The sequence below is a fragment of the Bufo bufo genome, chromosome 5 (genome assembly GCF_905171765.1).
Source record: "Bufo bufo chromosome 5, aBufBuf1.1, whole genome shotgun sequence".
Classification (NCBI taxonomy): domain Eukaryota; kingdom Metazoa; phylum Chordata; class Amphibia; order Anura; family Bufonidae; genus Bufo; species Bufo bufo.
Genome location: NC_053393.1, coordinates 492,681,752 through 492,964,619, shown reverse-complemented (window position 1 = coordinate 492,964,619; position 282,868 = coordinate 492,681,752). Strand labels below are relative to the sequence as shown.

Genomic DNA, 282,868 nt, shown 5'->3' with positions numbered 1-282,868 from the left:
GTCGGCCCCTCGGTCTGCTCCTGCCCAACGCAGTTTCACCTGTGAAGGCTTCTTCCGTGGGTGCCATACTGATCATGAACCGCCTCTTAAATATTCTGCACATTAGATTAAAATGAAAACCGGTGTGTGGTATTAATCTGTCGGAAATGGGCATCCTTAATCATAAGCTCTGCCCAAAACGACAGACAAGCTTACGTATCAGCGCTCCCTGATACGGTCAGGTGCCGAACATCGTACCATCATGGCAACGTCATTACTGCACAGGCTTTTCAAAGGGGCCGGGTATGCGCTGTATATCGGGCGACGGCGAAGAAGGTACAAAGATGAGGGTAAAATGTATAAAACTTCATAAGATGAGGGTCAATCTAAAACTAAGTATTGTGTGATACGTAATCCAATATGATAAAAAAGAACAAATCCATTAAGTAGTGTATAATGCAAAACATTGATACCATAAGAAAAAAGTGGACGACATAATAGATTCTAAATCTAATTTTTTTTTTATATCATTCCTTAATAAAGTATTGCTTGGCCAATAATTGTATGTATCATATTCTGCGGTTGCAGATTTTGTGTGATATCATTCCTAATAAAGTATGGTTCTATAATATTTTCTGGTGTGGAGGCATTCAATATTTATTTGGTTTAGTGATTATGTATTTTGTCCTACTGACATTATAACATTGCCCGGTCTCTTTTAGGTGTGTTAATATATATGTACAAGCACAAGCTATATTGTGTAGGCAGCAGCCAATGAACCCTACATAATCTGGGAGAAAAGCTTACTCAAAGTAGTCTGCTATCCTCCTGGCTCTGGGAAGTCTCTTTCTAGGACAGCAGGCCACATATACAGGTGCATCTCAATAAATTAGAATATCATCGAACAGTTAATTTATTTCAGTAATTCCATTCAAACAATGAGCCTCACATATTCTATACATTCATTACACACAGAGTGGTCTATTTCAAGCGTTTATTTCTTTTAATGTTGATGATTATGGTTTACAGCTAATGAAAACCTAAAAACCAGCATCTCAGAAAATTTGATTATATAAGGCAGATTACATTTTTAATACAGAAATGTTGTCTTACTGAAAAGTATGTATATAAATTACTGCAACAATGCGGAGTGGCATGGAGGTGATCAGCCTGTGGCACTGTTGAAGTGTTATGGAAGCCATGGTTGCTTTGATAGCGGCCTTCAGCTCGTCTGTATTGTTGGGTCTGGTGTCCCTCATCTTCCATAGATTCTCTATGGGGTTTAGGTCAGGCGAGTTTGCTGGTCAATCAAGCACAGTGATACCGTAGTTATTATGCCAGGTACTGGTATTTTTGGCAGTGTGGGCAGGTGCCAAGTCCTGCTGAAAAACAAATTCAGCATCTCCATAAAGCTTGTCAGCAGAGGGAAGCATGAAGTGCTCTAAAATTCCCTGGTAGACGGCTGGGCTGACTTTGGACCTGATATAACACAGTGGACCAACACCAGAAGATGACATAGATCCCCAAACCATCACCGACTGTGGAAACTTCACACTGAACCTCAATCAACTTGGATTGTGCACCTCTCCACTCTTCCTCCAGACTCTGGGACCTTAATTTCTAAATAAAATGCAAAATCTACTTTCATCTGAAAACAGGACTTTGGACCACTGAGCAACAGTCCAGCCCTTTTTCTCCTCAGCCCAGGAAAGACGCTTCTGGGTCATGAGTGGCTTGACACAAGGCATGTGACAGTTGTAGCCCATGTCCTGGACACATCTGTGTGGTGACTCTTGAACCACTGACTCCGGCCGCAGTCCACGCCTTGTTAATCTCCCCCAAATTCTTGAATGACCTTTTCTCAACAATCCGAAAAGCGTATTTTCAATGGAAAAAAAGCGTTATTTTTTAATGGGATTTTTTAATTTAATAAATGTTTTTTTTTTTTTACCGTTAATGCATTGCATTTTAATATCAGTGCTATTCTGAAATTGACGAGGAAGCAAGGCCAGAGGCGCAGCCTGCTGGAGATTTCCAAAGGCTGGTCTCGGGCCTACACGCAACCCCAGCCAGCCTTCACACACAACGGCACCCCGCGATTGCATTTGCAGGGTGCCGATGGGAGACAGAGGGAGTCCACTCCCTCTTTCAGCACTTTACATACGGCGGGTGCCATTGCCTCTCATGTGAAAAAAGCGGCGGCCCAGCCTAACGCCCCTTTGTGACCACCGTAAAAAGGCGTATGAGTGGTCACTAAGGGGTTAATATGCTTAGATACAGCACTCTGTGAACAGCCAACTTCTTTAGCAATGATCTATTGTGGCTTACCTTCCTTGTGGAGGGTGTCAATCACGGTCTTCTGGACAACTGTCAAGTCAGCAGTCTTCCCCATGATTGTGTAGCCTAGTGAACCAGACTGAGGGACCACTTAAAGGCTTAGGAAACCTTTGCAGGGGTTTTGTGTCGATTAGCTGACTAATCAGGAGTTCACCAGGAGTCTACAATATTGAATTATTTCACAATATTCTAATTTTCGGAGATACTGACTTAGGTTTTCATCAGCTGTAAGCAGTTATCATCAACATTAACCCCTTAAGGACCGGCTCATTTTCACCTTAAGGACCAGGCCATTTTTTGCAAATCTGACCAGTGTCACTTTATGTGCGAATAACTTTAAAACGCTTTTACTTATCCAGGCCATTCTGAGATAGTTTTTTTTGTCAAATATTGTCCTTCATGACACTGGTAAAATGGAGTTAAAAAAATCTTTTTTAATTTCTAAAAAAATACCAAATGTACCCAAAATTTGGAAAAATTTGCAAATTTCCAAGTTTCAATTTCTCTACTCCTTTAATACATAAGTAATACCTCCAAAAACAGTTTTTACTTTAAATTCCCCATATGTCTACTTCATGTTAGAATCATTTTGGGAATGACATTTTATTTTTTGGGGACGTTACAAGGCTTAGAAGTTTAGAAGCAAATCTTGAAATTTTTCTGAAATTTTCAAAAACTCACTTTTGAGGGACCAGTTCAGGTCTGAAGTCACTTTGAGAGGCTTACATAATAGAAACCACCCAAAAATGACCCCATTCTATAAACTACACCCCTCAAGGTATTCAAAACAAACGTCGTTAACCCTTTAGGTGTTCCACAAGCATTAATGGCAAATGGAGATAAAATTTCAGAATTTATTGCCAAATTTTAATTTTTTTCCAGTAACAAAGCAAGGGTTAACAGCCAAACAAAACTCAATATTAATTGTCCTGATTCTGTAGTTTGCAGAAACACCCCATATGTGGCCGTAAACTACTGTACGAGCACATGGTAGAGTGGAGAGCAGGCATCCTCAAACTGCGGCCCTCCAGCTGTTGTAAAACCACAACTCCCGCAATGCCCTGCTGTAGGCCGATACCTGTAGGCTGTTCGGGCATGCTGGGAGTTGTAGTTTTGCAACAACTGGAGGGCCGCAGTTTGAGGATGCCTGGCGTAGAGGGAAAGGTGCGCCGTGTGGTTTTTGGAAGGCAGATTTTGCAGGACTGGTTTATTTACACCATGTCCCATTTGAAGCCCCCCTGATGTACCCCTAGAGTAGAAACTCCATAAAAGTGACCCCATTTTGGAAACTACGGGATAAGGTGGCAGATTTGTTGGGACTATTTTTAGGGTACATATGATTTTTAGTTGCTCTATATAACATTTTTGTGAGGCAAGGTTACCAAAAATAGAAATTCTGAATTTCATCTCAATTTGCCATAAACTGTTGAGGAACACCTAAAGGGTTAATAAAGTTTGTACAATCAGTTTTGAATACCTTGAGGGGTGTAGTTTCTTAGATGGGGTCACTTTTATGGAGTTTCTACTCTAGGGGTGCATCAGGGGGGCTTCAAATGGGACATGGTGCCAAAAAACAAAAGGCCATCAAAATCTGCCTTCCAGAAACCTAACAGCGTTCCTTTCCTTCTGCGCCCTGCCGTTTGGTCATACAGCAGTTTACGACCACATATGGAGTGTTTCTGTAAACTGCAGAATCAGGGTAATAAATATTAAGTTTTGTTTGGCTGTTAACCCTTGCTTTGTTACTGGAAAAAACGGATTAAATTGGCAAATTTGCCAAAAAATAGCTGTTTTGGTACCGTTTTTATTTTATTTTTTTGACCATGTTCATCTGAGGGGTTAGGTCATGGGGTATTTTTATAGAGCAGATTCTTACAGACGCGACGATACCTAATATGTATTTTTTTCAATTTATTTAGGTTTTACACTATATTATCCTTTTATAAACAAAAAAAACTAAAAACATTTTAGTATCTCCATAGTTTAAGAGTCAGTTTCTTTTTAGTTTTTAGCTGATTATCTTAGGGTACTTTCCCACTAGCATTTTTCTTTTCCGGCGCTGAGTTCCGTCCTAGGGGCTCAAATCCGGAAAAGAACTGATCAGTTTTATCCTAACGCATTCTGAATGGAGAGTAATCCGTTCAGGATGCATCAGGATGTCTTCAGTTCAGTCTTTTTGACTGATCAGGCTTTTCAGAAAAACGTAGCATGTTGTATTTACCTCCGGCCAAAAATCCTGAACACTTTGACTGAACGCCGGATCTAGTCTTTTTCCCATTGACTTGCATTAACGCCGGATCCGGCGCCGTGTGTTCAGTCAAACCGGATCCGGCTTTTGCATGTTAAACCTGAAAAATGTGAAAAAAAAAGTTAAAGTGCATAAATGGAGGATCCGTTTTTCCAATGCATTTTTTCATTGTGATCAAAATCCTGATCAGGAGAAGTCCAGATACACGACATCCATTGATTCGCCGCTGTCAAGTCTAGAACTTACCTCCTCATAGAAACTGATTAAATTAGTTTGACATGACCGATCCCTCACAAAGCCATGCTGATATGGCGTTATTTGCTTATTTCCGTTAAGATGCTCTAACATAGCATCTCTCAGAAAACCTTCAAACAGTTTACCCACAACAGATGTTAAACTTACCGGCCTATAGTTTCCAGGCTCTGTTTTTGGACCCTTTTTGAATATTGGCACCACATTTGCCATGCGCCAATCCTGTGGGACATTCCCTGTCAGTACAGAGTCCGCAAATATCAGAAATAAGGGTCTGGCTATGACATTACTTAATTCCCTTAGGATACGGGGGTGTATGCCATCCGGTCCTGGCGATTTGTCTATTTTGATCTTTTTAAGTCGCTGTTGTACTTCTTCCTGGGTCAGACAGGACACTTTTAATGGCGAATTTATTTCAACATTCAGCATTTCATCTGACAGTTTATTTTCCTCAATGAATACATTGGAGAAAAAAATATTTAACAGCTTTGCTTTCTCCTCGTCGCTCTCTGCGACTCCCCCCTCATTACTCTTTAAAGGGCCGACACCTTCAGATTTATACTTTTTAACATTTATATAATTGAAGAACATTTCAGGGTTAGTTTTACTTTCTTTGGCAATTAATCTCTCGGTCTCTAGTTTGGCCGCTTTTATTTGTTTTTTTACATGTTCTGTTTTTTTCCTTATAGTTTTTCAGTGCTTCCGTGCTACCCTCCTGTTTTAGTGTTTTATATGCTTTCTTTTTGTCATTTATTGCTTTCTTTACAGTTCTGTTTATCCACATTGGTTTCTTTTTGTTCCCTAACCTTTTATTCCCATACGGTATGTACCTCTCACAATGAGCTTTTAGGATGTTTTTAAAGATATCCCATTTTTTGGCTGTATTTTTATTTTTGAGGACTTTGTCCCAGTTAGTTAGGCCTATGGCCTCTCTTAGTTGGCTAAATTTAGCTTTTTTTAAGTTTGGTATTTTTGTTCCTCCCTGTAGAAACGCTCTTTTGAATGATAATTGGAAGGTTATTACTTTATGGTCACTATTTCCCAGGTGTCCCCCAACCTGCACGTCTGTTGTTCTGTCAGGTCTATTGGTTAATATTAAGTCCAGTATGGCCCTCCCTCTAGTCGGGTCCTGAACCAGTTGGGAGAGATAATTGTCTTTGGGTATTGCCAAGAATCTGTTTCCTTTATGAGATATACAAGTTTCAGTTTCCCAGTCTATATCTGGGTAGTTGAAGTCCCCCATAATAACCACCTCATTATGATTTGCCGCCTTGTCTATCTCGTTTAGTAGTAGATTTTCTGTGGACTCTGGTATATTAGGTGGTTTATAGTAGACTCCTATTAGTAATTTATTGTTGTTTTTAGCTCCATGTATTTCTACCCACAGTGACTCCACATGTTCATGTCCCTCACTTATATCTTCACGGAGTGTGGGCTTTAGACAAGACTTTACATAAAGGCAGACCCCTCCACCTCTCCGGTTTTGATGATCCTTTCTAAACAGACTGTAACCTTGTACATTAACTGCCCAGTCATAGCTATCATCCAGCCATATCTCAGTTATTCCCACTATGTCATAGTCCTCCTCACACATCTTCCCCTTCTATGGTGTAATTACCCTCCCCCCCAGTCCCTAGTTTAAACACTCCTCCAACCTTCTAGCCATTTTCAGTGAAGCCCACTGTGGGAATCTGGATTCCTGCTTGGCCAATAAAATCAGGAATCACAGGCTGAAAATGCTCTGGGGTACACCATGCAAGTTCACCGGTAGGGGGCTCCGGTGGACTTAACTGGTGGGTCGGAAAACTAGTACAAGCCCCAGAGCTGCTCGTACTAGTGTGGGCCACAGGGTCCCTGGCATGGCGGTCCCCTTTCTCCGCCTGGCGGCGTCTCCGCAGCAGCACCCCTGGGGAGTCTAGGGTCACACAGTTGTGCTGTGGACCCCAGACACCCGATTAGGGTGATGCAACAATCGATTTTTATTTTTTTTCCCCACTAAATTTTCCCTGAATATCCCTGCCTAACATAACCTGTCCCTAACCTTTACCTAAGTACCCTTTAGTGCCAGATGGCACTGTGGAGGGTCAGAAGGGGGTGCTGGGCACAGATGGGGGGTTGCTGGGCACAGATGCGATGCAGGCTCCTCTCTCCACGCTCACAGAAAGGAGGAGGAGAGGAGAGCTGCATCAAGTTAAACCTCCCGCCTGCTCGTGCAGCCAATCAGAAGCGATCCTGAGAGGCGATCCTGAGAGGCGATCCTGATTGATTTCAGCAGGCACCCAGTTCCGATCCCCGCCCGCCGGTGATCGGAAATACACATGATGTACTGGTACGTCATGTGTCCCCAACAGGTTAAAAGAAATAAACACGTGAAATAGATCACTTTGTGTGTAATGAATGTATAGAATATGATATTCTCTTTTTGAATTGAGTTACTGAAATAAATTTACTTTTTGATGATATTCTAAGGGTACTTTCACACTTGCGGCAGAGGATTCCGGCAGGCAGTTCCGGCAATCTGAAAGCAAACAGATGCATTTGTGAGACGGATCCGGATACGTCTCACAAATGCATTGCAATACCGGATCTGTCTTTCTGGTTGTCATCCGAAAAAACGAATCCGGTATATATATTTTTCTCATTTTTAAAAGGTCTGGCATGCGCAGACCGCAAGTCCGGATACAGTTTTCCAGAACACTTGCGGCCTGATCCGGCATTAATGCATTTCAATGGAAATTAATGCCGGATCCGGCATTCTGGCAAGTGTTCAGGATTTTTGGCCAGAGAGAAAACTGCAGCATGCTGCGGTATTTTCTCCCGCCAAAAAACTTAAGAGACTGAACTGATGCATCCTGAACAGATTGCTCTCCATTCAGAATGTATTAGGATAAAACTGATCTGTTTTTTTTCGGTATTGAGCCCTTAGGACGGAACTCAATACCGGAAAACAAAAACGCTAGTGTGAAAGTACCCTTATTTATTGAGATGCACTTTTACATAATAAAACGTCACAAACCACTTGCTGAACTCCCTTTAAATACATTAAGGGAATCAACAAGGTAAAAGAGGAGAGAATATTTAAAAGAAGAAAAACAGCTACAAGAGGACATAGTTTTAAATTACTTTAAAAGTAATATCAGGAAGTATTACTTTACTGAGAGAGTAGTGGATGCATGGAATAGCCTTCCTGCAGAAGTGGTAGCTGCAAATACAGTGAGGAGTTTAAGCATGCATGGGATAGGCATAAGGCCATCCTTCATATAAGATAGGACCAAGGGCTATTCATAGTATTCAGTACAGGGAGTGCAGAATTATTAGGCAAGTTGTATTTTTGAGGATTAATTTTATTATTGAACAACAACCATGTTCTCAATGAACCCAAAAAAACTCATTAATATCAAAGCTGAATATTTTTGGAAGTAGTTTTTAGTTTGTTTTTAGTTTTAGCTATTTTAGGGGGATATCTGTGTGTGCAGGTGACTATTACTGTGCATAATTATTAGGCAACTTAAACAAATATATACCCATTTCAATTATTTATTTTTACCAGTGAAACCAATATAACATCTCAACATTCACAAATATACATTTCTGACATTCAAAAACAAAACAAAAACAAATCAGTGACCAATATAGCCACCTTTCTTTGCAAGGACACTAAAAAGCCTGCCATCCATGGATTCTGTCAGTGTTTTGATCTGTTCACCATCAACATTGCGTGCAGCAGCAACCACAGCCTCCCAGACACTGTTCAGAGAGGTGTACTGTTTTCCCTCCTTGTAAATCTCACATTTGATGATGGACCAGAGGTTCTCAATGGGGTTCAGATCAGGTGAACAAGGAGGCCATGTCATTAGATTTTCTTCTTTTATACCCTTTCTTGCCAGCCACGCTGTGGAGTACTTGGACGCGTGTGATGGAGCATTGTCTTGCATGAAAATCATGTTTTTCTTGAAGGATGCAGACTTCTTCCTGTACCACTGCTTGAAGAAGGTGTCTTCCAGAAACTGGCAGTAGGACTGGGAGTTGAGCTTGACTCCATCCTCAACCCGAAAAGGCCCCACAAGCTCATCTTTGATGATACCAGCCCAAACCAGTACTCCACCTCCACCTTGCTGGCGTCTGAGTCGGACTGGAGCTCTCTGCCCTTTACCAATCCAGCCACGGGCCCATCCATCTGGCCCATCAAGACTCACTCTCATTTCATCAGTCCATAAAACCTTAGAAAAATCAGTCTTGAGATATTTCTTGGCCCAGTCTTGACGTTTCAGCTTGTGTGTCTTGTTCAGTGGTGGTCGTCTTTCAGCCTTTCTTACCTTGGCCATGTCTTTGAGTATTGCACACCTTGTGCTTTTGGGCACTCCAGTGATGTTGCAGCTCTGAAATGTGGCCAAACTGGTGGCAAGTGGCATCTTGGCAGCTGCACGCTTGACTTTTCTCAGTTCATGGGCAGTTATTTTGCGCCTTGGTTTTTCCACACGCTTCTTGCGACCCTGTTGACTATTTTGAATGAAACGCTTGATTGTTCGATGATCACGCTTCAGAAGCTTTGCAATTTTAAGAGTGCTGCATCCCTCTGCAAGATATCTCACTATTTTTGACTTTTCTGAGCCTGTCAAGTCCTTCTTTTGACCCATTTTGCCAAAGGAAAGGAAGTTGCCTAATAATTATGCACACCTGATATAGGGTGTTGATGTCATTAGACCACACCCCTTCCCATTACAGCGATGCACATCACCTAATATGCTTAATTGGTAGTAGGCTTTCGAGCCTATACAGCTTGGAGTAAGATAACATGCATAAAGAGGATGATGTGGTCAAAATACTCATTTGCCTAATATTTCTGCACGCAGTGTATATTGGGCAGACTAGATGGGCCAAATGGTTCTTATCTGCCGACACATTCTATGTTTCTATGCCATATTGATCCCATTTCTTCTTTCATGGGGCTCTGTGATTGCTGGTTGTGCCTCTGGTCACAGTACATATGGACAGATTATATCCACAGTCCTACAGCACTATTCATCTAGGACGTGTTATACGATGAGGGTTATGCAGAGAGGCGTTGGTCAGTATTAGTCCCTGCTATTAAGCATTGGCCTCTTTGATGTACACTTATCCAGTTTTTTCACACTTGTAAAATATTGATAATAGAATATTGATCTGAATAATGTAGATTTGCAAGCTGCTGTACACGGTCATATTTTCCTCCTAGGATTGCAGCTTTTCCTACATGTACAGTAATCAATGTTTTCCTGGTCATGAACACCATTTATAATTTAGCAGGCTGGCAATCAATATCCCTGGCACCATCGCTGCGTACACAAAACTGTAAATAATGGTGCACTGAGGCCACCGCTTGTTTCCCTTTGACAAGTAGCTTAGTTTTCTGCTTGTGTCCGCACAAAATCTAATCAAAGAAAATCCTTTCTATGATACAGATTTGTAGCTCGGGAAGGCGCTTTTTTATGTCGGGTCTGTCCTTATTTTATTCCTTACTGAACGTAAAAATAATGATTTACTAGAAAAATACAGTATTATCGCCAGGGCTGCCTGGAGGGCACCTACAGCATATAGAAAACACCCAATATATGTTGGGTTATGCTGTTTTATCATAAGTGGGCATTCTGACAATTATGGCATATTCATAGGGTGATAAGAAGAGGTCCTACCCCTGGGATCACGCCTTTTGGGAGAACGAGGGCAGCATAAACTGTTCACCGAGACCCAGTCCTTTGTTTAAAAATCGCTATCAAACAGCTCAAACAGCTCCAGAGCGAGGTGCAGGAGTCCACTTAATGTAGTGCATGAGCTCAAGAGTCCCAAAATGCATGCACTCACAAGCGCCATAGCAGACAGCTGGGGCTAATGTATGCGATTAACGATAACGTCGATTTCACACATTTAACCCCTCAGATGCTGTGGTCAAGTGTGACAGGGCATCTGAGATCTCAAAAACCAGGAGCACGCACTTCTAGGTGTGCACTGGCTAACCCTTGCGAGGATCGGGGGAGCCGGATTGTGTGTGCGGCAGCCTCGGTCCTCCTGAATGAACCAAGGCTGCCACACATAGGTCCCTATTGAAAGGCTCCATAGGAAATCAGTAAAATTCTCATTCGATGCTGATGCATTGGAGTCTATGAGAGTAGCAATCTAATGATTGCTTGTTCAAGTTCCCAAGGGGAAGTATTAAAAACAGTAAAAAAAAAAATCCTGCTTTTCCCTAAATCAAAGTACATAAACAGTTAAACAAAAAATCATCATGGGCATAGCTGGGTATGAAACCATCCATACTATTAAAATATGCATTTATCCCATACGGCAAACGACAAAACAAAAAGTCAAAATGGCAGGTTTGCATTTTTTGGTCGCTTCACATCCCACAAAAAAACTGAAAGAAAAGTGATCAAAAACAATATCAATAAAAACTACAGATAGTCTCGCAAAAAATGAGCCCCTACACAGCTCCGTACAGATACGCTAAAAATAAGTTTTTTCCCTCCAAAAAAATTCAGTATTAAAAACACAAGAAAAACTACATATATGTGATATCGTTGTAATTGTACTGACCCGGAGAATAAAAGTAACAGGTCAGTTTTACCGGATAGGGAATGCCATAAAAACAAAATCCATAAAACTGTGGTGTTTTTTCACCCCATTTGGAATTTTTTTCCTGCTTCTCACTACATTGTATATGACTGTAAATGGTGCCATTAGAAAGTAAAACTTGCCCAGCAAAAAACAAGCCCCCATACGGCTATGTCAATGGCATAAAAAGTTATGGCTCTGGGAAGGCAGGGACTAAAAAACAAAAAAAGAAAATAGCCCGGAAGGGGTTAAGATAGAAAAAAGCTCCTACTTAAAGGGGTTGTCTCACATCAGCAAATTACATTTATCATGTAGGCAAAGTTAATACTTAAGGGCTATGTACACCTTTGGGCGCAATTATATATTTTGCATTGTACTTATTCTGAGCTAAAAATAAATTTTTCAATTGGTCTTTATCAAAAATATGTAAAAAAAAAAATTGTGTACATAGCCAGATGCTGTAGTAGCAGGCTGTGGATTTTCTGTCTTTTCTGTCATCTGGGGAGCAGACGGACTCCTTATCTCTAATCTCTCACATTATAAATACTCATTAGAGCTCAGTTCTCATCTTACTGATAAGAATGTGGCTTAAATAAGGGTATATGACTAGGGTTCAGCGTAAAGTTCAACTGTAAAGTTCAACTGTAAAGTTCAGGTTCGTACCGATTTTTGGACCCCGGACCCGAACTTTTCAATAAAAGTTCGGGGTCGAGTTCGGTGTTCGGCGAGTTAATGACGCTTTTTGAAAGGCTGCAGAGCAGCCAATCAACAAGCGTTTAACTCTGTGCCCTTAGAAGCCATCACAGCCATGCCTACTAATGGCATGGCTGAGATTGGCCAGTGCAGCATGTGACCCAGCCTCTATATAAGCTGGAGTCACGTAGCGCCGCACGTCACTCTGCTGTTACTAGTGTAGGGAGAGGATGCTACTGCTGTGAGGGAGAGAATAGGAAAGAATCTGTTATCAGAAGTGCTTGTTGTTAACTCTGCGATCTACAGCGATTTCGTTTTGTGGGTGCAGTGCAACATTTTTTTACCCTGCCCTGAGCCCAGTGACACAGAAAAATAAGTTTTATCCGTCAGTTAGGTGGGCGTCGGCGGCCAGCACAGCATATGTGCCAGGGACAATAATTCAACCTACTTCTTTTAGTTCAGTGGGCAACATATACCAATTTTTTAAGTGCACCTGCACTGCATATGTGCCAGGGGAAGGAAAAATAATATAGAGAATCGGTCTGTGAGTTCAGGGACCCAGGAGTTGACATATTAAATTTTTTTTCTGTAAAGTACAATCCAAGTAAATCCATCTGTTAGATTCTGTGGGGACAATAATACATTTGCGTCCTGCACTGCATTTGTGAAAGTCCAATACAAGCGTTAAATACAGCTGTTATATTCTGGTTTTAAAAAAAAACACCCATTTTGTGCAAGATAATACATTTGGGGCCTTTGCTGCATTTCTGACAGTCCAATACAACCAGTCAATGCTGCTGTTACATTGTTGGTTGACAAATTAAAAAATTTTGTGACCGTGAAGTAATTGTATAAAATTTGCCTGTCACACTGTTGCGTGACCAATAAATTTTTCCTCTTTATGACACTGGCACTGCCTTACTGTCAGTGAACTTAATTGTTGACTATTGGCGGTTACATTGTCGCCTGACATAAACCACCTGTTAGTTTGGTTGGTGAACGCAAAGAATGAGGAGAGCGTCAAATAAGGGACGTGGCCCAGGTCGTGGTGCTGCTGGTGGAGCTCCTGTTGCAGGGAGAGGACGTGGTCGATCTGTGCCAGCTACACGCACAAGTGAAACCCCTTCCTCAGGTGCGAGTAGGCGACAGCAACTTCATTGTTATTTGGTCGGGCCTAATGCGACTCTACGAATAGTGAGCCCAGAACAGGTACAGGCGATAGTAGATTGGGTGGCTTACAGTGCCTCCAGTTCCTTCACATTGTCTCCCACCCAGTCTCCTGCTGAAAAATCAGAGTTGGCACCTGCAGCCCATGGCCATCAGTCTTTCACCTCACCCCCTTGCAAATTAGCCAAGCAGTCTGAGCCCCAAGTCATGCAGCAGTCTCTTCTGCTTTTTGATGACTCTGTTAGCAGGGTTTCCCGGGGCCATCCACCTGGCCCTGCCCCAGAATTGGAAGAGATTGAGTGCACCGATGCCCAACCACTTATGTTTCAAGATGAGTACATGGGAGGACCACCGCAGCACGTATCGGATGATGACGAAACACAGGTGCCAACTGCTGTGGCTTTCGAAAGTGTGCAGACCGACAAGGAGGGCAGGGGTGAATACTGGGTGGAAGATGATGTGGAGGATGATGAGGTCCTTGACCCCACATGGAATCAAGGTCATGCGAGTGACCTGTGTAGTTTGGAGGAAGAGGCGGTGGTTGCACAGAGCCACCAGCACAGTAGAAGAGGGAGCAGGGTGCAAAAGCGGAGTGGCCGTCCCCTAGACAGTACGCCTGCTACTGCCCAACGCAGCAAGGGACCAAGCACACCAAAGCCAGCTCCAAGGAGTTCCCTGGCATGGCAGTTCTTCAGACAATGTGCTGTTGACAAGACACAAGTGGTTTGCACGCTGTGCAATCAGAGCCTGAAGCAAAGCATAAACATTCTCAACCTGAGCACAACCTGCATGACCAGGCATTTAAGTGCAAAGCACGAGCTGCAGTGGAGTAGACACCTCAAAAACCAAGAAAGGTCTCTGGCTCCTCCTGCTTCCTCTTCTGCTGCAGTCTCGGCCTCTGGATCCCCCTCTGGAGTGACAGTGGCACCTGCCACCCCGCAAACAGAGGATCTTCCAGCAACACCACCACCTGGGTCACCAAGCATCTCCACAATGTCCCACGGAAGCGTTCAGCTGTCTATCTCTCAAACACCCGTGATCCCTGACCCTGAATGCCAGCATTTCAAAATTACTGGCCTTTGAAATGCTGTCATTCCATCTGGTGTTGACGGAGAGTTTTAAAAGCCATAGGCCCCTTTCACACGGGCGAGTTTTCCACGCGGGTGCAATGCGTGAGGTGAACGTATTGCACCCGCACTGAATACGGACCCATTCATTTCTATAAAACTGTGCACATGAGCGGTGATTTTCACGCATCACTTGTGTGTTGCGTGAAAAATCACAGCATGCTGTATATTGTGCGTTTTTCACGCAACACAGGCCCCATAGAAGTGAATGGGGCTGCGTGAAAATTGCAAGGATGGGGACCCAATCATTATTATTTTCCATTATAACATGGTTATAAGGGAAAATAATAGCATTCTTAATACAGAAAAGTAAGTAAATTAGGGATGGAGAGGTTAAAAAAAATAAAAAAATTGTTCGCTCTGCCCGACTCTTCTTTCTTCTTCTTTGATGACCTGGGAGGAAAAGGACCTTTGGTGGCGTCACTGTGCTCATCACATGGTCCATGTTATAAGGGAAAATAATAAAATCTACACAACACCGATCCCAAACTTCTGGGGTTCGGGTCTGGGTACCAAACATGCCGATTTTTCTCACACGCGTGCAAAATGCATTAAAATGCTTTGCACTCGCGCAGAAAAATCACGCATTTTCCCGCGACGCACCCGCATCCTATCTGGCCCTCACACGCGACGCCTGTGTGAAAGAGGCCTTATGGCGGTGGCTGTCCTACAGTACATCTTTCCCAGCCGCCACTACTTTTCCAGGCTAGCCATCCCTTCCCTGCACAACCAAGTGGGGGACAAAATCAGGTGTGCACTGCGCAATGCCATCAGTGGCAAGGTCCACCAAACTACGGATAAGTGGACCAGTAAGCACAGTCAGGGACGTTATATCTCCCTAACTGCACACTGGGTAAATGCAGTGGCGGCTGGGCCTGAGGCGGATAGCAGTTTGGTGCATGTCCTTCCACCACCGAGGATTGCAGGGCGTTTTTCTTTGCCTCCTATTGCTTCCTCCTCCTACTCAGCTTCCACACCGTCTACCGCCTCCTCATCTGGTCAGCGTAACACCTTCACCACCAACTTCAGCACAGCCAGGGGTAAACGACAGCAGGCAGTTTTAAAACGTATCTGTTTGGGGGACAAACCCCACACCGCGCAGGAGCTGTGGACAGGCATGGAACAACAGACTGATGAGTGGTTGGTGCCAGTGAACCTCAAGCCCGGCCTGGTGGTGTGCGATAATGGGCAAAATCTCGTAGCAGCTCTGGGCCTAGCCGGTTTGACGCACATCCCTTGCATGGCACATGTGCTGACTTTGGTGGTGCAGAAATTCCTTAAAAATTACCCCAATATGTCAGAACTGCTGCAGAAAGTGCGGGCCGTCTGTGCGTGCTTTCGGCGTTCTCACCCCGCTGCTGCTGCTCGCCTGTCAGCGCTGCAGCGTAACTTCGGCATTCCCGCTCACAGCCTCATGAGACGTGCCCACAAGGTGGAACTCCACCTTGCACATGCTGGCAAGACTGTGCGAGCAGCAGCAGGCGACAGTGGAGTTTCAGCTGCAGAACGCACGGGTGAAACGCTCTGCGGAACAGCACCACTTCACCACTAATGAGTGGGCCTCCATGCGAGACCTGTGTGCCTTGTTGCGCTGTTTCGAGTACTCCAACAACATGGCCAGTGCCGATGACGCCATTCTCAGCGTTACTATCCCACTTCTATGCCTCCTTGAAAAAACGCTTTGGTCGATGATGGAAGAGGATGTGGCACAGGAGGAGGAGGAGGAAGAGGAAGAGGGATCATTTACAAGGGTTTCAGGTCAGTCATTCACAAGTGGCTCCGAGAGTGGGTTCCTGCACCAACATACGAAAGGTACACAATTGTCCAGCCAGGGCACAGTTCTGGAGGATGAGGAGATTGAGGAGGAGGAACCGTGTTCACAGCAGGGTGGCACCCAAAACAGCTCATGGCCATCACTGGTGCGTGGCTGGGGGGATACAGAGGACACAGACGATACACCTCCCACAGAGGACAGCTTTTCGTTGCCTCTGGGCAGCTTGGCACACATGAGCAATTACATGCTGCAGTGTCTCCGCAATGACCGCCGAGTTGGCCACATTCTAACTTGTGCTGATTACTGTGTGGCCACGCTGCTGGATCCCCGTTACAAGGACAACGTATCGTCCTTAATTCCGTCACTGGAGCGTGATCGTAAGATGGCCGGGTACAAGCGCACGCTGGTAGACGCGCTGCTGATGGCATTCCCACTTGACAGCGGGGGCACAGTGGAAGCACAAGGCGAAGGCAGAGGAGGAGGAATAGGTCGCCAACGCAGCTAGGGCACCGCCAGCACCTCAGAAGGCAGGGTTAGCATGGCCGAAATGTGGAAAAGTTTTGTCAGCACGCCACAACAACCAGCACCACCAGCTGATATGGAACGTCTTAGAAGGAGGAAGCATTTCACCAACATGGTGGAGCAGTATGTGTGCACATGCCTACACGTACTGAATGACGGGTCTGCCCCCTTCAACTTCTAGGTCTCCAAATCGGGCACATGGCCTGAGCTTGCACTTTACGCCTTGGAGGTGCTGGCCTGCCCCGCAACCAGTGTATTATCTGAACGTGTGTTTAGCACGGCAGGAGGCGTTCTCACAGACAAACGCTGCGGCCTGACCACAGCCAATGTGGACGAGCTCACGTTCATTAAACTGAACCAGGCTTGGATCCCACAGCACTTGTCCATACCATATGCAGAATAGACATGTATACCGGCCTTACCCAGCCATTGTTATACTCCAGCACACTTTCTCATTGTATTTTTTATATTTCCCAATGTTTTAGGGTGTACCCTAACTTAAACAAAAAAAAATAAAAAAAATCTAAACCAAAAAACTGTGTTGGTTACCTCCTCCTACTTCACTTCCACCTACACCGCCTCCTAAACCTCCTACTCCATATGGACCTCCACCTCCCAGATCAAGATGTTATTTTAAGTTAAGTTATTTCACTAATTTGTCCGATACATTGTTGGGTGACATATCCTAAATTTTGGGCTGTGATATACCCCTGCTCTACCTAGTGGACAGGGAAATACATTTCACTAATTCGTCTGTTACATTGTTGGGTGATAAATGCTCATCTTTTGCGCTAGAAATTACATTTGCGGCCTACACTGCATTTAGGACAGTACAAATGGTGAGGCCAGAACAAGTACAGACAATAGTAGATTGGGGGGCTGACAGTGCCTCCAGTTACTTCATATTGTCTCCCACCCAGTCCCCTGCTGAAAGATCAGAGTTGGCACCTACTGCTCATGGCCATCTGTATTTCAACTCACCCTCTTGCAAATCAGGCAAGCAGTCTGAGCCCCAAGTCATGCAGCAGTCTCTTATGCATTTTGATGACTCTGCAAGCAAGGTTTCCGTGGGCCATTCACATAGCCCTGCACCAGAAGTGAAAGAGATTGAGTGCACTGATGCCTAACCACTTATGTTTCAGGATGAGGACATGGGAGGACCACCACAGCACGTTTCTGATGATGACAAAACACAGGTGCAAACTGCTGTGGCTTTCTGCAGTGTGCAGACCGACAAGGCGGGCAGGGGTAAAGAGTGGGTGGAAGATGATGTGGAGGACGATGAGGTACTAGCCCCCACATGGAATCAAGGTCATGTGAGCGACGTGTGCAGTTTGGAGGAAGAGGCGGTGGTCGCAGAGAGGCACCAGCACAGCAAAAGAGGGAGCAGGGTGCAAAAGCGTCTGTTACATTCTTGGGTGACATTTTAAATTTTTGAATAAACCCCTGCTCTGCATAGTTGACAGGGACCGAATTTTTTTTAAAATAGTCTGTTCCATTGGTGGGTGACATTAACCCATTTTTGCAGATGAAAAACCCCTGCTCTGCATAGGTGACAGGGACTTTATAAAATTCGTCTTTAATTGATGCGCGCCCCCTCCTTTCATTCAATCCTTCTGCTTTAAAAACCCACATTTCCGCTCAATCACATTTCAGCCATTGACCTCCCTTGGATGTGGTATCCCTTTCTCACGCTCCCTGTCCGGCATGGAACCCCGATTCCCCGTTACCCATGATCACCATGGTAGGCGCATAAAAACATTAAGAGTTGATAGAGAAGATATCCAATTGGATCAATCTGTTACTGGGACATGCAACATGGTTGAGCAGTATGTGTGCACACGCCTACACATACTGACTGATTGGTCTGCCCCCTTCAACTTCTGGGTCTCCAAATTGGGCACATGGCCTGAGCTTGCCCTTTACACCTTGGAGGTGCTGGCCTGCCCTGCAGCCAGTGTATTGACTGAACGTTTGTTTAGAACGGCAGGAGGGGGTTTATCAAAGAGAAGCGCAGCCGCCTGTCCACAGCCAATGTGGACAAGCTCACGTTCATTAAAATGAACCAGGGCAGGGATCCCACAGGACTTGTCCGTACCTTGTGCAGAATAGACATGTATACCGGCCTCACCCAGCCATTGTTGTACTCCAGCGCACTTTCTCTGTTTTATTTTTTATATTTCCCAATGTTTTGGGGTCTACCCAAATTTGAACAATTTTTTTTAAATAAAATAAAAAACAAAACCAAAAACCAGTATTGGCTACCTCCTCCACCACCGCTGCTTCCACCTACAACGCCACATCCACCACCTCCTCAACCTCCTAGATCATTTATTTTTATTTTTTTTACGTATTTTATGTTATTTTAAGTCATTTCCCTATCCACATTTGTTTGCAGAGCACTTGCCATGCTCTTAACCACATTCTGCTGCCTTTTGCAGGCTTCTAGCCCTTTCCATGACTTTTTTAGAGGCATTTTAGTACTCCAAAGTTCGGGTCCCCATTGACTTCAATAGGGTTCGGGTCAAGTTCGGGTCCCGAACTCAAACTTTTTTGCAAAGTTCGGCCGAACCCGTCGAACCTAAACATCCAGGTGTCCACTAAATTCTATATATGACCTCTTAGTAGTTTAGAGATCAGGGTTATTACATAAAGCACAAAGTGAAAGAACCACAGTTAGAAAAACAGTTAACCCTTTGTGACAGAACAGCTCAATATTTTTTATAAATGCCTATTGAGAATATGATTTTTTGCCAAAAATTAGTAAAATGCAATCAAACAAAAATTGCCTCCAAAAGGTGTACATAGCCTTTAACCCCTTTAGGACACAGCCATATTTCACCTTAAGGACCAGGTAATTTTTTGCAAATCTGACCAGTGTCACTAAGTGGTGATAACTTTAAAACGCTTTGACTTATCCAGGCCATTCTGAGATTTTTTCCCGTCACATATTGTACTTCATGACATTGGTAAAATGAAGTCAATTTTTTTTTTTTTTATTTATAAAAAATACCAAATTTAAGTTTCAATTTTTCTACTTCTATATAACATAGTAATACCTCCAAAAATAGTTATTACTTTATAGTTCCCATATGTCTACTTCATGTTTGGATCATTTTGGGAATGACATTTTAGTTTTTGGGGACTTTAGAAGTTTAGAAGCAAATCTTGAAATTTTTCAGAAATTTTCAAAAACCCAATTTTTAGGGACCAGTTCAGGTCTGAAGTCACTTTGTGAGGGTTACATAATAGAAACCACCCAAAAATTACCCCATTCTAGAAACTAGACCCCTCAAGGTATTCAAAACTGATTTTACAAACGTCGTTAACCCTTTAGGTATTCCACAAGAGTTTAATCAATTTTTTTCCAGTAAGAAATAAAGGGTTAACAGCCAAACAAAATGCTATATTTATTGCCCCGATTTTGTAGTTTGCAGAAACACCCCATACGTGGCCGTAAACTACTGTACGGGCACACAGTAGGGCGTAAATGGAAAGGTACGCCGTATGATTTTTGGAAGGCAGATTTTGCTGGACTGATTTATTTACACCATGTCCAATTTGAAGCCCCCTGATGCACCCCTAGAGTAGAATCTCCATAAAAGTGACCCCATCTAAGAAACTACACCCCTCAAGGTATTCAAAACTGATTTTACAAACTTTGTTAACCCTTTAGGTGTTGCACAAGAGTCATTGGCAAATTTAATTTTAATCAGTTTTTTCCAGTAAGAAATCAAGGGTTAACAGCAAAACAAAATGCTATATTTATTGCCCCGATTCTGTAGTTTGCAGAAACACCCCATATGTGGCCGTAAACAACTGTACGGGCACACAGTAGGGCGTAGAGGGAAAGGTGCGCCGTGTGGTTTTTGAAAGGCAGATTTTTCTAGACTGGTTAATTTACACCATGTCCCATTTGAAGCCCCCCTGATGCACCCCTAGAGTAGAAACTCCATAAAAGTGAACCCATTTTGGAAACTACAGGATAAGGTGGCAGTTTTGTTGGGACTATTTTTAGGGTACATATGATTTTTGGTTTATCTACCGCACCTAGGTTTTTGGGGAGGAAAATAAGAAAAAATTATTTTTAATCAAAAGGTGTGCTGTGTGTTTGGTGGGTTTGGAACTAAAGGTGGTCTGTGGATGGCACTATTACTGGGGATCTGTAGATGACGGACACTGTTATGGGGGGATCTGTGGATGACGGACAGTGTTATGGGGGGGATCTGTGACGGACACTGTTATGGGGGGGGATCTGTGGCTTGCACTATTACAGGGGGATCTGTGGCTTGCACTATTACAGGGGGATCTGTGGCTTGCACTATTACAGGGGGATCTGTGGCTTGCACTATTACAGGGGGATCTGTGGCTTGCACTATTACAGGGGGATCTGTGGCTTGCACTATTACAGGGGGATCTGTGGCTTGCACTATTACAGGGGGATCTGTGGCTTGCACTATTACAGGGGGATCTGTGGCTGGCACTGTTACAGGGGGGGGGTCTGTGGATGGCACTGTTACAGGGGGGATCTGTGGGTGGCACTGTTATATATGTGCCATCCACGGACCCCCCCAGCCCATAACAGTGCCATCCACAGACCCCCCCAGCCCATAACTGTGCCATCCACAGATGTCCCCCATAAAAATGTCATCCACAGATCCCCCCCCCCCCAGTATACAAATATAAGAGGTCTTATTCAATTAATAGTTAAACATGCCCCCTCACTCCTAATCGTACCTTACATCCTAACCGCTTCTGTACAATGCAGGCAGGCAGGCCGGGCGGCGAGTCACGTCACTTGCCTGCGCCGCCTGCTTCATTCATAAAGTAGGCGGCGCAGGCACGTGACATCAGGGAGTTACGCTGCCGTCCGCCCGGCCTGCCTGTCTGCATTCTACTGAAGCGGTTAGGATGTAAGGTACTATTAGGAGTGAGGGGGCATGTTTAATAACTATTAATTGAATAAGACATCTTATATTAGTATACCGGAGCGGCTATTGCCGGCCCCCAGCTCCTCCTCCCAGTCCCTCCCCGAGTCCCCACTCGCTCGTACATCGCAGCTTGCGATGTAAAACTGCCAGCATTCGCCCCATAAGACGCAGGGGCATTTCCCCCCCATTTTGGGGGGAGAAAAAGTGCGTCTTATGGGGCGAAAAATATGGTATATTACATTTTTGTGAGGCAAGGTTACCAAAAATAGAAATTCTGAAATTTCATCTCCATTTGCCATAAACTGTTGAGGAACACCTAAAGGGTTAATAAAGTTAGTAAAATCAGTTTTGAATACCTTGAGGGGTGTAGTTTCTTAGATGGGGTCACTTTTATGGAGTTTCTACTCTAGGGGTGCATCAGGGGACTTCAAATGGGACATGGTGCCCAAAAAAAAAAAAAGGCCATTAAAATCTGCCTTCCAGAAACCATACGGCGTTCCTTTCCTTCTGCACCCAGCAGTTTACGACCACATGTGGGGTGTTTCTGTAAACTGCAGAATCAGGGTAATAAATATTAAGTTTTGTTTGGCTGTTAACCCTTGCTTTGTTACTCAAAAAAAACTGATTAAAATGGAAAATTAGCCCAAAAATTGCTTTTTTGCCACAACACCTAATATGTCTACTTTTTTTAATTTATTTTAGTTTTACTAAAAAATATTTTTTTTAAATAAAATTTTTTGTTTTAGTGTCTCAAGTCTGAGAAACAGTTTTTTATCCGATTGTCAGTGGCTAAATTGGCATATAAATTTAGTACTCCATGGAAGTATGGTACTCCCTGAAGCAAACAATGCAGAGGCACGGATGATCGGGGCACGTGTCACACTGAGTAGTGGTGTCCTTCCGTATCCCCCTCCTGTGACACACACTGCACTTTTTTTTGGTCCGTCCCTTCTTTCCAGTATGGGGGACCACACCTGGAAAGTGTTGGCCAAGGACGATCCGGGCGCCTCCAGTTCCCGAGGTACTCCGGCCTGCTCTTTCCTGGTCAGAAAAGATCAGGGCCTTGAGGACTGCCTCATAAAACTGAAGGAATGCCCCTGTGTTGCTAGCGCTCTGGGACAGCACAAAAGAGTTGTACAAGGCAACCTGTACCAAGTAGACCGCAACTTCTTTGTACCATGCCCGGGTTTTGCGCATGCAGCACCCCTGGGGGGTCTAGGGTCACACAGCTGTGCTGTGGACCCCAGACACCCGATTTAGGGTGATGCAATCAGTAATTTTTTATTTATTTTTTTGCTTCCACTAACTTTCTCTAAATATCCCTGCCTAATCTAACTTGTCCATAGCCTTTCTCTAAATACCTGTTGGTGCTGGGGCACAGATGGGGTGCTGGATCCTGAGCTCAGAACAGTTGGGGGGTGCTGGCTCTGATGATCGATGGAGTGCTCCTCTCTTCCTCCTTTTCAGTCCGGGAGCCCAAGGAGAGAGGAGCGCTGCGATAATTTGAACCTCCTGCCCGCCGAACCGACCAATGAGAGGCGATCCTGAGAAGTGATGTCCCATCACCTCTCAGGATCGTGATTGGTGGTGTATCATCACACCACCAATCACCATCCTGTTCCGGGTCCCCAGAGACCCGAATAACCCGGAAATGCAGCAAACCACAGGTCTGAATTGGCCTGCGGTTTGCTGCGATCGCCTACACATTGACCCCAGGTGCCTGCTCAATGATTTGAGCAGGCACCGGGTTACGATGGAAATACATAGGACGTACCGGTACGTCCTATGTCCTTAAGGATCGGGACATCAGGGTGTACCGTTACACCCTATGTCCTAAACAGGTTAAGGTACTTACTAATTTATTGCAATACGCTGCAGAGCAGATATGCGGTGGACAGAAAGGAAGATTCTGCACATGCGTGCCTATGTGAGCTCCCACGGTCTCACCTACCCATAGTGCACAAGCACGACAACCACTGCTGGATTACAGGGTGGTCATAACCCCTGCATACAAACAGTGTATAATTTGGCAATATGGACAATCACAACACATTAGGAAGTGCTTGTATTAACTTTCTCTACAGGATAAATGCCATTTGCTGATGCGAGACAACCCCTTTAAAAAGGAACAATATTAAAAGTCTAGAAGTAAATCAAGATGAGTCATTTGTACCATCTCAATGACTTCAGGGGTGAGCAAAGATCATTTCACCCATACATAAAAGCAGCACGTTGTTACAGGAGATGATTGCAGGACGCCAATCAGCAGCCAAGCTTGATGCTAATGTAGAGAAGGCAGCAGGGAATTGAGAGAGCAGATAATAAAACAGTAAGGGTGAGGACACTTTTCTGATAAAGAAATGAAATAATCTCAATGATGCAGAATCTACATAATTATTTCAATCACATTGTATCCATTAAACACTTAGACTACCTTTAAAGATTTCTCAATCAGCAGACACAAACAGTACAAACATTGGTATGTCAATCTGTTGCTGAAAATGAGCATTTTGGTGCACCAAGGGCGGGCCCTAGCCCCTTGGAGCATTGAAGTGCCATCCCTCTGCAATGTTGGCCACACACTTGATAATGTATGTGGTTCCATTGTTTGTGGTTTTCCAATCTCCAAACTGTATTTCTGGGAGCAACCAGTCAGCAGAGCCCGAATCGGACAAGAAGAGCACAGACTATAATTAAATGGGTTATCCTATGATTCATTTAAAAAATGAAAAATCAGACATCATATAGTACACGGCAATCTCTTTTTTAACAAAGCTAGAACCAGCCCTGTACCTCACATGGATCCAGAGATCTCCCCATGCATTGCTCTGCTAGATTTATATCAAGCTGACAGTTCAAGGGGAGTGTCTCTTCTGCTGCAGATAAGGGGTGTGTCTCAGCTCTGCCTATCACAGCTCAGGAGGCAGTTGAAGGATGAAACTGAGCATGTGCGGCCATCTCAGTGAGCAGGTCAAAGAAATAAAAATAAACAGCAGGTGGTGCTATACAGATACATTTTATTAAATAACTCAGTGGCTATTCTACATTTTATATTACAGGCAATTACAGTAGAATTCATATCCAGATGCCGAATTAAAAACTGCAGAATATTTTTTGTGGGACAACCCCTTTATGCGAGAGACCACAATAACAGTGAGTGTTCAGCACTATGCAGTCTCTGCTGTGCCCCTCAAAATCTTATTAGATGGTTACCGGCATAGGCCTATTAATTGGACAGACAGGGAGTGGGGGATCTATTGGGCATTAGAGGAGGGTGGGATGAGCAGGCAACCCCTCAAACTTAAATTTCTGGGTGCGCCCCCTGATCATCTCAGTCCGTTTTATCTGGCGCACCCATTTATTCCACAGGCAGCCCATAAAAATTAATCTGTTCCAACCTGTTTCCACTTGTAACATATGCACAGCAGGCTTTTCCTTGCAGTGTCCTCCCATCTCCATTACACTGAGCTTTCCGCTAAATCTCTATGTAGTCATTACTGTAATTTGATTTCTCTTACGTGGGAAAGTAGCTCAGCTGTTTTTCTATAGGGGATGGAAAAGTTTGGACAGAGGGAAATTAGGAGATTTCTTTTGATTACCTTAGTATTTATCTTCATTGTTCTGCATATAATTGAGATTTTTTTCTTTACAGTCATTTCACATGTTTTTTTTTCTTGGCCTTAAAAGCTGTAAATGCAATAGAGAAAGGAACTCAATGATGATGTATTCCACATACAGTTTTATATGTGGGTATAATTATATACTAGAGATCAGGCAGAAAGAAAAAAAACAGACAGCGGCAAGTTACATGTGAACAGCTTGTGGATGGGGTATCGTGAAGAAGTGGTGGACTGTAGGGACAGTATTGTGATGGACTGTAGGGACAGTATAGATTTCCCCACAGCTCCTGAATTGGTCTATCTGATTTAGATACTTGCTTCTGATGTGGCATCTTCATTGGGATGTTAAGTCACATTGTCTGGTCTTCCTCCAAGTTAAAGCCTCATGCACATGACCGCATTTCTTATCCGTGTGCTATCCATATTTTTTGCGGATAGCACACTGACCCATTGGTTTCTATTGCGCCACTGCCATTTTTCAACCTAAAGGGGTTATGCCATGATTGATGTGAAACAATGAAAATAAGACATCATATAGTACATGACCATCTATTTCTAGTAATAGATAGAAGATTACAGGAGGCTCTACTGTCCACAGTTCACGGGTTGGTGCTCTCTCCAAATGGCAGTACCTATTGCCAGTTATATTTGTACTACAGAGAAATGTGAAAAAAGTGGAGGGCACTCAAATGACTGGGTATATAGAAGCTCAATACGGAAGCTCAATGCAAGTATAGTATATAGGATTGGGTAAATAGAAGCTCAATAAAGTATAGTATATAGGATTTATTATATAAAATATGTATTATATATATCTGATACTGGATCTATCGATTCAGTAATATGATACACACAATAATAAAATGATAAAAAAAAGGTTGGTTCAGGATGTGTTGACCTGCTTATACAGGTGATCAGTCTGTATAGAGGTGTTCCTTAAAATGAAATAAAATCATGTGCACAATAAAACCATTGATGATATAGATATTGTCGCTTGGATCCTGGATAAATGTTTATAGTCGTATATACTATTGGACAGTCTTACCCCTTCCGTTGTGGGTCTCAAGGGACGGTTGCAGGGGTTCTACGTACACAATGTCCCGGTATGTGGGCGATGGTCCGGTCCTGGATAGCGTTGGTGCGCACGTGGTGCTCCCTCGGAGTCTCTCTCCGCTGCGGCGTCCTGGGTTCCTGGTTCCGCTTCCTGTGTTCCACGAGATGCAGGGGATGACGTTTCACGTGAACGGAGGAGTGGCTGTATTGCTCCGGTCAGCTGAGTGTTTGCGTCACTGCTTTACAGCCTGCTCCAATGGTTGATAGTATTTCTTTATGGAAAGGCCTCAATTACGGATCTTTCTCTACAGGGTATCCTTGAATGGTTCAATTGTTGTGAACCCATATACTGTCTTACCAAACGCGTTTCGGTGCACTCTTGCACCTTCATCAGTGGTGGACAGTATTGTTGGTCTCCATCCTATTTATAGGGGTGGGATCATTAGGATATATGGGTGACTGGTAAAACCTGGGCTGGATCCGGTTACTGTCTTCCATATGTATGTATAAATAGGATGGAGACCAACAATACTGTCCACCACTGATGAAGGTGCAAGAGTGCACCGAAACGCGTTTGGTAAGAGACAGTATATGGGTTCACAACAATTGAACTATTCAAGGATACCCTGTAGAGAAAGATCCGTAATTGAGGCCTTTCCATAAAGAAATACTATCAACCATTGGAGCAGGCTGTAAAGAAGTGACGCAAACACTCAGCTGAACGGAGCAATACAGCCACTCCTCCGATTAGGTGAAACGTCATCCCCTACATCTCGTGGAACACAGGAAGCGGAACCAGGAACCAAGGACGCCGCAGCGGAGAGACACGCCATCCAGGACCGGACCATCGCCCACATACCGGGACATTGTGTACGTAGAACCCCTGCAACCGTCCCTTGAGACCCACAACGGAAGGGGTAAGACTGTCCAATAGTATATACGACTATAAACATTTATCCAGGATCCAAGCGACAATATCTATATCATCAATGGTTTTATTGTGCACATGATTTTATTTCATTTTAAGGAACACCTCTATACAGACTGATCACCTGTATAAGCAGGTCAACACATCCTGAACCAACCTTTTTTTATCATTTTATGATTGTGTGTATCATATTACTGAATCGATAGATCCAGTATCAGATATATATAATACATATTTTATATAATAAATCCTATATACTATACTTTATTGAGCTTCCGTATTGAGCTTCTATATACCCAATCCTATATACTATACTTGCATTGAGCTTCCGTATTGAGCTCCTATATACCCAGTCATTTGAGTGCCCTCCACTTTTTTCACAATCTATTTCTAACAAAGCTAGAACCAGCCCTGTACCTCACATGGATCCAGAGATCTCCCCATTCACTGCTCCAACTGTTCTGCTAGATTCTCAGGCTGGCAACTCTGGGGTCTTGCACTTTCTCAGGGGGTATTTCCTTCCTGTTGTAGCGCTTTCCCTGTAAGAGCTGATTCAGACAAGCAAGTCCATTGTGAGAATGATCCTCCGTTCTGGACTTGCAGGAGTGCACAGCATTATACTGATTTATAATGCTGTCTGTCTGTGCATGACCTTCCATCTACAGCAGTGTTCCTCAACTCCAATCCTCAGGGAGCACCTGCTAATCATGATTTGAGGCTATCCCACAGAATGAATACCTGTGGTTAGTCCTGATGCATTGACACTAATTATGTCACCTGCTCAATACTAAAGAATTCCTGAAAACATGACTGCCAGGTGGGCCCTTAGGACTGGAGCTGAAGAACACTGATCTACAGGAACAGGGTCCATTCACACATCTGTTTGTGTTTTGTGGATCCATGGATCCGCAAAACACGGACACCGTCAATGTGCGTTCCGCATTTTGCGGACCGCACATCGCCGGCACTATATAGAAAATGCCTATTCTTGTCCGCAATTGCGGACAAGAATAGGATATGTTCTATTTTTTTTCGGGATCAGAATTGCGGACCCGGAAGTGCGAGTCCACATTTCCGGATCCGAGCAGCACATCGTGCGGCCCCATAAACAGGGCCGATCCTAGGGTCACAGGCGCCTGGGTGCAGAAATATTTCTGGCGCCCCCACATGGGCGTGGTTATCTTACTAACTCCTCCCCTTTACAATGTTTCTATGGCAACAACTTCAGCCCCACCAATTTGCTTTGACAATAACTTAGTCAACGGCTTTGACAAGTCAAAATAAATGTCATGTGCCAGTAGCCAGAGCCCCCCATATCATGTGCCAGTAGCCCCCCTTATGTGCCAGTAGCCCCCCTTATGTGCCAGTAGCCCCCCTATGTGCCAGTAGCCCCCCTTATGTGCCAGTAGACCCCCTTATTATGTGCCAGTAGACCCCCTTATCATGTGCCAGTAGCCCCCTTATCATGTGCCAGTAGCCCCCTTATCATGTGCCAGTAGCCCCCCTTATCATGTGCCAGTAGCCCCCCATATCATGTGCCAGTAGCCAGAGCCCCCCCCCTTATCATGTGCCAGTAGCCAGAGCCCCCCCCCATATCATGTGCCAGTAGCCAGATCCCCCCCATTATCATGTGCCAGTAGCCAGAGTGCCCCCATATCATGTGCCAGTAGCCAGAGTGCCCCCATATCATGTGCCAGTAGCCCATATCATGTGCCAGTAGCCCCCCTTATCATGTGCCAGCCCAGTAGTCCCCCCTTATCATGTGCCAGCCCAGTAGCCCCCCTTATCATGTGCCAGCCCAGCCCAGTAGTCCCCCCTTATGTGCCAGCCCAGTAGCCCCCCTTATGTGCCAGCCCAGTAGCCCCCCTTATGTGCCAGCCCAGTATTGTACCTATATAAAAAAAAAAAAAAAAATAATACACTTATACTTACCTCCAGCAATGCGATGCGATGCAGGCCGCCTCTTCCGTCTGTGTCCCTCGCTATATGGCTCAGGCGACGCGATGACGTCATCGCGCCGCCTGCACCGGCCTCTGATAGGCTGCCAGCACTAAGCCGGCAGCCTATCAGAGGAACAGGAGGGGACACACCTCTCCCTCCTCTGCCGCAGCACAGGCATCTGTATTGCCGTCCTGAGGACGGCAATACAGATGACTATGGAGATGAGCGCTTCCGCAATGGAGGCGCTCATCTCCTGCTCTGCCCTGCCGCCGGCCGCAGCCGCCCCCACTTGTCACCAGGGCCGCGGCCTTGCGGCACTCAGGCTTGCCGGCCCACCGGGAAATTTCCCGCTATCCCGGCAGGCCAGTCCGGCCCTGCGCTCGGCGCCTTTCGGGTGACATTGCTGGGGTGCGGGGCACCCACTGCACCCCGTGTAGGATCGGCCCTGCCCATAAAAATGAATGGGTCAGCAATTCCGTTCTGCAAAATGCAGAACGGAATTGCGGACGTGTGAATGGAGCCTCATAGTGACATAAAGTTGTCAGTGTGATTCTCTAGAAATAAGGTCAAGCAGAGACACACAGCATTATAAATCATGATAATGCCACGCGCTCCTGCAAGTCCAGAACAAAGGATCGCGCTCACACACACAATGTGCGATTCCCGCAATGGACTTGCTTGTGTGCAACGGCCCTAACTGCCACAACTTATAACACAGGGATGGCCAACTTGCGGCTCTCCAGCTGTTGCAAAACTACAACTCCCAGCATGCCCAGACTGCCGAAAGCTATCAGCCTACAGCAGGGCATGGTGGGAGTTGTAGTTTTACAACAGCTGGAGAGTCGCAGGTTGGCCATAATATAACAGAAGATATGACTGGTGGCAGTTAAAGATTTGAAGTGAGCGTGTACGACAACCTCAGTGAGGTGGATGGAGAAATAAGGAAAAAGGACAAGCAGGTGGCGCTATACAGATAGTATAACCACTGAGCTATTCAATAAAATCAAAGTTTATAATTACACGCAATTGCAAAAGTAATCAGATCCAGGGGCTGGTTTGAAAAAAAAAAAAAAAAGTTGAATATTTTTCATGGCACGGCCCCTTTAAAAAGGTACACACATAGGTTGTTGTGGTAGGTTTTTGAGTTAAAGCCAGAAGTGGGTTGAAAGGCAAAGAAAAATGTGAACCCCAAATACGTTCATGTGCATGAGCCCTTAAAAATGTTCTATCAAAAAATACGCTGTCATTCTGGAACAATCCCTTTAACAGTATATTGGTCATACTGATTAATACTGGTACAGTATTTCAGAGTTTACACCGCAGATACTAAGAAGATCTTGACAGCCTCGAGATTTTGTGCATTACATACATCAACCAGACCAACCAATAGGTACGACTATAAGGATACATTCACACGTTCAGTTAAAATTATGTTTTTACCCCAAGGGAATTAATTGCCAGATACATATTAGGGAAAAGCCACTGCAGAGATTTCTAGAAAAATTTCCAATCTCAAATAGTAAAGGGTTTTGGTCTAGCATTAGAAAAATGTCAGCTTTCCCTCACAAACAGCGCCACCACTGCCCATGGACTGCATGTGGAATTGCAGCTCTGTCCACTGAAGTGAATGAGGTTGGGCTGCAACACCACACTCAGCCTGCACTGTTTTTGGATGAAATTGGCCATTTTTATTAATTCTTGACATAGTCTTTAATTAGTTTTCTTCTTCATCGCTACTGCTGCATGTGAACATACCCCCACAAAAATAATGTTCTACATTATGGAGAAGATTAAGACTTGTTTCACATGCCAGTCTTAATCGAAGTTGTGCTGGAGTACAATGCGCCAAATTTCTTAAGAGACACACACCTCTAGATAGGTCATCAGTATCCGATTGGTGGGGGTCTGACAACCAGGACCGCCACCAATCAGCTGTTGTAAAAGGCACCACGTTTGTTGCGTTTTTCCCAGTTAAAAGTTATTAATTTGTTGGACCGTTATTGGTCCTGCTCTTTCCGCTAAACACTGGCCACTTCTGATTGTGGGGAGTGAAGCGCCACAAATTATTGGACAAATGTGACCATGCGCTATAAGTTCTGACTTCAGTGGTGAAAAGCACTTCATTTATTCGCCTTATTGTAACACCGTTCCCCTTTCAAATCCATTTTTTTTTTGTCTTGGCGAGTAAAGCACTGCATGAGAATAATTTTACTGGAACTAGATGTGAGGATTTTAGAAAGCATTTACAGTGAGGTTTAAATGTGCTGTTTGCTGGACAGTTATGGAAAAATCTTGTAAGCCATGATTCATGTGCTCCGCATGGCGATTTATGGTGACATTTTCCCTGTGTCATGCAGACTGTGGTCAGACTGCTCTTTTCTTTGTTATTACAGAAAGATTATACATAAAAATGTGAATCAAAAAACACTCTACAAAACCCCTTAAATAGAGCCAACTCTATACCAATACAAATACCTACAAAAAGACACCAGAGTCTTTATGGCTCAAATAAATATATAAAAAAAATAAAGAGTCTTTATTCAATGATTTTATATACACTGAACAAAAATTATAAAACGCAACACTTTCGGTTTTGCTCCCATTTTGCATGAGCTGAACTCAAAGATCTGAAACATTTTCTACAGACACAAAATACGCATTACTCTCAAATATTGTTCACAAATCTGTGTTAGTGAACACTTCTCCTTTGCCGAGATAATCCATCCCACCTCACAGGTGTGGCATATCAAGGTGCTGATTAGACCGCATGAATATTTCACAGGTGTGCTTCAGACTGCCCACAATAAAAGCCCACTCTGAAATGTGCAGTTTGATCACACAGCACAATGCCACAGATGTCACAACGTTTAAGGGCGTGCAATTGGCATGCTGACTGCAGGAATGTCTACCAGAGTTGTTGTCCGTGCAATAAATGTTAATTTCTCTACCATAAGCCGTCTCCAAAGGCGTTTCAGAGAATTTGGCAGTACATCCAACCGGTCTTACAACCTCAGACCACGTGTAACCACACCAGCCCAGGACCTCCACATCCAGCATGTTCACCGACATTATCGTCGGAGACCAGCCACCCGGACAGCTGTAGCAACAATCGGTTTGCATAACCAAAGAATTTCTGCACAAACTGTCAGAAACAGTCTCCGGGAAGCTCATCTGCATGGATCGGCGTATACGACAGCGTGTTCCAGTTCCTGCCAATATTCTGCAACTTCACATAGCTTTTGAAGAGCAGAGGACCAACATTCCACAGGCCACAATCAGCAACCTGACAAACTCTATGCGACAGAGTTGCACTGTGTGAGACAAATGGTGGCCACACCAGATACGGACTGGTTTTCTGACCTCCCCCCCCAGTAAGGCAAAATTGTGCACATTTCAGAGTGGACTTTTATTGTGGGCAGTCTAAGGCACACCTGTGCAATATTCATGCTCTTTAATCAGCACCTCGATATGCCACACCTGTGAGGTGGGATGGATTATCTTGGCAAAGGAGAAGTGCTCACTAACACAGATTTAGATAGATTTGTGAACAATATTTGAGAGTAATGGGTCTTTTGTGTATGTAAATTTTTTTTCAGATCTTTGAGTTCATCTAATGCAAAATTTTTGTAATATAAAATGATTAGCAGAGATGAAAAACCACAATAAAAGAAAGTGCGGATCACCTGAGGGTTAGTACGACAATACGATGCTAATGTTTATGTCCCTTGGACAAAGCTAATGGCGAAACGTACGTCAGGGAGTGGTCCCTTTCCTCCCTCCCCACGGATATACAGGGTCAGTATATTGTTTGTCTGTGTTGGTCAGCAGTTGTTTACACTTTTTTAATGGTCGCCAGTTACACTTAACAGGAGTTCCCCGAGTTGGAGCCACTGAGTTTGGACCATATCTAGGGAGGAATCCGGATGTGTTCTGACCATATGTGATGAGGTATAGATTCCTTTTTAGTGTTGTACCGGCCATGGATGACTACAATGTAATTTATAGTTGTAATACTTTAGGTGCCATTTATTGAGGTGTATATAAAATTTGTATAGTTTAAGTAGACCCATTGTTATCTGTGGGGGGGGGGGGGGGGGAGTGATTCTTGCTCTGTAGCCCTCACCCGCAAATTTTATATTGTATTGTATTTTTGTGTAATAATTATGTGTAATAAAGATAATGTTTTGTACTACATGTGTGGTTCTACTTTTTGGGTTCAGCTAGTAGCAATAGTAGTAGTTATAGGCCATAACAATTTGTCCGATATGTCATACATTGCTAAGCTGTAATAAGGAACAAAAAACTAACTCCTACATAAACTAGTGACCACTAAATAGTAAAGTAGCTACATACCCATCAAAGCGCAATACCCTCAGGAGAACACACATTTCGGTAAAGCCTTCTTCTGGAGGCTTTTGCTGTGTGCAATTTTTTTTATTTTTTTACCTTTTTCTGGAAGAAAACGCATCATAAACGCAGGTATGTTGTTGCAAAAAACACATTTTTGGTACGTTTTACTGCCGCACCAAAAACACAGCAGAACCGTGAGTTCAGGCAGCACCCCAAGGCCAATTTCAGATGAGGGGGTTGACGGCGTGAAACATGGTGTGTGTGGGAGTGCGATTTCACGTCTTGAACTCTGCTCGTGTAACAGGACATCACGGCTAGGGATGAGCGAACTTCTGTTTTCAAGTTCGGCGTACAAGGTTCGGGTTATCTAAGAATTCCGTTATGGATTCCACTACCACGGACCATAAGTTATGATCCATGGTAGTGGAATCCATAACAGAATTCTTAGATAACCCGAACCTTATACGCCAAACTTGTAACACAAGTTCGCTCATCCCTAGTCTTGAGGGTTGTTCCTGGGATGAAATCGTTAGTATTTACCATAAGTGGTCCAAGGAAGGAAGCAGCAAGAGGGTCATGGGAAACTGATGGCTCACTGGTGTGCAGGAGAAGCAAAGGCCCATCTGGGCCAGTCACACAGAGGAGCCAATGTGGCACAAATTGCTATAAAAGTTACTGCTGGCTGCGATTCTGTAGCAAGGTGTCCGGACACACAAAGCATCACATGTGGTTTATGTGGCTGCGCAGAGGCAGACTGGTGAGTGTCCATTCTGTCCACCACCAAGAGCACCTACAATGGGCACATGAGCATCAGAACTGAACCATAAAGCAATGTAAGAAGATCTGATGAATCACTTTCTTTTACATCATGTGGATGTCTGGGTCCCTTACCTGGAGAAGAGATGGCACCAGAAGACATGATACAAAGAAGGCAATACAGCGGAGGTGTGATGCTCCCTCTGGAATACATGGTGTTAGAAACTTCGGGCAAGGGTAATTATGTGGATTTTGCTTTGACATGCATCACCTATTTTAAACAGACTTCGTACGCCCCTGCATGGCAGTTGTATTACCTAATGGCAGTGTCCTCTTTCAGCAGGATTATGCCCACTGCAACAATTGCTCTGAGGAACAAATATCACTGTGGTCTTATAAAAAGGTCTCCCAAGGTAACCTCTTTTTTCCCTTTAATGACTGGTCAGTCAGACAGGTCATAAAAGTAGGCTAGGTTGGGTTGGACCCCTGCGACCTAACTGTACCCGAGAATGAGGGGCTTAAAATCCCCACTCATACTACATCCATCAAACATGCATCATCCCGCTTCATAGAAAGCTCGGCAGTTTTGATCACTCCCATTCTCTGTGAAAGTGACTGCAAGGAACAACCGAATAAGTGCATTCATCCGTTTCCCATGCACCCAGTCTATGTAGATGCATAGTTTCTCTTATTCCAGAAAAAAAAAAAAAAAGATCTTTCTAGTGCCACCTATTGCAGACATCAACTTGAATGTATTATTTTTTTTCTGGACAACCTAAAAATCGTTAGCCACCAACATATTTTACAGACAAATTGGAAAACCATAATGAAATATAAAGATAAATAGTAATACATACCGGTATAAACTCATTACTAGCATTTGCTCTGAACTGTAAATTGGTGATAATTAATCATAACTCAGCCTTAAATAAAAAATAATAGAGCAAACTAATTTTTTTCACGGGCGTTGGAAAAAAAGTCTGGACGTTGGCAACCCTGCCAGCTATAGGAGACTACCCTATAAAATCAATGTCCGACCATTTAGGGTATCTGCACACGGTATGTACAAAGAAAATCTACACTAATTCCACATCAAAACAGCACAAAAACAAAACAAAAAAACATACATAAATCGGTACTATTTATAGTGGTTTTGGTGTGTTTTTTGTGCATTTTGGTGTAGATTTTGTTATGTATTTTCTGTTTATGTTAATAACCCCATTAAAGTCTATAGGGACAACCATTCTACAGAAGGTATGGAATCGCATAAACAATTGACACGCTTCAGATTTTTAAATCCGCACAACAGGTCAATTTCCGCACCTAACAAAAAAGTGTAGATGAGATGTCAAATGCCATTCTCTTTGCTGGCATGTGTGCTGTCCGCATCTTTTGCAGGCCCCATTGAAATAAATGGGTCCGCACCCGTTCCGCAAATTTGCGGAACGGATGCGGATCCATTTATACGGTCGTGTGAATGCTCCCTGCTGTGATTTTTCTGCAAGAAAATCTGAGCAGAAAACCGCCCTTAATCTGTAACATGTGCAAATAGCCTTAGGGTACGGCCACACAGTGTTTTTAGGACGAGGTTTAGAGGCAGATCTGCCTGCAGTCAGTAAAAACATCATCCCACCTGGCCCTGTCAATCAAAGTGGAGAGAGCAGAGCCTCTAGGAGTAATGACAAGCCCCCATTGCTCCTAGAGGCTCATTTGCATATAGTAAAACTTCATTTTTCTCAGCAATGCAGACACATATGAACATGGGACCAACACAGATATCTTCAGCTGCCAAGTGCACAAGTAACAGGTCAGCCAGTGTCATAGGGACAAATCTGCTGACAGATGCCCTTTAAGCCCCAAACTGCGTCCACTTATGGAAAGGATTTACAGAAGCACCACCCATTTCAAGGGGAATTTGCTGGGATTGTCTCTAAATTTGGGACAATTACAGTAAATGAACTACACTGCGTGCAGAATTATTAGGCAAATAAGTATTTTGACCACATCATCCTCTTTATGCATGTTGTCTTACTCCAAGCTGTATAGGCTCGAAAGCCTACTACCAATTAAGCATATTAGGTGATGTGCATCTCTGTAATGAGAAGGGGTGTGGTCTAATGACATCAACACCCTATATTAGGTGTGCATAATTATTAGGCAACTTCCTTTCCTTTGGAAAAATGGGTCAAAAGAAGGACTTGACAGGCTCAGAAAAGTCAAAAATAGTGAGATATCTTGCAGAGGGATGCAGCACTCTTAAAATTGCAAAGCTTCTGAAGCGTGATCATCGAACAATCAAGCGTTTCATTCAAAATAGTCAACAGGGTCGCAAGAAGCGTGTGGAAAAACCAAGGCGCAAAATAACTGCCCATGAACTGAGAAAAGTCAAGCGTGCAGCTGCCAAGATGCCACTTGCCACCAGTTTGGCCATATTTCAGAGCTGCAACATCACTGGAGTGCCCAAAAGCACAAGGTGTGCAATACTCAGAGACATGGCCAAGGTAAGAAAGGCTGAAAGACGACCACCACTGAACAAAACACACAAGCTGAAACGTCAAGACTGGGCCAAGAAATATCTCAAGACTGATTTTTCTAAGGTTTTATGGACTGATGAAATGAGAGTGAGTCTTGATGGGCCAGATGGATGGGCCCGTGGCTGGATTGGTAAAGGGCAGAGAGCTCCAGTCCGACTCAGATGCCAGCAAGGTGGAGGTGGAGTACTGGTTTGGGCTGGTATCATCAAAGATGAGCTTGTGGGGCCTTTTCGGGTTGAGGATGGAGTCAAGCTCAACTCCCAGTCCTACTGCCAGTTTCTGGAAGACACCTTCTTCAAGCAGTGGTACAGGAAGAAGTCTGCATCCTTCAAGAAAAACATGATTTTCATGCAGGACAATGCTCCATCACACGCGTCCAAGTACTCCACAGCGTGGCTGGCAAGAAAGGGTATAAAAGAAGAAAATCTAATGACATGGCCTCCTTGTTCACCTGATCTGAACCCCATTGAGAACCTGTGGTCCATCATCAAATGTGAGATTTACAAGGAGGGAAAACAGTACACCTCTCTGAACAGTGTCTGGGAGGCTGTGGTTGCTGCTGCACGCAATGTTGATGGTGAACAGATCAAAACACTGACAGAATCCATGGATGGCAGGCTTTTGAGTGTCCTTGCAAAGAAAGGTGGCTATATTGGTCACTGATTTGTTTTTGTTTTGTTTTTGAATGTCAGAAATGTATATTTGTGAATGTTGAGATGTTATATTGGTTTCACTGGTAAAAATAAATAATTGAAATGGGTATATATTTGTTTTTTGTTAAGTTGCCTAATAATTATGCACAGTAATAGTCACCTGCACACACAGATATCCCCCTAAAATAGCTAAAACTAAAAACAAACTAAAAACTACTTCCAAAAATATTCAGCTTTGATATTAATGAGTTTTTTGGGTTCATTGAGAACATGGTTGTTGTTCAATAATAAAATTAATCCTCAAAAATACAACTTGCCTAATAATTCTGCACTCCCTGTATTGTCAACTATATGTATGTCAGTAAGGGTCCATTCACACGTCCGTAGTGTATTGCGGATCGGCAATACACCTGGCCGGCACCCCCATAGAACGGCCTATTCTTGTCCGCAATTGCGGATAAGAATAGGACATGTTCTATTTTTTTCGTGAGCCGCAGACCGGAAGTTCGGGGGAACAAGCCGGAAATGCGGATAGCACGTAGTGTGCTCTCCGCATCCATTCCGTCCCCATAGAGAATGAATGGGTCCGCACCCTTTCCGCACAATTGCGGAACGGATGTGGACCACACTTGCGGACGTGTAAATGGAGCCTAAAACAACACAAAGCCTGTAGCTACGAAACTCGCTTCACACAAATTTTTTTCACAAAACAATAGAATATACTGAAGTTCATATAATGTGATATATATATATATACATACACACACACACACCATATTGACGTGCTGACGTTGGGTGAATAAAACTGATTTTTTAGAGTGCTGTCTTCTTCCTTATTCATCTGTCTTTCGGTGAGGATTTGGATTCTGCCTCTCTAGGCGTGCACCCTCCTTTTTCATTCATTTTTTCATATGCCGTTTCTTTTTTTTGCTGTGCCGTTCTAATTCTATGTTTTTGCACTATATATATTAGCCGAAGGACCCAGCTTCGCACAGGTATATTTAATCTATTTCATTTAATGTTTGTGTGTGTCGTTAAAAGATAGACAGTATCCACTATAATAGACATCCAAAGCGCCCCCCCCCCCCACACACAGTGCCCCATCAACTTAAAATGGGACCTCCACAGCAGCCCACCCCCTTAACTTTGAACTTTACAGCAGCCTGCCCCTTTAACAGTGAGTTCCACAGCACCCCACCCCCTTGACCATGACCTCCACAGTGGCCCACCCCCTTAACAGTGACCTCCACAGGACCCGCCCTTTAACACTGACCTCCACCAATCCCAGCCCCCTTAACAGACCTCCACAGCTACTGCCCCTTTAACAGTGACTGCCACAGTACCCCACTCCCTTAACAACGACCTCCACTGCACCCCGCCCCTTTAACAGTGACCTCCACAGTTACCTAGCCCCCTTAACAGAGACCTCCACAGCGGCTGCCCCTTTGTTAGTGACCTCCACACTACCCCATCTCCTTAACAGTGAATTCCACAACATCTCCTTAACAGTGGCCTCTACAGCAATCTGCCACTTAACACTGACCACCATAGCGGACCGTCCCCTTAACTGTGAGCTCCACAGCAGCCTGCCCCTAGGGTGGCCAGAGATCTGGTTTTAGGCCGGACAGTCCGGCTTTCAGACTCCCTGTGCTTTATGAGCGTGAGCTGCAGGGAGAAAGTCACCCTCCCTCCCACCCCTGCAGCTGACAGAAGTAGATTTTTACTTTCATTTCTTCAATCCCCGTCGGCTGCGGAGTGGGAGGGGCGTGGCCTAACTGAATACGGGCGTGGTTTAAGGGGACCTGTGGGCTGAGTTTTAAGTCCATCTTTCGAGCGTGGCCTGAATGGCCACCCTACCTGCCCCCTGAACTGTCACCTCCACAGCACTCCGCTCCATTAACAGTGTCATCCACAGCACCCTGCCCCTTTAAAGCTGACCTGCAGCAGTGAAGAAAAATGGCTGGGTTGTTATGGAAACCTGGTGTAAAACTGTATGTGGAGACTAAGGACCTGCGAGCTTCTATTGGCTGATAAGGGACATGTGACTGTTTATGGCAGTTGGGATAGGAAGAGAAAGACCTGCAGGCTTCTATAGGCTAATGCAAGTCATGTGATGTGCCATATTTGTATTTTTGGGGGAATCTCCCAGGAACTGGACATGCTAGAGAGCTGAGACCCGGTCTAAAACCTTCCCGGACACCTGATGTACAGGTGTGCAAAATTTCGTGATTGTAAATGCGACGGTGTGGATTCCTTTAGCGGACATACATACTCACACTCTGCTTTATATATTAGAATATATATATATATATATATATATATATATATAATGGAAGATGAAGACGCAGCACACTTATCGGTTGGGTGCAAAATCAGGCCAATATGAACCAGCACCAAGGTCCCATTCAATAAGGAAGAAAGAAGCCAGCAGCACACCATTAAGATAAAAAAAACACGTGGTTTATTCACCCAGTGTCATGAGAAAGACCCCAACAAGCGGTTGAACACTGACACTGGGTGAATAAACCACACGTGTTTTTTGATCTTAATTGTGTGCTGCTGGCTTCTATATCTATATATCTATATATGAAGATAGCGGCGGCACTGGAGACAAGCAATGTGGGTGCTATGTCCAGGGATATTGCTGCTTACCCCAGATGAACAAAAACGAAAAAAGGACAGCACTCCAAGTAAAAAATATACTGGTCTTTAATCACCCATGCAGATGGCAACGTTTCAGCTCAAACAAGGCTCTTGTTTGAGCTGAAACGTTGCCATCTGCATGGGTGATTAAAGACCAGTATATTTTTTACTTGGAGTGCTGTCCTTTCTTCGTTTTTGTTATATATATATATATATATATATATATATATATAAAAACACTAACAGCACTCCTGGAATCCACAGAAAAGGTTTTTCTTTATTCACCATCAAGCTTGAGAAAGGCTCTAGTTCACATGGGTGAATAAAGAAAAACCTTTTCTGTGGATTCCAGGAGTGCTGTTAGTTTTTATATATATATACCAAGGGGTAAGCCGCTCATTCCCCAGTGAACGTGCACCCAACCTTTCTAACCATTTTTTGTCAGTGCCGCCATTCTTCTATAATATATACACACACACATAATATTGACGACACGCTTCGTTCTGTATGCAAGATCTGTCAGTCCTTAGTCCTGCAGCAAGCATATTTTATTTTAGTAAGACTGTTCATAGAGTCATGGTCTGTTGATAACAGAACCTCGACAGCTATGACAGATCCATTTTTATATGGAGCCGAAACAAATAAATTCCCATTGAATCAATATGGCGTCTGTCAGGTTTCCAAAATGATTGCAAGAACAGCACTGCACTATTCTTATTGCCAGAAGGCAAGAGAGCAGCAAGGAAAAAGCCAATGTCTTTTTTTTTTTTTTGCAGCGATACATTACTGGAGGTTTAGATTATACACAGGATGCACACAGGAGCTGTATATAAAAAAAAAAAAAGAAAGGATATTTTAAAGGGGTTTTCCGACTATTTTATACCGATAACCTATTCTCAGGAGAGGTCATAAATATCTGATCAGTGGAGATCCGACACCCAGGATCCCCGCCGATCAGCTGTTTGAGGAGACCGCTGCACTCCACTGAGCACCAAGGACTTCTCAGCTTATGCTAGGCCAGTGACATCACATTCATCAGTCACGTGTCCTAGGAGCAGCTCAGCCCCATTCAAGTGAAAATAATTTTTTTTTAATTTTTTTTAAACAGTCAGTTCTTTAAAAGGCCATGTACACCTTTGTAAAAAATTTTTTTTTATTATTATTCCATTGTACCATACTCATTTTGGAGTTACTTGTTTTTCAATTGGCATTTATTGAAAATTATTAACTACTTTCTGTGCAGCCTTGAGTTTCTCTAGAAGCTAAATTTCCACTCTGTTCCGTCAGGAAGCTCAGCTGATGGCTCCTTATCTCTGAACTCCTAAACACTCATTAATGCTCAGTTCGTAAGTTACTGATAAGAATGTGGCTTAAAAAAGTAATCACCATCTTTAGTAATTTACGGTTTATTAAATGACCAGCACAAAGTGAAAACAGTTAACACTTTATGACAAACGGCTGAATATTTTTTTTTTTAACAAAGACCAATTGAAAAAATTATTTTTAGCCCAAAATGAGTAAAATGCAATAACAAAAATAAAATTGCCCACGAAGGTGTACATAGCCTTTAAATTGCAAATCTAGTAGCTTAACTCCATTTTCTTAAGTGCATATTAACTCTTTAATAACTGAGCCAATTTTAATTATAAGGACTCACAAAAATGTCTATCCTCTTCTCAGGGTTCATAATGTTTTGTTCAGTGTAGCTGTAGGGAGACAAATTTTTTAGGACGATTTTTATTTTGTATCAGATTTATTTTACGGTCCCTATAGGTAAGCATTTACTTTATGCTTTAGATAAAATGTTGAAAAAAAGTGCTTTTTATAATTTTATAGGATTAGGTGTCTATTACGGGGATTCTTAATTTGTGTCTCGTCACGAGACATTCACAGACCGTGATCATTCCTTTTGAAAACACAATCAAATGTTCAGTATTTGGTCAATGACCGATAACATTTGCAAATGTTTGTGGAGCAAAATGAAGATTCCAGCCACCCACCCAAAAGGTAAATTAACACACGCAATTTCTTGCTAGGATTTAAAAATAAAAATCGGAAAAGTTTAACAATTCAATAGATTCTAGTATTAGACAAGAAAACTAATATTTAGATGCACGCAATAAGAACAATATGATTATAGTAGATGTTTGAGTTACCATTGTATTGGCAAGGGAAAAAATATTACCTTTGTAAAAACGTGGCCAGGCCATTTTCTGTTTTCTTTAATTCTGCGTCATGAAAATGTTCCATCGCCAACCTTGCATAACAGAATATTGTGAAAGAAGAAACTTGCAGCTATGTCATTTACCAAACAAAGACGACAGACAATTGTAACTTGTTGATGTATTTTATTGTGAGAGAGGGAGCTTGGTAAAAAACTAGAAAATGACTATGATATTACAATGAACATAAAAAGGTATGTTTCATTTGCTTTTTTTTTCCCTGCCAAAAACATACAAAAAAAAACAAAACAAAACAAAAAACACATGAATACAAGAACTAATTGGCACAAAAAAATATGTTAAACTTTGTTCCCACTTCCCAAATACTGTTTCGTAAAATCATCTAATTTGGCTTGCTAAGGACAATAATTGTGGTTTTTAACGTTAATCTGAAATAAACTGCTTGGCATCTGGCTGCAAGTCTCACAGTGAATTTCAAAAAGTTTCCTTTCCATATCAAAATCCAGACAACGGTAACAAGGATTTGATTGCAAGTGTAAATCTAATACATTCCTGTCTTAAATTAACCTGTTCTACAGTCCAAGGCAAGTATAAATGTTAACACTGTTTTAAATCAAATCTCAATGCAAGAGAACCATTTTGTAGCTCTACTTTAAATCTTATCAACTTTCCAAAATTTCATACTAAAATATATTATTGTATTAATACAAACTACAGTTTTATACACTAGACTGTAATAAATAAAGAAATATAAAAATAAGACACATAAATATAAAAGTTTTCTAAAACTAAAAAGGTACAGGTCAGTAAGAAGGGTATTAATACTGCCAGGCTTTGAAGACATACAGTACACAAACAAAAAACAAAACTTGCACAGACCTAAAACTAAAAGAACTTAAAAATAATACTGATAGGTAATTTTTTTTAGCTAACACCATTGATAAACGAGGTCTATAATAGTTAGCATTTCGGAGCAAATATTGGCAATTTGTTTCTTTTTTTTATTCCACGAGGAAGGCCGTGATTATAAAAAAAAAAAAAGAAAAAAAAGATAGACTGGAATTAGAATTTTGATTAAAAGATTTGTTGGCTTTAGCTACTTAGAAGAGAGAATACCAATACTACAAATGCTAGTGATTACAGACCACCATTAAATAAAGGCGAAGCCTTTAAAATACTGAAGAATGGCACTTACAGCACAGAAAGTCTTGCATAAGGCCAAGAGAAGATACATAGCTTTAAATCCTTCATATAGGTACGGTACATTTCAAGCAAATATGAACACTGATGTTTGCAGATTTATTTCTCAGAATAAACTGTTAGTCCCTGCAAATAGGAGTTTCATGAAAAAACAAAACAAAACGATAATTTTGTAACTCATTGATAAGAACACACCCCTTCCTTCCACGCCGCTGTCTTAAGGCTAGAAAATATGCTGTAAATTATATTTTTTTTCTTCAAACTATATTATCTATAAAACTCTACCATGTCCTGGACATGACCAGGTAGTAGTAGCATTTAAAATATGTATTATTTTGTAAAGGAATTTTTGTAGTGCAGTTATACTCACATTTCTTTTATAAAATAAAATACTGAAGCAGTTTTTAGTAGATGTCTGTAACGGTAATAATAATTATAATAAAAAAAAAAAAAAATAAAAAAAAAACATAAGATAGAAATTTTCTCCCAAATGTACAAACTAACCAACACAATAACAAAACGTAATACTGATAAAAGAAATGTTGTTTCCAGATGTAAATATGAGCAGGTTCCTTAAAACCCCATTCAACTTCATTGTAGTCATTATATACTGGACACTGCAGGTAAAACGCGTTTCCTAAATTTTAAAATTGCTGCGAAAAATTTCTAAGTTTGAGATTCAGGCACACCTGGATTTTTTTTTTTCTTTTTTTTTTTTTAACACAGTAGTGAATAGAAATCACAGTATACACACCACTGTGTTTCAGAGAAAAGCATGTATAATATAGAATAAACTTCATTTGAACGTCAAAAGACTTTTCCATAGTGGAAAATAAAAGAGAAGACCAGCTAAGGGTTGGCAGCCTCAATTTCTGACACGTGATTTTCGGCAACTTCTGGTTCCAAATTTTCTATTTTATCTACACATTCATCATCCTTCAAGGTACCTTCCAATGGTCCTGGTTCAACCCCTAACTCTGGCTCTTCAAGATCGTGCATTTGAACACTTTCTTTTTCATCCTGTCCATCATCCGTATCTTTCTCGTCCTCTTCCTCCTTCTCGCTCTCGTCTTCCCGTGTTATGCTCTCATGTTCGTCAGAGTCTATCTGAGATGGAGAGGCTTGGGAATCTACGTGATCGTTGCTGAGGGTCTCCTGTAAAGTCTCTTCATGCTCCATGCCATCACGTTCCTCTGCCTCCTTCTTGCAGTACGAGTAACGATGGTTCATGTGTTGGGAATAGGATCCGGAGTGTGAAAATCTCTTACCGCATTTGTCACATTGGTAGGGCTTCTCTCCAGAATGGAGACGCATATGTTCAATTAAATGGTGTTTGTGTTTGAATGCCTTTGTACAGATTCCACACTCATGCGGCCGCTTTCCTGCAAATATCGAATAAAAAGAAAGATGAAATAGATATTACAGTGTGTTTTCAAGGTTACAGACCTGTCAGGACTCCAAGAAAAGAGAAGTGTGAAATCCCAAGTTTATATACATATACTGTTGTATCTAGACGTATTCGACAGTCTACATATTACAATCAGGACTGGAGGAACGTCTAGTGATTTGGCAACCCGAATGTTAAGCCCAAGTTCTGCTAATTTTCTATTATCTGTAGCACAGTTGCCAACAGCCTTGAATTTGCAGGGAATGTCTTGGCAAATTCGGGCCGTTTCGTACTGAAGATGAGATTAAATAAGCCACACCCATGAGTGGGAGGTTTGATGTGGATTTAGGGGTGTTTCCAGGGGTGGGGCTTACATGCCATGACTTTACCCACTAATATGTTGCTAAATAAGCTATGGAGAGGGGGATGCCCAACCTGCGGCCCTCCATCTGGAAGCTGTTCAGGCATGTTGCGAGTTGTAGTTTTGCAACAGCTGGGGGGCCGCAGGTTGGGCATCCCTGCTATAGAGAGTTTCAAGCACATTTAAAGGGAAGGGCATAGTCAATTTTAGGGTACGACGCGGCGGTCCGACTGGCTGGATGCGACCAATCACGGCATAATTTTGTGGTAAAATTGTTCTGCTATTGGCTGCCATGGCCACATGCAGGGCTCTTGTGGAATAGAGCGCCATCCTAAAATTAGATGGACAGCAATTGATCGAACCTACGTGTCAGCTAGTGAAGGAGAAATGAGCGGGCAGCTTCTACCTTCAGGAAAAGTCAACATCTGTAGGAGTCAGACCACCAGCAATCATTTGCTTGTGGTGTCTGCTCTCAGATTAAAAAGGTGCTGTCTGTGGAGAGGAACTAGTGCAATTTTTTTTCCAAGCTGGGACTACAAGAAATCAGCATTTACGCAGTTGTCGTATCCAATAACATCTGTTCCTTATTTGCTGCTTCCTCAATATTCTCTTCATGTTCATTAAATAACATTTTGTACAGAAATAAACAAATCGCGACCTGACAGAAATAAATTAATTGCAGAATTACCTAAACAATTTTAGAACTGTGCTCTAAATTAAATATACTCTACAGTTTAATTCCCAGCAAGGAAAGTGACAGGAGCGGCTTGGCTTGTAATCGACGATTATCAAAAAGCCCTTGAAATCTTTGTATACACACATTTCGGTGGTCGTTGTTTTACTACAAAGATTAGTGAACAAATTACATTTCATTAATTAGAAGTCTGAGGGCCAATTTTGCAGCTGGAATACATGATTAGGTGAGACACTGAATACTACAGCCCATATGTTCAATAACCAGTATGACAACGATCATTATTTTGATTAAACCTGCCGAGATGAAGGAGCCGTCAGCAGTATCTAAGTCAGCTGCAAATGGATCAATTCCAATAAGCAGAAACTATATACTGTATTTTGTTGACAAGATGCACTTTTTAGCAAGAAAAAAAATTGTGAGTCTTCTAGTTCGTAGTCAGAGTAGTCCAAAAGTGCCAGACCTCCCTAACCGCTTCCTTATTGATTCGGCAGAGCGCTCTGCTGAATCACCGGGGGAGCTGTGCATCTGCAAACTTCGATCTCTCCCTGCTTGATCAATGTGCAGGCAGGAGAGGAAGGTGAAGGATCATGGAGAGGACTGAGAAACATAGCCCTCTCCACCCTGAAGGTCTCCCCAGCGGAAGTAACTGCAGCTGAAGGATCTTTGATGATGTCATGAGTGGAAGGGGCAAGAACAGGAAGAGTTTTTATTAAAGATGTGTGTGCAGCAGTGCTGTGTGTGTATAATATGCATACTGCAGTGCTGTGTGCATGTATAATGTGCATGTTGTAGAGCTGTGTGCCTGTACAATGTGCATGTTGTAGAGCTGTGTGCCTGTACTGATATAATCTCATGATCATGGAGAGTTAAAAAAAAAAAAAAAGATCTAGTAGAACAAGCATGGCATCACAGATCAATGACTGGAGACACATTTACTTGGATACATTTAATGAGGTGACCACATGTGCCATATGGTTTGTTTCAATGGTCACTAAGCTTAACAGGAGCTTACCAAAACTATTAACCCCTCTATGCTAGACTCCAGGGTTAGTGACCTTGACCCTTCAACTTCATAAAACCACCAGATAAGGTTTAATAACTAGAATTTTTTTTTTCTAATTTTCTGTTGTCTAAACCCGGGTGCATCTTCTAGACAGGTGTATCTTATAGTCTAAAAAATAAATAAAACAATATAGAAATGTCGGAACGCTGGGTCTTTCCTCAAAAGTGCTTCCCCGCTACCCTATAAAAAAGTCTCTCGGAGGCTACTTTGGAGTAGTGTACCTCTTGGTGCTCTTGAAGACATTCTGCCCAGATGACTGAGAGAAAGCATATCACTGAACTGAGAGAAGCAGGATGATCATTATGATGAACTGCCCGCTATCTAAGCTGTTCTGACCTAGCTGTTAGGAGCAGTGGTTATGTAAGGATACACACGGCGTACTGGTTCCGGACAGCCCAGTCAGAGATACTGCCAAAAAATAAACCTAGATTTAAAGGGTTTTAAAGGTCCTCTAAATAGGTCTACAGTATCTGATCAGTGGGGCCCCGGGACCTACACTGATCAGCAGTTAGAGAAGACAGCGGCACTCACAGGAGCTGTCTTCTCACAGTTTACCAAGCACAGCACTGTAACATCGTATAGCGCCTGTGCTTGGTGTCTTTGCTCAGCCACACTCACTTGAATGGGGCTGAGCTGCTCCTAGGCCACATGACACATGAACACGTTGTCACTGGCCTAGGAAAGTCAGAGAGAAGGCTGCAGTACTCATGGGAGCACTGGTGCCTTCTCAAACAGCTCATCAGAGGAGGTCCGGGTGTTGAAACCCCACCGATCAGTTACTGATGACCTAGCCTGTAGGCTAAGTGGATCAGTGCAGTGGCAGGAGAAAAGCTGCAGTCACTGACTTCCAGACAGCCCACCTCATTGATGCTGCACTGCTGGGAGAGGAGGGGTTAGGGCTCGTCCGAGGCCAGGAACTTCTTGTACAGACCTTCATGATGCAGGTCAATGGAATCAGGGGGCACAGAAACGTTTGTATAGCTTCCAGTGTTGGCGGATGCCTCAAACAGCTGATTGGTGGAGATGCCGGGTGCCGATACTAATGACCTATCCTAAGGATAAGCCATCACTATTTCAGTTCCAGAAAACCTTTATTAGTAAGTTAACCACGTAAACTGTATGTCTGCCATTAGTTTGATCAGACCTAGATGTTGCATGGGCAGGGTATTAATGTAAAGGAAAGTGTAGAAGGACTACATACCTGTATGTTCATACTTGTGCCTCAGCAGGGAGCTGCTCTTCTGGAATATTTTATCACACAGGTCACAGGCGTACAGCCCATTCTCCGTCTTCTTCAGTTTCTTTTTGGGTGGAGTGGAATCGGAGTCATTTTGATCTTCTACATTGGACACTCCCTCGGAACTGGTATCCTGTCTCTCATCCTGGAATCAAAACGGCAAAAGTTAAATCTTTCTTCTGATTATTTGTGCATGAAGCGTCGTGTGAGCAGCACACCAATCTGCTAGCGCGACATTATTCGGATTAATAAATGCTGCAATTTAACGCTCGTTACATCCCCAGCAGGACTGGTTTACCATAATTACTGTGATCAGATCGTGTGTAACATTCTGCCACTGGAATATCTGAGCAACGTGCGGAGTATTCCTTGTTGGGATGTGACTGCTTGTAGCTATGAAATTACCAGCGCACCAGCCTGTGCATATAGATGGCGGAGCCCCGTTTACAGCAGTCAGCGCGCGCAGGCCGCCATGTCTATATGTTCTGCTATGCAACTTCTAGTCTATGTCTGTAGCATTCCAGAGCCAGCGCCTACGATTTCCTTTTTTTTAAAATCCAAAATCCTTGCTTCACTTTCATCTTCAGTCAGCTTATTAAAACCGTAATTTACTTGGGTAGACTCATAAGTAGTGTAAACATATGCCACAAAATCAGCACTTAAAGGGGTTGTCCAGGTTCAGAGCTGAACCTGGACATATCCCTATTTTCACCCCTCCTGCCCCCCTGATATGAGCATCATGCTCCGATGCTCTCCTTTGCTCTGCACACAATCGCGCAGGGCAAAGGCTTTTTTAGGAGATCTGGTGATGTACCAGGGTCTCCATGGGTAAAGCTAGGCGGAGACTTCATTCATAAAGTAGGCGGAGCAGGCACGTGACCTGCCTGCTAGTGCTTACTACAGGAGCGTGACATGTGTGTACCGGTAAGCACATGGGGAGCAGGGGGAGCGCATCACTATTATTTAGTTTAGATCTGATGATTAACACTACGTATAATACAGTACATACTGAGCTGCGGGGCCAGAGTACAGCGCCTGCACGGCCCTGCCGCTCTCCCCGCCTACTACAGTCCCTCCTCCCTCCTCACTAATACATCGCAGACTGAGATGTAAATTGCCAGCATTCGCCCCATAAGACGCAGGGGCACTTTTCCCCCACTGTTGGGGGGGGGGGGGGGGGGGGGGGGGGGAGTGAGTCTTATGGGGTGAAAAATACGGTAACTGACTTTACAAAATTTTTAATTACCTGCAATTACAAAAGAATTCAGATCCAGGTGCTGGTTTACAGAATTTCAACAACAAAGATTGGGGTATGATCTGTAATGTGTTCAATTCTTTGGGGGAAGTTCTGTGTATTAAAGGAGCTTTCTGGTTTGCATTAATATCCTCAAAAAAAAAAATTAAAAAAAAATATACTAAATTTAAAAAGGTCTCAGTAATTTTGTCATTCATTTCTTTCCCCTTTATTGCTCTTATCTCACGTTCTGGGCTGTGGTCACATGACCGTATCCATGCAGCTCTTTCTTATTTCCCGTGATGTTATGTCCATGGGAGGGGCAGTGATAGGGGAGTGTCTATGTAACTAGCTGGTGGGAAGAGCTATAAACTAGCTGGGTCTTGCGGCAGTGCTAGGGGAGTGTATGTAACTAGCGGGGTGGGAGGAGCTATTAACTAGCTGGACGTTGTTAGAGGCGGTGTCTATGTAACTAGCGGGGTGGGAGGAGCTATTAACTAGCTGGACGTTGTTAGAGGCGGTGCTGAAGCAGTGGCAGAGAAAGGAGAAGTGCATCATGGGTTTGCATGGATACAGGAACAGGAAGGGCTACATACAGGATGGAAACAGAACAGGGTCATCGGTTTACATGGTGAAGATGGATCAGTAAAGTACAAATTTTGAAAAAGAAAAATATGTACATGAGGTAAGCAACTACATGAGCATATCTGTTACCACAGTAACCATAAAACTATAGTAAATACCAGAAAAACCCTTTAATGTTTTATTATGCAACTTGCATAGAAATATGTATCTTCATAACCTGAGCCTGACATGTACCAGATCAGGGATACCCAAGCTATGACCCTACCCGCTCACAGGCACAGATGCTCCCACGAGCTTATGAAATGACATCACTGAGGGTTTTTTCATATGAATGACATCACTGGTTCATGGGACATTTATAAAAGTGGGGTTTCAACTGATGGTTGGCTGATGGTTTTCCTGCTTGTACTTTAGCTGATAACACAAATATGCACAAACACAGACATTAAAATATTGCAAGATTCATCCAAGAAAAAAATATATAAAAAAAACACAACAACACGTTTCCAGAGGGGTTATAGACACCGCAAAGATACGAGGGGGGCCGAAACGGGAGCTGCTGCCTATGCGCGCTCCTAGATTCTATAGTGTGCTAGCATGACCACCGCTGCTGAAGGGTGGTCATAACAATGAAAATGAACAGTGTATAATGTGATCGAAAAATGGATCCAGACAGCAAAGGGGGCAATAAGGACAATCACCATACATTAGTAAGTGCCTTGTATTAACTTTCGCTACATGATAATTGCCATTTGCTAAAGTCAGGCAACCCTTTTAAGAATACTGCTCTACAATTTCTTCATAGTTTTAACCCCTTAGTGCCACCCATATGTCTTTTTACGGCGGTCACTAAGGGGCCTTAGGCTGGGCCGCCGCTTTTTCATGGCAGCCCAGTCTAAGCGATGCACGAGTCCCCTGTGCAGCGGGGGCTCGACTCACATGCGAGCCATACTCCTGCTCCGACAGCCCGGACTGGCAGGAGTGCCGATTCGGGCTGTAAAACCCTTTACGTGCCGCGGCCAATGGTGCCCATCGCATGTAAAGCAGTGACAGAGGGTGTGGACTCCCTCTGTCTCCCATTGGCACTCTGCAAATGCAATCTCGGAGTGCCAATGTGTATAAAGCCTGGGTGGGGTCTGTTATAGGTCCCAAGCCAGCCTTCAGTGTCTTCCAGCAGACTGTGCCTCTCTGGCGCAGCTTGCTGGTCAATGTCAATAAAGCACTGACATTAAAATGCAATGCACTATAAGGATAGTGCATTGTATTTTAAAAGCAATCTAAATGTTGTCTGTTATAGTCCCCTTGTGGGCCTATTAAGTCTTTACGGATGTGGCGATACTATCCCCTGGAAACGAGCAGTGTATAATGTGAAGGAAAAATGAATCCAGCCAGCAAAGGAGACAATATGGACAATCACAATACATTAGTAAATGTCTTGCATTAACTTTCTTTACATGATAAATGTCATTTTCTGAGGTGAGACGACCCCTTTAATGTAAAATTGAAGGCACTACATTATATGTTGGTGCTTCATAAATAAAAGCCGATGAGGAGGATTAGAGTAACTTAGTAACCGCTCCATTTCTCCATAAATGGGTTAGCTACAAATAGATTTTAGCCAAAAGTATACAAGTCTCTGCTACCTGACTGGAGTGCATTTTAATTGTTTGGTTGCCATTAGGATATGAATGGAGTCACCAGATGAAGTAACTGCAGGTGCATCGCACAATGTCTGAGTCACTCAGGATGCCAGATCGGAGGAAAGCATGAAACATTAAAGGATTAGGAACTATGTTTGGAAGCTAAACCCTGATGGAGGAAGGACAGTCAATCCTCTCAGATGTGACAAGTCAATAGGTGACGATCTACCGTAGAGACCAAAGGGAATTAGCTGGACTCCTTCCCCGTGTAACATCACTACTATTTGTCTGCCTGGAATTCTACTGTATTCTATTCATCAGATACTAATACATAAAGGCAAGATCGTTTTTGAAGGTCCTCCCCCTCGCAACCCTCGCCTCCCGTGGATCCCCCCACTCCTGCGGCTAGTCAAGATAGCTCTCTCTGACATAATGTAATGTCATGTCACTGTATATAATGTCATTGTATAATACTGTGGAGGGGGCCCTGACAATCTTTTAGTCCTCCTTGTGGGTGGGCCCCTTCTGAGTTCAGGCCCTGTAGCAGCCGCTTCCCCTGGTCAGATTACTACGCAGGCGCTGCGGGGGCGGAAGGATCCAAGGGACGCAGCTGACAACATAGTGTGCAACAAGAAATACTGAACTTCTGGTGAAGGGAGAAGGGGCCTAGAAATCAGTGACCACTAAGAAATTACTAACAAAAGCTCATTTAGTAAAACGTATATCTTTCAACTTGACATTTTCACCAGAATAACCCTCTAATATATATAAAGCAAAGCTATTCCTCTCATTACCAAGTGTTCGTCACCTGTGAGGGGTTGTCCCCACCGGTGAAGAAGCGCCCACCGCCTGCCTGTTAATTGACAGTTCTGGACATCTAGTCTGACCCCGATGATCTGGGCCATGCGCTGCGGCTTCTAGAAGCAGGGCAGGTGCTGAAGCTTGAATCAGCGATACCGTGTGCTCCGCTACACTTCTGGGTAGATGCGCAAATGCAGTCGCTGCTCCGAAAGCAAAATTTGAGCTGTGGAGCCTGTGTCGCTACTCGGAGAAGCAGCGCAGGGCCCGGCTAGATGTCCAGCGCGGTCGAACAGGCAGGTGGGCACTTCATCTGCGAGGACGGCCCCTCAGAGGTGAGGAACTCTTCTGATGAGACAGATACATTCGCTTTTCCCAAATATATATATGCATAGGTACCCATGTTACCTCCAAACAGGCACTAGTACCACTTTCACAGGATCAGACGTTTACCAATGTAATCATGTACTGGGGTGCTTAGAGGTTAGATGGCTGAGGTCAGCCAGTCTGACGACCACTATGAAAACATCATATCATGCTTACCTCTAGAAACAGCGCCACTCTTTTGGTGGTGCCTGGTATTGCAGTTTGACCTGTTACCTGAATAGCCTATATATCATACTGAACACTTGAACAAGAGTGGCAATGTGTGGGAAACCAAGCAGTCATGTTTGTCCTACAGTATATGATACAACTCCTATAAGGCCTCACGCACACAGCCACTGTTGACCGGTGCCAGTGCTGCGGACCACAAATTGTCATCCGCAACACACGGGCACTGACCTTAAGGTCACCGTATGCAGACGCAGGACCCATGCATGCACTACTTTTTTTTGTGGTGCGAAGGGAACAGACCGAAAAACCCACGGAAGCACTCTGTAGTGCTTTTGCGGGGTACCGTCCCTCCGTTCCATACCACACCTTCCGGATTGCGGAGCCATACAGGTGAATGGGTCCGCATCCATGATGCGGTGCACAAATGGCTGGTGCCTGTATATTGCAGAGGCGCTCTTTGATGGCTGCAGTACGGGCCCCGGCCAACAGTCGTGTGCATGAGGGCCAAGGTATAAGTGTCAGTGTCCTGCAAGAGTCATCATTGGAGAGGTTGAAAATTCAAGAAACAACTATATTAGACAACCTCACGTAAAGCAAAAGCAGCAATAAAAGGGAGTAGACTAGACAGAATACCTGGTCCTTCCGTGCTTCTAGCACTCCACATTTCTGTAATTTGAGAGTAATTAGGGAACACAAGAAGCATTACAGATTCAAAAAAATAGATGGAAATTGTGAAAATGACACGCTGTGCTGAATGCAAGGGGGGGGGGGGGGGAGCGTGTAACTATACGGAATGCAGCGCAGCACTAATCTCATACACACAGGTGTCACAACAAACAACGCAGCAAGCGCCGCGCTGTAACACAACATGCATGCCATCAATTACACCCAAGGAATTACGCTTAAATCACTCAAATGAAATAATGTACATTTACTAAATCAAGAAAAAATATCCATGATGAAGAAGTCTAAGGACTTGCTTTACTTTCATTTATTACATTTTCAACATCCATATTTCAAACAAAGGTCCTCAAATGAGCCTGCTGCCTATAATAACGTGCGTGAGAAACGTAAAAACGCGTTTCTCAATAGATTTCTTCATATCAATCAGCTATTTTGTTAAAACTCTGTCTGCTCCTGTGCTCCCAGGACACCACTTCTTGTCCCATGTGGGTGACTTTTTCCCCATTTCACATTTTTTAGTTGATAAATTGATCAACTTATTGCAATTAAAACTGCCATAAAAGAGTCCAGGAAAATTGCCGCGAGTGGCAGGCGCCTTATTTATCAGTTTTTAGATTTTTCTTCTTTTGAAGGGGTTATCCCATAGATAAAGGGGTTCTCCGGGGCTTTTAATATCGATGACCTATCCCCAGGATAGGTTCATCAATATCAGATTGGCAGGGGCCAGACACCCGGCACCCCCGCAGACCAGCTGTTTGAAGAGGAGGCGCGCGTGCCGTGCCAGCGCTGCCTCCTCCTCACTGTTTACCTTCTCGCCGTCTCCTGAATACACTTATATCGGAGCGATCCGTCCCATTAAAATGAATGGGACGGCTTGGGTGTAATTACACTAGCTCACCGCTGCAGAGGAGACGGCGAGAAGGTAAACAGTGAAGAGGAGGCAGCGCTGGCACGGCGGCGCCTCCTCTTCAAACAGCTGATCGGCGGGGGTGCCAGGTGTCAGACCCCTGCCGATCTGATATTGATGACCTATCCTGGGAATAGGTCATCAATATTAAAAGCCCGGAGAACCCCTTTAATGTAAAAAAAAATAAAAATAATTATAAAAAAATGAAAATCCGATATATAGTACATGATACATGGAACCAGCCCTACACCTCACATGGATCCAGGCAGAGATCTCAGGTGGATCTTTTACTGCAGCTGGCAGCAGATAAAGGATGGAACTGACAATGTGCGTCCACCTCAGTGAGCAGGACAAAAATATTAGAAAAAGGACAAACAGTAGGTGGCGCTATACAGATAGCCTTAAGTGAATAGTTAAGTGGCTATAGTACGTTTTTAATTACATACAATTACAAAAAGTATTCAGATCCAGGTGCTGGTTTGAAAAATGCAGACTATTTTTCATGGGACAACACCTTTAACAGGGAATTTCTTGGGGTGCGGTTCAAAGCCAATTCTTACACAGCGCCAAAACCTGTTCCCACACAAGTATTGCTGAACGCCTCAATGACTAACAGTCAATTATCTATAAATACCGCAGTAGGGTGGTATTGTAAAAAGTTTTTTTCAGTGGTCAATGGACACTTTTCAATGTCAAGTGTGGTGTAAAAGGTCTAAATTTATGTGTTCCTATAAACAAACATTTACATTCTTTTTTGATCTATGAAATAGGAATGGCCTAAGGATCGATGTAACAAGCTGGTCCTGTGGTGGCCATAAAAGAGATCCTAAAACGTCTCTATGGGCAGTGTTAACCGTAGCATAGGCCCCTTCTTAGAATAGAGGGAGTGGGAGCATGAAGTTGCACCAGGGTGTGGTTTAACATGGTTGTCTCATCAGGACAGTCCTTGTCCACATGCTTTATTAGGGCATATAGATGTCATAACCTATGTCGAGGACCACCGTCTATAAGCCAAAGCATTGTCGCCTGTGTGGACCAGAGCTTTATGTATTACATGGACAGCTGTTAATATTTCCCCGCCTCGGTAACAAATCAGCTGCTGGCTGGTGGTCTCAGGAGCTGGATTCTTCTTGTGCTTCATGCACACAACCGTATTTTGTATCCGTGTCCAATCCGTATTTTTTGCAGCTTGCACACGGGTCCATTTCTTTTAGGTATGTACATTCCGCAAATTATAGCAATTTCTAGCAAAGGGAGTGAGAAAAATACAGATTGCACACAGAAGGTGTCCGTATTTTGCAGATCAGTGGTTTGCAATACGGACATGTGCACAAGGCCTTAATTAGCCGGGTATTACTGCAAAAATGTGGAAATACTTCCATAACGTATTTAAACAGTGGGTAAATAACTGTGGCCCAGATTAACTAATCATAGGTAAGCTTAGACCGGCTGTCCAGATCCGCACCAGATTTATCACAGGGGCCCAGGCTGGATTATAAACGTGGTGCAGGGATAGACACTTTTCTCTGACTCTATACCAAATATTGTGTGCAGATGACACTAAGCTATGTAGAACTGAACAGTCTATGGAAGATGTCCATAAACTACAAGCTCTGCAGCTGGAAAAAGTACAGAGGAGAGCGACTAAACTGATAAGGGGCATGGAGGGTCTTAGCTATGAAGAAAGATTAAAATAATTAAATGTATTTAGTCTTGAGAAGAGATGTCTAAGGGGGGACATGATTAACATATACAAGTATATAAATGGGCCATGTAAAAAATACTGTGAAAAACTGTTCCATGTAAAATGCCCTCAAAAAACAAGGGGGCACTGCCTCCGACTGGAGAAGAAAAAGTTCAGTCTCCAGAGGAGTCAAGGCTTCTTTACTGTAAGAACTGTGAATCTGTAGAATAGACTTCCTCAGGACGTGGTCACAGCAGGAACAGTGGACGGTTTTAAAAGGGGTTTAGATGAATTCTTAAAAGTAAACAACATTAATGCTTATGAAAACGTGTAGAAATCTGAGTCTCAATTCCTTCTGGGATTCACATCCCCACCTTGCCCTTGGTTGAACTTGATGGATTTAGGTCTTTTTTCAACCGTATCAACTATAACTATGTTGGCTTACTTTGAGACCCACCCCTTTGCCACAAAGCCTCACCCACATTCCGCCAAGCTCATCCCCTTGTAGGAAAAAATGTGTAGAAACTCCAGACGCGTCAAATTTCATCACGTTTTTAGACAGATTTTTGTCGCACAAATATTATTAAATCTGGTCCTGTGTGTTACAATGGTTAAATCGACTGTATATTATTTACAAATGTGGGAACACCCAGATTAAAAGTGTGTCAAGATAATACCACCACTCGGCCCCATAATACCGCTATATGGTGCTTAAAATAGTGTAATTGCATTAAAAAAAAATACCATCCTACCGAGCATTAAAGGGGTTTCCCTGGGACCTATGATTGATCTATCCGAAGGATAAGTCATTAATGTCTGATGGGCAGGGGCCCTACTCCCGGCTACTGATCAGCTGTTGGAAGGGGCTCTTCATAATATAACACAGCGCCATACATTGTATATAGTGTCTGTTCTTGGTACTGCAGCTCAATCCCATTTACGTGAATGTGACTGAGCTGCACAAAGGCCATGTGACCGATGGATGGGACGTCACAGGTTGTGGAAGAGACCGCAGTACTGGTCTGAGTGCGCTGGCCTCTTCTAAAAGCTGATCTTCAGACCACTGATCACATACTGATGAGCTATCATGTAGACATGTCATCAATATTTACTGTAAATCCCAGGAAAACCCCTTTAAGGAGACCAACCATAGAAATGTATTAAATACACAATCAAAATACATTTCATTTTTACTCTTCTCCGCCAGTTCTGGAGCATGGACAACATATATGGCCGGGTCCCAGGACGTGGAGCCCTCACCGTCCTGATGAACTGAACATAGATCACCGTACACAAAGTAGAAGCCAGGGTTGGGAAGTTACATCTGTAACATAGACATTAACAGTGGGTTGTTTTACAGTTATGTGAACATGGCCTTAGTCCGAATCGGACAGGTAGGTAGCAGGTGTGACTACCAGTATTAGTGCAGGCGCAGGTGGTAATTACTGTGGTTCCCTAGAAAAAGTTCTCACACTCTGCAAAAAAATATAAAGTGACTCCATAGAGAGAAAAAAAACGAGCAGTAACCACATGTAAGACGGCACGTGCGCGCACACTTATTACTGCGGGTGTGGGTTTAGCATTGATGGAAGAATGCACTTGACATAGGGCATGGTATAGTAACATCACGTCTGTATAGATGTGGGTGGTTTAAAGGGGGTGTCTGAGATCTTTAAAATATTAGCTTACAGCAGGAAACTATAAAATAATGAGAAAAACAAACAAAAAAACCCGTACCTTTTAAATACCCCGCTGCTCCAGTCCCCACTGATCTTGCAGCAATCACATGACACACATCATTCACACGTATCAACAGCATGTGACTGTCTACAGCGGTCATGCAGGACATTTAAAGGGTTAACAATATTTTTTTCTTTAATTTACACCGTTTCCAGCCACTTAAAAAAAAAATATAATAACCTGACAACCCCCTTTAATACTCAAATTAAGTGTGTCAGAATATACTCCTCTGTACAGGAATGGAAAAACAAACATGGCTGATGTCTTCCAGAAACAGTGCCACACATGTCTATGAGCTTTGTGTGCTATTGCGGCATAGCTCCATTAAAGTGAATAGGAATGAGATGCAATACCACATGTCACCAGTGGACAGGTGTGGCGCTGTTTCTTGTAGAAGGTACCCATGTTCCCCTAATCGTGGGCAACCCCTTGAATAGGATATGCTTCTGCCACACTTTCTAAGTAGATTGGCAAGATGTATCTAACTGTTAGGCCTCTTTGGGTAACGACAGGAAACTGATTTGTGCTCTGGATTATGAGGACTTGGGAGAATGAGTCATGCCGGAAAAACCTGAGAAGAATGGTGCATGTGAAATGCTCAGTACAGACCAAACTCTCATGTGAAGATTGGGTCAGTGTCCACTCCAGGTGGTCCTCAGGATAGGTCATCAATATCAGATCAGCTGTTTGAAGAGAACACAGCACTCCTGCGAGCGCTGCCTTCTCATTCACTTTAATGAGGCCTCATGCACACAACAGTTTAGTTTTTTACGGTCCGTAAACCGCGGAGCCGCAAAAAGCGGAAGCCGCCCGTGTGCCTTCTGCAATTTGCGGAACGTAACCGGCGGACCATTGTAGAAATCCCTTTTCTTGTCTGCAAAACGGACAAGATTAGGACATGTTCTATTTTTTTTTGCGGGGCCACGGAACGGAGCAACACTGAGTGCTGTCCGCATCTTTTGCGGCCCTATTGAAGTGAATGGGTCCGCACCAGAGCCGCAAAAACTACGGCTCGGATGCGGACCCAAAAAACGGTCGTGTGTATGAGGCCTGAGACTGAGTAACTACAAGTGCTCCTTCCCACAGAAGTGAATAGGGGCGGAGGAGCTGTAATTACACTTCTTGCCGCTGCAATTTGAACAGCGAGCAGGAAAACAGTGAAGAGAATGCAGAGCTTGTACAAGAGCTGTGTTCTCTTCAAACAGCTGATCTGCAGCGGTGCCGGGAGGGAGACCACCACCAATCTGATATTGATGACCTATCCTGAGGATGGGTTATCACAGTAGGGATAAGCGAATCGCTTTCGAATTAAACATCCGAAGTCGATTGGCATAAAACTTTGTTTCAATACTGTACGGAGTGAGCGCTCAGTACAGTCTTTGAATGTATTGGCTCCAATGAGCCGCAATTACTTCGCAAAGTCTCACGAGACTTTGCATAATAACTTCATAAATTGATTTCTACTGTAAAAAACCACTTCCCGAACTTGGGTTCGGTTCCAAGTGAAAATATCTGCCTAAAAGGAGCCTAAAAGAGATGCCTATTTGTGGGTATCTTTTAGGCTCCCAGTCACTCCTGGCTATCTGGTACCACATGCTACAGGGAACCAGGTAACAACGGCCACGATCCTGGAAAACCATTATAAGGGTCCATTCACACGTCCATAATTTGGGTCCGCATTCGTTCCGCAATTTGCGGACCCATTCACTTTCAATGGGGCTGGAACGGATGCAAATCCAAATTTCCTGGATCCGCATCTTCGGGATCCGCAATTTTGTTCCAGGAAAAAATAGAACATGTCCTATTCTTGTCCACAATTGCGGACCAGAAAAGGAATTTTCTATTATAGTGTCTGTGATGTGCGGATCCGCAAATTGCGGATCGCACATTGCAGGTGTCCGTGTTTTGCGGATCCGCAATTTGCAGATCCGCAAAACACTTACGGACGTGTGAATGGACCCTTAGACAGCCACGTAAGTGAAATGCAGGTAAAGTGAACCTGCCACTTCAACTACAAAACACTCTCAAAATCTAATCTAGCTTTGGGTTTTATTCATCTTCTATACAAGACGCTGAACAATCCCTTTAAAACAGCGATTCCGATTCAAGTTAATTGCTGTGCTTTGTTTTAGGAACCTAATAGCCAGACAACCATATATAGGTCACATCCTGGTCCTGGAGATGTGGGGCCTCTCAATACGGACAGCATATTAAATAGCCGCAATACATCCAGTGCAATTACTGCAGGAGTCATGGCTGTAGTGGTTTGATGATAAGGCTGTCCCTCAACAGTTTAACAAATAGAATCACTAGGGCAGATTTACTATTGCAAATGTGCAAACATTGTGGCGAAAAAGATATGCCTTTCCAAAAAGAGAAGAAAGCCTCTGATGCCACCAGATGTGAGGAAGTTAACCTGAAACAGTTCTTGAAGCATAGGTTTGATGATAGCTAAGCCAGCAACTCATCTGCAGACAGCTTGCCCTCATCAGTGCAGAGCAGAGAAATCTTAATTTCCAGGACTTAATTCTGGAGCACATGCCTTACAGCACATTTACTAAGGGATTTAGACACATTTTTGCTATGACCGGAAAAGAGTTGGTGTCACTCGTTAGAGAAGGTGCATGACTTAAGATGGGACACCATGCGCCAAGAATTTTGACAAAAAATACGTTGGTATAAAGTCAGACTAAACAGTCTAAAGATGCGCCTGATTTATCATCCAGCATCAGCCACTATAATAAATCTGGTACAACTTTAGACCATTTGCACCATCTAAATTTAATAAGCCCCATCATCTACATGGGGGTCCGAGATTACTTCATGCTCCCAGCTTGCCTAGTTTAAGCTATGTATCCTATAAATAGTAAATACCATCTAAGGGTACTTTCACACTTGCGTTGTTTGATTCCGGCAGGCAGTTCCGTTGCCTGAACTGCCTGCCTGATCAGGCAAACTGTATGCAAACGCATGTAATTTTTTTTGACTGATCAGGCATTTTTCAGACTGATGAAAATGCATTGCTATACCGGATGCGTTTTTCCGGTGTCATCAGGCAAAACGGATCCGGTATTAATTTTTTCTCATTTTTAAAGGTCTGCGCATGCCGGATCCGGCAGTAATACATTCCTATGGGAAAAAATGCTGGATCCGGCATTCAGGCAAGTCTTCAGTTTTTTTCGCCGGAGATAAAACCGTAGCATGCTACGGTTTTCTCTTTTGCCTGATCAGTCAAAATGACTGAACTGAAGACATCCTGAACGGATTACTCTCTATTCAGAATGCATGGGGATATGCCTGATCAGTTCTGTGGCGAAACCAACCTCGCCACTGGGTTTTGGAGAGGCCTGTTTACCAGCCTCTTGCCTCAGGATTATGGCCCATACTAACTTTAAAGGAGAAGACAGACCGGCCGCATAGCTTAAATCTGTCTTTGGAATTGTATTTTGTTATGTGAGGGTACCCAGATAGCTAATTTTATTGTATTCGTGTATTCTGAGTGCCATTCACCTAATGATATGCACTAAGACTTGAGCTATCTGGGGCTATGTTAAATGTCTGTTTGCTGTGGGGGTGTGACATTGTGTGTTTGGGTGGTGATTTCTGTCCTGTTGTCCCCACATGTGTATTGGCGATTTCCCTTTGTCCTGAGAGATAATTGAATTGCTCCTCGGGTGTCTCCAGGGCAGAGAGGAGGAAACCATGATGCATTGTGGGGATGTGTTGTGTCTGTGTATCCTGAGTGCTACGTATCTGTCCTGTGTCACAGTCTTCCTTCTGGTCCCCTAGGGGCATGTCCACCAGATGGGGACCTGCATAAATACGGGCGGGTAGCCCTCAATAAAGTGTGCCTGTTTTATACCTTCATGAAGTCTTGGCTCATGTTTGGGGGATGGAATAACTACACTCTTGGGGATTGCTATATCACAATACTCCCCTGAGTATAAGCTCTTGTAAGAGCTTGCTCCTGGTTCCTGTCTCTGGATTTAGGAGAGGTTCACCCACTGGAGCCTTGTCGTAGGTCCAGGGTGGGTAGGAGACGGCGAGACCTCCACCAAGTTTAGGCGGTTCGTGGGGTCTGCAGTGCTGACGGTGTCAAGTGGAGTGCTTGGAGTCCTCTGGAAGCACTAGGAGCATCTATCGACGGAGGTACCCGGTCGGGGTGCTAGGCGTTCCGTTACAAGTTCTTTTCCGGTATAGAGCCCCTGTGATGGAACTATGCCGGAAAAGAAAAACGCTAATGTGAAAGAACCCTAATTCTAATAGAACCAATTTTTGCCCTAACTGCAGGAATCTAGGTTCATTAACTAGTCAATATCATAGGTAGGACTACACACATAAGCCTATGGTATAACTAATAAATACCTATAAATTACTACCAGACCGCTTATAAATCAATATAAATTTATTACATGATTGCAAAGACATATATAACATACATAATTAAAAAGGGGTATGAGTGCAGGGAAATGGCGACATCATCTGGAGGAAGGACACTTATATATCACTTATATAATTGCACTTGTACTTTATTGTGAATTTATGCATTTGTGTATATGGACATATATATATGAACTCTGTATCCGCTGTGTCCTTCCTCCAGATGATGTCGCCATTTCCCTGCACTCATACCCCTTTTTAATTATGTATGTTATATATGTCTTTGCAATCATGTAATAAATTGATATTGATTTATAAGTGGTCTGGTAGTAATTTATAGGCATTCGTTTAATTATAATGAAGATGCCTATATACAGAGTTTAGGTCACATACACAAATTGTGGATCCGCTAAATATGGACGCGATCCGTGTTGTAGCCGCATTTTTTGTGGAACCACTTACTTCAATGGGTTTGAAATTTGAAGACAAGTATAGGACATGTTTTCTGTGGAACGGACATACAGATTTGGAAAGCACACGATCATCTGTGTGCTTTCCTCCTCCATATATCCGCTCCCAAAAGGATGACACATGCAGACCATGGACCCATTGAAAACAAGTCCGCAAATAAAATGCGGACAGCATCCGTATTTTGCACATAATTAAGGCATGTCAAAGCTAAATCACGCCAAAACTTGTTACAAGAAAATGTAGACAAGCACCGTAGGGCCACATTTACACCTTATGCTACAAAAATATATTTGTTAAGAAACCTATAAAACCCTTTCAGCAATGGCACTTTGTAAAGCTGGCCATACATTTTAGATACTCTCTTCAGACTGCCCCATATACACAAGCATGCTTGGCTGAGCGTGCATGTATTCAAAAGCCACCGACACTTCAGACGGTGGGTTATCTCCCTGAGAACACAGAATGGGGCACGTTGAAGTCCAACTGCCTGATACTTATCGTCCTAAAAATCTGCTATGAAGGAGAGTACAAAGGCCCCCCCCCCTTCCCCGATACATATTGATTGGCCAGTCTCACCAAAAATGGAGGGTTTCGTTAATAATAATCTAATGTTTAAGGCCAGCTTACAGCAGGTCTCTTTGAAAAACTAAATTTGGTTCAATTTCTCTATCCAGCAATACCAAAGTCACCTGTTACTCTTATGGCCGTGTAAAAAAATGCAACCTGGGTCTAGAAAGATAGATACTAGTCTATGAGGACTGCATAACTAACTAGACCTTACATCAAATAATCCTGCAATGTATCTACTGGTGTCAAATATCAACGATCTGACCCAATTGCCCACAGCCCATGCAGTTTTCAGAAAACATAAAACATTACCTGAATCCCGTTTGTTTGGAGGCTTTTTTGTGGTGGTTCGGGAACTGTAGGGGTAGGAGCTGTAGCATAAGTATATGTCACTTGAGGGATCAGGATAGTCCGTTTGTTGGCAGCTAGTGCTCTTAAACAGGGTACACTGTTCTGATCGGTAATGGCAACAATAGTAGGTAACTGGGCAGTGACTGTAGGAATAGCAATGTTTATGGGATTGGCACTTGGGTTTAAAAGTAGAGCTGGCTCCGACTTTGTGACACTGTCCATTTGCATTGGTTCTTTTTTAACACAAGATAAGTTCAAGGGTTCTTCTTGAACAGAATAAACACTGCTCTGGTAAACGCTAGTTATGGAAGGTCGTTCCGGTACATTTCCAAGCTGCTTTGGTAAGGATAAGTCTAGAGGTTCTACTTGCTGCTGCGAGGGGCCCTGTCCCTCGCCAGAGGTTGTTGCATCGTCTGAGTTTTTTAAAGAAGAGAGGTTTAGTGGTGAAGGAGAGGTTGTGCCACTCGTAGAACCATTTGTGGTCAATGGTTGAGAGGGCTCATTCTTAGGGGGGTCAGATACGCCATTCTGAACTCTGTCTTCGTCTTTTGTTTCAGTATTTTTCTCTGTCAAGTCACCATTGGGTTCAGATGTTGGAGAAGATGACCTTGATGACGGAACAGAAATTTCTCCACGTTGCATTTTTTCAAACCACTTTTTTACCACGTCCAGTGGTAGATTAACCGAATCAGCAATTTTAGAAAGTTCTTCGGCACTCGGCTGCGCATTTAGCGCATAGTAAGCTTTTAGGAGAGAGAGGAGATTCTTCAATGGTGGTTGACTAGGAACGAGATTTGCATCTGTGGTGTCCACAGAGGAGGACTCAGACTTAATAGGTTCAGCTTTACTACTTTCAGGAAGCAGTAGATCACTCTTTTTCTGGTCATAGTGCTTGGGTTCTTGAAGTGCATTTGTGTTTTGTGGCCCATCGTCAGAAATCGTGCAAGTGCTGTCCGCTGTAAACTTTGTGTCTTTTTCGGTTTTAATTGTGAGATCTTCTGGTAATTTTTCTGCCTTGCAAACTTCTGCTTGAACTTCTTTCTTTAAATTTTGTGGAACAATTGGAAGCTGTGTTGGTTGCTCTAAACTGTAGTTTATGATGATTTTGGTTGTTCCATCTTGATCAACCAGAGGAAGACTAATAGCTGAAATGACAGAATGACCCGCTTGCTGAATTGTCCCTTGTTCTTTGGATGCAAGACTTGCATGACTATTTTCTAACACTTGTCTGATTACATTCCCATCCATAGCCACCTTTAGAACATTTTGAATGTCACTAAGATTAATACTAATAGGTGATACCAGGCCCATAGTTGGTAGAACAACAGCTTGTACCACACCCTGAGGAGTACTGGTTGCCTGCAGAGAGCTTACACCACTAAAAACCCCATTTTGCAAAGGGGCCGAACAGTTGATTCCTGATGCAACCACTATGGGCTTTATTTCATAATCCACAGGTTCAGTCTTAATTTGGTTTAATGGAAGTTGTTCCTGTAAAGGCTTGTTCTCCATCTTTTGTCGAATCGGTGGCCGCACGGGGCTACCAGGGGATGCTGAGAGGGATGGGGAAGAACACTGAGGGGTTTTTAATCCAGATCGTGCGCGTCCATTAACAGGAATAACTCCAATGCATTTTTTACTGCTTATGTGGGAACTGTAAGAACCAGAATGGGAAAATCTCTTCTTGCAGTTTGGGCACTCATATGGCTTCTCTCCTTCAAGATAAAAACGTATGAGAATATTAAAGCATAACTTGAAAGAATTCCCATAATACACACAATACACAGGTGGTAATATAAAATATCAGCTTTTTATTAGAAGTCATAGAATGGAAGTCATAGAATCATATTTTCGCTGGCCAAACCTGCCAATTTCAATGGGAACCATCATGTTTATGGGTACTGTCAGGCGATAAGGGGCAGCAGAGGTGTCTAGGTACCATGTATCTCCCCCTTCCATTGAAATAACCAGCGTTTGTCTGAGCTGAATGTACAGGCTATTGCTCTACAACTGTACTCCATGTAGTATTAGACCCCATGCTCACGACCAAATCGAGGATCCGCAAAATACGGATCAGGTCCGTGTACTGTCCACATTTTATTTGTGGACCCATTGTTTCATTGGTTCAATGGTCCGCATTTTGCAGACATAGGGGGGAGACTTATCAAACTGGTGTAAAGTAGAACTGATTTAGTTGCCCATAGCAACCAAATAGATTCCTCCTTTCATTTTCCAAAGGAGCTGTCCAAAATGAAAGGTGGAATCTGATTGGTTGCTATGGCTAACTAAGCCAGTTCTACTTTACACCAGTTTGATAAACGGCCCCATTAGTCTATATTTCTGCAGAACGGACATAGGGATGCGGAAAGCATACAAAATGATCCATATGTCCTTTCCGCAAAATGATAGAACATATCTTATACGTGTCCACAAAATACAGACCCACTGAATTCGATTTGAAGACACCAAAATGGATATGGTCCTGTCCATGGGCCCTTAGGGAAAAAAATCTGATAAAACATAGATTGAGACTACAAGATCATCCTATCTATGTTCTTCTTCTGTAAAAGAGCCAGCCTGACCGAGACGCCTCCTGGGTAATCAGCTGTTATCTCTTACACCATGAATGGCCATCCCTGAACTATATGGACAGGCCAGGTCAGGTACAGCAGGGAGACTTCACTACCTTAATGTCCACATGTACAAATAGGGACGCGAGTTCTTCTAGGTGACCTAACCAAGAAAACAAGGAGATAATTCAGCTCTAGTGTAAAACGTACAGTCAGTTTAAGCGTGGTCATACCCTTAATATAATAATAGATCAGCCTTTGGCCGACAGCTATTACTTTAAACCTGACCAAGCCTGCATGTGTTCTCCATAGGCAGAGAGGAATAAGTCGCTGATATACACCTCTGGGGGTCATGCTGATATCTGACCCCAATGGCAGACCAGGGGGAGAGTTGGGACACCTCAATACACAAGATAATCAGCCCCGTCTTGCTGAAAGCAGCAGGTTCAGCCAATATTCATCTAATGCATGTGTGTGTCAATGCAGACGGTAGACCACCTAATTATACGTCCCCGAGCACAGGACAGGACATACTTACCACTGTGAATCCGTAAGTGTTCCTTTAGATGATGTTTGTATTTGAAAGCTTTTCCGCATTCAGTGCATTTGAATTTACGGTTTCCTCCAGACTGTGTTACATGCCTCTGTGAGAGACAAACCACGTACAGTCAGCTAGAAGACACAAGTACCTACTACAAAATACAGCAAGGAAAGCCACAAACTTCTAACGAATGGATGCAGAAGGAAATCCTAAAAATATTATTTTTTAATTTTAATTGATGCAGTCCATAGCTTTACCATGAAAAGTTAAACCACCGCTCTGTCCTCTTCTCCGAGCTGCAGCCGTGGTGTGTTGATTTGGCTGCAGCGGTGACATCCCACATACTGCTGCAGCCAAGCACTTGCCTCAGCCACCTCATGTCTTACATCACAGAAGCCAGTGACTGGCTTCAGTGGTATATGGGATATCAAGACAATACATCACAGCCGCAGCCTGGAGAACAGTACAGAGGCCACGCCGGATCAGAGGGAGCATGGGAAGGTACATTTTTTTTTCTTTATCATCTTACCAGGCTCTCTTTGGTAGACTGACAGACAGCGGAGCACACAGAGTGCAACTGTCTGTACATGGAGTTGTAAGACATGGAATTTATTATAATGTTTTCCCTATCAGCAGGACCTCTGGGAACCCAAATCGACTTGAAGGGGCTTTGCTGCATTTCCCTGCAAAGCCAGGTGGCCAGAGTCTCTGTGCATGGGATGCAGCATCAGTCGCAGAATCGGTGGAGATCACAGCTATACACCATCACTTCATGAGATGGTGAGACTAAATCGAAGCAATGACGTACCTGATCTTTTCCTGACTTGTGTGAGGTCATGTGACGGTCGAGCTGAGTTCTATAGGCAAACGTATAACTGCACATAGAACAGCTGAAGTTATCTTCATTCTTCTCATGCCTGTATTTAATGTGTTCCTTCAACGATGTGTAGCGCTTGTATCCCCTATCACAGTATGGGCAGGTAAGGAGCTGGGAAAATGCATCTGGAGTTCCTGTGGACGACATTAAACAGAAGTCATCAATAAATTGGTTGAGCATCTTACCTAATAGACATCTACACAATATCGGCGAGTGGAAAGTTCACAGAATCAGGAACAAACAATAAGACACCGGCATGGGAAAAAAAAAAAAAAAAAAGACTAATTTCTCCAAATTGTATATCCAGTGGTCATCTGCTTACGACAAACTATTTGTCATGTGCCACACCAGCAGGACGGGACCATCTTTTCTCGCAAACAGGCAGATGGACAATGAGCTGGTGGCCATCCACAAATGACTGCGGACATAGGGGGAGATTTATCTAAACTGGAGCTCAGGGTCCACTTTTCATTTTTCTGAGCTATTTAAAAAAATAAAAACGATCAATCTGATTGGTTGCTAGGGACGGCCAAGTGAGTTTCCCGTTGCGCTAGCTTTGATAAATCTCCCACTTAATGTCTAATGGACTTTGTTGACGGCAGCAATTTGACATATGATCAAACACCGGCCATTCCGACAGACATTTAATCAACCCTCCATACATTCCCTCTGTCACCTGCCACAGTTACTGTATTACTCTGGTCGGCTTCCCCGCTCCAGCGTGCTGCCGCTCCATACAGCATAATAGAGAATGCATATCTAACTGGGCGGCTGGGGTCCCCTTATACCAGTGATTGTGGGGTGTCACAACGGTAGGGTTCCCATCAATCTAACATTTAGCACCTATGCTATGGAGAGATAATAACATGTTATTAATGGAAAAAAAAACACTGAAACTAATAAGAAAGCCCTTGGCTTAGGAACCCCACTATTACACGAGAACCATAACCACCACATGGTCACTAATGGAATTCACAATATTCCAAAAAAATAAAAAAGGTGCACCTTTTAAGAGGGTATCACATTACAACAAGTTATCCCCTATCAACTAAATAGGGGATAAGTGTCTGATCGGCAGGGGTCCAACTGTTGGATAGGAAGCACTAGAAAGGGGACCTGTGTCCCCCTGTTTGAAAGGAGCAGTGCACCGGCATGTGTTCTCCATTTCAGCTCAATTTCTGGCAGTCCCATAGAGTTGCATGGAGTGGCATCACGCATGCAAGTCCCCTGATCCATTTATTTAGGGGAGGGGAGGGACATGGCCCTGCGGTAGGACACCTGATGATCAGACACTTATATCCTATACTCTGGGTAGGTGAAGAGTTCTACTAATGGGGCAATCCCTTTCGTAAAACGAGCCAACATTCCTCTCTATGCCCCTTATCTATTAATTACGGACCAGTGAGTGTCAGAGAATTAGACCCAGCCAACACAAAGGCCGCGCCTGTCTATTTAGCGGCCACCCTCTCAATACAGCGTCACTCCAAAGATGTAGAGCTCCACTGACACCTGTGCATTTCTAAGGGGTGGTAAACCTCTTCTTTCTTGTGATAAGGTATTATTTTAGAGTGCACGGAAGCTGAAAATCTCACATCCTTAAAATTTCATTGTTAACCTGACCTCCAAAATAGCTGGTGATATGAGAGATAAAAAGGGAGGTTAGGTGCGTTCACTCTTCCTTCCAGCCATCACTTTCTCACACGCTGTTCATAAGTCATTGTACTTTTATATTACAGTATATTAAAGTATTCTTTGCTTCCAGCCGCTACTGTAAATTGCACCTCGTGGCAGACTCTACCAACTCCGCTCGAATTAGAATTTATCTGAATTATTAGTATTTTTCATTTTTGTGTTATTGCTGCTGTAGAGAGTCTTCTGCAGCTGGGATACCTTCAAAGTACCTTCAAGGTGGTCTCATCTCCATCACAGTATGGAGAAAACACAGCCGGTAGGCCTTCAATGCAAGTAATATGAACAAAGGATCAATGCAAGTAAGGCAGGGTGGACATTTGTCGAGCAGTAAATGGTTTCATCCAATGAAAATGAGTTTTATGGGTCAAAAGAAATAGTTTTAGGACCACAGACATTAGGGTAAGTCCACATGTAGTGGCGGCGGTTTGGCCTCTGTTACCATGAAAAGGGTTATCCAGGGATTAAATATTGATGGCCTATCCTCACTGGTGACTTGTGTTTCTTTATAGCAAAAACAATAACCATGTTTTATTTTGTGTAATTTTTACTAAATTTTTGCATTGTTCTTTTCCATGCGAGAATTGAAGCAAATCTGAGTCACAGCACTGCTGTAAATTTGAATCAGGAGTGACAATGTGGAGCTCTAGCCTGCATCTTTGCACCACTTCCAAGACTTTGTAGGCCCATACAAAAATGGAGGCTTCATGATTATTCATACCACATTGGGAATCTTTGGATAAAAGGGACATAGATGAACTAGAGCAGGCACAGAAGAGGGAAACTAAGCTAATTATAGGGAGTTTGTCAGCAGTGTTGACCATGCTAAACAGCTGACAGCAATAGGCAGCGGTCAGGAGAGCAGGACACACATACCCTTTGTGAAGCTAATATTATCAGGAGTAGTTTGAATGAGGTTTTTCCTCTGCCCGGTTCTGCTCCTGCAAGTGCATTGGAGTTTCACTGTGACATGCTCTCTGCATCAAGCTGCTGGAGAGCCCCTACTCTCTGCTCTGACAGCTGAAGCATCCCACCAGGATAAGACAACAGCTTTCACTCAAAAGAATAAATAAGGGGCTGTAAAACAACTCAATGCAGAGAGCACAGGACACTTCAGGAAGGCTCTGCCTCCAAACCACTTGCAGGAGCAGAACCTGGCAGAATAAAAGTTCATATTCACACTACTCCTGATCCCCATGCCCTACCTAAGTGTTGTCAGCAGTTTAGCATGGTCAAAACTGATGAAAGATTCCCTTTAATGCAGTATCAAAACAGTTTAACAAACTCAGGGTTATTCAGTTTAGAAAACAATATGGATTAGGGGCAACCTAATTAAAATGAACACACATCAATGGACGGTAAAGAGGTCTTTCTAATGATCTTTTTATACCTAGGCCAGCACCCATGACAAGAGGACATCCTCTATGTCTATGTTTCGCCATCACAGACGGGGATTTTTTACTGTTAGAGAAGTGAAACTATGGAAATCACTGCCACAGGAGGTTGTGATGGTTGAGTGATTGCATAAGTTCAAGAGGTGTCTGGATGATTTTACAAGTTATGGATTCTAGATTTCTGGAGATGGCACACAGAGTCAGGGGTTTACTCCGAGTGCCATATTTGGAGTTCAGGAAGGAATTTTCCCCTAGTATGGGACAACTGTTATCCTTCATAGGGTTTTTTGCTAGCCTCTTGGTCAACCTGGTAGGATTACAGGTTGGACTAGATGGACCTGTGACTTTAAGCTCATCCACTATATAATACTTTGTTACAAAATGGCAGCAGTCATTGTAGGAAGGGAAAGCTTTTGGGGATCCTAAGAAGAGGGTATTCGGTAACTGCATGTAAATCTATCATATTATAGGAAAACCTCCTTTTAAAATAATCCTCTACCGAAACTCTAAAAATTAAAGACAGCTGCCCCGTGTCATACGGGCTGGTTCTCTTTACACCGCTTCCTGTCCCTCCACTGCCTTTCCACAACTTGATGGATGTGTCACTTCTAATTAGGATGTTAAAACATTTTGATGCCAACTTTGGATGCATGGTTTCCTTAAAATAGGAGGTTGCAGCATGTGAAGACAACTGATTGAAAATATTTGGGAACTTGCATGGCCTTTTTCAGGCCATGCCCCGATTACACAAAACACCCCTCGTTTGGTTCTTCACTCCAGCTCCTCAGTGCACTTTGGCTCCTGGGAATGACAGCTCTTTTGCCTACATACAGGTCGAGTACCTGGAAGGATGCTTTCCAGGAGAAAGCAGCCCTCCATCTGCACTCCTGGGATTTTCCTGGAGAGTTGACATGTATGAGTTAAAAGGCATCCCCTGCCTCCCCAACCATAAATGGTGCAAGGCTGCCTCGCCCCCACCCTTCCTCTCCTTCACCCTGCTCATTTTCTTGGCACAAGTACAAACACAGAAGCAGGGAGTGAGCAGGGCTGAAGCAACTTCATAAGTGCTGCAATCAATGGCGAATGCAGCATCTAAGGAGTTTGAAAGAGCGATGGGACTCATCTTCAACGACTGATACCCTGCAACACAATAGCAAGGTGCCTATTCTTTACTATGGCAACTGGGGGCCTTACTATGCCCCTCAGGTCTGCTATAGGCATCAGACTATTCGGCCACAAAAGAATTTATACTGACAGACAAGAATGCTTTGGAACACTATGCATGTCAAGTAATCAAGTGATCACAGGATGGCACAAAATAAATAATAAAAGTTACGGTACATTAGGTTAAATACAATTTATTAAAACAAAAATACCTCCACCCTCAAACAAATAAAAATCAATTTTTGTCAAAAAAAATAATACATTTTTGAAAAGTAATAAACTAGATATACAGCACTGCTGCAATAATAAGAGCCCATAGAGAAAAAGATCACATATTATGTAAACCACATTGCATGAAAAAAATAAAATAAAAATAGAACATAAAATAACAATGGTGAATAGCAGTTGTTAATGGCTGGAGACTTCTGCAGGCCCAGCTGGGATCTTAGCGGCAGGACATTTAAGTTGTAGTGTCTCCTGGTTGGATGCTACAGCTGTCATTCTGAGAAGAGGGGGAGGAGCTGTAAAGCAGCTCAATGCAGACTGAACTTCACAGTGAAGCTCCGGCTCAACGGCAGAATCTAGCAGAATAAAAGTTCATATTCAAACCACATCAGATCAGAAAGGCTATACAAAAGGTACGTTTGTACTGCTCTCCCCATCCCCTAACTGGTGCTGTCAGCAGTTTCGCAATGCTTTAGCACTAAAATCAATATTCTACTCCACTCCTTATGTCATATTCATTGAGGTCAAGATAGAAATATTCTTTTTTCCATAAATGAAGACTGAAATCTACGCCAGTTAGGTACCGAAATAGATTTCAGTTTAGGTGCACGGACTGCCAGTGCTGCACCTAATTTAAGAAGTGGCAGGAGCCTAGTCATAGATTAGGCGCAGCCTTCAGAAGCACAAGTTGATATTCTTGTCTATGATCAATTCCACCCATAGACGTCACAGACACTGGGTTCCCACTCAAGACTCTTTCTATAAGCCAAAGCAGGAGGCTGGTAAATAAGCAATCAAAATTCAGGAGGACTTTGAATAAGTGTAGGGCAATATACCCTTCTCTACCAATTACATACTTGCAGTGAGGTGACATTTTATTATAAATTCACTGTAAAAATCACAAAAATACAGTGAGACCATTGCAATACAAAGTGCCGTCTGGAACAGCCATCAACCAATAAAACAGAATAAATCAGATATTTATAATACGAGACCAATGCCTCTAGCCATTTGTAAGCGTTGTTCAATATTCTCTCACAAAAAAAAAAAAAGAGACTTAGAAACGGCTATAATTACCATTTTCATCATGGACACTAGCCTCGGGCGTGCCCTGCCTCTGGTCATCCTCGGGTGCTTCTGGATAGATGACAGCCGTATCACCTTGCTGGAGGAACTCTTCCACATTAGGATCATGGTTTTGTTCATTTTCTACATCGGAGTCACATTCTTCATCGTGAACTAGAAAGAAATTATTAGGATGTTAGAATATTGAGAATTTTTTTTTTTTTTACGGAAAGGTTTCATGACATTTCTGATGCTTTTTTCCAATTTTCCATGTTAATACCTGTCAAAAGAATCCTGAACTCTGAGTTTTTATACTAAACCTCATCATCATAATCACCACAAAGGATTACAATGAAAAAGGTAAAATCTCTATTTCACAGCACAATACAGCATAAATAATTTACAATAGGTCATGCTCACAGCTCATCTCCACCCCCTCCCTGCAAAGTGACCTCCTTAGACAGCGCACCTCCATCCCTTCCCTGCAAAGTGACCTCTGTAGCCAGCTCACCTCCACCCCCTCCCTGCACGGTGTCCTCTGAACAGGTCACAGAGCATGTCCATGTGGCTGCTGTAAATCTCTGAACTGCTGTTAACATAGGACAGCAGCAACTCAGGCAAGATGGTAACCACTGTTCAGAAAACTTAATTTTATTTAAAAAATATATATAAAATGTCCTTTCCTAGACTCCCGAGTGACCTGATCTAGGAATGTATCTCTACATTATTAGACTCTCTGACATTTACAACTTTATGGAAGCATTTTTGGTAAATTCATGTGCAGTTAAAGAGGACCTTTCACTAGTTTAAAAACTAACTATATCAGTGGGCAGAGCGGCGCCCAGGGGTCCCCCTGCACTTACTAGTATGTCTGGGCGCCGCTCCGTTCGCCCGGTATAGGCTCCGGTGTTTGCAGCTCCCTCTGTTGTACTGGGCGGAGTTTTTGTATTAGGGTTGTCCCTTTGTATTAGGGAGTCCCAGGCTATGAGCTGTGCGCTACGATTGGCCAGCGCTGCAGCAAGGGACAACCCTAATACAAAAACTCCGCCCAGTACAAAAGAGGGAGCTGCAAACACCAGAGCCTATACCGGGCGAACGGAGCGGCGCCCAGACATACTAGTAAGTGCAGGGGGACCCCTGGGAGCTGCTCTGCCCACTGATATAGTTAGTTTTTAGTTTTTAAACTAGTGAAAGGTCCTCTTTAAGCCCCACCACAGGAACGCCCAAACCCCAACTAAAACTGCCAGCTTCTGGGCGGGGTTTGTATAAACTCCACCCATTTGACCAAGCTCAGGCTGAATTTGCCAGGATTATCTTTCAAAATTAGGGACCGTCCCTGCAAATTCCAGATTGTTGGCATCTATGTGAAAGCTGTGTGGCAACCCATGTGAAGGGAGCTAAAAAGAAGAGGCAACTCGAGAGCCAGAATACTGACAGGCCAAGTTCAAAATTAAATGGATAATGTTCTATATATTTTTGTCTTCTTGACAGCTGGTATTATATCCTAATATACGTGATACCATCAAATCATTGAAGGATTTGGGTATAGTTGGACTTCTGACAGACGTGACAGCTGATAAATCAGTCACACCCTGCAATTTCCAGAAAAGGTGGATAAAAACTGGAAAACCTCATTAATCTGGGAGCATCTGACAAGACAGCCATATGTGAGAATGCATCAATTCTAGTCCTGGCCCATGTCCTTAGCAGAAGAATGTCAGGGATGAAATAAACCTAGTTGAAAGTCAAAGTCTGATAAACAAGGCCACCTAGCATACCTCTTATTAAAAGACAACAACTTTTATTTGTGTCCCAGTTCTTCAATTCAAATAATTATATAAAAGTAGAATTATACTATAAATTAATGCCATAGGTTCACGTCATGATCTTCAGACCCTTTCACTTATTTCACATTTTGTTATGTTGCGGTCTTGAGCTAAAGTAAAAAAAAAAAAATATTAAATCAAGTTTTTCCCCATCATTCTGCACTCAATACTCAAGTGAAAACAGAATGTTCAATCTTTGCTAACTTATTGAAAAAGGAAAGACTAAAATCCTGCACGGACATAAGTATTCAGACGGTTTACACAGGACTTTGTGGAAGCACCTTTGGCAGCGATTACAGCCCCCAGTCTTCTTGGGTAAGATGCCACAAGGTTTGCACACCTGGATTTGGGGATTTTCTACCATTCTTCTCTGCAGATCCTTTCAAGCTCTGTTAAGTTGGATGGTGACGATTGGTGGACAGCCATTTTCAGGTTTTTCCAGGAATGTTCGAATGGGTCCAAGTCAGGGCTCTGGCGGGGGCCGCGCAAGGACATTCACAGAGCTGTTTCTAAGCCACTCCTGTGTGCTTCGGGTCATTGTCTGTTTGGAAGGTAAATCTTCGGCCCAGAGGACTCTAGATCAAGTTTTCATTATGAATATCTCTATTTTGGCTCCATTCATCTTTCCCTCAACTATGACCAGTCTCCCTGTCCTAGCCGCTGAACCGCTTCCCCCTCCCCACACACAATGATGCTGCCACTACCATGCTTCACTGTATGGATGGTATTGAGCAATGCATGGTTTCCACCAAACAATGTTTAGAATTGAGGCCAAAAAGTTCAATCTTGGTTTCATCAGATCAAAGAATCTTGTTTCTCAAAGTGCGAGAGTCCTTTATTTTTTATTTTTTTACAAACTTGTGGGTCGTTTACTGATGAGAGGCTTCTTTCTGGCCACTCTGCCATAAAGTCCAGATTGATAAAATGCTGCAGTTATGGTTGACCTTCTGGAAGATTCTCCTATCTGCACACAGGATATTTGGAACTCAGCTAGAGTGACCATTGAGTTCTTTGTCACCTCTCTTACCAAGGCCCTTTGTCCTTGATTCTGTTTGGTGGGACGACCAGCTCTAAGAAAAAGTCCTGGTTGTTACAAACTTCTTCCATTTGAGAATTATGGAGGCCACTGTGCTCTTGCAAACTTTCAGTGCAGCAGATTTTTTTTTTTACCCTTCTCCAGACCTGTGCCTCCACACAATCCTGTCTCTGGGCTCTACAGGCAGTTCTTTCCTCCCGATGCCATGGTTTTTGAACTGATATGCATGGTCACACAGTGGTGTGCGTTTCCAAATCTTGTCTAATCAACTGAATTTACCACAAGTGGACTCCAATCAAGGTTAAGAAGCATCTCAAAGATGATCATGAGAAATGGGAGGCTTCCAGAGCTAAATTTCAAGTGTCATAGCAAGCGTATGAATATTCATGTCTATGCAAAATTTTAGTTTTATCTTTTTAATAAATTTGCAAAAATTCCTAAAATTCTTTTCACTTTCTCATTATGGTGTATTGAGTGCAGATTGATTGGGAAAAAATGTGATTTTTTTTTTTTTTTACTTTTAGCACAAGGCCACACAATAAAATGTGAAAAAAGTGAAAGGGTCTGGAGACTTTCCAAATGCACTGTAGCTGTCAGTCAACTACAATAAATACACCGATACATTTTCCCTATACAGTTCCATTTCTACTGCTACCCTTCACATATTATATTATAAAACTGGCTGCCTGCAGCCACCACTAGAGGGAGCTCAGTGGTGTGAATTCCGAACAGGAACAGCAGAAGGAGTTCCTCTGAGCCCCAAGCAGCTATGTGGTTGTGAGGCATATAGAGGTTTTTTTCTGTTAGATTCCATATGGATTAGAGGGACAGCACATTATGACTCAGACACCATAATATGAAGATCAAAGTTAATAAATTATGAAATTACCTGTACTTCCTAGATCATCCAACTCAGCTTCAGGCCCCAGGAGTTCATTGACTTCTGTCGCATCTGTAAAATAGGCACATAAACAATTCAAAAAAGTGCAGCCACGTGTGTAATATAATATATATGCCCGTATGACCTAATCACAACAGGCATCCAATCACCCAGTCAATGCCTTCTTCACAGAAAACATTTACACATTTGTTAAAATCATATAAATGCAATTACATTTTGCACGTGATCTTTGATGTACTCATTGACAAGAAAACTAAAAAAAAAATCCAAATAGAAATGTCAAATTTCTGCAAAACTTGGCATGTAGTTACGTCTCAGGCAGATGTGTAAGTAATTACAGATGTGGTCTGATAAAAACTGGGTCTTGCCACAAGAGGGAGTAAAAATGCTTCCCTAGCTGTCCTATAAAAAAATAAAAAAAACTCTCAGACCACCAGTAGAGAAAAATTAACTGATCTGCTGATGAGCAATAGCAGCTCCCAGTTTTGTTCTTCATCACCCAGACAGGTGGCACCTTCATCACACACCACAGTCTCTGCCCAGACTATTTTCAAGATCTTAGCATAAGGAAATTTGGTGTCACGGCGTCTATTACATGTCATGGCATTGACGTCCACCTTAGTCTTCGCTTGTGGTGAACAAGAAACCTGGACTGCTACAGACTGGAACCGTATTGTCTTTAGTAATGATTTTGGGTTCCATTTGGGGTCTTACGACTGTCATGTTCGACTATGAAGACCTCGTGGTAAGTGCTTCAATCCCACATTTAATGTAGAGCAGCACCTTGCCCTAACTGCTGGTGTGATGATTTGACGAGCCATCACATATCACTTCTAGGGGTGACCGAGCGTTGGATGACGGACACTAAGAGCTCAGCAACATCCTGCTGCCACATGTGTTCCTCTCATGGCAAGGCTTTCAACTGGGATTCCTCAGCAGGACAATGGTCACCCACACACAGCAAGGGTTTCCAAGGATTGTCTCCATCAGATTGTAAGATTTCCTTGGCTGCCCGGTCACCAATCCAGCATTTATGGGACTCGGTTGGAAACCAGCTTCAGCAACCTACAGCTGTGCAGGTTCTACAGGTCCAGCTGTGGACAAATGTTCTGCAGGATACCATATGGAAAATGTATCCTCCATAACCAACCTAAACTCATCTTGTAACTAGGCTAGAGGAGGCTCAACAGGGTCCTAGAGCCTCCTTTTTTTTTTGTACGGTTTTCCCCTGATAACCTTTTTTGTCAATGAGTGTACATGGGATCAACCAGGCGCCATGGGAATATATCTCAAAGTGCAACTCCACACTATCAATAAATGACCAACTGGTGTGCCACGGTAAGATTGGTTTACTATTCAAGTTTAGGAGACTTAAGCACAGACTACTCAGGAGTACCTCACTGATGAACACCGGCAACCACAGCTCGAATAAGTTTACATCTCCGTCGGAGGCTCCATTTCCGCTAAAAAAAAGCTGACACCCAAACTGACCCAATTATAGTCACCTATGTGCTGAATCTGGCACTCCAATTGAGAAGAACAACGGAAATAACTAGCAGTGGCATGAATGTGGCCTAATGTTGACTTACTGTACACTACATACCGGGTCCCAATACAATAGACGGAAGATGGCCCACCACCTACAATGTCCTATCTATAATACTGGTGTCCCTTTAGACGCGGTATAGCATCACGGCCCACATGTAAGTGTTATCTCTCCATATCCTATAACTTTGCCCGTGTCATCTCCATAAAACTCCCAAGTCCCAATGAGAATGTTATAATTTTTCTGATACACCCCATGGCAAAAATAAAATTATAATAATTAGTATTTGTTTCATGAGACCTTTATCATTGTCCTAATTTTAGAGGATCTTAATGCTGACCATGTCATGACACCCATCAGAGAGCAGCCCTCAAAGTTCCCATTTTGGATCTTTTAAATAGGAAATGGACCACAATAAAATGATTTCACGAACCCCATATATCAGTTTTTCCACATGAGAATTCCTCCTAAATCTAATAGGCAGAAGGCTGTAAAGCCAAAAAATAGTAGGTATGTATGCTCAAAATGGGGGTCCAAAACTGGACTTTGTCAACTTTAAATCATAAGCTCACCTCTGAGAAATAACTATGCATAACCCCTTTGGAACGATGCCAGTGTCTTAAGAGAAGTAGCAAGTGTGTTGGCATCCCCATGTTCTTAAGGGAGAGGTATACTAGGAATTTTCATATAGCAGGCGATAACTGGGGCATTAGTATCCCACCCGAGAAGGTCCATCATAGTGACCTGAAGTTATTTTATAAATTGACCTATGGATATTATTACATGTTGCATATTTTCGATAAATGGTGATGATCAAGTTCATGTTTCGAGGAATCTTTCCAATATCAATCTATATATAAATAATACCGCAGGACACAAGCACATAGATAAAAAAAAAATAAAAGACTGCATGGAGGACGTACAATCTACAATTAGTAAGGCTATGCTCACATCTATGTTTAGGCATTCCGGTAGTCCGCTCGGGCAGAGGAAAAGACTACCAGAATTACCGTATCACGCACAGCCAGATACAGTCACATTCCCCAGCAGACCACCATTGACTGTAACAGGATCTGACTGGTTTCTGGCATAAAGGTCAGCTTTCTGCCAGACAACTACCGTTGCATGCAGCTGTATTTGCCTGGCAGAAATCAGGCATATGTGCCGGAAACCCTCTGGATCCCATTGAAGTGAATTGTGATCCAGCAGTGCCCGGCTATTTATGGTAATTCTGGTAGTCTGTTCCTTATCCGGAACGCCTAACTGTAGATGTGAACATAACCGAAGATACAAAAAAAAAATTTATGCCCCCCCCACCAATCTCCTATGTGGCTTTGCATTGCAATGGGTGAAATCTACAGTGACAACCTGCAACACTCTGTTTCTGAATGGGGTTTATTTACATTGCAGCCTTTTGGATCATGCTCCACAAATCAAATTTATTGACTAAGGCCCCTTTTCCACGCGGGAGCAAAGCATGATGCGAACGCATTGTACCCGCACTGAATCCAGACCCATTCATTTCAATGGGTCTGTGTACATGAGCGTTGTTTTTGAAGCATCACTTGTGCGTTGCGTGAAAATCGCAGCATGTTCTATATTCTGCGTTTTTTCACGCAGCCCTGGCCCCATAGAAGAGAATGGGTTTACGTGAAAAACGCGTCGCATCCGCAAGCAAGTGCGGATGCGTTGCGTTTTTCACCGATTGTTGCTAGGAGATGTTGTTTGTAAACCTTCAGTTTTTTATCATGCGTATGAAAAACACATCAATGCGCATTTCACCCGCGCAAAAAAAAACTGAACCACTGAACGCAATCGCAGACAAAACTGACTGAACTTGCTTGCAAAATGGTGCAAGTTTTCCTAAACGCACCCTGAACGCATCTGGACCTAATCCGTATCGTTCATGTGCAAGAGGCCTAATATGTGAAGTGCAAGGCACATGTTAAAGACCGTATAGGAGGAATTAATAGAACAGCAGTTTCCGGGTGAGACCTTTGACAAGGTTACCGGCTTTCCTTTAGTGAATGGCAGAGGGCATGAGGAGCAGCATTCCAGCAAAGACAAAGAGGATATGAGTCTTAAAGGGGATTTCCAGCTTCGGGCACTTTTTGAAATTTCAAGTCCAGCCTGCTGTACTGTACCTGTTGAAACAACAAAAACATACTCACCATCTCCCTTCTATGGCCTCCCAGTCTCCGTCCTGTAAACTTCTGGTTTGACGGGGTCATGTGCACCTCTGCAGCCTATGACCGGCCTCAGCGGTGACATGTGCCCAAGCGGCATGTCACTACTGGGTCCCACGCCGCTTAGGGACAATTCAGTGCTGAGGAGAGTCATCGGCTGCAGTGGCACACAACTCCAACTATGTGGAAGTTTATAGGATGGGGACTGAAAGAAGGAAGCCAGGACTGGGCGGCGGGGTACAGTTAGGTATGGTTTATTTCAATGGGTACTGCAGGCTGGGCTTGAATAAAAAAAATAATAAATAAATAAAAAATGGAAAACCCCTATAAGCTGGCCATAACACCATGCAACAATGATTTTGCTACTGAGAGAAAAAGATGTGATTTATACTAAAATGAGCACGCAACTCGGACTTTGCCTGACTCTAGATTTTAACCCCTTAAGGACCCTGGGATTTTCCATTTTTTGCGTTTTCATTTTTCACTCCCCGCATTCCCATAGTCCTAACTAGGGATCGACAGATATTGATTTTTTAGGGCCGATACCGATAATTTGTGAACTTTCAGGCCGATAGCCGATAATTTATACCGATATTCTGTGAAATTTCATTAAAAAAATATTGTTAATGTGTAGTTTAGTTTTTTTTGTAAATCTTTCTTTTTTATTTATACTTAATATTTTGGTGGTTTTTTTCTTACTAACTTTTAGCCCCCTTAGGGACTAGAACCCTTGTCCTATTCACCCTGATAGATCTCTATCAGGGTGAATAGGAGCTCACACTGTCCCTGCTGCTCTGTGCTTTGTGCACACAGCAGCATGGAGCTTACCATGGCAGCCAGGGTTTCAATAGCGTCCTGGCTGCCATGGTAACTGCCAATGTTTTTAATACGGGGGTGGGGGTCGCACTGCGCCACCAATGATTAATACTGGGGGGCTTGGGGGGGGGGGGGGCACACTGCGCCACCAATGAACATAAATCTCTAATTTATTCATATACAGGAGGCGGGAGCTGGCTGCAGAATCACATAGCCGGCTCCCGACCTCTATGAGCAGTAGCTGCGATTGGCGGCACTTGAGGGGTTAACTCAGATCGCAGCTACCGCTCATAGAGGTCGGGAGCCGGCTATGTGATTCTGCAGCCAGCTCCCGCCTCCTGTTCAATTTGAATGAATGAGTAAGTTAACATCATTGGTGGCGCAGTGGCCAAAGCCCCTCCCCTTCCCATCTGCCTCTTCATTGGCGGCAGCAGCATCACAGGGGGAGGGAGACACTGCTTCCTTCTCCCCTGTGCTGCTGAGGGAACACAGAGAGCGCTGTCAGCAGCTCGATCCTTGTTCCCCATACGTTATCGGAATATCGGCAGAATAGATGCCGATAACTCTCAAAATCCTGAATATCGGCCGATAATATCGGTAAAACCGATAATCGGTCAATCCCTAGTCCTAACTTTTAAATTTTTCCATTCACAGCCTTATGAGGGCTTATTTATTGCGGGACAAGTTGTAGTTTCTAATGGCATCATTTACGATTGCATACCATGTAGTAGGAAGCGGGGAAAAAATTCCAAATGGGGTAGAATTGGGAAAAACCGCAATTCTGATAAAAAGGTTTATATTTCATTTTTTTACACTGTACACTATGCGGTAAAATTGACCTATTATCCTCATTCTCCAGGTCAGTACAATTACAACAATACCACACTTGTATAATTTTTCTTCTGTTTTAATACTCAAAAAAAAAAATAATAATAATAAATTATTAAAACCTTTGAAGAAAATTATTTTATTTTTTTTGTGTGAGGGGTCATTTTTTGCAGGACGATCTGTTCTTTTCATTGATACTAACTTGAAGTGTGTGCGACTTTTTGATCACTTTTTATAAAAAAAATTATTGGGTAGTTGAAGTGACAAAAAATAGCAAATTGGCCGTTTTTTATTTTTTTCCCGTTATGCCATTTGCCGTATGCAATTAATATTGTTATATTTTAATAGCATGAGCATTTTTGCACGCGGCGATGCCCATGATGTTTATTTTTTTTTTATTGTTCAAGTAATTTTATTTTAAAGGAAAGGGGGGGTGATTTTAACTTTTATTTTTTTTGCATTTGCAAAAACTTTTTTTTTGTACTTTTTTTTTTTACTTTTAAGTCACCTTGGGTGACAATAACTGGCAATCATTAGATTGCCTATCGTGTTCATTGATGTCTATATAGACACCACTGAACACTTCATTTGCACTATACCAATACAATGCTGCCACCTAGTGGCCTGTATTAGTATAGTCATCTAATAGGCACTGAAGCCTGCTTGAGGCTTCAGCCTATTAGCTCAATGTAACAGGTTCCCCGATCTCAGCCGGGGAACGCTGATACCGGAGCGCAAGTGCGTGACTCCCACTTCCGGACTGCGCAGATGCCATGGTCACATTTGACCACGGCATCTGAAAGGGAAAATGTATGCAATCAGCATTATGGCTGATCGCATACATGTGCCGCGGGTCTCTGCTATTTAAAATAGCAGAAACCCGGTGGCTATGGCGCCCGCTGCACGTGCGAGTGGGTGCCATGTTTGGAGACCGAACTTCTGCCGTACGTCGGCGGAGGTCCTTAAAAGGGTTAAGTTATACATGCAAAGCCTATTCAGTTATAATATTAATGCATTATATTGGAAATATTCCAATGGACATGTCCAGACCTGTTCGGACGCACTGAGGCTGATGTCAGCAGTAAGGATATAAGGCAAGCTGGACAGATTCTGATAAAGTGATTATAGTGTTATAGTGCTATCAGTTTTGAAACTTAAGATGGATAAACGCAAATGTGTCAACGATCCAGACAATTTCTGCTATATATGTGACAAAATAGGCAAAAACACAGAAATATAGTGGCAATTCTGGAGGAGCTGCTCAACCCCTAACACTGTAGCGTGTTTTTCATTGGGGGAGCAGCCCCACCGCATGTGGACCGCAGCAAACGACCATCCCCAGCAAAAAATGCATACGGTGGAGGATGTCGGCGCAGTCCACATGCACCACAAAGGCATCCTACACAAAACGGAGCATTGTGCGGATGAAAATATAATCATATAAATCACAGAAAAAAATGCACCAAACGGATATGCCACTGACTATACTGGCTAGTCATAAATGCAGATATTACACCCAATCTGGGACACGTAAGTGACTAACATGAAGAGCAATTCCGAAAAGATATTTCTACAATGGAGAACAGGTATCAAGGTTGCTGGAATCCCAACATGATGGGGGACTACTGCTGGTTTTTGCAACTGGAAAATATGACTGTTCCCAAACGCAAAAAGCAGATACCTGAAGCACTTTTATCAGTACTGGGCCTTGCTCAAGTAAGAATTTTAAACTGAAAAACAAGACTTTTTGACTGTGCAGACCGGAAGGACGGATGCGGCAATAATACATTCCTATGGAAAAAAATGCCGGATCTGGAATTCAGACAAGTCTTTGGCCTGATCAGTCAAAATGACTGAACTGAAGACCTCCTGAACGGATTACTCTCCATTCAGAATGTATGGGGATATGCCTGATCAGTTATTTTCCGGTATAGAGCCCCTGTGATGGAACTCTATGCCGGAAAAGAAAAACGCTAGTGTGAAAGTACCCTTATGCATAACAAAATTTCGTGACGGATTACAACAATTCTGACTTTGGATTTGTAATCCGCACACTCGATTTAGTATATGACAAATGGTTTTTGCCCAGTAGCAGATGAAAAGTTTTTTTTTTGTTGTAATTGAGGTAATTATTGAATGACAGGCATTTCTCCCGATCCCCCTTACACCCTCACAGTATGAATGTGTTGTGAATGGGAGGGGAGAAAGTCCCCGCCAGACACCTCTGGCAGGTGACTTAACCACCTCCGGACCGCTGTACGCACAGACGCGTCCTGGAGGTGGTTGATTCATTCCGAGTGGACGCGCCGGCGCGTCCTCTCGCGAGACGCGAGATTTCCTGTGAACGCGCGCACACAGGCGCGCGCGCTCACAGGAACGGACGGTAAGAGAGTTGATCTCCAGCCTGCCAGCGGCGATCGTTCGCTGGCAGGCTGGAGATGTGTTTTTTTTAACCCCTAACAGGTATATTAGACGCTGTTTTGATAACAGCGTCTAATATACCTGCTACCTGGTCCTCTGGTGGTCCCCTTTGTTTGGATCGACCACCAGAGGACACAGGTAGCTCAGTAAAGTACCACCAAGCACCACTACACTACACTACACCCCCCCCCGTCACTTATTAACCCCTTATTAGCCCCTGATCACCCCATATAGACTCCCTGATCACCCCCCTGTCATTGATTACCCCCCTGTCATTGATCACCCCCCTGTCATTGATCACCCCCCTGTAAAGCTCCATTCAGACGTCCGCATGATTTTTACGGATGCACTGATAGATGGATCGGATCCGCAAAACGCATCCGGACGTCTGAATGAAGCCTTACAGGGGCGTGATCAATGACTGTGGTTATCACCCCATATAGACTCCCTGATCACCCCCCTGTCATTGATTACCCCCCTGTAAAGCTCCATTCAGATGTCCGCATGATTTTTACGGATGCACTGATAGATGGATCGGATCCGCAAAACGCATCCGGACGTCTGAATGAAGCCTTACAGGGGCGTGATCAATGACTGTGGTTATCACCCCATATAGACTCCCTGATCACCCCCCTGTCATTGATCACCCCCCTGTCATTGATCACCCTCTGTAAGGCTCCATTCAGACATTTTTTTGGCCCAAGTAAGCAGAATTATTATTTTTTTTGCTTACAAAGTCTCATATTCCACTAACTTGTGTCAAAAAATAAAATCACACATGAACCCACCATACCCCTCACGGAATCCAAATGCGTAAAATTTTTTAGACATTTATATTCCAGACTTCTTCTCACGCTTTAGGGCCCCTAGAATGCCAGGGCAGTATAAATACCCCACATGTGACCCCATTTCGGAAAGAAGACACCCCCAGGTATTCCGTGAGGGGCATATTGAGTCCATGAAAGATTGAAATTTTTGTCCCAAGTTAGCGGAACGGGAGACTTTGTGAGAAAAAAATTAAAAATATCAATTTCCGCTAACTTGTGCCAAAAAAAAAAAATTTCTATGAACTCGCCATGCCCCTCATTGAATACCTTGGGGTGTCTTCTTTCCAAAATGGGGTCACATGTGGGGTATTTATACTGCCCTGGCATTCTAGGGGCCCCAAAGCGTGAGAAGAAGTCTGGTATCCAAATGTCTAAAAATGCCCTCCTAAAAAGGAATTTGGGCACCTTTGCGCATCTAGGCTGCAAAAAAGTGTCACACATCTGGTATCGCCGTACTCAGGAGAAGTTGGGGAATGTGTTTTGGGGTGTCATTTTACATATACCCATGCTGAGTGAGAGAAATATCTTGGTCAAATGCCAACTTTGTATAAAAAAAATGGGAAAAGTTGTCTTTTGTCAAGATATTTCTCTCACCCAGCAAGGGTATATGTAAAATGACACCCCAAAACACATTCCCCAACTTCTCCTGAATACGGCGATACCACATGTGTGACACTTTTTTGCAGCCTAGGTGGGCAAAGGGGCCCATATTCCAAAGAGCACCTTTAGGATTTCACAGGTCATTTACCTACTTGCCACACATTAGGGCCCCTGGAAAATACCAGGGCAGTATAACTACCCCACAAGTGACCCCATTTTGGAAAGAAGACACCCCAAGGTATTCCGTGAGGGGCATGGCGAGTTCCTAGAATTTTTTATTTTTTGTCACAAGTTAGTGGAAAATGATTTTATTTTTTTATTTTATTTTTTTCATACAAAGTCTCATATTCCACTAACTTGTGACAAAAAATAAAAACTTCCATGAACTCACTATGCCCATCAGCGAATACCTTGGGGTCTCTTCTTTCCAAAATGGGGTCACTTGTGGGGTAGTTATACTGCCCTGGCATTCTAGGGGCCCAAATGTGTGGTAAGGAGTTTGAAATCAAATTCTGTAAAAAATGACCTGTGAAATCCGAAAGGTGCTCTTTGGAATATGGGCCCCTTTGCCTACCTAGGCTGCAAAAAAGTGTCACACATGTGGTATCTCCGTACTCAGGAGAAGTTGGGGAATGTGTTTTGGGGTGTCATTTTACATATACCCATGCTGGGTGAGAGAAATATCTTGGCAAAAGACAACTTTTCCCATTTTTTTATACAAAGTTGGCATTTGACCAAGATATTTATCTCACCCAGCATGGGTATATGTAAAAAGACACCCCAAAACACATTCCTCAACTTCTCCTGAATACAGAGATACCAGATGTGTGACACTTTTTTGCAGCCTAGGTGGGCAAAGGGGCCCATATTCCAAAGAGCACCTTTCGGATTTCACAGGTCATTTTTTACAGAATTTGATTTCAAACTCCTTACCACACATTTGGGCCCCTAGAATGCCAGGGCAGTATAACCACCCCACAAGTGACCCCATTTTGGAAAGAAGAGACCCCAAGGTATTTTGTGATGGGCATAGTGAGTTCATAGAAGTTTTTATTTTTTGTCACAAGTTAGTGGAATATGAGACTTTGTAAGAAAAAAAAAAAAAAAAAAATCATCATTTTCCGCTAACTTGTGACAAAAAATAAAAAGTTCTATGAACTCACTATGCCCATCAGCGAATACCTTAGGGTGTGTACTTTCCGAAATGGGGTCATTTGTGGGGTGTTTGTACTGTCTGGCCATTGTAGAACCTCAGGAAACATGACAGGTGCTCAGAAAGTCAGAGCTGCTTCAAAAAGCGGAAATTCACATTTTTGTACCATAGTTTGTAAACGCTATAACTTTTACCCAAACCATTTTTTTTTTTACCCAAACATTTTTTTTTTTATCAAAGACATGTAGAACAATAAATTTAGTGCAAAATTTATATATGGATGTCGTTTTTTTTGCAAAATTTTACAACTGAAAGTGAAAAATGTCATTTTTTTGCAAAAAAATCGTTAAATTTCGATTAATAACAAAAAAAGTAAAAATGTCAGCAGCAATGAAATACCACCAAATGAAAGCTCTATTAGTGAGAAGAAAAGGAGGTAAAATTCATTTGGGTGGTAAGTTGCATGACCGAGCAATAAACGGTGAAAGTAGTGTAGGTCAGAAGTGTAAAAAGTGGCCTGGTCTTTCAGGGTGTTTAAGCACTGGGGGCTGAGGTGGTTAAAGGAGTTATCCAATACTAAAAACTGCCGGGCCCCTCACAAGGAATATACTTACCCAGTTCCCCTCCTGGTCCCCGCACCACTGCTGCTTCTCCCGTGCGCTGATGAAAACATCCAGTTTTGGGGAGCAGCCAATGGCAGGCGTGGAAGCTCCCTAGAGTCACAGGTGAATTCCCGTGCTCATCCCCGCTTGCCATTGGCTGCTCCCCCGACACCGAATGTCTTCATCCGTGCACGGAAAGAAGCAGCAGCGGCGGTGCAGGGTAAGTATACCTCCTGTGAAGGGCCCGGCATATGGGGTGGGACAGTTTTTAGCATTGGATAATCCCTTTAAGTCCTCGAGAACAGACATCTGTCACTGGGGTAAATTCGGAAGCTCCCCACACCCCATAAAAAAAAAAAATAATAATAATGTAGTGGGGGAGAGGAGAACCAAATCTGACAGAGGTTTACAATGTATAGGACAGCCAGTAAGTGAGGGGACTGACATCAGATCTAGTAGTTTAGAGTACCGGACGATCTTGAGACTTTTTTTTTTTTTTTTTTTTTTTTTACAATTTGTGGTTTTTTTGTCTCCAACTGACTCTTCACACACCTGTTTGAACCTGTTAGGAGCGTGGGAGCGGATGGAAGATTACTATTAAAGGCAATAGTTTCACCAGGTGGACACTCGGTACCCTGCCGGTTATGACTTGTTAACAGAAATTATACATCAGGATGCACACACATATATTGAGTGAGAGTATATTATATATAAAACAGGCACATTGGAATTATTATAATATGTGGAATTTCGACTGAAAGAACATCAGACTGTAGAACTTCTCGTGACAACCATGTCATGGCTGTGGCAGCTTGCAGGACGCAGCGCGACCCCATTCATCAACGTTACTAGCGATTGCTTCTGATGTACACAGTACTACATCGCAATCTTTGGTTGTGCAATGTGTGACGTCCAAAGCTGCTGTGTAGGGCCAGCCTAAATCTTTACGTGCTTTAACCTCTTCCTACCATCCCTTATGGCAGCTGGCATCCTGCTCTCAGTGACTGGATTGGAGATGACCTCCAAGATGCTGCAGTCAGCATTGACCATGGCATCTGAATGATTTGACCGAGGGAGGAGGCTCCCTCTCCTACCCAAATCACTGCCCCCTCCCTCAATGTGATTGTCGAGTGCCAAGGAGTTGCTATGACAGCTTGAGGCATAAAGGGCCCAAGGCTTGCCATGTGGTGATGCTAATTAGGCCACATAGGTATTATGCCAGTTTTTACAGTAACTAACCTAGTACACTGCAATACAGAAGCATTCCAGTGTATTATCTCAGTGATCAGAGGAAGGATAAAAGGAAAAAAGTAGAGTAGAGAAAAAAAAACTAAAATAACCTCTTGCTTACAAATGCACATAATAATTAGTATCGCCACATCCATAACAACCCATACAACAAAATAATGATATTACTTATATCACATATCAAAATAAAGCTCCCAAAATCTGCAATAAAAAAGCGAGTCATATGCATCCCAAAATGACATCAAGCCCTCACACAGCTTAGTCCATATAAGAAAATAAAAATGTCTTTTGAATGCAGGGACACAAACACAAAATTAGAAACATTTTTGTGCAAAAATGTAAAAAAACGATATCAATTTGCCATCGGTCTAATCATACCAACTTGCACAATAACGTTATCATGTCACTTAGAGTACGGCGTTAAAACAAAACTCGAAAAACAACGGCAAAAGATGATTTTTTTTTTTTTTAAATCAAAGTTTTTTATTAAGATCTGGCAATTGGCAATGTTATACAAAAAGATGATTTTTCATGGCATCACCTCCCAAATTATTTTTTTTACAACTCACCCTGAAATTTTTTTTATAAAACAAGCCCTCAAATGGCCACATCAACAGGGGGAAAAAAAAGGCTTTTGAAGTGTGGAGTTTAAAAATGTACCATGACCTTAAGGGGTTAAACAAGGTCATGTCTAGCTTACATTATTTGTCTGCTACGCCTAGATTAGATGACGGGGAAGCTGAAAGCCACTTCTAAAGGACCTGCCCAGTGTTACTGCAGTTATACACCGTATATGCTAAATACTGCTAGGGCATTACAGAAAAAGGCTAAAAATGTATCTTTCAACCACAGAGACCGGTGAAATGGTTCCAGTCCCCGAGCTGTGAACTCTACCACATGTCTCCAGATTAAAAAAGAAAAGGATTTTGATAAAAAAAATCATCCATCTAGTTGGTTGGGGGCGGTTGGAGCTACATGGCTGCCTATAATAACTGTCCATATGGTTTTTTTTTCCACGGCAAGCGGATCCAGCGGAGTGCAGCCTGACGGATGTCACCAGATCTGGATTCTACAGTTCACCACCCGATTCCTATTAACTATAATGTCTGGTGGTGATCAGGCCACTTTCCGGCATAATCGCCAGGTTTCGGCCAGATTAGGCATGCCACAGATGCGAATTAACCCTTATACATTTTCTTCAGTTTATCAGTTTTCATCATCCCATAAGCAAAAAAATAAAATAAAACAGTAGGACTACACAGACTTTTTATCACTTGAAGCATCTGCCACGACTTTGATGCAACTATGTGTCACCTTGTGTTCACTCTTTCATGTCATTTGGCGCACTCCGTAGCATAAACAAACTCCTACATTCTTTTAATTGTACTTTTCTGCAATATATTCCTACGAAATGTGGAGGTTGTGTGACAAAAATTGCCTAACCAATAGTACAGTCAAAGTCCCCAAAAAAAGAAAAATTTATATAAAACCGGTAAGTTAGTAAGAAATTTGTGCAAAACAGGTTGACATGCCATCAGCCAGAGTTTTCGATTGAGCAAGTAAAAAGAATACCTTCATCATCCCAGCAAGTTTGCTTCACACTTTCGCTGCCTTCTGCTAATACTGTTTGGTCGGTTGGCAAGTCGTCTTCTGGCACACTGCCCTCGCCATCTGCCGCATCTGTAACACTTTCCTCTTCCACTATGTGTAATTTGTCTTCATCGTCAGAATCTGAATTTGCGTCTAACACGTTGTTGTAATTGGTAACTGTGGCGGAGAAACAATAAAAGATTTCTTTTAGCGAATGTCTCTTACAACTGCGATGTGATAAAGTCATTATAATGAGATCATGGGGCACGCTAGTGAAAGCACCAACAATTAGCAACTCCCCCCCCCCCCCCCCCCCCCCCCACCATACTGGGAATTCTAAGCTTCTAGATCAACAAAAACCAACCAGTATGCCCTCATTCAATTTCAACAATATCAAAACAGACCAAGCAACTTCATCTTTTCCAACCCCTAACTTCTGTACTCATTTTGGGCCTTCATGCCAAATTTTATTTTTTTTTCCATATTTTGATCGGCGCATTTCAAGAGGTATAACTATTTTTTCATTAAAGTAAGTGTACGGGGCTTTAATGGCACATACGGTAATTATGGATTAACTTATTACCGTAACTCTTTTTCTGGGGAGGAATGTAAAAAAATAAACACATTATATATATATATATATATATATATATATATATATATATATATATATATAAATTTTAAGACATTCACTTTACAGCATAAAAAATATGGTAGCTTTACTCTTGGTTAGTACAATTACAGCGATACCAAATATATGTAGTTATTTTTAAGTTGTGCAAAAGTAGTAAAAATAAAACCACCTTTAAAAATATATATATATATATATATATATATATATATATATATATATATAAAAATGTTGTATTTTTTTTTAAAAGGTGGTTTTATTTATTCATAGGCATCAAAACTATGAATTAACACATGTGGAATTATATACATAACAAACAAGTGTGAAACAACTGAAGATATGTCATATTCTAGGTTCTTCAAAGTAGACACCTTTTGCTTTGATTACTGCTTTGCACACTCTTGGCATTCTCTTGATGAGCTTCAAGAGGTAGTCACCTGAAATGGTTTTCACTTCACAGGTGTGCCCTGTGAATTTGTATTATGGCAAGAAAAAGTAAAGAAAAACTAGTGGCCATCATTACTTTAAGAAATAAAGGTCAGTCAGTCAGCCGAAAAATTGCGAAAACTTTGAAAGTAAGGGCTATTTGACCATGAAGGAGAGTGATGGGGTGCTGCGCCAGATGACCTGGCCTCCACAGTCACCGGACCTGAACCCAATTGAGATGGTTTGGGGTGAGCTGGACCGCAGAGTGAAGGCAAAAGGGCCAACAAGTGCTAAGCATCTCTGGGAACTCCTTCAAGACTGTTGGAAGACCATTTTAGGGGACTACCTCTTGAAGCTCATCAAGAGAATGCCAAGAGTGTGCAAAGCAGTAATCAAAGCAAAAGGTGGCTACTTTGAAGAACCTAGAATATGACATATTTTCAGTTGTTTCACACTTGTTTGTTATGTATATAATTCCACATGTGTTAATTCATAGTTTTGATGCCTTCATAGTCATGAAAATAAAGAAAACTTTTTGAATGAGAAGGTGTGTCCAAACTTTTGGTCTGTACTAATATATATATATATATATATATATATATATATATATATATATATATATATATATACACACACACACTTTTTTATTTTATTATTATTATTTTTATTTTTTTGTCAATGCCTCCCAAGACCGATTTTTGCGAGACTTGTTGTTTTCTTGGATATAATTTAGGGGTACATAAGACATTTTTGTTTGCTTTTTTATCTTCTTGTGGGAGATAAGCAACAAACGGCATTATTTTTTTTTACATTTACTGTGTGTGTGTGTGTGTGTGTGTGTGTGTATATATAATTTATTTTTACTTTTATACTTTGACATGCCGTCTTTTGATCGCTCGCATAGTACAATGAACTACTTATGTAGTGCAGTGTACTATGCAGTCAGGCACGGCTTAATAGACATACACACAGGGCAGACATGGAGGCCTTCATTAGACCCCCCCCCCCAACTACCCCCCAAGATATCTGCACCCTGCAATCTCATTTGCAGCGGTGCCAATGGGTGAGAGAGGGAAGCAGCGGCCTAGAATAAGGCACCTCCATGACTGTAGTAATAACGGATATTGGCGGTCATTAAGGGGTTAACAAGTGGAGAAACAGTTATAATAAGCTACAGTAAATTGCATCTGGCAATGCAGTTTGGTACATCATGTTATTACAATTTTGGAGAAAGAAATTATTAGGGTTTGCCAGAAACGTAATATATTAGGTGGGGGAATAACTAATGGGTAACCTATGAACACCTAGAGCAGGAATGGCCAACCTGTGGCTCTCCAGCTGTTGCAAAACTACAACTCCCAGCATGCCTAGACTGCTTACAGCTTTCAGCCTACAGCAGGGCATGGTGGGAATTGTAGATTTGCAACAGCTGGAGAGCCGCAGGTTGGCCATCCCTGACCTAGAGTATTTAGCCAAATGTTAGCAGCTATGCCAGATGCAAAAATACATATATAAAAATGAAATATATATATATATATATATATATATATATATATATATTTTAAGGAGGACCTTTTACCATTCCTGACGTGTGTTGTAGTAATTAATTGTATACCACATGAAAGAATGATTCTGGAACATCTTTTCTTGTAACTGTATTGTGCTGTTCCCGTTATTCCCCCTAGAAATGTACAAATAAATCGTGTTGCCATTCCCCTTGTCATAGAGATGGTTTCAGCCCTGATTGGACAGTGTGAGTGTACATTGACATTGTCCAAGCTGGTAAAACCCAGATGTCAATTTATTCACCCGTTTCTTGTACGAATAAGAGAGGAATGAACAATGCAGACTTCTAAAACATGATGATCCAGAATTATTATACTCAGGAGAACGGACAGGACCTCTTTAAAATCTAACTTTTAAAAACTGGAGGGAACTACAAGAAAAGTTGCAAAACACAGTTATTTTACACACCACAAACTAAGGCTTAGTTCACACGAACGTGTGTGATCTGTGGCCGCATTGCGGCCCGCAAATCGCGGGCCGCAATACACGGCCACAGTTCCGTGTGAATTCCGCATCACGGATGCGGACCCATTCACTTCAATGGGTCCGCTAATCCGGAATCGCGGAACGGCCGCACGGAACGGGACCCCTCGGAAGCACTACGGAGTGCCTCCGTGGGGTTACGTCCCGTACTTCCGTTCCGCAAAAAGATAGAACAAGTCCTATCTTTTAGCGGAACGGCCGGATCGCGGACCCATTAAAGTGAATGGGTCCGCGATCCGATGCGGCTGACCTACGGCCGGCGATTGTGCATTACGGCCCGCTGCACAGGCACGGGTCACACACGTTCGTGTGAACCCGGCCTAAGAGGTGCAGGCAGAGCGAACTGAAGACTTCCCGATGGCCAGACCAACACCACAGTATTACAGATTAAAAAGCTCGCAACTTATAGGATATTGATTGGTTGTGATCAACGATTTTTTACATTATCCACAGGGGATTTAAAAAAAAATAAAAAATACGGTATATGCGATTTGCAGATTTTCTACAGGACCCACTATAAAAAAGCCTGTGTCTGTACGCTGTCCAATTATTTTTTGTGGGCCTATGGAAACGCATGTTGTTATGCTCAGATTGTTTATGTAATCTGTTTTGTACTTATGAAAAAAATAAGTATAAAATCCAAATAAAATAATAATTTACACAGAATTAAAGATATTAAAATTTACAATAAGAATGCAAAAAAATAAATAAATAAATATATGCTTTAGCATCTGGTTTTAATTAAAAAGTAAAAAATGCTGATGCACGGTTTTAGAAATGACCATAGTGATCGGCCACAGTCAGGATGCGTGGAATCTCTTGAATGCAACTTGTCTTAATAGTCTTTTAGTGATAATTATTCTGCTGCACTTTATGGACAAAGTAAAACTGCTTGCGTTGCTCTTAGATTAGTTCAAGGGTACGGAGCGGCTACTGTCACGGTCCTTAAATGTTGATATTATTCAGCACATTACTGTATTTTATGAGCGTCCAATCCCATTTACGCTTCCTGGAACTCGGGCTCGTTGTTGACCTCCTCACTTTCCAGAATGCTGGTCATTTCTTTTACTTTACGTTGCCAGTGTTACTATAATTTACATTGCAAAATGTGGTATTTTATACGCTCCTACTATTACATGAGGACAGCTGCATTACTGTAACTGAGCAGAACAAGTGAGTAATTGCCATTTCCAAAAGGATAGCCTGGGCTCCTACTTCTGTATTACAGGGCACTTTAAAGTCTTCCCTTTTCCCTGGAGCCTTACGGACACTGAAAATGATGCTTTAAAAGGGTATTCTGGGATTAGGCCTCATGAACACAACTGTAGTTTTGGGCCATGTCCAGTCCACAATTTTTGTAAAACACACTTTGACCCATTCTTTTCTATGGGTATGCAAAAAATGTGGTGAGCAGACAGAGGTCATCCATGTGCAGGCTGTTCAATGAATTTTAGAACATATGGACAAGAATAGCAATTACTGATCGGTGTGGGGAAAAACGGATATGGCCATTAGCATGAGGCCTTACTACACTGCCTGTCCCAAAAAAAAAGTTGACACCTGGATTTAACTAAGAAAATAGTTATGAGCCTCCTATTGGATAATTACTGCATGGGCGAGTATCTTTCAGCTGGCAATAGGTTATTTAACCCAACTGGTGCAATGAGTTGCTTCTCATTTCTTATACACCCATGTCGAAAGATACATCTCGTGGTCGTGGAAAAGATGTTAGTCTATTTGAGAAGGGTCAAATCATTGGCATGCATCAAGCAGAGAAAACATCTAAGGAGGTTGCAGAAACTACTAAAATTGGGTTAAAGTATAACTGTCATGCTTTTTTTTTTGGGAGTATTGGATTGTGGGGATTAATATCACCTTGGTGGCCCTATTTAAACTTTTCACTGTGTATTCAATTACCCCTTAATTCCACATTTTTTTCCCTGTACTGCCTACTTTTACCTGTGCTTAAAATAGGGTTGCTAGGCATGGTCCATCTATCTGTTGAAGGACGGAGGACGCTGCGTGCAAGGTCAGATTACTGACAGCCAGGGACTGTAAGTAAATGATTAAAGCCAGGTCCTCCCCAGCAGCTGATAACATTGCCTGGGCTGTGTGCACTTCTCCCTGTCCCTGCACTTGGCAGACGCTCCCTCATTCAGCAGAGCTGGAGAATGCAGAGTGGAAGCAGTGCACAACAGGGAAGGGAGATCTGCCATCTGCTCAGTGTATAAATGAAAGCAACATGTGGTAAGAGGACCCCTTTGTGCTGCAGGAGATTAACCCTTTAGGGGGAAGGGCTCTGGTTACTGACACTTTTGGGGGGCTATTGTTACTGGCTAGTGAGGGCAGGCGGGATTAGCCTCAGGGTGAGGGCAGTGGCGGCCATCTTAACTGAATAGTGAAATTGCAGTTTTATGCAGACTGGTTGCTAAGGGATGAATCTTATTAAATATGGGGTAAGTCAGTCTAATAGTAACTGATTCTGGAATATCATGTTATTAGTAACTACATATATGAAAATTGAAATTAGGGTCTAAATGTGACAGTTATCCTTTAAGAACGGTCCAACGCATTATTAAAAACTGGAAGGATAGTGGGGACCCATCGTATTAGAGGAAAAAATTTGGCTGGAAAAAAAATCCTGAATGATGGTGATCGGCGATCACTTAAACATTTTGTGAAATCAAATCGAAGAAAAACAAACAGTAGAACTCAGGGCTATGTTTAATAGTGAAAGTAAGAGCATTTCCACATGCACAATGCGAAGGGAACTCAAGGGATTGGGACTGAACAGCTGTGTAGCCGTAAGAAAACCACTAATCAATGAGGCAAACCAGAAAAAAAGGCTTCAATTTGCTAGGGAGCATAAAGATTGGACTCTGGAGCAATGGAAGAAGGTCATGTGGTCTGATGAGTCCAGATTTACCCTGTTCCAGAGTGATGGGCGCATCAGGCTAAGAAGAGAGGCAGATGAAGTGATGCACCCATCATGCCTAGTGCCTACTGTACAAGCCTGTGGGGGCAGTGTTATGATCTGGGGTTGCTGCAGTTGGTCAGGTCTAGGATCAGCAACAGTATGTGTTCCAAGAATTAGGTCAGCCGACTACCTGAACATACTGAATGACCAAGTTATTCCATCAATGGATTTTTTCTTCCCTGATGGCACGGGCATATTCCAAGATGACAATGCCAGGATTCATCTGGCTCAAATTGTGAAAGAGTGGTTCAGGGAGCATGAGACATCATTTTCACACATGGATTGGCCACCACAGAGTCCAGACCTTAACCCCATTGAGAATTTATTTTTTTCGGTGGCAACTTTTTTTTGGCAGATATGCTCATGTAGTAGTTTACCTTATGTACATCTTTCCCAATTTTTCAGTTTGGGCTCTACTGGCTCGTCACCATGTAAACCAATCCCTCTGTTTTTTTTTTTCATCAGGTAGCCTTCCTGTTCCCGTTTCCAACCAAACCCATGATGCACTTCTCCTTCCTCTACCACAGCTCCAGCACCGCCTAGCTAGTTTATAGCTCCTCACACCCAGCTAGTTACATAGACACCCCCTATCACTACCCCGATGCTGCTCTGACAAGTCCATGGACATTACTCCACAGGAAATAGCATGGACATGATCATGTGACCACATCCCTGGACGGAAGACAAGAGGCAAAAAAAATAAAAAAAATAAAAATATTACAAAATTACAGCTACCCTCAAATGATTATTTTAAAGTATGTTGATGCAAACTGGAAAACACCCTTTAAGGACATGTAAAGAGTTGGCAAATTTCCCACCGATTGCTGCTACCATCTAATATTTAGGGCAGGCTTGACATTAAAAAAACAAACAAAAAATAAAAAATAAGTGGTGGCAGGAAATCCCTCAGAAATAGTCATTCATCAGTGGGGTTGGATTCTTGGGTCACACTTACATTTAGGTCCTAGTTTGGGGTACACAACACCTTGTGTAAAGCCGGCCATACACTTAAGGGGTTGTGCAGCTAAGTACATATTGATGACCTAACCTCAGAATAGGTCATGAATATCTGATCGGCGGGGGTCCGACTCCCGGCACCCCCACCAGTCAGCTGTTTGTACAAGCACTACTTCCTCTTCAAGGTTACACTGCTCGTCGTCTTGAAAGTCTCGGCGTCGCCCTGTAAATACAAGTGTTTGTTCCAGTCACTAGAATGGGATGAGCACTTGTAATTACACTGTGCCACCGCTGCAAGGGAGACAACGTGCAGTGTAATCTTGGAGATAGCAGCGCTCGTAACATGCTGCATCAGTAATCTTCCTGATGACAAGTATACTTTAAAAGGGACATTCTGGTATCCACAAATTTGCAGCTCTCGACAACACTTAAGATCTACCCCCTTTATAGTTTTCATAATCATCGATCCTGCAAAAGATACAAATCCATCCTGGTTGTGATGATCATGATGAGGGTGCGCGATTCGTTGCAGTTCGGTTCTCAGAGCTGTGTTTTATACTGCTCAGCGATAGACATTTTTCATGAGAAAATATTTCCGACGGTTAGAAAATATTTTTGCATGTAACGTCACATGTAACCAATTAAAGAAATATAAATAAATGTATGCAATCTACTAAGAAACTTGTGGTGACTCACTGACTCCGGGTTTGATTGGCACGCAGATGTAGTAAACCTTGGCAGTGGAATGGATAATCCTAGGTATGTCTAGGCCTATCAACTTCCCAAACCCAGAGTAAATCTGATACTGGGATCACAGGTTCCACTGCCAGCCAGCCACTACAAGTTTATCTTTTAAACTGCTCATTAATTTTACTTTGCAGTATCGGGTAAACCCACAACCCAAAGCTGGCCGATGATGGAAGAAACAGATGTCTATACGGAGATTAGAAACAAGCTGGGGAAAATAAAGTGTCCATTTATTTTCGGAACTGTTTTGTAAGCAAGATGATGTCATAGCGTAATGATCTCTTACTATTACACAGTGTTAATGTCCTGCGCAACATATTGGTGTGAACCAATACAACCGCTACACAACAGCCTAACAGAAAAGAAATGCCCTGGCCAATCTTATGCCAAGTTCACAAATGGCAGCAGCATGCCCTAAAAATGGCATCGACAACCAGCTAAACTGTCTAAAAACATTATATATACAGAATCAAATTGAATGAAATCTAACCCTGCCCGCCATCCTTTCTCTGGAAGATGTCAAGAAGAAATACTGCTGCTCCTATGGACCCAAGATATTTTTCAGAGAATCCCTTGGATAATTTTAGATTCATGGCCAGCTTAACAAGGAAAAGCAGAAGAAGCCAAGATACCAAAGACAGAAGAAATAATTAGTGGTAGGGATGTAGGCCAAGTGCACAGCTGATAGTATACGCTGGGAGAGCTCATGGAGTAGACAATATAATTTTCATAGGACTCCATTCACCAGGCAGGGGTCAAAAAAGTCCTTTAGATCTCCATCAGGCTGGTATGAGTAGGCTTTGTTTTTTCTCCAACTGTATAAAAAAGCACTGACGACTGTCCTTTTCTGTACAGGGTCATTACAAGCTATTTCAACTTGGATCCATAGTTCACCCAAGGTGGTTGTTGGCTGCTGTGCACGGGAGATCAGTCGCTCCATCCAGTCCCAAATATTCTCAATGGGGAAGAGATGCAGCGATGGAGTTGGCCAGGGGTGCTGCTGGATACCCTAAAGAGCACGGTGTGTGGTGCAGGCAGTGTGTGGATGGGCGTTATCTTGTAGGAACAACACATCTAAACAAGTCAGAAAAGGCAGTAGACTGGTTCAACAACAATGTTCCCGCCAAAAATACCAGATGGGAATGGCCATGTTAGCCAATTGTGGTCCACACCATGATGCCTGGTCCTGTGCGCTTCTGCACTAAGCATGATGGCAGTAGGCACTCTCCAGCCCTCCTGTGAACTCTGATATGACCATCAATGGCAAACAATAAAGGTTCTAGTGATGGCCGCATGGCCCGAGTTTGTCAATCTCAGCTCCAGCGCATACATACAACCAACATTAGTCTAGAACGTGAAATGTACACAGAGCCCTAGATGTTACCCCAAATGGTAGTGGCCTCTGCAGTGATGGCTAACCTCCAGCACTCCAGCTGTGGTGAAACTACGACTCCCAGCATGCTCCATTCATTTCTGTTGCATTCTGAGGACAGCCAAGCAAGTGTGCATCTTGGGAGTTTTAGTTTTACCACAGCTAGAAAGCATTCATGCTAGTAATGAGCATTATTAAACTATCACTGACGTCTGATAGTTTAAGAAGAATTGTTCATCGTTCCCCTAACCTGCGTATCAGCGTTGCGTTGGGAACATGGCCACTGATGGAGGATCCCATTCTCTCCATTTATTTATACTGGAGATGGACAGGGGAACCAGTGCATGCGCAGTCCGTCTCCAGTATAAGGGAATGGAGACCACTGATGGATGGGATCCTCCATCAATGGCACAGGTCACTATTGGACATCAGTGCCGATAGTTTAAACACGCTCATTACTAGCTGCATGCACGTGATGTTCCCAGCACATGTGCAGCTATAAAGTAATATAAACTAGCCAGCCCCTTTAATGGCTTTAAAAGCAAGCAATACAGTATGGTGCGACCCTGCATACACAAGAGATGAAAATAGGTCATTCATACAATTCACAGTTGCAAAAAAAAAAAAAAAAAAAACATTTGCCTGCCTTGAATAAATAATAGTGCCAAAAGGAAAAATAGACATGTGAACCGCCAGAGGGATGCTAAGCCAATTATTTCACTTCTCCCTCCTCCGCTAGAGCCAGGTAAATGAATCATTTCGTCCTTTAAAGTATAATTTCAATGCTTCAAGTTTACGCATCAAAGAAACGGATTTAAACCCTTCACCGCAATGAAGAGCCGCAAGAGCAGACTTCTGTTCTCATGATCCATGCATGGTAAATACACACTCGGAGTGCAGGCCATTACATTTTCACCTTCTGACTATATTAGCTGTGATGCAGGAGAACGATGGAAAAAGCATCCACGCAAGAAAGTACAGGACCGAGGAAAATGGTCCTGGTGCATGCAGAATATTAATCTGCCTGGACTGGCTAATTAAAAGTCCTTGTAGGAGGACAGTAAACGTAAAGAGGTCCCAATTTCTCAAAGAGTCTTTCCTATTGGCGCTTTCAATGACAGATAATCAAATATTCTGATTTACTGCACCAAGATAGCAAATACAGAAGCCAACATTGTAAGATCAGAGAACCTCTAGAAAGATGGGCCAAAAAAAATGTCAATGGAAAAATACGCTACGACCACATTCATGGCTCTTCATAGTCTTTGCTCAGCATTTTAGTTATGGTCTCTTAAAATGGGCCATAGTTAGGCATTCCTCCCCCCACAAAAAATATTTAGTTCAATGCCCACCATGGCTCATTGGTGCCCAACTCTGCACTATGTGCCCTGCAAGCCCCTCCACTGCAGATCAGCTCCGTGCTGGTTACCAGTGTCAAACAAAATTATGGACTATCGGATTAAGGATTTACTGAATAAATTGGCCATTTTTACTCTTTGGAGGCCTAAAGCCTCAGCACTCCATGTTCGTTGAGTTGGACCATGGACTCCAAAGGAACCAGCTGCCGGCCAATAAATCCATGTATAAAAATTGCGATCACAAAATTTTATACGTGGAACAATCACAGGATTTTCCAAGTATAGCTACTTTAAAAAAAATTTAAAACAGCACAACTTGCATGTGGTCTATGTTGAGGTTTTTGAGGAGTAGCAGTGGTTCAGCTTTGTGGTACCTCATATTGCCATATGCAGGTTCGTAAGCTCCTGGGCCCTTATGTCTACGTTGGTGTGACCGCTACCTCTGCACACTGATAGCAATGTACCTGTCAAAGTAGAAACTAGCCATACACTAGATCAAGTTACTGCCTTCTGCTGCCTGGTATGACTTGAGCTTGAGCTATTAAAATCAGACTTTTGCTACCATCAAAAGAAGATTCTCTTTCAGATGACCAATACTAAATTTAAAAGATGTGGCTGTAATGCCAACTGGTTTACTGGAATAAAGACCACTAAAAGAGTGTAAAATATAGAGGCTAAGCATTTGAGCACTGGACCAGAGCCTTCATCAGGACAAACAGGAAAGACTACTACGGCCTGATGAAACACTGATCCATGTAGACTCAAATGCATATGGCAGCACTCAAAAAGAAGCTTTTAACATTTCCCACAAGGGTGCCCATACACTGTGTGGTCCAGGCGAGGGATTCGCATGTGGATTAATAATTGCCAGGCTGCACCTGTATTTGCTGTTGTTTCTATTAGCATATAGAGGTGCAATCAGGCAACTAGAGGTAATCTGCTCGCTAGGCACATGACATGAGCTAGCACCGCAACATGTACGGGCACCTTTACACCCAAATCCCGATGACCATGATGAAGTTTGGCACCTAAAAAGTGGCCACAAACTACAGCCTAGTGTAGAATTGCTGTACATTCCTATGAAAACCAAAAATGCCACAGAATAAACCATTAAACAGCTCTATTTATAGGGTTTCTCAGAGACTTTAACTAAAAATCCCTTTCAAGTAACCTTTGGGGAGAAGACTTTAGGCGCCACTTTTGTTGCTGTGCCTAAATCGGCATCCCCACCGGCAGGCTCCCCCTCTGACATTGTGATCTCTGCTCTTCTACATTATGCAGCTGAACAGGAAGAAAAAGGAGAACATCCGGTTACCATGTCAGAGGAACAGCCCACTGCCAGCCGGTGATCACGTGATCCTAGCCAGGATCGCAGAATCGGTTGCCAGAAGTACTGCTTAAAGTTTTTTCTCCACAGGTAAGGGAGGCTTTTTAGGTACAGGCCTGGACAACTCCTTTCAGCTGTAATAACTGGGATCCTCTACAGACACTGTTCAAGGGTTTGTTCTGCCCATCAGTAGCTGCGTTCCAAAATCTTCTAGAGACGTGCGTGGGGGGGGGGGGGGCTCATGCGGATGGTGGCGCCAGTGCAGAATGATAACGCCCAGGTTATGTTGTAGCCCATCTATGCTAACCTCCGCTCCATTCCCCACTGGAGGCCAGCTGTTTGGAACGTTGTCATAACTTCCCCCGGCTGGAGCATTACATCATAAAACAGCTTCCCAGATGCAGCCAGGGAAATTTAGCAGAGCCCCGTTTGTAATGGAATTAAAGAGTCTCTGTGGTAATCCTTTAACTCTTTAATACCAACTGCTCCGTTGGGTTACGCCTGCAAAACTCATGACCCTTTCTCCTAGTAAACAAACGTAAATTCAATACAGATGTGCAGCCATTGATTTCTTCAAAAACTTCCCAATGTATTCTCGCTGAAGGAACTGGCACTCGGTGGGCAAGTGATACCAATTAATGATTGCATGTAAACAATCATAGGATCCAACAACCCACAACTAATTGGGTTATATACATATCCTTAGATATCCGCACAGATAATTAACTGTACTAATGACCCGAGACGTGTGTTTACATGGTACAGCATATGGGTTGCCCGATAATGCAGAGATGGAGAATGCCTATAGGCAACCTGAACAGTTGTGAGAGCAGAGACCTGGCTCCGAGCAGACATCCCAACAGTAAGAGTCCCTCACTAATAACCACAGAGCGTAAACAAAATATGCTGGTTAGTTAAATTTACTATCAATTAGAACAGGCATTTTAGTACTGGCAGCTGTAGACCTTCCACCAGTGAAAAATGTTAGGAGTCCTTTCTTCATCTGGTTCCCCAGCAGAGGTCTCCAGTGATCTAATGTACTGGGACCATGAAGTCCTGAAAAGAGGTGGACACGTTTTGGAGTTTAAGGCCACTATCACGCAATGTTTGATCAGTGATTGGAAGCCAAAAACCAAGAGTGAAGACTCAGCAGAGATGAGGTATAATGGACAGATAGATTTGCACCTGTTTTGGCATAAAATCACTGATCAAAAACTGAGCAGCCTAGCATGGATGAGCAGCAATACCAGTAGTAGCCTATGGACAAATGTTGTGCTGTTTTGAGGGAGGAGGGGGGGGGGGGGGAATAAACAAACAGTCATATTGTACTAATCATTCAGTATTTTTAAGGCTACTTTCACACTAGCGTCGGGGCTCCACTTCTGAGCTCCGTTTGAAGGGTCTCACAAGCGGCCCCGAACGCATCCGTCCAGCCCCAATGCATTCTCAGTGGATGCGGATCCGCTCAGAATGCATCAGTTTGGCACCGTTTGTCCTCCGCTCCGCTCAGCAGGCGGACACCAGAACGCTGCTTGCAGCGTTTGGGTGTCCGCCTGGCCGTGCGGAGGCAAACGGATCCGTCCAGACTTACAATGTAAGTCAATGGGGACGGATCCGTTTGAAGTTGACACAATATGGCTCAATTTTCAAACGGATCCGTCCCCCTATGACTTTCAATGTAAAGTCTGGACGGATCCGTCTTCACAACTTTCAGACTTAGAATTTTTTCTAAACTATAATGCAGACGGATCCGTTCTGAACGGATCCAAACGTCTGCATTATAGGAGAGGATCCGTCTGTGCAGACACCAGACGGATCCTCTCTGAACGCTAGTGTGAAAGTAGCCTAAAAAGGAACACAAGACAGAAAATTGCACAAAAAAAAAAAAAAAAAAAAGTTACAAATAAAAGCACTCTCTCCCTTCATCTCCTCCTCCTTTACCTTTGTTCTATTTTGTCTAATTTAAGAAATGTACTATGTCCTCTCTCCTGCTCACTGTCCTATGTGAGGTTGTAAGACAACTGGCTGGAGCAGGAGAATCCCAGCTGTGCCCTGGCTGCAGCAAGTCAAACAGATTAAGCCCCACTCTCTTCCTCCAGCACAATCTCTCAGTCAGTCTCCAGCCAAAGATAGAAGAGATCAGAAGATTAACTTTGTAACTCTGCAGGATTTATGCACGACTGTTTGTCTTTGCATCATGCAGAAAGTGCTATGGACTGAGGCGGTGAGGGAGAGTATATTATTTCTGGTTTCCTTTCAACTAAGTTTTCATGTTACATTACTTCTCACACAAGTAATGCAAAGCTTGTCCACCTATCTTCAGGACAACAGGGTCTCAGAACAGAGGAGAACGGTGATTAGGAGACTTTCCTAAGGCTACTTTCACACTAGCGTTCGGGGCTCCGCTTGTGAGTTCCGTTTGAAGGCTCTCACAAGCGGCCCCGAACGGATCCGTCCAGCCCCAATGCATTCTGAGTGGAGGCGGATCCGCTGAGAATGCATCAGTCTGGCTCCGTTTGTCCTACGCTCCGCTCAGCAGGCGGACACCTGAACGCAGCTTGCAGCGTTCGGGTGTCCGCCTGGCTGTGCGGAGGCAAACAGATCCGTCCAGACTTACAATGCAAGTCAATGGGGACGGATCCGTTTGAAGTTGACACAGTATGGCTCAATTTTCAAACGGATCCGTCCCCCATTGACTTTCAATGTAAAGTCAAAACGGATCCGTTTGCATTATCATGAACAAAAAAAAAAAAAAAAAAAAAATTTTTTTATTTTTTTGTTTATGGTAATGCAAACGGATCCGTTCTGCAAACGGATCCGCATTATAGGTGCGGATCCGTCTGTGCAGATACCAGACGGATCCGCACCAAACGCAGGTGTGAAAGTAGCCTAATATGAGAAATTTACTGCAGACACTTTTTTGACCCGGTCGGATGCCCAGTCTACAAATATTTTACCAATAGGAGCATTAGTCTGAAACTACTGAATAAAGGGCTGGAAATATTCCAGGAGAAAAGGTCATCAAGGCACCCACAAAATATAAATTTCTATCGAGATTTTGGAGAGTCCTTATTGTCTGGCTACTGAAATAGTGGTCCATGAAGGGGTCTAACAAGTTTCCTTTGATTACAGCAGCAGTGTGCCACTTGTAGCCATCCAGCTGTTGCGAAACTACAACCCTCAACTTCCTTTCAAGCAGAGGTCTTCAATGCTTGTCCACCACTCATTGACGCCGTAACAACCCCGGACGAGAATGATCGTCCTAAGGCTCCATTCACATGTCCGTAGAATGGGTCCGCATCCGTTCCACAATTATGCGGAACCATTCATTCTCTATGGGGCAGGAATGGATACGGACAGCACACAGTGTGTTGTCCGCATCCGCATTTCCGGAGCGCGGCCCTGATCTTCTGGTCCGCAGCTCCGGAAAAAAATAGAGCATGTCCTATTCTTGTCCGCAATTGCGGACAAGAATAGGCATTTTTATGGGGGTGCCGGCCACGTTTATTGCGGATCCGCAATGCACTACGGATGTGAGAATGGACCCAGGGCCGGTACTTTGCGCCCCAGGACAAACATTCTTGTCCTGCGGTCCCTTCTGTTCCCCCATGTGCGGTGTTGCGATTAGCGGCAGGAATCCGGCTGTTACTGACAGCCGGATCCCGGCTGCATCCACCAGCATCGGTGATAACGCCGATACCGGTGGATTAACCCCTCATATGCCGCAGTCAGCACTGACCACGGCATATGGGAGGTTTGCACTCCCTCTCAGCCATCGGGTCCCCGCGCTGCGGTGTCAGGGACCTGATGGTTGTCATGGCAGCCCTAAGCAATTCCAAGGCCTTCGAGCCTGTAATGTACAGAGGCCTATGAGGCCCAGCCCCAGACTGGGTCTCATAGGCAAACTATCAGTGTATTACACAGTGAAATACACTGATAGTCAACGCAGTACAATACAAATGTATTGTGCTGCATTGAAACAGGGATCAGACCCTGTAATGTTGAAGTCCCATACCGGGACAAAAATAAATAAGTAAAAAATAAATAAAAATAAAAATGGAGAATTATAGAGTAATATAGAGCAACCAAAAATCATATGTGCCCTAAAATAATACCAACAAAACTGTAACCTTATCCCGTAGTTTCCAAAATGAGGTAATTTTTTTGGAGTTTCTCCTCTAGGGGTGCATCAGGGGGGCTTCAAATGTGACATGGCAACTTAAAATTATCCCAGTGAAATCTGCTTTCCCAAAACCACACTGCGTTCCTTTCCTTCTGTGCCCTGCCGTGTGCCCGTACAGCAGTTTACGACCACAGATTGAGTGTTTCTATAAACTACAGAATCAGGGTAATAAATATTGAGTTTTGTTTGGCTGCCTTGCTGCCAAAAAAGTGAAATTCTTAAGTTTCATCTTCATTTTCCTTTAATTCTTGTGGAACACCTAAAGGGTTAACAAAGTTTGTAAAATCAGTTTTGAATACCTTAAGGGGTGTAGTATTTAAAATGGGGCCATTTATGCATGGTTTCTATTATGTAAGCCTCACAAAGTGACTTCAGGCCTGAACTGGTCCTTAAAAAGTGGGTTTTGGAAATTTTCTGAAAAATTTCAAGATTTGCTTCTTAACTTCTAAGCCTTTTAACGTCCCAAAAAAAAAAAAAAAGAAAATGTAATTTACAAAATGATCCAAACATGAAGTAGACATATGGGAAATATAAAGTAAAGTAATAACTATTTTAGGTATCACTATCTGTTTTAAAAGCAGAGAAATTAACCTTTGCGCTCCTGAAAACTCATGGGCGCTTTCCTTTGGTTTTTGTACCAATATAGGCATGTTTGCCTAGTTTCACTTTGTGATCTCGTTAACTTCTGTTGTTTCTTCCAGAATCAATGTGATCCCGAATCTGCTGTGTCCGTCTCGCCGTCTGAAATCCGCCGTTCTCTCCAGTTTAACGCTAAGTACTCACTTGTCCCCACAAACCCACAATGGTACTACACCTAATGTCTATAAATGTAAAGGGGCTAAATTCCCCCTACAAGCGCTCTGCACTGTGGAATGATGCGAATAAGACTAAGTGTGATATAGTGCTAGCTCAAGAAACTCATTTGCTGACCAAAGATGTTGGTAAGTGTTCAAATAGGCACTACCCGCATCTTTATTTTGCATCAGCAGAAGCTAAAAAAGCTGGGGTTCTTATAGGAGTTAGGCGTTCGGTCCAATTTAAAGCACATCAAACTATTATTGATCAGGCGGGACGATATATTATTCTCCTTTGCTCTATCAATCATGCTGAATACACCATAGCTAATGTCTATGTACCTAATTCTCACCAAATTTCTTTCCTTACGAGGTTCTTTAAGAAGTTGCTGAATTTTGCCAGGGGTTCCATCATTCTAGGAGGGGATTTTAACCTGCCCATTGATCCTTTGATGGATTGTTCCAAGAAAACGGGGGGTCATCGGCCTGCGTTGGGTAAGCTTCTCAAAACTACTCCCCTACATGATATATGGAGGTACCAACATGCGACAGAAAGGGATTATACCTTTATGTCCCAGGTTCATATCTCCCAATCTAGAATCGACTATTTCCTTATTTCCAAAGACCTTCTTCATAAAACCTCTCACACAGCAATAGGTAATATCACATGGTCCGATCACGCTCCAATCCACCTACACATCTCAGATAATTATCCTAATCCTAACCCACCGCTTTGGCGCCTTAACTCATTTTTGCTGAGGGATGAGAATCGGCACCAAATATTCTCTAAAGCTTTGGACGAATATTTTGTTCTTAATGACACGCCAGATATTAGTGTCTCCACATTATGGTGCGCCCATAAAAGTTTCATGAGAGGCCTTTTCATTCAGACTGCGTCCAAGCTTAAAAAGCAAAGAGATAAACGGATGCAAGATATTTTAGCTCAAATAGTGGAGGCAGAAATGCGATTTAAGGAGACACCTACAGATACACTATCAGCCCAAATCACAGACTTGCGCTTTCAATTACGCTCTCTCTTGCTTTGCAAATTTGAAAAGGCCCTAACCAGGTCAAAGGCAAAATGGTATCACTTAGGAGATAGAGCCGGAGCTATGCTAGCCCGCAGGCTGAAAAAAAGGGAAGTAGCCTCCCGTATAGACTCAATGAAGCAAAATAATGGAAAGATGACTACACACCCGATTGATATTGCGGATGCGTTTGCGGATTACTATAGTTCCCTTTATAATTTGAAAAATGACGATGGCACCCCACAACCTACCTCACATACCATACAGAATTTCTTAAAATCAGTATCTCTCCCAAGTATTGCCTCCCAAGATTTGGAATTACTCAATGCCCCCTTTTCAGAACGAGAAGTAGATATAGCTATTAAATCATTAAAACTGCACAAAGCTCCAGGCCCAGATGGCTTTTCGGGGGACTATTATAAATCCTTTAAAGTAAACCTGTTACCATACATTACGCGGCTTTTTAATACATTTCTGCTTCCGGGTGCTATACCCAAAGAGATGTTGTGTGCTATTATCACAACAATCCCTAAACCAGGGAAACCTCATGATACTCCAGCAAATTTCCGACCCATATCTTTATTAAATAATGACTTAAAATTATTCTCTAAACTACTGGCCCTAAGGTTACAGCCCCTTCTTCCTAAATTAGTGTCCACTGACCAAGTTGGTTTCATCCCTGGCCGCCAATGTAGGGATGGAACTCGTAGAGTAATTGATCTGCTCCAAATAGCGGATTCCTCCAGTGCACCCACAATATTTATATCGCTTGACGCTGAAAAAGCTTTCGATAGGGTGCACTGGGGGTTTCTGAAGGAGGTGTTAAATCATTTTGGGTTCCGGGGACCTATTCTATCGGCTATCTTAAATCTATATTCTCTGCCATCAGCTCGAGTTTTAGCATCTGGCTTTTATTCCAAAAGCTTTGATATAACGAACGGTACCAGACAAGGCTGCCCGTTGTCACCGTTGGTTTTTGCGCTAGTGATGGAGCCCCTGGCAGAAAGAATCCGCTTGGACCCAGGTATTTTAGGTATACATGTGGGTAATACATCACACAAAATAGGATTATACGCAGATGATGTCCTGTTATCACTTATGAACCCAGAGATATCTCTCCCAAACGTTATGGAAGTCTTAAATGAATATGCTCAAGCCTCCTTCTATAAACTTAATGTTACAAAATCGCATATTCTCCCATTTGCGATCCAAGAACCTCTCAAAAGGGAAATTCTGGCGAGGGCTCCATTTCAGTGGGCAGAGGATGGCATAGTTTACCTGGGCATACTATTAACACCTCGTATACAAAATTTGGTGAGAAGCAATCTCGACTCCCTGAGAAAAGAATTACTAACAGACTATGCCGAGTATTCTAAACTGTTTATGTCATGGCTGGCCAGAATTAATGCGGTCAAAATGATGATTCTTCCTAAGATCCTCTATAAACTTAGATGTATTCCTCTTATCATTCCACAAAAAATATTAAAAATATTGCAGTCGGACCTTATAAAATTTATATGGGGTAACAAAGCACCTAGGGTGGACCGTCGAGCCCTATACCCAAAACTGAGAGAAGGGGGCCTTGGAGTCCCAGACCTCATTCGTTATTATAAGGCGAACCTCATTGAGCAGACTAAAGAGTGGTGGGCGCCTTCCTCGCTACAGAGATGGCATGAATTAGAATCCACCTACACAAAACTGGGTTCTCTCCCAGGCTTTCTTGCCGCCCTTTCCCTAGAAGCGCCTAAATCTACACCCCCTCTCTTGACTATGCAAGCGGCAGTTTGGACCTGGTCCAATTATATAGAGAAAGGGTTGCTTTTCACACCTAAGAGATCTGAGATCCCACTGGTTGCGCTTACATATGGGGTCCCTGATCTCTCCTTAGATAAATGGGAGAAGGCAGGTATCACACGTCTGGATCAGTTGTATGAAGGTGATACTATGAAAACATTTGAGACCTTACATCAGAATTATGGTATACCTAACACTTGTTTTTATCAGTACCTACAAGTTAGGCATATGCTGCACAGAACGAGACTTCCCACTATTTCAATGAATGAAACGACCCCTTTTGGTAAATACTTTACTGGTACGACAGGTCAGGGGAAAGGCCTTGCTACTGCATATCATGCACTTGACCCTACTTTAGAAACAAAGCTTAACTTTATGGTGAAATGGGAAGAAGAATTTGAAAGCTCTTGGTCGGTCGGGGAGTGGAGGGATGCTTTCCACTGGACGATAGCTACTGCCAAATGTATTAATCACATTGAACAAAATAGGAAAATACAACTTAGATGGTACTTGACGCCGGCCCGCATAGCACACATGGATCCTGAATATAGTTCAAACTGCTGGAGGAATTGTGGGGAAAAGGGAAGCTTATCACATATGTGGTGGTCATGCCCTATTATTCTCCCTTTTTGGAGGAAGATTTTTGACCTTATCTCGACAGTGGCGGGCTTCCAGATCCCCCTCGACCCTCCATTAGCTGTGTTATCCATCGGAATAGGAGATTTACCTCACTCCCATAGACCGGTTATGATGGGCATTCTCTCAGCTGCAAGGAAGCTTATTGCAACCTCATGGAAGCTGCCCATTACTCCTCAGGTGCCTGATGTGATCTCACTAGTTAACCAGTATATGCAACATGAATATATATATGCAGATTCTTACTCTGAACGCTTAAGGGCTCACAAAAGATGGGAATTGTGGAGCTCATGCCCGTTTGCAGTTAAGATTCACTCTGTAGCTCTGTAGGGACTGATACTGTGGTATACATACATAGCGGGAGAGAGCGGTGGATGGAGGACGGTGGATGGATTACGGTATAGGGTAAGCATATATAGCGGTACACTAAAGTATAGAATAAAATATATCTTAGAAATGGATCACAAGTTCTGGATTCAATCTATTAGTCTTGTTCTTGAATTGACTATGTTACAATTTGTTGTATATGTCATCAATATGCTTAACATATATTAAGTGATAGTTGCTGGATTATACAAGTGACATTTATTAGCTGGTATTCTTTTGTTGGCTTAAATATGTAACATCACAATATAAATGTCAAAGTTGTACTTGCAAATCTTAACATTGTTCTGGCTTATGCAAATGACATATTTACTGTTTGATTTTCTTATGTTGAAAAATCAATAAAAATTGAAAGTTTAAAAAAAAAAAAGCAGAGAAATTGTGAATTTTTCCAAATTCTTTGTAAATTTGGTATTATTTATAAATAAAAATTAAATATTTTGACTCAAACTTACCACGGTCATGAAGTACAATACGTGACAAGAGAAGCTCAGAATTGCCTGGATAAGTAAAAGCGTTTTAAAATTAATCACCACAAAGTGACACGTCAGATTTGCAAAAAAATGGCCCGGTCCTTAAGGGGCTAAAGGGATTGTTTGAGATTAGAACATGGCTGCATTGTGCTAAAAACAGCGCCACTCTTAACCATGGACTGTAACTGGTATTGCAGTATGACAATGGTCACTTGAATTTCAAAACTTGCGCATCCTTCTCGAGAACAAAACGGTCCCAAGTACAATAGATCAGGCGAGAACCGCAGGCTGAAAAGGCACTAGTCTACAACACTTTTGCCGGTCCCTGGCTGAATACATTATTAAAGAAAAAGGAACAACTATACATTTTAATTTTTTTTACATTTATAGAAATTGCCATTTAAAAAAATTAGCAAGATTATTAGTGTTTTTAGATAAAAATGTGAAACAGAGAGAAGAGTCCCTAAATAACCAAATTAACTTGCAGAGAATACAACGTAACGAAAGAAAGTGAGCAAAAAGTAAAACAAAACCACAAGAGCGGAACGAGGAAACAGAAGAGTTAAGTGGCCAGAACAGACTAATGTTACTACATATAGCTCAAACCAATTAGGTAAGCAGTGAAGTGAAGAGGGAACAGGCAGGTTAGGGCTGGGGAGGTATTTATACCAGTCCGGAAACCACTGGCTATAAAAGGTAAGAAGCCAGCAATCTTGACACACTTGGGAGGCCTGCTGATTAACAAAGCTACAGGCCACACAGGAACCAGCCAGAGGAAAAAGAAAGGTGAAGATAAATTTCCTGGACACTATACAGCACCTACTATGAGGAATCACAGTCAAGGTTTACAACCTGGCGCCCGGCCAGCATGTGCTTCACAGACGCAAAAGGCAATGCAGGATCTGGAGTTTACCATTCTCCTCCAGCAAGGGTGTCAACCACTAAAAGGAAAGCTTTCATATCATACTTCGGCCTCATGAACACAACCGTGTGTGGCGACCATGCCTGTGCTGCAGACCCCAAAATTGTCAGTGGGTCCGCATCGGTGATAGTGCGCACGTGGCCAGTGCCAATATATTGCGGGTGGGCCGTAGTGCGTACACAGACCTGCTACGGTCATGTGCATGAAGCCTTATCGGCACATATCCATCCGGGGTTATAATATTTAAGCCAATGCGATAAAGCGGACCTGAAAAGTCAAACAATTTTTTTATTTTTTTTTGTGAAACGGGGGGAAAAAAAAAGTCCCAGCCCTTGATGTACATAAATCTCAAACACTGATGGCGTACCGTGGGACCCGTTCCCATCTCCAGAACGGGGGACGCCGAAAGTGAAGAGATCACCGAGCATGCTCTGTATTTAATGATATAGCAGCTACAAAAATGGGCAAGCAAGTGCGCTTGGCTATTTTCGGAAGTCTCATAGTGGTGAATGGAGAGCACACTGCACATGCACCGCTATGGGACTGCTGGAAATAGCCGAACCAGCTCTCAATTAATTTATACAATTCCCCCCTCCCCCCATTTTTAACATGAATGTAGTGCATAATTGAAATGTTTTAGGGCTCTTTTACACACGCAATTTTTCCGTCCGGATGTGATGCATTACAGCATCTTCTATACTGTGTGTCTTTCGCAAATGTATAAGGCTTGTGTGTAAAACGGAAGGAGTCACTAATGGTTCAGTCTTATTTTACACAATCCATATGGCTCATGTGAAAGAGACATATATATATATATATATATATATATATATATATATGTTTTTTTATATGCTTCATAAAGACTGCAAGGAGCAGTTGAAACGTTGCACTTTTTACATTGGAGTGCTGCCTCTTTTTTGGAGAACTACTACCATTGATGACTACTTTGCCTGTGGTCGGAGGAATTTGCACCAGGATTCACCATATAGTGCTGCTGTTTTTCTTTGTTGGAGAGATATATATATATATATATATATATATATATAGCAAACAGGAAATAGTAGCAGCACACCACTATATGCACTAAGATTGAGTAAACAGGTGAATATGTGAACAGGGTCAAATACATGACGCCACAAAGTATAATAGTATATAGTCACTGCAAAGGCAGTGGAGAAGTTCTTAGCGCATATTATTGATCAAAAATATGTCGGGCCCACCTACCAGACGGCAAGGTAGCTTCTCATCAGGTGGGGACCTACTCTAACATGGAGGGTCCAGCTCCATTGTTTCTCTGATTAAAAGCACCAAGGGGTGGGGGATGGGCGAGGAGTGCAAAGTTCCACAGAGGATGCCCAGTCCTCTATATTATATATAAACCAAGCAATAGAACAGCACCTCCTAAGTTACTCAATCTTAGTGCATATAGTGGTGTGCTGCTACTATTTCCTGTTTGCTGTATTATTGCCAGGTAGCTTGCACCTGCGTTTTAACTTAGGAGGTGCTGTTCTATTGCTTGGTATATATATATATATATATATATATATATACTTTTTTTAATGTAAAATCTCAGCTTACGGAGCAGAGTAAGCGGAGTGGTGAGCACTTTGGCCTTGCAGAGATTGGGTCCTGGGTTGGGATCCCACCCAGTATTGGCATAATTTTTTGTAGAAAAGCTACAGCAAAGTGGAAGAAAATGTAAAAAAAAATAAAAATTCATTCCCTTTCTGTGGAAAATTTCCGTAACCAATTCCGGAAATAATTTGACCTGTGGCACGGCATGTCAATTTATGTTGCGGGTTCTCACAGCCGATTGAATGCTTTGAAATGCAGAGGGTGAAATGAGCAGCAAACCCGCATGCAAGGATATAAAATTTTGTTTTGCACGGATCATTAATGCATGGAAATAAAAACCAACCACCACCACAAAATGGCCATCAGCGGCCTGTTTTTGGATCGGGTAGGCCATGTAGGATGAGCACTTTCAATGACTTTTCAGCACTTCTAATTTCTCTTTTGCATAGAGCAGGAAAGGGTCTGACCCCTGATGTGCCGACACTGGGGAGGTGTAAGGACAGGAAGGGCCTCTCACTAACTAGAGGTGTTGGCGAGACATCACAAAATTTTATGACGACCTGAATCAAATTTACGATTGTTTAGAGGAAGCTGCAAATACGATTGTGAATGGTTTTTCGATTCTCCGATTCAAAAACTAGACCCATGACTGACCAACAGACAAGAAACGATCCACCATGTCAGAGGTCCATTAATCCTCCTGAGGAGTTGTAAAGCTACCAGCCAAAAGTACTAAGAGGTGGCCAGCTGGTGTCTACCCAATGCCTAACGTAAATGGTTTGTGCTAAAATGTAAAAAGGTTTAGGCCCCCTGCACACAACCTTTTTTTTCCCTGTTTACTGGCCGTTTTTTGCGTTCCGTATACAGAACCATTTCAATGGTTTCGCAAAAAAAACGGAATGTACTCTGTATGCATTCTGTTTCCGTATTTCCGTTTCATTTAAAGATAGAAAATGTCCTGTTATTGCCCGCAAATCACGTTCCGTGGCTCCATTCAAGTCAATGGGTCCGCAAAAAAACCGAACTCATACGAAAATACATCCGTATGTCTTCCGTTTCGTTTTTTTTGCAGAACCATCTATTGAAAATGTTATGCCCAGCCCAATTTTATCTATGTAATTACTGTATACTGTATATGCCATATGGAAAAACGGAACAGAAACGGAAACAAAAAACGGAACGGATCCGTGAAAAATGGACCGCAAAACACTGAAAAAGCCATACGGTCGTGTGCAATAGGCCTTATTCCGCTTGTGAAACATTATAATAGGAATAACTATTACATTGGTGGGGGCCCTACCACTGATCATGCACCCCTTCAAGGCCCCCCCACCCACTAAAATGAATGGAGTGGCACGTCAGGCATGCAAACTGATGCTCCATTCGATATGGGAGTTCTGGAAATAGCTGAGGGATGTACCCCACTGTCTCCAGAACTCCAGTAGAGATCAATGGAGAATAAGTGAAAATACCCGACATGCTCCTCTGTTCATTTCTGGGGACCCCAAGGGGTACAGGGTCTCTGTTCTCATAATCAGTGGGGGTCCCAGTGGCAGGACCCTCACTGGTTTAATGGTTATCCCCTATCCACAGGTCTCAGAATCTGAATACCCCCCCCCCCCCCCCCTACACTCTTAAATGTATCCCCTATAAGCATCTGTTCAGTGGGGGCCTGAATGCTGGGACCAATACCCACAATAATAATGGGGTTACTGTGGTTCCCTGTATAAATGAAGAAGCGGTCAGGCATACTGGAGATAGCAGGGTATAGAGCTTGGCTATCTTCAGAATGGAGAAGAACTTGCATGCTGGAACAGGAACTCCATTCATACGGGTGGACACCAGACCCACATTCTCATGATCGATGGGGATCCCAGCATTTGCATCTCCCACCGATCAGACCCTTATCCCCCTATCCAAAACTTGGCAGAAACCAAAAATTCTAGGGCTTAATGTACAGAAGTGTATGAAGGATCTTCTTTTGAAGATCAGCTGTGGGCTTTGTTCAGGTACATACATTAATCCATACAGTCTGCTCTGTGGACTATGCGCAGTACAGTTTATTTGGAGATGACCATCCAAAACTACAATGAAAAATGTTCTCCTGCAGGGGTGGTCTTCATAAAGAAAAGGGTCCTCACATTGCGCTTATGATATGCAGCACATTGTTGGGTTCTTTGATTTACTGTATTCGAATTAGTGGGTACTTGGCGTAGAAACATTGGTCTCGTGGTCCTATGAAGACGTTTTACTACATCCAGAGCGGCTTCCTCGTTGGTTCTGATCTAGCACGGAGGGTGGTAATCATGACGAAAGTATAGGACCCCTTTAAAGCCGCATGATGGTGGAATGACATGAAATGACTAATAAAACTGTGCATTCAGAAGCAGAATTTTTAAATCTTCTCAATTCAAATCGCTAATGGTAATAGCCAGCGCAGACAGATGCAGTAAATGTTAACTTGACATACATGTTAAATATGCTGTTGCAGCAAACTAACAAGTAACACAACGCAAGTCATTGAAAAGGTCAAGTTAAAGTTTGCTGTGTATACAACAGATTAAGAGTCGGGTTAAACTTTGCTACATCTGTATGTCTATGTAACATTAGGAAATTGATGGCCCTGACATGGCTGCCAGGCTGTCCGGAAAGATGTGCTTCGTGGCCGGTGTTCTCTATTAGTTGTGAGGTATGGTGTGAATTACAGGGTAGGCGTCTGGATGCTGTCATTGTCTAGGTATTTATGGGGTACATAACAAAGTCTATTTGTACAGATACTGTATCCATGACCGGGGCGTGATTCACTACAAAGGAGTAGCCAAAACTGGTCAAGAGGGCATCCTCTACCTATAATGAATAGTAATGGCCATGTCACAGTTGAAGAGGAGACTAGACTTTTCTTATCCATCGTCGTGAAATATAAATATGGGGAAAATTATTCAATTCTAAAGCTGCAGAGTTAAATTCAACAACAACATCTAACGAATAATATACCTTAAAAGGGTTTTTCCAGGATTTTAATATTCATGACCTATCCTCCGACACCTGGTTGAAGAGAAGGCCGCGCTCTGTGCGAGCGTAGCCTCTTCTTCATTGTTTACCTGCTCGCCATCGACATCGCAGCGGTGAGCAGGTGTAATTACAAGAAGCCGTCCCATTCACTCCCATGGGATGGCTCCTTCCTATACCTTCTCTTCAACCAGCTGATCGGCGAGGATGCCGGGAGTCGGACCCCCGCCGATCTGATATTGATTACCTATCCTGAGGATAGTCATCAATATTAAAATCCCCGAAAACCCCTTTAATTACAACTCCATTTGTACGAGAATGAAGGAAGACGACGGGCAGCACTGCCCAACAGGTGAGATGCTCATAGACCATGGAGATACGGACTAGGAATTTTGGTGGAGCTCAGCTTAAAAAGAAACAGGAAATCTCCAAGAAGGCACTCGCCAATCCTTAAAAGGGGTTATCAAACATCATATCAGACCTCACAGAGTGGCCAACCCGCAGTGGTGATCATACTTACCTGGTCCCTGCCGCTCCCTGGCCAGCTATTTGTCTCCCTGGTTCTCAACAGAGCACCACAGAGTCTTCAAACAGCCGATTGCTGGGGCTTCCAGGAGTTGGACCACCACCGATATTGGAGGACCTATACTGAAGATAGATCAACAATATTTTACTCCCAGAAATCCCTTTAACCCAAGCATGCCTAAAACATCAACTCCAGCAATCCATTGTGTGTTTTTATTTTTTGCAACATTTTGTGGACCTCAACACCGATTTTGGTCACTTCTACTTGTTTAATACATGGCCATCTTCACTATGCATTTCAAGAACGTATTGAACTGAAGGAGAGGACCTCTCGGCCTGTTGTAATAGATTCAAAAGTTCAGCGCAGGATTAGCATGGCTGCCGTCTTAAAAACAGTGCCACAACTGGTCACAGGCTGTGTGTGGTATTACAGCTCTTCCCCCATTTACTTAAAAGGTGGCTGAACTGAAATACCAGGCACAACCCATGGACAGGTGCGGTGCTGTTTCTGGAAGTAGACATGTTTTACAAATCCTGTAGAGCCTCTTTAAGCAGATATAGCTAACAAGTTTATTCTTACATTTAGTGTGGGAGTATGAAACCTCGGCTGAAACGTTCCAAAGTCATTAGGTGACATCTAAGTTACACAAGGGGCAAGACAAACTCTGTTTATTGCAGCCTCATACATGTTGTACAGGAGATACTGTGGCACTTCTTTATGTGGCTCTTTAAGATTTACCACCGGCAGCCATGAGATGGCCTCAGAAGTTCCTACTTGGTCAACCTCCATTCTCTTTTCTTCAGTAGTGTATGGGGAGACCTGGCAGTAGGTATTTAATCTTTCTCCATCACCAGGGACATTACACAGTGCCCATTTAAAGTGAACCTGTGGGGCGATTCTTGGGGCCCCCTCAGAGCAGAATAGGAGATGGAAAGAAGCCAAGCTCTATGATTTTATGATTTGGAGCAGGAAGACTTGCAGACATACGGAAACTGAATGCAGACGGAGTCATTTCAGGTTTTTTTTGTGGACCCATTGAAATGAATGGTTCCGCATACGGGCTGCAAAAAGGGATGGAACGGAAATACCGTTGTGTGTATAGAGAAGGCTGTCAATCATCCTGTGTGGGCGGGGTCATCAGGACTCCCCGTCTCTCTTAGGAGTCCTGCATGGATTTGCTCAGCTTTTTCTCAGATTCGATACCTGGGACTGCCGCCGATCATCTCTTTAAGAAGGCAGCCATGCTCCTGTGAGCGCCGCGGGCTTCTCTCTGCCCCAAGTAAATGGGTCTGAGTTGCAATACCAAGCACAGCCACTATACGGCACTGTGCTTGGTAAGCTGCAAGAAGGCAGCAGTGTTCACAGGAGTGCCATTGTCTTCTTAATCAGCTGATTGATGGGGGTCCCAGGTGTCAGACCCCCACAGATCAGATACTAATGACCTATCCAGAGGATAGGTCATCTGTATAAAAATAAAAATAAATAATTTAATTACCTTGGAAAACCCTTTTAATAGCCTTGTACATGGCTGAAACTCCTGGTGGTTCTGATCTTCCTGCTCCTACTAAGAGCAGATGCCTAACGTTGTCTGGCATCCATCCTTACCAGATCAGATCTTCAACAAGGTCTGCCAATATCCATTAACTGGCGCCAACGTGATCTTCTGACTTTTTTTTATTTATTTAGGCAATGTCACAAAAAGGACCGTCCTGTATAGTCACCTGTAGCACTGAATACACTCTTCAGAGAGGGGTTCATCGATCAAGACGTGGCCTCCTCTGGCGTGCAGCAATGGCAGACATCATGGAATAGCTCATGCATGGTTTGTATCATACAACATTCCCCTAGTGCTATCTGCATACGATACAAGGACAGGGAAGCTCTTAAGAGGGGGTAAAGGAAAAAGTTGATAAAACAAGTGTGTTATCGCAGTATGTGCGAAAGAAACCACACAGCACAGGCTGACACAAAGACAGCTGAACACGGCTCTCGTACCGACGCCATTAAACACCGCATATACTACCTCCTCTACCCTGTGGTCACAATTGTATTTTTGATGCAGAACATAATGATCCCTTTTTAAAAGCCCTTTCAGAAGGACTCCATAATAATAGTAAAGCGCCAAACGGGTTATACGACGACAACGTCCAGGCTTCAAGTCTTTCGTGGATTTGTTCTGCAGCACATGAACTAGAGAAACCGTCAAAATACTTAACACATACCCAGACCTACGAAGGGTTAATACTAGACACATACCCAGACCTACGAAGGGTTAATACTAGACACATACCCAGACCTACGAATAATGCGCTTCCCAAGGGTTAAATTAAGGTTTTTGAAACAGAAGTATAAACCTGCAGTTCCCACCCAGCTATGTCTGAGGAAGGAGCCTGTGAAAACTAGCACGTCGAGTGTTAAGTATGCTGACAGTAGTCGTCACCTCCCTTGCCCCAAACAGCAGTCTGAAATCTAAAGATGATACAATGCCAAAATGCATTACAGTTTATCTTTCGGAACAAAAATATATATTAAAAAATAAATAAAAAATTCCAACTGGCAGCATGTAACTCTGCATGGATGCGAGTCATTCCACCATAATACAGGAAGCCTGGGGGATACAACATGGCTGCCATAACAGCCTAACCTTTCCCACGTGTTGTCACTTAGCTTTTCATGTTCTGCTGACAGATGCCCTGTGGACCCACACTGGGCTGTAAATATAGGGGACACGCTCAGTGTATGACCATAGCCGTAAGGGCTCGGTGTACACACCCCATATATGCCAACAGTCCTGATTCAGCTGTGACAATCACACCAACAGAGTGATAAAAGGATTGGAGGATGTGCAAACCCCACCCAAAAGTGAGCAGACACGTTGGATGGGGGGGGCTTAAATGTCCCAATTTTGGTAAGTAGGACAGCCGTATAATAGCTCTTTTTGTACACAATTAAGGGGCATGAGATCTCTACCTTGCCTATGAGGTTTTTTTTTACCCTTTTTCTAAAAGCATTGATTCTAGGGTTATGTTCACAGAAGCATTGTGAAGCCCGTAGCCCAATCTGATGGACAGTTCTAGCACAAGTGCCGGACGGCCCAAAAAACAAAACAAAGAATGCATGCATAGGTATTTGACTGGCCAAAACCCACCATTTATGCCGGAAAAGAAGCCGGCTCACCGATTCTCTGCTGGATCACGCTACCGGAATTCAAAAGTAACTGAAAACAGCCAAATAGAGACCACCTCCACCTGTACGGCAGTGCACCGAGACTGCAGGGCTCCATATGGCATGTGTGCACTGCCACGGTATTAGAGCATTATTTAGGAAAACTTTTGCCAGGTCATCAAAAATTTTGATTGGCGGGTGTCAAAATGGTGAGACGCCCGATCTCTAGAAAGAGGAGAGAGAAGTGCTTGCATAGCATGCTCGCTCTCTCCTCACTGCATGAGAGTGAAGGACTCAGTAGAAAGTCTATGGCCTGTCTCAATTCCATCTCCTACAGCGAGGACAGAGCGCAATATGTAAGTGCATCTCTCTAGGTTCTAGTGATCAGTGGGGGTCTCAGCGTTCCGACAACCACCAAATCAAAACCTATGATATGCTGCTATAACATATCAAGTCTACCCAAAGTAGAGTGCCACTTCAAGTTAACGTGCCCTACATTTTAGATAGCTGTCATTTCTTTAAAGGCTATGCACACCTTGGGGGCATTTTTTATTTTTATTATTGTATTGTACTCATTTTGAGCTAAAAATATATATTTTAAATGGGTCTTTATTAAAAATATGGCGTCCTTTTTTCCAGTACAGAGCCGACATGCTCTAGAAGCACCCTTTCGATTTTTCTGTCTTTTCCGTCGTCTGGGGAGCGGACGGGCTCTTTATCTCTGCACTCAGACATTATAAACACTCATTATAGCTCATTTCTTATCTTACTGATCGGAATGCGGCTTAAATAAGTGTTTATGACCTCTCAGCAATTTAGAGATGAGGTTTATTAGATGACTTGCACAAAAGTGAAAGTAGCAGTCACACAGCTAGAAAAACAGTTAACCCTTTGTGACAGAACGGCTCAATATTTTTAATAAAGGCCATTTGAAAAAATGATTTTTAGCCAAAAATAAGTAACATTCAATCATAAAAAAAAAAAAAAAAAAATTGCCTCCGAAGGTGTACATAGCCTTTAACTGTATTTTCAATGGAGAAATGAGAATAAGCCACTGCCAGATACCTTGGAGCTCCAGGGACTCAAATGCCAGTACTGTATCGCCAGTAGGAACAAGGGATCATCACCTTCAGCAGACTTTCATCTAAAGCACCACTCCTTTAATGGCAGGTGAACTTTGCAATTTTTTTTCCCCCAAGAATGCCATTATATTACAATTCCTGTACTCTTCACAGGAAAGAGTAAGGTTAATAAAAAGGTATATTGACCTCTTAGTGAGATACATTAGACCCTGTCCACGCTTCTATCAAGACGACTTTTGAGGTGATAGATGTGAAGAGTCTCTGGCAACGTACCGCTGTTAATTAAACCAACGTCTCTGCACGCATTGGTTTGGGGAAAATCAATCACTTTAGCAAACACAATATGATGGTTATTTAGCCCAAGGCTCTAATGTGACAGCTCCCATGTTGATCAGACTCCGGGAAACTGTGCCAAGGATGTCACCTTCCATACAATCCTGAAGAGTGACACCCAATATGAAGTCAGCTCGTAATATCCACGTTGCCACCAGCGGAGTGGCAGTTAATGAACTACAGGCTACTATACTGCATATACACAAGAACCATCTCAGTAATGCAGTTCCTTCTCAATTTCGTTTAAGCCCAGGCCCTAGCCCAAAAAATTGAATTCAATGTAATGTGAAATCACAGGTACAATAAACAGGCGCCCTTCATGGGTAACGCTAGTAGTGATAATATGAAATATCAAACCAGTAGCCACACACCACAATCTCTGTGTATTATCACACCGGTCCCTAAAGGAGTGCTGTAATGCACCTCTATAAACACCCAATTATGGCTTAATGAGGTTATCCCATAATTTGAGTAAAAAATAAAAATAAATTAGATATCATATAATACATGACGATCTCTTTCTAACCAAGCTAGAACCAGCCCTGTACCTCATACGGATCCAGAGATCTCCCCATTCATTGCTCCAATTACTCTGCTATATTTATTTCAAGCTGTGAGCTCGGGGGGAGGGGGGGGGGGGGGGTCCTTTCTGCTACAACTTTTTTCCTACAACAGCTCAGAGGGAAAAAAAACCTTTTGCTGTAGCTTTCTCCCTAATAGCTTTTAAAAAATAAAATAAAATCCAGGTGGTGGCAGCTGAAGGATGGAACTGATCATGTGCGTCCATCTCAGAAACCTTACCAAGGAGGATGAAAATATAAAGGAAAATAAACAGCAGATGGCGCTAGACAAATACATTTTAATAGATAGCTCAGTGGCTATAATACATTTTTTATTACAAGCCATTACAAAAGGATTCAGATACAGGTGACGATTTGAATAATGTATCATTTATTTTTGCGGGACAAACCTTACATCCACAAAGGGCAGGTATTTCTGCAATGACTTTAATAAGAAGAAAAATATTACGGATCCAAATGGCGACCAATGGGCACCACTGACTTATGCTGTTCTACTGTCACCCTTAAAACTGTCAAGGGAGCCCCACCCCCACACAAATTTTTATTTATTTTTTTAAATACTAAAATACAAAAATAAATTCAATAATTCCAATTATGTACCATCAACACTATATCAATTATTGTTCGAAACTGATAAGATTTGTTTTAAGGCCCATTTTACAGGTAAGGTCCCTGTATGGCGGCACAGGGTCCCTATGGATCAGGACTACAGAGCATTAGACACTTTGTGTGCCACTGTGTTCTTCCCTAAAAATACTTTTGAGAGAAAATAACAGCACGTGATGGAACATGGCATGATTTACGGTATTTTTCTCGCAGTGGCCAAATGGATCATTGAGGAAAAACCTGCCAGAGGGGCACAGAAGTACGGTATAAGAGCACAGATCTTTATGGGTGCCAGATTACAGGGGCCCACCTGCCTAAGGTTTATTCCCTGCATCAATAACTGCAGGGTGTGAAGTCATTTCAGTGAGGAGTCCTTGGCACATGGGGGTTAATAGCGCAATTCTTGTCCTCACAGATATAAACCATGAAGTAAGTTTAGAAGAGAGAAGAAACCTGTTCTCCATCAGAGCCCGCCCAGCACACGGTTGGGACGGAGATGTGCCGTTTGTATTGTAGCGGCTCACATAGCAACCAAATAAACCCCATCTATTTAATGATTACAATACCGTGTCAGCGAGGACGGCTCGGCGGTACAACGCTACCACCAAATGTGCTCACTGTACACCAGAGCGGTTTACTCTGCAGCAATACACACCTCACATTGTTAGACAAGACTTTTTTTTTTTTTTTTTAAGCAAAAAGGAAAAAAGGAAAGAACAAAAGAACGAAAGAAACATCATCACGTAATGAAAAAGTACACCAAAAAAAATTGAAAAATATGCCAAGGCCTAAACATGGGAGTTACTCACCATACTGGGAAACACACTTCAATATAGAGACATTTAAAAAAAAAAAGCCTAAGTATACCGTAACTGGCAAAATGAATTATGTGACTTCTACATCTATAATGTCCCCCTGCTTGCAGATGCATATATACAAGCAGCGTACTAGTAATAGCTGGCCTACGCTTACAGACTATGGGCGCTGTGGGCTACGTGATACTTCAGTGTGCATGCTTTCTGGGCCTTATGTTACAGATCATGAAGGGTGGCGGGGGAGGGGAGGGTACAACTTGGGAAGATCTCTCATGACTAAGTAAATGCCAACAGTGGGTAAATTAGGGACAAGTAATCCCAGCCACCGGGAACGCCACCCAAAACCACAAGGAACGCCAATTTATGGACAGGGCTTGCATAAAACCCATCCATTTTTGACCCAGAACAGCCAGAATTTTCAGGCAGACAGTCCATACAAACTTGAGACTATTGGCTACTACATAAGTGACATAGTAAAAAAAAATTTTTTTGAGATGGCAACCCAAAATTGCATAGAAGAGTGGCCTTCTAGGCGGGTGGTCTTCTCAAAGAGAATAGCAAGTAGGCATCATTTATGGGGGAACAGGAAATCATGTATGGATAAAGGGGGGGGGGGGTCTTCTCAAAGAGGTTTCACTGTATTTTTAAAGTCAACACATTTTCCAATAAAATAATGGTAGGGTGTTCACAAATGCCCCCCACTAATGACATAAATCAGGAAATGTGTAAGGGCAAGCGATCACTTTATATTCAAGCATCACCCCAAAATCCTTAAAGGGACACTCATGAACTACTAGACGCATCTCCCACAGAATTTTGCAAGTGGCAGAGTCAATTGTACAACGCCCAAAGCATCTCCTGCAGAGCTCTGCCTCATCAACAGCTCTGCCCAACCCTGCAGCAACCACTACTGCACGCTCGGCAGCAGACGCAACTAGTAGCTTCTCAACGCACGCATTTACAACCATGGTGTTTAGAGTTAAGAGGGGTTGTCCATTTACAGGAGAAAACCGGATCAGGATCAGCCTGCGGTAAGTAACCGGTAAACCAAAAAAAGACTGAACGGCTGCAGCGGTCACTTGTTGTCGAAGTGATGTCACCGCTGCAGCTGGGTAACTAGAGCCCTATCTCGAAAACTGAGGCAGCAGATATGCAAAGTAAGTACTTACCAGCCCTTTATTGCAGGCTGATCCCAAGGGTTGTCCAGTTTCCTCCTGAAATCGGACAACCCTCTTAAGTAGTTGTGAGCGTAAAAAGAATAAAAAAAAGGTAGTAAAATAATAAAAAAATAAAAATAAAATAAGACCTTACTGATCATCCCAACACCCCTCCGTTCCATCTCTGCCGCTTAAAATACTCCCCTCCAGGCTATGTTCTCCTGACGGCATTGATGACATGCTCATATACCATGCATGACCACTGCAGCCAATTACTGGCCTCAGCAGTGTCGTGTCATATAGCAGAGGTCAGTCATTCCTGCAGCGTCGAGAAGACAAGAGAATTGGGACGGCAAGAATAAAATGTTTGGTTTTATTATTCTAATACCTAAAGAAAAAAATAATGATTCAGACCACTCCTTTAAATGATAATATTCTGTCTGCCTGCTTCCTCCACTAGGGGGAGCTGACTTCATACTGTTTTCAACCTATAAATGATAGGCAGAAAACTTTGAAACCTATGGCAGCTTATCATTTAAACCAATGGATATACAGCAGAGAAATATCCATGATAAAGATATATTATAAAATCAATCAGCCAAGGGTGACATTTACCTGGAGTTTTTTTACGAACAAAGAATTTAACACCAGGCAACGAGTAAGAACAACCAACCACCAGGCAAATTCCAGATAAGAGCTTGAAAGCTGGGAGCCGACATTACTGTCAGGTCAGGGGCTTCCTGTAAATTTGTGGCGACTATTTCGAGTGCTACAGGTGGCCTTTTACTTAGCACATTGAAAAGTGCAAGAATGCATTCAGCAGATGTGGGGCAGTACACAGGACGACCAGGAATGGGTCCTCTTTGGAGGCCAAACTTCCCCTCAGAATTAGGAGACCCTCAAAAATTCTGAGTGCTTTATCAAAATCACGGGGGTTCTCCTGGAAGGATTTAAAATGGCCACCAGCAACTGGTCCTAGAACGTGAGCAGGACTGGTTGCCACCACTCGCAGAGCTGCCTAGGGAGAGGAGGCCTCACTACACTGCTCTACAGAAGAGGATAATGATGCCAGCCTGCCTATGATATGTCATCATGGCTGAGCAGCCTGACAGGAAAACTCACCAACATGTAGTATATGCAAGTGCCAGAGCGTAAGGTGCAGCGAGGCCTCCCCTGAGCAGCTCTGCAAGTGGTAGCAACCAATCCCGCTCACGTTCTAGGGCAGGTTGCTGGGGGTCATTTTAAAATCACTTGTGGAGAACCCCTTTAAATGAGCAATAATGAAATATGGCACCGGGAGGATGAAACAGCTGCAAGAGGTTAACACCAACACATATTAGAAAAAACAGGAAAACAGGAGGCAAAGATTGATGACTAAATGAAATGCTCAGTGCATGTGTGACCACGGCTGGCGTGTCAGACCTCGCAGCTGCCGCAGAGGCTCCGCTCGAGGATTCTTCACGTCAGCCTATATTAAAATGGGAAGGCAACTAGGTGGAACTGGTATGAATGGCCGGCTGTCTTTCGCTGGGTCTAGGTCAGGGATGCCCAACCTGCAGCCCTCCACCTGTTTCAAAACAACAACTCCCAGCATCCCGTACAGCCTACAGCTGGGCATGGTGGGAGTTGTAGTTTTACAACAGCTGGAGGGCCACAGGTTGAGCATCCCGGGTCCTGTCACGTTGAAAATTAGGAGGAGCTAAGCAGATTGATGTGAGGTTTACTGGGCGGTTTTACTCCGTGATGGCACTTGGTGGAACGTCATAGTGCTTCCAAACAACTAACTGGTGATGGTGCCGAGAGTCAGACCACCACAATCATACGGGGGGGGGGGGGGGGGACTGTCCTAAGGACCCGTCTCCTCTCGTAACGACTTGTATTCCCCATATAAAAACTATTTTGGAGCATCTATTCCTATGGCTCTATGTTGTGCCATTGCTTTATTATTCCTGCTAGAAGTCATGAATGAATTGCCAGCAGTCTGCAATAAAAAGGTCCTACAGCACTCCAGCTGTTGTGAAACTACAACTCCCAGCATGCATATACTTGCTCTGCTCTTCGCAGAACTCCCATAGAAATGAATGTAGCAGGCTGGGAATTGTAGTTTCTCAGCAGCCGAAGTGCCAAAGGTTGTTAACCCCTGGATGCTGGTTGTTACCAGTTGTGGGTGTGTCCCTGTACAGTCTGACACTATCCAATCAGTGCTGCCGGTGTCAGACTGCAGGGACACATCCCCAACTGGTAACTCCCACCTGGACCTTTATTGCAGACTGTTGGCAATTAATATCCAACTACTAGTAGGAATAATAGAGGAACATTGCAGAATATATAGTCATCTGAATAGATCCTCCAGAATTGTTCTCACATTGAGAATGCAAGTAACTACTAAAAAAGACCTATCTGAGGGGAGACAGGTTCTCTATAACAAATCAATCGTTGTAAAGAAGCGGGGAATGCCGACTACTCGGGAGTAGACATTTAGAGCCGAGATATCTTGGACTGCAGTGGGCCCATGGACAAGCAATACATACAACACGTTTAAAGGGGTATTCTGAGTGTTTAATATTAATGGCCAATCCTCAGGAAGCCATCAATATTTGATAGGTTGGGGGTCTGCCTTCCGACAGCCCCGCCGATCAGCTGTCTGAAAAGGCTGCAGCACTCTGGTGTGCGCCGCAGTCTCTTCCTAGGCCAGCGACGTTACACTCATCGGTCACATGGCCTATGTGCAGCTCAGTCCCCTTCAAGTGAATCGGCCTGGACTGCAATACCAAGCACAGCCACTATACGGCGCTATCCTTGGTATGCGGTGACCTCTTCAAACAGCTGATCTGTGGTAGAGTCTGATCTCCACTGATCAGATATTGATGACTTATCTCTAGGACAATATTTAACACCCCTTTAAGATATCGAAAAGGATTAAAGACGAGGTCAGCAACCCCCGACACTCCAGCTGTTGTGAAACTACAATTCCCAGCATGCTCCATTCATTTCTTAAAAGAGCAGAGCAAGTAGGCAGGCTGGGAGTTGTAGTTTCGCAACAGCTGGAGTGCCAGAGGTTGCCTACCCCTGTATAAGATATGGATCGCCACCTATGAACTATCAAAATTGGCAAATGTGATGTTAAAATAAGCGCCGCAAATATCCCCAAATAGAAACGACGAGGCATGGCTGCTCTGAATCCCAGTCACATCATGAGCACAGGTTTATATTCACAAAGCGCTCAGTCTTTTGCCAAGGGCATCTAAATGGATTGCAGCAATGATCAATCGGAAGGGAAATTAATAAGAACTTTATTAAGATGTATGCTTTACTAGTCACTTTATCCTGTATATGTCAGGCTGTCAGTCTAGAGACATCCCTGACTCCTGCCAAGAAAAATGAAATTCAAATGAGAGCAAAAGAAAGGCACAAAAATTGTACCGGAGCGGCATTTAAAGGGGTTCTCCAAGTTGTCCAGGAATTTTATACGGATGGTCTATCCTTAGGATAGGTCATTTATATCCGAGAGGTGGGGGTCCGACTCCCTGCACCCCTGTTTGAAAAGGCTACAGAGTCCTCCTAGGCCAGGTCAGTGATGTCCCGTTCATAGGTCACATGACCTATGTGAAGCGCAGTCCCATTCAAGTGAATGGGACTGATCTGCAATACCAAGTGCAGCCACTAAACGGCACTGAAGCCATGGACACTCTGGTCTCCAACATGGACTGGAAGGTCACACCATCACCCTTATTATTACCTGTCAGGAGAGGTACGGACTCGCTCACAATTCTAGAACACTAAAAAATAAAATTTGACAGTCGGCCAGAAGCAACGCTTGGCCTTACCCCTACCCTCCATAGATATCTCTCCTTTAAAGGGGTTCTCCGGGAATTAAGAAAATAAAGTCACTGAATATACTTAAATATTACTTTATTATAAATACACTGAGCAAAAATATAAAACGCAACACTTTCGGTTGGATGTACTGCCAAATTCTCTGAAACGCCTTTGGAGACGGCTTATGGTAGAGAAATGAACATTTATTGCACGGGCAAAAGCTCTGGTAGACATTCCTGCAGTCAGCATGCCAATTGCACGCTCCCTCAAATGTTGTGACATCTGTGGCTTTGTGCTGTGTGATCAAACTGCACATTTCAGAGTGGGCTTTTATTGTGGGCAGTCTAAGGCACACCTGTGCAATATTCATGCTGTCTAATCAGCACCTTGATATACCACACCTGAGAGGTGGGATGGATTATCTCGGCAAAGGAGAAGTGCTCACTATCAGATTTAGACAGATTTGTGAACAATATTTGAGAGTAATGGGTCTTTTGTGTCTGTAGAAAAGGTTTCAGATCTTTGAGTTCAGCTCATGCAAAATGGGAGCAAAACCAAAAGTGTTGCCTTTATATTTTTGTTCAGTGTATATTCCCAGATACCTTTCATTAGTTATAATGGTTCATTTTGTCTGGGGAGCAATTATCAGGAGAACAGAATGGCCGCCATCATATTAGTACACACAGAACCAGTCCTAATCACACAGCAGGACAAGTTACTTTACAACACGGAGCTAAAGAGACATGAAGTACAGGGAGGAGGTGGGGATGTGACTGATGAGCAGCAGCACTTATATGCAGTCTCCATTACCACAGCCCTACATTACCATAGTCTGTCCTGTCCGTCCTCTCTGTACTTCATGTCTCCTCATGAACGCTATTCCAACAGAGATTCAGCTGAAGATTTTATCAGCTGTATTCAGGATCACAATCCCTGACAAGCAGAGCGGACGATGAGGCAGCTCTTTAGCTCAGTGTCCTGAAGTAACTTGTCCTGCTGTGCGGTTAAGACAGGTTTCGTGTGCACAATATATCACCAAACAATCGCAATAAATCGCCATATCGCAATCGCCAATTGGCCGACCCAAAAATGCTGCAATTGTATTACCATATTTTTCACTTTATAAGACAAACTTTTTCCCCCCCAAAAGTGGGGGGGGGAAATGGCAGTGCGTCTTATAAAGCGATGGTTGACTTTTTACGTGGCTGACACGGATGTATCGCCGGCCACTGTGTTGCACAGCACGGCCGGCGATACATCAGTTACAGTGCGGGGAGGGAGGAGGGGCTGGAGGCAAGTCGTTATTTTAATGAACAAATGTTCTTCTATTTATTCTGTTTATCTGTTCTGTGCAGTGCTATTAAGAAAATGGCAAGTTTTGTATTTTGTACTTTTGCAGTAATGCAAATATGTTGATTAATTTAGTAAAAGAGGTTTTATTTTGAAAAACACTGTGCATTTCAGTTCTTGAGTTGAGCATAACTACATTTCAGCATTATCAGACATTTCTGTGTGCTTTTGCCTTGAAAATCCAATCCAAGCAAATAGACCTCTAGCACAATTCCCTTAAAATATCGCATCGGATATCGTTATTGCAATTTTTAGGGCCCTAATCGCACAAAATTCCCATATCGTGCAGCCCTAGTGTGTACTAATAGGATGACGGCCATTTTATTTCCACTGATTGCTCCCTAGACAAAACAAGCCATTATAACTAATGAAAGGTATTTGGGAATATAGTGATAATAAAAGTAATATTTGAGTATTTTCATTGTCTTAATTCCCAGAGAACGCCTTTAAAGTCAATGCAGCTGGTGGTTGCTTTGCATGGGCAATACCCCTTTAAAGTATTAGACATTATTTTTGCTTTGTAATATAGTTACATAGGATTCTTCTTTTGGACAGAAACAGCAACCCCTAGTTGTAAGTTACCAAGAATTAAAAAAATAAATCCACATCGACATTGCAGATACAGAATTTCGAAAACCTGAATTATCCCTTCCCAGAATGTGGACCAAGTCCCTTTAATTACTATACACTTAGAAACGTCTATGGTTACACTGCATTGCCCTGGACACAGCTCTATACAAGCAATATCTCAGTAAACAGGAGGGGGAGCTCCAGAGCACAGTTCGGCCCCATACAGAGGAGCTCCTGCTGCTGAGAGGGGATGGATCTAATTTCCGGTTTCCTGCCGTTTCCAGCCTAGTAATGCCTGAATCACTCTGATGCCTAATCACTAGACGTGATCTAATCCTGCGGGGAGAGGTGGCACCTGCTTAGACCACTGCAATGCCCAAAACCCCATCACATGTGTACTCCAGCACACCAGAAGGCGGCGCTATAGCTGTGCATTCTTAAAATTTGGAACGCAGAAAGAGAAAAAAAAGGTTTATAAAATTTTGCTAAGGAAAACAACAGTTTGCCACGTTGTATAATCTTAGGGATTCCCCGAATATGGATTCCTGATTTAAAGCACACCGTTCCTTATAAAACATCTGGATTAAGAGCGTTGGCGACAAATTTCTAAGAAGAGCTAAAGGGGATTGGCTTAACCCAGTCAGTGAATTCCCAATGAAATAATTATTGGGCATCTCGTCTTAGGACTCATATTGTGTTGTTCCTCTATTACACCTTCTGAAAACGTATAGTGTGACAATTGGCGGTTACCATTCCTCGTCGGTAAGGCATGTCCCAACACAGTCCAACAGTCTTAGGCCTCATGCACATGGCCGTTGCCTGGCCATGCCAGTTATTGCAACCCGAACACACTCGAACGGGTCCGCAATCCTAAAGGTGCGGTACTGAGGCACGGAGCCCCACGGAGGCACTTGTTCTATTTTTAGTGCCATTTCTTTGCTGTGCGGATGGATTACGGACCCATCTGTGCCAGCCGCACAGACGTTGCCTGCGAATTAGGGACCGTAAATTGTGGTCACCAACGCCGTGTGCATGAGACCTTGGGCTTTGTAAGAAAATACTCAATTTATTCAAATGTTATCAAGAGGAATAACTGGGGAATAGAATGACAGTAAGTTTAAGAAAAGCTGCCCTGGAATTGATTGGAAAGTAAAGTAATTTGAGCAGGTCCAACCGGGCCAAATCTTCCTGCTCAGCTGCATAACAGTAAATGCACCGGAGCCGTCTTTCCTCACCAGGACAGAAGACAGGATTTTATAAAAAGCCCGGAGAACCCCTTTAATAGGGGACAGACAGAAGGAATAGGATTGCATTTGTAGTCTGTGTCCATGAAGACACGTACTCTACCTCTGTGCAGGAGCTGTAGACACAAAACGAAAGATGCCCTTTAACTTTAAATATCCTGTCAGCAGAATCAACCCCACTATACCTGGTAGGGCTGACCTTGCTGATTAAAACCATACCTTTTTCTGCCCGATTCGTTGCTGTGTTTAGGAGAAATAAGGGCGTTTCTAAAAATGTGAAAATGAGGGCTTAAGTGCACTGAGGTCGGGCCGGGTCAGATCCTTAGGGCCCATGCTGCACTGCTGCACTTTCCCACTCCCATGGGATATGCCATAAATGTCTGACCAATGCAGGACCCTTATCTCCCAGTCGCTGCGACTGTAAAGATGGCCGGGGATGCACAGCTCTCTCCATTCACTTCAGTTCTGAAAATAGCCGAGCATGCTTGTACAGACATGTGTGACCGCCTGCGCAGTTACAGAGGATGCAAAATGCAAGTAAAGGGCCTCCCCACTCTCATCTATCGGACATCTAAGGCATATCCTGTGGAATACCCCTTTAAGTAGAGAACTGCATCGTGCCGTTTATCCCAGTGCAGAGCTCGTACCAACACAAGCGGACACAGACTACTTCTTGGCGGAAAGCTTTGACACCCCGCTGGGAAAGCAGATCCAGGGATCCAAGTCGTGCACAAGCCCCATTGTTCCCGCTGACGTTTGTGCGGAGCGCTGTCACTTTGGGAGCAGGAATCTCAGGAAAAGACTTCCATCTGGACGGCAGCAACTGGTCAGCCATACTGTGGGAATATATAGACTGCTCAGCGTCCGCACCTGTCGGCAGGAGACAAGCAGCCAAAATACTTGCCGCCAGCTGTCGGGAGCGGCGAGAAATACTGAACATCGTGTCTGGGACAGCAAGAGGGAAAAGACGGGGGGTAATCTCAGCTAATGGGGGTTAGTGCATTGGAGAAATGAGCAGCATGTCCCTTGTTATGGAACCAGATTGGTAGGGGCCCGACACCCGGCAGACCCGCCGATCAGCTGTTTAAAGAGGCCACGGCGCTCCGGTGAGCTCAGCAGCCTCCTTGCAGCTTACCAAGCACAGCGCCGCCCATTGTATAGTGGCTGTGCTTGGTATTGCAGCTCAGCTCCATCCATTTGAATGGCCTAGGAAGAGGCTGCAGCGCTTACCAGAGCACCGCGGCCTCTTCACCAATCTGACATTGATGGCCTACCCTGAGGATAGGCTGTCAATATTAAAATCTCAGACAACCCCTTTAAGTACCAGCGCAATATATTCTGCAGAGCACCTACAAAACATAGCTACATATTAGGGCTCACGCACATGACGCCATCTTTTATCTGCTTTGTTTGCAGATGGTACACTGACCCATTCATTTCTATTCGCATATTTTTTATGGATCCGTGTGGTCATTGCGCAAATTTCAGAATATGTCCTACTCCTGTCCATACTGGGGAAAGAGAATGGTCTTTTCGAATGATGGGAGTGAGGAAAATGCTGAACGTGCAAGGAAGGGATCCGTATTTTGCAGATGCGTTTGCAGACCGTAATATGAACACGGTCGTGTGTATGAAGCCTTAGACGGTTATTTCCATCTCAGACCGTCATGGGCGAGATTAGAGTAACCTTCTGAAAGGGGTTGTCTGGGTTCGGTGCCGATTCCGGACATGTGCCCTTCTTCACCCAGGCAGCCCCTCTGAGCTGGGCATTTCATGCTCCGATGCTCTCCCTTGCCCTGCATCGCACAGGCAAAGGGCTTTTTTAGTAGTTCCAGTGACGTTCTGCCTAACAGTGTTCTCGGTGACATCACCGGCACTAATAGGCGGGCTTTAGCTTTAGCGCTGGCCCTAACCTGAAATGCTCTGATGCTTGTCTCAGACGGGCTGCCTGGGTAAAGAAGGGGATATGTCCGGGTCCAGAGCTGAACCTGGACAACCCCTTTAAGTTGCAGCATTAAAAGGCTGAGATGAAATAAACCTTTCAATAGGATCTGTCAACTAAATATTTAGGAGGATGGCTGCTTTGTGCTGTACATCAAAGTAAACAAAAAATAAATAAAAAATACAAAGACCAAAAAATAAAAATAAACAACAACTTGGTGAAAACTACCAGTGATATCTAGTTTGAAAAACCCATTTTCAGGTACCCTATTATGAACCAACATGGGGAGGTCCACCATTTGGACTACAAAGAGATTCTCTCTCGATATAAAAAAATAAATAAAATGTCCATGCAACATGGAAAGCTCATTTATTTTAATGAACATCATGTAATGCTTCATTTCACCTGATGGGGTGCTGCAGGGAAACTGAACACTTGCTGTAGTTCCTGCAAATATCGCAGCTTGATTGCTGGATGTCCCGGTAGCACGAGAGCCTGTGGTGGTCAATGTCTCACCGGAGGGACTATCCTAAACCAAAACAGAACAACCCCTCAAAGTGAAGACAACATACACTGCTCAAAAAAATAAAGGGAACACTTAAACAACACAATGTAACTCCAAGTCAATCACACTTCTGTGAAATCAAACTGTCCACTTAGGAAGCAACGCTGAGTGACAATCAATTTCACATGCTGTTGTGCAAATGGGATAGACAACAGGTGGAAATTATAGGCAATTAGCAAGACACCCCCAATGAAAGGAGTGGTTCTGCAGGTGGTGACCACAGACCACTTCTCAGTTCCTATGCTTCCTGGCTGATGTTTTGGTCACTTTTGAATGCTGACAGTGCTTTCACTCTAGTGGTAGCATGAGACGGAGTCTACAACCCACACAAGTGGCTCAGGTAGTGCAGTATCCAGGATGGCACATCAATGCGAGCTGTGGCAAGAAGGTTTGCTGTGTCTGTCAGCGTAGTGTCCAGAGCATGGAGGCGCTACCAGGAGACAGGCCAGTACATCAGGAGACGTGGAGGAGGCCGTAGGAGGGCAACAACCCAGCAGCAGAACCGCTACCTCCGCCTTTGTGCAAGGAGGAACAGGAGGAGCACTGCCAGAGCCCTGCAAAATGACCTCCAGCAGGCCACAAATGTGCATGTGTCTGCTCAAACGGTCAGAAACAGACTCCATGAGGGTGATATGAGGGCCCGACGTCCACAGGTGGGGGTTGTGCTTACAGCCCAACACCGTGCAGGACGTTTGGCATTTGCCAGAGAACACAAAGATTGCAAATACGCCACTGGCGGCCTGTGCTCTTCACAGATGAAAGCAGGTTCACACTGAGCACATGTGACATACGTGACAGAGTCTGGAGACGCCGTGGAGAACGTTCTGCTGCCTGCAACATCCTCCGGCATGACCGGTTTGGCATTGGGTCATTAATGGTGTGGGGTGGCATTTCTTTGGAGGGCCGCACAGCCCTCCATGTGCTCGCCAGAGGTAGCCTGACTGCCATTAGGTACCGAGATGAGATCCTCAGACCCCTTGTGAGACCATATGCTGGTGCGGTTGGCCCTGGGTTCCTCCTAATGCAAGACAATGCTAGACCTCATGTGGCTGGAGTGTGTCAGCAGTTCCTGCAAGACTAAGGCATTGAAGCTATGGACTGGCCCGCCCGTTCCCCAGACCTGAATCCAATTGAGCACATCTGGGACATCATGTCTCGCTCTATCCACTAACGTCACGTTGCACCACAGACTGTCCAGGAGTTGGCAGATGCTTTAGTCCAGGTCTGGGAGGAGATCCCTCAGGAGACCGTCCGCCACCTCATCAGGAGCATGCACAGGCGTTGTAGGGAGGTCATACAGGCACGTGGAGGCCACACACACTACTGAGCCTCATTTTGACTTGTTTTAAGGACATTACATCAAAGTTGGATCAGCCTGCAGTGTGTTTTTCCACTTTGATTTTGAGTGCGACTCCAAATCCAGACCTCCATGGGTTGAAAAATTTGATTTCCATTTTTTTATTTTTGTGTGATTTTGTTGTCAGCACATTCAACTATGTAAAGAACCAAGTATTTCAGAAGAATATTTAATTAATTCTGATCTAGGATGTGTTATTTTTGTGTTCCCTTTATTTTTTTGAGCAGTGTATGACAGATACTGTACTGCCGCACACCTAAACCTCTTTGCATATGATGCCTTAGGCTACTTTCACACTTGCGTTGTTCTTTTCCGGCATAGAGTTCCGTCACAGGGGCTATATACCGGAAAAGAACTGATCAGGTATGTCCCCATGCATTCTGAATGGAGAGTAATCCGTTCAGTTTGCATCAGTATGTCTTCAGTTCAGTCGTTTTGACTGATCAGGCAAAAGAGAAAACCGTAGCATGCTACGGTTTTATCTCCGGCTAAAAAAACTGAAGACTTGCCTGAATGCCGGATCAGGCATTTTTTCCCATAGGAATGTATTAGTGCCGGATCCGGCATTCAGAATACCGGAATGCCGGATCCGTCCTTCCGGTATGCGCATGCGCAGACTGAAAAAAAGGTGAAAAAATAAATGCCGGATCCGTTTTTGCCGGATGACACCGGAAAGACGGATCCGGCATTTCAATGCATTTTTTCGACTGATCAGGCATTTTTAAGACTGATCAGGATCCTGATCAGTCTTACTAATGCCATCAGTTAGCATACATTTTGCCTGATCCGGCAGGCAGTTCCGGCGACGGAACTGCTTGCCGGATCTCTCTGCCGCAAGTGTGAAAGTAGCCTTATCTTCCACATCAAGTCAAAAGGGACACCAGCACGCTGCGATATACTGCAATTCTTGCCATTATTTGTGCACAAATTATGCAAAATGCTGCAGTTTGATTTATGATCATGTCCGAGTCATGTGCGCAACTGTACGTGATCTGTAACACATGGAAGTATACTGGGCCGCACTGAGGTACCATATGGCAATAAAGAAGTCCTACAGGTCTGTATTACATGGTACTAATTACACGCAGCTGCAATGGATGAACACAGCCTTAGGCCTCATGCACACGACCATGCTGTTTTTTTGCAGTCCGCAAACCGTGGATCCGCCAAAAAACAGAAGCCGCCCGTGTGACTTCCGCAATTTGCGGAACAAAACAGACGGCCCATTGTAGAAATGCCTATTCTTGTCCGCAAAACGGACAAGAATAGGACAGGCTATATTTTTTTGGCGGAGCGACGGATGCGGACAGCACACGGAGAGCTGTCCGCATCTTTTGCGGCCCCATTGAAGTGAATGGGTCTGCACCTGAGCCGCAAAAAATGCGGCTCGGATGCGGACCACAAAATCGGTCGTGTGCATGAGGCCTTATTCACATATCAGTGTTTGGTCAGCGATTTCCATCAGTGATTGCTAGACAGATCCGCACCTGGTTTTGGCTCAAAATCACTGATGGAAATCACTGACCGAACAATGACTGTGTGAATAAGGGCCTCATGCACACGAGCGTGTGTGCCTTGTGCTGAGGACTGCAAGTGTCATTTGGGTCAGCGTTCCAAAAGAGACGGTCCAAAAAGAAGGCCTCATGCACACGACTGTGGATCCGCAAAACACGAATGGCGTCAGTGTGCGTTCCGCAATTTGCAGCAGTTAATATAACTGCCTATATTTGTCTGCAAAACGGACAATAGGACAGGTTATATTTTTTTTTTGCGGACCACAGAACGGAGCAACGGATGCTGACAGCCCACGGAGCACTGGCTGCATCTTTTGCGGCCCCATTGAAGTGAAATGGTCTGCATCCAAGCCGCAAAAACTGCGGGTTGGATGCGGACCAAAACAACGTTCGTGTGCATGAGGCCTAAGGCGTGTTTTATTTTTTTGTGGTGAGGAGGCACGGACAGAAATCCCAGGGAAGTTCTTCGTAGTCCTTCCTCCGCTCCATATCTTGAGGATTGCGAACCCATTCAAGTCAATGGGTCCGCATCTGTGATACGGCGTGCACACGGCCAGTGCCTTTATATTGCAGATCTGCACATCTGTAGCCCTCCAGCTCTTGTAAAACTACAACTCCCACCATGCCCTGCTGTAGGCTATCCGGGCATGCTGGGAGTTGTAGTTTTGCAACAGCTGGAGGGCCGAAGGTTGAGCATGCCTGATCCAGACAGATCTCTGGATTTGATTCCAAACTGTAACCCTGCGACAAGTACATGAACAGGACAATACCCATGTCATCCACCATATATTGGCCCTGGGGAGGTTAATTATATTAATTGATATCATCAAATCTGCTCCTCGCTGCGGAGTCTGGAGTCAGCCGAGGATAAGGGAAGCAGAATGCTGCCGAGGACGGGCGGCCTGTCGCCTGCTGCCTCCAAAGATGCAATAATTAAGTTAAATTGTCATCATCTTAATAAAAGCGCGATATGAAATTCCTCTTATATAACCCAGCATGTCAATCAGATGCCGGCACGGTAATGTGCGGCTGTATTGGCAACCTCACGATTAACCCTTCATCGCATACATACATCCCAGCGTAATCTACACCATGCTGCCGGCAGAGCTACCGTAAATATGTACAGTTGTAACATTAATGGAAGCCAGCCATAGGAATTTACTATTCTAGAGGCTGAGTGGTCACAGACCCGTCCTAATAAACGGACTGGGAGGAGTCATTATTAGGCCTCTTTCACACTTGCGTTGTCCGGATACGGCGTGTACTCCACTTGCCAGAATTACACGCCGGATCCGGAAAAACGCAAGTGTACTGAAAGCATTTGAAGACGGAACCGTCTTCCAAATGCGTTCAGTGTTACTATGGCACCCAGGACGCTATTAAAGTCCTGGTTGCCATAGTAGGAGCGGGGAGCGGGGGAGCAGTATACTTACAGTCCGTGCGGCTCCCGGGGCGCTCCAGAGTGACGTCAGAGCGCCCCATGCGCATGGATGACGTGATCCACGTGATCACATGATCCATGCGCTTGGGGCGCCCTGACGTCACTCTGAAGCGCCCCGGGAGCCGCACAGACGGTAAGTACACTGCTCCCCCGCTCCCCACTACACTTACCATGGCTGCCAGGACTTTAGCGTCCCGGCAGCCATGGTAACCACTCTGAAAAAGCTAAACGTCGGATCCGGGAATGCGCCGAAACGACGTTTAGCTTAAGGCCGGATCCGGATCAATGCCTTTCAATGGGCATTAATTCCGGATCCGGCCTTGCGGCAAGTGTTCCGGATTTTTGGCCGGAGCAAAAAGCGCAGCATGCTGCGGTATTTTCTCCGGCCAAAAAACGTTCCGTTCCGGAACTGAAGACATCCTGATGCATCCTGAACGGATTTCTCTCCATTCAGAATGCATTAGGATAATCCTGATCAGTATTCTTCCGGCATAGAGCCCCGACGACGGAACTCTATGCCGGAAGACAAGAACGCAGGTGTGAAAGAGCCCTTAGAAAGACTCAGAATTTAGCGATATTGCTGCATTTCTGTTTTATTTTAAAGGGGTTATCCCATGGTTAATGTAAAAAATTTAAAATCAGACATCATATAGTACAGTACTTTTATAATTTCTTTTCTGCGTTTTTTTTTTTTTTACCACTGATAGAGACCGGGGGGGTGGGGGTGGGTCACCTAAAGGGGCTATGCCAAGATTCATGTAAAAAAATAAAGTAAAATAAAATGAAAATCTGATATCCTATGGTACATGATAATCTCTCTCTAACAAAGCTAGAACCAGCCCTGCACCTCACCTAGACCCAGAGATCTCCCCATTTATTGATCCAGTTGCTAGATTTTCTTCAGGGGGCATGTCCTTGCTGTTACATCTTCCTCCATCACAGCTCGGGGGCATGTCCTTTCTGCTGCAGCTCTCTCCCCATCACAGCCCAGGGGCATGTCCTTTCTGCTGCAGCTCTCTCCCCATCACAGCCCGGGGGCATGTCCTTTCTGCTGCAGCTCTCTCCCCATCACAGCCCGGGGGCATGTCCTTTCTGCTGCAGCTCTCTCCCCATCACAGCCCGGGGGCATGTCCTTTCTGCTGCAGCTCTCTCCCCATCACAGCCCGGGGGCATGTCCTTTCTGTTACATCTTCCTCCATCACAGCTTGGGGGCATGTCCTTTCTGTTGCAGCTCTCTCCCCATAACAGCTCGAGGGGGGGGGTCCTTTCTGCGGCAGCTCTCTCCTTATCACAGCTCAGGGGGTGTGTCCTTTCTGTCGCAGCTTCCTCCATCACAGCTCGGGGGGAGTCCTTGCTGTTACAGCTCTCTCCCCATCACAGCTCAGGGGGTGTGTCCTTTCTGCTGCAGCTCTCTCCCCATCCCAGCTCGGGGGCATGTCCTTTCTGTTACAGCTCTCTCCCCATCACAGCTCGGGGGGCATGTCCTTTCTGTTACAGCTCTCTCCCCATCCCAGCTCGGGGGCATGTCCTTTCTGTTACAGCTCTCTCCCCATCACAGCTCGGCGGCATGTCCTTTGTTACATCTCTCTCCCCATCACAGCTCGGGGGGCATGTCCTTGCTGTTACAGCCCTCTCCTCATCACAGCTCGGGGGCACGTCCTTTCTCAGGGGGCATGCCCATTCTGCTGCCGCTCTCTCCCTGTAACTGTCCAGTAGATATGCCTGGTGGCAGCTGAGAGATGGAAATGAGCATGTGGGTTTGATCTCTTTATAAGCTTCAACGCCTCCCGGACAGGAAAGGCAGGAGGCCTGTGCCCCTTAATGTGTGAGCTCTGACTTTTATGACCTGGTTAACACTAATTAACATGGTTCTGCTTTACTGGAAACCAGTGAAGTCTGAAAGAAGTGTGATTTGCCCAAAAGCAACACACAGTAATAAACCTATTAAACGAGCCGCACGCACAACAGTCTGGAAAGGACACCATTAGTGAGAACAACAACATGACAGCCGTGACCACTTCCTGCTTCTCCCTGCACCTACTTCCTGTCCAGCCATTTACCTCACACATAATACAGCAGTAACATGATCAGCTCTATTAGCCAAGTGTGGACAACATGGCCCAGTAGGTCATGTCCGTCACACTGACCGACTCGTCTGGATGACTAATGACACTGCTGTAATTACCCTGTTAATTGTATACACATGGAGGCCACTGGGACCATAGATCCTGCCCAACAGTAGCAGGGCGGCCATGCTTGGGCGGCTGGGCAGAACATGGGTTATGCTGGACTTTAGACGATTGTTAAAAAGAAAAAAGTAGCCATTTCTACTGCGAGAACGTTACCATATTCTCAACTTACAAAGTCGTATAGGATACGGACCTCATTATATAACTAAATCTAAAACATATACAGCAGAGAGGGTAGATGCAAGGTCATCAGTTATCTCTAAATTTAGAATAAAAAAAATAAAAAAATCGAGGAGTCCTTTGAGACATCCATCAAAGGCTTGTCCGCAGGGGGTCATTAGCTACGCACAAAGTGCCTCCATATGGAACTGTGTATTGGAGGTCATCTCCAGCGCTGGATTTACCTATGGAGCTGACGCAACACATAGGAAAATTGCTAGAATTCTGGTGCACATGCCTTAGGCTACTTTCACACTAGCGTTAAAGTTTTCCGGTATTGAGTTCCGTCATAGGGGCTCAATACCGGAAAAAAAACGCTTCAGTTTTGTCCCAATTCATTGTCAGCGGGTGCAAAACTGAGCAGAATGGAATGCTGCAAAATGCATTCCGTTCCGTTTAGTTGCGTTTCCAGACCGGAGAGCAAACCGCAACATGGTCGTATTTTGCTTTCCGTCCTGGGATGCGTATGCAAGACGGATCCGGCATGACCCCCTATGTAAGTCAATGGGGACGGATCAGTTTTCTCTGACAATAGAAAATGGATCCGTCCCCCATAGACTTTCAATGGAGTCAATGACGGTTCCGTCTTGGCAATGTTAAAGAGAACACAACCGGATCTGTTCATAACGGATGCAGACGGTTGTATCATCAGTAACGGAAGCGTTTTTTGCTGGACCCTGCCGGATCCAGCTAAAACGCTGGTGTGAAAGTAGCCTTACACCACCCGTGCCAATCTGATATTGATTACCTATCCCGAGGATAGGGCACCAATTTCATGACACTGCACCTCTCTCTTAAGGGCCGTAGACGTTCTTTCCGGCATGCCTGCCAAGGGGACATGGCTTAGTGGGAAAGAGGAGTGTCTTAGGAGGCAAATCAGAGCGCCAAAATGGCCACCATTACAGGACCTGATGTACATGATGGAAAAGAACGAAAGCAAGTAAAAGAAAGGAAAAAAAGGCAGCAAGAAAAGAAATAAATGGAAATGAAAGAAAGAAAAAAATAAATAAATAAAAACCCATACCAATATAACGTCTGCCATACTCAATGTGTCTACAGACTTCTATTACAATACAAAAATAAATATAAAAATATATAAATATTAGTTATAAATAAAGTGTATCCAGACATAACCGTGTCCAGCTTCTGCAGGAAACCTGATCTGAGCAGAGCCCTAGTGAGACATGGAGTCAAAGATTTCATGTCATTTTTATGGCACCTGAAAGACAATGTAACCAGAAGCCCGGATGGATCTATATAATCCAGAGGCACCGGCGAGTCTTGTGCTCCTGTCTAAATATAGGGACCTGGGATGGAAAGACTGCTTTTATGTAAAATTCTATAACAGAAATCAATATACAACCATATTCCTGGCTGCAGTGCGGCTGCGCAGGGGAGGAGGTGCACTGTCATCTCTCCTGCACTTTCCTGAACCAGAACTAATGAATCCAATTAATGCGCCCGTTATACCGGTGAAGGCGGCACACGGTCAGTTCTACGTCAACAGAAACGCATCTTTCCCAATGTCTGAGAGGGCGCAATTACAGAGGGGCAGGACGGCTCACGACTGCCCATACACATCGGATAAAAATCACCCAACCGACTGTCCCATGATGATTGGCAAGTAGGATTTGGTATCTGGCAGTGGGTTATCCCCTTCTCCCCATTACAATAGTCATGGACGCTCATGTGTATGGTCGGCTCAAGGGCCTCATTTCAATGTAGACAGCAGTCAGAGCGACGTTAGGTATTTATAGCACTTCCTTGGATTCACATTTCCAAAGAAAAGTATCAATCGAAGATACATCTAGAAAGGAGACAACGCAAAATGTCACACATTTCCATAGAGAAAATGTAAAAGTCAATCAAAGCCTAAAGAAAGGTGTGCGTGTGGGGGAGGGGGATCAATAGTATAACGCATGGACCTGCAGAAACCCTATACAGTACGAGTACTCAGATAATACTTATTTATTATAGCCACCACTGCCTGCCGCAAATAGTCACACAACACCGACAGATTATAGAGTTGATGTCATTCCCGGTAGCTCCAGATCTCAGGAAGACCATTCACGACTACATCCTGTTCCTCACCTTTGCATCATCAGGTCAATGGACAAAGAATACAATTTACTCATCATTTGGGGTCTGGTGCTTTTAGAAGTGTTAAGCCTCATTCACACGTCAGTATTTTTCCGGCAGTGTTTGTGAGCCAAAACCAGGATTGGAGCCTCCACAGACATAAGGTATAAGGGAAAGATCTGCTCCTGTTCTGTGCTTAGAGCCGCACCTGGTTCTGGCTCAAAATCACTGACCGAACACTGACGTGTGAATGAGGCTTTAGGCTACAGTCACACGTGTGGCAGACCGCAAACTGCACGGTGGTCTGAAGGCACCTCCCGATGCATGGGATAGTTCAGCAATACTTGAATACAACGACTTTGGGACAAAAGACATAGTCTTGAAAAAGGATGACTACAGCTGCACGTCCACATCTGGAATTTATTTTATTTTTTTAAATAGAGTAGCTCTGAAGCACAGAAATACTGCAGTTTTTGTTGCATATTCTGTGGGTTAGGCAACATGCACAGGAACATATTTTGTTCCAGCGTCTGTTCCGTTTTTTTTTTTTTTACGGATAGGATGCAGACCCATTCATTTCAACGGGTCTGCAAAAAATGCAGACAACACACCTTGTGCTGTCCGCATCAGTATGTCCGTTCAGTAGCCCCGCAAAAAAATTAAAAAAAATGCGGACATTTGTTTTGCGGACAAGGATAGGCATGCTTATAATGGATCCGCAAAAAAAAAAAAAAAAAAGACAGACGTCATCCATTTTTTTTTGCAGATCCGCAATTTGTGGACCGCAAAACACATACAGTCGTGTGCATGTAGCCTTAGGCTAGTTTCAGAAGAGTGTCTCCACTGCGCGAAACATGCTCCATGCAGAAGTCTGATTTCCCGTAGTGAACTCTGCTCCTTTGACTTGACCAGATGCAGGAGCGGACTTGGAACTTACAGTGGCCCTGGAAAAAATTAATAAAAATAGTGGACCCATGTTGTAGGCAGGTCCAACATGACAGAGGGCGGGGCAATACAAATAGGCGGGGTCAGCAATACCATAGCGCTAAATACCTCCCCAGCAGAACCAAATACCACAGTGCAGCACAATATACTGCCCCCAAAGCTGTCCCCCTGTGGTGGCCATCAATAGCTGCCATTTTCTCTCCTCCTCCAGTTGTCTACGGTGCAGGGGGGCTTAGGAGGTGAGATGTGGTCCACAGCAGCTGAATTCAGGAGGACATGTGCAATCACTGGCCGGATGAATGACTACCTGATTCTCACAGCATTACCGCCGAGAGCTCATTAGGTAACCAGCCTGCTGCAGAGAGGACGACTTGGGTGGCCTTCTGGACATTAGGCCACCAGGGAATTTCCCTGTACGGTCTAGAGCCAATCCACCCCCGACCACATGGCATTATAATGCTGTGTCTCTCTTCCCAACCTCAGCGGTCATGATTTGTACCGACATACTGCTGTCACTACAAATCATGACCGTTCAGGTCGGGCAGAGACACACAGCATTATAAATCATTATAATGCCATGCGGTCCGGGTCAGAGGAGCAGAGTTCATGCTTGTCAGAAACTGGCCTATATCCATGTGCTTCTAATTTGTAAATTTAACAACACTTGGACAACCACTTCAGGCTACTTACAAAATCTGTGTTTCTGCTGGATCCGTCATGATAATACAATCGTCTGCATCGGTTATGAACATGTATTAGCTCTAAAATGGCCAAGACGGAGCCATCTCTAAAACCATTTTAAGTCCATGGGAGACCGATCCATCTCGATCAGTTTGCAGCGCTTTTGTGTGCGTCATGGGAACGCAAAGAAACGGAACGGAATGCATTCTGGTGACAATGAATGGGGACAAAACGCCCACCCACCCGCTCTATTGAGATCCTATGACGGATCTCAATAGCGGAAAGGGAAAGCGCAGATGTGAAAGCAGCCTAAGACTTTTTGCTACCAGCGTCTTACAGAGTGTCACTGCTGTGTCGGTGATCAGCTGTAATCTGTAGAGGAACCCAACAAGAAGTGATCAATTTCCCTGCAGCGCCAACACAGGCGAAATGAAGCATTACACAACGCGCAATAAAATCTATGGACTGTCTATGTAATGCGTTTTCTCTCTGCTCTGGCCAACAGAAAGGGGAGGGGGTCCCCCATTCAAAACCCTTCATTTCCCTGACAGTGTATTAGAAAGCAGGTTTTCTAAGAAGCCAGACAACCCCTTTAAGGCAAACACTTCAGCCTTATGGAGATTTTTAAATGAAACGAGCTGTGCGGCGACATCTTTCATTTGAAATAGCTGCAGTAAATTTACCAGGAAAGCACATGGTATGAGAGCGGCACAAATGGGTATGTCCATCAGTAACAATATAAAGCGACCTGGAACAGCAGGCACATATGCCCGCTCACAAGCCAGCTGCTGGCTGCAAAGTAAACACCGGGCTCCGCTCCTTCATTAATGTGCGCTTACATGCAGCTGCTTCGAGGAGTCAGATGACTCCGTAACGAAGTGGATTTTAGGAATCAAGATCACAAAAAAATTTAATGAAATACATACATTTAATCCTGCTTAAAGGGCATCTGTCAGCAGTTTTGTACCCATGGCTGACCTGTTGCTTGGCAGCTAAAGACATCCGTGTTGGTCCAATGTTCATATGTGCCCCCAGATCTCAACCTTTTCATTGAAAAGGGTGAAATCCGCAGCTAAAACCGCAGACATAACTGACCTGCTGCAAATTTGGAAATCCGCAAAGCAGGTCAATTTCCGCACAGAAAAAAAACTGTAAAGTGTACATGAGATTTATGTACCGGTAATCTTTTTCTGTGCGGAAATTGACCTGCTTTGCGGATTTCCAAATTTGCAGCATGTCAGTTATGTTTGCGGTTTTAGCTGCGGATTTCACCCTTTTCAATGAAAAGGTTGAGATCTGCATCTAATCTGCGGATATGCTGCAGAAATGCACATAAATCTGCATGGAAATTCATGAGGCTCTTGTGTGCGTTCACCCATACTCATCTGCAGGTGGCTAAAGGTCAGAGGAAGCGGCCCTTTTACAGAGAGAAGAGCCTCTACGTAGGTGTAATGACAACGCCCTCGTTGCTCCTAGAGGCTCATTTGCATATAGTAAGACATCATTTTTCGCAGCACTGCGGGCACATATGAACATGGCACCAACACAGATGTCTTCAGCTGCCAAGTGCCCATGTAACAGGTCAGCCAGTGTCATATGTACAAATCTGCTGACAGATGCCCTTTAAGTCAGGGACTACACAGCGGCTCTCAGTAAAGTCACAAGGCAAAAAAAGCAAACTGCGATTTCGAGCTGTGATTTGCACGGCAACACCACTGATTTTTTTTTTAGGTCGTGCAACACACACCACAACCTTATGTATGGTACGCTTCTGTTTTAACTTAAAGGGGTTTTCCGAGACTTTATAACTGATGAGCAATCCTCTGGATAGGCCATCAGTATCTGATCAGTGGGGTCTGACTCCCGTGACCCCTGCCGATGAGAAGGCAGCGACGTACGGTGCTGTTCTTGGTGAGCTGAGAGAGAACGCAGCACCCACAGGATTGATGCCACCTTCTTAACCTCCGGACCACTGTACGCACAGACGCGTCCTGGAGGTGGTTGATTCATTCCTCCTGGACGCGCCGGCGCGTCCTCTCGCGAGACGCGAGATTTCCTGTGAACGCGCGCACACAGGCGCGCGCGCTCACAGGAACGGAAGGTAAGAGAGTTGATCTCCAGCCTGCCAGCGGCGATCGTTCGCTGGCAGGCTGGAGATGTGTTTTTTTTAACCCCTAACAGGTATATTAGACGCTGTTTTGATAACAGCGTCTAATATACCTGCTACCTGGTCCTCTGGTGGTCCCCTTTGTTTGGATCGACCACCAGAGGACACAGGTAGCTCAGTAAAGTAGCACCAAGCACCACTACACTACACCCCCCCCCCCCCGTTACTTATTAACCCCTTATTAGCCCCTGATCACCCCATATAGACTCCCTGATCACCCCCCTGTCATTGATTACCCCCCTGTCATTGATCACCCCCCTGTAAAGCTCCATTCAGACGTCCGCATGATTTTTACGGATGCACTGATAGATTGATCGGATCCGCAAAACGCATACGGACGTCTGAATGAAGCCTTACAGGGGCATGATCAATGACTGTGGTTATCACCCCATATAGACTCCCTGATCACCCCCCTGTCATTGATCACCCCCCCTGTCATTGATCAACCCCCCTGTCATTGATCACCCCCCCTGTCATTGATCACCCCTCTGTAAGGCTCCATTCAGACATTTTTTTGGCCCAAGTTAGCGGAATTTTTTTTTTTTTTCTTACAAAGTCTCATATTCCACTAACTTGTGTCAAAAAATAAAATCTCACATGAACTCACCATACCCCTCACGGAATCCAAATGCGTAAAATTTTTTAGACATTTATATTCCAGACTTCTTCTCACGCTTTAGGGCCCCTAGAATGCCAGGGCAGTATAAATACCCCACATGTGACCCCATTTCGGGAAGACACCCCCAGGTATTCCGTGAGGGGCATATTGAGTCCATGAAAGATTGAAATTTTTGTCCCAAGTTAGCGGAACGGGAGACTTTGTGAGAAAAAAATAAAAAATATCAATTTCCGCTAACTTGTGCCAAAAAAAAAAAAAATTTCTATGAACTCGCCATGCCCCTCATTGAATACCTTGGGGTGTCTTCTTTCCAAAATGGGGTCACATGTGGGGTATTTATACTGCCCTGGCATTCTAGGGGCCCCAAAGCGTGAGAAGAAGTCTGGTATCCAAATGTCTAAAAATGCCCTCCTAAAAGGAATTTGGGCACCTTTGCGCATCTAGGCTGCAAAAAAGTGTCACACATCTGTATCGCCGTACTCAGGAGAAGTTGGGGAATGTGTTTTGGGGTGTCATTTTACATATACCCATGCTGGGTGAGAGAAATATCTTGGTCAAATGCCAACTTTGTATAAAAAAATGGGAAAAGTTGTCTTTTGTCAAGATATTTCTCTCACCCAGCAAGGGTATATGTAAAATGACACCCCAAAACACATTCCCCAACTTCTCCTGAATACGGCGATACCACATGTGTGACACTTTTTTGCAGCCTAGGTGGGCAAAGGGGCCCATATTCCAAAGAGCACCTTTAGGATTTCACAGGTCATTTACCTACTTACCACACATTAGGGCCCCTGGAAAATGCCAGGGCAGTATAACTACCCCACAAGTTACCCCATTTTGGAAAGAAGACACCCCAAGGTATTCCGTGAGGGCATGGCGGGTTCCTAGAATTTTTTATTTTTGTCACAAGTTAGTGGAAAATGCTGCTTTTTTTTTTCATACAAAGTCTCATATTCCACTAACTTGTGACAAAAAATAAAAACTTCCATAAACTCACTATGCCCATCAGCGAATACCTGGGGTCTCTTCATTTCAAATGGGGTCACTTGTGGGGTAGTTATACTGCCCTGGCATTCTAGGGGCCCAAATGTGTGGTAAGGAGTTTGAAATCAAATTCTGTAAAAAATGACCTGTGAAATCCGAAAGGTGCTCTTTGGAATAATGGGCCCCTTTGCCCACCTAGGCTGCAAAAAAGTGTCACACATCTGGTATCTCCGTACTCAGGAGAAGTTGGGGAATGTGTTTGGGGTGGTCATTTACATATACCCATGCTGGGTGAGAGAAATATCTTGGCAAAAGACAACTTTTCCCATTTTTTTATACAAAGTTGGCATTTGACCAAGATATTTCTCTCACCCAGCATGGGTATATATAAAATGACACCCCAAAACACATTCCCCACCTTCTCCTGAGTACGGAGATACCAGATGTGTGACACTTTTTTGCAGCCTAGGTGGGCAAAGGGGCCCATATTCCAAAGAGCACCTTTCGGATTTCACAGGTCATTTTTACAGAATTTGATTTCAAACTCCTTACCACACATTTGGGCCCCTAGAATGCCAGGGCAGTATAACCACCCCACAAGTGACCCCATTTTGGAAAGAAGAGACCCCAAGGTATTTCGTGATGGGCATAGTGAGTTCATAGAAGTTTTTATTTTTTGTCACAAGTTAGTGGAATATGAGACTTTGTAAGAAAAGAAAAAAGAAAAAATCATTTTCCACTAACTTGTGACAAAAAATAAAAAGTTCTATGAACTCACTATGCCCATCAGCGAATACCTTAGGGTGTGTACTTTCCGAAATGGGGTCATTTGTGGGGTGTTTGTACTGTCAGGCCATTGTAGAACCTCAGGAAACATGACAGGTGCTCAGAAAGTCAGAGCTGCTTCAAAAAGCGGAATTCACATTTTTGTACCATAGTTTGTAAACGCTATAACTTTTACCCAAACCATTTTTTTACCCAAACATTTTTTTTTTATCAAAGACATGTAGAACAATAAATTTAGAGCAAAGTTTATATATGGATCTCGTTTTTTTTTGCAAAATTTTACAACTGAAAGTGAAAAATGTCATTTTTTTGCAAAAAAATCGTTAAATTTCGATTAATAACAAAAAGTAAAAATGTCAGCAGCAATGAAATACCACCAAATGAAAGCTCTATTAGTGAGAAGAAAAGGAGGTAAAATTCATTTGGGTGGTAAGTTGCATGACCGAGCAATAAACGGTGAAAGTAGTGTAGGTCAGAAGTGTAAAAAGTGGCCTGGTCTTTCAGGGTGTTTAAGCACTGGGGGCTGAGGTGGTTAAACAGCGCATAAAAAAAAAAAAAAAAAAAGAGAATACCTTTAAATAAAATTTAGAAAAATGCCTGACTTACAAAAGGCCCCATGTCACGACCTTATTGTCGGTCCTCATCATTGGACGTGGGTGCATTTGTTTCAACTGAGCCGCAAAAAAAATAAAATTATATAGAACAGGTCATATTCTTGTCCGTTTTGTGAATAGGCATTTTTAAAAACACAGCGTGGGATGTGCAGGCGTAAAAAAGACATCTTAGTAATTCTTTATCAAAAATACAAAAAAACTTTAGACAAAAATGACGGTCCAGACTGAACAGGAGCACAACATATACCATAGACCAAAATATTTAAATGCACCAAGAAGAAGAAGAAGAAGATCCTACACGCCCTACATTTCCCTCCGCATATTAATATGCTGTGCAGAGGCGCAGAGCAGAATTTCGTTGCCCGGCCTGTTGTTGCTGCGCGTTGTGCTGACAAGTGGGAGCAGGTGTGTAATCAGGAGGCAGCTGAAGGGAGATTTGGGAGGGGGGGGGGGGATGAAACAACAGCAATGCCCACTCCTGCTATAAGCCAAATGTCGACCGCCTGCACCCTGCTCAATGCTGAAAATCTCATTCTTGACCGGGAGGAGGAGGGGAAGGGACAGAGAAACTCCACTAAATAAAAGGAGCACTCACAAACTTCTAGCAACTTTGCAGCCAGTTTCACAGTTTGTTTGTTTTTTTATCAGGGTGTTACAGCAGGACATTACAAAAAAACACAACCATTTACTGTAAGTATACTACCGCCTTACGTGCACTGAGTTACCCATCCTGAGGAGGACGTTACCGTAGACCGGCAGTCCACAGTTATCACAGGGCCTGGATGATGATGTTGGTACATGGCTGAACACTTGTCTAAACTCTCAAGCTTCTTTCACACTTGCGTTGTTAATTCCGGGCAGAGGATCTCAATTACGGATAAGCGAATCAACTTCGGCTGCTTGATCCGAAGTCGATTCTCATAAAACTTTATTGTAATACTGTACGGAGCAGTAGCTCCGTACAGTATTAGAACGTATTGGCTCCGATGAGACGAAGTTATTACTTTGCGAAGTCTCACAGGACTTGGTGTAATAAGTTTGTGAATTAAATTTGTACCGTAAAAAACCTGGATATCAATACTGGAAAAAAATAAAAACGATGCAAGTGTGAGAGTAGCCATACTCACTGGCTTATTTTGCAACAGAATTTTGTGCCAAATGTTTGTAGTTTCTCTCTCCCCTACATAGTCCAACTACTAATACAGTTACTTGAAAAAGTATTCATACCCCTTGAGCTTTTCCACATTACACCCACAAACTTTTATTTTATTTGGATTTTATGTGATAGACCAACACAAAGTAGCAAGTATGTGTGGAGTGAAAAGAAAATGACACATGGTTTTCAAAATCATTAATAAATAAAATAAAAAAAGTGTGGAGTGCATTTGTATTCAGCCACCTGGACTCAGACTCCCTAAATAAAATCCGGTGTGACCAATTGTCTTCAGAAGTCACCTAATTAGTAAATAGAGTACTCCTATAATTTATTCTCAATATAACTACAGCTGTTCTGTGAAGGCCTCAGATTTGTTAGTGAACATTAGTGATCAGACAGTAAGGAAAACCAAGGAACCAACCAGACAGGTCAGGGATAAAGTTGGAGAGAAGAGTAAAGCAGGGTTAGGTTATAAATACCGTATGTATCCCGAGCTCTGAACATCTCATGGAGCACTGTTCAATCCATCATCCGAAAATGAGAGTATGGCACAACTGCAAACCTACCAGGACATGGCCATCTACCTAAACTGACACCCCAGCAAGGAGAGCACTAATTAGAGAAGCAGCCAAGATGCCCATGGTCACTCTGGAGGAGCTGGAGTGATCCACAGCTCAGGTCAGAGAATCTGTCCACAGGACAACTACTAGTCCTGTACTCCACAAATCTGGCCTTTATGGAATAGTGGCAAGAAGAAAGCCATTTTTGAAAACAAGCAATAAGAAGTCCTGTTTGCAGTTTGCCACAAGCCATGTAGGGAGCACAGCAAACATATGGAAGAAGCTGCTCTGGTCAGATGAGACCAAAGTTGAACTTTTTGGCCTAAATGCTAAAGGTCATGTGTGGAGGAAAACCAACACTGCACATCACCCTGAACACACCACCATCACCGTGAAACATGATGGTGGCAGCATCAAGCTGTGGGGATGCTTTGACCGTCTTCCCTGTCCCAGCTGAAGAGTTGATAGGAAGATGGATGCAGCTAAATACAGGGCAATCCTGAAGGAAAACCTGGTAGAGGCCAAGACTGGGGCAGAGGTTCACCTTCCAGCAGGACGACGACTCTATACATAGAGCCAGAGCTACAATGGAATGGTTTAGATCAAAGCATATTCATGTGTTAGACTGGCCCAGTCAATGTCCAGACCTAAACGCCATTGAGAATCTGTGCACGACTTGAAAATTCTGTTCACAGAACATCCCCAATCCAATCTGACTAAGCTTGAGCTATTCTTGCAAAGAATGGGGCAAAACTTTTCACAGCATCTAGATGTTTCAAAGCTGGGTAGAGACATTACCCAAAGACCTGCAGCTGTAATTGCAGAGAAAGGTGATCCTACAAAGTATTGACTCAGGGGGGCTGAATACAATGCACGTCACATGTTTAGATTATTATTTATGAAAAAGTTTGAAAGCCATGTATCACTTTCTTTTCACTTCACACATACTTGCTACTTTGCGTTGGTCGATCACATAAAATCCAGATAAAAGTTCAAGGGGTATGAATACTTTAAAGGCACTTTAGCTACTTTGCCTTGGATCCACTAGTATGGAGCGCTCCCCTTTTCGCACCTTGCATCCCATTTGAGGGTAAATTCCAGAAGGTTTTTAGGTCCTGAAATTCAGGTCACAAAAAAGTGTAACTGAACATCCTAAGAAAAGAAGAAGTTGTAACAAGCAGCATTTGTATGCATACATTCTGATTAGCCCTTCCAAAGGCAAAAAGTCAGGAATTATTAGAGACCATGAGGGTTCGGTTACAACTTAGGGTTCTACTGCTCCTCGACAATTTGACTTTCTTCACTTGGACAGTTACTAAAAACTTCTATTAGCGTCAGTGTGTTCACCCGGATTAGTCAGCACAATTTCCAGGCAAATAAACATTTTCATGTATAGCCTCCAATGACCAAAATGCTTACCAGAAACCAAACATTTTCTAAGCCCCCACACTTCTATTTGTGGGTTATTACCAAGTGTAACTTTCCTTTGTGGGCCATGGTGTTGTACTCTTGAGGTACGGCTGTTAACTTGGGCCATTTGTATGAATCAGAAAATATCTTGTCACATCCCCGCCTACCTAGATCTGTTTGTGTTGTGGCAAAAATGACAGTATTGTTCTAATGCTAATCTGTTCCATTTTATTTTACAGTCTGTGCACTTTTTGGGTGACGTTACCCTTCTTGTAAAGTAGGACAACCAGATTTTATTTCCACACACATAGGATGGCCTGATAATCTAATACTTACAGTATAGGTTTTGTTGTATCATATGCTGCAATTATTCGGCAGGTACATCCACATTAAGTCTATACTTGGTAACCTACAACGCATTCGGAAAGTCTTCAGACAGTTAAACTTTTTTCACAATATGTTATGTTGCGGCCTTCTGCTAAAAATGATAAGAAAAATTCCAGTTTCTCCACCCCCCCCCCCCCCATCATGCTGCACTAATGAGAAAATGAAAACAAAATGCTCAAAATCTCTGCCAATTTATTAAAAGGAAAAACTAAAACCTTGCGTTGACATAACTATTCAGGCCTTTTACTCAGGACTTAGTTGAAGCACCTTTGGCACCGATTATAGTTTCTAGTCTTCTTGGGTATGATACCAGAAGGTTTGCACACCTGGATTTGGGGATTTTCTGCCATTCTTCTCTGCAGATCCTCTCAAGCTCTGTCAGGCTGGAGGAGAACTGTTGGTGGACAGCCATTTTCTGGTATCTTCAAAGATGTTCAGTTGGGTTCAAGTCAGGGCTCTGGTTGGGCCACTCAAGAATTTTCAGAGATTTGTCCCTAAGCCACTCGTGTGTCATCTTGGCTCTATGCTTATGGTCATTGTCTTCTTGGAAGGAGAACCTTCGGCTTGGGCTGAGGTCCAGAGCAGAGCAAAGAATATCTCTGCACTTTGCTCCCTTCAGCTATCGCTCAACCTTGACCAGTCTTCCCGTCTCCACTGAAAAACACCCCCACAGTATGATAACGCTGCTACCATGTTTCACTGTAGAGATGGTTTTGGGCAGGTGATGAGCAGTGCCTGGTTTCCTTCAGACATGACGCTTAGAATTGAGGCCAAAAAGTTGAATCATGCTTTCATCAGACCAGATAATCTTGTTTTCTCCATCTTAGGCCCCTTTCACACGGGCGAGTATTCCGCGCGGATGCGATGCGCGAGTTGAACGCATTGCACCCGCACTGAATCATGACCCATTCATTTCTATGGGGCTGTGCACACGAGCGGTGATTTTCACGCATCACTTGTGCGTTGCGTGAAAATCGCAGCATGTTCTATATTCTGCGTTTTTCACGCAACGCAGGCCCCATAGAATGGGGCTGTGTGAAAATCGCAAGCAAGTGCCGATGCGGTGCGATTTTCACGCACGGTTGCTAGGAGACGATCGGTATGGAGACCCGATCATTATTATTTTCCCTTATAACATAATTATAAAAGGGAAAATAATAGCATTCTGAATACAGAATGCATAGTAAAATAGCACTGGAGGGGTTAAAAAAAATATATAAAAAATTATTTAGCTCACCTTAATCCACTTGCTCGCGCAGCCGGCATCTCTTCTGTCTTCATCTTAGCTGTGTGCAGGAAAAGGACCTGTGGTGACGTCACTCCGGCCATCACATGGTCCGTCACATGATCTTTTACCATGGTGATGGATCATGTGATGACCGGAGTGACGTCACCACAGGTTCTTTTCCTGCACACAGCTAAAGGGTTCTTTCACACTTGCGTTGTTTGATTCCGGCAGGCAGTTCCATTGCCTGAACTGCCTGATCAGGCAAACTGTATGCAAACGCATGGAATTTTGTGAGCTTTCATGTGTCTAACTGGGAAAGGGCTTCTTTCTGGCCACTCTGTAATAAAGCCTAGATTGGTTGAGTGCTGCAGTGATAGTTGACCTTCTAGAAGTTTCTCCCATTTGCACACAGGATCTTTGGAACTCAGCCAGAGTGACCGAGAACCCAATTTTTACCCCTCTTACCAAGGCCCTTCTAGTTAGTTTGGTGAAGTGGCCAGTTCTAGGAAGAGTTCTTCTGGTTCCAAATTTCTTCCATTTAAGAATTATGGAGCCCACTCTGCATTTAAGAGCTTTCAGTGCAGCAGCATTTTTCTCCAGATCTGTGCCTGTACACAATCCTGTCTATGAGCCCGTCAGGCAGTTCTTTCCTCCTCCTCGCTTGGTTTTTGCTTTGACATGTATTGACAGCTGTGAGATCTTATATGGAAAGGGCTTTGTCTGTCCAAATCATGTCCAACCACAGTAGGACTCCAATCAAGGTGTAGAAACATCTCCAAGATCATAAAGAGAAATGGGAAGCCCCCAGAGCTAAATTTCAAGTGTCACAGCAGAGGGTCTGAACACTCAAGTCCATGTCAAAGTTTAGTTTTTCCTACTTAAAAGGGTTTCTATCACTTGGTATGACATAATTAGCTGTCAGACACTAGCGATCTGCTAGTGTCTGCTCTGGCCAACCATCCTACTATAATCACTTGTGGGGCAGCGGTTTTGCTAAAAAACTAACTTTTATAAATATGCTAATGAGCCTCTAGGTGCTATGTGGGCGTCATTAGCACCTAGAGGCTCCGTCTACCTTCATACACAGCCGCCGCCCAGCGCGTCCCTCCAGCCCGCCCATGTCCTCCTCCGTGTGACGCAGCGGACGAGTTCTCGCGCATGCGCCGTGCGCGGCTGTATTCAGCGCATTTGAGATCTTAGCTCGGAGCGGTCAGACATTCAATGCGCATGCGTGGCTGTATTCGGCGCATGCGCATTGAATGTCTGACCGCTCCGAGCTGAGATCTCAAATGCGCCGAATACAGCCGCGCACGGCGCATGCGCGAGAACTCGTCCGCTGCGTCACACGGAGGAGGACATGGGCGGGCTGGAGGGACCCGCTTGGCGGCGGCTGTGTATGAAGGTAGACGGAGCCTCTAGGTGCTAATGACGCCCACATAGCACCTAGAGGCTCATTAGCATATTTATAAAAGTTAGTTTTTTAGCAAAACCGCTGCCCCACAAGTGATTATAGTAGGATGGTTGGCCAGAGCAGACACTAGCAGATCGCTAGTGTCTGCCAGCTAATTATGTCATATGAAGTGATAGAAACCCTTTAATAAACTCTAAAAAAAAAAAAAAAAAAAGGCACTCTTTCACTCTCGTTATAAGGCATGAAGTGCAGATTGATGCAGATTATTATTATTTTTATTTTATTTTAGCACATACCCGCAACATAAATTGTGAAAAAAGTGAAGGGGTCTGAAGACTTTCAGAATGCACTGTATACATCTAATAATTTGTGTATCCAGTGTTGCTATGTTCAGTCACATGACCTTAACATTCTCTACTTTGTATTCAGGAACAATGCAGGAAGTCCTCACCCTCTATAGTAATTGTGTCCACAAATGCCATGATTTCCTCCACACAATAGAAGATAGGGTCTGCTTTTCGCGTGATGTTATCCCTGACTTAGACGGTACATAAATATATATATATAAAAAGTAAAATTTGATTCAGATCTAGTAAGCAACAGAAAAAAAAAAAAAAAAAAAAAAATATATAATAATAATAATAATAATAATAATAATAATAAATAATAATAGAAACATCGGGTCAGCATATGAGGGAAGGTGCCAGAATGAATCCCAATGACTATAATGGGGTCCGCTGGGGTTTCAATTATACTGCAGGATAAAATGTTGCTGCATGCTATATAAACTATTACAACCTGCACAAATTTTGTTTAGGGCTCATGTACACGACCGTTTGTGCCGCCATTCCGAGAATCACAATGCACAGCAACATCTGTGCGGTTTCTCGCAGACGAATGCAGACACCATTCATCTTAAATGGGTCCGTGATCCGTCTGCACCTGCAAAAAATATAGAACATGTTCTATCTTGCTGTGTGCGGAGGCAAGGAGAGAAACCCCCACGGAAGCAACTCCGTAGTGCTTTCTGTGCCTCCGTCCTGCATCCTTCAGGATTGCAGAACCAATTCAAGTGAATGGGTCCGTGATGTGGTGCGAAAACACCTGGGACCCCTATATTGCCGACCCTTAAAAACATTGTACTGTTTTGGGTCTATGGCCCACAAAAAGTAGGAGAAAAATGGAAGGTATTTTGGGCTGAATCAGACTACAGAGAGCTTGTTTGCAGTCTGTTACCATGGAGACATGCCTGCATTTTTATTTTAGATGTATTAGAGCAAGAAATAAAAAAATAAAAAAATAAAAAGGTTTTGGTACACACACTAAAATGTAATCAATCCTCAAACACTAGAGCTTTCCATCAGGCAACAGGTAATAAGGATGTGGTATTTTTGTGGATCGGGCCTGTTTAAACATTTTTACATACAGTGCGTTAATTAAGGGCAATGTGGTTTGAAAATCTATGAAAAGTTACAAAAATAAAAATTATAGGTAAATTGGCGTTTAACTACGATGGGAATTTTTATTCTTTTAATAAAATATCGTTCAATCTTTTATTGTAAAAATCAGCTGAACATAGCAATATTACAACACAAAAAATAAAAATAAAAACACAAAAAGGGGGAGTTACAATGCATCCATGATTCAGACAGAGCAATATAGTATATGTACGATTGCAAATCTAGAATTTGTTCCAAAAGTTGGGACAGTCTCACCAAAAGAAGGACATTTGGGAATTACGGCATAAGACACAACAGTTAGTGATTGAGTGTAGCGAAAGTGGCTGTCACAGAGTCTTTTGATGTCTGTAGAAGGCATTTACATATCAATGTCCATTCTAGCGAGCGGTCCTAATGTCAGCAAGAGGTGCCTGTAATGATACAAAGGGCGATTTTCTCAACTACAGTGAAACGCAGGAGTAAAACATGAGCGTTTTTTCAAAATCCCTTCGTGGAACATTTCCAAATCTTGTCATTCAGAAAGCAGGTGGAGCCCGGTTTTACCGGGAAGATTTCAGTCGGGGTTTACAAGAAGCAGATGAACTATAAAAAGATACTACAGTATATATAGTGTATAAACTAATACACTGCCCATTCTACAGCCGCTGGGAGATTTGAGACCGTTATTTCAGGCGTATCCGCTTCCCACAGTTAGACAGGACTTGCTGAGAACACAATATATGGTCTGTTAGTCTATACCCAATTACAGGGAACGTATCGCTGAGATTTGTTTATCTAATTTGAATTAGATACCGATACATATTCTTTTTTATTTCATGACTCTAGATATTTTATTTACTCAGTTTTCTGTACATGAATATGGGGGCGGCCCCCCCCCCCCCCCCCCCCCGAGTTGCTGTTAGCAGCATTCAAAGACATGCTTTACAGCAGCTATATGGACCATAGGAAACTGCAGTCTGGAGAGGACTCCCTGCATGGCGTTTAGCATCGTCTTTACGTCACTGCTACTTATTCGTTGTCTCACCACTTTTTGGAAGTGGTAAGAAAAGGGGTGGGGCTTAGGAGGGGAGTGGCTTCGCACCAAACGCCAGATTTGCTCCAGATTCGACTAACTTAGGCCTCATGCACACAACCGTATGTATTTTGCAGTCCGCAAAAGACGGATGACGTCCGCGTGCATTCCGTATTTTGCGGAATGGAACAGCTGGCCCCTAATAGAACAGTCCTATCCTTGTCCGTGATGCTGACAATAATAGGACATGTTCTATTGTTATACGGAAACGGAATGCACACGGAGAAACTTCCTTTTTTGTGGACCCATTGAAATGAATGGTTTCGCATACAGCCCGCAAAAAAACTAAACAAAAAAAACGAAACACCTGAACGGACACGGAAAGAATATATGTCCGTGTGCATGAGCCCTTATTAGGAGGTATTTGCCTCCTGATCAGGTGCACCTTACTCCAGCGCAGAAAGGGGAGGGGGGGGGGAATCAGGTCTGGTGTAAAGGGTGTAATCCGCAGCAAAAGCTGGCATGCTGCAGAGGTGAAATCCATACCACAGGTCAATTTACGCTGCAGATGTTGGCACAGAACGCTGAGATTTTTGGGTCCGTAGTCTAAATCCAATGTGATGATCATAAGAGATGAAAACATCATTACCAAAGCATATCGACCTGGAGACAGTCACATCACACATCAGAATAGTCCTAACCTTGTCCAGTCACAGGACTATGACAGAACTGCAGCTGGCACCTCCTGGTCTCCTCATCCAAGGTCACTGGCACTAGTCACACCGGCCGTGAGCGCCATAGCCCTCCGCAAGCACATGTACCCATAGGGCCGGCGTTCTGATCTTCTACAGGTAAAGGTACATCACATACTATAGAGTCACCGACTAGAAACCTGGACTGCCCTCCGAGCTAGAATGAGGGATACTTCATGGATTCCTTGAATTAGGCTACTTTCCCACTAGCGTTAATATTTTCCAGTATTGAGAACAGTCATAAAACGCTTCAGTTTTGTCTCCATTCATTGTCAATGGGGACAAAACGTAACTGAACGGAACGGAACGCTTCAAAATGCATTCAGTTCCGTTTGGTTGTGTTCCCAGACCGGAGAGCAAACCGCATGTTGTAGTTTGCTTTACGTCCTGGGAATGCGGAGCAAGACGGATCCGGCATGACCCCCAATGCAAGTCAATGGGGACGGATCCGTTTTCTCTGACAATCTGCCACAATAGAAAACGGATCCGTCCACCATTGACTTTCAATGGAGTTCATGACGGATCATTGCTATGTTAAAGATAATACAACCGGATCCGTTCATAACGGATGCAGACGGTTGTATTATCAGTAACTGAGGCGCTTTTGATGAACCCTGCCGAATCCAGCTAAAACGCTAATGTGACAGTAGCCTTACTAGTTTAATAACTTCCAATTGTAGTTTACTTTCTGTGTGGATTAATATTTCTGCTCTCCTGACATGTCGGGCTTAGTAACAATATTCCTCTGTTATTCCTCCTGGAAATGGACACAGTCCAATTATTGCAGACAGGGTCCTTCTGTGTAAAGGCCGACCCTACTGACAAGGGTTTTGGCAACACCCAGTTCTCTTACATTTACCTGGAAGAATAACTGAGGAAAGTCTAACAGAATCCTTATTTCTTGGGGAATGCAAGTATTTATTTATTAAAACAGACATGTGAGGACATCTGACGTTGTGCGGTACAATCCATATTAAAAGGGGGTTGTCCGTTTTTTTATTGAAAGAAAAATAAGAAAAAATTAATAATAATAAATAAGATCCAGTGAGGTCAGCATTAATTTACAGAAGAAACTATGGAACCATCCTGTGTAGATGCTGAGACTGTGGCGATCCCGAGGAAGAAGGGCAATAAACCACGCAATGTCGAATTGATACCTGAGGGTAGAATTTCCCTTTGAAACTACATTTCCAGGGTATCTAGGACTTCACACACCTATAGACTAAGGCTACATGCACACGAACGTTTGTTTCCATGTCTGTTGATTTTTTTTTCTTGCGGATAGGATGCGGACTGATTCATTTCAATAGGTGCAGAAAAAAATGCGAACAGCAAACAGTGTGCTGTCCGCATCAGTATGTCTGTTGCATAGCCCCGCAAAAAAAAAAACAGAACATGTTCTATTTTTGTCCGTTTTAGGCATTGTTACAATGGATCCGCAAAAAAAAAGAAAAAAAAACACGGATGGCATACGTATGTCAGTTTTTTTTGGGGGGGCGTATCCGCAATTTTCGGACCGCAAAACACATACGGTCGTGTGCATGTAGCCTAACAGCCATGTTGTGTCCAGAAAACGGACAAAAGCAACTGAATTCAATGCATCCGTGTGCTGTTTGTATATAATGCGGATAGCACAGGTCCACGGAGGTTTTCCAGGTGGAGAATACGGATGGCCCATCCTCCACATAGGTCATCATAAAATGGGTGGGGGGGGGGGGGGGGGGGTCGTCCAACTCCCGAGACCTCACCGATCAATTGTCTAAAGAGGCTGCGGCGCTCCAGTGAATGTGTGGCCCCTTCCTAGGCCAGAGACATCTTGTTCATTGGTTACATGGCCTAGGTGGGGCTCAGTCCCAATCCAGTGAATGGGCCTGAGCTGCGATACCAGACAATGTACGGCTCTGGGCTTCTGTGAGGAGGCCGTGGCGCTCTGAGTGCTGTGGTCTCTTCAAACTGTTGATCGGTGGCGGGTGGCAGATAAGTCATCAATACATTCATCCTAGAATAGCCCTTTAATTGCGGCCTGTATCATGGAAGGGTCTTTTCACATTTAACATACTGAGACCTATACGTTAAATAGATGTCTCTGATAAATATATATATTGTATGTTGACCATATACATTTTTCCACTGTAGACAGCTTTAAAGAGCCATTTTTTTTCCAGTATATGGATGTATACCAGCAAGACACCCGCTCTAAGGGTCCTTTCACACTAGCGTTAAAGTTTTACGGTATTGAGTTCTGTCCTAGGGGCTCAATACCAGAATAAAAAAAATGCTTCAGTTTTGTCCTAATGCATTCTGAATGGAAAGCAATCGGTTCAGGATGCAGTGGTATTTTCTCCGGCCAAAATTCCGGAACACTAGCCGGAATGCTGGATCCGGCATTAACTTCCATTGAAATGTATTAACGCCGGATCCCGGCGCAGACCTTTAAAAATGTGAAAAAAATACCGGATCCGTTTTTCCGGATGACACCGGAGAGACTGATCCAGTATTTCAATGCATTTGTCAAACGCATCCGGAAACAAAGGATATCCGTTTGCACACGGATTTCCGAATCCGGCAGGCAGTTGCGGCAACAGAACTGCCTGCCGGATTCCTCTAATGCTAGTGTGAAAGTAGCCCAACACAACCCTATGGTTAGGTTTAGGGCTCATGCACACAAACATTTATTTTTTTCCCCGCATCCGATCCGCATTTGTGCAGGTCGGACATGGACCCATTCACTTCAATGGGGCCGCAAAAGATGCGGAAAGCACACGTGTGTCCGTTCCATGGCATCTGGAACAAATACAAATAGAACATGTCCTATTCTTGTCCGTTTTATGGTAAGGACAGGACGGTCTGTTCCGCAAAATGCAGAACACACGCAGCCAGTATTTGTGGACTGCAAAACAGGCTCCGGTCGGGCGTGTGAGCCCTTAGTGTGTACATTGGAAGCTATTCCGGCATACACGATGAACGTACATCACGAATGCGATGTGAACCCAGCTTTAGGGCTCATGCACACGACCGTATGTATTTTGCGGTCCGCAAAAAAATGGATCCTCAAAAAAATACGGATGACATCCGTGTGCATTCCGTATTTTGCGGAATGGAACAGCTGGCCCCTAAAAGAACATTACTATCCTTGTCTGTAATAATAGGACATGTTCTGTTTTTTGGCTGAACGGAAATACAGAAACAGAATGCACACGGAGTAACTTCTGTTTTTTTTTGCGGACCCATTGAAGTGAATGGTTCCGCGTACGGTCTGCAAAAAAAACTGAATGGACATGAAAAGTATATACGTTTGTATGCACGAGCCCTTACTGTGCATTCATGTTGCTGTTTATAAGCAGAGTGAATATGACAGAGAAATCTCTCGAAGGAAATCGTGAACTTTTATTTTTTTCTTAAGAAAAATAAATAAATAAAATCAAAAAAATATCATCATCATCTTGGTTGTGGATTTGCATCTTCGCACCACACCTACACACTCGCAGAGCTTCGCCTTCAGCCATGGAGCTGAACTGATTCCTGGGGAATTTCATGCTCCGCACTTCATGAGTCATCCCTGATTGTGTTTGCAGCTGCCGCCTCTAACTTCAACCATATGTGGAGAACGTCAGGTAGAGCCGAAAATACAGACCGTGCCCAAAATCTAGAGTTACAGGCTCTCTGGGTCAAAATGGCTAGCGTGACATGACCTCAGTGCACAGGGAGGCGACTTCTGAGACGGCGGCCATGATTAATGACTGGGCTGGGTCTGCTTGTGCGATGGGGACTGGGAGTGTCGACGATCACTTTTATAGAACGGTATTCACACGGCATGGTCATATTGGGGCAGATTTGCCGATATTGTGTTAGGCCAGGGTCACATCTGGCTGATTAGCTGCGGATTTTAGTGCGGCAAATCCGCAGCGTTGTACGGTACCAACAAAGTGGATGAGAGTTTCAGAATTCTCATCCACATGCAAAGTATCAGGTAGTGACAGAAATGCTGATGTCAGCGGTGTGTCCCTCATCAGCTAATAGTAAGTGGTCGCCGAGAACCAGCATCATAATCATTGCAGCCCAGGCCTGGAAAAGAGTCACATCTACCTGAGAAGAGTCATGGTTATTATAATCTCCTGCTCTCCTCGCCCTTCTGCTGATGGTTGACCATCTTCTACCTAGTTTTCTCCCTAGTAGAGAACTGCCAACCATCAACAGATGGGCGAGGAGAGCAGGAGATTATAATAACCAGGACTCTTCTCAGGTAGATGTGACTCTTTTCCAGGCCTGGGCTGCAATGATTATGATGCTGGTTCTCAGCAACCACTTACTATTAGCTGAGGAGTGACACACCGCTGACATCAGCATTTCTGTCACTAATTTATACTGCCCTCAGTGAGGTCAGCATAAAGCTGATGACAGGTTCCCTTTAAATATTGCAATATATTAAAATAAAAAAAATCTATAAAATATGAGAGATGGCAAGTAAAAGCTGGAACCGAAACAGCGAGATGAATAATCCATTGGCGTTTCCGTATTGATTAGTAAATGTACATCGGACCAGAGGAATCCGATTTCTATTAAATGGCAATTACATTGTATTAACAGTGTCAAATATACGAGCGCTAGCATTTCTACTAAACGCTTGGGCCTTGCAGGCTTTTTCCATTGGTGGAAGTCTTAAAAAGGGATATTCCAGGATTAACTTATTTTATTTATTTTTATATTTTTTTTTTATTTTACCCTCTCCATACCAGACCTGAAGGGTAGCATACTAACCTGCCCTTGGGTGGCAACTCTGGGTCCCCAGTGATCTTCACAGGTCTGGAGGGGGAGGATATGGAATTTACAGGGTTGTTCCAAGTGTTTTTTACGGATGATCTATCCTTTGGATAGGTGAGTATTAGTAGGGGGTCTAACCCCTGACGATCAGCTGTTTGAGAAGGCACCGTTGCTCCAGCCTCCTCTCTACTCACCAAGCACAGCGCCGTACATTGTATAGTGGCTGTACTTGGTATCACATCCCTATTCACTTCTATGGGTCTGAGCTGCTCCTAGGCCACGTGACTGATATAAACATGTCACCACTCGGCCTAGGGAGAGCAGAGAGAAGACCACAGCGCTACCGCAAGCGCCACCAACTTCTCAAACAGCTGATCGGCATGGGTCCAGGATTTCGGACCCCCACCGATCAGATACCGATGACCTATCCAATTGCCGCGGCCCGGCAAATAAACAATCTTCCAGGGCCCGGTCCTGGGCCGCGCCCCGGCAATTGGGCACTGCTGCTGTTAAGCATACCCTATTCCTGGCGGTGTGGTCACGTTTATTCCTCACTTAAATCAACGACTGACAGATTTGTATTTTTTATTTTAAAAAAAATAATTTAAAATGACAAAAACCACAGACACACACACGGCAGGTAATTGAGGCAGGCTACCTGCACACATTTCAGTGCGGCTTTATGTACATTTCTGCAGCATATCCGCACCAAACATCTAACAGCGGTTTTTGGTGCGGATTTGAGGCGGTTTTGCTGCAGATCTCACCTTTCCATTAAAAAGGGTGAAATCCGAAGCTAAAAACAGCAAACATAATTGACATACTATTAAATTTGAAAAAAAAACGCAATGTAGGTCAATTTCTGCACTGAAAAAAAAAAATTATAAAAAAAATAAAAAATAATCTGCAAAAAAAAAGTGTACGTGAGATTTATGTAATCCCCATACACTTTGCTGGTACTGTAATACGCTGCGGAAAAGACGCACATATTCAGCAGTGTGGGCAGGTGGCCTAATGAAATTCTAAAACCAGTCCTCGCACCTTGTGCAATTTTATAAAATTTTATAAAGAAAAAGCTCTCACAGTTTCCATTTTTAGCAAAATCAGCAAAAAAAATGTTTTTTGATTCCCCCCCCCAAGCCAAAGAAACTTTCCAAAAAAAGTACACAAATTTCGGCATTTTCCCACCAGCCCTGCTGAATAGGCTATTGGCTTTTATACGCCAGGCACTGAATAGAGCTTTTCCCTCACAATGACATTCTGCGAGGTACATCGAACAAACTGTATAGGTAACAGGGGCCTTTGTGATGCGCTTTCACTTCGCCGACACACAACAGCTCATTAAAGAATTCACAAACCCGCCGGAGACAAACTGTAGATGTAGCACTTTCTTCAAAAACTTTCTACTGTTACAGGAGAGAAGAAAAAAAAAAAAAACACCTTCCTAATCTAATCTGAGGTGGACAAATTGACTGATGTGTGTATGCACGGGGAGATAAACATTCAGGAACACCGATACCACCAATATCTATAGAGGACACACGTCTAGCTACTCAAATATTACATGAACCTTACAACCACGGACCAAACTTACTATGCTGGGAGCTATAGCTCCACACTTAGGGCTCATGCACACAACCGTATGTATTTTGGGGGGGGGGGGGGGGGGCCAAAAAAAAAAAAAAAAAAAAAAAGATGACATCTGTGTGATGTCAGTGTTGCAGCAAGAATAAGACATGTTCTATTTTTTTGCTGAACGGACATGTGGACACGTAATGCACATGGAGGAATTTCCATTTTTTTTTCAAGCCCCATTGAAATGAATGATTCCGTATACAGAACGGAAGAAAAATACATTCGTGCGCATGAGCCCTTAGGAGAGCGCTATACATAAACTTTAAAAACCATACACAATAACAAAAGTAATAAAAAAGTTTAAAAAATTTAAAAAAGCAACATAGTCCCATAGAATATGGTTAACAGCCACACCGTAATCGGCCAAACCCAAATATACCGCTAGCCACCAATTTCTTAGGTTTCCTCCTACTGAAGAGAAAAAATAAAAATGCATTTACAAAAATGCATCCCAACCGGGGCAAAAGGCTGTCAATCCCCGATGCAGTGGAGTTGACGAGACAAACTTCTGACTTGGTTCTTGGTTTCTGAGTCCAACCACCCAAAACAGACTCCATCTCCACAGCCCTGCAGGTTACCACTGATGTTTTTTTTATGAATAGGAGCCTTGGATTGGCAGAACGCAACGTAGGATTAAAATTCCTATAAAATATTCAGCAAACTATGCCTTTAAAAAATGGATACAATAATAAAATCTAATAGGTCACATTTTTTTTATTTTTTGAAGCAAGAATTGGAGTTGCAGTCCACAGCGCAGCATAGTCCGTTAATTTGTATCATTTATTTTTAGGATTTTTTTTTTTACAAAGTGCAGCTGATTTATCAATATACGGCATTTGCAACAATTCATGAAGTTGGGGGCGGGGGGGGAGGCTTTCAAGTTGACACATATTTACAAAGCCTCCTGCGTCACAATATTTCGCAAAAATTTTTTTTTTAAAAATTAAGTTTTCTGTTCATGTATTTAGACAGCTCTATCATCATAGTAAGGCCTCTTGCACATGACCGTATGTATTTTGCAGTCCGCAAAAAACAGATGTGCAAAAAGTTACGGATGACGTCCGTGTGCATTCCGTATTTTGCGGAACAGAACAGCTGACCCCTAATAGAACAGTACTATCCTTGTCCGTTATGTGGACAATAATAGGACAGGTTCTATCTGTTAGCGGAACGGATATACAGAAACGGAATGCACACGGAGTACCTTCCATATTTTTTTTGCGGACCCATTGAAATGAATGGTTCCGTATATAGTCCGCAAAAAAAAAAAAATAAATAAATAAAAAAATAAAAAAATTTCACCTTACCAATCCTCTGCCACTGCCATTCCACAGCTGTTCCAGCCCCTGTTGCTATCCATTTCCTGCCTGGAGCTTGACACACAGGAAACAGTTGGCACAACCATTGGCTGAGGGGGCATTCCAAGCCATTTCCTGTACATCAAGCCAGGAAGTGGAGAGCAGCGGGGGACCAAAACCGCAATGGTGGGTAATTTTTTTAAAGAAGCACTCCTGCAAATTTTTTTTATTCTCTGTTCCATTAGAAAGGTACATTATATAGACTGTAGTGAAGGTAATTTTCTTACTGGTGGCTGTAGTTGAGTTATCCACTTCCTTCTGCTCCTCCAACTGACACAGCGTCTTGAAGTGTTCATTTATTCTCATGACAGCCTCAATGTGAGTCTCATAGGAATGAATAGCAAAACGGACTTCCTGCCCACACATCAGATGCTGTGTCAGTTGGAGAGTCAGAGTGGTGGTCACATGACACAGCTGAGGAGCAGAAGGAAGGGGATAACTGACAACCACACATCTGGTAAGACGATTACCTTCACTATAATTTACATCATGTTTCTTTCTAATTGGCCAGAGAATAAAACATTTTGAGGGGGCGCTCCTTTAATTTTAGTCCATGTTTTTGTTTTTACCAGTTTCCCCCCCCCCCCCCAACTCATCTATAAATTGGAGCATAAATTAATCATTTGGATAAATCATCATGAAATTATTTAAATACCTATAATATCACAGGCACAGATTCAGACGATTTCTAGGTCAGTTAAGTTCTTTGCATCTTTTCTTTGATAGTATCCATTTAAATAACCTGGCTCATGATCCATAAATTCTTCATGGGGGTAGGGAGGGGGGGGAGCGAATGGCAGTCTGACATTTCTTGCAAAAATCATTTGCCCGTACTCCGTGATAGGTGTCGAGAGGTTATCACAAGTCTGCAAGATATAAAACTTTAATTTACATCCATTCCCAGCCAATAACTCCATCTGATTCATCGCCGGTAGGATTTAAAAGTAAAGTCAGCACCAGGAAACGGGTAAAACATTTCAGATTCTATATTTTATTTATAAAAAAAAATAAAAAAATATTGGGACCGGTAGATATCTTTATGTGTTATAGGTGAGCACTAGTTTTAAAGGGGTATTCCAGCCACAATTATCAATTCATTAAAAAAGTCATAATGAATTGCTGAAGGTCCAACCATCCACCAGTCACGAGAAGAAGGGACCATGGTCCCCTACTCCCCTTAACTGCATGAACTTGGTGAGGAGGAATGTGAATGAAGTGGTCACATATGTGGTGTGCTGCTCCAATAAAACTTTTTGGGCAATGCAGTTATGGGGGCGTGATCTCACGGGTGCAGGGCTAGCAATCAAAGTTCCTGTAATAACCGAAGTCATGGCGCTATTTAGGTTGGCGACTGTAATTGAATGTGGCGGTCACTTGTTCATGTCAAGAGGGACCAGGGACAACAGACTGGTGGGGAACTGGGAAGTGCTGGAACGCAAGCAGTGGCGGACTGGTAAAATACGACCTTTGCCCCAGAAGAATTCTGAGCCTTTAAACAAATACTGGCCGGACAATCCCTTTAAGGGCTCATGCACACAAATGTACACTGCTCAAAAAAATTAAGGGAACACTTAAACAACACAATGTAACTCCAAGTCAATCACACTTTTGTGAAATCAAACTGTCCACTTAGGAAGCAACACTGAGTGACAATTTCACATGCTGTTGTGCAAATGGGATAGACAACAGGTGGAAATTATAGGCAATTAGCAAGACACCCCCAATAAAGGAGTGGTTCTGCAGGTGGTGACCACAGACCACTTCTCAGTTCCTATGCTTCCTGGCTGATGTTTTGGTCACTTTTGAATGCTGGCGGTGCTTTCACTCTAGTGGTAGCATGAGACGGAGTCTACAACCCACACAAGTGGCTCAGGTAGTGCAGCTTATCCAGGATGGCACATCAGTGCGAGCTGTGGCAAGAAGGTTTGCTGTGTCTGTCAGCGTAGTGTCCAGAGCATGGAGGCGCTACCAGGAGACAGGCCAGTACATCAGGAGACGTGGAGGAGGCCGTAGGAGGGCAACAACCCAGCAGCAGGACCGCTACCTCCGCCTTTGTGCAAGGAGGAACAGGAGGAGCACTGCCAGAGCCCTGCAAAATGACCTCCAGCAGGCCACAAATGTGCATGTGTCTGCTCAAATGGTCAGAAACAGACTCCATGAGGGTGGTATGAGGGCCCGACGTCCACAGGTGGGGGTTGTGCTTACAGCCCAACACCGTGCAGGACGTTTGGCATTTGCCAGAGAACACCAAGATTGGCAAATTTGCCACTGGCGCCCTGTGCTCTTCACAGATGAAAGCAGGTTCACACTGAGCACATGTGACAGATGTGACAGAGTTGGGGACGCCGTGGAGAATGTTCTGCTGCCCTGCAAACATCCTCCAGCATGACCGGTTTGGCATTGGGTCAGTAATGGTGTGGGGGTGGCATTTCTTTGGAGGGCCGCACAGCCCACCATGTGCTCGCCAGAGGTAGCCTGACTGCCATTATGTACCAAGATGATGATCCACAGACCCCTTGTGAGACCATATGCTGAGTGCGGTTGGCCCTGGGTTCCTTCTAATGCAAGACATGCTAGACCTCATGTGGCTGGAGTGTGTCAGCAGTTCCTGCAAGACGAAGGCATTGATGCCATTGACTGGCCCCGCCCCCGTTCCCCAGACCTGAATCAATTGAGCACATCTGGGACATCATGTCTCGCTCTATCCACTAACGTCACGTTGCACCACAGACTGTCCAGGAGTTGGCAGATGCTTTAGTCCAGGTCTGGGAGGAGATCCCTCAGGAGACCGTCCGCCACCTCATCAGGAGCATGCACAGGCGTTGTAGGGAGGTCATACAGGCAAAGGGAGGCCACACACACTACTGAGCCTCATTTTGACTTGTTTTAAGGACATTACATCAAAGTTGGATCAGCCTGTAGTGTGGTTTTCCACTTTAATTTTGAGTGTGACTCCAAATCCAGACCTCCATGGGTTGAAAAAATTTAATTTCCATTTTTTTATTTTTGTTGTCAGCACATTCAACTATGTAAAGAACAAAGTATTTCAGAAGAATATTTAATTAACTCAGATCTAGGATGTGTTATTTTTGTGCAGTGTATTTTCTTTCCGTATCCGCTCCATTTTTTTTGTTTTGTGGACTGTATGCGGAACTATTCATTTCAATGGGTCTGCAAAAATTACTGTGTGCATTCCGTTTCCATAGGTCCGTTCCGAAAAAATAAAATAAAAAATAGAACATGTCCTATTATTGTCCACATTACTGACAAGGATAGGACTGTTTCAAATAGGGGCCAGCAGTTCCGTTCCTCAAAATATGGAAATGTGCACAGAGGTCATCCATATTTTTTTGCGGATCAGTTTTTGCAGACTGCAAAAATACATACCATTGTGTGCATGAGCCCCAATTTATACAACTATGAAATATGTCCTTATTGGGCTAGGTTACCAGATATTCTGGATTATCAAATGGTCACAAATTTAGAAATAAAATCAAATATGCTACTTTAAGTTTTCTTATTAAGGGTCCATTCACACGTCCGCTAAATGGTCCGCACCCGTTCCGCAAAATTGCGGAACGGGTGCGGACCCATTCATTTTTAATGGGGCCGCAGAAGATGCTGTCCACATCCGCACTTTCGTTCAGCAGTCCCGCCCAAAAGAAAAAAAAAAAAAAGGGGGGAAGGAGAACATGTCCTATTCTTGTCCACAGCCATGGACAAGAAAAGGCATTTCTATTATAGTGCCGGCCATGTGCGGTCTGCAAAACAGTTGGGGACGTGTGAATGGACCCTTAGGCCTATTGCACACGACCGTATAGCTTTTTCACGGATCCGTTGTTCCGTTTTTTGTTTCCGTTTCGTTTTTCCGTATGGCATATACAGTCTACAGTAATTACATAGATAAAATTGGGCTGGGCATAACATTTTCAATAGATGGTTCAGCAAAAAATGGAACGGAAACGGAAGACATACGGATGCATTTCCGTATGTGTTCTTTTTTGCGGACCCATTGACTTGAATGGAGCCACGGAACGTGATTTGCGGGCAATAATAGGACATGTTCTATGAAAGACGGAAAAAAACGGAAAATACGGAACGGAATGCATTCCGTTTTTTTGCGGAAACATTGAAAATGAATGATTCCGTATACGGAACGCAAAAAACGGCCAGGTAAACGGGGGGGGGGGGGGGCGGGGGAACCGGTCGTGTGCAATAGGCCATAGACAAATCTCCTAGTAGGTTCTGTCTTCCTCATCTGGTCTTCTTACTTTTTAGTGATGTTTTTGGCTGGTCCCGGATTATTGATTTTTCTGGATCATCAGTGTCAGATTCAAATTCATATTTTTATCTAATCTATCTATCTATCCCCACATACATTATGTACGGCATAAATGTCGGCCAACCACGCCATCTGACATTGCCCGGCTGCACGAACAGGAGTCCATTGAATATAGTACAAGAGCTGGATTAATGCAGAAGAATCCCAGCCTGCAATGATAGCCGCCCAACAGCTCTGAATAATCCCATGCAGAGAGCGGGCTGTGACAATGGACGGCCCTGGACCCAGCTTGAATTGTAAGATGACTGGTAATTTACCAAGAGTGGCCGCACTGGGGGGAGGGTGCCAGGGACCGACACATGCATCAATTTCCAGGTCTGCAGTAGCTGGGAATGATGGGCTGACAAAGGAGCGGGGAGGACCCAGCTGTCACTCCAACACACACAAGTGGGATACAAGGACTGAGGCCGCGGCTCCACCTCTGCTGGATTTAAATCCCAACGGGGCAGAAAGGGAAGGAGGGGGGGCGGGGGTTAGAAAACAACTTTTGCCAAGAACAAAACTGACCCTCACGAGGCTACGGTTCTAGTGCTGGTGAACTCCGATTTAGGCCTCGGATCCGCAATACACGGGCGCCGTTCTGTGGTCATTCCGCATCACAGCATATGCGGACCCATTCACTTCAATGGTTCCACAAATCCGGAGATGCGCAACGGCTCCAGGCGTCAATCTCTTAATTTGATACAAGCTTCTGGAGGCCGAGATCTAAGGCCTCTTGCACACGACCGTATGGCTTTTTCAGTATTTTGCGGTCCGCAAAAAACGGATACGCAAATACGGATGACGGCCGCATGCATTTTTTTTTGCAGAACGGAACAGCTGGCCCCTGATAGAACAGTACTATCCTTGTCCGTTACGCGGACAATAATAGGACATGTTCTATCTTTGAACAGAACGGAAGGCATACGGAGTACCTTCCGTCTTTTTGCGGATCCATTGAAATAAAATAGGTCTGTATACGGAACGCAAAAAAAAAACGGGGAGAAACTAAAGAGTTATCAAAAGTGTTGTAAGGAAAGCTAGCTTAGTTGCCCATAGCAACCAATCAGATTCCACCTTTCATTTTCTAAAGGAACTGAAAAATAAAAAGGTGGAATCTGATCGGGTGTAAAGGAAAACCAACCATTTTGATAAATCTACCTCAATGAGGACATTTATCAATGCCTTTATGCCACAATTGTGGGGCAAAAAAGGCAAACACTATGGTGGCGGAGGTTATAGCTGAATTCCCTGCCTGTGGCTAGCGTAGACTTCAGTTTCTGGTGCCAGGCAGGGCAGAGATGTGCCCGATTTGTTAATCTTTCCCTACATATGGGTTTGAGACATATTGGGGCAGATTTATCAAAACTGGTTAAAGAAAAACTGGCTTAGTAGCCCAACCAATCAGATTCCACCTTACATTATTCAGAGCTCCTTTGGGAAATGAAAAGTGGAAACTGATTGGTTGCCATGGGCAACTGAGCCAGATTACCTTTACACCAGTTTGCTAAATCTCCTCCATTATATTGACCCTAAAAATCTAAAATTTTGCATTTGCTGGAAGATAATGCAGCAAATATACAAAACAAACAGATCATTACCATTAGAAAGAAGGCTGCTCTGCCATGCCATTCAACACGCGCTGGGCCATTCTCCAGCAGCCCCCATAGAGCTGAAGGGAGCCGCGGTCCATACCACACACAATCAGCCCCTCCTTTCAGATGGAGGAACTCAAACCCCCAATGTTGTAATCGGTGGGATGCTCCGGGGGAGGGGCTCGTGCCGATCGAACACTTATTCCCTAACCTGTGGACGGGGATAAGTCTCTTGTAATGGGATAACCCTTTCACTTGCCCCTAAAGTGTTTGTACTGTATAAGTTAGGACTGATATGGGCAATGGCTCTGTGCGGGATAAGAAAATAAAAACTTGGAAAGTGTGTGGATAGCTCACCACCCTCCTCAATACGGTAGGGGTGCTCTAGCCGAAAGGACTGCTCACTCAATCAGTCCAAGGAGTGTGCATAAACTGGAAAAAAACGGCTGGCACTCACTATGTGGTTGCACATCAAACAATTTATTTATTGATAATAAAACGCTAATTCTATAATAAGATAATAGCAGAAATACATACACTTGAACATTAAAACATCATTGTTAAAAAGAACCCTAAAAAATAAATAATAAATTCAATATATACTGCACTGGTTGGGTAATGCGATGCACCCAATTAAGGTCTCTTGGAAAAGTAAGAATGTGCGGGATGTCATATGGCCCTATATACAGTGAGGAACAGAAGTATTTGAACACCCTGCGATTTTGCAAGTTCTCCCACTTAGAAATCATGGAGGGGTCTAAGATTCACCTTGTAGGTGCATTTGTCTTGCACTGCTGAACATACCGTAAGTATATGAACACCTGAGTAACAGCAAGAATTCTGGCTCTCAAAGACCTGTTACTGTGCCCTTAAGAAGTCCACCTCTACTCCACTCATTAATCTAACTTAGTAGCACCTGTCTGAGCTCTTTAAAGACACCTGTCCACCCAACAGTCAGACGCCAACTACTACCATGGGCAAGACCAAAAAGCTGTCAAAAGACACCAGAGACAAAATTGTGGAGCTCCACAAGGCTGGAAAGGGCTACGGGGCAATTGCCAAGCAGCTTGGTGAAAATAGATCAACTGTTGGAGCAATTGTTCGAAAATGGAAGAGGCTAAAGATGACTGACAGACTACCTCGGACTGGGGATCCATGCAAGATCGCACCACTGATGATGAGAAAGGTGAGGAATCAACCCAGAACTACAAGGGAAGAGCTGGATAAATGACATGGAGAGCTGGGACCACAGTTTCAAAGGTCAATGTCGGTAGAACAGGACACCCATCATGGTTTCGAATCATGCATTGCACGGAAGGTTCCCCCAGCTAAGTCATCGCATGTCCAGGCCCGTCTGATGTTTGCCAATGACCATCTGGCAGATCCAGAGGAGGCATGGGAGAAAGTCCTATGATGGCTTTAGACGAGACCAAAGTAGAACTTTTTGGTCTAAACTTAACTCGTTGTGTTTGGAGGAAAAAGAAGGACGAGTGCATCCCCAAGAACACCAACCCTACTGTGAAGAATGGGGGGTGTTATCATGCTTTGGGGGTGCTTTTTCTGCAAAGGGGACAGGAATGACTGTACTGTATTAAGGATAGGATGAATGGGGCCATTTAGGCCTCATGCACCGCGACCGTTGTTTTGGTCTGCATCTGAGCCGCAGTATTTTGCGCGACCCATTCAATGCTCCGTTCCGTGGTCCGCAAAAATACATATATAACCTGTCCTATTCTTGTCGTTTTGCGGACAAGATAGGCAGTTTATATTAATGGCTGTCCGTGCCGTTCCGCAAATTTCGGAACGCACATGGACGCCATCTGTGTTTTGCGGATCCGCAATTTACGGACCACAAAACACACAACGGTCGTGTGCATGTGGCCTTGTTGTGAGATTTTGAGCAACAACCTCCTTCCCTCAGTCAGAGCATTGAAGATGGGTCGTGGCTGGGTCTTCCAACATGACAACGACCCGAAGCACACAGCCAGGATAACCAAGGAGTGGCTCCGTAAGAAGCATATCAATGTTCTCCAGACCTAAATCCAATAGAATATCTTTGGAGGGAGCTGAAACTCTGTGTTGCTCAGCGAGAGCCCCGAAACCTGACAGATCTAGAGGAGATCTGTGTAGAGGAGTGGGCCAAAATCCCTGCTGCAGTGTGTGCAAACCTGGTCCAGAACTGAAGGAAACGTTTGACCTCTGTAATTGTAAACAAAGGCTTCTGGACCAAATATTAACCCCGATTTTCTCAGGTGTTCAAATACTTATTTTCAGCAGTGCAAGACAAATAAATTCTTTAAAAATAAAAACAAAACAATGTGATTTCCAGATTTTTTTTATCTTTATTCCGTCTCTCAGAGTGGGAAAGCACCTACAATGTGAATTTCAGACCCCTTCATGATTTCTAAGTGGGAGAACTTGCAAAATCGCAGGGTGTTCAAATACTTCTGTTCCTCACTGTAAGTAACGGCTAGTAGAAAGATTATGAAAAAAAAAAAAAAAGAAAACAAATTTTTTCTCTCTACAATGGAACTCTATGTTGAACAGATGCCACTGTATGGCATCAGTCTGAGGCATCTGTTTAACGGATACGTTTTTTTTGTATAAATTAAACGGATGGGAAAAACGTGATGCGAACCCAGCCTTAGGCCTCATGCACACGACCGTTGTTTTATTCCGTGTCCGTTGTGCCGTTTTTCGTGATTTTCTGCGGACCCATTGACTTTCAATGGGTCCGTTGAAAACTCGGCTAATGCACCATTTGTCATCCGCGTCCGTGATCCGTGGTTCCAGTCCGTCAAAAAAATATAACCTGTCCTATTATTTTTGCGGAAAACGGTTCGCGGACCCATTCAAGTCAATGGGACCGCTAAAAAACACAAAGGCACACAAGTCATGTCATCCGCGTCTCCGTTTTTTTCCTATCATTTGCATGGCAAACCTGTCTTAGATTTTTTTTTACTTTCCTTTATGTCTGGTGATCCTCCAAAATAAGGAAGACACATCACGGAACATCGGAACCCATTTTGCGGAACAGAACACAACATTAGGCCTTAGGCTGTGGCCGTATTGCGGCCCACCAAACAGCAATCTGGAGCTGTGGTGCGGAATGGAGGCACGGAACCGGAGTGCTTCGTGGTTGTTTGTCCGTGCCTCTACAAAAAAAAAAATTGACATGTTCCATTTTTTTGGCGCTGCGGATGGATCACAGACCCATTCAAGTTAAATGGGTCTCGATCCGTCCTGGCTGCCACACGGACGTTGCCTGTGCATTGGGGACCGCAAATTGCAGTCCCCAACGCACAGAACGGCCGCACAACGGCCGTGTGCATGAGGCCTTACTTCCCAAGGAGTCACTACTTGTAACCTGCACATCTCAATAGACATTCAGTACGTAAATCTACAAAAAAATTAAAAAAAATACTTCTAACCATTGTGATGTATCCCATGCAGCTGCAGAAAAGAAAGGGGTTGGGAGAATGTGACCCTAGCTTGCATCTTCAAACTCCTGCCGTGAAGAAGAAAAACTCTAAATGAAGACTTGAGAGGCAAAGAAGTGTTTTCCTTTTCAGGCAGGGAGTCTGCAGTTCATACAGAATACACGTCTTCATTGACAGTGCAGGAAAACTCGGAATACATCCAGCACTTCTCCGCCGGGTTTAACCGTTTCCCCAACAAACGGAGAGAGAGATCTGGGTGGACACCATGTGACAGGACATGAGGCTGCAGAACCATGGGAGCACATCACATGCCTGTAGAGCACCCACAGACTAACATGGGAAACCATCCCATGTCCTGTATGAAGGTAGAAATGTAAAACACGGACACATGGGGAAGACAAAATAAAATAAAAAAATAAAACTGAAACATTAAAGCCCAGGGAAACAAACATAGGAGGACATCCAATACGGTCAACATCACAGCTCTCACAGTAGAAGTTCTCCTGCAGTCTTGGACACCTAAATGTCTGCAGGAATCTGGGAGAACCAGGTGACAATCCATGACAGCGCTATGAAGAAGACCATCCTATACTGGTCGTCACCCAGAGACCTAAATGGCAAACCTAACATCTAGGACCTCATATACAATGCCCCGTGGTGGTAGACCTCTGGATTTTAATCTGGATCCTTCTTTACTTCCCAGTGAAATGAAGGAAATGCTCTTTCCTCTCCCACTTTGATTAGGAGACTGCATGAGGTCTAGAAAAGACAGAACTTCCCTGAGCCTTGGTCGAGTGTAAAGCCTCATTCACTGGGTCCGCATCCGTGATGCGGGGAGAACGCAGCCGGTGCCCGCATATTGCCGTGTGCACGAGGCAAAGATCTGCACCTGTTCTGTGTTTAGAGCCGCACCTGGTTTTGGCTCAAAAATCAATGACCAAAACACTGACGTGTGAATGAGGCATAAGAAATGAGCAGACACCTGGATCCATGAATGAAGGATATGCCTGTCAATCAAGTGATGGGAGGAAAAGTAACGTGGAAAGAAAAAGAAAAACACAAACCCTCCAAACTCAGGAAAACAAAGGGTCCTTGGCCACATTCCTCAAGGACCCCTGCCTGTCCAGACTTAAGGGATAATCCACACCATAGAGCATTTGCTTCACCAAATCAGTTGGGGTCAAGCATGGACATCCTGTAGTCAAAGAAGGGGACAGCATAAAGGAGTGTCATTAAAAAAATAATAATTCGGGAGTGAAACAATTTAAAGGGGTTTTCCAGTCTCCTGATATTGATGACCGATCCTCAGCATAGGTCAGTGATGGTGAACCTTTTAGAGACAGAGTGCCCAAAACTGCAACCAAATACTCACTTATTTATCGCAGAGTAACTAACTACCAATATAATATATCTTTCATGTACTTTATCATTTATCTATAATAGATTAATAGCCTAAATTTAATGCGCTGCCTGTGCTGTTTATAGTGTGTACTGGGGATGATGAATGGCAGGAAAAGTCTAAAGCATATTGCTATGCCATAGACTTTTTCCAGGGCGTGGGTGCCCACATAGAGGGCTCTGAGTGCCGCCTCTGGCACCCGTGCCATAGGTTCGCCATCACTGGCATAGGTATTAATATCTGATCGGTTAGGGTCCGAGACCCAGGACCTCCACCAACTAGCACTGTGAATGGAACAGGAAGCACAGTAAGTGTAGTGGTTGTTCCAGGTCACTGCAGTTCAGCATCTATCCCTTCAATGGCAGTAGGCTGCAGTAACTCAGTGCGGCCACTACACTTTGAACGGGGCTGTGCTTCCTGTTCCATTCAAAATGCTGTCCTGTAGGAAAGTCATCATCAATATCAGTAGCCTGGAAAACCCTTTTAACATAGCCAAAACTCTAGTGAGTGGTACTGTATTAAGCAAAAAGTTGCAAAAATGCCCTTTATACCAAATTTCGCGTTTTGTTTTTTTTACATCAAAAATTGGCATAAAGCATTGGTAAAAGACCCCAAGGTCTTTAAACCCCACCCCCCACTTACAAGACCTGTAAGGGTCCATTCACACATCCGCAATTTCGTTCCGCATTTTGCGGAACGGAATTGCAGATCCATTAATTTCTATTAATGGGTCTGCACTTCCGGGTCCGCAATTCCGATCCCGAAAAAAATAGAACATGTCCTATTCTTGTCCGCAATTGCGGACAAGAAAAGGCATTTTCTAGGAGAATGCCGGCGATGTCCGTGTTTTGCGGATCCACAAAACATACACGGACGTGTGAATGGACCCTAACAGGAAGCTTACTTACCTGCTTCCTGGAACCGGGTCCCTGCTCCTTAGCCCAGCGGAGCACCGTAGGCCGGGAGAAGGAGCGGGGAGCCAGCATCGGAAAGCAGGTCTGGGTCCCTTTACAGGTCCAGCCAACTGGGAGAGGGGGGTGCCAAAATGCCCCCGCCCATTCTTGTACAACCCCTTTAAGGGTACTTTCACACTTGCGTCAAAGTTATCCGGTATTGAGTTCCGTCCTAGGGGCTCAATACCAAGAAAAAAAAAAAAAAAAAACTAATCAGTTTTATCCTAATGCATTCTGAATGGAAAGCAATCCGCTCAGGATGCATCAGGAGGTCTTCAGTTCAGTTCTTTTATAGTATTGGACGGAGAAAAAAAACCGCAGCATGCTGCATTTTTCTCTCCAGCCAAAAATCCTGAACACTTGCTGGAATGCATTTTTTTTCCATTGGAATGTATTAGTGCCAGATCAGACATTAAAATTGCCGCATTGACTGATCCGGTCTGCGCATGCGCAGACCTTTAAAAATGTAAAAAATAAATAAATACCGGATCCGTATCAGACAATGGCAGCCAAGATGGGGTATAATTGCAAAGTATAAATTAGGCCTCAGCTGGAAAAAAAAAAAAAAAAAAAAAAAACCAAAAACACACAATTTAGGTCACGGAACCTCGAAATACCACTAGATATCAATGTAGCCCAGCAGTGACACAGATCTTCACAGACAGAGCAGTCAGTTTAGATACGGTCATTTTCTAGAAGACGCCATTAGTACGTCGGTTCATGCCTGGATGAGTAGATCGGACATACAGCCCACATTTTGCTACTGGTCCAGAGAAGAGAATACAGAGCCATATGGAGGCAAGGCAAGGGCTACATGGCGTCACCTGTTGCGGCCAGCCGTGCTGGATTTCTTGCGACTGCCGGGGCGATCCTATTCATTTCTATGGGATCCCCGCTACTCAGCAATCCTGGCCACGATCGGTGTCGCCGTGTAGCGACTTGGTGTGCAGACTATAGGCAGCTCGTTTATGGCCAACACCATGGGTTCGAGATAAGAAAAAGGCATCATACAGCCTATGGAAGAACGAATGGTGGTTCGAAGGCAAAGGTTGGTCACACCAAATATTGATTGGATTTAGATTTCTTTTATTCATTCACGTTGCAGTTAATAAGAATAAACTATTACTTCTATTAATAAATAGTACTGTGCCTAAAACTTTTGCACAGCACTGTTAGTACCAGGCAACAGCTGCAGTGATTTTAAGGAAGGAGCAATAATAAACTAACGTATTTCCCTTTACAGCACGTCCGAGGAGCACTTATACCGCCATAAAAGTGGACGCCGCCATTAGTGAGAGCTGGAAGGTCAAGCACTAATCTAATGATTGCAAACATGGCCTCTTTTTTTTTGGGGGGGGGGGGGGGGGCAACAGTGATTTGTGTCGCTGAATGTTGTTCTATTTACTTGGTGCATGTTTCCTATAAAATGGCACCTCCAGGGGCGATTCCCCCTGTGGATGAAAAGCAAATCCACAGCACAATGACTCTGGTAGCATACACACGGCCATGCGCGGAGACCTGCATAAGCTGGATGAAGGCTGAGCGGAGCAGATGGCTCTCTAGACCTGGATGAGATCAGAATTCACAATACACTGTAATGAGTTTAGCTGAAGGATGACATGACAGGCTGCAGGGACCCGAACGGCACTCCCACCTTCCTCCAATCCCCACCGAAACTACTAAATACTGGACTCAATCAAAAATTAAAAGCCAAAATATTTGAAGCCCCCTCGCAATGAAGAGCCGACCACCATGGCTCAAATATTACTGATGAGCACTACCAGAAATGGAACTGAGTAAAATAGTCGTTATATACCACCATACCGCTATAACGGTCGCTATATGCCACTATACCGCTATAATGGTTGCTACATACTTTATCTGCTTACAGCATGCTCATAACGCACATTAAAAGGGTCATTCCAGCTACTGCAAAGTTGTCAATGGTAGAGGTCTGTGGTCAGTGATCCCCTAGAGAAGGGTCTGCAGACCTCCTCCCTGCCGACCTCTCAGCTTCCCTCTAGACTAGAGCAATGGTGTCCAACCTGTGCCTTTCCAGCTCTTGTGAGACTACAACCCCCAGCAGCAGCTGGAACAAACAAAAAAATATATTGGACTACAATCTGCAAAGGAAGGAGTAGGTCCGTTTTGCGGACAAGAATAGGCCGTTACATTAACGGCTGTTCGCGCCATTCCGCTCATTGCAGAACGCACACGGACGCCATCCGCGTTTTGGGGATCCGCAATTTGCAATTTGATTTTATCACAGAAATTCCTGCAACTGAAAATCTGTTCCATTCATCTGAACGGGGCGATTTTGGCGGCAAGCACATGGATTTCTCCAAGCTCCATTCAGGTAAGGCCTCATGCACACGACCGTGCCGTTTTTTTGCGGTCTGAAAACCGCGTATCCGCAAAAAAACGGAAGGCGCACGTGTTTCCTTCCGCAATTTGCTGAACGGAACGGGCGCCGGCAATATAAAATTCCTATTCTTGTCCGCAAAGTGCGGACAAGAATAGGACACGTTATATTTTTAACGGAGCCATGGATGCAAATCATGGGTCCGCATCCGAGCCGCCAAAACGGCGGCTCTGATGCGGACCCAGACAACGGTCGTGTGCTTGAGGCCTAAGTGGAACAGATTTCTAGTCGACGAAATTTCAGCAACAAAATCTGTCTGGTGTGAAGGCGTCTGTAATGCAAGGTTTAGCCCAACGCAGGTCCAAAGCCAATAAAGGTTCAGAAGACGTGCCATGCCTTTCATACGGGCACAAAGCTGAATTTGCATTTACAGTAGGTGACCCCTTGCAAAAGATCTTCCTTAAATCGGAATTAAAAGTTAAAAATAATAATAATTAAAAAAAGCCGTAATACAGCAAAGGGATCTCCTTTACAGTATCTCATTACAGCCTTAAATGCCTACAGAATCCACAGAAAATCATGGCCGCTCTATCGGATCTCATAGGCATACTTCAAGCTTCCCGTTTTCCACTGGACTGTCCCATGGAACGGATCACAGAGTGGGTGGGGCTTATTCATATTTGCATAAAAAGGGGATGCAAATGTCAGGAGCCATGTCTTTATGTCCGAAGGTAGCCTTGCCAGGAGAAGAGTCTGGCAGACTCTGGGCACTGCCATGTGCATGCGCTCTTAGACCAGGGGAGGACAACCTTCTCCGGTCTAAATCGATCCACTCCCCAAGGGCCACAATAAGACTTAAGGGTGTATATATATATATATATATATATATATATATCTCTCAATCTCATGAGTACATGCCATAAATGTCTAATAGCTGTGGGTCCTGGAAGCTGACCCAGCACCTATCTGGAGAACAAGGGTCCCCGTCTACCCCAATCAGCACTTCTGTGAGCAGGAGACCATGCGCGCATGTGGCTCTCTCCATGGTAGACTATGGGTGTTGTGGTAACACCCTGGCATTTCATGGAAACTACAATGGAGACCGCCACAGGCATGGACGCCACATATAACACACATACCCCTCTCCGCAGTGCTATAGAAAAGTCACGGGACCCCATTCACCAGATATGGCGGCTCATTGCCCATCTCTGCTCCTAAGCTGTTAGTGTCTCCTCCCTGACACGGAAACTACATGTGTACCACAGAAGGGTACTGCCAGCCACAGGGTGTGCCCCCCTTTGCCACAGACTGTTCTGAGATCACCCCCCCTTTTCCCCAGTCTCAGCCAAATTATTGCTGTGTCTGCCGCAGGGTTAAAAATTTTACTCAATTTTGGTTCATAGACACAAAAGACTCAGAGGATATAAAGTGAAAAAAAAAAGTATTGCTAGGACACGTAAAAAAAGAATTTGTCCTCCAGTTCTCACTGCTCTTTTAAAAACAAGCCGATCACACCGGAAAATGCAGCAGGTTGACGTGTAGAATTCATAATGAAACGGAGCCATGAGAAAACCTGTCCTCCCCTCCGATTGCCTCCATCGCCGTTCTATTTTAATATGTCCTCTGCTCTCCGCACGTTGCTATTCCTGGTACGCAGGCACAGCCAGTGGATTTAAATTAATACTATCTGGCTGTCCCACAGGAGGGTGCAGCACAAACACTGAAAATGAAGCACGCTGGGGGTGAACGGCTACAGAGGACAGTACCCGAAGTTGGTCTGAGCCTCTCGGGTGGCGCCTGGTGTCCCTACGCTCTGAATTAGGGAGCACTCGGCAATGTAGCATGTGATGGACCATGCTAGTATGTGCTTCAGTAGGAAATCAAAGTCATAGGGAGATGGGCCCAAAGATTAAAGGGGTTTTCCGAGTGTTTTGACCTATACTCAGTGGGGTCCGACACCCCCGGTCACCCGGTTGGAGGAGGCTGCAGCCCTCTGGTGGACACTACCAGCTTTTGGCAGTTTACCAAGCACAGCGCCGAGCTGCAATACCATTCACTTGAAGGCCTAGGCCAGTGATGGCTAACCTCCCGCACTCCGGCTGTGGCGAAACGACAACTCCCAGCATTCTCTATTCATTTCTATGGAGTTCTGAGAACAGCCAAGCAAGTGTGCATCTTGGGAGTTGTAGTTCCACCACAGCCGGAGGTTAGCCATCACTGGCCTAGGCCATGTAACCAATGAACGGGACGTCACTGGCCTAGGGCAAGTGGCAATGAAAGCACAGCCTCTTCAGGCAGCTGATCAGAAGGGGTGTCGGGAGTTGGATCCACACAGACCAAGTACTGATCACCTATCTAATCTGGGTGCTGAATTCAGGATCCATACTTCGGCTCTGCCTTTATGCATCAGGAAAATCATCAAGTCATTAAAAGGGTTTTGCAAGAATTTTTTATTTTTTTTACTGATAACCCATCACGTAGATTGGTGGAGGTCCAACACCTGAGACCCCCGCCGATCAGCTGTGTCGAGAAGGCAGCGGTACTCCTGTGAGTGTCGCGGCCCTCTCGCAGCTCTCCAAGCACAGCGCCGTCCACAGCTCAGCCCCATGACACCTGAACATGGTCTAGGAAAAGCAGAGAGAAGGCCAAACAGCCAATTGGTGCTGGTCCCGGGAGTCAGACCCCACCAATCACATACTGATGACCAATCTAGAGGATAGGTCATCAGTATAAAAAAAAATGTCTAAGGCCTAAAAAAGAGAGGAGGTAGAGAAGAACTAGATGGGGTAGTGGGGGTCCCAGGGGCTGGAATCACTGGTTTCAGATAAGTGGTTACATAATTTTGGAGCAGGTTTGTCATCCTGCCACAAGACAAGCTCAGCTCTGAAACGTCTGTACGTCAAACAGCACAGCAAACGTTACCTTTGTGCATGTGACGGAGCAATGTCACAAAGCTGCTAATCCATCTGTAGTAACAAATAAGAGCTTGTTCAACAAACACTGGGGCCAAGAGTATTTGGAAGCCGCGATAAACTTCAGAGAGACCGGTCCAGAGCCTCCTACCAGAAGCGGGAAGAAAATGTGCGCAGCAGAGATGACGTCATCTACAGAAATCCACCACAGGCCCAACTTGGCACTAGCTAGCAAGTAGCGTACAAAAAGTGAAGAAAAACAAAAAAAGACATGTCGCCAGTCCTTAAATTGTCCCTCATCTATCAAGTTGTCACCAATTTCCTAAAGCTGTTCCTCAGATACTGGTTTAGTTGGGTGCAACCAATATGGCTGCAATTAAAACTGTCACCCAACCTTCCTGGAGTCCAGAATGACTTTAGGCATCAGTGCACTATTGGGCAGGGAAAACTAGGGGGGGGGGGGGGGGGGGGGGGGAGGACAATCTAAGTTGGCACCATATTGCTTTAACCCCTTACGGACTGAGCAACTTTATTTTTTTGTTTCCTACTCCCTGCCCTCCTTTTTTTATTTTTCCAATCACAGGGCTTGTTTTTTGGGGGGGGAATTTCTAATGACACCATCTTACATGGCATACAATGTAGAGGGAAACCGGGAGGGAAAAAAAATTAATAATCCAAAATGGTGTAATTGGGACAGTAAAAATAAATAAAAAAATTCACAATAGTTTTATGCGTTTCATTTTTACAGCGTTCCCTATGCAGCAAAACTGACCTGTTCCCTTCATTCTCCGGGTCCGTACGATTACTGTGATACCACATTTATATAGTTTCTTGCGTTCTAATACTTTAAAAAAAATATATAAAACAAATAATAAATTCTCCGCATCGCCATATTCTGACCCCTATAACTTTTTTTTTTATAGCTGTCTATGGAGCTGTGCGGGGGCTGATTTTTTAGGGTAATCGGTTTTTATTGATAACGTTTTGGCGTGTGTATGACTTTGTCACCAGTTTTTATTACATTTTTTTTTGGAGAGGTGGAGGAAGGTGAAGTGATGAAAGAACCATGAATCGGCCATTTTTTATTTTATTTTTTCCCGTTAGTGTCCACTTTACAGGATAAATGTTTGTATTTTAATAGTTCGGGCATTTTGGGACATGGCAATACCTATGATGATATTTCGTTTTTATTGTTGATTTTTAATATGGGGGAAAGAGCGAATTACATTTTTTTTAAAAAATATTTCTTCTGCTCGACTTAAACATGCAATAATCTGATCGCTTCTCCCATAGACTGCAACGAATTACTGCTGCCGTCTATGGGAGATTCGGCATGTTCCTATGCAGGCCTCAGACCCTTCAGAGGGCCCAAGACGGCCATAGCAAGGAACGTCTCCCTTGATCTCAGCGTGAGCGAGCTGCACTCCTGGGATGTCACCGCTCAGGTGCCGTGGTCACAACTGACCACGGCATCTGAGGGGGTAAACGCGTTAATCGCTGATCATGGATACATGCCATGTTTAAACCCCAGACTTCTGCCCTATATGTACAGAAGTTAAAGGGGTCTCTGGGGCTTTGACAAAATTCTAGCTTTCAGACAACCTGCGGAAGGAAAATCGTTTTAATACCACTTACCGTCCCCATCGCTCCAGCGATTCCACAATATGGACGGTGCTCACATGGCCGCCTGACTCTGGGCTCTTCCGCTGAAGTCTTGACCAGACCCGCTCGCGTGGCTTCCTGTTCAGCTGCCAGTCAGTCGGGCAGCCACATGAGCACTGCCCAGATTGCGGAATCAGCGACGTGACAGAGCAGTAAGAGGTGGCGAAACAATCTTCCTTCTGCAGGTTCTCTGAAAGCTCGGGAGGACCCCTTTAAATGGAACATAAAGCATACAAACTCCTGCAGTCCTAGGCAGGAAACCCTCTAGAATAATAGATTACTTTGTAGGTAATGATCATTTGTATGGTAGAAGAGAGCTCCTCTGGCCTTAAAGGAGCGCGTTGAGCCTGGAATGTTCACTTGGGCAGAATTCCTCTATTCCCCAAATGAAAGTTTCAAATTCAGCTTGAGAGAACACGATACCAGGTTGAAAGCAGAAGTTAAAAATGGGGGAGGACCCGCGACAAAGAATGCAGTATCCCAGGCGTCACGGCCACCTGACATCCTGACACTTGTTAACACCTTTAAGTTAACGTCCGCAAGCAGGGGGATATAGATAGCAACCAGAGGTCACTTCTAAAATATGTAGCAGTAGGCACCGTTCAGCCGTTGGCACTTATACACTGCATTTGGAATAAACCGATGAAGCAGTGCCGAGTTTGTCATCGAACTGCTTATGAAATCATAACCCGCTATAAAACACTACCGCCAAATTACAAAGTCAGCTCTGCTAGACAACCTGAATGTCATGCTTTCGCCTATTTAAAAAGAGGACCCATCTCCTCTCCTGACATGTCTGTTTTAGCAACTACTTCTTTTCATAAGCTAGGTTATGCCATTCCTCTATTATTCCTACTTGAACTTTATGAAGGAATTACTAGAAGTTTGTAATGAAGGCCCAGATGGGGGTTACCAGTTGGGGAGTGTGTCCCTGCAAAGTCTGACATTATCCAATGTGGCAAACTGTGCAGGACACACACCCGAACTGGTAACCCCCATCTGGACCTTCATTGCAAACTAATAGTAATTCATTCATAAACTTCAAGTAGGAATAATAGAGGAATGGCATAACATTGCTTATGAAAAGATGCTCCCGAATTGTTATTACATGTGGAATGAAGGTAGTTATTAAGATGGAGACGTCAAGAGAGATGACAGCTCCTCTAACACTGCAGTCATATATACCACACAAACGCAGATGTTTCAAATGACCAACACGGCTCTGCTAAATTTCTGTGTCCATCTATGCAAGTCTAGTGTTATATAGTCAACGCGTGAACAACATGAACCGCATTGCCCATGATAAATCAGATGTAGGAGAACCAAATTAGTGAATCCCCACTTCCTCACAGGTTATAAGCTCTTGTGAGCAGAGACCTTGAATGGTCACCATTCGAGGTACGACCACGCGGCGCGGCCGTGAGGCGGTCAGGAACCGCACCATCTCATTTCCCAATAGAAGTCAATAGGGAAACAGGTTTCAGAAACAGAGACTTGACACTTCCCAAATTGTGATGGCTGCACCTGTTGTATGCGAGGTCGTCCGCGCGTAAAACACGCCCACCCACTTGCGGCTGTGGTCGTACAGGTACGTGTTGGCGCTACATAGAGTCACTACACTTTATCTTTGGCGCCACGTAACACTGCAGGTGAACCGCTACTCGATATTTCAAACCCAATAACCAAATCTTTGGTTTTGTCACAGCCACAGATGACGGATTCTGCCAAATAACCGATGCAGCTCTGCTACATCTGCCATTGGCGTTTCTGTATATACAGGAGGAGATCCGAGTCATTGGAGGCCAAGTCTTCGTTCAGCTTGCCTATCCACGTTTTTATTGTCCCCGGGGCCCGCCGTGGGCCGTCGCCCCATCCAGTTGACACGTCGGGAGAGTAGAGGTCAGCCTCACCTCACCCGCTGAATGACATTTGAGAAAGGAGAAAATAGCAAGTCATTCTTAAGAGCGGACTCCTCCCCCACTGTATCCGTACAGAGCTTTAATAGCATTTGTCCTGAGCGTTACTGGACGGAGCAGACAGATAATACTCCAGGATCAGAGTATTTACAGGTACTTCCAGCCAACACAAAACAGATCAAAATAAAAACAAACAAAAACTACAGCAACGGCTACAAAGTATCAGTTTTTTATTGACGTCAATAGAACTGCCAGTAAAATTTAAAAAATAAAATTGGCATAAGCAAGGGTTAAAGCACGACCACAGAGATGCATATTATGCAGGATCATACGACAGAGGCAAGACGGTGACGTCAGCACTTCCAGTAGAAAAAAAAATTAAAAAATACCTGAAATTAGATTTGTTTCTATGATCCCTGCCCAGTGCACCTTTCCTGCCAGGGTGGGGCGTCGTGAAGCAGACCGCATGATACGTCAGCAGCTTATAAAAATTGCATTAAACCAGAAGGTAGGAGGGAAAAAAAAAAAAAAACCTTCCCAGAGATAAATCAATGCTTCCCTGGAGATCGGAGGAGGCGGCGGCAGGAGGGGGCTGCCAGGCATTGCAGGAATGAACTAAACACCATTATTTTTTTTATTTTATTTTTAAATTCCTCTACCTGCACAAGTAGGTGCCATTTGGTGCAGCAATTTCCTGTAGAGGCCGGCTCGTTCAGGATGGGGGGGCTTTGGATTATCCCTCTAGGTTTATTTACCCCCCCCCCCATGAAATCCAGGTACACATGCTGACAGGTCTGGACGCTGGGTGGCACATGCCTGCCTGTCGTCAGCAGTAACAAAAAGTGCCCCCCCCCCCCCCTTCTCTCGCATCAGCATCTCCAAACTTACCTTACCCTGCATCCCTACTCCATCATCCCACTGTGCCTGTGAGGGGTTAAATACAGGCCGATTATTGCAGGTCGGCGATATCATGGGGGTGAGTCTACAAGCAGCAGCTCAGCACAAATCCCTTCCCAATACAATCCTTGGAAGACAGGAAGTCCCATCATCCCAAAACCCATAATACTACAAAGTGTCATCAGTAGTAAGGAAAAAAAAAAAAAGAAGAAGAGGTGGGGGGGGGGGGGGGGGAAGAGATTGCGAAAACAACAAGTATTTCCTCCCCTTCCTTGATCTGGATTTTCCTGGACTCAGAAATATCTTTATTTTAACCCCTGGGAGGGTCAGAGCTGCGCCCGTCAACGATCGGATGAAACTCCTGAATATCTTGCAATAACTAACAATATAGAAGAGAAAGGAGGGGACGGGGCTGGGGGCAGCCGGAGTGCGAAATGTAAACGTTTCCCTTATATAGGCTGCAGCCCGAGGAAAGCAGGGGCCCCCCTTTCTGCAGACACCACCCCTTTGTAGACAGGCAGGTACCTCTCTCTGGAGGAGGAGGAGGAGGAGAGATGACCAAAGGAGAGAACAGAAAATAAAAAAAATAAAAAAACTTTCTGTAGGCCATTCCCCGGCTCTCACCGCACCCAAATTCATCATCATCATTATCACCATCAGCACCCACCCACCCACCCTCAGACTGGAAACCACCCAACCAAAATAACCTACGAGCACCTAGAGAGCTGCACCCGGCCAATGAGCCCTGATATAGATCAGTCAGTGAAAAAAAAGGGAATGGAAACCGGCGGAGGGAGTGACTGCGAGAAGGAAAATTACCTTCAAAGCGGGTGGAAATATGATCAAATAACCTGCTGGTTTAACCCCTTGTGTGACGAGCCTGGACAATTCTGCAGTACCAGCTCTGCCCCTCCAGAAATGGGTTAGCGTCAGCCTCTATCCAGCACAGAGGGGTTAAGCCAATGGGTGTAGGGGGCGTCACTTAGGAGCAAGAGGGGAGGAGGGGGGGGCTGGGGTGTAAACCCCCCCTTTAAGGTCAGAGTGGCAAGTAGTATAAAGCCCAGACCTCCAGCTGCCGGGCTATAGGTCTACTCTACTTCTCAGTCACTTGCCACCATTACCTGTCAATCCCACTGCAGTAAACGAACTACTGCGGAACATCTTTGCCATCTAAAAAACTATCCATCCCTGCCAATCCAATGATCCTTAAAGGGGCGATACCTAGAATGACCATCCACTGCATCCCTGCCATTAACCATTTCAGGCAGGAAGTTGAGAAAAATTATTGCCCCCCCCCCCAACTTCTGAGCACCTCCAGAAAATGCTACCTCTACCTAGGAATGAAAGATAATACTTTTAGAAACTGTCCCTTTAAAAAAAAAAACTGTTTGAAGAGGTTCTGCAGCAGCTGTGGTGCTTAGGAGCCCTGTTGGGGGGAGAAATCACCTGTCAGGTGGAATAAAGCAGATGGATGTGGCATCACCTATAGACGCAGCATGAGGCAGTGGAGACAATCAATACACTTGTACTGCAGCAACAGTGCCTTTCCCAGCAGGAGCCACCCTAACACCCCCCCCCCCCCCAATCACCCAGGTAACACAAGTCCAGTGTGGCCCCCAGGACCAGGCACCAAGAAGTTCCAATGTAACAATGCTGATGGCAGGCCACGGCCACGGCCACCTCCGCTGTGGGATAACGTGGCGCTGATCCGCTACTTCTGCACTACCTGGAGGAGGGGAGGGAGGGGGAGATGGAGGAAGTTTGGGGCCGGGGCTCCTCGGGGGTCCCCGCGGCAGGGCCAGTGCGGGCTCGGCAGCCTCCATACAGGAACATGGGAGCTGATGCGTCTAACGGTCCAGGGAGGAGGCGGCGGCAGCAGCAGGTAACATAACGGTACGCGGCGCAGCCCCAGCCCCCGCTCTGCCGGAGACCAAGCCCCCAGCCCGTGGCCTCAGAGCAGCGCTCCCCCGGCCCGGCCGGCCACTCACCGTTATTCCGCCTGGGGTTCGCCTGTTTTCTGCGCTTACACCTGGGGCCATCCGCCATGATCCTCTCGTTCTTGTGTCTAAATGCTCGAGTCACCTCCCTCCCCCGCCCCTCCTAACACCACCACCTCCTCCTCCTCCCTGCTCGGCTCTCCTCTCCCCCTGGCGAGGTCCGCACCTGGTTTACGACACTTCTCGTTTACGACATCACCTCAGCCCCCCTAGTGGTCTTAGGTGGGGAGCCCCCCCTGGGGTGTCGGGCGCGGGGCTCAGGTGGGAGGTGACGCAGGCAGCGCCCCCTGTGCACCCAGGAGAGGTGTAGACAGCAGGCTGCCCTACCTATAGCGACGGCCCAGCCATCATGGCCCCTGTGGTACTACAAGTCCCAGCGCTTCAGGTCTGGAGGTCCAGGACAGTCACGTGTAATAACTCTATGACGATGTGCACTCAGGCCCTGTAGGACTACAAGTCCCAGCATGTCATGTCTGTAGTGTAATGCTGGGAGTTGTAGTTCCAGGACAATCACGTGTAATAACTGTATGATGATGTGCACTCAGGCCCTGTAGGACTACAAGTCCCAGCATGTCATGTCTGTAGTGTAATGCTGGGAGTTGTAGTTCCAGGACAATCACGTGTAATAACTGTATGATGATGTGCACTCAGGCCCTGTAGGACTACAAGTCCCAGCATGTCATGTCTGTAGTGTAATGCTGGGAGTTGTAGTTCCAGGACAATCACGTGTAATAACTGTATGATGATGTGCACTCAGGCCCTATAGTACTACAAGTCCCAGCATGTCATGTCTGTAGTGTAATGCTGGGAGTTGTAGTCCCCAGACAGCCATGTGCTCTAATAACTCCATGATGATGGACAGTCAACCCCTTATAGTACTACAAGTCCCAGCATTTCATGTCAGCATTGAGTGTGTTGACCAGCCACCTCAGCTTCAGTCATACTGCCCTCCCCAGCAGGTCGTGCCTGTTCTCAGCATGCTGGGATTTGTAGTACCACTGTTTGCTGTCAATAATAAGTAGCTAAATTCCTGCCACCCCACGGAGGCGACGTCCTCCGAATCCTATCTGTAAGGTCGAGTGATATGGGTACAATGGGATCTGTGCAACCGGATTGTACCGCCTGTGTGATGAAGGGGCACCACACGCATTTCCGTAGACAGCTGCCCACATTTACTACCGAGCGTGCACAAAATGTGGTGCCCTCTAGGTTTAGAGAAATGACCGACGCCTAGCCCGACAAGGGGCGCGACTTCTGGTGCAGGTAAAATGAAATCGGATGCAGCTTTAGGCAGCCAGCGTAAGGTTACGCCATCTATAGGATTAATACATCTGCCGCAGTGCCCGTGGTACTGCCAGTCTCAGCAGGCTTACGATGGGTACAGTGTTGTACAGGATTTTGTAAATAATATCCAACCCTGGAAATTGGTGCCACTCAAATGTACCATCCTTCTAATAAATTGTATTGAATTCCAGGTGTTGCCTGAGAATGGCAGTGCCACCGATAAACTGGCAGAGGCTGGCGCAGGAGGCTGCAGGGTCTGATAAGCCAGAGGACGAGGATGCCAGTTGTGCTGTGCCAATGAAACTTTGGATTTGCACCTATAACGGGAAGTGAAAAGAGGTGCAGAGGGTGAGGCGCACAAGCCCATACTGTCTAAGGTGCTTCCTGTTAAAGGGGCATGAATGTGGGCATGGGCTGGCAGAGAATGGCATACTGCAGGTATGGCTTGTATGGGACATCATAAACGGAGAACATCTCATGGCAACATCCGATGTGCTAAACTGAGTGTCGAGGGGGGGGCCATGGGCCAGGAGGAGCTCCCACCACCCTCCTCCTCCTCTCCTCCCTCCCCAGGCAGCTGAGTGACACAATGTGACAGGAGCTGCTGCTGCCAAACGCATCGTGTCTATTCAGCATCCTGTGCCAGGGCTGCAGCCCACCTGCCAGACACGTAACCAGGTGGGGAGGGGCTCCCTGCTGCAGCCTCCCCCTCCCCTGACTCTTCATCAGACAGGGGAAGTGAAGAGAGAAGCTGCAACACATGGAAAATACAAGAAATGCAGAGGAAACGAATGCTCTGGAGCTCAGTGCGTAAACTCTGCCGCATTCCTGTTAGATGCTATTCACATTTGGGATCTGCAGCCCCTCGTTCTACCATTCCTAGAGGTAGAGGTCGGTAGATTCTGAAGTGGAGCTCATTATGGAGCATCCCTTTAAATGAATACCCAATTTAACAAACACACAATGCAATATACATTGTAACAAAGGAAAATATAAACAAAGTATAACAAGTACTTTATAGTCTGACATCACTTCTGTGGGGTCCATGAGCAGGGACCCCCACTGATTTCCAGACCAGTCTGTCGTGGAGGACTCTGGACCTGGTCCCGCAAGGCTTTCACCTTCATATCCTCGTCCAGTGCTGATCACCTCTTTGAAGTAGTTCCAGAACCAGGCGGCTTTGGGTTCCGTGTATTACGCATGCACTCTGTGGAATGTGAATGCACTGACTTTCCAAGATACACAAATGTCTGAACTAAAAGCTGAAGGGCCGTGGCTCTCGGTAAGGCCGCGTGTTCTGCCAGTTAGTGGAGGATCCAAATTCAAGAACCCCCCAACGCTGTGACATGCCAGGGTATAGTAAAAAAAAAAGCAGAGCTCCAGATTAACCTGTGGCGCCTAAAGGCAGATCTTGCAGTGAGTTAAGGGGCTCCAAGTAAGGCCTCGTGCAAACCACCGTATGTATTTTGCGGTCCACAAAAAACGGATCTGCAAAATATACGGATGACGTCTGTGTGCATTTCGTATTTTGCGGAACAGAACAGCTGGCCCTTAATAGAACAGTCCTATCCTTGTCCGTAATGCCGACAATAATAGGACATGTTCTATTTTTTGGGGGAACGGGAATACGGACATACGGAAATGGAATGCACACGGAGTACCTGACGTTTTGTTTTTTTTGCGGCCCCATTGAAATGAATGGTTCCATATACGGTCCACAAAAAAAACCCGGAACGGACGCGGAAAGAAAAGGCCTCATGCACAGAATGTATTTTTATTCCGTGTCCGTTCTGTTTTTTTTGCGGACCGTATACGGAACCATTCATTTCAATGGGTCCGCAAAAAAAACGGAAAGTACTCCGTGTGCATTCCGTTTCCGTATTTCCGTTCTGCAAAAAAATAGAACATGTCCTATTATTGTCGGCATTACTGACAAGGATAGGACTGCTCTATTAGGGGCCAGCTGTTTTATTCCGCAAAATACGGAATGCACACAGACGTCATCCGTATTTTTTGCGGATCTGTTTTTTGCAAACCGCTAAATACATACGGTCGTGTGCATGAGGCCTTAGATTGAGGGTACACCCAGGGTCAGACTGGCCCACCAGAGGACCAGACCATCCTCCTCAGCGCCCAGGCTCTGATTCCGCAAGGATCCAGGAACATAAAAACTTTTGGTTGCCTTTGGGGTTAATCACTTGCCACTAGGGTCTTTTTCTTTAATTCCAAACTTATTGAATTGTATTGATGATATAGGAGTTGCTCTTGAAAATTATTTCTTCTGGTGGGCCCCCGGGAACCCCAGTCTGACACTGGGTACACATTAAAGGGGTCTTCCAAAAATGCCAAATCAGTGGGAGTTTTGGAAAGCGGCTCCTTTTCTGCTTTCTGACCATTAAGAATTGCTTCCTATGGGTTCACAACCCATCATCACAAAATGCAGTTCAATCTGCAGGCCGCCTGTCATAGAGCAGGAGGAGCTGAGCGGATGGATATATAGTTTTATGGGAAAAGATTCAGTAAAACTTGTCATTTCTTCATTTCTACCTCTGCTCTCTCTCTATGCTTAGGAGCCACGTTGGGCGGTCCTACTTACTGAATGACAGCTAACGCCGCATGTTTGAACAGAGACTTAGCTGTCAATCAGAAGGTAGCACCGCCCACGTGACTCCTCAGCTTAGAAACTGACGGAACAGGCTTAAAGGGGTGTTCCCATCTCAGACAATGGGGGCATATCGCTAGGATATGCCCCCATTGTCTGATAGGTGCAGGTTCCACCTTTGGGACCCGCACCTACACCAAGAACGGAACCCTAAAAGTGATGGAGGGCACAAGCCACCTTTCCCACTACTCGATGTAGGTGCGGGTCCTAGCGATATGCCCCCATTGTCTGAGATGGGAATACCCCTTTCTGCCTGTTTCGTCAGTTTCTAAGCTGAGGAGTCACGTGGGCGGTGCTACCTACTGATTGACAGCTAAGTCTCTGTTCAAACATGCGGTGCTAGCTGTCATTCAGTAAGTAGGACCGCCCACAGGACTCTCAGATTGGACAAGTTTTACTGAACCTTCCCACAAACCTGTATATCAGTCTGCTCAGCTCCTCCTGCTCTATAACATGCTGCCTGCAGATGGCACAGCATTTTCTCGGTGACAGCTTCTCTTTAACCAGTTAGGCCCTGACTTATTAAAGGCTGTGTACGCCTTTGGGGGGCAATTTTTGTTTATGATTGCATTTCGATCATTTTGGGCTAAAAATCATATTTTCAATTGGTCTTTATGAAAAATATTGAGCCGTTATGTAACAAAGGGTTAACTGATGAATTTCAGGGTGCTCGTAACCATGGAAATGAGCACTGTATAATGGGATGGAAAAATTATTTCGGCCAGCAAAGGAGGTAATATGGACAATCACAATACATTAGTAAGTGCCTTGTATTAACTTTCTCTACATGATAAATGCCATACGCGGAAGTAGGACAACCCCTTTAAGACCACACTGAAGTATAGTTTTGGGTCTTCAGGGGCTTGGCTATAGCTGTAGTTTGTGCTAATAGTTATGTTCTTTTTTTTTTTGTATTCATGTATTTAATTTGCATTATTATATACAAACCCCCATTAGAGGAAGTTTTATTATTGCGTAATTATTTTTATTATTTCCCCTCTAACTGTAGCTAACATGTTCGCCCCACTTACAGTAGAAATACAGTACACAGGTCGGTAGGATAGGGGATTATTATTAGATTAGTGGGGGTTTGACTGATGGGACCCTCAAACCCCAAAATGAATTGGCATGGCATGCGTCATTTCTCTATGGGACTGCCAGAGATAGCAGACTACAGCTCTCGGCTGCAGTCCTATAGAGATGACTGGAGCAACTTATGCCTGACCTTGCAACTCCATTCATATCGGGGTATGGGGCTCCCATTCTCGTGATTGAGGGGGTTCTCAGCAATCAGACTCTACTGATCTAAGAGTGCATTCACAGGACCTCATGTATTTTGCGGTCCTGTGACGTCCGTGTTGCATCCATTTTCTTGCTGACCCGTTAACAATGCCTATTCTTGTCCATTTTGGTGGTACTGCGGAACGGATATGTAGGCAGAAATAAGAAATAGGTTTGAGTGTCAGAATATGGCAATGCAAAGAAAAATGTTTTCAAAGGTTTTTATTTTTTTAATAGTAAAACATAATAAAAACTGTAATGTGGTATCACTGTAATCCTACTGACACACAAAGTAAGGCTGTCATGTCATTTTAGGTGACAGTAAACACCTTGAAAACAAAACCCCAAAAACCATGGCGTAATTACGTTTTTTCAGTTTTACTCCACAAAGAATGTTTTTCCTGTTGTCCAAGATATGGTAAATTGAATGGTGCCGTTAAAAAACATAACTTACCCCTCAAAATTTAAGCCCTCATATGGCTATGTTGAACACTAAAGAGCCACTAAACTGTATCTAAAGCTGGGCATACAGTACCGACCAAAAGTTTGGACACACCTTCTCATTCAAAGAGTTTTCTTTATTTTCATGACTATGAAGGCATCAAAACTATGAATTAACACATGTGGAATTATATACATAACAAACAAGTGTGAAACAACTGAAAATATGTCATATTCTAGGTTCTTCAAAGTAGCCACCTTTTGCTTTGATTACTGCTTTGCACACTCTTGGCATTCTCTTAATTAGCTTTGAGAGGTAGTCCCCTGAAATGGTCTTCCAACAGTCTTGAAGGAGTTCCCAGAGATGCTTAGCACTTGTTGGCTCTTTTGCCTTCACTCCGCGGTCCAGCTCACCCCAAACCATCTCGATTGGGTTCAGGTCCGGTGACTGTGGAGGCCAGGTCATCTGGCGCAGCACCCCATCACTCTCCTTCATGGTCAAATAGCCCTTACTTTCAAAGTTTTCCCAATTTTTCGGCTGACTGACCTTCATTTCTTAAAGTAATGATGGCCACTCGTTTTTCTTTACTTAGCTGCTTTTTTCTTGCCATAATACAAATTCTAACAGTCTATTCAGTAGGACTATCAGCTGTGTATCCACCTGACTTCTCCTCAACGCAACTGATGGTCCCAACCCCATTTATAAGGCAAGAAATCCCACTTATTAAACCTGACAGGGCACACCTGTGAAGTGAAAACCATTTCAGGGGACTACCTCTTGAAGCTCATCAAGAGAATGCCAAGAGTGTGCAAAACAGTAATCAAAGCAAAAGGTGGCTACTTTGAAGAACCTAGAATATGACATATTTTCAGTTGTTTCACACTTGTTTGTTATCTATATAATTCCACATGTGTTAATTCATAGTTTTGATGCCTTCAGTGTGAATCTACAATTTTCATAGTCATGAAAATAAAGAAAACTCTTTGAATGAGAAGGTGTGTCCAAACTTTTGGTCTGTACTGTACATCACAACAAGTATTTCAGAAGGAAATGCACTATAACCAACATGTGCAACATTTGCCAACCTCCTACCTTAAAGGGCAGATTTGTACCTGTGAAACTGGCTGATTTGTTGCATGTGCACTTGGCAGCTAAAGGCACTTGTGTTGGTCTTATGTTCATATGTGTCCGCACTGCTGAGAAAAATAAAGTTGTATATGCAAATGAGCCTCTAGTATATGCTAATGAGCTCCTTCTGTAATTGCCACCTCTTGCACTTTGATTGACAGGACCAGGCAGTGAAAACATCGTAACAGCTGGCCCTGACTTCTCCTAAAGACAATGAAATTGCAGAGGACGTGGTAGTTGCAGAGAGAGCAGAGCCTCTAGGAGTAATGACAATGCCCCCCGTTGCTCCTGGAGGCTAATTTGCATATATTAAAACTTCATTTTTCTCAGCAATGCGGACACACATGAACAATGGACCAACACAGATGTCTTCAGCTGCCAAGTGCACAAGTAACAGGTCAGCCAGTGTCATAGGGACAAATCTGCTGACAGATGCCAAAACTGACACCCGTTGTTCCACAGAATGAATGACCTCACTACTTTGCATGTAGCAGTACACTGGGACCCCAGAAGGAATTTTACTGGTGGGCCCTAGGCACACCTGACTGACATTGGTTGTAATCCACCCTTCTCTCAGTTGTTGAGGGGGATTCAGGAAGCCGCCATACACATTAGATGGTGGTCGGCCTGCCCCGCCATGATCAGCGGGTTCATCCAATACAAATCTGTGTATTATCAGCTGTGAATACAGCCTACATTTCCTTGTCGTCAGTGGCATACTGGCACAACTTGTAAGGGGGTATTTTTTGTACTGCCTCACATTGTAAGGGGCTATTGTTGTGCTGGAACACATTAGGGGACATTTTTTACTGGCACACATTATAAGGACATTTATTACTACTGGGGGACTACAGGGAATATGATTACTAGTATGGGCACAATGGGGTCATTATTACTATTTGTTGTATTTATACTGTTAACACTATGCACTCTGGCAGATAATTATTTCCATTGGTAGGCTTTGAGGAGCGCTATTACTGTGTGTGAGGGGGGGGGGGCACCTTGGCACAGTATCAGCTTAGCACAATTATTTTTGGGGGACATTATGTTTACTGCACTATTAGTGTCAGGGGCACTATTTGCTAGGTGCAGTTATTTTTAAGGGCACTGTGTAATACTAGAATTTTCAAGATGACTGTTTCTGCATTATAGTATTGATGAGCACAGTGGCCACAGTATTGGGGGTGGCAGGGTGGGATGTTCAGAAGGTGGGAGGAGGATGGAAAAGTAGGAAACTACGATATCTGTTTGTCAAACTCTGCAAAGAGGAGAGATGGCTGAAAGAAATCATCATGGTGGTCTGGTCTGAAAGGAGAAGATGAGGAAAGAGAACATCAGAGGAGACCTCACTGTAAAAGGTATGTGGGGCTGTATTACCATGTATGTTTTGTAGCACTGTATATAATGTCTTTAACAGTAGGGCTGGAGGGAAGGGGTTAGGTTGAGAATTTGGTTGGGGGGGGGGAGGCATTTGAATTTTTTCCTCAGGCAGCAGAAAGACTGGGTGCACCCCTGCTCCTTGCCACAAAGCACTGAGGGAAGGGGGGTCCAAGCTGAACTCTTGCACCGGGGCCCATGAGCCTTTAGCTACGCCCCTGCATGTCATCGGCCAATTCAGGCAGGCACGTAGCGATTCTTAATGGGATTACTGTCAGGAAGTCCAGAAAAATATCTGCCCCGCAAGATTAGAACTTTATGCCCCCCTCCCCTGTTATAAAATATCTGCCATTTTTTTATTTGCACTTTTTTAAACAACCAATGATTGTATCGCTCAGTTTTAACCTTTTCCGTGCCACGCTAATGTCCAAAAAGAGTGCCGCTCTGCCAACGTCTTCATTCCTCTATGCCTTGCTGACACGGACAGGCGTGCTGCGCCTCCGATTTTGGCACCATCTGTTGGAAACTTGTATTCCTTAGCTCAACATCTTTTACAGATAACAACCGCTATTTTTTATATATATTGATTTAGCTTTTTGAAGAGATGTTGATATGATTGCTCTTTTTTGTAGGTAAAATCTTCCCCGGTAAGACAATTTCTGCAGAAATCCTTTTTCTGGACCTTTTTACTGAACTCGGTGAATGAACTGGAGGTTGAGCAGTGTAATTACTGTTATTACTTTTTCTTATAGTCTCCTACTGTACTTTACAGTGTAAGAAGAACCCCATCCTCAAGAAGCATGCTGAAACTGCAAGATAGAATGGGATCTTGGAGGTGTAATATGTTTACAATGTATAGGGCTCAATGGAATGACCACTAGGGGCAGCGTAACTTCTATAGAGAACCTGTCACTATGAAATACAGTGCAATCTGCAAGCAGCAGGTTATAGAGCAGAAGGAGCTGAGTATATATATATATATATATATATATATATATATACATTTATATATACACAGTCAGGTCCATAAATATTGGGACATCAACACAATTCTAACATTTTTGGCTCTATCACCACAATGGATTTAAAATGAAACAAACAAAATTTGCTTTAACTGCAGACTGTCAGCTTTAATTTGAGGGTACAATATAACGAGAAACGCACAGCCAGAAGAAGCGCATTTGGCGCGAAACGGCCGCCGCTGATCAATGCGTGTGTATTGAATTGTCCGCCCCCTGCCTGATGTAGCATTTGAATAATAAAGTCGCTGGTTTTACTCCACACGGGTGAGTGCCGCTATTTCATTTTTCTTCTACATTACTTTAATTTGAGGGTATTTGCATCCAAATCAGGAGAACGGTGTAGGAATTACAACAGTTTGCATATGTGCCTCCCACTTGTTAAGGGACCAAAAGTAATGGGACATAATAATCATAACTCAAACTTTCACTTTTTAATACTTGGTTGCAAATCCTTTGCAGTCAATTACAGCCTGAAGTCTGAAAAGCATAGACATCACCAGACGCTGGGTTTCATCCCTGGTGATGCTCTGCCAGGCCTCTACTGCAACTGTCTTCAGTTCCTGCTTGTTCTTGGGGCATTTTCCCTTCAGTATTGTCTTCAGCAAGTGAAATGCATGCTCAATCGGATTCCCTTAAAAAACTCTTTGGTTGCTTTTGCAGTATGCTTTGGGTCATTGTCCATCTGCACTGTGAAGCACCGTACAATGAGTTCTGAAGCATTTGGCTGAATATAAGCAGATAATATTGCCTGAAACACTTCAGAATTCATCCTGCTGCTTTTATCAGCAGTCACATCATCAATAAATACAAGAAAACCAGTTCCATTGGCCGCCATACATGCCCACGCCATGACACTACCACCACCATGCTTCACTGATGAGGTGGTATGCTTAGGATCATGAACAGTTCCTTTCCTTCTCTATACTCTTCTCTTCCCATCACTCTGGTACAAGTTGATCTTGGTCTCATCTGTCCATAGGATGTTGTTCCAGAACTGTGAAGGCTTTTTTAGATGTCGTTTGGCAAACTCTAATCTGGCCTTCCTGTTTTTGAGGCTCAACAATGGTTTACATCTTGTGGTGAACCCTCTGTATTCACTCTGGTGAAGTCTTCTCTTGATTGTTGACTTTGACACACATACACCTACCTCCTGGAGAGTGTTCTTGATCTGGCCAACTGTTGTGAAGGTGGTTTTCTTCACCAGGGAAAGAATTCTTCGGTCATCCACCACAGTTGTTTTCCGTGGTCTTCCGGGTCTTTTGGTGTTGCTGAGCTCACCGGTGCGTTCCTTCTTTTTAAGAATGTTCCAAACAGTTGTTTTGGCCAGTCCTAATGTTTTTGCTATCTCTCTGATGGGTTTGTTTTGTTTTTTCAGCCTAATGATGGCTTGCTTCACTGATAGTGACAGCTCTTTGGATCTCATCTTGAGAGTTGACAGCAACAGATTCCAAATGCAAATAGCACACTTGAAATGAATTCTGGACCTTTTATGTTTTTATTGTAATTGGGATAATGAGGGAATAACACACAACTGGCCATGGAACAGCTGAGAAGCCAATTGTCCCATTAGTTTTGGTCACTTAACAAGTGCTTAACAGGCACATATGCAAACTGTTCTAATTCCTGCACCGTTCACCTGATTTGGATGTAAATACCCACAAATTAAAGCTGACAGTCTGCAGTTAAAGCACATCTTGTTTGTTTCATTTCAAATCCATTGTGGTGGTGTATAGAGCCAAAAATGTTAGAATTGTGTTGGTGTCCCAATATTTATGGACCTGACTGTATATGCTAGCAAAAGGACTTGTCTTCGCGCGAGTATATTTCATCTATTTCATTTGATGTTTGTGTGTGTCATTAAAAGATATCGACAGTATCCACTATAACATCTACAGTACTACGCCACTTTAACAGTGACCTCCACAGCGGCCTGCCCCCTTAACAGTAGCATTCACAGTGCCCTCCCCTTTAACAGTGGCCTGCACAGCGACCACCCCTTTATTAGTGACCTCCACAGTACCCCGTCTCGTTAAAAGTGATTTCCACAATAACCTGCCCCTTAACAGTGACCTCCACAGAGCTCCATCCCCCTAAAATGTGACCTCCCCAACAGTCCACCCCCTAAACAATTACCTCTACAGCAACCCGCCCCTTAACACTGACCTCCATAGCGGACCATCCCCTTAAGTGTGACCTCCACCGTTCCCTGTCCCCTTAACAGAGACCTCCACAGCGCCCGCCCCCTTAACTGACCTCCACAGCATACCGCCCCCTTAACAGTGACCTCCACAGCAGCCCTTCCCTTTAACAGTGACCTCTACAACGGCCGTCCCTTTATTAGGGACCTCCACAGTACCCCATCTCTGTAACAGTGATTTCCACAACACCCCATCCCCTTAACAGTGGCCTCTACAGCAATCTGCCACTTAACACTGACCTCCATAGCAGACCGCCCTCTTAACTGTGATCTCCACAGCAGCCTGCCCCTAGGGTGGCTATAGGTCTAGATTTAGGCCGGACAGTCCAGCTTTCAGACTCCCTGTCCTCCCTCAGGCGCAGGCCCTGGACAGACACAGGGATGTCCTTTTGAACAGCTCACTCTCACACCATCACTGTGCTGTCTGAGCGTGAGCTGCAGGGAGAAAGTCACCCTCTGTCACGGCACGGTGTGGGTGGTAAACTCCACACTGAACACAGGAGGGAAGGGAAAAGGTACTAGGCCTGGAAACTAGGGAAAAAGGAAAAGTCACCACCTAGTGAATCCCTAAACCGGGCTCTGACTACTATCAGTATGAACAGACCTCAATGGTAGGAATGTTTATACGCAGAAACCTAGAGCCCTGTCTGACCCTAAAGGGCCCTGGAGATAGTGTCAGGACAAATGATGACCTGTTCCTTCCCAGCTAAAGGATCAGGAGACTCCCTCAGGCCTAATACCAAAAGATAGAGGAATACAACAAACTATAAATAGGGAAAAGACACTTAACTCCGAGAAGTACGCAGATGAGCAGGAACTCAGAGGAGAACAAAACACCTGCACTTCCACAACCAGAAAGGAGTTATCAACCGCATAGCATGATGGATGAAACCAGACTAAATAGAGAAGTTTGCATGACCACTTAAGCTACACCTGAGACAAGAGGTGTGGTCATAACCAGCAACAACACAGAAACAAGTGAAACCAAAGAGGCTGTCAGATCACGTTGTCATGGTCTTACCTGCTTGCTGCTCTCCTTCGTTTGACATGTGCTGGCGGCCATCTTGGTTTCTGGGTTCTTGTAGCCTTCCACCCTGCGGCTCCTCCTTCCCCTGGGAGGTGCTGGATGCCTAGCTCATATATATAGGAGGTCTGTGGCTTCAGTTCCTTGCTTGGTCCTCTTGTGTTCACATGCTTCTAAGACTGCTGCTGCTTCTGGTTCCTGATCCTGGCTTCGTCTGACTACCCTTCTGGTTCCTGATCCTGGCTTCGTCTGACTACTCTGCTGGTTCCTGATCCTGGTTTCGTCTGACTACCCTGCTGGTTCCTGATCCTGGCTTCGTCTGACTACCCTGCTGGTTCCTGATCCTGGCTTCGTCTGACTACCCTTCTGGTTCCTGACCTCTGGCTTCGCTAAGACTCTGCTCGGTTTCACCATCCGTTTGGACTTTTGCTTTACAGCTTTATTTTCAATAAAGCCTTCTTATTTTCACTTATCTCTTGTTGTACGTCTGGTTCATGGTTCCGTGACATTAGGACCAAGCCATGAATTCTGACGGTACAGGGCCATCCTCGCTACCCACGCTGGTTGCCAGACTTGATCAGCAGGATCACCTGTTGGGTCGGTTCGCTGTGGCGTTGCAAACCCTGCTTGAACGCACGGCTCATTTCGCTCCCGTTGCCGATGGGTCGGTTGTCGCTCCTGGGCTCGCTCCTACTGCCGCCCCGGTTGTTGCGCCAGAGTCTACCCCGACACCTGTTGTTGCGCCTGCGGTGTTTCGGGGTATGACCGGTTCTGCCCCTCTTCCACAGCGCTTTGGGGGAGAGCCAACTCAGTGCCGAGGTTTCCTTAACCAGGTGGGCATTTATTTCGAGTTGCTGCCACATGCCTTTCCTACTGAGAGATCAAAGGTGGGCTTCTTGATCTCGCTGCTCTCGGACAAGGCCTTGGCCTGGGCCAGCCCTTTATGGGAGAACAACAATCCGGTGGTTGCCGAGTTTTCCGGTTTTGTTGCTTCTCTTCGGAAGGTATTCGATGTGCCGGCTCGTGCTGCCTCTGCTGCGAAGCTCCTTATGTCCATCAGACAGGGTTCACGATCCGTAGCTGAATACGCCATTGAGTTTCGTACCCTGGCAGCAGAGGTGGGCTGGAATAATGAGGCTCTGGTCGCTGCTTTCTCTCATGGTCTCTCGGATGCCTTGAAGGATGAGGTTGCAGCTAAGGACCTACCAGTTGAGCTTGAGTCTCTTATTTCTTTCCTGATTTTGATTGACACCAGACTCAGGGAGAGACCTTCCTTTAAGGAGAACCTGCGGAGGTCTTCTAACAGATTGGTGCCTACGTTTGCTGTCCCACCCGTGCCTCCCTCTCCTCCCACGCCTCCTGGGGATGACTTGTCTGGGGGTGAACCCATGCAGCTGGGGTTTGCTCGCCTGTCCGAGGGGGAGAGGGCACTCCGGAGACGTGAGGGCAGATGCATGTACTGTGGTCTCGGTGGGCATTTTCGGTTGGCATGTCCGAACCGTCCGGGAAACGCTCGTACCCTGAGATCCTGTCGGGGGCAGATCTTGGGTGGAGTCTCCTCGTCCCCGGTTTCCCGTGTTGACAAACCACTGATCACTGTTGTCCTCTCCTGGGTCGGGGGCTCGGTGACGACCCAGGCGTTGGTGGACTCTGGTGCTGGTGGTTTGTTCATTGATAGTGTGTTCGCTGCCGCCAATTCCATTCCTCTGCAGGCTCGAGGTTCCCCACTGGCTCTTGAGGCGATAGACGGCAGACCCCTTTTGCCGCCACACGTGACTCATGAGACCCTTCCAGTGGGGATAGCCATTGGTGCCGTTCACAGAGAGTCGGTCTGCCTCCAGGTTATTTCGTCTCCACACTACTCGGTGGTCTTGGGGTACCCCTGGCTCCAGAAGCATAATCCGACTCTCGATTGGAGATCGGTCGAGATCCTCTCGTGGTCACCGCAGTGTGGGGCTAGTTGCATCCATGGGTCTGTCAAGTTGCTGTGTACTTCCTCGGACTCTCTGTTGCCTCCTGAATATGAGGAGTACCGGGATGTATTCGATAAGGTGCGCGCGGTTGCCCTACCTCCGCACCGCCCATATGATTGTGCCATAGAGTTACAATCTGGTGCCGTTCCTCCTCGTGGCAAAGTCTATCCACTGTCGGTAGCGGAGAATGAGGCCATGGAGGAGTACGTGAGGGAGGCGCTTTCACGCGGACACATTCGCAAATCTTCGTCCCCGGCAGGGGCTGGATTTTTCTTTGTGAAAAAGAAGGGCGGTGAGTTGAGGCCTTGCATCGATTACAGGGGTCTCAATCGCATCACGATCAAGAACGCTTACCCGATACCCTTGATTTCCGAGCTGTTCGATCGCCTTAAAGGGGCCACGGTCTTTACCAAACTCGACCTGAGGGCGGCATATAACCTGGTAAGGATCAAGGCGGGCGATGAGTGGAAGACCGCGTTTAACACCAGGACCGGTCATTACGAATCCTTGGTTATGCCCTTTGGGTTGTGCAATGCGCCCGCAGTCTTTCAGGAATTCATCAACGATGTTTTCCGTGACCTGTTGCAGCAGTGTGTGGTAGTCTATTTGGATGACATCTTGGTATATTCTGAATCCATGGAGGCCCACATTCTGGATGTCAGACGAGTGTTGCAACGGTTACGAGAGAACAAGCTGTTCGGTAAGCTTGAGAAATGCGAATTTCACCGATCCCAGGTAACCTTCTTAGGTTACATCATTTCCGCTGAGGGGTTCTCCATGGATCCTGAGAAGGTTTCGGCTGTCTTACAGTGGCCCCAGCCCAGTGGTCTTCGTTCCCTGCAGCGCTTTTTGGGCTTCGCCAATTATTATCGGAAGTTCATCAGGGACTTTTCCATGCTGGCCAAGCCTCTCACGGATCTGACCAGGAAGGGCAGTAATTCCCAGGTCTGGCCGCTCGAGGCCATCCGAGCTTTTGAGGCCCTAAAGTCCGCCTTTGTGTCGGCTCCGATTCTGTCGCATCCCAACCCTGGGTTGCCCTTTGTCCTCGAGGTGGACGCGTCTGAGACGGGAGTAGGCGCCCTTCTGTCTCAGCGTAGAACACCAGAGGGTCCTCTGCTTCCTTGTGGGTTTTACTCCCGGAAACTGTCTTCCGCGGAGTGCAACTATCAGATTGGTGACAGGGAGTTATTGGCCATCGTGCAGGCCCTTAAAGAATGGAGGCACTTGCTCGAGGGTTCGGTGGTTCCGGTTCTCATCCTGACGGACCACAAGGATCTGACCTACCTTTCTGAGGCCAAGAGATTGACACCACGTCAGGCCAGATGGGCTCTGTTCTTGTCACGTTTTAATTACGTGGTCTCCTACCTACCCGGTTCCAAGAACATCAGGGCGGATGCCTTATCACGGCAGTACTCCGAGCTGTCCAGGGAGGAGTCGATTCCGACTTCGGTCATACCTCCGAATCAGATCCTGGCCGCCATTCGCACCAGCCTGACCTCTCCCCTGGGTGAGCAGATTTTGGCGGCTCAATCTGGTGCTCCCTCTGGGAGACCCAACGGCAGATGTTTTGTGCCTGAGGAGTTGCGCACTCGGTTGTTGCAAACCTACCATAACTCCAAGACCGCGGGGCATCCTGGAAAGAATCAGCTGTCCTGGGCTGTTTCACGTCTGTTCTGGTGGCCTTCCCTACGTTCCGACATCGCCGCATATGTAGCGGCATGCTCCGTTTGTGCCCAGAGTAAGTCCCCTCGGCACCTTCCGTTGGGCCTTCTGCAACCCATAGCCACCGGGGAGCGTCCATGGTCACACCTGGGGATGGATTTCATTGTGGACCTCCCTGCATCCCGAGGCCATACGGTCATTCTCATGATTGTGGATCGGTTTTCCAAAATGTGCCACTGTGTTCCTCTCAAGAAGTTACCCTCTGCACAAGAGTTGGCCACGATTTTTGCCAGGGAGGTCTTCCGGTTGCACGGTTTGCCTAAGGAGATTGTGTCGGATCGGGGGAGTCAGTTTGTGTCCAGGTTCTGGCGCGCCTTTTGCTCCCAGTTGGGGATTCATCTCTCCTTCTCCTCGGCCTACCACCCTCAGTCCAATGGGGCCGCAGAACGATCCAATCAGGCCTTGGAGCAATTCCTTCGTTGCTATGTCTCCGATCACCAAGACAATTGGGTTGACCTCCTGCCTTGGGCTGAGTTTGCCAGGAACACGGCGGTGAACTCTTCCTCTGGGACGTCTCCCTTCATGGCCAATTATGGGTTCCAACCTGCCGTGTTACCGGAGGTATTCTCTCCCCAGGATATTCCGGCTGTGGAGGATCACCTTTCCGTCCTACGTGCTTCTTGGGTACAGATCCAGAAGTCCCTTGAGGTCTCTGCGCAGCGCCAGAGACTCCAGGCTGATCGCAGACGAGCGCCTGCTCCTTCCTACCAGGTCGGAGACCGTGTATGGTTGTCCACCCGCAACCTCAACCTTCGAGTGCCCACTCCCAAGCTGGCGCCTCGCTTTGTTGGTCCCTTCCGAGTGCTTCGCAGGGTAAACCCGGTAGCCTATGCCCTTGCGCTTCCTCCTGGCATGCGGATCTCCAACGTGTTTCATGTCTCCCTGTTGAAGCCACTGGTGTGTAATCGTTTCACTTCCTCGGTTCCTCGGCCTCGTCCGGTCCAAGTGGGCAATCGTGAGGAATATGAGGTGAGCAATATCCTGGACTCACGCCTGGTCCGCGGTCAGTTGCAGTTTTTGGTCCATTGGCGTGGTTATGGTCCAGAGGAGCGTTCCTGGGTTCCCTCCGCAGATGTCCATGCTCCTGCCTTGCTCCGAGCCTTCCACGCACGCTTCCCTCAGAAACCGTTTTGTGCTCCGCGGAGGAGGGGCCCTTGAGGGGGAGGTACTGTCATGGTCTTACCTGCTTGCTGCTCTCCTTCGTTTGACATGTGCTGGCGGCCATCTTGGTTTCTGGGTTCTTGTAGCCTTCCACCCTGCGGCTCCTCCTTCCCCTGGGAGGTGCTGGATGCCTAGCTCATATATATAGGAGGTCTGTGGCTTCAGTTCCTTGCTTGGTCCTCTTGTGTTCACATGCTTCTAAGACTGCTGCTGCTTCTGGTTCCTGATCCTGGCTTCGTCTGACTACCCTTCTGGTTCCTGATCCTGGCTTCGTCTGACTACTCTGCTGGTTCCTGATCCTGGTTTCGTCTGACTACCCTGCTGGTTCCTGATCCTGGCTTCGTCTGACTACCCTGCTGGTTCCTGATCCTGGCTTCGTCTGACTACCCTTCTGGTTCCTGACCTCTGGCTTCGCTAAGACTCTGCTCGGTTTCACCATCCGTTTGGACTTTTGCTTTACAGCTTTATTTTCAATAAAGCCTTCTTATTTTCACTTATCTCTTGTTGTACGTCTGGTTCATGGTTCCGTGACACACGTGCAGCCAGTCTCTTAGATCTTCTCACCCCTGTCACGGGAGAGACCGTGACAATACCCCCCCTTCTACGAGTGGCCTCCGGACACCCAGGACTGACTTTATCTGGATGAGCTCTGTGAAAGGCTTTCACCAGACGACTAGCATTAATGTCGGCCACTGGAACCCACATCCTCTCCTCTGGTTCGTAACCTTTCCAGTGAACGAGATACTGGAGGGATCTACGGAGAATTCGGGAGTCCACTATCCTGGCGATCTGAAATTCCAGATTACCGTCCACCATGACAGGAGCGGGAGGCAAGGACGGTTCAACAGGTTCGACATATCTCTTCAACAACGACTTATGGAACACATGATGAATCTTCAAAGCCTGAGGAAGTTCAAGATGAAAGGCTACCGGGTCAATAATGGCAGTGATCTTATATGGACCAATAAACCTTGGACCCAACTTCCAAGAAGGTACTTTAAACTTAATGTTTCTTGTGGACAGCCACACAGAATCACCCACTCTCGGGTCCGGACCATTCATACGTCTTGTCAGCCATATGTTTATACTTGTTGCCCATTTTTTTCTGATTATTTTGAATTTTCCGCCAAATAGATGATAAAGAAGAGGAAAATCGTTCCTCTTAGGTATACCAGAAGTCTCCGTACCAGAAAATTTTCCAAATTGTGGGTGGAACCCATATGCCCCAAAAAATGGCGACTTATCAGTGGACTCCTGTCTACGGTTATTTATGGCAAATTCGACTAAAGACAAAAATGAAGCCCACCCCTCCATCTTAGCATGCAATTTATTTTCTCTTAGGATCTGTGACACCTGTCTCACGTGATCCTGATGAGTCTCCATATCTGGAGAATAAATTAGTATGTCATCCAGATACACAACAACAAACCTCCCCACCAGATAATGAAAGATATCATTAACAAAATGCTGGAAAACCGCACGAGCATTAGTTAACCCAAACAGCATGACCAGATTCTCAAAATGACCCTCTGGGGTATTAAACGCCATCTTCCATTCATCCCCCTCCTTGATCCTGACCAGATTATATGCCCTCCTTAGGTCCAACTTGGAGAACACCTTGGCACCAACGATCTGGTTAAACAAGTCAGGATTCAAAGGAAGGGGGTACGGATCACGGACCGCAATCCGAATGAGCTCAGGGAAGTCCAGACATGGCCTAAGAGTTCCGTCTTTCTTCTTAACAAAGAAAAACCTGGCTTCCACTGGGGACTTGGAAGGTCTAATATGTCCCTTAGCCAAACGCTCGGCAATATACTCTCACATGGTCACTCTTTCGGGTTCAGAAAGGTTATATAACCTAGATTTGGGCAACTTCGCCCTGGGAATAAGATTGATAGGACAATCATATTCTCGGTGTGGGGTGTAGGAAGGTACAAGGGGTCGTCATTGATGGTAGGTATGTGTCACTGAGGTTCCTGGCCTCGGTGAAGTAAGAGACGGTATTTTCATGTGTCAGCGGCAGATAATGCTGATTGACACTTTTGCTATTTAGTATGGCTGTAAATAGCTGATCCGGGACGGCTCTTATTCAGAGTAGTCAAAGTGCTGGGTGGTTGACTACTCCCCACGTTCCAGGCCGGGTTTTGACAGCACCTGTCCTTACCTGACCTATCCTTAAAAAGGCAGCTGGGCTAAGCATCAGAGAACGCCCTGTTTGTTGTGATCTGAGCCCTGTGCTGGGCTGAAAAGCTGAGACCCGTGTGTTGGGAGAGCCAGCATTTAGACTGCTGGAGGCAGAACCGCTGATAAGGTGACGTTTTTTGTTATGCATGAACTTTCTATTCGGGGTGAACAAACACCAACCCTGCAAAGAGTGTTTTTTGTTTGACCTTATGTGTGAATAAACACGGACATTTGAATTACGAACTTGTACTTTGCCTCTGTACTGCAACCGCTTATACCAACTACCAGAGCGAATCCCCACAGGGGGTAAACCTGGCAACCACTCAGAAAATACAACAGAAAAATCTGAAATGAAAGAGGGAACAGCTTTAGTGGTCAAGACAAAAAAAGATGTATTAAGACAGTTGTCCATGCAATTATCAATCCAATCGAGAATCTGTCTCGCTTGCCAGTCAATGGTAGGATTATGTTTGCTCAACCATGGTAAACCCAGAACCAACGGAGCAGGCAGACCCTCCAGCACAAAACACGAAATGGATTCCTGATGAAAATCACCACTCTTAAACAGATATCCTGCACCATCTGTGACAAACATTTCTGAGTAAGTGGTGCGGTAGAGAAAAAGCCCAAGACTGAGCGTCCCCTTTAAGCAACGACATGATAATACCCACTTTTTGACTCTCATCCCCAGATGAGAGCGGACGTAACTTAAAGTACAATTTACACGACTCTCTGGACCAAATTAAATTATCGCTTCCCCCCCCCCCCCGAAAATCTGTCCGGAAGTGCAACCTTAGGTTCAGGACAGGCGTGGTAACTACTACTGGCACCAGCAGCCTGTGATCCCTGAATCTGCGTGCGGAGGTCAACTACCTCTATAGACAGACCCTGCAATTGTCTAGCCAGTGCAGCGATTGGATCCATATCCTCACTGACACAAACAAAAAATGACTGTTTTATGGCGGTTGATAATGTCACGGCGCGGTGTGGGTGGTAAACTTCAATCCAAACACAGGAGGGAAGGGAAAAGGTACTAGGCCTGGAAACTAGGCAAAAGGTAAAGGTCACCACCTAGTGAATCCCTAAACTGGGCCCTGACTACTATCAGTATGAATAGACCTCGATGGTAGGAATGTTTATACGCAGGAACGTAGAGCCCTATCTGACCCTAAAGGGCCCTGGAGATAGTGTCAGGACAAAAGATGACCTGTTCCTTCCCAGCTGAAGAAACAGGAGACTCCCTCAGGCCTAATACCAAAAGATAGAGGAATACAACAAACTAGAAATAGGGAAAAGACACTTAACTCCGAAGTATGCGGACGAGCAGGAACTCAGAGGAGAACCAAACACTAGCACTTCCACAACCAGAAAGGAGCTATGGGCTGCAAAACGGATCTGTCCCATTTCCGTTATGCAGGGGAGTCCTCTCCTGCATAACAGAAACAGGACGGATCCGTTTTGCAGCTCATAGATTAATATTATGACGAAATGAATAACGGAATGCCTCTAAAGGTATTCCATTATGCATTCCGTCATAGAATTGCGTTATGGTCCGTCGTAACAGAATCAATAACACAATTCACCTTTTACCAGTAAACAAAGCGTGAACAAATTTCATTACCTGAAATTCGCTCATCTCTAATCACTATCATTAACCCCTTTTACCATTCTGAACCATATAATTATTATTTTTTTTTTATTATTTTTTGTCTTAACTTTCTTTATTAAAGTTCCAATAATAACAAACAATTTTATAAACACATATATATATATTACCGTCATTTTCAAACCCCATATACCCCACCCCAAACCCCTCCCATCCCCTGATGTGTCCTCCTTCGCCACCAGCCCTCCGTAACACGAGGAAAGATGTAGAAGGATGGAGAGCGGAGGAAGCTCTATAGATTCCAATCTCCCCAAATTTTATATCTCAGTGTCTCTTTGCTTATACAAGATGTGTTCATAACTCTTGTTGGTATCTACCAACTTTAATCATGTATTAATACTTGGAACCTCTCGCGCAAACCAAGAGCGTGCTATTAGGAGTCTTGCCAGGAACATTATCTTAAACAGAAGATTTTTTTTATATTGATGACAACCCTCCCTGGCAAGATCCCCCAATACCCAACAATCAACAGTAAAAGGAATCCGCACATTACATTTTCTCTCTATATAATCATGAATAGTCCCCCAGTATTGCTTCAACTTTAAGCATGACCAAAACATATGCAAATAGTCCGCATCAGGAACATCACACCTAGGACAATTAGAAGGATTCCTAATACCACATCTATTAAGCCAGAGCGGAGTAACGTACAGTCTATGTAGGATATTAAACTTCACCAAAACGTGATTGAAATTATGTGAAACCAGTTTGAGATCCTGAAATAGCTTCTCCTGATCCTCCACGTGAGTCATTAAACATTTATTTTGCCAAGCCCTCTGTCCAGGAGAGAAAATATCACTAAATCGTGCTATAAGTAAACTTTTATAAAGTTGAGAAATCTTCATCCTTTGCCCCAAATTCTCTATCAGTTCATTAAATTGTGTAGAAGAGTGAATTTCAAGCCTATTTTTTTCTTTAATAGTTAATAGTGCCAATCTTAACTGTAGGTACCGAAACCATGATAATTTCTGTAATTTTTGTCTTTTTGATAATACCGTGAATGAAACGATATCCCCATTTCCTACTACCTGTGTCATATACAGAATATTACCTTTTTGCCAGTATAAATCTCTATTTAGTTCAACTAAATTTTGCAAATGCTTATTATGCCACAACGGAGTACATCCAATTGAACCTTTCACTCCACACCAACGTATGATCAAATACCATGAGTTAGATGGTCTAGTTTAAGTCTTACGCGTTTCCGCCCCCAAAGTAAATCCCTAATAATTCTTTCTATTAATTAAAAAAAATCTATCCCCAATCCAAACTGGAGAATTCTTAAAGAGATACAATAACTGGGGGAGAATCACCATCTTAATTAGGGATACTCTATCAGCCTTCGATAGAGATAAGCCAAGCCAAGTTGTTTTTTTAGACCTTAGCTTATTTATCAATGGAATCAAGTTAAGCGGGATAAAATCTTCCACCCTTGGAGAGATTGTAATTCCTAAATACTCGAAAGAGTCGACAATTTTTAAAGTATTAATGGGGGCTTCATTTTGGAATGAAAGGTTATCTAAGGGCATAGTCCTATTGTCCAGGGGCATGAGAGTAGTTTTTTTCCCAGTTTACATCCAGACCTGAAACCTCTCCAAACTGATGTATCGTTTGAATGATGCTCAACAGCGTAGATTGTGTCTGTTGAACATAAAACAAAATATTGTCTGTGTAGAGAGAAATTCGGTCCTTAATTCCTAATATCCCAAACCCCAAGATCCTAGGATCCTGTCTAACTCTAGCGGCCAAGGGCTCAATATAGATATCAAATAAAAGAGGAGAAACCATATAATATTAAACTTTAGGTATATTGAACCTCTTCAGAACTCCAAGGGCACTAGATATTAATTAAAGGGGTACTCCACTTTGGGCAATCCCTTAGACGGGTCTCTTGGAAATAAGCAGTGTACCCAAGCTGAGACCCCCCAGCGATCAGCTGTAATCTGTGAAGAAACCTTAAAGTAAGATTTAAATTTTTCTACATGCACCACCACAGGGGAAAGTAGGCATTACACAGTGTCCATTAAAATCAACTCTATCTATCCAATCTGGACTCTATCCAATCTGGCCAAGAGATGAGGATCCACAAACAGAGGACTCCCTAACTTAGAACTCTCCAATAGAATATATGAAAATGTATTTTCTAAACCAGACAACCCATTTAATAGTTATCCTAGGTCACCGTGGATAATGGATATCAGTGTTATCCCCTTCATCACCCTAGACCCTCAGAGATACTAGGTATTAACTGCAAAGACAATCTAGACCTCCAAGGATGTTACAAGAATCCTACAACTAAGGGCTCATGCAGATGAACGTGTATCGGCTGGGCCCGCAAACAGCGGGTCCGCAATATACGGGCCCCAGACGTTTGTGCACCACGTCATGGATGCGGACCCACTACAGAGTGTTTCCATGGGTTTTCTCTCCGTGCCTCCACACCACAAAAAAATTGAATATATTAACACCACATATTTAATTTTTTTGCGGTGCGGATGGATCACAGACCCATATAACTTGAATGGGTCTGCATCCGTCGGCGGGAACCACATGGATGTCACCCGTGCATTGGGGACCGCAAATTGGCAGCCGGCACAGAGCCCAACCCTTTAGACCAACTAATGTAAAAATATGTGATATGTGTGAAGGGAAGCAGAATCAGAAAGACAGAGCTCTAAACTCCTTATTTGTTCACTACCCATTTACAATTATTTGCCTCACCTAGATTAGATACATTAACCCCTTCACTATCCTAAACCATATATTAATAGCCTCATATTAATAACCTAGACCCCAAGGATATTACATTATATGTATATATATTAACCCATAACCAGCCTTGATAATATATATAACCCCAGGCCACTTGAGTTCCTAGTTGTTAAACTCTTAACTACTCATACCACCAGGACTATTACAGGATTACATATATAATCCTAGTTGATAAACTGATAAAGTGAGTGCAGTCATTTTGTTCTTCATGTTATGGGCACCAACTCACATGAATTCTGTGTTTTCCCGCACTCTGTCAGGTCAGGCAGTAGAGGGTCAGAATCCAGTAAACAGGCAGAGCTCGGTACGCAGGCAGACAATGAGATAAATCACACCTATGCAGGAACTAGCAGACTAGGAACCCTATTGCTCAGGCACCTTCCAACAGGGTTAAATGGGTTGTCTCACTTCAGCAAATGATATTTACTATGTACATAAAGTTAATACAAGGCACTTACTAATATATTGTGATTCTCCATATTGCCTCCTTTGCTGGCTTGATTTATTTTTTCATTACATTATACATTGCTCGTATCCAGGGGTTATGACCACTCTGCAATCCAGCAGCGGTGGCCGTGCTTGTACACTATAGGAAAAGGCGCCAGCCTCTCTGGTAGCAGGGACGGTGGGGGCGCACATAGGCCAAAACGTTTTCCTATAGTGTACAAGCACGACCACTGCCGCTGGATTGTAGGTTGGTTGTAACCTCTGGATACGAACAGTGTATCATATGATTGAAAAATAGATCAAGCCAGCAAAGGAAGCAATATGGACAATCACAATACATTAGTAAGAGCCTTGTATTAACTTTGCCAACATGAGAAATGCCATTTGCTGACGTGAGACAACCCCTTGTCAGTTGTCAGTCGTTGGTTAGTGAAGATTGTGGTGCACATGCTCTAGCCCTTTAAGAGCTTTCCACCCGGGAAGGTAAGCAGAGAACATTTCCTGGCATCTTTCAAAAAGTTGCTAGAGATATTTAGCTTTTTATAGTACTGAGCCTGTGGGAACCTAATTCTCTGTTTTCTGGCTCTAAACAGGAAATATCTGATTGCAGAGCAGTAATGGGATAAAACGTTCATAACTGTTGGTCTTCATGGCGGCGATCATCCCGAGTTTGGAAGATAAACAGTTCCTTGTTTTAATAACTTTATTTATATGTTTTTGCAGTGTTCGGAGACAGTTTGTTTTCTGAGCTCCTCGGCTATGTGATCGCAGTTGTAGGCACATGGAGTGAACATCTGTTTTCTTGTGGTTACAGTGCGTCATTCCATTTCTGTTTGATCTGCGATGAATCAGGTTATCCCCCAAACCACCTATGTTAACCAGAGTGTTTTCCTCGTGACATAGTACATCGTCATTTCATGTGCTCGTGCTGACAGTATTCTGGAATCCTCAAGTAAATAGGGATGCCAAAACGTTGTTTATGGTGGATAGGGCAGCTGTAACCTCCCAAGAAATGTATTGTAGTAATAATATAGGCATGCCTTTGTGATGTTCATTTAAATACATTGGTATATTAGGAAACTGCATATACAACAGTGTCCTAACAGCCACAGCCATTAAGGCCTAATGCACACGATCGTATGTATTTTGTGGTCCGCAAAGCACGGATCTGTAAAAGATACGGATGGCGCCCGTGTGTATGCCGTATTTTGCGGAACAAAACAGCTGGCCCCTAATAGAACAGTCCTATCCTTGTCCGTTATGCGGACAATAATAGGGTATGTTCTATTTTTTTTGCGGAACGGACATACGGAAACGAAATGCACACGGAGTAATCCGTTTTTTTTGCGGACCCATTGAAATGAATGGTTCCTCATACGGGCTGCAAAAAAAACAAAAAAACGGAACAAACACGAAAACAAAATAAGTTTGTGTGCATGAGTACTAAGGGCATCCTGGCGCCACAAAGAGCGCTCATGGAGAAAGCAGCCCTCCATGCGCTGTGCAGGAGATTTGACAATTCCTTCAGGAGTCTGTGATGTCTGCCCTTTTTCTGGGAGCCCCCCGGACGTTCCAGGAGAGTTGGCAAGTAGGTATGGAACCCATCTGAGCACTGTTCAAGCTGTCAGAAGTGAAAAAATAAGCATTTGTTGCGGCAACAGTGGTCACCAAGCTGGACCACTCCAACTACAACTCCTAGCATGTCCTGATAGTCTACCCTCTGAGAGTTGCAGTTTTACAACAGCTGGATACTGGAGATCCACAGGTCAGAGAGGATTATGTTACAGGATTTCTTGGAGAAAATGAGAAAACTCATGACGGCTATTAGCTGATGAACATTGTTAAATGTCATCTGTCAGCAGATTTGTCTCTATGACACTGGCGGACCTGTTACATGTGCACTTGGCAGGTGAAGATATCTGTGTTGGTCCCATGCTCATATGTGCCCGCACTACTGAGAAACATGATGTTTTAATATATGCAAATCAGCCTCTAGGAGCAACGGGGACCAGCCGGATGTAAACAGTGTTGGTACCAGAAGATGGAGAGAGCGGAGGCAGCGTGGAGCTGGTAAGTATGAATCGACCATTTAAGAGGCCATGCTGCAGGAACATATTAAAGGGGTTATCCAATACTATAAAAATGTCCCCGCACCGCCGCTGCTGCTTCTCCCCGTGCACGGATGAAAACATCCGGTGTCGGGGGGAGCAGCCACTGGAAGGCAGAGAAGAGCCTCCCTAGCGTCACCCGCGATGCTATGGAGGCTCGTCCCCGCATGCCATTGGCTGCTCCCCCTCCCCCCGACACCGGGGAGAAGATGCAGCGATGGTGCGGGGACCAGGAGCGGCGTGGGGAGCCTGGTAAGTATATACACTGTGAGGGTCCCGGCATATGGGGGACATTTTTATAGCATTGGATAACCCCTTTAAGAAATATTTTTTACCGGAAAACCCCTTTAAGGGCTCATGCACACAACCATATTCAGGTCCAGCTCCAGGTTCATGTGGGCCCTTGGGCAATAAAGTCTCAGTGGTCCCCCTTACACAGTGATAACTCTCTGAGTACAGATAATATCGTAGATGTCCCCTGCAGTCCTATGTAACAACACAGATAACACTAGTGCTAATAATGTGTTAGTGTTACCTGCAGTCCTATGTAAAACCACAGATAACACTAATACTGACAATGTGGTAGTGTTACCTGCAGTCCTATGTAACAGCACAGATAACACTAGTGCTAATATGTGTTAGTGTTACCTGCAGTCCTATGTAAAACCACAGATAATACTAATGCTGATAATGTGGTAGTGTTACCTGCAGTCCTATGTAAAACCACAGATAACACTAGTGTAGATCATGTGGTAGTGTTACCTGCAGTCCTATGTAAAACCACAGATAACACTAGTGTAGATCATGTGGTAGTGTTACCTACGTCCTTAGTGTGCCTCCCTGTGTCTCTCCCACGGACTCCATGCTGGCGGCGCTGCCTCCTTCCATCTTCTTCTTCTTGCCCCGCACAGAACGTCCTGATGCAGCTGCGTCAAGACATAGGAACACTGTGGGTATGGTGATGGTGACACACAGGGACAGACACACAGCTAGGCCTCACCACACTCCAGCCAGGCTCCTCTCCGTGCAGGAACACACAGGGTCACTAGTGGGGTGACAGGAGGAGGGGCAGCAGGGTCACTAGTGAGGTGACAGGAGGAGGGGGGAGCAGGATCACTAGTGAGATGACAGGAGGAGGGGGGAGCAGGGTCACTAGTGAGATGATAGGAGGAGGGGGAGCAGGGTCACTAGTGAGGAGACAGGAGGAGGGAGAGCAGGGTCACTAGTGAGATGACAGGAGGAGGGGGAGGAGGGTCACTAGTGGGCTGACAGGAGGAGGGGGAGCAGGGTCACTAGTGGGGGTGACAGGAGGAGGGAGAGCAGGGTCACTAGTGGGCTGACAGGAGGAGGGGGGAGCAGAGTCACTAGTGAGGTGACAGGAGGAGGGGGGAGCAGGATCACTAGTGAGATGACAGGAGGAGGGGGGAGCAGGGTCACTAGTGAGATGATAGGAGGAGGGGGAGCAGGGTCACTAGTGAGGAGACAGGAGGAGGGAGAGCAGGGTCACTAGTGAGATGACAGGAGGAGGGTCACTAGTGGGCTGACAGGAGGAGGGGGAGCAGGGTCACTAGTGAGATGACAGGAGGAGGGGGGAGCAGGGTCACTAGTGAGATGACAGGAGGAGGGGGAGGAGGGTCACTAGTGGGCTGACAGGAGGAGGGGGAGCAGGGTCACTAGTGGGGTGACAGGAAGAGGGGGAAGCAGGGTGACAGGAGGAGGGGGGAGCAGGGTCACTAGTGGGCTGACAGGAGGAGGGGCAGCAGGGTCACTAGTGAGGTGACAGGAGGAGGGGGGAGCAGGGTCACTAGTGAGATGACAGGAGGAGGGGGGAGCGGTGGGGGGACAGGAAGAGGGGGAAGCAGGGTGACAGGAGGAGGGGGAGCAGGGTCACTAGTAAGGAGACAGGAGGAGGGAGAGCAGGGTCATTAGTGGGCAGACCGGAGAAGGGGGAGCAGGGTCACTAGTGAGCTGACAGGAGGAGGGGGAGCACGGTCACTAGTGAGGAGACAGGAGGAGGGGGAGCAGGGTCACTAGTGAGACGACAGGAGGAGGGGGAGCAGGGTCACTAGTGAGACGACAGGAGAAGGGGGGAGCAGGGTCACTAGTGAGATGACAGGAGGAGGGGGAGCAGGGTCACTAGTGGGCTGACAGGAGGGGGCGGAGCAGGGTCACTAGTGAGACGACAGGAGGAGGGGGAGCAGGGTCACTAGTGGGGAGACAGGAGGAGGGGGAGCAGAGTCACTAGTGGGCTGACAGGAGGAGGGGGAGCAGGGTCACTAGTGAGATGACAGGAGGAGGGGGAGCAGGGTCACTAGTGAGATGACAGGAGGATGGGGAGCAGAGAACTGTGAGACTGGACAGAACCTTGATTGGGGGAGGGGGGAATCACTTACTAGAAGACTGACAGGCCGGGCTCCTTAGCTCTCAAGCGGCCCTGTCATGTTTCCAGGGGTCCTTGCGCAGCGCACCATGCATTGCTCTCCTTACTACAGCCGTCAGTCACCCTGGGAGCCCTCCTTCTTCCAGCTCCCGCCGGCTTCCTCTGCTGCAGGGCCTGCCGCTCCGACCAGTGTACTCACGAACGTGCAGCTGCACAAGGCGCATTGACGCTCCGCACTCTGCAGGCCTGGACATCTTTTATGATGGCGGCGGCGCTGCACAGCACCAGCACTAGCAACAGTTTGTAAAAATGTTTAAAGGGACCGTGCAAAAACGAGTGGGCCCCCCCCATAAGCAGTGGGCCTCGGCACTTGCCCGGGTGCTGGCGCCGGCCCTGACCATATTGATCCAATAACTAAGCAACTACTGCCCCCCACGTTCATCAGCAGAGTCATTTACAGCAGCCTGCAGTGTGGCATATCTTAAAGGGGTATTTCCAATATTGAATGTCATGGTTAATATTCTGGTCGGTATAAAGCTGCATTCACTTCATAATTTTTTCCCATGTTAAATGCATACGCATGGCATATACCACATTAAACGGATGACTCCGACAGATTCTGTACAGTGGCCTCCATCACCAAAGGGTTCTATTGCCAAAAAACGTATCTGTTTATCATATATGTTTTTTGCTGGAGTCTGCAGGATGGAACGGCGTAGTGTACAGAGGTGCTCCCCACCACCCACTGTGCTGGGAATTTCAACACAGCCCCATTTACAGTAGGTGAAGGAGATTGTGTTGCCTCTTCCTGCACAGCAGGCGGCTGGGAATTGCTTCGCAGGGAAACACTGAGTAGATGTTGCAGCACTTAGCTCTGCAGCCCCTTCATTCTGCAGCAGCAAAATTCACACAAAATGATATGGATTTAATCACAAAAATGCTGCGAGTCTGCCACAGATTTCACCCTCTGCTTTGCAGGTCTCTATTCTGCAGGTCAATTTTTATACAGATTTTGTTACGGGAAATTTTCCACAGCGCTCGGTTCCTGGGTTTGGATCTGATCACGGACCACATCTGCAAGGAGTTTTCACATTCTCCTGTTGTATTCTAACAGCAAAAAGCTACATCACATGTATGCAAGTAATGAAAGGAGGCTACTACTCCTTGTCCCACTACATGAACTATAATCCTGCCCTCTGTAGATCAAGGAAACTTTTCCTGCTGTGCCACCTATGGACTAAGGCCTGGGATCTAATGTAGAATTGTGTATCCATCCCAACATATTTCATTAAAGGGCATCTGTCAGCAGTTTTGCACCTATGAAACTGGCTAACCTGTTACATGTGCACTTGGCAGCTGAAGGCATCTGTGTTGGTCCCATGTTCATATGTGTCCGCATTGCTGAGAAAAATAAGGTTTTATTATATGCAAATGAGTCTCTAGGAGCAACGGGGGCGTTGCCGTTACACCTAGAGGCTCTGCTCTCTCTGCAACTGCTGTGTCCTCTGCACTTTGATTGTCAGTACCAGGCAGTGAAAACATCACCACAACTGGCGCTGGCAATCAATGTGCAGAGGGAGCGGCAGCTGCAGAGAGAGCAGAGCCTCTAGGTGTAACAGCAACGCCCCCATTGCTCCTAGAGGCTCATTTGCATATATTAAAACATCATTTTTCTCCACAGTGCGGGCACATATGAACATGGGACCAACACAGATGTCTTCAGCTGCCAAGCGCACATGTAACAGGTCAGCCAGTGTCATAGGGACAAATCTGCTGACAGACGCCATTTAACAATGTTCATCAGCAAATAGCCGTCATGAGTTTTCTCATTTTCTCCAAGAAATCCTGTAACATAATCCTCTCTGACCTGTGGATCTCTAGTCTCCAGCTGTTGCAAAACTGCAACTCTCAGAGGGTAGACTATCAGGACATGCTAGGAGTTGTAGTTTTTCTACTGTTAGAGTGGTCCAGCTTGGTGACCACTGTTGCCGCAACAAATGCTACCACTTCTGACAGCTTGAACAGTGCTCAGATGGGTTCTATACCTACTTGCCAACTCTCTTTGGAACGTCCGGGGGGCTCCCAGAAAAAAAGGGCAGACATCACAGACTCCCGAAGGAGTTGCCCAATCTCCTGCACAGTGCATGGAGGGCTGCTTTCTCCTAGAGCGCTGTTTGTGGCACCAGGAGGCTTCATCAGCCCCGACACGCATGTGCTCTGAATGGGTATAAAACACAAAGGGATGGGGCTCATTCAGAAGGGAGTTGTCTCTGCAAAAAGAGCATGTCTACATCTGAAATAAAGACGGCGACATCTTCCACAAGCCAACGTCTAAGACCCTCCTGCAAGTCAATTATTTTAAATGTTGTCAAGTATGGTTCCTATCATAATCAGAATGTTCCTACAGGAGGCAATGCACAAATTAATTGTCACGATGAAATACCAATTGAAGAGAAAATCCAACAGTGACTCAAAAATGTACCCTGAACTCAACCTCTAACACTCATCATCTCCCCCCGACAAATCAGAGCCCAGTATTTTAATTAGATGTCAAGAGTCCACATACCACTTACATCTCATGTGACAGGAAGCAACATTGGTTGCAGATAGTATTGCACTTGAATGAAGCTGAGAGATGAGATGTAATACCAGGCACAGACAGGAGTGGTGCTGTTTCTCATCTGAGAGAAGAATGTAGCTTAAAGCGATGACCATTATATTTTCAGTGAAGATAATTCCTAAATCTATCGCATAACCTACAAGCAGGTCCCATGCTGCATAAGGGACTTTATATTTGGGGAATATTTTGGGACAGTCTGCTCTTTTATGGGCCATTCTTGGCCGGTAGTCGGGTATTGTGCTGTGACAATTTTTCTGCTATTTATTTATCATCTTCTGAGTCATTGGACATAGTTTCCCTAAGGTCACACAAGTAATCCAACAAATATGTCTTTGACAGAATCTTTAGAAGATCTGGAAGAGAGTCAAGGCTCGCACCGACAGGATAGTAGTCATGTGTTTACTAGAGCCACGCTGCATCTGCCGGCTCATGAATAGTCAATGTAGAGGAGAACAGTGAATGGAGGCTCGAACAGACTTGTTTGTTCTCCCATATCAGGGACACTATAAAGCTACTTTCTAATCTGCAGAAAATCGCACCGACCAAAAGCCTCCCAAGTGTCAACTAAAGAACTACAAAGCATTTCTCCTTAGGGCAGACACGTGGACATGAAGTCTATATGCCGGTGCAATGTGGCTGCCATTTTACTGCTCCTACAGTGTAGATGAAGAATCGGAGATCACCTTCAGAACGTCCTGCTCCAAAGATAAAACTTGTTCCTTGCCTTCATTGCTAAAAAAGACCTCTGGTCAGGACAAAAAAAAAAAAAAAAAACGCACCCAGATAGAAATGTCGGATTATTATAAAACTCAGCATGCATGTTTTGTTTTGCTACAAGAGGGCGTAAAAGTGCTCCCCCCACTGCCTGTACAAAGGCTTTCATAGGCTACTTTTGGGTAGAGTACCTCTTGGTGAGAGATCACTGACCTCTACGACACAATGAAAGGTATTTTGCCGTCGTCATTTCATCATTAGATTGAGAGAAACAGGATGGTCATTGTGACAAATTGCCTGCCATCTAGGCCGTTCTACCCTAGCTGGTAGGAAGTGTTGGGAGCAGTGGTTACAGGAGAGCACGCACGGAAAACAGGCTCCAGACTGCCCAGACAGACCACCAGTAACGAGCAGAAACTGCCTCCACAGACACAGGTGGCACCTTTATTACACACCCGTGTTTCTGGCTGGACCATTCCCAAAAGGAAATTTGGTGTCACTGTGTCCATTACGTGTCCTGCCATCGACAGCCAGCCACTATTGCCTTTGTATGCAGTGGACTCATGAACATAAAGCCTGGACTGCTACGGGGTTTTCAATTCTGTTTGAGATCTAACAACAGTCAGGTTTGAGTATGGAGGCCTCATGGTGAGCGCTTCAATCCTGCCTTTCCCGTGGATCGACACACTGTGTGATGATTTGGGAGTTCACATAGGCCAGCGCTTTTTTCCTATAGTGCAAACACGACCACCGCTGCTGGATTGCAGCTGTGGTCGTAACTCCTGGAAACGAGCAGAGTATGATGTGATGGGAAAATGAATCCAGCCAGCAAAGGAGGCAATATGGACAATCACAATACATTAGAACGTGGCTTTTATTAAAGAGGTTATCCAAGATCTATAATGCCCCCCCCCCCCCCTTCCCCATATGCCCGGGCCCCTCACAGAGTTGTAGTTACCTCGCTACCCGGCACCCGCGTCAGTCCTGATGCCGGCACGGCCGCCGCTGCATTTCCCTGTCGTACAGATGAAAACATCTGGGGGGGGGGAGCCAATAGCGGGCAGTGATGGGGACGAGCCTCACTAGCATCACCCGCAATGCTAAGGGGGCTTGTTCCCATCACGGCCTGCTATTGGCTTCAACCTCCCTTCCCCGACACCGGATGTTTTCATCCGCTCGTCAGGGAGATGCAGCCGTGGCCGTGCCGGCATCAGGAGCGGCGTGGATGCTGGGGAGGGGGGTAAGTATAACCAGTGTGAGGGGCCCGGGGATATGGGGGGTGGGGCATTATAGATCTTGGATAATCCCTTTAACCTTGTCTACATGAGACAACCCCTACAAGTGAGACAACCCCTTAAAGTGTCAGTCTTCTCTGTAATTCTGGTATTTTATTCATAGATAATGAAGTTCTGTTAGAGAAACTTTATTGCAGGGCAGATTTAGACAAAGTTTAAAACCATAATGAATACAAAACCATGTGATTACCCTTAATAAGCCATTCTGCACCTATGGAGCCTCCTGTCTGCTTTCTGGTACTGCATTCACAGAGGTATAAATCAGGTGATTTACACTTAGAACCGCGCTGTAATTAAATCATGATGAATGTTATATATAACCTCTCTGATAAAGACTGGGAGACATCCCCTCATGCTCAGTACTAATCCAGTTTGTTTATTCCCTGTGATCTTGTAATAGAATTGACATTGCATTGTCGAGAAGGAATATCATGCAGCGACTTCTTTTGTAATCTACAGACTTTTCTATCCAATGACTAATGGAAAATGTAATTGAATAGAAGTAACACAGAAAGGCTTAGGTAAAAAGTTTAATTAGGGTACCATATGCTGAACTATTCCATCCCCATGGCCAGTTATTGGAATATCAGGCCCTGAGAGGAAAGTAACATCAAGGGCTTCTAATATAATTTATTATAGAATTATAAAGTCTATCCAAGTCTTATTCCATCTATTACTGGCTTATATATATGTAAGTATCTCACCCGTCTTAGTTGGATGTCAACAGATATGGATGTACCCTATTGCTATAGGATGTTTCTGTAAACCAGTCATACTAGGCTTAAATAGACAGCTTTGCACTAAAGATATTCTTGATATTATTTGCTTCCTAAATGCAAAATAAATCAACCTTCTAAATAATCTTTATTCAAAATGTCCTGCTATCTCCATTCTGCACAGCAAGTAAGGCTGGCCATGCACATTAGATAGCAGACAGCTGAATGCTCGTTGGGCCAACAGCTATCTGTCCTGACCCTTCCATGTACATAGTCACTTGGAGTGGCCCAGCGCGCATGTGTCCTGAACAGTAACCGGGGAATAAGCCTCAGCCACAGTTCTTGCAGGTCGCTTATCTCCTTAAGTACAAAAGGATCAAGCATGTTGAAATCCAACAGACCAATACCTATCTCCCCTAACATGTGCCATTGGGGTAGAGTCGGGAGGCTGCCATACATATTGTGGACATGTCGACATGAGAAAAGTCGAAAACTGAATATCGCAAGCTTTAAGGAATGAAGGAAGCTGCTTAGGCAGGGTGCTGAATCTCCTTAAAGAGACCAGTCCTTTATGACTTACTGGAAGTGCTTTGTGGTATGAAGACTTATTAGCAATGCTCCATGGGAAACAAATATGCAAAGAGGTGTCTCCAGAGAAAGAGAACCATTGTCACAGCCAGACAGTTGAGAAGCTCTGACAGGAGCCTTTCAGATCCTCCTCCTTGAATTTTTTTCTTTTGGTTTAGTTTCTCATCTCGTTAGTCTATCTCAGCTGTCATGCTGTTGGACTGATTGCTGCCCTTTAAGTTCCTCCCCAGAATGCCGTAGTGTGTGGCTTATACAACTTCCTGGAGTGTGTGTGCATGCTGTTCCTTGTTCCCAGTCCACAGTCCCCAGTCGTCTGCAAGATAAGTTCTGTTTATGTATTTATGATTTTCTGTTTTCTGGATCCAGGTGACCCTGACTCCCTCCGTGTCTGTGTAGGGAGCCGGTGGTTGTGTCCCATCACTATTGTAGGGTCTTCAGGTGTAAGATAGTCGAGGTACGTGGATATGCGCCCATCCACCTTTGGGGTGGTCGTATAGGCTGAGCAATAAGGGAGAGCGGCAGGTCTCTTGCAGGGGTCTCCCCTTTTGTTCCTTAGTTGTGGATCCAGTGAGTCATTGTTTATATTATTGTCTTGTTTCCTGTACACCATCCGTGACAACCATATCGTCAGCGCCACCTATTGGAAGTGGCTCCCTATGAGTCAAGATCCGACTTACCAACAAGTCTTGGGATTTGACAAGGGAATATAGCCAGGCCAGATATCCATCCAAAAACAGCTGTTTCAGGGTGCTTACCCCTCATCAGTATGGAGTAGAATTCTGGCTGGATTAGTGCATTGTCTTGGTAGCGACATAGGCAGGGTCCTGAATCTCCTTAAAGAGACCAGTCTTGTATGGAGACTTATTGGAAGTGCTCCATGGTACGGAGACTTATCGGCAATGCTCCACAGGAAATGAATATGCAAAGAGGTTTCTCCCAAGGAACAGAACCATCTCACCAGGAATGAAGGAATGATGATTGCATATGCAAATTTAGTGTAGTTTTGTTTTACTCAAGGTCACTGCTAACAAATTTTTATATATTTTTTGTATTTGAAGAGTGCCCATAGTCTTTAAAGGGGTTGTCCAGTTCATGATATTGATGACCTGTCCTCAGGATAGGTCAATATCGGATGGGCAGACATCCGACTACCAGCACCCCCGCCAATTAGTTGTTTGAAGGGGCTATGGTGCTCATGTGAGCGATTTGCCTTTTCAGTGTTTACCTGCACACTGTCTACATTATAGCGCTGATGACGTGTAGTTACAACGGCTCGCCCCATAGGAGAGGAAGCTGTAATTACACTGTACCACCGCTACAGTGTACACATTGTGCAGGTGAACACTGGAGAGGAAGCAGTGCCTGCTGGAGCACCATGGTCCCTCCGAACAACTGATTGGTGGTGGTGCTGTGAGTCAGACACCTGTCGATCTGATTAGGTTGGCCTATCCTAAGGATAGGTCATTAATATCATAAGACTGGAAAACCTTTTTTAATTTTGAATGAAAGTGGGCTTCTCTACACCCTGGCAGCCATATTCAAATAGTTGGATCTCCATGTAAAGCATGGCCAAGTCCATCAGAGCTGCTCTCCTTTCTATCTCTTAGAGTGTGCACCTGGGCAGGAGACCTCACGTTCATATGCCCCTTCTAGGTTTTATGGACAGAAGTTGCCTTAATAGGTGTTGTCACCTGAGACATTGGTGGCATATCTCTAAGATATGCCACCAATGTCAGATAGGTGCGGGTCCCAGAGGGACCTAGAATGGAGCTCCCAGAGTAAACAGGAGCACTGACTTGGCTATTCCCGCCAGTTCCATATAAATTACTGGAGCGGTTGGCTGCTCTTGAGCAGTGCGCTTTCCATTCATTTCTATGGTATTTCCAAAGATAGCCAAGCACGCTCTTTGGCTATTTTCTGCAGTCCCATGGAAACGGAGGGCGGCCCCGCATAGGCGGTGTGCTCTTCTTCACTTTGGGAGCTCCCTTCCATTCACCTCTGGAACCCACACCTATCTGACATTGGTGACATATCCTACCGATATACCGCTAATATCTCTGGTGAGACAACCCCTTTAATATGTGTTCTTTATGAGTCTTGTTAAAATCCTACATGATGTATGCAGAATCTGGCACAGAGAAGAGTTTGCATCATAGCAAAAATATAAAGAGGCCATAGTTTGCATCAATGCAACCTCCAAGTTAAGACAGAATGCCAGGTTTGTTGACTAGAGGTCCATACTATAGAGAACTAGCCTGGACGCTCAGCGAGGGCTTAATCTCCAAGGACTCAGTGTAGTTGCAGGGGCTCACTCTAAAGTCTACATGTCATTGACTCTATTATGGCATGATTACATAGTTGACTTGCAGTTGACATGTACATAAAAAGGGTTGTCTCTTTCATGTTCATAAATGGGAAATGCCTCATAATTATTTCCTGATGGGCAGTTCCAGATGAGTGTGTTCCCTGCGGGCAACACGCTCCGAGTGTGGGAGCATGCTTTCCCAGACTGGAAACTTCTCCTGTGACAACCGCATGGCATTATAATGCTTTGTAATGCTGTATATCTCTGTCCGACCTCCACTATAATGATTTGTCCTCACATGATGCCCTCAGTACAAATCATCACAGTGGAGGTTGGGCAGAGACACACAGCATTATAAATTATTATAATGCTGTGCTGTGCGGTCCTGTCTCAGAAGCAGTGTTCACTATAGGAAATTTATGCTCTAACACAGAGCGTGTTTCATGTGGTGAATATGCTCGTCTGAAATTAGCCAATGAGATGGATAGAAACCAATCTCTCATTATGTGAGAAGATCAGATTGCTGAAGTGTTTGGTATTAGGTCTCATTCACACGTCAGTGTTCGGTCAGTGATTTCCATCAGTGATTTTGAGCCAAAACCAGGTGCAGCTCTAAACTCAGAACAGGTACAGATCTTTCCCTTATACCTTATGTCTGTGGAGGCTCCAATCCTGGTTTTGGCTCATAATCACTGATGGAAATCACTAACCAAACACTGATGTTTGAAGGAGGCATTAGAATTATCTAGAGAGAACTTAAATTGTTTGTCTAGGATTTTAACAAACATGGTTGCTTTATTCAAAAAACACACCCTCACCTGTCCATTGGTTGTGTTTGGTATTGGGTTTAGGTCCGTAGATATGCTTGGCCAGTCCAGTACCATTACCCTCAGTTTCTTTAGCAAGGCAGTGGTCGTCTTGGAGGTGTGTTTGGGGTCGTTATCACGTTGGAAAACTGCCCTTCACCCAGTTTCCGAAGGGAGGGGATCATGCTCTGCTTTAGTATGTCACAGTACATGTTGGCATTCATGGTTCCCTCAATGAACTGTAGCTCCCACAGCCGGCAGCACTCATGCAGCCCCAAACCATGACACTCCCACCACCATGCTTGACTGTAGGCAAAACACACTTGTCTTTGTGCTCCTCACCTGGTTGCCACCACACACTCTTGACACCATCTAAACCAAATACGTTTATCTTGGTCTCATCAGACCACAGGACATGGCTCCAGTAATCCATGTCCTTAGTCTGCTTGTCTTTAGCAAACTGTTTGCAGGTTTTCTTGTGTATCATCTTTAGAAGAGGCTTCCTTCTGGGATGACAGCCATGCAGACCAATTTGATGCAGTGTGCAGCGTATTATCTGAGCACTGACAGGCTGACCCCCCACCCCTTTAACCTCTGCAGCAATGCTGGCAGCACTCATACAACCTCTGGATATGACACTGAGCATGTGCATTCAACTTCTTTGGTCGACCATGGCGAATCCTGTACTGAGTGGAACATGACTTGTTAAATTGCTATACAGGGAGTGCAGAATTATTAGGCAAGTTGTATTTTTGAGGATTAATTTTATTATTGAACAACAATATGTTCTCAATGAACCCAAAAAACTCATTAATATCAAAGCTGAATATTTTTGGAAGTAGTTTTTAGTTTGTTTTTAGTTTTAGCTATTTTAGGGGGATATCTGTGTGTGCAGGTGACTATTACTGTGCATAATTATTAGGCAATTTAACAAAAAACAAATATATACCCATTTCAATTATTTATTTTTACCAGTGAAACCAATATAACATCTCAACATTCACAAATATACATTTCTGACATTCAAAAACAAAACAAAAACAAATCAGTGACCAATATAGCCACCTTTCTTTGCAAGGACACTCAAAAGCCTGCCATCCATGGATTCTGTCAGTGTTTTGATCTGTTCACCATCAACATTGCATGCAGCAGCAACCACAGCCTCCCAGACACTGTTCAGAGAGGTGTACTTTTTTCCCTCCTTGTAAATCTCACATTTGATGATGGACCACAGGTTCTCAATGGGGTTCAGATCAGGTGAACAAGGAGGCCATGTCATTAGATTTTCTTCTTTTATACCCTTTCTTGCCAGCCACGCTGTGGAGTACTTGGACGCGTGTGATGGAGCATTGTCCTGCATGAAAATCATGTTTTTCTTGAAGGATGCAGACTTCTTCCTGTACCACTGCTTGAAGAAGGTGTCTTCCAGAAACTGGCAGTAGGACTGGGAGTTGAGCTTGACTCCATCCTCAACCCGAAAAGGCCCCACAAGCTCATCTTTGATGATACCAGCCCAAACCAGTACTCCACCTCCACCTTGCTGGCGTCTGAGTCGGACTGGAGCTCTCTGCCCTTTACCAATCCAGCCACGGGCCCATCCATCTGGCCCATCAAGACTCACTCTCATTTCATCAGTCCATAAAACCTTAGAAAAATCAGTCTTGAGATATTTCTTGGCCCAGTCTTGACGTTTCAGCTTGTGTGTCTTGTTCAGTGGTGGTCGTCTTTCAGCCTTTCTTACCTTGGCCATGTCTCTGAGTATTGCACACCTTGTGCTTTTGGGCACTCCAGTGATGTTGCAGCTCTGAAATATGGCCAAACTGGTGGCAAGTGGCATCTTGGCAGCTGCACGCTTGACTTTTCTCAGTTCATGGGCACTTATTTTGCGCCTTGGTTTTTCCACACGCTTCTTGCGACCCTGTTGACTATTTTGAATGAAACGCTTGATTGTTCGATGATCACGCTTCAGAAGCTTTGCCATTTTAAGAGTGCTGCATCCCTCTGCAAGATATCTCACTATTTTTGACTTTTCTGAGCCTGTCAAGTCCTTCTTTTGACCCATTTTGCCAAAGGAAAGGAAGTTGCCTAATAATTATGCACACCTAATATAGGGTGTTGATGTCATTAGACCACACCCCTTCTCATTACAGAGATGCACATCACCTAATATGCTTAATTGGTAGTAGGCTTTCGAGCCTATACAGCTTGGAGTAAGACAACATGCATAAAGAGGATGATGTGGTCAAAATACTCATTTGCCTAATAATTCTGCACTCCCTGTATGGTCTTGGTCACCGTGTTGCAGCTCAGCTTCAGGGTGTTGGTAATCTTCTTCTAGCCTTGGACATATTTATGTAGAGCAACAATTCTTTTTTCAGATCCTCAGAGAGTTCTTTGCCATGAGGTGCCATGTTGAACTTCCAGTGACCAGAATGAGAGAGTGTGAGAGAGATAACACCAAATTTTCCACACCTGCTCCCCATTCACACCTGAGACCAGTTGAAACAAAAAAGAGTCACATGTCACCGGGGAAGTAAAATGGCTAATTGGGCACAATTTGGCCATTTCCACTTAGGGGTGTACTAACTTTTGTTGCCAGCGGTTTAGACATTAATGGCTGTGTGTTGAGTTATTTTGAGGGACACCAAATGCACACTGTTATACAAGCTGTACACTGACTACTGTACATTGTATCAAAGTGTCATATCTTCAGTGTTATCCCATGAAAAGATATAATAGAATATTTACAAAAATGTGAGGGGTGGACTTACATTTGTGAGATACTTTATTTGATTACTTACAGATCTGTTCGAAGTAGAGCCTCAGTGCTGGATTGCCGGGACCTTCATAAAGAGAGTCAACTTGCTTAAAGGGAACCTGTCACCATGAAAATATAATGTAATCTGCAGACAACATGTTATAGAGCTGTCACGGTACCTCCTGTGACAGAGGTTAGAAAATCTGAGAGACTGGCTAAACGCGGGGTTAACTGACAGTCTCTTGATTCTCAGTGTTGTTGCTTGGTAATGACCACACCTCTTGTCAGGTGCAGCTGTGGTCATTACTGCATTACCTATTTAGTTTGGTCTCATACTTCATACCATGTGGTTGATATTCTCTGCTTGGATTTGGAAGAGTTGGTGTGTGGACCTTTCCTGTGTTCCTGCTCATCCATTTTCTTTAAGTTAAGTTGTACTGCTCTTTGTATTTGGTTGTTCCTCTGTGCTTGTTGTTACTAGGCCTCAGGGAGACGCTGGTTCGTTCACCTGGGATGGAGCCAGTTGTCTCATTCCTTTTCACTACCTCAAGGAAATTTCAGGGCTCCTAGGGTCTAGGTTCCTGCGTATGTATTTTCCCACCTTTGGGGTCTATACATTCTTACAGGAGTCAGGGCCAGGTTTAGGGGTTTCCTAGGAGGTGACCTTTCCCCTCTGCCTAGCATTGAGGCCTAGTTCTGTGTCCCTCCCCTCCCCTTTATTCGTGACAAGAGCAGGAGAAGCTGAGCAGATTGATATATAGTTTTGTGTGAAAAGGTTGATTATAGATTTAATTTTATTCATGTAAATTTCTGCTCATTCTGGACTTTGAAGTCAAGGAGGCGGTCCTATCAGTGACTGACAGCTATCTCTGTATACACAGTCATAGCAGAAAGGCTGTCAGTCACTGATAGGACCGCCTCCTCATAGAGGGAAGGCTGTCAATTACTGATAGGACCACCTCCTTCCTCATAGAGGGAAGGCTGTCCATCACTGATAGGTCCGCCTCCTCATAGAGGGTAGGCTATCCATCACTGATACCGGTAGGACTGTCTCCTTATAGAGGGAAGGCTGTCAATCACTGATAGGACCGTCTCCTCATAGAGGGAAGGCTGTCCATCACTGATAGGACCGTCTCCTTATAGAGGGAAGACTGTCAATCACTGATAGGACCACCTCCTCATAGAGGGAAGGATGTCAATTACTGATAGGACCGCCTCCTCATAGAGGGAAGGCTGTCCATCACTGATAGGACCGCCTCCTCATAGAGGGAAGGCTGTCAATCACTGATAGGACTGCCTCCTCATAGAGGGAAGGCTGTCAATCACTGATAGGACCGCCTCCTCATAGAGGGAAGGCTGTCAATCACTGATAGGACCATCTCCTTATAGAGGGAAGACTGTCAATCACTGATAGGACCATCTCCTTATAGAGGGAAGACTGTCAATCACTGATAGGACCTCTTTATCATAGAGGGAAGGCTGGAAATCACTGATAGGACCGCCTCCTCATAGAGGAAAGGCTGTCAATCACTGATAGGACCTCCTCCTCATAGAGGGAATCCTGTCAATCACTGATAGGACCTCCTCCTCATAGAGGGAAGGCTGTCAGTCACTGATAGGACCTCCTCATAGAGGGAAGGCTGTCACTTACTGATAGGACCGCCTCCTTATAGAGGGAAGGCTGTGACTTACTGATAGGACCTCCTCCTTATAGAGGGAAGGCTGTGACTTACTGATAGGACCTCCTCCTCATACAGGGAAGGCTGTCAGTCACTGATAGGACCCCTCCTCATAGAGGAAAGGCTGTCAATCACTGATAGGACCTCCTCCTCATAGAGGGAATCCTGTCAATCACTGATAGGACCTCCTCCTCATAGAGGGAAGGCTGTCAGTCACTGATAGGACCTCCTCCTCATAGAGGGAAGGCTGTCAGTCACTGATAGGACCACCACCTTGACTTCAAAGCCCAGAATGAGCAGTAATATAAACATATAAAATACAAGCTACTGAAGCTAATGAATCCTTTCCCATGAACTTATTTATCAGTCTACTCAACTCCTCCTGCTCTATGACATACTGCCTTCAGTTCAAACACTGTGTTCAATATTACAGGTTCCCTTTAATTTTCATCTTTGGTTGGAAGCACCTTTAATAAAGTACATTGTAGGTGAGCACTATAGTTTTATACCAGTATGGCTTAAGTAATAGTCAGAGATGTAACTACAGGGGGTGAAGGGTTTCGCACTCACTCCTGAACCTGGTAGGTAAAAATAACTAAATGTTTCTCCACCATAGAAGAGTACAATAGGATTAAAAAGCTCTCAGCTGTTTCTAAAACTTCCAGAAAGTAATATGGAGCAGCACCGCACATTCTCCCCCACCGCTCTATACAAACTACCACTATCTATGGAACCAATAAAGAAAAATATAGGGATCAAAATTTAAACAAACAAAAATTTCACCACACAACGTATACTCAAATGATCTAAAAATTTCATTAAACACTTCATAAATACATGAATCTGGCTTCACATAATTAAGAACATTTAAAATCTCTTAGGTTGGAGGTATATGGTGATATTAATTAATCAATGTAAAATGCAAGTGCAAAGTGGGGCACGGCTTGGCGGTGGTGTGGTGTAGATATTGGGTTTGTATGTATTGCGTTGATTATATGCTATCTACCTGGTACAGCCTTGTAACTATGTTGTGATCTTACAGTACCTATTGTTACATAATACTAGCAGTTGGCATCTATGGAACATCTTTTTGTGATGCCTATTTTATCAACTTTATTTATGTACTTTATATAGTACTTATGAGTCTAGTAGAAGCAACACTAGATATCTGCTGTAGAATTTAATGGCATTTATATACCGTTGGTTAGTATTAATACTGCACGCATTTATTTCCCTTACTACCCTATGTATATGTTTGCACTTGCACTTTACATTGATGAATTAATATCACCATATACCTCCAACCTAAGAGATTTTAAATGTTCTTAAGTATGTGAAGCCAGATTTATGTATTTATGAAGTGTTTAATAATTTTTTTGATTATTTGAGTATACATTGTGTGGTGAAATTTTTGTGTGTTTACATTTTGATCCATATATTTTTCTTTATTGGTTCCGTTTATTGTGATATTGGATCGCATATATATATAAATAAATATATATATATATATATATATATATATATATATGGGAAAAGTATTCATTGGTTGCTCTACCACTGACTATGGTTGTATAGGTTGGGATGAGGAATCAGAGGAGTGGCTTCCTCCCTCATAGTGATTGGTGAGGATCCACTGGATAACTACTACTTTAAAATCTACTGTTCTTAAACCTCTATAGCACTTTTAATAGTTTTGACCAAAGTATAAGCTTGAGAAGCAGAAGAATTCCCTAAAAGAGGAGAATATGACAAAAAATAATCTATGCTTGCTCTGAAATCTGAGGAGAAAACTAGATTTTGAAAGGAAATTTCTTTAAAAAATGTAATGGAGCTCTTGGAGGAAGATGAAAAGAAAGGATGAAAAATACATTAAACTCAAGAGAATGATGGAAGATTTAACTAATGGGATATCTGGGTTGACTGGAAAAATTAAAACCGCTTTATGGCAAATGGGATTTTTCACATTTCATCCAGTTCTCAATAAATAATATTAACAGCAGTGTAAGTCCTCATTCTGCTCATGCTGGACGTCTATTTGAGTATTGGATCCCATAGCCATAGGGACAGTACTGAGTGTATATATATATATACTGATATAAATAAAGCATACTAAAGTGCCAGATATATGACCACACAATAGCTGCCATGAAGCCCATCAAGTTAGGGGGACCACCTCCACTAACTTAGATTTGAATATACAGCTGTTAGGCTGCTATATACATTTAGCTATCAGGGCCAGAGCAGTACCCCCCACTTAGGGCGTAATTAGGGATATCTCCTTTTCCCTGTCGTTTTCTCATTACCACGTCATTGTACCCAGGGATAGCTTATATTTCCCATTCAGCTTCCTTCCTGAGATCGTGGAGCATTGGAACCTTCCGGGTTGTGGTAGGACAACTGGTTATCCATAGGTGCCGCCGTGCACCAACTTTTTTCTTACTACATTTTCTATGTATTGTGTCATATCATATATTTTTAGGGATATCTTATATTAGTAATATGTATTAAAAGTTACGTTTTAGGCTTTACATACTCCATATGATTGCCTCCTCAGGTTGTTTGGTTAAATAATAGGTGATCTAACACGATTTTCATTAATATTCCTTAATATTTCTTATACACTGCCTGTCCAAAAAAAAAGTTGCCACCTGGATTTAACTAAGCAAATAGTTATGAGCCTCCTATTGGATAAATACTGCATGGGCGAGTATCTTTCAGCTGGCAACAAGTTATTTAACCCCAACTGGTGCAATTAGTTGCGTCTCATTTCTTAAACAACCATGTCGAAAGACACATCTCGTGGTCGTGGAAAAGATGTTAGTCTGTTTGAGAAGGGTCAAATCATTGGCATGCATCAAGCAGAGAAAACATCTAAGGAGATTGCAGAAACGACAAAAATTGGGTTAAGAACTGTCCAACGCATTATTAAAAACTGGAAGGATAGTGGGGATCCATCATATTCGAGGAAGAAATGTGGCGTGAAAAAAATCCTGAATGATGGTGATCGGCGAACGTTTGGTGAAATCAAATCGAAGAAAAACAACAGTAGAACTCAGGGCTATTTTTAATAGTGAAAGTAAGAGCATTTCCACACGCACAATGCGAAGCGAACTCAAGGGATTGGGACTGAACAGCTGTGTAGCCGTAAGAAAACCACTAATCAGTGAGGCAAATCAGAACAAAAAGGCTTCAATTTGCTAGGGAGCATAAAGATTGGACTCTGGAGCAATGGAAGAAGGTCATGTGGTCTGATGAGTCCAGATTTACCCTGTTCCAGAGTGATGGGCACATCAGGGTAAGAAGAGAGGCAGATGAAGTGATGCACCAATCATGCCCAGTGCCTACTGTACAAGCCTGTGGGGGCAGTGCTATGATCTGGGGTGGCTGCAGTTGGTCAGGTCTAGGTTCAGCAACAGTATGTACTCCAAGAATGAGGTCAGCCGACTACCTGAACATACTTAATGACCAGGTTATTCCATCAATAGATTTTTTCTTTCCTGATGGCACGGGCATATTCCAAGATGACAATGCCAGGATTCATCAGGATCAAATTGTGAATGAGTGGTTCAGGGAGCATGAGACATCACACATGGATTGGCCACCACAAAGTCCAGACCTTAACCCCATTTAGAATCTTTGGGATGTGCTGGATGGAGAAGGCTTTGCGCAGCAGTCAGACTCTACCATCATCAATGCAGAAGCTTATCGAAACAATGCCACAGCGAATGCGTGCCGTAATCAAAGCTAAAGGCGGTCCAACGAAATATTTTTGGTGGCGACTTTTTTTTTGGATGGGCAGTGTAGATATTAGAAAGGTATCAAGCACAAGTTAAAGGGCATCTGTCAGCAGATTTGCACCTATGACACTGGGTGACCTGTTACATGTTCACTTGGCATCTGAAGACATCTGTGTTGGTCACATGTTCATATGTGCCCGCATTGCTGAAAAAAATGATGTTTTGATATATACAAATGAGCTTCAAGGAGCAATTGGGGCGTTACCATTACACCTAGAGGCTCAGCTCTATCAGCAACTGGCATTTACCATGTAGACAAAGTCAATACAAGGCACTTACTAATGTACTGTGAGTGTCCATATTGCAATTTTTTGGTTACTTGAATATTTTTACATCACATTATACAGTTACTCATATCAAGGAGTTACGACCACCCAATCCAGCAGCGGTGGCCGTGCTTGCACACTATAGGAAAAAGCGCTGGACTATGCACACTCCCTCGCTTCCAGCCACCAAAGGAGCTGGCACCTTTTCCTATTGTGTGCAAGCATGACCACCACTGCTGGATTGCAGGATGGTCGTAATTCCTTGATATGCGCAGTGTATAATGTGATGGAAAAATGAATCAAGCCACCAAAACAGGCGATATGGACAATCACAATACGTTAGTAAGGATATGTTCCCACTTCAGTTATTTGGTCGGTTATTTCCATCGGCTCTTTCACACTTGCGTTGTTCTGTTCCGGCATAGAGTTCCGTCGTCGGGGCTCTATGCCGGAAGAATCCTGATCAGGATTATCCCCATGCATTCTGAATGGAGAGAAATCCGTTCAGGATGCATCAGGATGTCTTCAGTTCCGGAACGTAACGTTTTTTGGCCGGAGAAAATACCGCAGCATGCTGCGCTTTTTGCTCCGGTCAAAAATCCTGAACACTTGCCGCAAGGCCGGATCCGGAATTAATGCCCATTGAAAGGCATTAATCCGGATCCGGCCTTAAGCTAAACGTCGTTTCGGCGCATTACCGTATCCGACGTTTAGCTTTTTATGAATGGTTACCATGGCTGCCAGGACGCTAAAGTCCTGTTTGCCATGGTAAAGTGTAGTGGGGAGCGGGGGAGCAGTATACTTACCGTTATGGCATCCAGGACGCTATTAAAGTCCTGGTTGCCATAGTAGTAGTGGGGAGCAGTATACTTACCGTCCGTGCGGCTCCCGGGGCGCTTCAGAGTGACGTCAGGGCGCCCTACGCGCATGGATGACGTGATCGCATGGATCACGTCATCCATGCGCATGGGGCGCCCTGACTTCATTCTGGAGCGCCCCGGGAGCCGCACGGACGGTAAGTATACTGCTCCCCCGCTCCCCACTACTACTATGGCAACCAGGACTTTAATAGCGTCCTGGATGCCATAACACTGAACGCATTTTGAAGACGGATCCGTCTTCAAATGCTTTCAGTTCACTTGCGGTGTTACGGATCCGGCGGGCACTTCCGGCAAATGGAGTACACGACGGATTCGGACAACGCAAGTGTGAAAGAGGCCTTATTCTGAGCCAAAACCAGGTGTGGGTCAAAAACACAGAACAGGTGCAGATCTTTCCCTTATACCTGATATCTGAGTAGTCTTCACTACTAGTTTTGGCTCATAATAACGGATGGAAATAACTGACCAAATAACTGAAGTGGGAACTCAGCCTTAGGGTGCATTCAGACGTCCGTAGTGCTTTGCGGTCCGCATATTGCTGACCGCAAAACACTGATGCCGCACATCGCCTGCTCTTAATAGAGAATTCCTATTCTTTTCCGCAGCTGTGGACAAGAATAGAACATGCTCTATTTTTTTCCGGAGCCGCGGACCGGAAGTTTGTGGCCGCGGACCAGAAATGCACACAGTGTGCTGTCTGCATCTTTTCCGGCCCCATTGAAAATAAATGGGTCCGGATCCGTTCTGCAAAGTTGCAGAACGGATCCGGACCATTCATGCGGACATGTGAATGGAGCCTAAGTGCCTTGTATTAACTTTCTCTACATGATAAATGCCATTTGCTGAAGTGAGACAACCCCTTTAAAGGGGTTATGCGGGTTCAGAAGTGAACCCGGACATAGCCCCTTCCTCCTTCATTCAGCATGATGCTCTCCCTTGCCCTGCGCTATATCGTGCAGGGCAAGGGCTTTTTCTTTAGATCCAGTGACATACCTATAGACCGCCCATTAGTGGCGGTGGGTGACGTCACTGGGATCACTGCTAGGCACAAGCCTCTGCCTAGCAGTGTAAAAATCTAAACAAAACGGTCCTTGCCCTGCGCAATGTAACGCAGGGCAAGGAGGAGCATCGGAGCAATTTTGTGGTGACAGGTTCTCTTTAAAACCCTAGTCTATTTCTGGGATTGGATGACCTGAATGGCCTGACATCCAGACTCACTGATAGGCCAGCCAGCTGGGGCTTGGCTGTTCAGCATGGCAACTCTCCTGGAACAGTGCGTTCTGGAACGTGGATGCGTAAGATCATGACATCCACCCCTTTAGTGGAGTAATACTGCAACAATTTTTGCAACTGCTGATGTGGTATAAAAATGCAAAATGTCACAACATTTTTTGTGCAAATGAGCCCAAAAGTCATTATGGCCCACATTTATCAATTAATTAAAGATAAATAAAGGACACATTTATTAACCATTTGTGCCAGAAATTATAGCCAATTGTGCCATGCACGTTAGTTTGTAAAATTGGAGTAAAGACTGGACGTGGATTGCTGTGTGGCCAGGATTTAAACACATTTTTAAAATATTGTGCCATAGTGAGGGGTTGTGTCTGGCAAGGCAGGTATTTTCCTCCCAGCATGTGCGCCTGGGCTGGTTTCCAGCCAGGTAAGGTCAATACCGGACCGGAGTTTAAGTGCCAGTCCGGGTTTTGGCAGCACCTGGCTGTCCTTAAATAGGCAGCTGGGCTCAGCAGAGATGTCTCTGTTTTTGGGATCTAAGGCTTTGTGCCGTGCTGGAGGGCTGAGAGCCGCACGCTGGGGAAACAGGCCCCCTACTGTAGACTACTGGAGGCAGAACTGCCAGCAAGGTGACTTGTATTATATGAATTTTCCATTGTGTCAGAATTAACACCAAGACTGCAAGTGTGAATAAACACTGTCGTTTTGAGTTAAGAACTTGTATTTTGCCTCTGTACTGCGCCCGCTTACCCTATCTACCAGAGCGAAACCCCACAATTGGTGGAAGATGCGTGCAAGACCAGTGAGGCTGGCATGAACGCCGATATTTTTGGTTTCCACATTTTTTCAGGCACGGTTGTACATTAAACTAGCTGTATAACAACCATTGCCCCACGACAAAATGGAGGCTGTTGTGAAGGCCCTCATGGAGGCTAATCTGCAGCAGCAGGAGACTAACCAGTTGCTACTACAACATGTGATGGCTTTGCAGACAGCAGGAACAACCCCGAGCGTCCACGATGCCGGGAAAGCAGTCCTTGCCGCGATTCCTAAGATGACCCCCGCAGACGACATTGAAACCTACCTGGCGATGTACGAGAAAGTGGCTATCAGGGAAAAGCTACCCTGTGACCAGTGGGCTGAGGTCTTCGCTCCATTCCTGGCATCCGATTCCCAGCGGGTGTATTTTGACTTGCCGGACGATCAAGCGGCCGACTACCAAAAAGTAAAGGGTGAGATTTTGGCAAGACTGGGAGTGAATGTGTTGGTCCGGGCCCAGTGGGTACATCAGTGGGTTTTAAGCTAGCTGAGCCTGCGAGGACCCAGTATTATGACTTACTCCACCTCTTGCAAAAGTGGCTACAGCCTGATGTGCCGAGTCCCACGGCTATGCTGGAGAGACTATTGGCTGATATGTTCTGGGGGGCTCTGCCACCCCCTCTCTAGGACTGGATCGGCCAGGTGTCTCCTGGCCACGCCCTTGAAATGGTGGACCTGGTGGAGCGCTACGAGGCTACTAAGACTGTTACAAGGGGTTCTTTTGGGATGGGGGCAGTCAAACCTTGTAAATCTCCATCCCAGACCCGGAGACTTGTACAAACCAAACCCACCCGGGGTGTACCCTCTACGGACCTGGCTCCGATAGTCTGCTGGCGATGTCAGGAGCCGGGCCATGTAGGAGCTAACTGTCCCCAGGTGGAACCCATGGATACTAACTATGGCTACCGTCAGTCGCTATATGCCAGGAAGCTGTGTGCAGCAGGTACCCCAAAAACTCTAAACCACCTGCACCAGGTGGAGGTAGGAGACACTCCAGCGGAGGCTCTGCTTGACTCAGGGAGTCTGGTGTACCTAGTAAGGGCTCCCCTGGTACGGTCAGCAGAGTATACTGGCCGTAAAGTCGGGGTTATGTGCATCCATGGAGACAAAAGACTATCCCACTGCCCTGGTGTCTCTAACCACAGGGGCTGACAGATGGACTCACGAAGTGGCAGTTGACCCAAATTTACACTACGAACTTATAATAGAGAGAGACTTCCCGGGCTTCCCAGCATTGTGGCCTGCTATGAGAGTGACTGATACCCATGAGACAGGGTTAACCCTAGCAGAGTGGCCCGGCTCAGGGGGGAGACCAGAACCCTGGGAACCTGAGACCGAAGGGCCAGCGGTAGGGGTGACCGCCACTTTGGTGGAAGAGGGGGAAACAACCCTGCTAAGTGTGATGGTGGGAGATGTGGAGGACTTGCCGCCAGGTCCTGAATTGGCAGACCTCAATGTCTCCAGGGATAATTTTTGTACCGCCCATCGTCGGGACACAACCCTATCCCGGACATCAGGATATGTTGTATCGGGTAAACCAACTACGGAGTGAGCCTATTGAACAGTTGGTGGTCCCAAAGGCTTATCGCAAGCTTGTGTTAGATCTAGCCCACCAACACGTTCTCGGGGGTCACCTGGGGCTGCAGAAAACTCAGGATCGTATTTTACAGCGGTTTTACTAGCCCAGCATATTCAAAGAAGTGTAAGAGTTCTGTAAGTCTTGCCCGACCTGCCAGATAACTAGCCCTCAGCCACATTTCCGTAGTCCCCTAGTACCTCTCCCGATTATCGAAGTACCATTTGACCGAATACCTATGGACCTCATAGGCCCAGTACCGAAGTCCGCCAGAGGGCATCAACACATCTTAGTCATTCTAGACTACGCCACTCGGTACCCGGAGGCTGTGCCACTGCAACATACCTTGGCCAAACTCATAGCTAAGGAGTTAATGGAGATGTTTTCCCGAGTAGGACTACCTAAAGAGGTTCTGACCGACCAAGGGACCCCTTTTATGTCCAAGGTGATGAAGGAACTCTGTAAGTTGTTGCACATAAAACAACTACGGACGTCCGTCTGGTAGAACGGTTTAACCAAACATTAAAAAATATGTTGAAAAAGGTAGTGTCTAAAGATGGGAAGGACTGGGACCTCCTTCTGCCCTATCTCATGGTCGCAGTGCGAGAGGTACCCCAAGCCTCTAATGGGTTCTCGCCCTTCGAACTGCTATATGGCAGACACCGTCGCGGTCTCTTGGACGTGGCCAAAGGGGCTTTGGAACAACAACCCACTCCACATAAAAGTGTCATTGAGTACGTTACCCAGATGCAAGAACGGATAGAGACGGTATTGCCTCTTGTTAGGGAACATATGGAGGCAGCTCAGCGAGCCCAGAGTCGGGTTTATAATCGGCAGGCTCGGGTCCGGATCTTTAACCCGGGTGATCAGGTTTTGGTTCTGGTGTCGACCATGGACAGTAAGTTCCTGGCTAGGTGGCAGGGGCCCTACGAGGTACTCGAGAAAATTGGAGATGTAAACTACAAGGTACACCAGCCAGGGCGGCGAAAGTCGGAGCAGGTTTACCATGTGAATTTACTCAAACTGTGGAAAGATAGGTAGACCTGTACTGAAGACAGCCCGCGGCCAGGGTTTCTAGAAGAAGAGGTACCAGCCCCAGTGTCTGATGCAAGAGAGGCGGCTGCCACAGTAAAAATTGCTGACAGCCTCTCCTCTAAACAGACTCAGGAGGCCAGGGAGTTCGTTAGTCGGAACACGGATGTGTTCTCGGACCTCCCTAGATGCACTTCCATAATCCAGCATGACATTGACATTGTCACTGAGCCTCAGGCAAAAGTCTGATTAAAACCATACCGGACAAACCATATCGGAGGAGGTGCAGTTAATGTTGCAGCTAGATGTCATGGAGGAGTCAAAAAGTGAGTGGGGCAGTCCTATATTATTGATACCCAAGCCGGATGGGACGTTGCGGTTTTGTAACGACTTTCGAAAACTTAACGAGGTTTCCAAATTCGATGTGTATCCCATGCCCCGGGTGGATAAGCTCATCGAGAGGTTAGGAGAAGCCCGGTATTTTTCTATTTTGGACCTCACAAAAGGGTACTGGCTGGTGCCATTAACGGAGGCTGCCAAAGAGAAAACTGCCTTCATCACGCCTGAGGGGCTGCATCAATATAAGGTCTTGCCCTTTGGTCGGCATGGCGCCTCCACCACTTTTCAGCGACAAATGAACATTGTGCTTCATCCACATCGTCGGTACGCTTCGGCTTACCTAGACGATATTGTCATCCACAGTACCGACTGGGAAAGTCACCTACCCAAAGTACAGGCTGTAGTGGACTCCCTTAGGAAGGCTGGGCTAACCGCTAACCCCAAAAAATGCGCGATAGGGTTAGAGAAGACTAAGTATCTGGGGTATGTCATTGGGCGCAGAGTCATCAAACCCCAAGTGAACAAAATAGAGGCGATATGGAATTGGCCCTGACCGGTCACCACTAGGCAAATAAAGTCAATCCTGGGAATGGTGGGCTATTACATGAGGTTTGTTCCCCACTTTGCTACTCTAGCCGCGCTCTTGACAGGGCTCTTGAAGGGACTAAAATCAGTGATGGTTCGCAGGGATGATCGGGCGGAAGAGGCTTTTGCCGCTTTGAAGTCGGCCCTGTGTGGGTCACTGCTTTTGGTGACACCCGACTTCAAGAGGGAGTTCGTGGCACAAACAGATGCCTCCGAAGTGGGCCTTGGTGCTGTACTGTCTCAGGAAGTCAAGGGGGAGGAGCATCCAGTTGTCTTCCTAAGCCGCAAGCTCACCCCAGCCGAAACCAGGTACAGTATAGTGGAGAGAGAGTGCCTAGATATCAAGTGGGCACTTGAGTCTCTCCGCTACTATTTGTTGGGGAGAAAGTTCCACCTGGTATCCGACCACTCCCCTCTTAAGTAGATGAGCCAGGCCAAAGACATGAATGCCCGGGTCACCAGATAGTTTTTGTCTCTGCAGAACTTTAAGTTCTCGGTAGAACACAGAGCAGGCCGGTTGCAGGGAAACGCGGATACCCTATCCCTGGTGCATTGTCTGGCACGTGTCCACCCCCTCAGGGTTGAACAAAGGGGGAGTATGTGACACAGTGAGGGGTTGTGTCTGGCAAGGCAGGTATTTTCCTCCCAGCATGTGCGGCTGGGCTGGTTTCCAGCCAGATGAGGTCAAATACCGGACCGTAGTTTAAGTGCCTGTCCGGGTTTTGGCAGCATCTGGCTGTCCTTGAATAGGCAGCTGGGCTCAGCAGAGATGTCCCTGTTTTGGGGATCTAAGGCTTTGTGCCATGCTGAAGGGCTGAGAGCCACACGCTGGGGAAACAGGCCCCCTAAAGCCTACTGTGGACTACTGGAGGCAGAACTGCCAGCAAGGTGACTTGTATTATATGAATTTTCCATTGTGTGTGAATTAACACCAAGACTGCAAAGTTACGTGTTGTTTTGTGCAATTGCCTCAAGTGTGAATAAACACTGTCGTTTGGAGTTAAGAACTTGTTTTTTGCCTCTGTACTGCGCCCGCTTACCCTATCTACCAGAGCGAAACCCCACAATATGCAGAGTTAAGCAACCTCAATCCAGTGAGGAATGTATATGAGGACTCAGACAGTATTATGCCTGTACTGCGAATTACAGTCACTTTGCACTGTCATATGACTGTACGGTGGCATTACTGTTTGCATAATTACTGAGCTGTAACTTTACTTAAAGAATAATCACTGTACTGTAACACCACTGTGTGGATTATTTACGGTATTTGCTGTGATGTAATTTTGTGCATTATGCCTGTACTGTACATTATCTTCATACTATGACAATACTGTGTATTTTGTACCTGTACTGTGACATAATTATGTCCTTTAGCCCACTACTGTGACATCACTGCTTAGATGATTTCTCAGGTTCTTTTTAATGCTTTCAAAAAGAAGATATTTCGCTCCAAATATGGGGTCTATATTCTATATTCTTAAATCTCAAAATAAATTTTAATATAGAAGATATATCACATGGGGTTAATTTATTTTGTATGTTTTATGTATTTATTAAAGATTAAAAAATACATAACATATGAAATAGCTTCTTCTTGACAGTATTATCTGCAGCTATAAAGCATTGATTCAGTTGATGCTTGTTTTATTTAGTGGCCATGGGCACGAGATTTGTACCCACAAAGATAACAAATCAGCATTAACACCACATGAACAATGCATTGTATTTTGAATAATTTTATGTGATTTTCATGCAGTTCTGATTGCTGTTGTCCTGATGTTTCCTCTGAACAAAAAAAATTAAAACTTGACCATGTGTACTTACCTTTACACAGTTCTCACTGAAATGAATTGCTTGTCTATTAATGTAAGGACATACTGGATTCTACACACTCTTGATAGCGTTCTGTAATTATACATTTTCCAATATACTTTGCATTTGAAACCTTTACATCCGGGTATAAAAATCTGCCCCAGTCATGTTATGGACAGCAAAAAGCAAATAGAAATCTTAAAAATGTAGTAATTGTTATGGAAAATCAGTCTTCAAGTAGATTTTAATGTCGACTTTAATTTATACTTGTTCTGAAAATTAAAGGGGTTGTCCAAGTATTTTGACCTCAGCAACTTTTCGGGACAATTGGGGCAGTTTGGATTTGGGTTGAATTTATTTGGACCCATTTGAATCTAATGATCAATTCATGCATATTGGAACTAAAACTAATTTCAAGAAATTTGCTCATCTCTACTTGAAGCTTTTGGACCCTGATGAAAAACACCCTACCCTACCCATTGTGACCTACCAACAGTTGCGTGCCAAGGGAGGGGGGCATCCAGCCCGGGTGTCTGCTGTCAGGAGGGTGCTGGATGCAATGAACGCTTCCATCAATACAGGCTAAATGGCTGGGGAGCTGCAGTCCTTTCACTTACAGACCGCTCAGCTCCCCACGTCCGGCTGCCTCCCCATTCAGCCCTGCAGACATAGATTACCCTGCTGGACTGTTTGGAAGAGCCTGCAGGACGGGAATCTGCCTGTGCACTCCTCCCACACAGTGCTGCAGCACGATCTGTGCCTGAGGGGAGTGCTGGAGGTGATCATCAAGAACAGGACAAAGGTTACTTTTTTTATTTTTTATTTTTTTACAGTTTTTTTTATTTATTAATACTGAGGGGCACAGAAAGGGCATTACTAATGTCAAGGGGCACAGCGAGGGCATTACTAATGTCAATGGGCACAGCGAGAGCATTACTAATGTCAAGGGGGAACAGAGGGCATTTTAAAACTGTCAAGGGGGCACTGAGAGGGGATTACTGTTGTCAAGGGGGCACAGGGAGGGCATTAAAACTGTAAGGTGGGCACAGTGCATTAAAACTGTGAAGGGGCACAGAGAAGGCATTACTGCTGTGAAGGGGGCACTGAGGACAATTCTACTGTGAAAGGGACATAATTGTTATGGGGGCACACAGAGGACATATCTACTGTAAGGGAGGGGCACAATGAGGGCATAACTACTGTTAGTGGGCACAGGGAGGGCATTACTACTGTAAAGAGGGCACAAAGGACAATTCTACTGTGAAAGGGGCATAACAATTGTTATGGGGGCACAGAGAGGATATATCTACGGTGAGTGAGGGGCACAATGAGGGCTTAACTATTGTGAGGAGGGGCACAATGAGGGCATAACTACTGTGAAGGAGCACAGAGAGGGCATAACTACTGTGAAGGTGGCACAGACGGGGCATTACTACTGTGAAGCGGTCACAAAAAGGACATTACTACTGTAAAGGGGGCATAATGTGGACATAACTACTGTGAGGGGGGGTTACAGCATAACTACTGTGAAGGGGCATAGTGTGGGCATAACTACTCTAAAGGGGAACATTGTGGGCATAACTACTGTTGGGGGCACAATGAAGGCATAACTACTGTGAAGGGACACAATGAGGACATTACTACTGTGAGGGAGGGCACAATGGGGTCATAACTACTGTGAAGGGGTGCAATGATTGCATTACTACAGTGAGAGGGGCACAATGCGGGCATAACTACTGTGAGGGGTGAAATGTTTTAAAGTATAAGGGGGGGTGGTGCCAGAGAAAGTACCCACCCTGGGTGCCAAACACCTTAGCGCTATTTCACAATTGCGTTGTGGCATTCCCGCAGAGGAGCTCAAAACCGGACCAATGGGGGTTTTGTCCCCATTCATTGTCAACTGATCAGGATACATTCTGTTCTGTTTTGTTGCATTTTTTGACCGGACACAAAACCGCTGGCAAAATGGAACAAACCGGATCTGGCTGCAAAATCAATGTAAGTCAATGAAGCTGGATCCATTTTTTTTCGGATAAAAAACAAACAAACAGATTAGTCACCCATTGACTTACAATAATTTTAGTGCCGGATCCGGTTTGTTCCGTTTAGTTGTAACACAATAACGGATCCTCTGCCGGATCTCAAAAGCAGAAACCAAAACGTGAGTGTGAAACAGGCATTAGGCATGCGCCTGCCCACCAAATTCACTAAATACTCCTTTCGTACATACAGTGAGCACGAAACTGATACTAGCCTGATAAAGCAACCCTTTTATTTCTGACCTATACATGTAAAATATTATATGATGAAATATAATTGTGAATACATCTGTAGTAATTAATATTCAGCAGCCGCACACCATTGTAGCTACATGGATGCTCTGATAATTGCAGGCAGAGCAGACTGCGCATATTATTAGGTCTTCACATGAACGAGGAAGCCAATATTTTATATCCTGCAAGCAAATTTTGACAAATTACACATTAATTTACTTAATCTTTTCATGACAACAGAAAGTGTAACATGTCACTTAACAAATTAGTGAACCACACAATACAGTTGATTTTTCTATTTGGCAATTTGCACTGGGTTTGGAGCCAGGTCTGGCATAAATTTGCCAGCTTTGACTTTGTATGAAAACCACCTGTACAGAGAAATTATTCAATGTGAAATGTCGTCTATTTGCAGCTGCTGGCTCCATGTGTAGGAAGCCGATTGAATATATCATTGTCTGTAGACTTAGCTGAAGACAGTGTCCCCTTCTTCCCAGAGTGTGAGAATTACAAGTCCACAATCAGCTCGTGTCATAGCAGAAAGTCGAGGGAATCGGAATCACTGATACAAAGAATTTCAAGGGAGTCTTTTCTCAGCGGCCTCCTTCTGCGTCTGGCACCTGGATTTACGAGCTTGAAGGTTATGCATCTGTACTCATTGCTCTGTTAATTTAGATAATTAATTAATTAGTGCCTCATTACCATCGATCTGGAACAGTTGCCACAAGTGTTTAGCACTGCCAGTAGTTTTTTTTCACATCTATTGACCTTGTGCAGTGCAAATCCTTTCAGTTCCAGATTTAACCAACTAAGTTGTAGATGTAGTGTCTTGGCTTTGTGTAGCAGGAAACACGATATAAAATACACTAATACAAAATATACTAACCATATGAAAGAAATGCTACTGTAGAAATGTTTCAGGTTTACAGTGTAAACTTTACACAATTGGCTCAGCCTTTGATGCCTTAGACCAGGGTTTATCTGAAACCCCATTTTAACACTCCCCGATGTTATGTTTTTGAATTTCTGTTTTTCACTCCCTGCCTTCCCGGAGCCATAACTGTTTAAATTTTCTGTTCACATAGCCTTATGAACGAAAAAAAAACCTTCAGGACCCTGCAATTTTTCACCTTACGGACCAGGCCATTTTTGCAAATCTGACATGTCTCACTTTATGTGGTGATAACTTTAAAACGCTTTTACTTATCCAAGCCATTCTGAGATTGTTTTCTCGTCACATATAGTACTTTATGACAGTTGTAAATAAAAAATTACCAAAAATTTGGAAAAATTCGCAATTTTCTAAATTTCAATTTCTTTGCCTATGAAACAGATAGTGATACCTCCTAAAATAGTTATTACTTTACATTCCCCATGTGTCTACTTCATGTTTGGATCATTTTGTAAATCACATTTTCTTTTTTTGGGACGTTAGAAGGCTTAGAAGTTTAGAAGCAAATCTTAAAATTTTTAACAAAATTTCCAAAAACCCAATTTTTAAGGACCAGTTCAGGTCTGAAGTCACTTTGTGGGGCTTACATAATAGAAACCACCCATAAATGGACCCATTTTAAAAACGACACCCCTCAAGGTATTCAAAACTGATTTTACAAACTTTGTTAACCCTTTAGGTGTTCCACAAGAATTAAAGGAAAATGGAGATGAAATTTCAGTTCACTTTTTTGGCAGATTTTCCATTTTAATCCATTTTTTTCCGCTAACAAAGCAAGGGTTAACAGCCAAACAAAACTCAATATTTATTACTCTGATTCTGTAGTTTACAGAAACACCCCATATGTGGTCGTAAACTGATGTACAGGCACACGGCAGGGCGCACAAGGAAAGGAACGCCATATGGTTTTTGGAAGGCAGATTTCACTGGGATAATTGTAAGGCTACTTTCACACTAGCGTTTTGGCTTTCCATTTGTGAGATCCATCATGGCCTCTCAGAAGCAGTCCAAAACGGATCAGTTTTGCCCTAATGCATTAAGAATGGAAAAGGATCCGCTCAGAATGCATCAGTTTGCCTCCATTCAGTCACCATTCCGCTCTGGAGACGGACACCAAAACGCTGCCTGCAGCGTTTTGCTGTCCGCCTGACGAAGCGTAGCCAAACGGATCCGTCCTGGCGCATAATGTAAGTCAATGGCGACGGATCAGTTTTCTCTGACACAATCTGGCACAATAGAAATCGGATCCGTCCCCCATTGACTTTCAATGGTGTTCAAGATGGATCCATCATGGCTATAGAAGATATAACACAACCGAATCCATTCATGATGGATGCATGCGGTTGTATTATTGTAACGGAAGCGTTTTTGCAGATCCATGACAGATCCGCAAAAAATGCTAGTGTGAAAGTAGCCTTAGTTGACATGTCACATTTGAAGACCCCCTGATGCACCCCTAGAGTAGAAATTCCAAAAAAATGGACCCCATTTTGGAAACTACGGGATAAAGTAGCAGTTTTGTTGGTACTATTTTAGGGTACATATGATTTTTGGTTACTCTATATTACACTTTTTGTGAGGCGAGGTAACAAAAAATAGCTGTTTTGGCACTGTTTTTATTTTTTGTTATTTACAATGTTCATCTGACAAGTTAGATCATGTGGTATTTTTACAGTGCAGGGTGTTACTGACACGACAATACCAAATATGACTAATGATTTTTTTATGTATGTATGTAGGGGCTCATTTTTTTCAGTATGAGATGACGGTTTGATTGGTACTATTTTAGAGTGCATACGACTTTTTGATCGCTTGGTATTACACTTTTTGTGATATAAGGTGACAAAAAATGGCTTTTATTAACAGCTTTTATTTTTATTTTTTTTACAGTGTTCATCTGAGGGATTAGTTCATGTGATATTTTTATACAGCAGGTTCTTACGGACGTGGCAATACCTAATATTTATACTTTTTATTTATTTAGGTTTTACACAATAACAGCATTTTTTAAACAAAAAAAAATCATGTTTTAGTGTCTCCATATTCTGAGAGCCATATTTTTTTTATTTTTTTGGGCGATTGTCTTAGGTTGGGTCTCATTTTTTGTGGGATGAGATGACGGTTTGATTGGTATGATTTTGGGGTGTGCATGACTTTTTGATCGCTTGGTATTTCACTTTTTGTGGTGTAAGGTGACAAAAAATGGCTTTTTTTACACCGTTTATATATTTTTTTTACGGTGTTCACCTCTTCATGTGATATTTTTATACAGCAGGTTCTTACGGACGTGGCGATACCTAATATGTATACTTTTTTTCATTTTTTTTTAAGTTTTACACAATAACAGCATTTTTTGAAAAAAACTTTGAAAAAACACATTTTTTCTTTGCATTACCATATTCTGACCCCCTTAATATTTTTTATATTTAAGTCTACGGAGCTGTGTGAGGGCTCTTTTTTTGCATCTGTCGTTTTTAGGCCTCTTTCACACGAGCGTAACGGATTAGGTCCGGATGCGTTCAGGGTGCGTTCAGTGAAACTCGCACGATTTTGCAAGCAAGTTCAGTCAGTTTTGTCTGCAATTGCGTTCAGTTGTTCAGTTTTTTCCACACGAGTGCAATCCGTTTTGATGCGTTTTTCACGCGCACGATAAAAAACTGAAGGTTTACAAACCTCCTAGCAACCATCAATGAAAAACGCATTGCATCCGCACTTGCTTCCGGATGCAATGCGTTTTTCACTGAAGCTCCATTTATTTCTGTGGGGCCAGGGCTGCGTGAAATACGCAGAATATAGAACATGCTGCGTTTTTCACGCAACGCAGAACTGATGCGTGAAAAAAAACTTACACAGACCCATTGAAATGGATGGGTCAGGATTCAGTGCGGGTGCGATGCGTTCACTTCACACAATTACCCGCACGGAAAACTCGCTCGTTTGAAAGAGGCCTTAGTAATACTGTTTTGGAGTGTGTATGACTTTTTGATCACATTTTTATTCAATTGATTTAAAGAGAATTGACAAAAAAGAGCAAATTGGCTACTTTGATTCTTTTTTTCCGTTACAGTGTTCACCTCACAAAATAAATACATTTGTATTTTAATAGTTCAGGTCGTTTTGGGACATGACGGTGTAAATGATTTTTATTTTTTACTGTTTATTTTTATTATGGGGAAATGGGGTGATTTCAGTTTTATATATATTAACATTTTTTTATATTTCTAAAAACTTTTTTTTTTATATATAACTTTTTTAAGCCCCCCCTAGGGGACCTGAACATGCAAGCTTTGGATTGCTTCTCTCATACACTACTGTTATTTAATACAGTATTGGAAATTCAGTATATTCTTATGGAGCACTGCCACTTGTGATAGGCCTGGTAGCCTCCAGCTTTCTTGATCTCAGTGTGGGTAAGTCATTCGGGCCCTGGGAGTGCAGCGTATAATTGACTTCGGTATCTGAGGGGTTAAATGTCTGAGATCATCGTTATCACAGCAGAAACCTGGTGACTATGGCTCCCCATGCACTCCGGAGCAGGTTCTATCTTCAAAGTGTCGATAAGTCATGAAAAGGCCAAGTACTGGGCCAATTTTTTTTTTGGGCATGGCAACTGGGGAATGTATGTAGCTACTAAAAAAGACATCAGGGGCAGTGATGGGTCCTCTTTGTCATCAGAAAACAACCTATTGTTTAATTCCCATTTTTCTGTTTAACAGATTTTATTCAAATTTTTGGTCATTTTTGTAAATTTTCTATGTCTCTACATAAAAAAAAATAATGAAAGATGCAATTTTTGCCTGGGCCACCATTAAAAATAGTTTTGATTTCTTGTTCTGTACAGGTACATTTTTAGTAGTCATAGCATTATCATCACAGGTAGGATTAGAATAACAGATATCACCTATATACAGTACAGACCAAAAGTTTGGACACACCTCATTCAAAGAGTTTTCTTTATTTTCATGACTATGAAGGCATCAAAACTATGAATTAACACATGTGGAATTATATACATAACAAACAAGTGTGAAACAACTGAAAATATGTCATATTCTAGGTTCTTCAAAGTAGCCACCTTTTGCTTTGATTACTGCTTTGCACACTCTTGGCATTCTCTTGATGAGCTTCAAGAGGTAGTCCCCTGAAATGGTCTTCCAACAGTCTTAAAGGAGTTCCCAGAGATGCTTAGCACTTGTTGGCCCTTTTGCCTTCACTCTGCGGTCCAGCTCACCCCAAACCATCTCGATTGGGTTCAGGTCCGGTGACTGGGGAGGCCAGGTCATCTGGCGCAGCACCCCATCACTCTCCTTCATGGTCAAAAAGCCCTTACTTTCAAAGTTTTCCCAATTTTTCGGCTGACTGACTGACCTTCATTTCTTAAAGTAATGATGGCCACTCGTTTTTCTTTACTTAGCTGCTTTTTTCTTGCCATAATACAAATTCTAACAGTCTATTCAGTAGGACTATCAGCTGTGTATCCACCTGACTTCTCCTCAACACAACTGATGGTCCCAACCCCATTTATAAGGCAAGAAATCCCACTTATTAAACCTGACAGGGCACACCTGTGAAGTGAAAACCATTTCAGGGGACTACCTCTTGAAGCTCATCAAGAGAATGCCAAGAGTGTGCAAAGCAGTAATCAAAGCAAAAGGTGGTTACTTTGAAGAACCTAGAATATGACATATTTTCAGTTGTTTCACACTTGTTTGTTATGTATATAATTCCACATGTATTAATTCATAGTTTTGAATCTACAATTTTCATAGTCATGAAAATAAAGAAAACTCTTTGAATGAGAAGGTGTGTCCAAACTTTTGGTCTGTACTGTACACTGAGCAAAAATATAAACGCAACACTTTTGGTTTTGCTCCCATTTTGCATGAGCTGCACTCAAAGATCTGAAACATTTTCTACATACACAAAAGACCCATTACTGTCAAATATTGTTCACAAATCTGTCTAAATCTGTGTTAGTGAGCACTTCTCCTTTGCCGAGATAATCCATCCCACCTCACAGGTGTGGAATATCAAGGTGCTGTTTAGACAGCATGAATATGGCACAGGTGTGCCTTAGACTGCCCACAATTAAAGGCCACTCTGAAATGTGCACAGTTTTGCCTTACTGAGGGGAGGTCAGAAAACCAGTCAGTATCTGGTGTGGCCACCATTTGCCTCACGCAGTGCAACACATCTCGGTTGCATAGAGTTGATCGGGTTGTTGATCAGGTGGCCTGTGAAATGTTGGTCCACTCCTCTTCAATAACTGTGCGAAGTTGCAGAATATTGGCAGGAACTGGAACACGCTGTTGTATACACCGATCCAGAGCATCCCAAACATGCTCAATGGGTGACATGTCCGGTGAGTATGCTGGCCCTGCAAGAACTGGGATGTTTTCAGCTTCCAGGAATTGTGTACAGATCCTTGCAATATGGGGTCGTGCATTATCATGCTGCAATATGAGGTGATGGTCGTGGATGAATGGCACAACAATGGGCCTCAGGATCTCGTCATGGTATCTCTGTGTATTCAAAATGCCAACAACAAAATGCACCCGTGTTCGTTGTCCATAACATACGCCTGCCCATACCATAACCCCACCGCCACCATGGGCCACTCGATCCACAACTGACGTCAGCAAACAGCTCACCCACACGATGCCACACACGCTGTCTGCCATCTGCCCTGAACAGTGAAAACCGGGACTCATCTGTGAACAGAACGCCTCTCCAACGTGCCACACTCCATCGAATGTGAGCATTTGCCCCCTCAAGTCGATTAAGACGACCAACTGCAGTCAGGTCCAGACCCTGATGAGGACGACGAGCATGCAGATGAGCTTCCCTGAGACGGTTTCTGACAGTTTGTGCAGAAATTCTTTTGTTATGCAAACCGATTGTTGCTGCAGCTGTCCGGGTGGCTGGTCTCAGACGATCATGGAGATGAACATGCTGGATGTGGATGTCCAGGGCTGGTGTGGTTAAACGTGGTCTGCGGTTGTGAGGCCGTTTGGATGTACTGCCAAATTCTCTGAAAAACGCTTTTGGAGACAGCTTATGGTAGAGAAATGAACATTCATTGCACGGGCAACAGCTCTGGTAGACATTCCTGTAGTCAGCATGCCAATTGCACGCTCCCTCAAACGTTGCGACATCTGTGGAATAGTGATGTGTGATCAAACTGCACATTTCAGAGTGGTCTTTTATTGTGGGCAGTCTAAGGCACACCTGTGCAATATTCATGCTGCCTAATCAGCACCTTGATATGCCACCTGTGAGGTGGGATGGATTATCTCAGCAAAGGAGAAGTGCTCACTAACACAGATTTAGGCCTCTTTCACATGACCGTTTTTTTCCCCCCGTTTACGGGCCGTTTTTTGCGGTCCGTATACGGTCCGTATACGGAACCATTGATTTCAATGGTTCCGCAAAAAAACGGAATGTACTCCGTATGCATTCCATTTTTCCGTTCCGTTTTAACATAGAACATGTCCTATATTTGGCCGCAAATCACGTTCCGTGGCTCCATTAAAGTCTATGGGTCCGCAAAAAAACGGAATGCATACGGAAGTGCATCCGTATGTCTTCCGTATCCGTTCCGTTTTTTGCGGATCCATCTATTGAAAATGTTATGCCCAGCCCAATTTTTTCTATGAAATTACTGTATACTGTATTTGCCATACGGAAAAACGGAACGGAAAAACGGAACGGAAACGGAAACACAACGGAAACAAAAAACGGAACAACGGATCCGTTTAAAACGGACCGCAAAACACTGAAAAAGACATACTGTCGTGTGAAAGAGGCCTTAGACAGATTTGTGAACAATATTTGAGAGTAATGGGTCTTTTGTGTATGTAGAAAATGTTTCAGATCTTTGAGTGCAGCTCATGCAAAATGGGAGCAAAACCAAAAGTGTTGCGTTTATATTTTTGCTCAGTGTAGATATCACAGCTATATGCTTCCTCCTGACTACTATACAGGACACAAAGCCTGCCTAGAAAACTCTCCCATACAAGTCAACTGGGTCCCCTCCTGACCATTGTGTCTATGGTCCATGTGGCTGCTCTCAAAGAACAGGAAGTCTTGACATAAAATATTTTAGGCCTAATGGCCACTGTGAAAAGTGCAGATATTTAGAATTTTTATTCAAATATAAATAGTGACATGAAAAATGGAAACAAAAAAAAACCCAGGAACGGGCGGCCGTCAATATAAATGCCTATTCTTGTCCGCAAAGCGCGGACAAGAATAGGACATGTTATATTATTTTAGCGGGGCTGCGGAACGGAGAAAACGGATGCGGACAGCACACGAGCTGCAAATGGCGGCTCGGATGCGGACCCAAACAACGGCCATGTGCATGAGGCCTAAGGCTCCATTTACACATCCGCAATTCCGTTCCGGATTTTGCGGAACTGAATTGCGGACCCATTCATTTCTATGGGGCCGTACTTCCAGGTCCACAATTCCGATCCCGAAAAAAATAGAACATGTCCTATTCTTGTCCGCAATAGCGGACAAGAATAGGCATATTCTATTAGTGCTGTCGATGTGCGGTCCGCAAAATGCGGAACGAACATTGCCGGTTTCCGTGTTTTGCGGATCCGCAAAACACACACGGATGTGTGAATGGACCCTAAGGCCTCCTGCACAAAAAAGGGCTGCAATGCACGAACACCGACCGTGGGGCAGCCGCAGCGGAACGCGGACCCATTCATTGTTCTATCTTTTTACCGAACGGAAGTACAGGACAAAACCCCGTTCCGTTCCACACCATTCCGCATCTCCGGATTTGCAGACCCATTGAAGTGAATAGGTCCGCATCCGTGATGCGGAATAACCACGGAACCGCTCCCGTGTATTACGGCAATGGGCAGCACACGTTAGTGTGCAGGAGGCCTTAACCATACTTATTTGTGAAATTTTCTTTAGACTGAAGATAAAAAAGGATCGATGTGGTTATAAATGTCACTTTTAGATTAAAAGCGCGGTATGGAATACTCCGTGAATATCCGGCGGTACGTCTTGCTCACCACCAGCGGCATTTGCATTACAAACACACAGCAGGAGCATTTGTTTTACCTAATCAATAGGGATTTATGGCCTACATGGGAATTTATATGCAAATACATGAGCATGTGACCTCGCCTCCATTGTGGGCCCGGTAATACACTCCACATTGTCATTACTCTTTATTTTATGTCCTAAATTATTCATCTGAAACAAGATACATTGTAATGGAAGCTGACGTCACTATCAGCTAATGTCATTTTACTTTACCTTAATTTTGCCGACTTCAGAACCGTTCATACAGCAATTTGCTGGAGTTATGTCATTATATTACTGTATTGTGCCATGCCTGGGGCTGTGAGCTCCGTTATCCCTAAATATAATAAATGGCCGTCTGATAGCGCCTCCAGCAGGGCCATTAACACATTGCTAATTTACAGAACTTAACTGTGTTAATACTGGGGTTTATGCAAATGGTAACGTGTAGGGGACCATGCACATTATACTAAGGTCAGCCGCTTTCTGATTTGGGCAAGATCAACCATCTTAAAGGGATTGTCCCATGAAAAATATTCTACAGTTTTCAAACCAGCCCCTCGATCTGAACACTTTCATAATTGCATGTTATTAAACATTTAGTATAGACACCGCAAATTGCAGATCCGCAAAACACGTGCATTTGGACAAGAATAGGGCATGTTCTATCTTTTTGGTGGGGCACAGGAATGCGGACAGCACACAGTGTGCTGTCCGCATCTTTTCCGGCCCCATTGATATGAATGGGTCCGCACCCGTTCTGCAAAATTGCAGAACGGATGCGGACCCATTTATACAGTCGTGTGCATGAGCCCTAAAGTTCATGTTGGTTTGGTTAAAGCCAGTTGGGGAAAAAAGCTCGATATGTTGAATTTAAATGTCTTGTGTGATTCTTTGTTTTCAAAAGAAACCGATGCAGTGGTGTCTGACAGCAGCTTATTCCTCTCTTTCCAGTGAGAACACATGCATGCTTGACCAGACTGAGCGTGCAAGTGTACGGGAGAAATATCTGTCCGACCAAGTGAGCAACATTATTGGAGCATTTTGCCCCCTCCAATGCATGTGAAACAATGGGGATAATTTATGATGGGTGCTATGACATTAAAAAGTTACAAGACCCCCTTTTGGCACTTGTGCGACAATATTTTGTTGCATGGGAATTTTAGCGCTGTGCTCGCCACTTGGGAGTCATGTCGGTGGCAGGCATAGACGCGGAATGAAATCTACTCCAGTCAGGGGCTGGAGCAGTTTTTAACTCCAGGGGGCACGGACTGCGCCTAATTTGACGAAGACTGAGCCTTGGGGAAACAAAAGCCACGTAAAATGTTTGGTTTCCATATTCCTCTTTTCCTCTCCCCTCTTCTAGGTCTGTAGAGCAGTCTCTTACACCACCAGAGACCATTCCTGTCCTAGCTACGTGCATTCACCTTTTCCATCCCAATCTGTGCCACCTCTGTGTCCCTGGATTCATCTCATTATCGGCTTGATTTACTTTTTCTAATTAAATTGTCGCAAGTCACCTTCCATACCTTGCTGTAATTTACAGTTGCTCCTACTTTCACATCTGCATTTTCCTTTCTGGTATTGAGATCCGTCATAGGGTCTGAACCGTAAGAAAACGCTTCAGTTTTGTTCCCATTCATTGTCAATGTGGACAAAATTGAGCAGAATGGAACGGAGTGCACCAGAATGCGTTTCGTTCCGTTTTGTTGCGTTCCCATGATGCACACAGCGATTTTGAGTGCGTCATGGGATACTGAGCAAAGTAAGTCAATGGTGCCGAATCCAACAAAAACGCATCTGGCATATGATACAACTGTCTGCATCAGTTCAGAACGGATCCGGTTGTATTATCTCCCAAATGAAGAAGACGGATCTGGCACTAAATCCATTGTAAGTCTCTTGCACATGACTGTATGTCCCCCGTGGCCGTATTGCGGGTCCGCAATAAATGGGGCATCGGCCGTGTGCATTCCGCGTCACGGATGCGGACCCGTTCACTTGAATGGGTCCGCAAATCCGGAGATGCGGAACAGAACAGAACCACGGAAGAACTTGGTCTATCTTTTTGCGGAACTGAGGGATCGCAGACCCCATTCAAGTGAATGGGTCCGCCATCTGCATGCGGATGGCCCGCGGTCGGTGCCCATGTATTGCGGACCGCAATTTCCGGTCTGCTGCACGGGCACGGCCAGCACACGTTCGTGTGCAAGAGGCCTAAGTCAATGGATAGGAGACAGGAGGAGCATCTATCTTCAATGAGGTACACTTCTTTGACTGCTCGTACTGGGCAAATATACAATCCATCTCTGCCCTTTCTCATCTCCAGTTTTGGAAGACGTGGTGCCATTTTGCTTTTTGTCCTAGGCAGTGAACGGGTTAGGACTTCTGCTGCAGTATTAAAAGTAGAGACCAGGCATAAACCCTTTAAAGGGGTTATCTCGTGATTAGTGTAAAAAATACAAATCCGATATCATATAGTAAATGACAATCTTTTTCTGAAAAACTTAGAACCAGCCCTGTACCTCGCATGGGTCCAGAGATCTGCCCAGTCATTGCTCCAATTGCTCTGCTAGATTTATTTCAAGCTGGCAACTACGGGGGAGTGCACTTTATCAGGGGGTGTGTCCTTTCTGCTGGCAGTTGAAGGATGGAACGGAGCATGTGCTTCCATCTCAGCAAGCAGGACAGAGAAATTAGAAAAAGAGCAAACAGCAGGTGGCGCTATACAGATAGATTTTAGTGAATAACTCAGTGGCTATACTAAATTGTTAATTAGATGCAATTGCAAAAGTGTTCCGATCCAGGTGCTGGTTTGAAAAATGTAGAATATTTTGACCAGAACAACCCCTTTAATTATGCCCAGCCCTTCAGACATGTCCCAGAAGAATATGGACCATTTTTAAATATAATATTTTTGGATGTCAGGCTACTTTCACACTTGCGTTCGAGGTTCCGCTTGTGAGCTCCGTTTGAAGGCTCTCACAAGCGGCCCCGAACGGATCCGTCCAGCTCAAATGCATTCTGAGTGGATGCGGATTCGCTCAGAACGCCTCAGTCTGGCTCTGCTTGGCCTCTGTTCCGCTCAGCAGGCGGACAACCGAACACAGCTTGCAGCGTTTTCATGTCCGCCTGGCCGTGCGGAGCCAATGTAAGTCAATGGGGACGGATCCGTTTGACGTTGACACAATATGGTGCCATTTCAAACGGATCCGTCCCCCATTGACTTTCAATGCAAAGTCAGGACGGATCCGTCTGACTAACTTTTAGACTTAGTTTTTTTTCTGAAATATAATGCAGACGGATCCGTTCTGAACGGATACCATCGTTTGCATTATAGGAGCGGATCCGTCTGTGCAGACACCAGACGGATCCGCTCCGAACGCAAGTGTGAAAGTAGCCTAAGACTGTTTACTTCAAAGGCTTGCCGATTTGATTTAAAGGGGATCTCCCTAGGATAGGTCATCAATATGAGATCCACAGGGGTCTGACAATCCGCATCCCACCAATTAGCTGTTTGGGAGTAGCTCTGGTGCCGAAACTACACAGCTCCGTCAATTATGCAGTGAATGTAGATGGGAGCAGCGCTGCAGTAACCTGCTCTGCCCACTACACAATGGATGGCGCTGTGTGGTTCTGGTGCCGGAGGTACAGCAGAACAGCTGATTGTCAGCAGGTGCTGGGAGCTGGACCATTGCTAATTGGATATTGATTAATTATCCTAGGAATAGGTTATCAATTGTTAAATCCTGGAGAACCCCTTTAAGGCCTATTGCACACGACCGTATGGCTTTTTCAGTGTTTTGCGGTCCGTTTTTCATGGATCCGTTATTCCGTTTTTTTTTTCCGTTGTGTTTTTGTTCCGTTTTTCCATTCCGTTTTTCCGTATGGCATATACAGTGTACAGTAATTACATAGATAAAATTGGGCTGGGCATAACATTTTCAATAGATGGTTCAGCAAAAAACGGAACGAAAACGGAAGACATACGGATGCATTTCCGTATGTGTCCCTTTTTTTTGCGGACCCATTAACTTGAAAGGAGCCACGGAACGTGATTTGCGGGCAATAATAGGACATGTTCTATGTTAAAACGGAACGGAAATACGGAAACGGAATGCATACGGAGTACATTCCGTTTTTTTTTGCGGAACCATTGAAATGAATGGTACCGTATACGGAACGCAAAAAACAGCCAGTAAACGGGGGAAAAAAACGGCCGTGTGCAGGAGGCCTAATGCTGACAAATAAGTAAACGGATTATCTCTTTTTTTTCTCCTCATGCCGTTCAGATGGGACCGATGATGTCACTTCACCTCCACCAATGACATCGTGAATTCTCTATGCTGACACAAAAACAAAATATCACCCATGAAATTCCATACATCTTCCTTGTGTGATTTTGACGTAATCTGGAATGAGATGTTTATGAAATATTTCTAAAATGTTCTTGAAGAGTAGAGAGCCTCAAGGGAGACAATCAGCAATATTTTTGGAGGAATACTCTGTGGGCCATCTGTGAAATGAGGACACATCAAGCCGTGGTGTATCACATACCAACCTATCAAATTCCAGCCTTAGGCCTCCTGCACACGACCGTATGGCTTTTTCAGTGTTTTGCGGTCTGTTTTTCACGGATCCGTTGTTCCGTTTTTTGTTTCCGTTTCTCGGTTCCGTTTTTCCATATGGCATATGCAGTATACAGTAATTACATAGAAAAAATTAGTCTGGGCATAAAATTTTCAATAGATGTTTCCACAAAAACGGAACGGATACGGAAGACATACGGATGCCTTTCCGTATGTGTTCCGTTTTTTTGCGGACCCAGTGACTTGAATGGAGCCACGGAACGTGATTTGCGGGCAATAATAGGACATGTTTTATCTTTCAACGGAACGGAAAAAAACGGAAATACAGAAACAAAATGCATACGGAGTACATTCAGTTTTTTTTGCGGAACCATTGAAATGAATGCTTCTGTATATGGACCGTATACAGAACGCAAAAAATGGAAACGGAAAAAAAAATGATCGTGTGAAAGAGGCCTTATAAGTAGTAATTAAGGGAAACCATCAGAATGGATGACATGAGGGTTCCTGACAGATTCCCTTGATGTTCTCACTGCCTTATAGACATATATAAGAATATAGGGGGAGATTTATCAAAACTGGTGTAAAGTAGAACTGGCTCAGTTGCTCATGGCAACCAATCAAATTCCACCTTTCATTTTTCAGAGCTCCTTTGGCAAAAGAAAGGTGGAATCTGATTGGTTGCTATGTGCAACTAAGCCAGGTTTCCTTTACACCAGTTTTGATAAATCTCCCCCAATATTTTTATATTTTTTTTAAAGACCTTAGTTAATTTCTGTGATATGTGAAATTATATCAAGTACCAGGAGGCAGAAATAAACACATGGGGGAGATTTATCAAGCAGGTGTAAAGTAGAACTGGCTTAGTTGCCCATAGCAACCAATCAGATTCCACCTTTCATTTATCACAACTCTTTTGGAAAATGAAAGGAGGAATCTGATTGGTTGCTATGGGCAACTAAGCCAGTTCTACTTTACACCAGTTTGATAAATCTCCCCCATTATGTCCTTTCCAGTCTGTGAATAGACGTTGTCATGCAGAGGTTTTCCATGTGAATGAAGCGGCCAATTATTTATGCACATCATGTCTTCACGTCTGGGGAGCCGGAGCCTTTCAGCTCACAAGTGCCAACTTCTTTCACTTCTCTGCCCATGCTCTCCTGTAACTATGGGCTCTGTAGGAAAGTAACTTTGCTTTGCTCCAGCTGTCTGTGCCCCTCACGTGATCTGTACGCAATACAGAAGTTGAAGAATTAAAAAAAAAAGCAAAGAAACTCCAAAGTGATTTTTCTTCCTTGATTCACTTTTCTCAGTTTCTAACATCTTAGCAGCAGAGATATAACAAGGGGCTAAATTAGGCTACTTTCACACTTGCGTTGTTCTTTTCCGGCATAGAGTTCCGTCACAGGGGCTCTATACCGGAAAAGAACTGATCAGGTATGTCCCCATGCATTCTGAATGGAGAGTAATCCGTTCAGTTTGCATCAGGATGTCTTCAGTTCAGTCGTTTTGACTGATCAGGCAAAAGAGAAAACCGTAGCATGCTACGGTTTTATCTCCGGCTAAAAAAACTGAAGACTTGCCTGAATGCCGGATCAGGCATTTTTTCCCATAGGAATGTATTAGTGCCGGATCCGGCATTCAGAATACCGGAATGCCGGATCCGTCCTTCCGGTATGCGCATGCGCAGACTGAAAAAAAGGTGAAAAAATAAATGCCGGATCCGTTTTTGCCGGATGACACCGGAAAGACGGATCCGGCATTTCAATGCATTTTTTCGACTGATCAGGCATTTTTAAGACTGATCAGGATCCTGATCAGTCTTACTAATGCCATCAGTTAGCATACATTTTGCCTGATCCGGCAGGCAGTTCCGGCGACGGAACTGCTTGCCGGATCTCTCTGCCGCAAGTGTGAAAGTAGCCTTACTCAAAAGCAATGTTTCCAGTATATCCTGCAGTCATAGGGAAAGCTGGTTATAACTGATTATTCTAATTAAAGCATAAATGTATAAAAAAAAAGGTAAATTATATTTTGTATTGTTTGAAAGGATGCTTTGCTATTGGAGAGGGTCTTCTGCTGCAAGGGGGTCAGCGGATGTCCATCTCCTCATCTTTGGGGTAAGATTCTGGAGGATGCCGTACACGTTTCAAGAACTGTCAGATAAAGGGATTTTCCCAAATATTGAGTAACATAATCAGCAACATAAATACCATCATATGATATAAACCAATTAGATCCTCCACCGCAGTCACCAGCTTTGGTCCCTCATCAGGCTGTATCAATGGTCTGCCATACTCTACGTGCCACCAGGACAGTCAGTCACTGCCCACAGTAGTCATGTCAGAATGGACGGCACATGATTAGTGGCTATGTACAGGGGCGGGCATAGCACTAGTGCAGCCTGTAGTCCCTATAGAAACAAGGTTCCCTTGGCTTACATTACTGATAGATTCTAAAGCTTTAGATGGGGACTAAGAGCACCATGATGAGCCCCTAACTTCATAACATCAGCAGCAAGGGGCCGTAGAAAACAAGCAGCTTGCTGTATCTTTTGGTGTTTCTACTGGCAATTTGACATCTCCTTCTCTATATGGGATAAAAACACCAGAAAAAAAAAACGTGGTTATCATATTTGTTTAGGGGGAAAAAAAACGCCATAAATAACCCATATGGTATGGAAAAACAGTGTGGTTTTTATGGTACTTTTTTTAGAGTTTATAAAAAGGCCACACAAAATTCATGGGGGGCCCTTAGGGTCGCACATTGGTTTTAATGGCACTTTTTTTTTTTTTCTGCACTTTTGCAGTTTTAGGGTCTTTTTTTCTTTTTTTTTTTTTTTTTTTGGAGAATTTTTCCTAAACATCCATGTGAACTGTAACTTTTTTTTTTTCCTGGGATGTCAAAACACCAGAAAAAAAACACCAAAATCTACAGCATGCTGTGTTAAAAAAAAATGCCACAGACAGAAAAAAAACCTCCTAATTAATAAAAACGTCAGTAGCAAAAAAAGCTTGAATGTCCTGTGCTTCTTATTTCTTATGAATCAGCTAACATCTGGAGCCGGTGTTCTTAGCATTAAAAAAGAAAAACACACCAAAAGCAAAAAACATCACTAAAACCACAAAAGGGCAGAAAAACACATGAAAGCACTGGTGCAAAAACCGCAGCTAAAACCCCAAAAGTGCAGAAAAACACCACCAAAAATCTATGTCTCAACACACAGTTCAGAAACAGTGCTCAGAACAGGGCAATGAACCCATAAGGCCTCTTGCATACAAACGTATTTTCTTTCTGTGTCCGTTCCGTTTTTTTTTTTTTCAACGGGTCCGCAAAAAAACGGTAGGTACTCCGTGTGCATAACATGTCCTATTCTTGTCTGCATTACGGACAAGGATAGTACTGCTCTATTAGGGGCCAGCTGTTCCGTTCCACAAAATACGGAATGCACACGGACGTCATCCGTGATTTTTCCGGATCCGTTTTTAGCGGACCTCAAAATACAAACGGTCGTGTGCAAGAGGCTTAAAGGTACACAACTAAAATATCAAGAAATCTCTAAAGAGTTCAAATGAAAAAAATAAATAAAAACTACATACAAACACAAATATGACACAAATGCCTAAAAACAATGAAAGCGCTGACTGATATTAAATCTATACTATCCTTTCTTTGTGAGTAAGGGTGGATTTAGACTGCCCGATTTTTGGGCAGATTATCGGGAATGTCCGTTCCTGCGAACGCTTGTTCCCAACAATCTGCCCATCTAAATGTGCCGCCAATCACCCCGATGAACAAGCGAAACGCTCTCTCATCGGGTGATCCTTTTGTTTGGGCAGGCGCACCGATCATCATTTCTGGGCAGCAGATCCTGCTGCCTAAACAGCGATCTGCTGCTCAGAAACAATGCAGATTTATGAGGATGAGTGATGACAATAGCGATCCCTCATTCTCATACTGTGGAGGAGATTGCTGCATGTAAATACAGAGGTCTCCTTCACTGAACGAGCAGCCGACTATCGGGGAGGAACACTTCCATCCCTACATTGTGCGGTGTAAAGCCGCCCTTTACTGTACTCGTGTTTGCCTTTCTCTCTGTGTTTGTCTACTTTGGAATTCTAGTAGGTGATTCTGTATTTCCAGTTGGTTTCTGTTCTTTTATATTGATATCATGTTGTGTTTTCCTGCACTCATTTATTTTAGTGCCAGTTTTGTGTCTCTCTTTTCTCTATGTGTGATCGTACATTGGTTAGGAATGAAGGTAACAGAGGGAGGCTAGGGAGAGAATGAAGGGAAGACTGGAGATTGGCAGGTACAAAGCTCAGAAATTAGAGACGATGAAAGAACTGAGATAAGGAGATGAAAGCTTTTTGGAGAAGAGGGCGATGCATGAAAAACAGGGGATGCAACACAAATGAGAGGAACATCCAGATTGTGCAGTACGATGGATAGGTAGCAGATGTTTCGGTTTTGCGAGTAGGCACGCAATTTCAGTCAGTTTTGTCTGCGATTGCGTTCCGTTGTCCAGTTTTTTCCGCGCGAGTGCAATACGTTTTAATGCGTTTTGCACGCGCGTGAGAAAAAACTGAATGTGGTACCCAGACCCGAACCCGGACTTCTTCACTGAAGTTCGGGTTTGGTGTTCTGTAGATTTTATTATTTTCCATTACAACATGGTTATAATGGAAAATAATAGCATTCTTTAATACAATGTCAATTGAGGGTTAAAAAATAATAAAAATATTACTCGCCTCATCCACTTGATCGCGCAGCCAGGATCCTCTTCTTTGTTCTTTTTGAAGGACCTGCAAAAGGACCTTCGCTGACGTCACCGCGCTCACCATGTGGTGAGCGTGGTGACGTCAGCGAAGGTCCTTTTGCAGGTCCTTCAAAAAGTTGGACTTTGCATTCTGTATTAAAGAATGCTATTATTTTCCATTCTAACCATGTTATAATGGAAAATAATAAAGTAAATGGGGTCCCGGGTCGCTCATCCCTCGTCTCCTTAGCAACCATGTGTGAAAATCGCACCACATCCGCACTTGCTTTCGGATGCAATGCGATTTTCACGCAGCCCCATTCATTTCTATGGGGCCTGCGTTGCGTGAAAAATGCAGAATATAGAATATGCTGCGATTTTCCTGCAAGGCACAAGTGATGCGTGAAAAACATTGCTCATGTGCACAGCCCCGTTGAAATTAATGGGTCCGGATTCAGTGCGGGTGCAATGCGTTCACCTCACGCATTGCACCCGCACAGAATACTCGCCCGTGTGAAAGGGGTCTAAGGCCTAGTTCACACGAACGTTTTTTTTTTTTTGCAAGTGTACGGGCCGTTTTTTTGTGTTCCGTATACGGTCCATTCAAGTCAATGGGTCCGCAAAAAAAACGGAACACATACGGAAATGCAACCGTTTCCGTTCCGTTTTTTCTGAACCATCTATTGAAAATGTTATGGCCAGCCCAATTTTTTTCTATGTAATTACTGTATACTGTACATGGCATACGGAAAAACAGAAAGGAAACGGAAACACAACGGAACTCAAAAACAGAACAACGGATCCGTGAAAAACAATAAAAGCCATACGGTCGTGTGAACTAGGCCTAAGGGTGGCTGCACACGGTGGGGATTATGCGTGTTTTTTCTGCATGGATTTTGTACAAAAAAAACCTGCAGCATTAGGGCTTGTGCACACGTAGTTTTTATCCACATTTTTTGCGGGTCAAATGCAGACCCATTCATTTCAATGGGGCTGCAAAAGATGCGGACAGCATGCCAAATGTCCGTTCCGCAGCCCTGCAAAAAAAATAAAAAATAGAACATGTCCTATTCTTGTATGTTTTGCGGAGAAGAATAAGCATTACTAGGCACACAGTGTTTTGCGGACTGCAAAAACGGCTACGGCCGCGTGCACGAGCCCTAATACAGTACCAGCAAAGAAAATGATATCTGACAAATCTCATGTATTTTGCTTTTTTTTGTTAGTTGCGGCAATTGACCTGTTGTGTGGAAGCCGCAGTATTTCAATTGTTTGTGCGGAATTCTGCCCCTTCTGTAGAGTGGTTTTCTAATTAGACTTCAATGGGGTCGTTTACATAAACAGAAAATCCACAACAAAACGCACCAAAATTGAGATAAATAATGCGGGTTTATGTGCTGTTTTGGTGCTGATTTCATGCAGACTTTCTGCTCAAAAATCTGCATGTTGTGTACCCGGAGGGCTCATGGCACACAGATCCTCTATGATGGCGCACAGGGTTACTACAGGTCCGTATTATGGGCCAGGACTCCTTGTGTTCTCGATAAAACACACTGAGGCAGATTTACTCATGAAGATGTGGTAGTCACCTTTTTTGCAGGGCCACGGAACGGAGCAATGGATGCGGACAGCACACGGAGTGCTGTCCGAATCTTTTGCGGCCCCATTGAAGTGAATGGGTCCGCACCCGAGCCGCAAAAACTGCAGCTCGGATGCGGACCAGAACAACGGTCGTGTGCATGAGGTCTTATTCAGTGTTAATAATCAGCTGAGCCCAAATTTTGGTGAAAGGTTCTGGAGCAAATTAAGCCATTTAGTAGGTGGTAGGACGTCGGCTTACAGGTACGGCCACACATTCGGGTATCTTAATGCAGTTTTGGAAGCCAAAACCAGGAGTGAATTTAAAAGTGAGAAGTCGTATTTGTCATTAAGGCTACTTTCACACTTGCGCTAGCAGGGTCCGGCAAGGGAACAGCCTGCCGGATCCCTACTAACGCTATCCCATGTGTGCCGCCTGAAGTATGCTCCTGCCCCATTCACTATAATGAAGACAGGCGGAGGTCCAGCCGCAGCACGGCAAACATGCCGAGAAGCAGCCGGACAAAAACTGCAGCGTGCATGCTAGAACAGCCTGCCGGACCCTGCTAACTCTAATGTGAAAGTAGCTTAAGGCCCCTTTCACACGAGAGAGTTTTCCGTGCGGGTGCAATGCGTGACGTAAACGCATAGCACCCGCACTGAATCCTGACCCATTCATTTCAATGGGTCTGTGTACATGAGCGTTTTTTCTCACGCATCAGTTCTGCGTTGCATGAAAATCGCACCATGTTCTATATTCAGCGTTTTTCACGCAGCCCTGGCCCCATAGAAGTGAATGGGGCTTCAGTGAAAAACGCATTGCATCCGGAAGCAGGTGCGGGTGCGATGCGTTTTTCACTGATGGTTGCTAGGAGATGTTGTTTGTAAACCTTCAGTTTTTTTATCACGCGCGTGAAAAACGCTTAAAAACGCATTTCACTCGTGCAGAAAAAACTAAACAACTGAACGCAATCGCAGACAAAACTGACTGAACTTACTTGCAAAGTAGTGCGAGTTTCAGTGAATGCACCCTGAACACATCCGGACCTAATCCGTCACGCTCGTGTGAAAGGGACCTAAGGCTACTTTCACATTTGCATTTTCCTTTCTGGATCTCAGAACCGGAGGAAAACGCTTCAGGTTTGTCCCCATTCATTGTCAGGCCTCATGAACACAACCGTTCCGTTTTTTGAGGTCCGCAAAGTTGCCCGTGTGCCTTATGCAATTGGCAATTGTAGAAATGCCTGCTCTTGTCCGCAAAACGGACAAGAATAGGACATGTTCTATTTTTTTTGTGGGGCCACGGAACGGAGCAACGGATGCGGACAGCACACGGAGTGCTGTCCGCATCTTTTGCGGCCCCATTGAAGTGAATAGGTCCCGAGCCGCAGTTTTTGTGGCTCGGATGCGGACCCGAACAACGGTCGTGTGCATGAGGCCTCAATGGGGAAACAACTGAACAAAACGAAACGGAGTGCACCAGAATGGGTTCTGTTCCGTTTTGTTGCGTTCCCATGCAGGACACAAAACCTCTGCAAGCGCCGTTTTTGTGTGCATCATAGTGTACTGATCAAGACGGATCTGGCATGAAACACAATGTAAGTCAATGGTGCCGGATCCGTTTTTTCGGACATGTCTCATTTTAGAGACAATACAACGGGATCCGTTCTGAACGGAGGAAGACGGTTGTATTCATTGCTGGGTGCGTTTTTGCTGATTCCCTGACGGATCCAGCAAAAACACAAATGTGAAAGTAGCCTAACCCCTTTAAGACTAAAATTGGTCTTTGGTCCTTACAGGGTTTAAAAGTGGACATACCCTTTAAGCATCTCAGAATGCATTGTCTATTAAATGCGCGATCCTCAGGCTCTCTTTTCTCCCAGGTTTTACTTTTTTTTTGTGACTAATTTGGTTTATGCGTATAACAGCGGCTGCAGAAATGACAAATGAAACATTAAGAGATAATTGATCAGCAACCGAGAACTAATGTGTGTTAATAATTTACAGAAAAGAAGACCTTGGGGGAAAGCAGGGTATTTGTAATGTGTGTAATTGAATAATTTATTCTTATGGCGGGCAGGTTCACACTATTCCTTTCAGCGTAATTTTGCAGGTAAGGAGATGAGCTCCAGTAAAGCCGCCCTATAGTTACATGACTGTTACATGCCCTGTATGTTCCAGCCTCGGACAGAAATGGTAAACTCCCCACAGAAGGTTAGGGCAGGGTGCAGACAAAGCAAATGATGGGCTGATTATTAATGGGGTCGGGCTCTGCAGGGCATATCGTCAGGGGGGTTCCTAAATGTGCTCATGTACATAATGGCCATTGTCCTTTTCCAAAGGAAGTCCTTTCTCAGTGCATATGCTCTCCTGAGATTTGCATGTATGATGATCACATTGCGGTTTACTACATGGCTGCTTTAGTATTAATACTATATGGTGGATGCACACGACGCATTGGAAGAGATTTGCTTGTTTTTTTTTGCAGCATTTTCCTGGCGTTTTTTTATTGTTTTTCAGCAAAAGAACGTTACAAATTGTAAGTCAGTAGCAGGATTCCACATTGCCATAATTTGTATCAAATTTATGAAATATTGCACAGTATTGGTGCATCTTAAAGTGGCTGTTCACCCCTAGGGCCCATTCCCCGCAGACCCCCAAGTGTGACTGGACCCGCAGTGGAAATAAAGAAAAGGACCCCAGACGTTATCAACCTCTTTAGGCCTCTCGCACACACGAACGCTGTGCATCTGTTCCGTGCATTGGGGGCCGCAATTTGCGGGACGGATTGAGACCCAAGTTCTATTTTTTTGCGGTGCGGAGGCACGGACAGAAACACCACGGAAGCGCTCTGTAGTGCTTCCGTTCCGCATCTCCGTGAATGTGGACCCATTCAAGTGAATGGGTCCGCATCCGTGATGCGGAGCGCACACGGGCCGGTGCCCGGGTGTTGCGGACCCGCCGTATGCGTACGGCCACACAACGTTCGTGTGCAAGAGACCTCAAAGAGGTTCTCCGCTTTTCCTATATTAATGACCTATCCTCAGGATTAGATCAGAGAGGACCCAACTGCCGCCATCAATCAGAATGCTGGAGTGCAGGGATTGATAAATTCCCCAGAGTGTGTCTCTTTTGTATCATTCTTTTCTGTTGCGTATAAACCTTTTTACAATTTTTGGCATTTTTTTTTTTTTAAATGCGGCATACTCTAGGTGTGGCATTTTTTCATAGAGTTCTCTATAGGAAAAAGAGGCCTGAAAAAAATACTCTGACACAGTGACGGGTCTGCTGGTAGATGGGAAGTACTGCTCATACTGATTGCAGCAAGGTGAGGTCAAGCACCGGATCAGATCTCATATGCCGACAACCAACTGTCATAAAAGCCAGCTAAGAGTGCGGACAAGGGGTTGCTGTGTTAGTGTACTTCTGGCTGGGTGCGTGCTTGCTTGCGACCTGTCTGGGAGGACGGGTGGACGATATCCAGCACTTGAACTCTATACGCGGTTCTGCTGCAAGCTGTGAACACTCACCAGGACTTGAACTTTATACGCCAGGGATGCTTAACCTGCGGCCCTGTTGCAAAACTAGAACTCCCAGCATGTCTGGACAGCCTACAGCTGGGAGTTGTAATTTTGCAACCGCTGGAGGGCCGCAGGTTGAGCATACCTGCTATACGCAGTACCCGTGGAAAGGTGAGAACTGAACACCAGGACTTCAAACTAAGGTGATTTTGTTTATGTTCTGTTAGGCCGAGTTCACACGAACGTGTGTGACCCGTGCTGCGGCCCGCAAATAGCGGGCCGCAATGCACGATCGCCGGCCGTAGGTCAGCCGCATCGGATCGCGGACCCATTCACTTTAATGGGTCCGCGATCCACCCGTTCCGCAAAAAGATAGGACATGTTCTATCTTTTTGCGGAACGGGAGGACGGGTCGCAACCCCACGGAAGCACTCCGTAGTGCTTCCGAGGGGTCCCGTTCCGTTCCGGATTTGCGGACCCATTGAAGTGAATGGGTCCGCATCCATGATGCGGAATGCACACGGAACTGTGGCCGTGTATTGCGGCCCGCGATACGGCCACGGATCACACACGTTCGTGTGAACTAGGCCTTAGGCTGTGAAGAATACTGGTTAAGAACTGTTTGGTGCCTCTGTACTACGTCCGCTCACCCGGCCTACCAGAGCAAATCCCCACAATACACATAAAAAGTGTGTGCACCAGAGACAAAGCTACAAAAATAAAAACCCTTGTAAAATATGCATACTGGATGCAGAAATGCAGTTTGGAAAATTAGCTAAATTGAAATCCTTTCATCTTCACGATAGCAAGACACGTCCGAGAAGATACACTGCAAAATGTGTCTTTAAGGCTACACGCACACGAACGTGAGGGCTCTGTGCCCGTGCTGCGGACCGCCATTTGCATGGGCACAGACCGTGGGGCAGCCATACGCGGATCGCAGACCCATTCACTTCAATGGGGTCTGTGATCCGCATCCGACTGTCCGCACTGCAAAAAAGTAGTGCATGCGCTACTTTTTTGCAGTGTGGAGGCACGGCCAGAAACACCACGGAAGCACTCCGTAGTGCTTCTGTGGGGTTCCGATCCGTGCCTCCTTTCTGCATCTCCGTGATTGCGGACCCATTCAAGTGAATGGGTCCGCGATGCGGAATGCACACGGCTGGTGCCCGTGTATTGCGGACCCGCTGTATGCGGGCCGCAATACGGCCACGGGGGGCACACGGTCGTGTGCATGTAGCCTAAGGGTACTTTCACACTAGCGTTTTTCTTTTCCGGCATAGAGTTCCGTCACAGGGGCTCAATACTGGAAAAGAACTGATCTGTTTTATCCTAATGCATTCTGAATGGATAGCAATTCGTTCAGGATGCATCAGGATGTCTTCAGTTCAGTCTTTTTGACTGATCAGGCAAAAGATAAAAACGCAGCATGCTACGGTTTTATCTCCAGCGAAAAAACCTAAAGACTTGCCTGAATGCCGGATCCGGCATTTTTCCCCCATAGGAATGTATTAGTGCCGGATCCGGCATTCAGAATACCGGAATGCCGGAACCGTCTGTAAAAATGTGAAAAAAGATACAAGGCGGATCCGTCTGTCCACATGACAAGCGGAGAGACGGATCCGCTCTTGCAATGCATTTGTGAGACGGATCCGCATCTGGATACGTCTCACAAATGCTTTCAGTCACATCGAGATCGGCGGATCCGGCGGGCAGTTCCGACGACGGAGAAAAATAATAATGATCGGGTCCCCATCCCGATAGTCTCCTAGCAACCGTGCGTGAAAATCGCATCGCATCCGCACTTGCTTGCGGATGCTTGCGATTTTCACGCAGCCCCATTCACTTCTATAGGGCCTGCGTTGCGTGAAAAACGCACAAAATAGAGCTTGCTGCGATTTTCACGCAACGCACAAGTGATGCGTGAAAATCACCGCTCATGTGCACAGCCCCATAGAAATGAATGGGTCCGGATTCAGTGCGGGTGCAATGCGTTCACCTCACGCATTGCACCCGCGCGGAAAACCCGCCCGTGTGAAAGGGGCCTTAGTGCAGACTGCTAGCAATTGCTTTATAACTTTTAGCGGGAATAATAAAAGAATGGCACAACATAGAGCCATGAGAACAGATGCTCCAGCATTGTTATAACAAGGGGAATGAATATGTCCGGAGTGGTGAAAGGTCCTCTTTAAGAAAAATGGATGAAAAGTGCAGATTACAACTTGACTTTTTTTCCCCAAATATCGGTTACATGTGCAAACATTGGTGTGGGAGCGAGAGAAGTAAAAAACATTACATTTTAAAAACTTTTTCATCATGAAATGTCACAGGATGGCGGTTGGAAATCTGTACTGTAATATTTGCTGGGGTAGACTGGTACAGTATTCACATTGGGATGTTTTTCCTGATATGATTCCTTACATCTGAGGATAAAGGAGAGAGATGCCTCCCCTGTGACTGTGTATATATCATGATAGGGAACTATTATCTTTTACATGAATAAGATATATTTTTGGCCTCTGTCCAGTCATTTTTATGCACTTACAATTTAGTCAAAATATAGCTGCTCATTGCCATTCAATTTGGTTATTATCTATTCTGACCTTTTAGAGGCATAAGGGTCATATTTTTATACAACACTTAATTTAAATTCATTACTCTCACAGTCCGACACTCACTTCTGCCATACAGGAACCTGCCTAGTAATTTACAGTGCCTTTCATGTAGCCAGGAAAGAATGGCTTCTGCTTCCCGTTTATTAGCCGGTCTTATAGTGAGCACCTTGCATGCCGTTCTATTATCTGCATAGATCCTGGGCCGGTAATGACCCGCAGATATCACTTCTAAAAGTTTAATTTAGTCATCTTTAATGAGACTCGTAGAATACGACAGTCAGTGATTTAAAATGTGGCAATAAACATGCAAAAATGGTAAAGAAATGACCCACTGAAACCGGTAGACACAGTTCAACATATTAAAGTATTTGCATTATTGTCTTGGACGATACCAGTAGATGTCTGTGATATAAACAGCTCTTGGTGGCCGCATAAAATGTATTGTAAGGCGCCTTTATGGATTGGACATAGATTATGGGTTGCAACCTATAGGTGGCACTAGAGATGGTTTTCTTCCTTCTGGAGGACAGCTAATTTGCATACCTTTTTCCCATGGAGCATTGCCTGTAAGCAGGATCTCCTCAATGAGAGTCAGTACGCCTCTGTGGGACAATGTCAATGTATTAGCATTTTTAGAGATTGTGAATAAGAAGTAGCATAGCTAAGAGGGGTGCAGAGATAACAGTAGTAATTAGGTCCCAACTCCTGGAGAGCCCCTAGCCCTTCATCAGTGCTATATAAGACAACTGCTCTATATGTGCGATATGTAGAGTTATATCATACTAATCACAAAGTGATGTCCTCATGCAAGAACATCATATTACTTGGTGGGCCAACATATAATTATGCACTGAGATCTGAAAGATTCAGCACATGTTTCTGTGGGTGGTTCTGCATTCCCAATTAAATCAGCTAGGTCTACTCTGGAAGAAGCACCATTCTTGACCATAGGCTGTGTCAGGTCTTGCAGCCTCCTAATATATTGAGCAGAGTTTCAATACTAGCTTGCTTGGCATGACAATCCTCTTGGAACAGCAGTGCAATGCAACATGGCTGGATAAGTTCCCAACAAAGAGGTTCTTTAACTTAATGTTATGCAACCTCTTTGTTGGGAACTTACCCAGCCATGTTCCATTGCACTGCTGTTCAAAGAGGGCTGCCATGCCAAACAAGCTCCGGCTGGCCGACTTATCAGTGAGTCTGGATGCCCGACCAATCCATTTCCTGGCTTGATGTACAATCCTAGAACTATGCAGGGGATTAAGTCAGGCAAATATTGCTTGTCAGTGCCTGTGATTCATTAGTTTCCTAACTCCAGTTTTATTCTCCGAACTCTGAGCAGTATTACATTCCTGTTTGCATCTTCCTGTGTATGTGACCCTGGCTTCTTTCTGCAGTAACTCCTTGTTTTGTGATATGGCTTCCACTGACTATCCTGGCTTTGACTCCTTGGCTGGTTTCTGGATTAACCCCTTGTTTTGTTTTCTGATTTGGTTTCTTCTCACTCTCCTGGCTTTGACTCTGGCTTGTACTACTTTCCTGCTTTACTTTGGCATTAAATAGGTCTGTTGAGTGTGTGTTAAGGTTCTCATTCACACAGATCATGGTATATCAGTAGCAATAAGTCACAGCAAATGAATTAGTAATTTTTCTTAAAGGTGTTTTGCTAGTTATCCGACTGGCTTTCCCAATTAGAATGGCTTGTGCGAGAATTCTCTTGCATTAAATACTGGTGACTCGTACTTCAGCCATGGAAATAACATGTTGATTGCATTTGCAATACTAAAGCTATTCGGTATCATTAAACTTCCTCGGGAGAGGTATTAGAGTTGCATTGTAAGTCGCAGACAATAGATGTCTCACCCATTTATCTCTATTCAAGCTTGGTCTCTCCAACTTAGGGTCCATTCACACGTCCGTAATATACCTGGCCAGATCGGGGGCGCGCTCCAGAAAGGCGGATACGGACAGCACACTGTGTGCTGTCTGCATCCATTCCTGCCCCATAGATAATGAATGGGTCCGCCCCCGTTCCGCAATTTGCGGAACGGATACGGACCCATTCTATGGACTTGTGAATGAACCCTTAAAGGGGTTTTCTCAGATTATTTTTTTTTTTACTACCTATCCTCTGCATAGGTCATCAGTATCTGATCTGTGGGGGCTTGACACCCAGAACCCCTACCGATTAGAAGTTTGAGAAGGCAGCGGCACTCCTGTGAGTGCCCCGGCCTTCTCTCTGCTTTTCCTAGTTCATCGATCACTTGGCCAAGGAGCAGCTCGGCCCTATTCAAGTGAATGGGGCTGAGCTGAAATTCCAAGCACAGTCGCTATACAATGTACAATGCTGTGCTTGGACCTATCCAGAGGATAGATCATCAGTAAAAAAAATCTCGGAAAACATAAATGGCTTTTTTCACACCTCTTTTGAACCAGTCCTCCTCTGTGATTTTAAACCTCACTGTCATAGATCTGCTGCTGTAGGCTTCTACAAGTTTTCTGTTGCCATACATAACCTGGGTCCCCAGCAGCCAAATCTAACCTACCTTGCAGCGGCCTCAGGTAAATACCTAGGGGTAGCCTTAGAAATACAAACCAGAGTGGTTTAGGAAGAAAGGTAGCAGATTTAGATTTTGCTGCCAGTGGTCCTGGACCGCTGACAGCCTCTGTATTCTACCTCACTTCTGTTTCACAACACTATGGATCTTATTAATTAAACAGAAATACACCTAAATTAATCTGCGACTTTTCCCCGCTCACGCCAGGTATAAAAAAGTGGGCGTGATGTAGGCAGGGAAGGGGTAGAAAATGATCTAAATGAGGCATGCTCAACCTGCGGCCCTTTAGCTGTTGTAAATCTACAACTCCCACAATGCCCTGCTGTAGTCTGATAGCTGTAGGCTGTTCAGGCATGCTGGGAGTTGTAGTTTTGCAACAGCTGGAGGGCCACAGGTTGAGCATGCCTGATCTAAATGTAAGACATTCTAGCTGTCTTACATTTAGAAGCAGCGGTGGATCCGCCACCTCTTCATTACTCCGGCGTATCCACCGCCAGGTATAAGGCTAATTAATACCAGCATCTAAAAAAACGGTCTTAATAAATGTGCCCCTATATTTTTGTTCGGTCAAATACTAATTTATTTTCATGCATCTCCAGTAGATGATGTGCAGGTACCCATGCATGTTCTCAACAATTTTTAGAAATGGGGATGTGGCTTTCCTGGGTCGACTTTGTGCCCCGTTGTAACTGTACCTTCTGCCTCTATGGTACATATGCCCTTGCAGGATATGAAGCAGAATTGAGTTTGGACAATACATAATAAGCAGACAGAAGATAATAAACATAATCCATTAAAAAGGCCTTCTTAAGACTTTATTATATTCATTATTGCAGCTAATAGTGTTACAGTACTTTGGACATCATATACAGTCCCACACACTTGAACATTAAAGACATTAAGCCCTATCCCCAGTATTGTTGGGACCCAACCATAGATTTCAATAACCAACAGCTATCTAAAGCATTTGCTTGCTTATTGTTGGTTGCCTTTTCTGTCCTATATTATACACTGCTAAAAAAAATAAAGGGAACACTTAAACAACACAATGTAACTCCAAGTCAATCACACTTCTGTGAAATCAAACTGTCCACTTAGGAAGCAACACTGAGTGACAATCAATTTCACATGCTGTTGTGCAAATGGGATAGACAACAGGTGGAAATTATAGGCAATTACCAAGACACCCCCAATAAAGGAGTGGTTCTGCAGGTGGTGACCACAGACCACTTCTCAGTTCCTATGCTTCCTGGCTGATGTTTTGGTCACTTTTGAATGCTGGCGGTGCTTTCACTCTAGTGGTAGCATGAGACGGAGTCTACAACCCACACAAGTGGCTCAGGTAGTGCAGCTTATCCAGGATGGCACATCAATGCGAGCTGTGGCAAGAAGGTTTGCTGTGTCTGTCAGCGTAGTGTCCAGAGCATGGAGGCGCTACCAGGAGACAGGCCAGTACATCAGGAGACGTGGAGGAGGCTGTAGGAGGGCAACAACCCAGCAGCAGGACCGCTACCTCCGCCTTTGTGCAAGGAGGAACAGGAGGAGCACTGCCAGAGCCCTGCAAAATGACCTCCAGCAGGCCACAAATGTGCATGTGTCTGCTCAAACGGTCAGAAACAGACTCCATGAGGGTGATATGAGGGCCCGACGTCCACATGTGGGGGTTGTGCTTACAGCCAAACACCGTGCAGGACGTTTGGCATTTGCAGGAGAACACCAAGATTGGCAAATTCGCCACTGGCGCCCTGTGCTCTTCACAGATGAAAGCAGGTTCACAGTGAGCACATGTGACAGACGTGACAGAGTCTTGAGACGCCGTGGAGAATGTTCTGCTGCCTGCAACATCCTCCAGCATGACCGGTTTGGCATTGGGTCAGTAATGGTGTGGGGTGGCATTTCTTTGGAGGGCCGCACAGCCCTCCATGTGCTCGCCAGAGGTAGCCTGACTGCCATTAGGTACCGAGATGAGATCCTCAGACCCCTTGTGAGACCATATGCTGGTGCGGTTGGTCCTGGGTTCCTCCTAATGCAAGACAATGGTAGACCTCATGTGGCTCGAGTGTGTCAGCAGTTCCTGCAAGACGAAGGCATTGATGCTATGGACTGGCCCGCCCGTTCCCCAGACCTGAATCCAATTGAGCACATCTGGGACATCATGTCTCGCTCTATCCACCAACGTCACGTTGCACCACAGACTGTCCAGGAGTTGGCAGATGCTTTAGTCCAGGTCTGGGAGGAGATCCCTCAGGAGACCATCCGCCACCTCATCAAGAGCATGCACAGGTGTTGTAGGGAGGTCATACAGGCACGTGGAGGCCACACACACTACTGAGCCTCATTTTGACTTGTTTTAAGGACATTACATCAAAGTTAGATCAGCCTGTAGTGTGTTTTTCCACTTTAATTTTGAGTGTGACTACAAATCCAGACCTCCATGGGTTGAAAAATTTGATTTCTATTTTTTAATTTTTGTGTGATTTTGTTGTCAGCACATTCAACTATGTAAAGAACAAAGTATTTCAGAAGAATATTTAATTAATTCAATTATTTTTGTGTTCCCTTTATTTTTTTGAGCAGTGTACTTGACATGTAACTTTCAGTCATATTGTTTCCAGTTGTGTATTCTTAATCAATACTATTTGGGCAAGAGGCAAGATTTTCTTATTTTTTTGCTGTATACTATATCTTTTGCGTGTACACTGTTATTGTTGCAAAAAGGATGAATGTTAATGGAATAAAAAAGGTAACTAAACTTTGATTAAAAAATGAAGGGACAGCAAAGCGTTCTGGCTTTTCAATTATATGGAGTATAGATCCCATATACTTTTTATAGATGAGTACTCCATATGCAACAACCCAGATGAGGAGAGGATGAAAGTGGTAGTGCTGTTGTTGGTGGTGGTACTCATGGTGGCAGTGTCCTTCTGCCTCGCTCCCAGGGCAATAGTGAGAAGGAGGTCCTCCTGCCTGATGAAAGGTGAGGTGTACTTGGTGTTGCAGTGATGTGGTTCAGAAGACAAGAATCAGGCAAGTCAGGAGGAGGAGGCACAATTGAACATAAACAAGGAGTCTTTACTGAAGTGCAAAAGCTAAAAACTCTTACACACAAGATGGAGGCAGAATACTTGTATACAGTGTTCTGGCTGAAGCAAGGGTCTTCTGTGAAGCTCCTCTGAGATAGTCTTGCACATCACTATGCCTCACATTCCAACTCATCTGAGCAGTAAGCCATAATCAAACCTCTTTAGCAATGTCTGCAGTTCCTGGCTACAAGGTGCAGACTCCAAAACAGCACTACAAGCTGTGATATAGGTGGGAAAGGGCTGTCAGAAGCAATAAACACCTAACCAAGTCTGTAGGGTCCAGAAGCCTCAGATGTGTGTTTCCCCACAGTCTAAATCTTTGCACTCCCTTGGTTAGCTGCTCAACCTTCTTAGAGGTTCTTTACCACATACCATCTTAGGGTACTATCACTGGAGTCCCCCCCAAACTTCACTGAAATTGCCTGCAGGACCAGAGTTAGTTGACTTTAGGTCTTACTTGCACTCACTCCTGCCATATTCACTAACTAGGCCAAGCTCAAGGGTTCAGACTCCACCTCTCAAGAGCAGAGTTAACCACTGCTTCAGCTTACAGTATATGCAAAGAGCACAAAACAGTGGAAACATGATTTTATGAAGATGTCATATTACATAGGATAAACTAGGTTTAATCACTAGCAGTAGCCCAGGTCACTGCACACTTGAAAAGCCGAGCTGAGAGCTGCTGCCCCTTCAAAAGTTTAGAAATCCTTTAAAGGAATTCGCTGACAGCCAGCAGATCCCAGGGAGTCAGGCATTTGGTACCTCCAGTGATCTGCAGCAGTCTGTAGGGGAACCTTGCAAGTATTTACTTTCCCTGCAGCACCCCCGCAGTAAAAATGAAGAATTACACAGCTCCTATTAATATTAATAAGCTGTCTGATTAAGGTATAAACATGCTGGGTCCTCCAGAGTGAGAGGCTGATATGATATTTGAAAATTCTAAGTTCACCATAACATGTCATCTTCTCATGTGTATTCATGATAATTCTGTAAAAAATATAAAAAATTAAGAATTGTGTATATATATATATATATATATATATATATATGAACATAAATAACACCCCCAGCCTCTGTAATTAGTTTAGATGTACAAGTCTAACCAAAAATACAGAATATCCTTTGTTTCATTTGTCCCATATAATTTATTTAGACAGTTCACAAGAAAGCTATTTTTATCAAAATGCAATCCATTGAAAGGAGCCAAATCTAAAAGGGAAGAGTCAATGCAAGTAGACATGACTACAGAGCTCTTAGAAGAGGGAAATTCTACCTGTCCCTTTACTTTACATATAATTTCAGGATAATTCGGCAAAGTCCCATTGAGGTAACAATGAACCTACCGGCATTAATACATTCAACAGCTGCAGAAAATGATTACCGAGCTTACTGCCATTCTTTGCCAAGAAGAATACTTATTGCTTCTGTAAATCTCTATGCAGAAAGGGCTCGACGCAGTATTATGCGTGTATTGTGTTCTGTAGATCAATTAAGTCATTGACACTGGTTTGATTAAACTGTAAAAGGTATTTAGAAGGTAATGTGTAATATTAACATTGAACCGAATAAATTAGCCCTGGAGGTGTAGACGCTCAGCCCAGTTTCCATCATTATACTATTTTAGTCCCTCGTTCACCAAGCGATGAAGCCACCTTCCTTGTACTTGGGAAAATTACAGCTTGATTTAAATAAATTGTTACAATTAATAATCCTGGAACGGTCCCATTCAAGGACATGATGAATTATATTTATTCTGAGCTGGAAAAGTGGAAAAGGCTAAGAATGGGACCTATCGATATATAACCAATATCACTTACTGTCATATGTTCATGACGTGGGAAAGCTATATGTCCAAGTATAGTGAAAATCTGCATCCATCCATACTGTACATATAAATGTATTCAATTATGTCTTGTTCCAAACTACAGTACAAATTGTAAGGGTTTTATAGGCGGTGTGAAATAAACTCACTTTGCGCTAGGTATATTATTTTAAGCATACCTTCCAACTTTTGAAAAGAAGGAAGAGGGGCGGCACATTTGTTCCGCACTAGGCCACACCTCTAACTCCACCCAAAACATAACTAAACACCTAATCCCACCCACTCCCCTAAATGCCCCCACATAGTAATTATTCTCTCTTTATGCCACCACACAGTAGTTATGCCAGCATTGTGCCCCCTTCACAGATTACGCCCAGATATGTGCCCCCTCACAGTAGTGATACTCACATATGTTCCCCTAACAGTAGCGATGTCCAGATATGTGCCCCCTTCACAGTAATATGCCCAGGATTGTGCCCCCCTCACAGTAATATGGCCAGTTGTGCCCCCCTCACAGTAATATGGCCAGTTGTGCCCCTCACAGTAATATGCCCAGGATTGTGACCCCCTCACAGTAATATGGCCAGTTGTGCTCCCTCACAGTAATATGGCCAGTTGTGCCCCCCTCACAGTAATATGGCCAGTTGTGCCCCTCACAGTAATATGCCCAGGATTGTGCCCCCCTCACAGTAATATGGCCAGTTGTGCCCCTCACAGTAATATGCCCAGGATTGTGACCCCCTCACAGTAATATGGCCAGTTGTGCTCCCTCACAGTAATATGTCCAATTGTGCCCCCCTCACAGTAATATGCCCAGGATTGTGACCCCTTCACAGGCAGTAAAAAAAAAAAACAACAACAAAAAACAACAAACAACTCCACACACTCACTTCGTTCCCCAGCAGCAG

The 282,868-nt window shown here is 44.3% G+C and overlaps 1 protein-coding gene across 1 annotated transcript; it reads right to left on the bottom strand.

Moving 5' to 3' along the window:
- Positions 1-43,893: 43,893 nt before the first annotated feature.
- Positions 43,894-191,591, bottom strand: ZEB1 (zinc finger E-box binding homeobox 1). Its single transcript, XM_040434253.1, has 9 exons — positions 191,496-191,591; positions 90,908-91,102; positions 77,097-77,159; positions 73,358-73,519; positions 67,740-67,942; positions 66,929-67,034; positions 63,782-65,535; positions 48,189-48,369; positions 43,894-44,861 (listed from the first exon to the last, which is right to left on the bottom strand). Exons 1-9 carry the CDS (start codon positions 191,551-191,553, stop codon positions 44,329-44,331), a joined length of 3,255 nt encoding a protein of 1,084 aa, XP_040290187.1. The 5' UTR covers positions 191,554-191,591; the 3' UTR covers positions 43,894-44,328.
- Between the last annotated feature and the right edge of the window lie 91,277 nt (positions 191,592-282,868).

What these genes read in the sequence shown, in the direction of transcription:
- ZEB1 (XM_040434253.1), bottom strand. Translation starts at nt 191,553, where the DNA reads ATGGCGGATGGCCCCAGGTGTAAGCGCAGAAAACAGGCGAACCCCAGG. An exon ending in GGATGATCTAGGAAGTACAG is followed by an intron (nt 73,520 to 77,096) that starts GTAATTTCATAA and finishes ATTTCTTTCTAG; the next exon opens with TTCACGATGAAGAATGTGAC. An exon ending in TAGTGTCCATGATGAAAATG is followed by an intron (nt 67,943 to 73,357) that starts GTAATTATAGCC and finishes TGTCGTCCACAG; the next exon opens with GAACTCCAGATGCATTTTCC.